At 46.3% G+C, this 288,358-nt stretch overlaps 2 protein-coding genes across 9 annotated transcripts; one reads left to right on the forward strand and one right to left on the reverse strand.

The window, feature by feature from the left end:
* Positions 1-38,162: 38,162 nt before the first annotated feature.
* On the reverse strand, positions 38,163-40,457 carry FJX1 (four-jointed box kinase 1). The gene has a single exon (XM_045870595.3). It carries the CDS (start codon positions 39,825-39,827, stop codon positions 38,526-38,528), a length of 1,302 nt encoding a protein of 433 aa, XP_045726551.2. The 5' UTR covers positions 39,828-40,457; the 3' UTR covers positions 38,163-38,525.
* On the forward strand, positions 39,453-193,893 carry PAMR1 (peptidase domain containing associated with muscle regeneration 1). Of its 8 annotated transcripts, XM_064576643.1 has the most exons (15): positions 39,453-39,585; positions 41,218-41,311; positions 74,595-74,882; positions 83,671-83,713; positions 84,680-84,742; positions 140,252-140,447; positions 145,750-145,878; positions 158,226-158,340; positions 162,489-162,706; positions 165,133-165,240; positions 184,159-184,371; positions 186,130-186,196; positions 189,812-190,044; positions 191,240-191,532; positions 192,804-193,893. In XM_064576643.1, the coding sequence occupies exons 4-15, from the start codon at positions 83,672-83,674 to the stop codon at positions 193,338-193,340; spliced, it is 2,214 nt and encodes a 737-aa protein (XP_064432713.1). In that variant the 5' UTR covers positions 39,453-39,585; positions 41,218-41,311; positions 74,595-74,882; position 83,671; the 3' UTR covers positions 193,341-193,893. The 8 variants fall into 8 exon arrangements, with proteins under 8 accessions (XP_064432713.1, XP_064432714.1, XP_064432715.1 ...); XM_064576644.1 differs by lacking the exon at positions 74,595-74,882; XM_064576645.1 differs by lacking the exons at positions 39,453-39,585; positions 74,595-74,882 and adding an exon at positions 40,458-40,570.
* Positions 193,894-288,358: the final 94,465 nt, after the last annotated feature.

The following is a 288,358-nucleotide window of genomic DNA, read 5'->3' on the forward strand; positions in this document are numbered from 1 at the left end:
AATTCTGTCATTGAGGTATGGCAGACTCAGACAGACCTTCTGTACCCCTCTGCACAGAAACCAGAATGGTATGATTCCCCAGGAATCTTTGGGAGCATCCAGAGATAGAAACTTTGTTATATTAATCGATTATTGCATAAAAAATTACCTCAAAAAGTAGCAGCTTAGAGCAATAAACATTTATTATCTCACACAATTTCTGTGAGCCAGGAATATGGGAGTGGCTTAGGTAGGTGGTCTAACTCCGGATCTCTTAAGCGATTTCAGTGAAGATGTTACCTGGGGCTATAGTCACCTAAAGGCTTAACTAGAAAAGTAAGATTTGCTTTCAAGATGGCTCACTTACATGGCTATTGGCAGGAATCCTCACCACTTTCTCTTGGGCTGCTTGAGCGTCCTCATGACTCGGCAGTTGAATTCTCCCAAAGCTAGTGATGATCCAAGAGAGGGCAAGGTAGAAGATACAATGTCTTTTATGGCCTAAGCTCAGAAGTCACACATCATCAGTTCCAACATAGTCTATTAGTTACAGAGATCAGCCCTATTCATTGTGGGAGGATACTACACAAGGGCATGAACATCAAGAGGCAGGGATCTTCAGAACCATCTTTGATGCTGGCTACCATAGTCTGCCCTTTGGTCTCTAATGATTCACATCTCAAATGCAGTATATGTTTATTTCCTCCCAAGATCCCCTAAAATCTCAACCCATTACATCATCAGCTCAAAGTCCAGAATTTTATTATTTAAATCAGGTGAAGCTGTAGATGAAGCTTCTTGTGTCTTAAATGGAGCTCCTAAAGTATAGTTCCTCTTCATCTGAATAATTATGTTCCTGCATCCAACTTACGATGGTGGGGCAGGCTTAGGATAACTGGTACAGACGCTTCTGTTCAAAAAGGAGAAAAGATAGGAGACACACAGGAGTCACTGGTCATAGTAAACCTGAAATCCAGTTGGACAGGTTAGAAATTCCTTGATTAGGGCTCAGTCCTACTCATGCCAGGAAATGGTTCTCCATGGCTTTTGATTTTACCCTTTGGGCTCTTGATTCCACTCTCTGAGTCATCCTTCCTTTTCTGTGAAAAGTAGCCCATGTTTACAGCTATGTAATTTATCAGTCCACTTCCTGCTAGTAGAATTTAGGGGGTTGAAAGGCTCCTTTTCATTTTGTACTGTCTCTGTCCCCTTTAGTCCACACTAGCAGTGTTTCTCCCAATACAATTCTTTTAAAATTTTGTGAGTCTCCTATGACTGTAATTGAGCCAGCACTCCATTGCTCAGAAGCCATACCCACAGATCTCTCTGGGATAAGTGCTTCTCTACTCTGAAGAGTCCCTCTGCAGAAGCTGCTAAGGCACTACACATCAGCTTCTTTGAATTCCTGTTGTTTGTCTGAATGATCCTCTGAATCACTGCTGTAGGTCTTTGTAAGGTCTGAACAAAGGGTTTTATAGCTACATTCTCAGCTTCATCATTTGACTAGGTGCTTCTTTCAGGATCCTAGAGTTTATTTTTGACTGGAAACCATTTCTTCATTTTAGCATTATTCCTCATCTAGAGAAGATGAGAATTTTCAAGTCTAGCAAGTTCTGGATTTTTCTTTTTAGTCCTTCTCTAGATTTTCTCTTTCTTCTCACATTTTGCTGTGATAAGGAAGAAGACATCGGTCAGCACCTTCAACACTCTACCTGGAAATGTACTTAGCTAGAACATTCAATTAATTAGACACATTTTCTACCTTCCACATTCCTACAGGTGACAGTGTTGCTAAACTTCCTGCTCCTACATTACAGGGACCCATTTCTTCCTGTTTGCAATAGCATTTTCTTTAGTTCCCCTTACCCCTTCATCTACAGCTTTCTCAAAAGCCATCAGGATTGTCCTCACAGTTTCTTCAAGACTTTTCAGGCTTTCACTAACACTCTCTTCCAAGTCCTTCCAGCTTCTCCCACTGCCCAGTTCCAAAACCACTTCAACGTTTTAGGTTTCTGTTACAGAAGCACCTCACTCTTCATAATAAAATATGTATTCATTATAAACTCGTGTATAATAAATTACCCCAGAACTTTGAATCATCTTGGGGGCTGTCTTACTGGCACTGGTGCTATCTTGCCGTTGGGGTTCGCAATAGCTGGAAGGCATCTCCAAGATGCTCCTGTGGAGAACATGGCAGCTTGCATTTGATGCTGGCCAGGGAGAGCGTGTGGGACTTGTAGAAATAAATGTTGTATCCAAAAAAAAAATGAGGGGTCTGTTAATTTATGTGGGTGATAGCTCTGCAATTATTAGACTCTGTACACATGTGGAAACTTATTTGCAGAGAGGCAAAGAAACTTGTTAAACACTACCCAACCCAAAGGTGGCCTAGTTGGGATTCAAACTCAGCTATATCTGACTCCATCTTACCATATCCACCTGTGGTATAAGTAGGTGACAACCATTGCTCAGTAACCTTACCTGGCTTTCCCTTCCAGCTGTGAAACCAGGTTCTATCCCCTTTATCTGTTCCGAAGAGATGAGCTGGGTTTAGAAGATTCATAACATAGTATATTTAATTTCATAAAAAAAGTCTAGAAATTGAAAGAGAACGGCATGAAATTTCTAAGTTCACTGCTTCAGGGAAGGTATTTGCACCCCCTCAGCTGGTCCCATTCTTACATAATTAGACTATCACTTCAGTGACTGATTGCATTCCCCCTGCCCCAGGCCCCTGAGATCACCTAAATCTCATCTCATGCGTTATCATATTAGCCAACATCTTATCTTATTAAAGTCAGTGCAGTGAAATATGATATCCCCTGGCCAATCCCAACCCTGCCGAAATATAAAGAAGAAAGCCTCTAAGGCTGGGCCTCTTTCTGTTCCTCAAAAGCCTATTGAAGTTGAATGCCAAAATGATGCCTTGGCCTGACACTCTTTTGAACGTTTTCATTTCATCCACTTCTAACAAGTGAATGGTTCACTGCTTATTAATATTGTAATGCCCTAAACACCCCTATCCCTTAAAAAAATAAGGTATGTGTAAGGACAACCCCAGATTAGCTTTGATGGAGCTATTTTAATTACTTCATTTAGTATTTTACTTGCTTCATAGCATTAAATAACTCCTATAGCCACAATAAATAATAAAAATACCTCATTTTCATAATCACCATTTCATTCAGCCCCGGAATTCAAGATTCCTTCGATACTTGTTTTAGTTTTCTTAAGATACTTCCTGCAAAGTCCCTGATAGTGGATGCCCCCATTTTAACATGTGGGAACTAAATGCCAAGAGAGCTATTTGAAAAAACATCCAGTCACAAGAAACAAAATGAAGCAATTTTTTTTTAAATGGTGCATAAGAAGTATGCTGCTTAAAGCAATATATGTGAAAACTAAAAAAAAAAAAAAAAAAGAACATCCAGTCAATTCTGAGTTAATGTCTAACTTCCTCCCTGGTCTTCAAGCCAGCTCCCTAACCCCCCGGATGATGCTAATTCTTTTTTTTTTTGGCAAAATTATGTTTTCAAACTTCTCTCCTTGGAAATGTTTTCGTAGGGGTGGTCTTGGCTTTTATCTGAGTGGGCTTCAGGGAATGAGAGCAAACACCTAGTCACTGTAAGAGCAGTACTCTTTGGGGGTGCCTGGGTGGCTCAGTTGGTTAAGCGACTGCCTTCGGCTCAGGTCATGATCCTGGAGTCCTGGGATCGAGTCCCACATCGGGCTCCCTGCTCAGCGGGGGGTCTGCTTCTCCCTCTGACCCTCTTACCTCTCCTGCTCTCTGTCTCTCATTCTCTCCCAAATAAATAAAATCTTAAAAAAAAAAAAAAGAGCAGTACTCTTTGGGAGTGAGAAAAATCTCGAAATTTGCCTTCCATTTATTCCAGTTGGAAAAGCAAACACCTATGGACAGGAACTAATTAAAGACTTTGTGTTTCAGCAGTTAGTGCACTACACTTGTAAATCAGGGATTATGAGGGGGAATCTCCCCAGGCTTGTTCTATCCATTTATTTATTTATTTTGGAACTCAGGTGCAGATGGACTACTTAATCATGCTACACAGATGCACAACCCACCTTTAGTCCGTGCGAGGGAGCTTTCTGATTTCATTTCACTTTGTTTTAACTTCATTTTATTTTCCCTTTATCGTCCATTCCCCCAACTTCTTCTAACAGAAACTCTCTCTTAATGTGTTTGATAAATGTCCTTGAAAATGTAGATATCTTTAAAAACTAATCCGTTCTGTTTACGTGTTAAACTTTGTATAAATAGGACACTCGAGAATTCTTTCTTCCTTTCTCTTTCTTTCCTACTTTCTCTTTCCTTCTTTCTTCCTTCCTTCCTTCCTTTCTTCTTTTCTTCCTTTCTTCCTCCCTCTTTCTTCCTTCCTTCCTTCCTTCCTCTCTCTCTTTCTTTCTTTCCCCAATGCTGTGATTGTTAAAACCTTGGATATCTGCTCTTTGACACTTGGTATTACCTGAACTTCTAATGTGTTTCTATCTAGTGGGTATAAAGTGATAACTCATTGTGGTATTGTATGTGCATTTTGGGGGTTGCTAATAAAGATGAATAGCTCTTTATACTCTTGTTATGTGGTGTCAAATGACAAAACAAAAACAATTTAGTAGTGAGTTTGATGTTCTTTATTCAAATAGAGTTCTTTATTCAAGGGAAAACAATCCATGGATTGGATGAGTACAGTGCCTCATAAGCAGATTTTGGGCAACAGGAAGTTATACACAGCATTAGAAGCAATAATGCAGAAACAGGGCATGATTGGCTTGCATTACATATCTGGTCTTATTTAGAAAAATCAAGGAACAGGAAATAAGTAGAGAACCCAGAGTTGGATTGGTGTTTGCGGATTGGCTGACTGGATATATTCTGTTTCTGGTCACGTGGAGCAGTCACAGGAACATAAAAGTTTGCAAACATGGCCTCCTGGGCAGAGTGGCTCCCTTTTTGGGCCGAAAAACTTCTTTTTTTTTTTTTTAAGATTTTATTTATTTATTTGACAGAGAGGGACACAGCAAGAGAAGAACACAAGCAGGGGGAGTGGGAGAGGGAGAAGCAGGCTTCCTGCCAAGCAGGGAGCCCGATGCGGGGCTCGATCCCAGGACCCTGGGATCATGACCTGAGCTGAAGGCAGACACTTAACAACTGAGCCACCCAGGTGCCCCCTAAAAACTTATTTCAACAATAAATGACCTATTTTTAGCTTTTACCTATTTTTGATTAAGTTATCTGCCATTTTCTTATTGTTTTGCAGGATTTTCTTGTACCTTCCAGATATTAACCCCCGTCGGTTTTAGACATTGCAAATATCTTCTGATCTGTCACCCGTCTATTAACACTATCTATAGCCGTGTCCTTTTCAAATAGAGATCTGATGTTTTGATGGAGTCAGATCCATCTTGTTTAAGAAGTCCTGCTCTGCCCCAAGAACATACAACTTCTTCTTTCATCTTTCCATGTTTTCACTTTTCACAGTGAGGCCCACCTGGAGGGCACCTTTGTATACAGTTTGGGGTAGCGATCCAACTTTATTTTAGTCCCTAGAGTGAGACAGTTTTCTCAATATCCTGATTCAATTTCTAGGCCTAACCAGGAATGAAGAAATTTCTATTTGGGGAGGTGCCACAATGAAGTGACTAAGAGTAGAGGGTGATGGGCAGGTAGCAGGTGACTTATTCCCCCTAAATACGCTCCTTAAAAGTGGTATCTTTCCACAAAAGTTTTTTTGAATTTTTAAAAATTTTTACTTATTTTTTTTTTAAGAGAGAGAGAAAGAAAGAGTGTGAACAGGGAGGGGCAGAGGGAGAAGGAGAGAGATAATCTTAAGCAGGCTCCATGCTTAGCACAGAGCCTGACATGGGGCTCAATCTCATGACCCTAAGATCATGACCTGAGCTGAAACCAAGAGTTGGATGTTAAGCCAACTGAGCCACCCAGTCTTCTCGGCACAAAAGTTTTAAGGTAATATATTGCCATAGTAGTCGTTCAGACTATAATGATGAGACATCAGAAGAGTGGAATTGGTTAGAAGAAGGGGCTCCCCTTGGGAAAGACATTAAACCAGAGGGGACACAGAGTCAAAAGTAGGAAAACCATCCTGAAAACTCTTGAGCTAACCTCTTCTGATGAGGGTGAAATGAGCAGTAAGAACAGCGAGTTTCAGAGTGGGCCATTTGTTCATTCACTCATTTTTTTCATTTACCCGGTTTGATTGCTTTCCATGAGCCAGACACTCTTCCAGGCCCTGAGGATGCCACCACAAAACAAGACCAATGGGACTGGCACTGGCAGTGCACTTGTATTTCCACCAGAAATTGATATTCTTACATTTCCAGGTCAACCCTCTGAATTACCACCAATGTAATCCTTCCAAAACACAAATTTAATTAAGATACACTGATCTTACAAAATTTCAAAGAGTTCCATTGCCTCCTGCAGACTTGGCATGCCACACAAGGTCATCCTGGATTTGACCACCTGCTCACCTCTCCAACTTCATCTCTTGCTACTCCCCCAACTCTACAGGCTGGTCCCCAATAGAACAAACCATTGCCTATGCGAAACCTTAGGTGACCCCAGTGGAGGGCAATTCTCCCATCTTCTCATGAGGACCACCCCAAAAAGCTCTAAGGGCCATCTTGAATGTATAAATGTTTGGGGATATAGCTGAACATTTTACACATCCACTAGTAAAATTTAACATATTAACTTAAAAGTTAAGTTTTAAGTTGAATAGCACATGAAATATTAATTTAGAGGTCTATTCCTTTTGTCTCTCCAATTTCATGAAATAATCATACTAACTCCACGGGCAGCGCTGAGAACAGTGCTTTTCTCGTGATCACTTAGAGCCACTTTTTGAGTCACAGAGCGCAGCTTTTCAAAGCAGATTGTCTTCACAGCGTTTGGATGTTGTTTGTAACATAGAACTTTTTGAAACTGTGAATGATGCTGCCACTGGAATTTTTATCACAAGCCACATGTACCTGTGCCTTTTTATATAATTATAGAACATTGTTAAAAAGTCTTCTACAGGTGTATACATGTGTATTCTCCACAATGTAGCCATGTGCTATTTTTTTTAACGGACTTTTAAAAGGCCACTTTATAATGACATGTACACTCACAATTTTGAGGACATATCCGAGGCAAGGAATAACACTACCGACGCATTACATCTTTAAATCTCTCTCTCAAACAATTTCATCTTCTTCCTCAAATTGTAACTTATCTAAAATAAAGTAACCAGGAGATGACCTCATAAAATGAGAGACTTGGGAAGAAATCAAATACAAGGTGACCCTTTTCTGAAAAATATTTTGGAGGAGAATCTTGCCTTACAATTGGTCATTAGGAGCGATTGCTTTCTGTGGTTCCCTAAACCACACCACGCCTTTCCAAGCACCCATGTCTTTGCCAAATATTCCCTCTGCCCATAATGCACTGCTCCAGCTCTTCCCCCAGCTGCCGCCTACCAGTGTGCCCAATAGCACCATTGTTACCATGCTTCACACATTGAAAAGCTGTTACAGGGCACCCCTACCGTGCAGTGGACTCCTTGAGGTCAGGGGACCATGTCTTTTGACCCTGGTGACCTTGGCATCCTTCATAGCATCTCATATCTAGTTCTCTTCCATGAAAACTGATCAGGTGGGCTGAGAGTAGAACATGCTTGAAAGGGCCACCATATGATTTATCATCCAAATTGGGATACCTTGAGAGTGCAATAAGAACTATTGACCATCATGCTGGGACACTAGGCATGGACCATAGCTGTCCTGGGTACACTGGGTCATATAGTCATCCTAATAAGGGGATGAGGGAAGGCAGTCTTAGGTTTCTCGGCCCCAAATAATAGACCAATATTTTACCTTTCACCTGTCCAACTTCTTTCATGCATATCCCCTCTTTTCCATTCCTCTTTCCTTTCTTATTTTCTCTCTCCCTGCTCAGCAAGACTCATACAAACTTGCTAAACCACAACACTACAATTTCCATCCTTCACTTCACAAGGTAATTTAAGGGTGAGAAGAGCCCATTGAATCCTGATGCAGAGTGGATGGTGCGTGGGGGTAGGGTGGCAAGTGCCATGATTATAGCTCTTGGGAGAGATCAAAACTCAAGACTTTTTTTATTTCTCACCTTAAAAGGAATCTTAGTGACCCCGAGCAAATGCCCAGTAAGTAAAAACTCTTAGAATGATGCAAACATATGTACTTTGTCTTCATCCTGAAATCCATCATGACCTGGAGGCACATTTAAGACGTGAAATGCGGAGTCGGGCATCGTGCAAGAAAGAAAAACCAGGATGGTTATAGGAGGAAGTGCTTCGGAACCTGCTAGATCTAGATTTGAATCCTGATTCCACCACCTACCTAGCTGAGCGACTGTGAGCAAGCTTGCTTGCTTTCTTTCTTTCTTTCTTTCTTTCTTTCTTTCTTTCTTTCTCTCTTTCTCTTCTTTAACCTTAGTTATCTTATTTTTAAAATGGAGGGTTGCATCAGACCTACTTTGGAGGCTCATTGTGCCAATTAAATGAGATAATGCATTTAGTACCGTGCCAGCACATAATAAACACTAGCTCGGTGCAAGCTATTACAGTATATGCACACCAGCAAGGCTTGCAAATGCACTCATTTCATCTGTAAGAAAATAGTTATGCCAGGTTTAACGATCAGAGCAGTGAACTGAGAAAGCAGAAATCCGGGTGCCTGCCATGTTTCTGCCATGATTGAGCTGTGTGGTGCTTAGCAATTTATTTCCCTTCTTTGGTTTTTAACCTCCTCTGCGTAATGTGTGAACTGGAAGTGATTCCTGTTTCAATTTCCCATTGCTATGCCACACACCACACCAAAACTCAGGGGCTTAAGCCAATAATGATCCGTTATGTCTCAGGATCTTGCGAATTGTTTGGGCTCGGCTGGGCAGTTCTTCTGCTCTTTACGGTGTTGGCTGGGGTCACTCATGCAGCTGCTTGCCACTGGATGCTCAGCTGGAGCTGGAACATCCAGAATGGTGTCACTCACCTGGTTGGCAGCTATATGGGTCAGCTCTGGTTCTCTGCATGAACTGTCATCCTCTAGGGCCATTCTCTTTCCGGAGGGCCCTCCAGCTGGATAACAGACTCATGACGGGGCAGCTGGTTTCCAAGAGGGCAAAATGGAAACTGCAAAGCGTTTTCAGGCCTAGGCCAGATGTCACATGGTGTTACTTTGTAGAATATTTGTCAAAGCGAGTGGGAGACCAGTCAAGATTCCTGGGGGGAAGAAAAAGACTCCAAGTCCTGAAGACTTTCAAAGTCACATTATAATAGAGCGTGCAGTAGTCACATCATTGTGACTATTTTCCACACAATCACCGAAATCCTATTGTACATGCCAACTCTGACAGTCCATATTTAAACCTAAAGTTTTGGGGCAATCCCACTTCTCAGTTTGGTTTATGGACTTTATAAACTCCCCAGTGAGCACCTAGGGGCCTCCAGGGTTTGAAACCTTCTCTGCTCTCACTTTACCCAAATTGAAATCCATTGTTTTTGTCAACCAGTATCCTCTCAGCCTCCTCCTGGTGATCAAAGTCCCCAATTTCCCTCCAGGGACCTAGTGCAGACACAGCTGGTTACCCAAAATTCAACCCCCCCCATTCTGCCTGACTAACAGAGCCCTGATTTTCCCAGATACTTAGATGTTATTGTCCTCAGATATGGGGCATGAACCTTCAAAAAGCTAAACAAGTGACCCAGCACTGACCAGTGAGACATCAAGACAAATCTCATGGGGAGCTTCCAGAAAAGATTTTCTTTCCTGAACAAAAGAAAAAGACTCGTAAGGAGAAAGCTCTTCCCTTCTTTCCTGATTTATGATCTTGTTGTGTAGAACCAGCTGTGGAAACTACCTTGTGGTCATGAGTGGTAAACCTAAAGGATCGCAGAGAAGTGCCCAGACCCCTGACATTATTAAGTTTTGGATTTATCTGATCCGGAACTGCCTCCCTGGGCTTCTTGTTATGTGAGATAATAAGTAAGTGAGTCTGTTATCTACAGTCAAAACTATCCCTTCCCCACTCCCCTGAGTGTATATTGTTCTAGTGATGCTGACCACCCCTCACTCCAGGAAGGAACATGTAACCCATAACTAAGCAATTAGCACGTGCATTCACCTGACCACAGTAGTTACTGCCAAGATGGACCAGGGACTCTGGCAGAGCCAATGAGGGGCAAGGCAATTCATCTTGGAACTTTTGGAAAAAGACATTCACTTTTTTCCCTGCTGCACCTAAAAGCTGATAGGTTATAGTAGCTAGGGCCACTGTGACTGTTTTTCCACCATCTCATGGACTTGAAGAGTCAACTCTGAAGAAGGCAGACTCAAGAATAAAAAGAAAACCGATTTTTTAAAAGATTTTATTTATTTCTTTTAGAGAGAGAGAGAACCCAAGTGAGGGGAGGGAGAGGGAAAGGGAGAGAATCCCAGGCAGACTCTGCACTGAGCATGGAGCCTGGTGCACTGCTTAATCTCATGACCCTGAGATCATGACCTGAGCCAAAACCAAGAGTCAGATGCTTAACCGACTGATCCACCCAGGTGCCCCAAGAAAACTGATTCTTGATAAGATCTCTCAAATTCTGGATCTAGCCATGCCTGAAGTCATAATCTTGCTTTGGGGGGGGGGGGCTTTATTTGATCTCCCTTTTTAGAATAAGCTGTCCTGGTGGGACTTTCTGTCATTTGCAAGGAAAAGGCTCCGGACTGAGGAAGTATGGCTACTCATTATGAAACCCCTCCATCAAACTACCACTTTGATTTTAGGGTACTCTCTGGAACTTTTATCTTGAACCTCTGTTCCTCATCCAAGTTCATCTACTCCTATAAATGTTCTTGCCACCACCTATAATTATATGGTCTAGCCATTAAGAGTAAGGCCTTGGGGGCGCCTGGGTGGCTCAGTTGGTTAAGCGACTGCCTTCGGCTCAGGTCATGATCCTGGAGTCCCTGGATCGAGTCCCGCATCGGGCTCCCTGCTCTGCAGGGAGTCTGCTTCTCCCTCTGACCCTCCCCCCTCTCATGTGCTCTCTCTCATTCTCTCTCTCTCAAATAAATAAATAAAATCTTAAAAAAATAAAATAAAATAAGAGTAAGGCCTTGGGACTAGGCTTGGCCCTCGGTTCAAATCCCAGCTCTACTACTGATTAGCTCTGTGACCTTGGGCAGGTCTTTTAAATCCCTGCGTTCTTTAGCTCCGACGTGTTTAAAATTAGGACAATAATGGTTCCTGCCTCCTAGGGTTATTGTGAGGATAAAAGCAGGGAATGCAGGCAAAATGCTTAGCCAGCATTATGTATGGCACATGAGGCTCTCACAAATGTTTGCTATTTTTTTTTTAAAGATTTTATTTATTTATTTGAGAGAGAAAGAACATGAGAGGGAGGAGGATCAGAAGGAGAAGCAGACTCCCTGCTGAGCAGGGAGCCTGTTGCGGGACTCGATCCTGGGACTCCAGGATCATGACCTGAGCTGAAGGCAGTCACTTAACCAACTGAGCCACCCAGGCGCCCCAAATGTTTGCTATTTTAAATGAAAACCTAACTTAAGGTGATAGGCAGAGTAATGACCCACACAGAGATGTCCATGTCTCAATCCTCAGAACCTGTGAATACATTATGTTTCACTGCAAAGGGGAATTATGATTGCAGATGGAATTAAGGTTGGCAATCAGCTGCCCTTATAATGGGAAGATAATCCTGGATTATCCAGCCGAGTCTAATGTAATCACAAAGGTTCTTAAAAATGGACAAGAGAGGCAGAGGAGGTAACTGGAGTGATGTGTTGCAAGAAGGACTCAATCTGGTTCTAGCTTTGAAGACGGAGAAAAGGGGCCACAGGCCAAGGAATGTGGGTAGCCTCCAGCAGCTGCCAAAGACAGAGAAGCAAATTCTCCCCTAGAGCCTGCAGGAAGGAATGCAACCTTGTTGACAATGGGACTTTAGCCCAGTGGGACCTGCTCCTGAGCCTCTCCTCCACATCTTTCTGTAACTGCTACCATGGACTCAGCGATGAATGAGAAAGTCATGGCTCTACCCTCATGGAGCTTACGAGGTATGTATTCTGCCGCATGCAGGGTCTTATGAAATCCAATTTGGCAACAAGCATCGGAGTTGCCAATGAGAATGAGAAGTTGTAAGTCCAGGCAGCTACAGGGCAGAGATGTGGGGCAGAAACCCACAGAGAGGGAAAGGAGTGGGGGACTATGGGTTGTTAATTGAAACCAGAGCTGAGGCAGTAAATGTTGTCCTAGATGGAGTCCAGGACAGAAGTCTTGAGGTTACACTGGTCTGGCTGCTCTGTGTGGGGGCATCAGGAAGGAGAGAGACATCAGGTTGGATACCAGGGGGCATGAAAAACACACCTTCTACGTGTTCAACCCTCACCATGACCTTTCTTTTTTTTTTTTTTTAAGATTTTTATTTATTTATTTGACAGAGGGAGACACAGCGAGAGAGAGAGAGAACGAGCAGGGGGAGTGGGAGAGGGAGAAGCAGGCTTCCCGAGGAGCAGGGAGCTGGATGCGGGGCTCCATCCCAGGACCCTGGGACCATGACCTGAGCCGAAGGCAGATGCCTAATGACTGAGCCACCCAGGCACCCCTCACCATGACCTTTCAAGAGATGTTATTAGGCCCTTTTTCTAGAGGAGAAAATCAAGGTTCATAGAAATTAAGTAGCTTGATCAGATTTACACAATAAGTAAATGGTGAAATGGAATTTTAATTTTTTTTTTGCTAACAACTGCAAATTCTCCCTGTTTCCATGTAATGTTGACTTAGTTGTTTCAATGCTCTTTAGACACTGCCCAGCTCACCTTGTAAATTATTTAGGGCCAAGACTGGACTTATTTACTCATAAAGTACAGCAGGAAGTGGAATGCTTAAAACCCTATCTCAGCAATTCTTAGTTGCCATCAGTTGGAATAGGCACTACTCATTCCACATAGCACTAGGAAAGAAAACCTGGTTAGGATTATAAGACTTCTCAATTTGAGAGGTGCCAAACATGGAAAAATATGCATCTTGGACTCCATAAAATACAGTAAAGAATTTTTTTTATTTTTTATTTTTATTTATTTTTATTTTTTTAAAGATTTTATTTTTTTATTTTGACAGAGAGATAGACAGAAGAGCACAAGCAGAGGGAGTGGCAGAGGGAGAGGGAGAAGCAGGCTCTGCACTGAGCAGGGAACCCGATGCGGGACTCGATCCCAGGACCCTGAGATCATGACCTGAGCCGAAGGCAGACGCTTAACCATCTGAGCCACCCAGGCGCCCAAGAATTTTTTTTTTAAATGATGATGTTGATGAAGTGTCAAATCCCCTTTTGCTAGTCTACTCTTGGGCTGACCCATGATTTAGGTTTCTTATGTTTTAACTCAAACTGTTTTTTTATGGAAATATAACTCATATACAGTATTGTATTAGTTTCAGGTGTACAATGTAATGATTCAACAATTCTATACATTAGTCGGTGCTGATCACAATGAGTGTACTCTCAATCCCCTTCACCTACTTCACCCATCCCCCTACCCACCTCCCCTCTGGCAACCACTAGTTTGTCCTCTGTATTTAAGAGTCCGATTTGTTTGTTTGTATCTTTTTTCCTTTGTTCGTGTCTTTTTTCCTTTGTTTGTTCATTTTGTTTCTTATATTCCACATATGAATGAAATAATACAGTATTTGTTTTTAACCCAGACTGTTTAAAAATGTCTCAGATAAGTTCCCTTTGAACAACTCTGTTGGAAATTTTTCATTGTTCAAAATACGGTACTATTGAACAAGGGGGAGAAATGAAGAATTATCACCACAAACATCGATAATGAAAAACATGATTTCTGGTGTGCTGGACACTGTGTTAAGATGGACTGTGCACTGTCCATCTTGACTTCTCATAATCGTCTTATGAATGATTAGGCTTTTATTACTGCCATTTGCACATAGACAGTTGAGGCTCACAGAAGTTGAGTTCCTTGTCCAAGGCCCCCCAACATGCAAATGGCAGAGACAAGACTTGGGTCTCTGCCTGGGACTTCTGGGCTTGTGCCCATAACCACTGTCTTTCACATAAGCAAAAATGGGGTGGCATCTATTTTCCTTTATAAAAAATTCTGCAACCATAACCCTTTGCATCATATAATTAATGTCTGCTTTTCCTTGGTCTGTCTGAGCTACGAACCCAGTTATCCTTCCAATAAGTGTTTTTCCTCCTAGTGCTGATTTGTTCTTATTCTCTTACAGATCAGTCTCCAGAATTTTAATCATTCTTGGCTCACTTCTCTGACAAACTTACCAAAGACATGTGCTGAAATTGCAGTCAGCAAAGTGCCCTGAAAATGTAAAAAAAAAAAAAAAAAAATCAACAACCAACTTCTATAGTTCATCTGATCTACACAGGAAATTAGAAAACACCCCATACTTAACTGGAAAAATACTTGAAATGAAAAGTGAGGTTTACTGTTATTTAGATTTTGATTAAAAAATGTTTATCCCTTATCTAAGGCTCAGGGACACTGGAAATGAAGGAGCTGAAAGCTCGCTCTATAGAACTTTAATGATCTTTTCTTATTATGTTATATTACTGTTTCCTAAGCCTGTGGTCAAATACAATAGTTTTATTAAAGCTGTGATTCAGTTAGAGGGGGGAATGAATTTTTCTGCCACGGGAGCACTTGTGAGAAGTGAGAGAAGATGCTAGCACTGCTGTGTAGAAGAAAACCCTTCCAGAAAAGGTGGGTGCCAGGGACTCACGCAGTGGGGTACAAGGATTCTTCTTCCTGGATTCCAAGCTTCCCTGAATTTACTGAATTCAGGGTGCCAAGGGCTCACGCAGTGGGGTACAGTGATTCTTTTTCCTCGGTTCCAAGCTTCCTTGAATTTACTGCAAAACAGCCCAGGGGGTATTAGCTTCTGGATCACTGGGAGAAGGAAAACAACACAAAACAGAGACGAGGTCTGGGGTTGCAGTTGGAACACGGGATAAAGCTGCTGATGTTCTTTCTGTCTCAAGTTCTCAGGTATGAGACATGGACACTGATAAATGCTCACATATATAGAGCATTTGCTGTCGCCCAGGCACTGCTCTAAGCACGGGGCATTCGGTGCATTTTGTTACATTGTTTAATTCCCTCAGCATTTTGTTTCATCCTTTAGACCCCTCAACAACCTCATCAGGTGGATACTATTCTCATTTGCATTTTACAGGGGAGGAAACTGAGGCTGAGAGTAACTTAATGCAAGTTCACACGCTAAGTGGTGGAGTCAGGATTTGAACCGATATGTCGACTCCAGAGCCTGTACATGCACTTGGCCATGACACAATGTTGCTAAGTCCCCACCTGCTTCTGCAGGCAGGCCAGGCGCTCTGGCGGCTCCTAAGGAATGGGGGCGGGGCAGCCTCCAAGAGAAGGGGTAATCTCAAGGCAGCCTGAGAAAAGAGGGATTTGGAAGGAAATTGTTGTGGTCTCCTAACCCAGGCAGGGCTGGCTCCCTTTAAAGGGGGAGAAATGAAGCAATTTCAAAGAGCCCGGGGAAGTGAGAGGTCAAGACTAAGCCACCGTAGCTAAGCGATGTAGAAATGCAAGCCCGTCATTGCTAAAGTGACAAAATAGAGTATCAGGACACATTCAAAACAACCTCACACAATTATTATGGAAATTAACTGTTGCTGTTTCTGAGACATTTTTGCCAGCCACGTGAGGGACATATGACGTCATAAACAGTTACTTGTGAAATAGGGGATGAGGGATTGAGACTTGGGCAGCTCTCCGACCTTGGCCAAGTTTCTTAGCCTTGTAAGCCTCAGTTCCCTCATTTGTAAAGTCCAGATGTTAATAGCATCTACCTCTTAGTGTTCTCATAAGGCTTAAATGATGGTAATGTAGGCAAAGTGCTTGGCACCATGCAGAGTACGCCGGAAAGTGCCCAATATATGAATATGTGAATTCCTTCTGCTCTGCTGTCAATCCCACCTGCTATAAAACGGAGTCCCATCTGTTGTGAGGGAAATACATTATTTACGCATGAAGTGGGGGGGTTGGAAGACCAACAAATATTTACTCAGTGTCCTCCACGTCCCAGGGAGGGTGTTGGATACCAGAGATACAGGAATACTGTCTTTGGGACTGGGTTTTTACAGAAAAACCGAGAGGTGTTTTGTGATTCTGAGACTACATTAGGCCTCCTGCTCCCTATTCTAATGATACCCTGTACCGCCTCCTTCCTACTTACTATTTGCAATGCCTGACTCCCACCAGACTGTAAGCCTCCCTGAGGAAGTGACTAATTAATGCCTCAAGGGTGAATGTTAGCTGGCTGAGGGGGAGGGCACCGAAGAGTAAGAGGCTCCAGATAAGGGGAAAAGAGAGTGTGGTGTCTCAGAGTCAGTGTGGAATGAGGCATGTCAAAGAACTGAAAACCAAAAATGATCCCGTTTGGCTGGAGCTCAGAGAGCAAGGGATGATGGGTGTTAGGTGAGTGAGGTCACAGAAAGAGCCGGAGGTGGGATTATGGAGGTTTTACAGCTCAATTGTGGAAGCCAGCTCCTCAGGCGAGCCCCAGAGATTAGTAGAAGCTTCACAGCACTGTTCAAAGTCTAGACATTAGGTCTAGAATGGTAGAATCCTTTGTGTGTATCTTTTTATTATTCTAGAAAGGATAAACAGTCGGGAAAACAAAGGCCACTCAATATACTCCATAGTTGAAGGTTATGGTCCAGGGAATTAAAGTTTTATAAAACTGAGAGGAGGCAAGAGGGGATGGTAGAACAAAGTTCAGAGAAGCAACTGATGGGATTAGGACACACTATCCCCAGATACGGCACCTTGGCAGACTAAGCTGAAGGAATTTGAGAAACAGCAAAGCAGGAATATCCTGCAACCTCCCCCGTTTCTTTCCTCAAATGGATTGTGAAACTCCGGAGTGAAAAGTGTCGTTCCTGTACCAGGAGGAAGGAAGACGTTCTGATCCCCAGAGATGGGGAACTGGGGGCTGAGAAATCTCTACAGATAGCCTTGTTAAACTTACCCTCATCTTCTAGCAACTTCTTTACCTTGTACTTCCGCTAACCCAGACCCCTCTGTCTTGTCAGTTCTTCACAAATATACTGTTTCTTGGAGTCCTCCTTCTCTGTGAAGGCATCCAGGTACATGTAAACATTCAATAAAAGTTGTATGCTTTTCTTCTGTTAATCTCTGTCGGTTGAATTTTCAGACCTGACCAGGCACCTTAAGAGGGTCCAGCAAAACTTTTTCCTCCCCTACACAGCCTCTGACCGTCTGGTCTGGCTATCCCAGAACAGGGGATCCTCAAAGGTCTGCCCAGAAGCCACCGCAGATCTCAGCCCACCCATGCGTCTGCTTGCAACTACCTCAAGGGAAAAATGGCTTCTTCTCTCCTGCCTTCCAAATATCTCCTTAGGGGCTTCTCAGTGGCCCTTCTGAACCTGAAACCAGGCCAGGAAAGGGGGCGAGAGATCTAGTGCTGGCTTCTAGTGAAGCAAAGAGGGCAGAAGCAAAACACCTCTCTGCTGTGGGAAATCTAAGACACGCTGTTATTTGATGCACCGCTGCAACAGGAAAAATGGGCCCAATTACACTGACACAAGGCTTTCCCGTCATCAACACCAAGGCACACGCCCACTTCAAAGATGTGAACATGTTGGGCGCCTGGGTGGCTCAGTTGGTTAAGCGACTGCCTTCGGCTCAGGTCATGATCCTGGAGTCCCGGGATCGAGTCCCTGGATCGAGTCCCTGGATCGAGTCCCGCATCGGGCTCCCTGCTCGGCAGGGAGTCTGCTTCTCCCTCTGACCCTCCCGACCCTCCCCCCTCTCATGCTCTCTCTCTCTCAGTCTCTCTTTCTCAAATAAATACATAAAATCTTTTAAAAAAAAGATGTGAACATGTGTGTTCCTCGGGAAATGCCTCTGATAATTGATTTTAAACAGAAGAAAAAGTGAAAAACCACTGGCCATTGTGAATTCTTATCTTCCAAAAGAATGTGTACTTTCGGGAAACTGAGGCAGTGATTTAGCCTGCTTCACTGTCAGGACCCCTGAGCCTCTGGGTGGGAGCAGAAAGCCTTGCCTCCCTCCCGCCCTGAGGTGACTGACTGTCCTGATTTGCCCCTCAGCCTTCCCCGAAGTGGCCCTGAGGAAACCGCACATTCACATGGAGCCAAGAGAGCTAATTGTCCTTGCTGGCCTCAAGGCCACCATTAAGGGTTTTTTTCCTTCTTAACTTTTTATTTTTTGTGAAATCTATTACACACACAAAAAAGTGCACAAAACCTACACCTACTCAAGAAATGGAATGTTGCTGGCACCCCCAGAAAGCCCTCCCCGTACCCTCTCCTTCCTTCTCCCCTGAGGGCAGCTAGCCCCACAGATCAGTTTGCCTACTTCGAAGTTGTGTGTAAGTAGACTCACACAGCAGGTCCTCCTTGGGTCTGGCCTCTCTCCTCCATTGTCCTTCATGAGATTCATTCCTGTTGTGCACATCGCTGTTCGGTAGTCTGTGTGCGGGCCTTCCGTTGTCATGTTGGGCGTGTGGGCCATTTCCCTTTTGGGGCTACTGAGCTCAGCGCTGCTACCGAGATGCTCGCGCGTGTCTTTTGTGAAGATCTGTATGTGTTTCTATCGGGCGTGTACCTAGGAGTGGAATGGAAGGCCTATTGGCTTCTACCAGTTTTGGCTATTGGCTATTGGCCTATTGGCTTCTACCAGTTTTGGCTATTGGCTATTGGCCTATTGGCTTCTACCAGTTTTGGCTATTGGCTATTGGCCTATTGGCTTCTACCAGTTTTGGCTATTGGCTATTGGCCTATTGGCTTCTACCAGTTTTGGCTATTGGCTATTGGCCTATTGGCTTCTACCAGTTTTGGCTATTGGCTATTGGCCTATTGGCTTCTACCAATTTTGGCTATTGGCTATTGGCCTATTGGCTTCTACCAATTTTCGCTATTGGCTATTGGCCTATTGGCTTCTACCAATTTTGGCTATTGGCTATTGGCCTATTGGCTTCTACCAAGCTACCTACTAGCTACTACCTAAACTTAAGTGTGTGCAGACTAAACTTCCTTGCTTTCATTCTTCGGGAATGACAACAGCATTGCTCCGCAACTTTTTCAGACAAGCTTCCTCCGGCCAAGGCCTTGAACCCTGGAAGCATCCCATGGAGAAGAAAATGCCTTTCTTGACCGCAGAACAGGCACATCCTCTTTAGGCAGAACGGAGAGTTTGATGCGGGTGAATATACCAGCGCCCGGCCACAGCTGAAGAACTTTCCACGGGAAGTGTCTTTGGGAGGGTCAGTTGTACCTCTGACTTACTCAGCACCTTGTTACCTGGGCAGATGCAAAGTTACAGGCTTCGGGAACCTCTCTGGGCATCCTCGGCTTTTGCATCCATGGCAACGCATGCTTTACATACCATTTTCTTTCCAACAATGGGAAATTAAACATTTGATATGAAGCAATGGCGGGTTTCAGGTTAGAGGATGGGGGAGGGGTAAGACTGTGTCTCCAAGTGGCAACTTGTCAGACAGAATGGAATGCCTAATGCAATGCACTTAAGGAAAGGTGTTGGTACAAAGGCTCCTTTCTCTGTGGCATGCATGAAAAATGTGTCTCGCTGCCCGCTTCCCTCAGCCTGCCCTGCTCTTGCATGCCCATTGCATCACACACACACACAAACTCATGCACAGTCAAGCAGCAATTCTCGGGATGAAGCAGAAAAATTAAAAAAGAAAAAGCTACCGGGGCACCTGGGTGGCTCAGTCGGTTAAGCGTCTGCCTTCGGCTCAGGTCATGATCCCAGGGTCCTGGGATCGAGTTCCGCATCGGGCTCCCTGCTCAGCGGAGAGTCTGCTTCTCCCTCTCCCTCTGCCCCTCCCCTCCGCTCCTGCTCTCTTTCTCTTGCTATCTCCCTCTCTCTCTCAAAGGAATAAAATCTTTAAGAAAAAGAAAAAAGAAAAAGCTACCAACCTTCAGCATGTGGCTTCCTGGCCAGAGTCGGGTAGTAGGGGCTCACTAAATATTTGGTTAACAGGTCAATGAATGAATGCAGCCGCAAGCTCTCCAGCAGTCCCATGACATTGGAGATCGCCTTTCGTTTTGTACACCAGTTTCCTTATTATGACTCTTAATGACTTAATTCTGTGATTATCTTTATGCCCTTATAAAAGCATTTTTAACAATTAGGGGCTGTCTCTGAAGTTGTATTTTAAATTAATTCAGCAGTGTATTTAAGAGCCTCCACTGTCTGTTAACGCCAACATGCTTGAGAGCAGTAGGTGGGGCGGTACGGTCCTGTTGAGAGTGACAAGGCTGCCTGTCTCCTAGATTTTCTTTTCTCTCTCTCTCTCTCTTTTTTTTTTCTTTACTTTTTGTTTTTTCCGCCCCCCACCCCACCCCATCAACATCAAAAGAGAAGGGATGACAGGCCAGTGGAACTGGCAGGACAGGAAATCAGCTTCAATGGTGAAAAGCAAACAAATAGTGGTTCTCTCCTTCTTGTCACCTCTCATGTTGAAATCCCTGGAATAGAGTTTCAGGCGCCGAGAAGTGCTGGCCCCTCCTCTTTTCTCCCTGGCATTGGGTTTAGGAGCAGCCCATCTCAGCGCCTTGGCATTTGTGGGGAATGTTACATTCTGGGGCAGGTTTTCGTTTTTCTAATAAACATGCATAAACACACACGCACCAACAAATGCGTGAGTGCCTAATATTTAGAGTCAAGTCTGGCAGGTGGAAATGAGCCCCGTTGACAAATCTCTATTTATTGTATTATTTCACCAGCAAAAGCTCAAATGCTAACTAGCTTTGTGAATAATTTGTGGATGGGAATGCGATCATTTTTCTAAGTCAGCCGGTGGGCTCAGCTCATCGCACTCCCCACCTAAAAACAAATTCTCTGGCTGACTGTGAACATACCAATACTTGCGGCAAGTGGAGCAAACTTATGGGGACCATTAAAGTGCCAGGGCAACGGAAAATAACAGGGAAGTGGATACTGATTTGCATTTATGTCATAAAATAACTTGTCACCTTCAATTTATCACAGTAATTGGTACCAGAGGAAAATGTGTGATGCTTACGCTTGGTTCAAAGCCACCTTTCCTCATCTCCCACTCCCTGCCTCTCCCTCTCCTGAAATAGTAATGGGTGCACTTCTAAAGATAAATGATCTTAGACCTTTTCTATATCACTGGCATTTGGGAACTGAGATGCGTTGATGTATTCAAGAGTTTAAATGTCACAATCATCCAATGACTCACGTGCTATTATTATCCCCATATCACAGATAAAGAAGCAGAGGCACAGAGAAGTGACTTGCCCAAGGTCATAAAACCAGTAAGTGGTAGAGCCAGGATCTGTGCCTGGACAGTTAAGACCCTCGAGCCCATGGTCTTAACCACAGTTACGAACATGGCTGAGGCTATAACGAACACCCTAACAGAAATAATGGGGGTGACACCAATACCTGGGAAAAACACACATCCCCAAGATGTTCAAACGGATAAGAAAAACATACTACAGAGGACACATCATTTCAAACCAAGAGACCTGGCCAGGTATAAGGAAGTTATTCCAACTGGGGTTTGAAAAATAACGGGTGGTTTGTGGTTATTACCAATGCAGATCAGGCATGGTCCTCTTGATTACAGTGGAGTGCTTTGAATCCTGTGACTTTATTTCTACAAGCCAACCAAAGCTACACATGACAGATAGTTGCATCTTTATTAGGGAAATTCTCCGGGTCTCTCTCCACTTAACTTTTGTCAGAGCATCTGTATATTTTAGTTCTGCGAATGATAAGTTGACTTCTACTGGTGAATTTGAAAGTATTTCTGTGTTGGGGGTGCCCCGTGTTTCAGAGAGCAGGTGAATTCGGCTTCCTCGGACTGCTTGGCTTACGAATGCCCTGAAAGAATGGGGCTTTTTTTCCAGGCATTTCTGGAGTATGCAATTCGTGCTGCATTTGATGATGGGCAGATCAAGGTTAAACTCTCCGCTCTAGCACCGTAGTGGAACTTGGGCAACTTAGTGCACCCCTCTGAACTTTGATTGCCTGCTCTGTCAAAAGAAGCTGACGATACCTTCCTGAAGATTAAGTAGGTTGAGAAAAGCACGCCCATTTAGCTAACAGTTTCGGGCACTTTACAACAATGAATGGCCGTGCTTGCTTTCATTTGGCTCATGATCTGTAAGTACAGTACGTGTGCTATACTGCGTTTCTCTCTTTTTAAATTTGTGGTAAAATACATATGACATAAAATTGACCATTTAAACCATTTTGGAGTGTAGAGTTCCGCGGCATTAAGTACATTCACATGGTTGTATGACTGGCACCACCATCCATCTCCAGGACCTTTTCACCTTCCCTCCCTAAAACTCTGTCCCATTAAACACGAACTCCCCATTTTCCCCTCCCTCCAGCCCCTGACAACCACCATTCCACTTTCTGTCTCCGTGAATTTGACTCTTCCCGGGACTTCAGAGAAGTGGAATCACACCGTGCTTGTCTTTTTATGTCTGACTTCTTTCACTTAGCATACCACTTTCATCCACGTTGCAGCACAAGTCAGAACTCCATCCCTCTTTAAGGCTGAATAATATTTCAGTGGAGGCATAGACCACATTTGGCTTATCCATTCATCTATCAATAGATACTTGGGTTGTTTCCACCTTTGGGCTATTGTGAATAACGCTGTTATACACATAGGGGTACAAATTCCCTGCTTTCAATTCTTTGGGGTATATACCCAGACGTGGGATTGCTAGATCATATGGCAATTCTATGTTTAATTTTTTGAATCTGGGCGTCCTTTGTATACATTATTTGGAGTAGAAGAGGTGTTGAGAGGTACCCTGGGCGGTTCTCAGATGTTCCTACAGGACTGCCTCATCATCAGTCCCCAGATTAGTTCAAGGAGCTACAAGGCAGCTCCATAAAAGCAGGGGGCATGCTACTCAGTCGTTGGGGCTCTCTGTCGCCTGCTTTCCCCCTCAGTTACAGGTGACTGATTGCCAGAGCTGGGAAAGTAATCCCAAAGATATTAGTATGCAAACCAGAACAGGGAACAATGGGTTTAAAACTGTTTCTCGACTGTTTTGCTATAGATACGTGTCTGAATGTGACACATATCCCACCCCGAACACCCCCTCCTCTCTCTGCTGGATGAGCTACGCCAGGCACATTGGGATGTGTTAACCCTTCCTGAACGATCATCAGTGACTTCCTCAAAGCATACGATGTTTCCGCAGCCCTGACTCTGAGCGGTGGTTTAGCTGGGAAGCTGCCAGTTACCGGATGACATCAATTGTTCCGTAACTGACAGACCCACCGGAAAAGTCTCATTATCACCAGTAACGGGAGAACCTCATCCATATCACTCCTGTCAAGGCCGTCAGGTTGGGTAGTGTACGTATCCAAAGAGCGAGCTCTGGCATCACACACGAAGAGAATCCTGCACTCTGGTGACGCAATTCACCCACCCAGCCCCGTCCCCGCAGGGAAAGCTGCAGGAGAAGATCAGAAGTCACCGTTATTCAGAAACCAAACTCAGTATGCTTCTTTACGTTCCTTTAACCTGTTGCTGACCTTTGCAGAGAGAGGAGATTTTCAGAGGAAAAAGTGTTGATTTAGTGCATGAGCAAATGGCAGGAGGTTAGTAGATCCTAAGGAAATGGTTAGGAGGGAGCCCTCGGAGTCCTGGAAGTACAGTTGGCCCTTCAGTGGGCACTTGGCAGAGTCACCTTCCTAAGCTACCCAGACAGGGCTCTCTAGGAAAATTACTTTTAGCTGCACTATCGGGGGTCTGCTTAGAGGGAAATAACCAGGATGGTATGACCATCATGGGCTCTGGCAGCAGACAGACTGGGGCTTGCTTAATTATGTCGCATGGGGTAAATTACTTAACTTCTCTGTGCCTGTTTCCACATCAATGAAATAAAGAGAATGAGAAAAGAATCTACCTTGCTTTGGCCATTTATTAACTATATGGGCTTTGGTAGATCAACTCTTAATGAGCTAATCGGTGGAATAACTCCTGTCTCTAAAGGATTGTTGTGAGAAGAGGCAAATTTTAGGACAAGTCAATGGTTCACGTAGGTACTCAATAGTTATTAGACAGGACTGTTTCAAGCTACCTTTCATCCTTTGGTGGTGGATGGGGCATAAATAATCAGAATGTATATATAGAAAATAAAATTTGGACTCAGAAAGAAAAATATCTGTGTTGAGTTTACCTGGGGATGTTGCCACTGCCGTTTCTGCCAGGATGTTTGAGTCTGAGGCCACCTCCCACACTAGAAGGCAGATGCCTTTCATAATCTGATTCTATCAGCACAGTGTCATGGTTAAGTGAGATGTCCCTGGAGTCAATAATCAGGGATCAGACCATGGCACCTCAGCTTCCAAGCCTTATGATTTTGAAGAATTTCTTATTCTCTTGTATTGTCAGTCTCCTGATCTGTAAAACAGGACAAGAATTGTACGTGCCTCAGAGGTCGTGATTAAATCCAATGAGTTAATACTTGTGAAGTGCTTAGAATGATACCTGGAAGGGAACAATGGAAAATGTTTAATAAAAGTTAGTCGTGATTATTACCCGGAAGCTTTCCTAAGCAACTACTACAGCCAGAGGGGAGAGGCGCTCTCTCACACTCACGCTCACTTTGGTGCGCATCTCTTCCTGACTCTTCATTCAGGGACAGCACACCCTGAAATTGGCCACGGTGGGAGTTTTTACACCAGGAAAATTGGTGAACACCGCAGATCAGCCTCTCTCCCTTCTTCCTCCCCAAACCTGCTCATTAAACGTTTACCAACACACTGCTGGGCACGAGAGAACTCCTGGGGCCTCTAAGCCTGCCTTTGCACAGGTCCCGGGGCCAGGCGAGAACGGGGGTGCCAGGAAGGTCAAAGGCTGCTTTCCAATCAAGCTGCTGGGGAGAGGCAGATACTCTGCCTCCCCTGACTCCCTAGTCTTCATCCCTACCCATCCTCGTGGCGATGTAGCAGTGCAGTATGTGTTGTCAGAGGAGATCTTTCCAGACATTCCTTCTACCCCTCCTACTTTTTGAATGTTCTCTTTAGTCAGGAGTCTTTCACTGTAAGCCACAGAAACAAACTCTGGCAAACGTAAGAAACAGAGACGTTCGGGCGCCTGGGTGGCTCAGTCGGTTAAGTGTCTGCGTTCAGCTCAGGTCGTGATCCCGGGGTCCTGGGATCGAGTCCCACGTCCAGCTCCCTGCTCAGCAGAGAGCCTGCTTCTCCCTCTCCCTCTGCTGTTCCCCCTGCTTGTGTTCCCTCTGTCTCTCTGTCAAATAAATAAATACAGTCTTAAAAAAAATATCCAAATGGTAACAAATGATGCACTCACGGGCTTCAAAGGGGGCTTGAAGTAGACGGTTTTGCACAGACAGGTCCCAGGCAGCTGCAGAGAGTTCTGGTAGGGAACCCCTCCACTCTATCACCAGCCAGAATAAATAGGCTTTAAGCTTTCGTTTTTTTTCTTGCTTAAGAAGCAAAGTCTTAGGAGGAAGAATCCAGTTGACTGAGCTGGGACCACATGCCCACTTGTCGGTTATATGAGGGCGTCTAGATTTAGGACTCAATCAAACCACCCACCACAGGGTAATTTCCCGAAGTAAACCAGATGCTCTTGAAGCAATGGACGCCGGGTGGCCACAACCATGACAAATGCTCCTTCTACCTGCCAAGTCCTCTGGGGGTGGGGGTGGGGAAATGTTTTGTGGTCCCTCTCTGCAAACGGGGTGCTATTGCCAACTGAACTTCACATGTGTGGTCTTTCACAGAAGGTGCTGGAAGCATAGATGGGCGAAAAACCCCTGAGGCCCGCCAGACTGCAGAACACAACCTCAAGGGACGAGCTGCCTGTCTTTAGCTTCAATAATCCCAAAGTTCATCGAGTTCAGGAGAGCACACTTCACACAGCGATCTCCACGCGGGCATTCTCTGGGGAAGGACTCAAGAACTCAATCGGCCCTTTTCACCTCCAATCTCTGCCCCCCCCGCCCCCGTTCCTGCCCAGAGTGATTAATGCCATGATGGCTTTGATGACAGCTCCACAGGATCCCCAGGGACCTCAAATCTTGGGATGGCAACCCAAGGCTATTTGTTTCCTCCCAGGACCCTGACCATTTCTATGGGCACCAGCTAAGCCCTCGGGAACGTCTTTTGTAAGCCTGTCAGAAGCACTCGGGGCCTTGGTGTGCCTTTTCTAGTTTGAATTTCTTTTTCCTTCTATTCCTCATTGTGATCGATTTCAGAAAGGTGGTTTCATCCTCTTTGGTTCATTCTTTTTTTTTAGCAGCTCTGTAGATGGTGGCCTTGTTTCTTTGACACTATCTGGATGATCTCCCTTTATCAGCAGATTTCCGTGGCTTGTCTTTGGAGGCATATGCTAAGAAATTGGTTCAGGGAAGAATCACTAGTGAACCCCCAAAGACATGTGAAACTGGCTTTTCATAGGATGACTCATGGGAAGGGGGGGTCAACAAGCAAGCTTCTCGTGAACGGATGTGACAGTAACACAGACAATGTGAGGTGTCTTTTTTTTAAGATTTTGTTTATTTATTTATTTGAGAGAGAGAGAGCGAGAATGCACATGAGCAGAGGGAGGGACAGAGGGAGAGGGAGAGAAAATCTCAAGCAGACTCTGAACTGAGCTCAGAGTCAGATACAGGGCTGGATCTCACCACCCCGAGATCATGACTCAAGCCGAAAGCAAGAGTCAGACACTCCACCGACCCCAAGCCACCCAGGCGCCCCAATGTTAGGTGTCTTTAAACACAATTATTAAACACGACTATTTTACTATATGAGTGGGTGGAAATGGGTAGAAAAGAAACCACTTAATCTGCCTGTGCCTTTACTTATGTCCTAGGGGTCAATTGCTAATACTTCCTGTTTCTTTACTACGTGCTAGGCGTTTTTCTAAGTGCTTTACATGTGTTAACTCATAAAAGGTAGGTCTTCTAATTATCCCTATTTTCAGATGAGAAAACTGATGGTCAGAGAGCGTAAGTAAGTGCCCAAGGTCACAGAGTCAAAAAAATGGAGCACCCAGGGTCAGAACCTAGAATCTCTCTCTAGATTCCAGCTCTTTGCTACTAAGCTGTAGCATCCCCAAGGGTCAGGGGTCATGTGATCCATCTCCTGCCCTCTGTGCCTGGCACTTGGGCAGGTGCCTGCTTACCTTTGTAGCCTCAAATCCCGCAATTCTTCTGAGACCACACTCTCCAATCACACTGACCTTCTTTCATTTCTGAACAGCAAACTCCTTCTCTCCGAGCCTCAAATATGCAATTCCTTCGGATTGAAATGCTCTCCACTCCCTTTTTTCCCCTCTATGCTGGCTGACTTCCACTCATTGCTCTGGTCTCTGTTTAAATGCCACATCCCTCAACTCCAATGTGAGGTTGTCCCCTATTAATACTCTCATAGGGCCATGTATTTTCCTGTCATCCCATTTATTACAGTAATGATTTGCTTAATGTCTGTCTCCTCTACCAGGCTCGACACTCCAGAAGAGCAGAAACTATGTCTCCCGTTTGCTGACCTGTCCCCACCACCTAACACAGTGCTTGACCCAAAGTAAGCAGCCAGGAAATATTTGTGGAAAGAATAGATGCTCAGTGTCTGCTTGCCAAATAAATGAAGGCTTTGAATAAGGCAGGGCAACCAAAGATAGGGCTTAGGATGACGACTCCATTGTTTATTACACCTTCTACCCAGGGGGTGTTATTCAAATTGTATAAGGAGCAATCAGAACTTACTGTTGGTCTTAGTCCTGGGACACTGGTCCAAGAGACTTCCTGCTCCTCTAGGTGTTCACCTGTTAGCGGCTGGATCATGGGTGTAGGGCATTGTTCAGGAGAAGGACTGGGGTGTTTGGGAAAGTGGGAGAGGCTCTCTGGGCATTCAGGGCAGTAGGCATGTATCAACAAAACTGGAAGTATTTCAATAGTCTAATAACCAACATAACTGTACCGATATATACTGCACATACCTAAGCCATGAGTAATCACTTGAAAATAACCCAACAGGGATTTCACGTGGAGCACCGGCTTCTGAGTTGCTAAGTTTAAAGGCATTACGATAATTCGTATGGTATGAGTCATGCACCCAGGATCATAGCATCGGAAAGGGTACACACTTCCTGTGGAGTTGGGTCATGAATATAGATTAAAGGGAAACTTCAGATAGGTCTCCACTGCAAACACATGGAGGAAAACAGAGCCATTCAGCAACTTTTTTGGAGGACATCTTTTATTAGCTTGATGCCTTGAGAAGTCAGAGATGCTCAACCTCTTCTTCATTAGCATTTTGATGTTGCTAATAGGTCCCGAGAGATGGTCTCACTAAATGATAAAACTGAACGTGCTGCCCCTTGAAGTGCAAGGTTGAGAGGCACGTGTGACGGCCAAGGTGTTGTTTTCTTCCCAAGGTCGACAGAGCCTGTTCTACAGGGTCAAGCAGCCAAAGATCGAGTGGTAATGGCTGGACTTTGCCTAGTTGGGAGCTATGGTGGAGGCAGGAGGCTGACTGCAGATGGAAAGTCATTTTCCCTGAAGTTACCTGACCTTCCTTTAATCCTAAATGTACCAGGCGGAGGCCCAGCTCTTTTGCCTCAATTTGGCATCACTTCAGCTCAGATGCTGATTGAAGGTCAATCTGAGGGCCGGGTGTTCCAGGGGCAAATGCTTCTACCACATGGGATTCTTTTTAACAATCCCTCCTTATCCGCCGTCTTCTCATTCCCAATCCTTGCCTTTCGTCTTCCCTTTTAATCATTTTCCTGGCTTATATCTCAAACTTGCCAGTGGCAAACAGAACAGAATTTGTTATTGACTCCTGGGTCACTTGTTTCATGGATTATTTCAGGTCCAATCCTATTAAATGTCTCCACTGTGGGGAAATCTTTCTGAATAACCAAATAGGGCATTTACTCCTCAAGTAAGGGCCAGCTTATTGCAAGCAGAATTTGAGAGCAGGGTTTAGAAAGAGATCAGGTGGACTTTGTTGCCAGCAATAATGGCGAACTACATGACCTAAAAACCTTCCCTCTATAAAACTCCTATAAATGTTTTATAAACTATAACAAACATCTTTTTAAATGCATAGCTGAGCTCATAAAAATGTAAGGAAAATCCCCAGGGGGCCAAAACAAAGAGAATCAAAATCGGAGTGATAGGTGTGAACTGAAACTGGGGCTGCCCTGATTGTGTGTGTGTGAGTGTGTGTATGAGTGTGTGTGTACGAGTGTGTGAGAATGTGTGTGTGTGAGTGTGTGTGTGATCTTTGTTATCAGGTGATTTGGCTTAATATGCTTCAGCTGGGGGTGGGTGCGTGGGGAATTTGGATCTTTCCAACACCCTGAATAAAGCTAAGACCCTGAAAAAAATTCTATCCTTCCAGCAAAGGGCAGTGTGAGAAAAGATTGCTTGTCTTAGCCTGAACTCTGGTTGGGGAAAATAAAAGTCTCTGGGAAGGCTCCTCCTGTTGTCATACACGTTTAGTATTTAAATTTACACTATCATCCAGAACCTCAAGTTCCAGGCAAAATAATTAATATAAAAGCGAGCCAATTTTGCCTTTTACCCTGGGTTGCCTGACACAAGGAAATGACATGTCTTGGGAAGGATGTATTTCAATCCAAACAAAATGGGAGCATCACAGGTAAAACTTGGATGAGCACGAGCTTACTCTCCAAAATTACAAAATACAAAGCTTCTGTGAGTCAGGTTGTCAGATTTAGGAAACAAAACAAAGCAAGACATTCAGGTAACTGAATTTTAGAGAAACAAAAAATAATTTTCTATACAAGCATATCTCAAATATCGCATGCAACATACTTATACAAAAAAATTATTTATTGTTTACCTAAAATTTAAGGCTAAATGTAAATTTTACATGGCAACCCTATCTGTGCAAAAGTCAGGAGACACACAAATAGCAGGAGCAGACCACCCAGAACCCCAGATACTAGAGTAATACGATCTACACTTTCAAGGGATTGAATACATTAACTGATTGAATACATCTTAAAAACGTGAGAAAAGAAGAAAATATTTAAAAAATGGGAAGTTTTGAAAAAGAACTGAATACTACTTTGGAAGACAGTTTGGCAGTTTTTTACAAAAGTAAATTGCATCTTATCTCATGACGCAGCAATTGCATTCCTTGGTGTTTACCCAGAGGAGATAAAAGCTGTGTCCACACAGAAATCTCCACATGGGTGTTTATAGCAGCTTTATTTATGATTGCCAAAAACTTGGAGCAACCAAGACGTTCTTGAGTGGGTGAATGGATAAATAAGCTATAGAACATCCAGACAATGGAATATTACTCAGTCCTAAAAAGAAATGAGCTATAGAGCCATGAAAAGACATGGAAGAACCTTAATTGCATATTATTAAATGGAAGGATTCAATCTGAAAAGGCTACACATGTATGATTCCAACTATACGACATTCTGGAAAAGGCAAAATTATGGAGACAATAAAATGGGATTAGAGGGAAGGAAAGAAATAATAGAAGAAGTAATAGGCAAACACAGAGGGCAGTGAAACTATATGTTTGTATGTTACTATAATGGTGGATACCTGTCATTTTACATTTGTTTACATCCATAGAATGTGTAACAACAAAAGCGAAACTTTATGTAAACATGTACTTTGGGTGATAATGATATATTAACATAGGTCCATCATTTGTAACACATGAAAACTCTGGTGGGAAATGTCTGCTGGGAAACTCTGGTTTGGAAATGGTGATAATGGGGATGCTATGAATGTGTGGGGGCAGGGAGTATGGGAAATCTCTGTACCTTGGCTTAATTTAGCTATGAACCCAAGATTGCTCTAAAAAGAGCAATTTCTTTTTTCAAAAAAGAACCAAAAATGGGGCACCTGGCTGGCTCAGTTGGTGGAGCATGTGACTCTTGATCTCAGGGTTGCGGGTTTGAGCCCCACATTGGGTGTAGAGATTGCTTAAAAATAAAATCTTAAAAAAAATAAAAAGGACTTTTGGAAATAAAAATAAAGTAATTGAATTAAGAAAGACAAAACAAAACTTCAGGGATGGATAAAATAGTTGCTTACACACTGTTGGAGAGAGAATAAGTGAACTGGAAGACAGATCTGAGAAAATTACCTGGAGGGCAGGGTAGAAAGATTAAGAGATGGAAAATATGTACTGGAACTTGGGCCATGGGGGAATAGAAAAAGATGACCTAACATACGCCCAGTAATATTTCAGGAAGGAGAAAATAGAAAGAAAAAGAGAGATAAAATATTTGAAGAGATAATGACTGAGACTTATTCTAAAAAAGACTCATTAGATTTAAGAAATACATCGTGTTCCTATAAGAGAAAAAATAAATAAATCCACATCTACATACATCATAATGAGATTACAGGACACCAAAACCAAAAAGAATCTTAAAAGAAACCAATTACAAAAGACCAATATTAAGAAAAAGGGGGGAATGGAAAAAGAAAGGAAGACAAGAGGAAAAAACTAAAACGTCCAACCTACTCTTTGGTGTTAGATCTATCTTTGAGCAGTGGCCCTACCTCTTTGACTTTAACTGCTTTGAGCCTTACTTTCCAAATCTGTAAAATAAATATTCCATCCAAAGTTATCATCGCTAATTCCCTGCAAAATGCCCAACACAAAGACTCATTTGTTAGTACGTGTTCATCAAAAAGGAGTTATTATTGACAGAAGTAATTTCCCCATAATAGAAATTCCTACAGCATAACCCTGCCCATGAACCCAACCTCAGGGTGATTAATACTTAAGTGTATGTCATATTGCAGAAAGCAGGTGCCATCCCCGCTGCAAAAACAAAAAACAAAACTAAAAAAAACAACACCTAAGCTTAAACCACTATCATGGGACTCAAACCTCCCTGTGATCTTGTCAACAGGACGTCTTCAGAATTACTATAAAAAAATCTCTCCTTTTGTAGCTTCCTTGTCTCCAAGACTTCTGTAAATTCAAAGATAAACCCAAGACCAACTTGTAAGCCTTCCTTGACCTCCCCCCAGAGCAGCTTACAAAGTCCAGCTACATGGTCTGTAGTACTTTCCTTTGTCATAGCATTGATCTCATATTGTCTCTGCTCGATAACATTCCAGCTCCCTCAGTAGACTCTAGGCAGCTTGAAGGCATGCACCTCACCTATCTTCCTCACCACTGAATCCACAGTCCTTAGGACATGAGCTGGAACTTTTTAGGAGGCACTTAAAAAGTTCTTGTATCTTCAAGAGAAAAAAATTGGAAGTTAGGGATGGAATTCAATTACAGAGTTGCTGTACATAAACACATGGTATTTTTCTAAAATTGAAAGGGATTCTAGAGTACATCTAGTCTTCCCATTGCTTTTCCAGCTGGGGAAAATGAGGAGTTCCTCAATTCGTCTGAAAGTCTAGGGCTATTTATGAAATGGTGGTAATCATACTCAAATCCAGCTTTGCCAGTTCCCAAACGGTATCGCTTATGTTCTATCTTGTTGCTTCCATGACCAAGGTCATGGCTGTGTAAGTGAAAGAAGCCAGGCGCAGAAAGACAAATGATGTATGATTCTACTTACGTGAAATATCTAGACTAGGCAAATTCGTAAAGACAGAAAGTAGATTAGAAGTTACCAGAGGCTGGGAAAGGAGAATCGAGGAGTTACTGCTTAATGATGACAGAGTTTTTGTCTGGCGTGATGAACACGTTTTGGAAATAGATTGCGGTATGGTTGTATGACATTGATAATAGAGTATCACTGAATTGTACACTTCAAACTGGTTAAAATGGCAAACTTTATGTTATGTATATTTTATCACAACTAAAAGAAAAAAGAAAAAAAGATCATGGCTATGGTCATAACCCGCTCGCCTTGCTTCTCCAGGCCATTGTAGACTGGGGACACATTCTTTAATGAGTATTAAAAAAAAAATCATTGAGGGTAGGGTGTAAACAGGCAGAGATAATGCATGATGTAGGACCATCAAATTAAAAGTGACATTTCTCTATTATTAACCCACAATTTCTCAGCAAAGGAAAAGCTCTAAGCTGGCACTGGAAAAATACCAGTTCCATAAGCGATTTAATTTTTTTGGATAGGGTATAAAATAACTGCGAAAACCATAAAAGGTTTTCGCACCAAAGAAAGGGGGGAAAAAAGAGTTCTTTCTTGTTGTTGTTACTACTCAATGAACAATTAGTTCTCTATTCTCCTAAACACATTAAGGTGCTGTTAAGAGAAAAATTTCAAAAGTGTCAAGAAGACATATCCTAAATGGAAAGAAAGTTGAAAAGATAAATAAAATGAGCATTCCTTTAGCTATATTTGGTGGAGTCCTGCAGAGAAAAAATATTCCAGCCGGGCAGCACTGAGACATAGTTTATTAATGCAGTTTCCCCCACAGCAGGACATAGAAAGAGAAATTGGTAAAACAGTCACATTAAAAAATTATGACTCCTACATCTGATCTTTATGAATACACAGAAAAGAAACTGTCCTCTTGAGTCGTCCTTGGGCCATGTTAAGGCAGAGATGCAAAGGATTTCTTCCCCCTCCAAAGCCTCACAACAGCACTATTTGCTCACACATGGTTGGAACAGACTGCAAGTTACTTTCCACATTAAGGGAATCTTAAAGGTGTTTATAAGCAGAATTTAGGGAAGATTCGGAGCAGTTCTCCCAAATATATTTTGAAATAAAGCACTTCAGCCTTCTGTTTTTTAAAGAGTATACCAAATTGAAGCCTGTGTTCCTTCTGGGGAAAAACTGTAGTCAGTGATAAACTGGTTATAAATGGAATTCTCCGGCATCTTAGAACTGGAAAGGAGCTTACCCATCATCATCTAATCCAGTGTTTTGCAGGGGGTAGTCTGTGCCCCACTAATGAGTTATGAAATCAGTTTAGAGGGTCACAGCTAACACTGGGAAGTAAAGGGAGAGGAAGGATAGACTAAAATTGAATCGAATATTAAAAGCATTTTGCATATACTGCTTTGAGAAACTTTTGTTTCAGTTGTATGCCTCTGTGTGCGTGTTTCTGTGTGTGTACATGCTGGTTCACAATGTAAAGTGTGTGCCTTACTGTGAGTTCTGGTCAAAAAAATGGGAAAGTCACCAACGTACTCCAACACTTTCTGTTCCAGGTAAGACAGATGGGGGGAAATGACTTTCTCAAGTGACATGTGCGTCAGAAGGAGCCCCTGACTCTTGGGACTCCCAGGATCCTTAACATTCGACTCTAATGAGGAAAGCATACTTAGAGGTGGTTGTCAACTCGTGCTCTGTGGTTTCCATACCAACCCTGCAGCTGGCATTCTAGTCCCTTCTGGAGCAATGGCTGTGCTCCTGGATGAACTGGACTCCCCTTTCTCCTTCACTACTAATTCTGCCAACCTTTCACCAGATAGCATCAGTGGGTCTGTGAGATGGAGCAGGTGTGTGGATGGACAAATAATCCGCGCTGGGGCTTGGATGATCCACGACTACTGGATAGCTCAGAAGGTGCAAAATTCCACAGCTCACTGCAGCCTGGAGTTGAAGAGCCACATGAGAAACAGAATCACAGCCTCCCGTGAAAAAAGAGGGGGTGCCTGTGACCACTCGCATAGAAGACATTCTCGGAAAGGAGACAACCAGCTGACAACTGTGGGCTTTAGGTAATTTCTGCCAGACTCATGCACTCTGGCTGGTCTTCCTGAGCCAAAATAGAAGCATGCAGAAAGTGTTCTATATAGCTGCAAAGATAAAGAAGGATTATGAAAGAGGATCCTGCCTGGGACTGAGAGTGCCTCTGATTTTGACTTAGAGGAGAAAGTGATCTCCCTCACCAAGAAACAAACACTTACATTGCGTTTATTATGTGCCAGGCACTGTTCTGAGAATATTAACAAATATTTACTCATTTAATCCACATAATCAACCTTTAGGCCTTACAGGACTCTCCTAGCTGCAGCCGTAGGCAGGTTGAGAAGAGTTGAGATGTGTTAAAATGTGTTTTCCTTCCTGACTCGAAGACAGGAGGGCAAATACCCTTAATAGTGTAGAACTACGTCACTGACGAAGGGAATTAATCAATTCTCAAATCCAGGGAGAAAAGGTCAACTGCCTACTTTCTCTTGGCAGAAGGAATTGGGAGGAGGATTGTTCTTGCAAAGAGTCATCACTTTTTGATGCTTTCTAGAAGTGGTGCTGGATCTGCAACAAGCCATTTACTTAAAAAAAAATTACCCTCCTATATTTGGAGGATAGCTGCTTTGGTGTGAGGCATCTGCTGGGGTGCAGACGCCACACTTGCAGGCCCATGTAGAGATCAAACCTGTGCCCTTGGCCTTATCCAGTGCTTTGCATAGTGGCGGGAGACGGTCCTTGGTACTTTGTTGAATTCATTTATTACACTCCAAACACTGAACCTGACCTTGGAAACTCCTAGGTTTGGTTTTGATGATGAAAATTAGTTGGGGTTTAGTGTAAGAAGGGCAAGAGGTTTTATAAAGATGAAGAGGAGGTGAATTTTTTTTTGAAGTACCTATTACATGCCCCTTATGTTTTATATGTTAACGTTAAATCCCACAATACTCTGATCGAATTTCCATTTCATAGATGAGGGAACTAAGTTAAATGATTTGCTGAAAGTAAATAGGTAGGGGACAGAATTCAGAATATAGTTTGCCTGCAGAATCCATTACTCTTTCCACATCATGCTGCAGCCTGGAAGTTTGGGTTTTCTTTTTTGTCATCTGAAAAATGATTTGGCCCTAGCAGTATTCACTGACCATGGCAAATCTTTAATTGATCTTTCCATGCCATAGCCTACCGATTATCCACGAGGAATAGCAACAGTTAAAGCCTGTTCTCTGTAATTAAGTCTGGGTTCCCTTACCAACTCCACCATGTAATTAAACTTATTTCTCGAACAGGCAGATATGGTTCACTACAGAATCTGAGAAGAGCCATTTAAATCATGCTTAGTTTCTTGCTTTGGGTTAATGGCCAAGTCTGGGCTCGGAACTGAAGTTTAAGAGGAATGTAGGGAATGTTGCTGGCCCAGAACTCACCAGGGTTGACTCTACACGGGAGTCAGGGTGTATTTCCTGCATGGTCTGTGAAACTTATTTCTGCTCATTGTTTTCCTCGATGAACATGTTGGGCAAAAATGCAGGTTGCTAAATATTTATCCTTTTCTGGGAACAGCCTTGGTTGACTTACGCAGCAAATCTCATATAGTTATCAATCATCAGAAATGGAAAATGCTTCTTTTTGAAGGGTGTAATTATCAGAGGTCTCACATGAACAGTCTTAAAAAAAAAGATATTTCCCGTATCAGTACATTCTGTGGCAGCACTAATGAAAAAATCTGGCTTATCCCACAAAGTTTATGGACTTTACTTTTTTTTCAGTTGAAATAAGATTTGACTTAGCATCAGGCACTGAAAGCGTAAGGATGGTATTAAATAGTGAAATTATACAGGCTGTGTTGTAATGTGGAGTGACAAGGGGAACCCACAGAGATTCAATTATCTTCAGGAGTCTATAAAACCCTAGGCTCACAAATGCACATCAAATAAATAACTATTAGAGTAATCAAAAGTTGCTTTGAGTTAAAAGTCATTAAATAAAAATAATAGGCAAGATCACTTGGACCCAGACATCAAATAAAACGTCAAGATAAAACACCGGTGGGTTGTAAAACAAACACAAACCAAACCCCTCTCTTCTTCTACCATGGGTCAAAAAAGGAGCTTAAGACAATCCGAAAGTATTTCTAAGTTTGCAGTCCCCAAAATGTAAGGATTCAAAGGTCCCATACAAAGTACTGCCCACTTTCTTGGTCTCACCATGGCTGTTCTAGGGACTTAGGCAATTAGTACCTGGAAAAAAACCCAACACAACCTCTTAAGAGGGTTGGATGAGTCCTGATCTCCTGGATGCAATGGAATTTATGCCAGGAGATTTTTTTTTTATGCCAGGAGGTTAAAGAGAATAATTAATTTATGACTTTCTCTGTTTGCAATATGAGCTCCACTTGTTATCTGTACATATTGTGATGCATGGTAATTACAATGCTGAAAAAACGTGCAACACGTGCCCATTGTAGTTAGGCTTAAAAAGGGGGCATTTGTCATTTTAGTCCACACATCTGGTTCTATCATATTTGCCAAATGACTAATATAGGAATATATCACAGTGAAATCCTTTTATATCACAGTTTTATTTGCCAGGAAATAGAATATTTTCCTTCCCTCTCCCTCCCCCACATTCTCCACTGAACTCTGAAATTTCCTGCACTAGGGTTCATTTGAGTGAACAGGACAGAGAAACTGCTCTTGTCTTTGTTCAATTCTGTTAGTTCCGATAATCACAACTGGGATATATATGCATCCTTTGTTTTAAAAAGCACACACACAAGGGAGAAACCCTAAAGCTTATTCTAAAAGCAGGTAGGGCATCAGAGATCTCCCACAATTAAAACCACAGAAATTAAATTCTAAATTTTAAACTCCCTTTTATTGAAATATAAGTTTGTTTAGTATATTTACAACACACTTTATGCACATATATACACAGAAGGCAAATTTTGTCAAATAAAAAAGTTTTTCTTAATAAAAAACTAAAATAAAAACAAAGTAAAGTGCATGAAACTCATTTTCTTCTGGTGAACATCATCACTGTCAAAATTTTGGTCGGAGGGGAGGGGGGAGGAAGAAGAAATTCATTACTTGACTCTGCATACGGCCGGTCCTGCATTTGTAGCCTTTAGGCCAAAAAGACATGTGGTAAGGAACAAGTCAGACAAATTGTCAGGGTCTGGAGGACCCCCCCCCCCGCCCCCCCGTTCTGAAGGTCCTGCTCTCTTTGTCCTATCGGGAGCCTGCCTCTCCCCCCCCCCCGCCCCCCCCCTCCCGCTCCTAACAGTGATCTCACCGTGAACGGTGCTGGAACAAAGGCAGAACACAGGAAGGGGGCTCCACCAGCCAATGTCACAGCCCTGCTCCGGGGCCACCAGCGCGGCGTTTGGGAGGAAATGCACAATTAGCTCAACGGCTCAAATAGAAGTTTTCCTTTTTCGGAAAGGGGAATGAGGGGGTCAGGGAATGGGATGCATCTCCCACGGAGACGGCCAGCCGGGGGCCAGACTCCGGCCGCCAGTTTCTTCGGATCCAAACTCCGTGCGGATGCAGGGCAGAATCCTTTTATAGGCTGGGCGGAGGGGCTGTTACACTTCTCGCCCCGGTGAGTTCGTCCTCCCCGAACTTTGAAAGGAAACGGCGCGAGGCTGAGAGAAAGGGGCAGGTGGGTGAAGCCGTGAAGTTTCAGCCTCCATCCCGCCGGGGCCGCTGGCTGGGCGTTGGCCGGTCCCAGGCGGTGGCCGAGGCGACGGCCCTTCCCCCATCATCCACTCCCCAGCCAGGGGTCTCGCCCTCTCTTCTTCCGGGGGACGCTAAGTCCCCGGTCGGCGGCCGTACTTGGCCTTACAGTGCAAAATGTGCTTGGCGAGGAAGTCGAGGCGGCGCTGCAGCAGCTGAGCGTGGGGCTCGGCGAGCGCGGCCAGCTCCGGGAAGCGAGGCTCGTGGTGCCGGTAGAGGCGCAGCAGCCGGGCGGCCGCGTCCTGGCCGCGGTGCAGCTCCAGGACGCGCCGCGCTGTCCGCTCGCGGAACACGCACACCGACTGCAGCAGCGGCTCGTTATACTTGTCCCACATGCCCGCCACCCGGTAGCCGTGCACCAAGCCCGCCTCGTTGTCCAGAAAGACCAGCGCCCCGCCGGGGCCGCGGTGCAGGTTGCTGGTGGCGCGCTGCATGACGCGCGGGTCCCACTGCAGGCTGAAGAGGTTGCTGACGAGCCGGTCGAAGTTGGCCGTCAGATAGTCGAAAAGGATCAAGTCGGTCCACTGCACCAGGTCCACCAGCTCCGCCTGGCTGCGGTTGGCCAGCTCGCCCCCGGCGGCACGCAGGGGCCGCAGCTGGCCGTCCTCGGAGCGCCAGGGCGCGGGCACCACCACGTCCGTGAGGTTGGGCAGCCAGCGCGTCAGGCTCACCACGCTGCCCTCCGTCCAGTGCGCCGCCCGAAGCTCCTCCTGCACCTGCGCCCACTGCGCGCCGCGAGCCTCCACCCGGGCCAGCGCCAGCGGCGGCACGTGGCGCTGGAGGCCCAGCAGGCGCGCCAGGTAGTAGGACAGGGCCTCGCCCTGTATCTGCTCGGGGTTGATGCCGTAGCGCACGCAGGCGCGGGTGCCGTCGGAGAAGCGGGCCAGCCGGTTGGAGCTGCGCCCGCAGCCGCCGCGCTCCAGGGCCACCACCCGGGCGCCGCGCACCGCCTCCAGCCACGCCGCCGCCTGCGACTCCGAGAAGCCGCTGGGCACCTGCTCCTCCAGGCCGCGGCTCCAGAAGACGCCCCCGTGCACCGCGGCGCGCCCCTCGGGCCCGGGCCGCCCGGCGGGCACGTGCCGACCGCGCTCGCCCGGGGGCCTCCGGGCCGGGCGGTCCGCGCCGGCCGCCAAGGTGAGCAGCGCCCGGAAAGTTTTCAGGGAGCCGCCGCGGGCGTCCCGCGCCAGGGGCGGGGGCAGGGGGAAGCGAGGCGCGGGCCCCGGGCCGCCGCTCCGGGCCGGGCGCCGGGGGAGTCGGTCTTCGGGCGGCTGGGTGCGCGGCGGCAGGAGCCCGCCCCACAGCGCCAGCAGCGAGCCCAGCGCCAGCAGCCAGAGCCCCGCGGCGGCGGCGGCGGCGTCCCGCATCCTCCTGCCCATGCTCCCCGCCCGGCCGTGCCGGGGCCGCCGCCGCTTCAAGCCGAGCCCGGGCGCCCCGGCCCCGGCGGCGAGGCGGGCCCGGCAGCGTGCTGGCTCCGGGGCTCCGGGCGCCTCAGCCCCATCGCGGCCGCGGGGCTCTGCCCGGCGCTGGGAACTCGCCGCGCCGCCGCTTCCCAGCTGCTTTTGTATTTCGCTGTGAGACCCTCGGGCGGGCGCGATTCACAGGCGCCCGGACCACGTGGGAGCGAGGGGGATCCCCCTCCCCCTCCGCCGCCGCCGCTCCCCGCCCCTTCCCCTTAAAGCGGCGATGGCTCCTTCCAAGCGGGAGAGGCGGCCCCACTTCGGTCGGGCCTGGTGGAAGCCGGGCTAGCGGCGCCCGCGCGGGGGCGTCGGAGGGGGCGGCGCCGAGCCCGAGCGGCGCGGGAGAGGGAGGGACGCGGCTCTGGCCCCGGCGGGGGTCGGAGTGGTCGCCGGGTCCCCTGCGCCGGGGCAGCGCCTGGCCTCCTGCAAAGTTCCGAACGACCCCTGCCGCGCTGCGGGCGCCGCCAGGCGCGGGTTGGGGCGGGTCCCTTCGGCTCGTCGCTTTCCGACGGTGTGATTCACCCTGCCTTATGTAAATCCACGGGAAGCTCTCCGAGCCACAGAGACTGTGACTCCAGCCCGGTTAGAGACAACTTTGAACCGACAGCCCCTGTTCGAGCGCGCCTACCACCGCCGGTCACTGCGGGCGTGTGCGCTTTGAGGTTGGTCGTTGCGTCTTTCCCGAGGGACTCACGGGGAATTAAACGTCGCTGTGCAAGTAATACAACACCTAGGCTAGCTCCCAGCCGTTCGTTTATCCGTTCATCGAGGCTTGGTCTCAGGGCAGTAAAACCCACAGAATCTCCCCGTGCTCCTGGAGCTTACGTTCCAGGGAGAGGTTCAGGTTGCTATGAGAACATTGTAACCCAGGATCTGACCTAGTGCAGGAGGGAGGGGTGTCAGAGATTCTCTCTCCAAAGAAATGATATAATTTTGCCCAGGAGGAAACTGAGGCGGAAAAGGCTTGCTCAATACGGCGGACTTAGCCAGTGCACAAACTAAATAAAATTCAAACTCAGACCGTCTGGCAGCACGCCACCTGATTTTCCCTCCATCAGGAAAGCTCATTATTTTTTATCAAGTTGCCAGCATTTTCATTTTTTTTTTTTAACTCACTGTCATTTAGCCACTTGATTCTCCAAATGTGATTTTCATTTCAAATGAAACAAAAAATCCCAATATTACATTTGACTTGCTGGTTTAATGGTTTCAGGGAAAAATAAATGGTTGGGGGGCGGAGGGTGGTGGGGAGGGTGAAGGGGAAAAAACCCCCCAAAACAATGACAAAAGAAACCGCACTGTCTTCCAGGGTTCAAGCCACCAAGAAGGCTCTTGGGCAAGAATTGGCTTCCCCCCTTCCCTCTCTGCAGGAGTGTGTCCCAGATCCAAACCAAGATTCCCAGGTAAGAGGCAAGATTGGGGGTGGGGGTGGACTCCACCTCCTGGAAGCAGGAGTTAGAAATCTGTTTTTTTTACATGTGTTTCTTTTCTTTTTATCCCCCATCAGGTGCACATGGGGGTTTTCAACTTTATTAGCTCATCAGCTGGCACCGATTATATTTTATTCTCCAAAGAATGAATATTTAGAGTTATAGGGCAGACACCCTAATGTTTGTGGCTGAACAGAGGCATCAAAAGACCACATCTGGAGCCTTCTAGAGCTGACCCCGTATACCCTCAAGTGTTTCCATATTGGCTGAAGTGTGGAGTCTTTGTTGAATCTGTTCCACACCACGCAGCTGTATCATGCCTTTTTTATACATCTTATCTGATGCTGCGGTCACTATGGCTCCCATACGTAGGCATCAAAACATAGTAATTCATTAAAAGGTACTGTTCCTGCTCTGTGTAAGCTCCTCACCCTCTATGTTAACCTAGAGGGCAGGGACTAATATTTCTTAACCTTTTATTTCTCTTACCACTTAACATAGTGTATTACACTAAATAGGTGCTCAATAAATTGAATTTGATTTTTTATCTTTTGGTTTAACTTCTGAGAATCTTTTTAATGCAGTGCTTTTAGCTTGGGTAAACCGTAAGCAAGATTGCCACCTTGTGGGCCTAAGTGGAATATCATCTAATTAGAGAAATGTGTATACATATTTAAGAGGATGATTCGTTATTTCAGCCAAATTCTGAGCATATGAGGTGGCTACCACAGCCCGTGACATGTCCTAGGTGCTATGGGGAAAGCCAAAGTAGTTGGTGTCTCTGTCTCTGAATTACAACGGATAGTTCATTGTCATTGTCTGAGGAGTCCCTCTGGTCTATTTTTCAGGGCTGCCTGGCACAGGGCCTGGCACTTAGTGAGTGTTCAGTAACAATTTGCTGAGTAAATCATTGGAATGTTAATGAGATTTTCTGCAAGTGGCATGTATTGATTTGAAAAAAACCAACTTACTACTGAAAGATACAGAATAAGAACTTTCATTTTAGGGACACCTGAGTGGCTCAGTCGGTTAAGCACCTGCCTTCAGCTCAGGTCATGATCCCAGGGTCCTGGGATTGAGTCCTGTATCAGGCTCCTTGCTCAGCGGGGAGTCTGCTTCTCCCTCTGCCTGCTGCTCCCCCTGCTTGTGCTCTCTTTCTCTCTCAATCTCTCTCTTTCTGACAAATAAATAAATAAATATCTTAAAAAAAGCTTCCATTTTATTTTATTTATTTTTTATTTTATTTTATTTTTTTTAAAGATTTTATTTATTTATTCATGAGAGACAGAGAGAGAGACAGAGGCAGAGGGAGAAGCAGGCTCCCCACGGAGCAGGGAGCCCGATGCGGAACTCGATCCCAGGACCCTGGGATCATGACCTGAGCCGAAGGCAGACACTTAACCGACTGAGCCACCCAGGCGTTCCAAGCTTCCATTTTAAAAGGAAGAAAATATTGGCGAAGGCTCGGCATAATGTAGGAAGAGGAAGCAGGTGACTTTCATTTTAGGAGGGCTGGCGTCAAACACAGATACTCCAAATCCCAGAATCTTTCCATCATGTTCCTGGTATTGATGAAGAAATTGGGTCTTAAAGAAGTTGGCTAAGATCTTACCTCTTGGAAGAGGGCCTGACCTTATCTTAGCCCTTTGCCTGCAGCCACAGGACCCAATGCACCATGTACCACGATGGGAAGCCCTAATAGTAGCTTGAGCAAGTGCACCGAAATACAGAAAAGCACCAAAGGACTAAAACCAAATAAAAACTAAAAAACAAACCCCAAGTGGAATGCCATTTTAAAGTAGTATTTGATTATTTTAGACAGCGTTAAAATATTGAACACGCTCATCTGGTTTACCTGTAAGATGACAATGTTCCCACTTGCCTTAGCCTCCCAGCCTGGGGACGCTCCCCTCCTCCACTCATGGCCAAGCCCTGCGGCTCCTTGGGAGAGCACTGTTCATCACAATGTACAACCCCTGGCCCTCCTGCCCTTCTGGCAGTTGCTTGGGGATGAGGGAAGGTGCTGCTCATCTGTCCCTACCTAGGAACCTGTTTTCACCTCGAAAACTTTCTAAACATGCCTCAGAGCTTCTCCCTGAGCCTCGACTTCCAATTGCTTCAAATTTTTCCATAGTCCCACTGGAAGAATGATCTGGCTCATTTAACAGTGCCTCCTGGGAAAGGGGGGCAGGTGGCATTGAGCACTGGGAGCAGGGCAGGAGGCTCGGAGTTGGAACATGTCCCAAGTCTGACATTTCCACATTCTGGCTGTTTCCTTTCTGGCCGGTTGTTTCCCTTCTATGAGTTTGGGTTTCCACATCTGAGAAATGAGGATAATAAATCCTGCCTACCTCACACAGTTGTTAGGAAGTGCTAGCGAGACATTAATAAGCACTACAATGTTGGCGGCAAACACTGAGTGCTTATGATGGGCTTGGCACAGGGCTTTATCTGCTTCATCTGGCACGCACATGTTTCCAACATATAGGAATGTGCCCACTTTGCAGATGGGAACACTGAGGCTTAGCCAGTGACAGGCCCGCAGTTGTATAGCAAGTAAATGGCCAGGCTGAGATTCCAGAATGATGGAGGACAAACCCTTGGGAAAAAAAAAAAAATACTGGGAAAATGTCAGATATAAAAAATTATTGCATTTAATCAAAGTAGGCTTAACTCAGATTAAATTTTGCTTTGAAATGTTCTCAAAGGTTGCTACTAACTGAAACGGTTAAGAGAACGGACCCTCAAGCCAAATTGTCTGGGTTTAAAACTTCCCAGGTGTGTAACCTTGAGTAAGTTACTTACTTGGCCTCTGTGTGCCTCAGCGTACTCATTTGGAAAATGCACTTATAACAGTCTTATTGGTGTTACTAACACTGACCATAACAATTATGTAACATCTGATGATTAATACTAATTAATAGTAACAAGCCTTGTAGCTTATTGTGAGGATTAAATTAGTTCCTCTATTTTTTTTTTAAAAGATTTTTATTTATTTGACAGAGAGAGATATAGCGAGAAAGGAACACAAGCAGGGGGAGTGGGAGAGGGAGAAGCAGGCTTCCCGCCGAGCAGGGAGCCCGACGTGGGGCTCGATCCCAGGACCCTGGGATCATGACCTGAGCCGAAGGCAGATGCTTAACAACTGAGCCACCCAGGTGCCCCAATTAGTCCCTATATTTACAGTGCTTAAAAGACTAAGAGTTCATGCTTACAGTATTTGTGTAATTCTGTGCGTGAGATGGCCAGCTCTGTGACCCCGGGCAGCTTTCTAACTTCTCTGGGCCATAGTTGTGTTATTTGGGTCTCTCTCCTCCCCACTCTTTGTCCCGCTAGGGTATATTATTTTCCTGCTTGAGGATCATTTTCCTTTTCTTGGTATGTCTCTATTAGATTATGAGCTCAAGAATTGCTTAACTGATCCTGTCCTCACGTTCTTGGCTGTCAGAGGCAGGTATATACACACGTTGTTCCAGGTAAATCCTACTGTATAGTTAGAAGGAGGTCAGGAAATGTGATAGTCTTTGCAACTCGTCTGCCTGCCTGAATGAGTCCCACTTTTAAGAAAACACTGTATTTCACTATGTTTCTGGAAAGAAAGTCAGGGTTGACATAAACGTGTAATTTATGGTGAGACTAACATTTTTATGAACCTCTTTATTCCACGTAGCTCTCTTTTGACCTGCTTTTGAAAAATGTTCCTATAGCCACTAGTGTTAGAAGCAAGAATCTAAAGGTTAGGGCGTTGGTGAATTAATTTAGTAAATTTGAAAGCCATTGCTGACACGCATCTCAGTCACGTAGCATCATGCTCGAGTTACAGGGTGTGGTGGTAAAAATTCTGGGCTTGGCACTTAGGGACAGGAGTTTTCTTTCTCTGCTATAATTTAGTTCAATTGCCATTTTTTGTTCATATGTGGAAGGCCAAGAACTGGGCAGTAAGTGACGGGGCATCTGCTTTTCTCTCATCCTTAACGCCGTCGGGAGCTTTGGTTGCCTATCTTCTCTTCAGCCTCCTCTTCCCTTCCTTCTTTCTGGCAGCTCTTCATCCTCCTTCTGCACCTGGTGCTGGAAGCGAGGCTGGACCCTGATTGGGTGAAGCCAGTCGTGGTGCTTTCAGTCCTCTTGCCCATGTTAGGTTTAAGCATAAGCTTATGACACTGTTCTGGCTAGTGAGACCTGGAGTCCCCAGGGAGGTTTCTGGAAAAGATATGGCCCCTTTTCTCCATGGTTCAGATCCAGATTTGAGGGCTTGGACTTGGGATAGTCACCGCATAACTAAGTGGACACATTGACGGTGGCAGAGCAGAAAGATGGAAGGAGGAGCCTGGGTCCTTGGTAATGGCGCCAAGCCCTCAAATTAATCAACTCTGAAGCACCCTTCCTCCGGACTTGCCACGTGGTTGAATGCACTCTGAGCTGGGGTTTTGGTGTGTAGCCAAAAGATTCCTAAATGCTGTCCCTCTCACAGAGGAGCTTACACACCAGAGCAGGGATGAACCCATAAGTAGATCTCTCCCATCACAAGGGTGTTCCTGGGCAGGCGGCATGGTGATGCCTTTAGGGACATGTGCCGTGCAGCCCGGCCAAGTCTGGCACTTACTAGCTGTGTCATCTTGGGAAAGTCACTTAACCTCTCTGGGCCTGTTAGCTCATCTGAAAAGTGGAGGCAATGACTGTACCTGCTTCATAACGTGATTGTGTGGTTGAAATGCACATGTAAACCTTTAGTAAGTGCTCCAGCTATTACGGAAACATACACTACATGAGAGCGTGGAGGAGGGAGCAGCAAATTCCACCAGGGAAAGCCAGGAAGGCTTCACCAAGGACGCAGATGTGAAGCTGAGTCTTCAAGGGCGGGGGTGGGGTGGGGGTGGGGTGCGGTTTGCAGGTCAGGCTTTGGGGGAGAAGGGCATTCATACGAGCAGAGGGAACCACAGGGGAGCTCAGCAGCCATGAGCCCGTGGGCAGATTACCGTATCTTTCAGGAGCTCCATTTCCTCAACCTTAAAAGCACTTGAGTAGGTGGGATTAGTTTAATCCGCTTTGGATGTAAGAAACAATTCGCAGGCCCCCTCCCTAGATTGAGAAGCACCAGGTTAGGGATTCTCCACGGCCCAACTATGGCTGTCTGCACCCAGCCTGAAGACATTCACTCGACAAACATTTTCCATGAAAGAAGGTGCTGCTGGCTGGCTTTGTTGCTTTCTTTGTTCGTCACCACCCAGAGCTTTATCCAGCATGCAATTAGCCTTGCTGCTCGGGCTCCGCTTCCTTGGGCCCCTGCACATCTCATCAGTCAGATAGAGGCTGAAGCTTAATTAAGCTTGTAAAGCTTGCTGATTTTCTCAGATGAAAGGTGGCCCATAAGCACCAGGTTTTGTTTTGGTGGCTTCTGCCAGGAGTTATTATAAATAGGGCTTTGTGCACAGTGGCTGAGCTCTTAGGTTGATAATGTGTCTAGACCAATCGAGGCTTCTGAGAGCGGAGATATTATCATAATGGTTCCATCATAGGCGGTGGGTGTTAATGGAACGGGCTGCGGAAAAAAAAGAAAGTAAAAGAAAAACAGTGCAGGCAGTGAAGCCGGGATAGAGGAGGCTGCCAGTGAGGTCTTGCCTGCTCCTGGGATCGCCATCATAATCATTAGCTATATTAGCCTTGGAGTTATTCTTCTGTGGTCTCTTCGAGACCAGACTCAAACTCCCAATAAAAAATGGATGCTTTAACTCCAAATGAAAATATATTCCTTCGCTGCTTTTTAAAATCCATTTCCATTGAAATGATGGCCAGCAGGTAAGTAATTCATAAGTGGGGGCTCACTGCAGTGCAGACCGGAGTGTCAGCAGAACGGTGAGCAGCCTGAGTGGGAGATCGAGGGACTTGCAGCCCCGGGAAAAGTCATCGCCGTGGGACTGAAAAGGGGCCGGAAGGGGTAACTAACAGGCGCTCTCTGGTGGCTGGTGGGGATCAGTGAACGGAGACGTAGCTTCACATTTCAACAATGAGATGAGGGGAAGCCAGCTACACGTTCTTCAGCAATGCAGCCCCTGGTTGGGAATGTGCCAGCCTCGTGGGCCCCGGCTGGCATTGCCTAAAGCCAGTTTTCTGCATCCCATAGGCGGACGATCAATAACATCCGGGGTGATGGCAGTCGAGATGACAAGGATACAGCTGTGGTGTCACCCTCTTGTTGGTTGAACCTGCCCCGCTCTTTCGAAGTTCAGTTCGTCTCTATCCAGATTCCTATCCTGCAGTTTGGGAGGGTGCAGAGACTCTCCATTTCTGAGGGTCCCTGGGGCTTTGTCCCTCAAGCTTGTCCTTCTGCATCTGCTTCCTGCTTCTCTGTTTGTTGCCTTGACTCCAGCACACATTAACACGGCTGCGAAGTTCAGTGTCTTAATCCCTCCCCCTCCACCAAATGCACTTGGACCAAAGGTACGAGTTTAGTGACTTTGCTGAAGATCTGTGGGGCTCCCCAAACTGGGGGTGGAGGGTGTCACATCGAGCTGTCCTTCCCCTCCTGTCTCTCCTCCTGTATCCTTTGTGGAGAAACAGGCAGATTTCCCCCGAGTTTCATGTAACTTAGGGCCACTCCTGCCGTTCAGCCTTGCTCAGGACCTCAGGTTCCAGACTGTCAAGATGTCTCTCATGATCAAACTGGGAAAGGGATTCTGGTGGACACAACATCTCCAGGGTACTTCCTACGTGTAAGGCAGGGTGCTGAGAGCTTTCTGTGCACTTAAGCTGTAAGACCCACCCCATCCTGTCCCGGAGTTGTTATTCCTCCATTTCATTGATGGGAAAACTGGAGCATTGTGACAAGTAACACTTGGCTCAGGAGACTTCTGCTAAGTCTCTCCAACCCTGGTCTGCCAAGAGAGGAAAGTTATATTCCCTACAATGGCCCATGGCCTCCTGGGACTGAGAAGAACCCCGGAGAGTTAGCAAAGGGGCCTCTTACTAGGAACTCGTCTCTTTGGCACTGACACATTGCCTTTCTCCAAGCATGTCTGAAACAGGTGCTCACTTACAGCTCTCTTTGGCTGCATGATGGAGCCCATCTACTGGGAGATGGTGCAGGCTGGAAAGTTCCATGCAGTTGATATTGTATCCGGTGGGGTAAGAAAGGCTAGAAAAAAAGTGGGTTGACCTAATAGTCCTGCAGACCATACCATTGCTGTCTCAGGACCAGAATAGCCTGAGCATTGCACGCAAGAATGCCGACTGTAATTTCTTCTCTGGTTTCTCCCCCCCCCCCCAAGGAGCCAACTCTGAGACTGCCACAGGGAAGCAGGCAGGTGCTCTGTGGGGCTGGGCATGTTTGTTACACAGCAGACAACTGAGACGTGCTCTTGAATATCTCTGGTTCCTTTTCATTTCAACTGAGGGGAAAAGGAAGCAAGAAACCTCAGAGGCCATTTCTTGCCTGCCTGAGTTTAAAGAATGGCTGCATTTTAGGGACAGTATGGGCCTAAGGAATAACAGGGGAAAGGCTGAGGATTAATGATGGTGATATATTTATATAGCTTCTTGCAGTTTTGCTGAGTGCTCTCCCATGCCAGTCTGATGGATTTTTACGACAGCCTGTGAGGGAGAGGTAGGGGGCCGGTGTGGGTGACTATTCTTCTTTGATGGAGGAGAAAATTGAGCTACAGAGGGTTGTGTAACGAACACAAGGTAAACAACGAGTTCCTGGCATACCTGGAACTTGAGCACACTTTACCTGACTTCCACATCAGAGCTTTCCCATGGTGGTTCCTCTTTGCTCGGTTCTGTTCACATCTGCAGACTCTGTCACTATCCTGGTTTTCCACATGGTTACACGTTCATGTTATATGTATGTTACAATGTCCATTAAAACTCCAGTAAGGAGGGCAGAAGGAAGAACCCAGGGACAATTCTTAAAGAGCTAGAATATTTAAAAGTTCCTCTCCTGTTAAGCAGTGCTTTCTATTTCTCCTGCTGGCATCTGTGACAGAAAGGAGGAGGGAAAGAAAATCAGAAGGATTGGGGGAAAAGAGAGGGATTATTTTGAAATCTTTTCCTTTGCTTGCCTGTTTCTGTTGGTTAAATAACCAGAGGATAAATAAGGGCTTTAACCAAAGGGAGTCAGAGAGAGAAAGTGGGGGTAATCCACTGGGTTATTTTCTAAATGACTTTTTTGAGGAGGGGAGGGAAATCATAAAAGAACCCAGAATTGGCAAAGAAGAAATAGTAAGAAACAAAAAGCTTTCTCTTGGTCCTCTGCTCCCATGTATGATACCCTTGCTTGCACAGGGCAAAACCAAGCCAACAGGCTAAAAGAGGGTCCTTGACCTTAACATGTTTTCCCACCGAGAGGGTCATTTAGTTAGGGATGCTGACAGCTCTGCATGCCCCTTAGGATCAGTGAGGGACTGGACTACATAGAAGTCCTCCCGCCTTGGTTTTCTCATTTGTAAAATGGGATATTAATGCTTCCCTCATGGGGGTACTGTGAGAATTAAATGAGATTATGGGAGTAGGTAAAACAGAGTAGGTGAAAAGTCCGGATATGGTTTCTGGCACATCGTAGGCATTCAGTTGGTATTATAAAACACACACCCAGCCTTGTAGAGACATGTCTGGGAGGATACATATAAACTGTCCATAGTCTTACTCCTCAAGACATGTGTGTGCTTGGGGTGGGGGGAGGGAGCTACTTTGACTTTTTACTGTATACATTTTTACTTTACCTGTCCTAGAGTACTTGGAGGAAGCATGGTGCATAAGTATTGATGGGTGTGTGTGGAGGGAGGGTCAAGTTAAAAGTTAGGATCAGATAGAGAAGAATACAGAATAGGACATCTCGGTACTCCCCGTCTTTGTGTGATTGTAAAATGTGTACCTGCTACACTTGAATCAATTGAGGGGCTGGGTGGCAAGCAACGGAAACTGGCTAAGTCAAGAAGCTAAAGTGGGATTTGGTGGAAGGACGTTGGAATAGGTCACCGATGGAAGAACTGAGGATTGGAAATCACCAGAGCTAAGGAGCCCTGGCTAGATAAGCAGGAGGACCTTCTCCCAGAGATGCAGGTGTAAGATGTCTCAGCCCCCAGCGCTGCCCGTTCAAGCTCTTTTCAGTCCAGGGACAGCGAACCTGATTGGTCCGGTTTGGAACAAACCTTTCCTCATTGGCTCATCCAGCTTCTACCACGTGACAGGGCAGGTAGTCTCTAAGGGAGGACTTCTGGGCTGGACCATCTTCCACTCAACACTTCTGTGTTTGACTTTTGACAAATTATCACCTTCATTACTTTTTTTTTAAAGATTTTTTATTCATTCGAGAGAGTGAGAGCAAGAGGGAGCGGGGAGGAGCAGAGGGAGAGGGGGAGGCAGACTCCGCACTGAGCGTGGAGCAGGAACAGGGGCTCCATCCCAGGATCCTGAGACCATGACCTGAGCTGAAACCAAGAGTCCTGTGCTTAACTGACTGAGCCACCCAGGTATGCTTACTTTTCAAATAATAATGAGAAAACTCTAACAATTAATTAGGTAGAGTTATGCTGTACAGTCTCAACAGGATGTATTTTAGGCACCTTTTATGAGGAGCCAATAAAAATCAAAACCAAACAGCATCATTTGTCACTCACGTGCCTAGTGACACATCACGGGTGACACATCTGCCTTGGGTCTTAATAAACGTTGATTGTGGTGGCAAACCCACCCATACAACAACAACAGTACTTGTCTTTTTGACTCCCACAGTTAGCAGATCCAACATTTCCATAAATTTGTGTAGCAATGCCTCTCAGATCAAAAGGGGGTTTGAGACCTTTATTATTAGGGTAAAGAAAAGGAATAGGATATCTGTGATAGTTCTATCAGTAGCTGTTATTTTATGGTGGTTGGAAGGCGGGATATGTGAAACACATGGAAGGTACGCAGGATATATTCCGTGTGTGTATGAGAGAGAGACAGACAGACGGAGAGACGGAGAGATGGGGAGAGGGAGAGAGAGAGAGCATTTTATTACCCTAGGGCAGGATGATTCAGCCAGTGTTGTATAAGGCAAGCTCAGACCCAGACTGCATTTTCTATGCTGACCATCTGTGTTTCCCAGGAAAGCGGCGGCCAGCCAGGGCCCAGGAGCTTTAGGAAAAAGTGAGAAGCAGGGAGGACAGCCAGTCCAGGAGGGGCTGGAGAAATGCTCTGTGTCCTTGTAATGCCTCCTGGCAACAGCAACACCACAGGGGCCTGGCTTGGCTGCCTCCCCTCCTGTTAGCCCCATAAGCGACCTTCCCAGTGTCAGTAAATCCTCTCCCCGGCCACCCACCTGTTCCTTGTGACTTTTTTTTCTTCCTAGGGGTGGGTATTGTTGGGGGGAGATCATCAGAAACTACTAATTTGGAGGCAGAAGCTTCGTCTTCAAAAACCACAGGTGACCAAGAACGGGTCCCATTTACCGCATCTGGCTACATGCCCAGCAACTCCCATATCCTCACAAACCCTTTTTGGTGGCTTTTTTTTTAACCCCTCTTGATAAACGAGAAAACCAGGGTTCAGAGAGCTTCAGTGTACCCCTCAAGTGGGCCCAGTTCTTAAACGGTAGAGCCAGATTGAAACCTCGGCCAGCGTGTCACCAGGTCACTGGGACCTCCCACGTTCTCCACGTTGGAAAGCCAGCTCAGAAGGACCCCAGACCCAGCAGCTCTACCGCCCATCACTGGGGGCTCTGGGACGACTTGCAGAACCGAAAGCAGTCTCAGCCTTAACTACAACAGATTGGGAATTCTGATACAAGGTCTTCTCCCCAGGCCAGCACTGTCAGAACACAATTTTAAGCCAAACCTTGGAGGCTGCTTTTTCGGGGGATGGTTGGGAGACCAAGGCTCCATGAACTGCCAGGAGCTCCTACCCGGCCGTGAGAGCCCTTTGAAGAGCCCTCTTTCTGAGACCCCCATCCCCTCCAATTGGAAGTCTTTTTTCCCTGTGTGCAGCTTCAGATGCTCGGTGTTCTAACCTCTAAAGTTGCTGGAACAGGACCATTAGACTGAATAGTTTTATTGGAATTAAAAATATTGTGAATTTTGTGCTAAATGCCTCTGGCCATAACCAGAATAGAAATGACATTGCTTCAGATGCTACCGTGCACTAATTAAACCAGCAGAGAATGAAACAACAGAAATACAACAGCAACAAAAATGGGAGCTGTGGGCTTCAGAACACTCCCCCAGCAGGGCCATTGAATTTAAATTTCCATTACTTCGAGTGAATATGGCCCCTAAAGAATCACATAGGGATGGTTTTTTATGTGATTTCAGGGCAAGTTCCTCCTGCAGTGTAGTCACATTAGTAAAGCTATACTGTGCTTGGTTGGGGAAAAAAAAAGTATAAAATATATGTATACCTAGAAAAGAGTCCAGGAGGATACGTACCTGTTACCAGCAGTAACCTTGGGGAAAGGGAATTTGAATAGAAAGAGAACTTTCCTCTTTTTCTTTTTTTTTTCATATTTTTTTATTCTTATGTTAATCCCCATACATTACATCATTAGTTTTAGATGAAGTGTTCCATGATTCATTGTTTGTGCATAACACCCAGTGCTCCATGCAGAATGTGCCCTCCTCAATACCCACCACCAGGCTAACCCATCCTCCCACCCCCCTCCCCTCTAGAACCCTCAGTTTGTTTTTCAGAGTCCATCGTCTCTCATGGTTCATCTACCCCTCCGATTTCCCCCGCTTCATTCTTCCCCTCCCGCTACCTTCTTCTTCTTCTTTTTTTTTTCTTAACATATATTGCATTATTTGTTTCAGAGGTACAGATCTGAGATTCAACAGTCTTGCACAATCCACAGCGCTTACCAGAGCACATACCCTCCCCAGTGTCTATCACCTGGTCACCCCATCCCTCCCACCCCAACCCCCACTCCAATAACCCTCAGTTTGTTTCCTGCGATTAAGAATTCCTCATATCAGTGAGATCATATGATACATGTCTTTCTCTGTTTGACTTATTTCACTCAACATAATACCCTCCAGTCCTCTTTTTCTTTTAAAAATGTTTTTATATATTCTTGGTGTGCTTAAATTCATTATATTCAGCATGCAATTTTGAGGAGACTGGAATGACCAAGGGAATGCTTTAGAGTAAATGATTCATACTTCATGGCACTAGATTGTCAAAAGATAGATTACATGGGTGACCATTAAGAAGCTGCTCTGGTGGGCCGGGAATGAAGATGGGAAGGGTCTGAGCTTGGTCCGTAGCAGTAGAGATGGAAAGGAAGGGGGGAGGGGCTTGTGCGTCATTAAGAGCCGGGAGCCAGGGTGGGATAATTAATTTTCTGTGGCAATTTGAATGGGCTAAGGGGTGCCCAGAGAGCTGGTGAGACCTTATTTTTAGGTGTGTCTGTGAGGGTGTTTCTAGAAGAGACTAGCATTTGAATCTGGGGACGGAGAAGATCCCCCTCAGCAATGTGGGTGGGTGAGCTTCCTTTTGCTTGAACTGACTGGAGAATGCTGATCAGCTTCGGCTGTCTGAGTCAACCACAGTTATAAGGGTGGTGGTGGTGTCAGCCCACTTTTCTGTCACCTGTAGGACCTCTGCACAATGGGGGAGGGGTGGGAGGGATATTAGGGAGCTGTCAGGTTCAAGTTTGGGAGGATGGAGCAGGAGCGGTCTGTGTTTGTGGTGGATGGTGTTGAGAGAGGCAAATGGCAAAAGGAGGGGTGGTGGATTTCCCAAATTGAGAAGCAGGACAGTAAGTGTGAACTCTGCTCAGGATGGAGGGTTGGGTCTAGTCTAGAACAGCACCTCTGAGGTTATGGCTGGGGGACTGTGGCGGAGAATGATTACGAGATGCTGGGAAGACTGCACATGAAGAACCAAGGTCACTGGGGCTGAACAAGGGGCCTCCAGGGCTTTGCTCGGCTCTGGGGGCGTGAGCCAGCCAGGGAGATGGATGCCTCTTTCAGCAGTTCTGTTGGTGCGAGCAGGGAGCCGGTGAACGGAGCCCAGGACAGCATGGAGGCCCGTGGGCCCAGAGCAACTCTGTGACACTGAACGCATTCATTTACATAGAGCCCTCGGAGTGCCCTGCGTGGAGGGCCTGCCCGATCACTGTCAGAAGTGGTCTTATTTTTAATTGAGGCAGTTACGAAGTATAGCAGCAATGGAAACAGGAGACCGAGTGATTCAGGACTGCTTCCTGCTTCGAAGGGATGGTTTGGTGAACGTCCTTTCTGGACTTGATAACCCTGGGGAGGAGAAGCCTCAAAAGTGTGATGACTGGGATTCCTTCCAATCTGGTGAAAGGGAGCTTGAGCAGGATTCTGTGTATTTGAGAAACTAAGGCTTATGGCATTGTGTCTCGCAAGCATGGAGCAGGGGATGCATACGGAACTGTAAAATGATATGCACACATACTTGACGTGCATGATCTCATTCGAGCCTCACTACACCCTCCAAGGCAGGCATGACCGAGGAGAAGAAGCTCAGCTTGGAGGTATTCAGTCCATGGCCCGAGGTCCAGAGCTAGAATATGCTCCATCTGGTCTTTGAGCCCAGCCTCCACATGCTCTCCCCACCGCCCTGGCCCCCTGGCCTCACCATGTTATCACATCTGCATGAGACATTTGGAACTGCTGCATAGCCCTTTCTACCAATCTGAGGACAAGGCCAAGATGGCAGAGCCAAGATAGAACCTGGGTCCTTGATGGTGGGGTGAGTCACGAAATGGCCCATCCTAGGAGCTACGAGCAGCCAGAAACTGCTAGTTGCCTTTCCAGTGTCCACTCTATTTTGCCTCCTTAGCAACAGAAACTCTACTGATGGATGTAGCAATGTACACAGATATAAAACCACATTTTCCAGACTCCTGTGTCAATGCAGGTAGCTAATGAAAGTGTTAAGTGGCCCTTTGCTTCACCCCTCTTTATCTTCCTACTTCCTGGAATGTGGACATGATGGTTAGAGTGGTGACAGCCATTCTGTGACCATGAAGCTAACTTGGGGATGGAAGCCACGTGCTAAAGATGGCCGTGTGGAGAGTGTGAGTCCTTGGCTGACTGTGGAGCTGCCATACCAGCTTTTGGCTGTTTATCTCCGGGCTTCTCTGATTTGAGAGGAATATAAATCTCTATTGTGTTTAAGCCACTGCTATTTGTATTTTATATGCAGCCGAATCTAATCCCAACTGAGAAACCTATTTCTGAATTTCCTATTGGGTGAGAATGACATTCCTTAATGTCTAAACTATTTGGAGTTGGCTTTGCTTTTACATGCCATCGAAAGCATCCTAATTGTTTTCTCTTCAAAACCCATACTCTTTATTTTATTATGTTGTATTAGTCACCATACAGTACATCATTGGTTTTTGATGAAGTGTTCCATGATTCATTGTTTGTGTGTAACACCCAGTGCTCCATTCAGTACGTGCCCTCTTTAATACCCATCACCGGGCTAACCCATCCTCCCACCCCCCTCCCCTCTAGAACCCTCAGTTTGTTTCTCGGAGTCCGTAGTCTCTCATGGTTCGTCTCCCCCTCTGAATTCCCCCCCCTTCATTTTTCCCCTCCTTCTCCTAATGTCCTCCATGCTATTCCTTATGTTTCACAAATAAATGAAACCATATGATAATTGATTTTCTCTGCTTGACTTATTTCACTTAGCATAATCTCCTCCAGTCCCATCCATGTCGATGCAAAAGTTGGGTATTCATCCTTTCTGATGGCTGAGTAATATTCCATTGTATATATGGACCACATCTTCTTTATCCATTCACCCGTTGAAGGGCATCTCAGCTCTTTTCCACAGTTTGGCTATTGTGGACATTGCTGCTATGAACATTGGGGTGCATATGGCCCTTCTTTTCACCACCTCTGTGTCTTTGGGGTAAATGCCCAGTAGTGCAATTGCTGGGTCAGAGGGTAGCTCTATTTTTAATTTTCTGAGGCCCTTCCACACTGTTTTCCAAAGTGGCTGTACCAACTTGCATTCCCACCAACAGTGTAAGAGGGTTCCCCTTTCTCCACAACCTCTCCAACATGTTTTGTTCCTTGCCTTGTCAATTTTTGCCATTCTAACTGGTGTAACAATGTGTAAACCCATACCGTTCACATCCGTCCTGGGCAGCCAGCTACAACACAGGACCATATTCTTCCATTCTCCCTTGCTTGCGGTGAGAGAGGGCCTCATACCGGGACCCCCATCCTGTTCTACACACCTTTCCTGCCTCTAAGCCCCATCTTTGGGCAATAAATAGCTTCCAGAAGGCCCAAATGAAAAGCAGATGTTCCAGCTAGCTGCCCCAGGGGTGGTTCACCATTGGTGGGAAGTTTGGGTGGTTGCTCTGGCATCGACCTCAGCCTGTCTGAGTAGTGAGTGCCCCCCCCCCCCCCCCCCCCGCCTGAGCAGGGTGAGGCTCTGAGTTGCCTCCTGGATGCTCCTGCTTCCCCACTGCCCTTCCTCCTCACTGCCTCAGCCCGACCACGTGGTCTGCCTCCCCCACGAATCCTCAGGGACAGGAGCTTTTAATAACTGGCAGGGCAAGTATTGACTTAGGTTTTGTTTGCTTGCCACTAAGTTAGCATTTAATAAATGCAGGATTCTTGGCTTAATAGGCCGGTCATTGTGTATTATTGAAACGGCAAATTAATTATTCAAAGCTGTGCTTGAGATACACCAGAGATGCAGCAGAGGTGGCCTCTCTCATTCCTCATTCGCAATGAATGGTGCATTTCTGGCCATTTGGTGTGTATTTAAAGTGTAAAAGCTATCTCGTTAAATCCAAGTCTATTAAGTCTAAATGCGAGTCAGGAATTCGAAGGGGAGTGTGGGGGAGGGCTTAGGCGGTCTGTGTTAAGAGCATCCCAGGGGCATCTGGGTGGCTCAGTTGGTTGAGCGACTGTCTTCGGCTCAGGTCATGACCCTGGAGTCCCAGGATCGAGTCCCACATTGGGCTCCCTGCTCAGCGGGAGTCTGCTTCTCCCTCTGACCCTCCTCCCTCTCATGCTCTCTCTCTATCATTCTCTCTCTCTCTCAATAAATAAATAAAAATCTTAAAAAAAAAAAAAAAAAAGAGCATCCCAAACCCCCGGCCCCATAACTCCCATCCTGCCGTGAGGATCCCGGAGCCCGCTCATAAAGCATGGCTGGATTAATAATCGTTCCTTCTTCAGGGACAGACCTACCCATCATCCTTAGCCCGAGAAGCTTTCCCTTGGATGTAAACCTGTAATGTGACGACCATAAGCACAGCCCCCATTTATAAATGCTTAGTACGTGCCAAGTGCTGCGCGTCCAGGATCTCTAGTTGTCAGAGAGATTCCAGTTTACAGATGAGGAAACTGAGGTCTAGAGGGGTTAAATAGTCGGCCCAAGGTCACACATGTGTGACACAGCAGAAGTGGGGTTCAGACTCGGGTGATTTGGGCTTGAATGCTCACTGTCTCTTGTTATAGAGACTCTGAGCCCTTGAACATGTATTTTTGTGTCCCACACAGGAAGGTGCTATCCCTTGCCTCTTGGCTCAGAGCCTGACTACCAGAGCTGTCTGTTTTCCCTGCCACCCTTCCCTGGGAAGGTGGCATTCCCAGAGTTTTGCTACCCCAGTTAAGCCCCAGACTTGTGCTACCTGGGCGTGCACACCCGCCTTCTCCCGTTCCTGCAGCGCCTCACTGGGCCCAAGGGGAGAGGAGGCGTCCTGACCTACCTTCGTGCCTCTCGCCCTTTTCCATCCCTTTGTGCAGGACTGTAGCATTTGTCCTCAGACTTGGACGAGTAAGAACAAAATTCCCCAAGGGGCAAACACCTTCCACTGTATGTGAGCCACTTGTCTAGAGTCTCTTTTTGGGTTTGGGTTTGCGTCTTCCCTGGCCCTGCTTTGTGAGCCCGTCCGAGCTCCTCTGAGGTGGGCCTTTGCTTTACCGCTAAGACCCTGCAGCCCACCGGGGGAGGAAACAGGAGGCACAAGCAGCTGACTGCCTGAGGATTTTATTCCAGCTCACAGCGTGGGATGCCGAGGTGCATGGGCTGACCCACCGCGTGATGTTGCCGAGCAGTGAGGATGCACGGTTCAAACCAAGGAGCTAACACAGCGTGATTCTGTGTATCTTCTACTTAAGGGACCCAAGCCATTCACTTATCTGATTGATTCATTGATTCATTGATTCATTCACTCAACACATATTTGTTGTTATTCTCCTTTGTGTCAGGCGCTGATGCGAGACATGAGGTCTCTGACCTCACATGAGATGTTCTGGAATCCGAAGCGCAGGTCAGAGGAAGGAGCACTGACCAGAGAGAGGTTTAGCAGGTGTGGATTTGAGTTCACGGGGTCGACTGTCCCGGTTTGCCTGGGACTTCCCCAGTTTGAGCCCAGAAGGTCCTGCATGCCAGAAAACTCCTCAGTATCCTTTCGGCAGATGGTTGCCCTGGTCTGAGTGTCTGTTCTGCCATCTGCTAGTCAGTCAGTCAGTCTGGACTTCTTGAGAGCCGATTGTGTGCCAGGCATTGTTCCCTTGCCATGAGAACAGTGGCAAACAAAGCTGATTCCCGGGGCTCCAGGGCCCCCTCCCAGAAGCAAATCAGATCATTGAAGGTGCATCTGAGCACCACCAGGGAGAGAAATTGGGTACTGTGATGCAGGTTGACAGCTGGTGGGAGGGGCTGTCTTAGCTTGGAAGGTCAGAGAAGGCCTCCGTGGCCAGTGACAATGAGGAGAAGCCTCCATGAAGAGAAAGAGGCAGTCATGTGAAGAAAGTAGAGGGAAGCTTTCTAAGGGCAAAGGCCCTGAGGTGGGAACATATCAGCTGAGTTTGAGGCCAGAAAGAGGCTTAGTGTGGATGGGGACAGGGGAGGAGGGAGAGGGAGGGAGCAGGGAGGGGGGAGCAGGGGCCATATGATGGAGGATCTGGGGCTCTGCCCCGCACATGTGCCCTGGGTGAAATCACTCTCAGAAGAAGAGTCAGATTCAGAGAGGTCAGAGAGAGCAAACATACTTCACAGGGCTATCTTTCCCCCCACAAACCTGATTTCTCCGTTGGATTTTCTATCCTGGGGTGAACATCACCATTCACAGAGTTGTCGAGGCTCAGAACCTCAGCATGGCCTGGGTTCCTCCATCCCGCCCCGCCCCGCCTTGTCCCCATTGATATAGTCTCCCAATCTTGTCAGTTCCATCTCCCACTCAGCCTCCTGCCCTCCTCCTCCTGCTCCACGTCCTCCCTGGCCCCACTCTGCTGCAGTCTCTCAGCATCCCTTATCGACACCAGCCTTCTGACTGGTCTTTGTGCCCCGAAGGTCTTCTCCATGTTGATACGCCAAAACTCCTTCTAAATATAATCAAATCACAAGGCGTCCTTGCTGAAGCCAACAGTACTTAGCATATTTTCTCAAGTTGAATTTCTCAGAAGTGGACTTAGAGAAGGAAAATGGTGTGCAGGCAGTTGAGGGGGGCATGCCCTTGCTTCTGACCTGGCAAACTCCATGAACTGATCTTCAAGGGTCAAACTAACTTTTCCTTCCTGGGACAAAACCGGCTTGGTTATGATGTATTATATTTTTTTTGTATAGTGCTGGATTCAGAGTGCTAGTGTTTTGTTAAGGATTTTTGCATCTGTGTTTACGGTGTTCGCTTTTGCATGTATGGTATTCGCCCAATTTTGGTATGGGTGGAACGCGGGCCTTCTAAAATGACGAGAGGTTGGATTGGGGGTGGAAGTGTAGGACAAGGGACTACTGATTTTCATTTGAAGATTCTTAGCACTATCTCGTTTTTACTTATTTTGCTTTAGTAAATGAAAATAATTTTATAAAACACTAAAAAAATAGAAAACAAGATTCAAACCTAAGATTTTTCATGACTTGGCATTATTTTGGTTGTTGGAGTGGGTCTAGAGAAGGGAGTAAGGTGGGTGCAGTGGGGGTGGGTAACAGGTAAAAGGTAGGATTGGATAGACCTGGACTTGAGGCAAGGTGATCATCACCGTGCACGGAGCATTTTCTGTGTCGGGAGCTGTACTGCGTGCTTTGCATTAGCTGATTTAATCCCAGCAAGAACCTGTATTGGTGAACTATTGCTACACAGCAAACCATCCCAAAACTCAGTGGTGTAAAGCAACAACTTTATTCTGCAGTAAACGCAGTAATGCAGCAGGCCGCCTTGCCAGAAGCCAGAGAAGGAGATGGATGGATTAAAGATCCATCCACAGAACTTTTCTGCCTCCTCAGCTGTTTGCTCCTTGTAATCGAATGCTAAAGGAGTGATTAGAAAGAGAGCATGTGTACCACGTAGGCACTTGGGCTCATCTCCTCCGCTGAATGGCGCAGTAGACCAAGGATCATCTCTACAAATGTGATGGGCATTCTGCACTTTGGAGGGGGGCGGTTATTCTTTGGTTTTGCTTGGGATCTCTCACGGCACTGCAGTCATCTGCTCACGTGGCTTGACTAGGGTAAAATGGTCCCAGATGGTGACTCTCTGGTGGTCACAACACATCTGGTGATTAGCTGGGGCTGCCAGTGGGGGATCTCGGTTCTCCTCCACATGGCCTTCCCAGCAAGATATCCTAGGTTTCTTAGACAGTGGTGGCAGTCTTCTAAGAGGGCACGCCCCAGTGTGCAAACATGCATCAGCCTCTGTACGTGTCCCATTTGATCCCATCGGTCAAAGCAAAGCACATGGTGAAGCCTAGCATCAGTGGGGGAGGGAGAAGGGCCAGGGCATGGATACCGAGAGAGGGCATTCAGTGGGGGCATGCAGTGTAACAGTCTCCCACAGGAGGCTAGGAAGCAAGTATTTATTGTCATCCTCATTTATAGATGAGAAAACCAAGTTAAATAGCTTGCCCAAGGTCTTCACTCATGTCTGGCAAGGGTGGGGTGTAGCTGGGTCTCACACTCTCTTCTCTGTCTGACTCCCTCTGGCGCCCTGCCTTGGCATTGACTTCTTCTCTGTAGTCCATTGTCCAGTTATCCTGATTGACATGTTGAGACGCTTCTTCTCTTGTGTGTCTGTGCTCGACCATCCTCCCCAAACACACACACACACACACCCCACACACACACTCAAGAGCAGTGCTAGCATGATTGGCCCATAGTGTCCCTTTGCGCACATTCCCCTAAAGGTACAACATGATACTCCCACTCTCACTTTCTTTATTTATGGGGCCTGGGGGAATGCATGCCCATGACATTCGTAGAGATGACCTTTAGTATCTTGCACCGTTCAGCGGATGAGACGAGTCCACACGCCTGCCTCGTACAGATGTCCTCATAATCATCCTTCTAGCATTCCCTTACAAGAAGGAAATGGCCTAGTAGGCAGAAGAGTTCTGTACTCTTACTGTATCCATCTCCTTCTCTGGCTTCTGGCAGCGAAGTCTGCTGTGTTACTTCTCTCCCACTCCTCGCAGACTGATGGAAACAGGGGGAGTAGAGTGCTCTCCCCATCATTGCCATCAGAAGCCTTCTAGCATCTGACAGACCAAGACAGATTGCCTCTTACTCTGTGAGGCCCGTCTTGTTGACAGGGTCCAGCCTAAAGGCCCCAAGCACCACTTCAGTGTTGTTATTGGCAACATGATTGAGAGGGAAGCTGGGCCATTTGTCAACTTGGCCTTCACAGGACTATTAGAGTGAAGCAAGAGATAAAATGTATTTTGTTTCCAACAAGGTTCCATTTCTGTCCTACGTGATCGACTCCAAGATGTCATAAAAATATGGCTTCTTATTTCCCCTACTTTGAGGGTACTTTGAAACTGTCAGGAGAGGTGCAAGCAGAGAACTGAGGGTCAATCCTTCCTAAGGAGCATGATGCTGCTCTGTGACTGTTATTTGCATTAGACGGAATCATGCCACCCCCACCCCCACCCCATAAGGATGTCCAAGTCCAAGTCCCTGGAACTGTGAATATGTTTGTTAGATGGCAAAGGGGAATCAAGCTTGCTCCTCACGTGATTTTAAAATAGGGAGAGTCTCCTGGGTTATCCTGGTGGGCCCAATGTAATCAAAAGGGTCATTCAGTGTGGTACAGGGAGGTCAAAGAGTCAGTCATTGGGAAAAACTCAACCAGCGACTGTTGCCTTGAAGATGCAGGGGATCATAAGCCAAGAGATGTGGGCGGCCTCTAGTAGCTGGAAAACACAAGGAAAAGAATCTTCCCTGAGGGGCGCTTGGGTGGCTCAGTCGTTAAGCGTCTGCCTCCAGCTCAGGTCATGATCCCAGGGTCTTGGGATCGAGCCCCGCATTGGGCTCTCTGCTCGGCGGGAAGCCTGCTTCTCCCTCTCCCACTCCCCCTGCTTGTGTTCCCTCTCTCGCTGTGTCTCTCTCTGTCAAATAAATAAGTAAATAAAATCTTAAAAAAAAAAAAAAAAAGAATCTTCCCTGAGTATCCAGAAGGAATGCAGCCCTGCTGATATCTTGATTTTAGCCTAGCGAGACCCATTTCAGACTTCTGACCTCTAGAAATGTAGGCTAATACCTCTGTGCCATTCTAAGCCACCAAGTTTGTGTTAATTTGTTATAGCGGCAATAGGAAAGAAATACACTACTTTTCAATAGCCCCTCGTAAAGGTCAGTGTTTAAAGAGTCCCCTCGTGTTTCTGGAAGACTTCAGCATACATGATGGGAGCAGGATTCATCACTTGTGGGAAAATTACCCCACCCATCATGTTTCCATAGAAAACCGTAGTAGAGCCACACTACCTTATACCAGAGAGGCTGATCTGATTGGTGAGGCTGAATTAGTAATTACTGAGCGTGCTCTCTGTTCGTGCCTAAGTTTATTTGCTCGAGATTTGGTGGGCTGGCAATTGGAGCAGGACTCAGTCGAAATTGCTATTCTCTGTTCTCTGTGGTGTTACTGGGTTCGCTCATGTGCTTGTGATCAGTTAGCATCTTGATTGGGTTTTGGCTGCTCCTGGATGGTGTCATTCACAGGTTACAGTTGGAGCATGCTGGCTTTCATCCTTGGCGACAGCCAGCTGAGGCCTCCTCACTTGGCAGCTGGGTTCCGAGACAGAGAATGCAGGGGTCTCTTTTGGTCTGGGCTCAGATGTTGCATAATGTCATTCCACTACTTTCCATTGGCCGAAGCGAGTCACAAGGGCAGCCCAGATTCAAGAGGGAATTGAGAAAGAACGTCTATTTCTTGAGGGGAGAAGGAGTGACCTCATAGTGCAGGGGCACGTGCGTGTAGGGATGGGAGGAGGCTGCAGCCATATTTTTCAAACTCCCACACTCTCTGTGGCTGCCTTTCTCGGGCTCGATGGCCTGAAGCCGGCACACATCCTTCTTCTGCTCCTGCCTCTTCCGTGTGGTGAGCCCATGGGGGCCGGCTCTGCCCTGGAGGGGAGAGGCCTGCGGTTGTCTAGCTGCTGTGACTGTTGAAGAGATGTCTCCGTGTAATTCAGAGAGGAAGGAGTGCAAAACTCATTCAGGCGCCAGGGTCAGTCCCCACGCACCAGTCCGGGTAGCCAGCCATACACCTGGTATTAGGACCTCTTTCTGACGCCTTTGTGTATTTCTCAATTTCTTCAGAACCTAGAGAGGAGAAAGGCATGATTAATGAATGCCTCAAGAACTTAGCAGTGACTATGCGAAGGAGCTAGAGACATAACCGGGGGCAAGCAGGGGAACATACAGGAAGGACAAAACCAGGGCCTTGTTCTAAAAGAGAAGGTTCAAACTACCAATATAAACGAGGAAGTGGGATACACAAGACAAACCACTTTCATCATCCTTGTGAACCAACTATAAAATGCCCAACAATTCAGATGTTTAAAAAATACTGACAGAATTCTGGAAAGCATTTGCTGGTTTAGCATTTACAGGCTGGTTAAGCCATTTTTGCATGATAGCTGATATTTGGACAGGTCTCCTGGGACAGCAGTGGAGTGTAATATGCACTGGCATATAAGCATTCCAACATCTAGTTCATCTTTTTCATCGACAACCCAAAGGAGCGTGTATTGAACAGACACAGACACACGTACACTATTGTTTTGAGGCAATTGATAACAGGATACAAGAAATGAAGGGTCTCCAGGGGTGGGTGAGATTTATCCAGTTAGCACTGAATCCAGAAGTCATTCTCTTCGCACAACGATAGTGACAAGTCAGAATGATCGAGAGGCTCTCATTCCCTAGCAGCAGCAGCAGGAGGGAGGAAAGGCATTGGTGTGTGGCTACAGGCAGCTTTGTGGGTCGAGCAGACATACGAAGCAGTGCACCACAGTGGAAGGAGCACGTGCTCTGATTAAAGATAGACCTGGGTTTTTAAATCATGGATTTGCAAATGACTCACTTTGCAACCTTGGGAAGGTAATTTTACCTTTCTCCACTTCTATTTCTTCTGTAAAATGGGGCTCATAATACTCAATTCACATAAGCGTTGTAAGGATGAAATGAAATGCATTTAAAATGTCTACTACTGAGAGTTTCAGAGGGGAGGGGATGGGGGGATGGGTTAGCCCGGTGGCATATATTGGGCATATATTGCAATGAGCACTGGGTGTTACACGCAAACAATGAAGCATGGAACATTACATCAAAAACTAATGAAGTACTGTCTGGTAACTAACATAACATAATAAAGAAAATATAACCCAGCTGGACTGGAAAGAAAATAAAATGTCTACTACTGTGCCTAGCACATTGAAGGTGTGCAATAATGGTCGCCATATGAAAACCAAATTTGCAGAACTGATGCCAGGAGTTGTGATTCAAGCTGTGGCATGGATCTGTGCAGTAGCTAGGAAGAACGGAAATAGCTAGGGTGGTAGAGATGTGGTTGAAAAGCAACCAGGTTTTAAGGATTGTACTTTTTTTAGCAAGTACATAGCCAGGGACAGTATTAGAACTAACATATCACTTGGAGAGAATTCTCAAGGAACCAACGGGTCTGGTCTGAAAAGCCATGGACCAGTACGACAGGGCTGAGGGGATGAGAGGCTGGTGTAGGACAAGCTGACCGCGGAGTGAGCAGAGCCGAGCCACACTTGGACAGGCAGCTCTCCAGGCGGCTCCCGAGCTGTGCTACACCCACCACAGCGACACAGGGTGAGTTCCCACTGTGGTCCCAACTCTCCGGTCCTTCTTCTCCTTGTCCTGGCAAGGCTGGTTTCTCTTCTGAAAACCTCAGCTCAAACAGCGCTTGCAATGTTCTAGTGTAACAGGTAAGGGAGCTGACAGAACTAGGAGCAAGGGCACACTCTCCCGGTTGAGCCCCTCAGCCAGTCTCTCAACAACTAGGAAAGACCACGTCCTGGCTCAGCTCCTTCACCCACCGACTGCATTCCTGGTGCCTCTCTCAGAGCTTTCTGCAACCGCTGTAGTTGATAGAGGGAGAGATTCAAACCATCTTTCTAAATATCAGCCCTCATGTTTCTGGCTGCCGTGTTATCGTAATGACGGCTCCTCAGGGATAGTGAATCACATGCTCAAGTGACTGGTGTCCTTGGGACTGTTTCTTACTTTCTCTCTCCCAGGGCAGTGGTGGTGGTGGGAGGAGAGTGGGGAGGTGGATACTTCTCCTTCCAAGACATGGAGGCAAGAAAGACCTGTCTCCTCCCCATCCTCTGTTACAGCTGGAGTGGGGCCAGACTTTATGCACTACCGCTCAGGTGCGCAAAACCCGGAAATCTTTATTTTAGTAATTGATCTCCTTCTACTCTGAAGCCCTTATAAGCGTAGGGGAAAAAAACCCACAAACAAAAAGAAACACACAAATATGTCCGTGAAAGGCATCTCAGGCTCTTCCAGTTCAAAAATAGTCCCTGTTGGGTATAAATATTTTGAAGTTCTGTTTCCCATCAGGTCTGGTTTTCACTTTTTAAGAAGTTTGGTCTTGCTCTTTTCCAAGATGGCATCTGAGGTGGAGGGCAGGGGAGGGGGAAGGAGCCCCTTGTCTGTGTGTGGTTGTCTGGGTCTCAGCTTCAGGCCTCCCAGTGTCCCTGCCGGAGAGCGAAGCCTGGTGGACCTGGCGGATAGTCTTGCAGTCCCTGGAGTGCAAGCTCAGCCGTCTTCCACTGCTTCTGGAGTTTGCTGGCTCTGTTGGTTCTCTGACTTGGTCATGTCTACCTTCAGGCCCCTAGTCATGGTCAGACCTCCCTGTAGCCTCTGCTGCAGCTTTTTCCTTCTGTGTCTTAGCAAGTCCTTGCAGGCAGGCTTCTCAGATCTCAGGCTTGGGCAAGGGAGACTTGGTGTAGGGGTGGAAGTAAGGCTGTCCCAGGCCCTGTCTATACAGGCACCCACTTCTGCCCATGCTGCCTGGTGGTACCCACCCCTTGAAATGCACAGCACCCCTTGGAAATGTAGGTTTCCCTTACAGGCTTGTCTCTCCCAGACAGTACTTGGGGAAGCAGAGCACCAGCCATGACGTTTCTAGGTTTCTCCAAACCCACCTTGATGGCCCAGTGAGCACTCTACCTATGTCAGCCTGGAGCTTTAGACCTGGATGGGGTGTGGGAGGTCAGGGCTTCAGGTCTCATTTGCCTGTCCTTCTCTCTTTACCCCTCTTCTCAGCTCTTCCCTCCCCCAGTAGTACCTTCTACTCTCCCCTCCCATCTGGCTAGAACTGTCTCTGTATCATTCTTCCTCCCTTTTGTCTGGCTTTCTCTCTCCCTCTCCAGGTCTAAAATGGCAGAAGGACTACAGGGAAAAAAACAAGATTCCCAACAACGGGAAATACAAACAAAAAGGAAGATTACCACCTAAAATTGTGTGTTCTAAGACTTGGTCGTGACTCTGATAGGTCCCAGGAATAGGTAGTGGCTCACTCTTTATTGAGATGTTATGGTACCTTTTGTGGATTTTGACACTTGGAGGACCCTCAGGGGTCTTCTGCTATAACCTAGGAGGAGCCCCAGAGACACTCCTTTGTTGAATTAGATCCAGTGTCCATTCTCCTTTGCCACACCACCTCCCTATTCCCCAGTTAGTATCAATGCTAAGACATTGCAAATAACTATGGGAGGAAGTAGTAATAATAATAGCCAGAGGCCCACTTCTATGGATGGGGAGGGATGTATTGGTCAGGGTTTTCCAGAAGATACAGAAACAACAGGAAACAAGATGTGTGGATGGATGAATGAATGAATGAATGAATGAACGGAGGGGAGAGAGGGAGGGAGAGAGAGATGTTTGATTGATTGATTTTAAAAGCATTGGCTCATGTGAATATGGAGCCTTGGTGAGTCCAAAATCTGATGGGTAGCCCAGCAAGCTGGAGGCCCAGGGAAGAGTTGCAGTTTGAGTCCAAAGGTGGTCTTCTGACAGAATTCCTTTTTGCTTGGGGCGGCCAGTCTTTGATCTATTAAGACCTTCATCCAGTTGGATGAGGCCCACCCGCATTGTGAAGGGTAATCTGCTTTACTCAAAGTCCACTGATTTAAATGTTAATTTCACCCAAAAAAACACCTTCACAGGAACATCTGGAATAATGTTTAACCAAATATTTGAGCACAAGCTAAATTGAATTAACCATCACAAGGGAGTTAATGGGTTTCATCATGAGCTGGGAAGATGTTACCAAAATCCCTTCTCAGTAGGTGGTTTCCAGAGAGTTAGGGATTACATCAGATTTCAGTTTTAAGTGGCTGACTTGGCCCCTGGACACCACATTAAGAAAAGAGGGAAGGTAAGTAAGGTTAAGAAAGGGGTTGGGATGTTTCTCCACCTGCTTTATTATAAAGACACACGAGTGTCTTTTGAAGGCCAAGACAGGAACAAAAGGGGGCCTTGGGAAAGGCCTAGGATCAGGGACCAGAGCACAAGCCAGACTCTTCTTGCATCTTTTGCTTCTGATCTCCTCTGTTCCATTCTTATTCCCTGGAGTCTTGCTTCCTCTGCTTCTTGACTCATGTGGCAACTGGGACATGTGCATCATACAAGCCCAACTATCCAAACAAAATCATACTCCCCTTTTCTTACTCCATTCCCAATTCCTGGGGAAACCTTGGTGAACCCAACTTGGGATGGACCCAACTTGTGCTACCCACTTCTGGTCCAATCACGCATGGCAGGGAAATGAGATAATACTTTACAAAGTAAGTGTCAGAGCCTCCCTGCTGAAGATGAGGAGGGCGCAGAGGGTTTCATCACGGGCCTGGCTGACATTGCCAGAAGCGATCCACTTTCCTGTCTCCATGAGTGAGGATTCCAGGAAGTTAAAGATCGTATCTATGAGAATTGGGGGGAGGGGGCTCTCTACCTCTCCCTGCCACCCTACCCATCCTCCCTTTGGAGGATTCTAGCCTCTGTGACATTTGTCACTCACACTTCAATTCATGGTCCAAGAAACAAAAATAATATTTAATGAGAAAAATCTTCTTTGTTTAATTATGGTAAATGTCAAGGTTGAATCCAAGTGCTTTGCTTAAGGTCAACTGTGCAGTGCTATCAAAAAGCATTTAAACCAGAGCTGATGGGCTATTAAAACGCAGACTAGTTAAAACGAGGTGCTGTCCTTCTTCCGTGATTTATTTTCCCCAATTGGAAGCAGTAATGTTGGAGGGGGAACAGTCCTCCAGCAGCTTGTGCGAGGCTCTTCCCTGATGTTCTCTTTAGGCTAATGAGGGACTCCCTAATAAAATCAATGCCCCCAGGCTCCCAAACAGTTACCTCCAAGGCTCAGGAATCCTGTTTCCATTAGATCAGTGGTTTACAAAGGTTCAGTGCCAGGTTTCCCTCCCGGAGTTTCTGCTTTCATGGGTCAAGGGTGAGACCTAGCACTGGCATTTTTTTAAGGCTTCTAAGTGAAGTGTTTCTAATATGTGGTGGGCTTTTGAACAATGGGGTTGAATGCTCAGTTTCGTTAATTAAGGTGCCAAAAGCTGATGCCCTGTTGTGCCCTGAGCTTTCCTGCCTGTTGTACCATCTTTGCTCATAGTGTTCATTCAATCCAAATGTATCATCCTCCCCACTGCCTCTTATTCTCAGAGTGCAGAGCTGCCTCCTAAGATACAGCCTGTATTGTCAAGCTCCAGAAAAGGCAAAGTTGCAGGGCCATGCTCCCCTGTGCTTGGCAGTGAAGAGGATGGAAACCATCGGCGCAAACTTCCCTAGCTCCCTACTAAAAGAGTTAGCGAGGGTCACGTCTGAAGGCTCAGGAAAGAGATGAGAATTCAGACTGTGGAATAGGCCCCTTCAGGTAGTAGTCTGAAAAGAATGGGATGGCAGAACTTTCCCGAGCAGCAAGGAAATCTTTCTCCTGTTATTTATGCACACTGCTTCACTGTTCCTTCTTTCTTTCTTGTCATACAATAGAAATAATGATCTTGGTACTGGACTCTGTGCTGCGCCAGGACAATTAATCACCCACTGAGTCATTTATTTCCTCATACTCCCTTCCACCAGGACTATTATCCTGTAGGTAAACAGAGGCGCCAGTAAATCATGGACAGAACACAAGTCGGTGGGAGAATAGTTGATTAAGCGTCTCCATAACTTACAATTATATAGCACCTCTCATCCCAAAGGATCTCCAAGCACCAGGTAGACTGATGCATGCGCCACTACCCAGCCTCTATATGTGCCATTTCCCACTCCATTGCCTCAGGGGGTGGAATGTTTATTGCCCTTGTCATATAGTTACCCTCGAAGCTGCAGTCACGGGCGAGACAGGAGGCAAAGAAAGGAACTTTTCATTCCTTGTCCTTTCAGGGAGCAGAAATCAACTATCCCAGCAGAAACTTGGCAGCGGTCAGCGTGTAACCTACCCGTCCTCCCGGCCAAAATTTCTTTGGTTTAGGAAATGCTGCAAACACTAGAAAATTCCATGTTTACTCTTCTGAAGGTGGTGACAACAGAGCAGCCATTGAGGTTGAGTGGTGAGCTGGGACAAGATCTAAAGTAAGAGTCACCAGGGCAGAAATGTTTTAGGATCTGCTAGAATCATAGTCTAGGGGAGAGAATCACTCTAAGGAAGGGTCACTGATAATCCTTTAGAGCTATTCATGATAACTCTGCTCTTTATTTTTTTAAGGATTTCTTTATTTATCAGAGTGTGTGAGTACACGAGCAGAGGGAGAGGGGAAGAGAGAAGAAGACTCTCTGCTGAGCGGGGAGCCTGCTTACGGGGGCGGGGGGGTTCAGTCTCATGATCCTGAGATCATGACCTGAGTTGAAATCAAGAGTTGAACGCTTAACCCACTGAGCCACACAGGCGTCCCTCTGCTCTTTAAATTTTTGTAATGGGTGGGTCCCTTTGAAAGAAGAAAACAATTTCCACTTCCCTCCCAGTGTACAATTGTTTGATTATAATGCTACGTTCAACCTTGTCATTAGAGCTCTGGTATCTGTATAAAACCAAAGCCAAGTTAAATTCAAGCAAATTAAATTGGGTTCAGTATACAGTTGACCCTTGAACAATGTGGGGGTTAGGGGCACTGACCTCCCATGCAGTTGAAAATCCATGTATAACTTTTGACTCCCCCAAAACTTTACTAATAGTCTGCTATTGATCAGAAACCTTACTGATAACAGCTGATTAACACAAATTTTGTATGTTATACGCATTATGTAGTGTAATCTTACAATAAAGTAAGCCAGAGAAAAGAAAATGTTGTTAAGAAAATCACAAGAAAGAGAAAATACATTTACAGTACTGTACCGTGTATATATATAGATATATCTATATATATCTATATATAGATAGATATCTCCACGGATAAGTGGATCCACACAGTTCAAACCCGTGTTGTTCAGGGGTCAACTGTAATTCAATTCAATACAAGTTAAATTCACACAAAACTAAAAAGCCAATGTGGTTCTATTTAACAACATTAATTTAATGGGAAGGATGATGTTATTTTGCTGAAACCAAATTACCTCTCAAGTGAGAACATGATATTGACCACTACCTCATTAGTTCTTTTGGCATCCTACTGGGTGCCACGTGATGATCCATTTTTCCATCATTTCTATTTGGACTGCTCTGGAAACTCCCTTTGTGGAGTATACTATACTATTAATTTATTTGGCCTTAATTTGGGACAAACCCAACATTTCTGCGCTAAGTCTACATCTGTGCCATGGGACAAACAAGGCCGTTGAGATCCCACGGCATGATTTGATTATGTGGAGTCATTAGAATGATGCACAAGATGGTAACATTCAATTTTAAGACTGTGATCAAAAGGAAAACCCCCGATTTAAAAAAATTCTCATAAAAATTTTTTAAGGCTCTCCTGGGGTCTATGGGAGCCATCAGCCCCGTATTAAAACACATATGTTCAAAATCATTAGGTTTAGGTCAGTGAAAAATCCTGGGGAAGAAAAGCAAACAAAGATTAAGAGCTAGGCTGCCCATAACATTCATTCCTTAGCAGAGTCATAACACAAGTATGGAATCTTGTTACAGGCATGACCTAGATTGCTAAATGTCCAAGCCTGTCTGTGCTCTTCTTTCCCCCATTTAGTAAGAGACTCCCCCCACTCCCCGGCGCCTCCACTCCACGGGTGCTCTCAGGTCAGTGGGAGCCCCCATTTCTCAGCCTCCCTGGAAGTTCGTTGTGGCCATGTGCTCAGTCTTGCTGATGGCATGGGAGCAGAAGCATGTGACTTCCGTGTCACTCCCCGAAGAGGAAATGGTATCCTTCCTCTGTCTTCCCTGCTTCCCTCTGGCAGGTGTCTGGATGTACTACTGTTGAGCTGGCACCAACTGTGCAGCGTCACCCTGAGAGGGTCCCGAGATAACCCCACAGAGTAGAGGTGCCAGTCGCCCCCGTCTTACCACTATTCTGTTGCATCAAAAGGACACGGACCCGTCTGTTGCATAAATCACTGTATTTCAAGGGATGGGGATTCCACCAGGCTGTGAATACCAAGAGGAATGGATCACTGGGAGCCATCTCAGAAGCTGCCTAGCACGCCAAACACAACCGACGCCTAAATAAAAATAAACTTGGTTTGGGGCACCTGGCTGGCTCAGTCAGTGGAGCGTGAGACTCCCAATCTTCGGGCTGTGGGTTCGAGGCCCATGTTGGGCGTAGAGATTACTTGAAAATAAAATCTTTAAAAAAATTGAAAAAAAAAAAACCAAACTTGGCTTGAGAGACTAACTCTAGCAAGTTAGAGGCAAGACCCTGTATTTCAGGGTCTCTGTGTTACAGCCCCTTCATCTATACTCTAGCCGATACAGAAAGTGAGAGTTTAAGATCCTGAAGATCTTAAAGAGCCCAGCACTCTGCCCCCCCGCCCCCCACATGCTTCCTCCTCAGCTAGTTGTATGGCTGATGCTCAACCACTGTGATTAATTAGGGGAGGGCCTGGTGTTCTCGGACTGGTGGGCTTTTCTCTCACATGGCTTGTTTGACCCTTGTTTGTTTGGGATTTTATTTCGTGAAGGGAAAAATCAGGATAGTCCAAAACAAATTAAGAGGAGTTACTAACCCAGAAGAAATGTGTAGTCATCACTGCAGGACCAACCCTATCCCCTGTGGATAGAGGGATGCAGGGGGAAGCTCACAGTATTTCAGGAATATGACTTGCCAGCAATAACATCGTTAGGGGAAGGCGGAAGTTACAGTGAGTAGTCCAAGCCAATGTTTATACTGGGAAGGAAAACAAACTGGAGGCAGTTTCGATGCCCCGCCTCAAGGTTCCAAAATCGAGTCTGAGGGACAAGAAAAGAAAGGAGCAGAAAGCACGATGGAACATAATAGGTTTTCCTCCCCCTTGCCCAAAAGTCATTCTTTCTTGCATCATCCTGTTTTTATTTTCCCTGAAGTATTATTATAATCAGAAATTTTTGTCTTCATATTTTGGTTCACACTTTTGTCATCCCTCTTCCCCAAAACAAGATATTTCCACAGATGCCTTGTTCAGCATTGATTCTCTCGGGACCTGAACAGACTCTCAGAAGTATCACTGAAGGAATAAAAGAAGAAATGAATGGATGAATGAGTCAGAAGCATGCCAACACAGCAAATGAGCTCCCTAAATCATGAAACGTGCCATGGTTCTGCCCTTTGGTGACAGCGTGAAGATCATATTTTGTCAATAAAGATGAAGAAGAAAAGCTATGAGGGTTAACTGTTAGAGAGGTGCTACCATTCCAGAATAACGCCCCTGCCCCACTGCTTCCAGAATTTTCATTGTCATGTGCCCCTAAGGGGGCCACAAGAGTGCTCCTTGCACACTTCTAGCCACACGGTGAAAGTGACCGAGGGCTCCAGCTCCCGAAATCCACTGCTATGAGTATGCGGATGCCATACGTTCTACTCCCAGCCAGCAACCGCATGGTAGGGAGACTGAGTCAGACCTGGTCCTGGGAGACCCAGCACTCCTCTGACCACTGACTTGGGCTTGAAGACTCCCTGACAGCTTTGGAGAATCCTCCTTGGAGTGTGGGGTGGTCTCAGACACTTCTGCCCAACCTTCCCTCCCTCTCTCCTTCACTCACGACCAGATTCACATCCCAGTCTGGTGGTTCTTCCGGCCTTTTCTGCCTCCTTCCCTGTTTTCCCTCCCAGATGATTCCCCTACCAAATCCTCAGATATTTAATCTCCTGTTGGAGTCTGATTCTCAAAGGACTTGGGCTAACCCAGCCCCTAAGGACCATCCTGGGGTCTGGGTTGGTTGGAAGGAAGGCTGACTGGCTAATCCCAAGCACCACTGAATTTTGAACCCAATGCCTGTTGTCACAGAGCTACCCTCCAGCTTGCCTGTTATACCCAGATCCAGCCTAAATTTGGAAGCCCTAATGGGAAACAGCAGTATTAGGCAAACGCTATTTATTAGTCCATACTCTAGATACGGGGCACTGACAAGAAGAGTAAACATCAGAAGAAGAATAGGAAGTTGAATAGGAAAAACAAAGACGTACAAATCTTTGAGTTCAGAGCCTTTCTCGCCATGGGGGAGGATGTCGGCTTTGACAAGTGGTAGCATGTTATTGAATTTTTGAACGCAAAAGAAGGGAGATTAGAGAATTCAAGTGGATAGTAGCAGCCCTTGGATCAGAGGCACTTAAACATACAGCTTCATCGGCTTTGTGTAATTACAGAAGTAGGAGGTAATTGGACAGCGCATGTCAAAAATGCAATTTCATAGAATGCCTGGGAGGAAGAGGATGGATGTGAACATTTTTCTGACAAATGGATTTCCCAGTCCTGACCTCTGCATTCTCTGGAACACTCTCAGCCTGGCAAAGACACAGAACTTTTTCCTTTTATTAAATTTTATCAATTTCTAATATAACAAAAGAAAATATATTAGTTATCTATCGCCAAGTAACAAGTGACCCCAAAATATAGTGACTTAAAAACATCACTTTTTATCTTCTAGTTACTATGGGTCAGGAATCCAGCACAATTTAGCCGGTCCTCTGACTCAAGGTCTGTCATTGACTATCATCAAGGGATCATCTGGGTTGCGGCCATTTCCAAACTCGGCTGGGGAAGGATGTTTCCATGTGATTGTTGGCGATCTTCAGGGTGTTTTGTGGGCTGCTGCACTAAGGACCTCAGTTTCCCAGTGGCTATTGGCTGGAGGCTGCCCCGAGTTCCTTGCCAGGCGGGACTGTCTGTGGGGATGTTCACAAGGTGTGGCTCTGCGGTTCACCAGAGTGAACAGGTGAGAGGGCTAGAGAGAGGATAAGGGGAGGGGAGAACTTAGAACCTTTGTAAAACTGAATGTTGAGAGTAATAGCCATCTTTTTGGCCATGTTCTATTTGTTAGAGGCAAGTTACTAGGTGCAGCCCACACTCAAGGGATGGGGATTCCACCAGGCTGTGAATACCAAGAGGAATGGATCACTGGGAGCCATCTCAGAAGCTGCCTACCACGCCAAACACAACTGACGCCTAAATAAAAATAAACTTGGTTTGGGGCACCTGGCTGGCTCAGTCAGTGGAGCGTGAGACTCCCAATCTTGGGGCTGTGGGTTCGAGGCCCATGTTGGGCGTAGAGATTACTTGAAAATAAAATCTTAAAAAAAATTGAAAAAAAAAAAAATCTTGGCTTGAGAGACTAATGGAAGAAGGATATAGAAGGGTGAGAAGCTACAAGGACCCTTCCAAGGATATCCTTTATAGGGCTTGATGGGCATTTGCAGACGACAGATGATTGGCTGGCATTCAAATTGTGCTAGGCAAACTTCTCCACCCAATTCCTTTTTTTTTTTTTCCCCACCCAATTCTTAATAATAACTGAATCTTATAAATGTGCCATGGGTCCCCAAGCAGTCTGTTGCAAACAGAGAGTGTCCTTAAGTTTTATGCTGTGTCACAGGAGTTCACATGCGTTGTGTGTTCTAGGCCATATTATATGTGTTTGTTTGAATATAAAAGTACAAAAACTACTCACCACGGAACAAAACTGATGTTGCAAGGTGAAGTGTTTGTGGATTTCGTTTGAAGATCCTGACAAAGATTTCATGGCGCCACTTCTCTTTCAATGAGGCACCTCTGCTGAGTCATTAGTGCCCATTTCCTCTGTGACAAGGAGACGTTAACTACTATCATCTGCTAATAGGAAAACATGGAGAGATTTTGCAACATGTATTTATTCTCTGTTATTTCAGGCATCCAACCTCCCTGTTCATGAATTCTGTGTGGTCTGCACACGAGCCACGTTAAACACCCCTGGAGCATAGCTCCTCTCTCTGGCCTCTGGTTGTGTGAATATGGAATGCTCTCAGCCTGGGCTGCCTTTCCTGCCTTCTAGCCCTGTGTGGTTTTGCCTTCCCCTTTGATATTCCACTTAGGGAGTCAGGGGCGGTCTCAGAGAGACAGTGACACATCATCGGAGTGAAGGGCCGCACCTGCTCTGTGTTCCCAGAGTCACCCCCATTTCAGTGTTCAGACAAATAAATCTACAGTGACTATCTAATATAATTCAACACTTCTTCCTCTCCAGGTGAGCTGCTTAAGGACAATATACACCCGCTGTGGTTATAAAGTCTCCACCATTTGGCACACGGTAGATGTTGAAAAAAAATACCTCTTGGCTAGATCAGTGTCTCTCAAACATTTTGGTCTTAAGACCTCTTTATTTTTTATTTATTTATTTATTTTTTAAGATTTTATTTATTTATTTGAGAAAGAGACTGAGAGAGAGAGAACACGAGAGGGGGGAGGGTCGGGAGGGTCAGAGGGAGAAGCAGACTCCCCGCCGAGCAGGGAGCCCGATGCGGACTCGATCCAGGGACTCCAGGATCATGACCTGAGCCGAAGGCAGTCGCTTAACCAACTGAGCCACCCAGGTGCCCATTAAGACCTCTTTATAGTGTTAACATTTATTGAGATTTCTGAAGAGCTTTTGTTTATATGGGGTTATATCTATTGATGTTTACCATATTGGAAATTATAACTGAATAATAAAGCTAGTCATCAAAAACAAGGAAAGTCTAAGAATCTTTCACAGTCAAGAGGAACCTAAAGAGACATGACTAAAAGTGATATGCTGTCCTGGACAGGATCTTGGAACAACAACAACAACAACAAAAGGATATTAGGGAAAACTAAGGAAATCTGGATCCATACTTTAGTATGGACTTTAGTTAATTATATATCAATATTAGGTCATTAACTGTAACCAGTATACCATACTGTGGGGGTATATGAGCACTCTCTACACTATCTTTGCAATTCTTTGTAAATCTAAAGCTATTTTAAAGTCAGAAGTGTAGGGGCACCTGGGTGGCTCAGTTGGTTAGGCGACTGCCTTCAGCTCAGGTCATGATCCTGGAGTCCCAGGGAGTCTGCTTCTCCCTCTGATCCCCCTCCCTCTCATGCTCTCTCTCTCATTCTTTCTCCCTCAAATAAATAAATAAAATCTTAAAAAAAAAATAAAGTCAGAAGTTCATATAAAAAAGGAAAAAAGAAAGGATATTGATATGTAAGTGAGAAAATCATATTGGAGATCCAAGGCAATATCGTTGAATATGCTTTATTTGACTTAAAGAAAACTAGACTTCTCAAACTCAGTTTTGTATTGTGGTAAAATACACCAAACATAAAATTTACTATCTTAACCATTTTGAAGTGTACAGTTCAATAGTATTAAATACATTCATAATGTTGTGCAAGCATCACCACCATCCATCTCCAGAATTCTTTTCGTCTTGTAAAACTGAAACTCTGTACCCACTAAACAGTAACTCCCCATTCCCTCCTCCTCGGGGCCCTGGCAGCCATCATTCTACTTTATGTCTCTATGATTTGACTACCCTAAGTACATGATGTAAGTACTTGTCTTTTTGTGTCTGGCTTACTTCACTTACTATAATGTCCTCAAAGTTCATCCATGTTGCAGAATATGCTAGAATTTTCTTCCTTTTGAAGACTGGATAATACTCCGTTGTATGTATTTATCACATTTGGCCTCTCCATTCATCTGGACATTTGGAGTTGCTTCCATATGATAGCCATAGTACATAGTGTTGCTATGAACAGGGGTGTACAAACAACTCTTTGAGGCGCTGCTTTCAGTTATTTTGAGGTAAATACCCAGAAATGAAATTGCTATACCATATAGTAATTATATTTTTAATTTTTTGAGGAACTGCCATATTATTTTCCATAGTGGCTGCACCATTTTACATTCCCACCAACAGTGCACGAGGGTTCCAGTTACTCCACATCCTCACCAACACTTGCTGTTTCCTGGGGTTCCCCCCCCCCCCCCCCCCGCTTAATTGTAGCAGTTCTAATGGTGGTGTCTCATTGTGGTTTGTTTTTCTTTTCCCTAATGAGTGATGTGGGCATCTTTTCATACACATGTTGGCCATCTGTATGTCTTCCTTAGAGAAATATCCATTCAAGCCCTTTGCCCATTTTTGATTCGGGTTGTTCGTGTTTCCATTGTTGAGTTTTAGGTGTTGTCCATATATTCTGTATTTGCGAATATTTTCTTCCCTTCTGTTGGTTGCCTTTTTACTCTGTTGACAGTGTCTTTTGATGCACAAAATTAAAAAATTTAAATTTTTAGTCTGTTCTTTATTATCACCATGCTCCTGCAATTGTAAACCATGCCAGTGGTAAAATACTCCTCACAGGAAGACTTTTAAGCACTCAGATTCCTGTGCTCCCCCTCCAGCGCACTCAATTGGGATTCCCCAAGGGGTGGCTCAGGACTCTGAATGTCTGCCCAGATGCTATGGACTGAATTAGGCCCTCCCTACATTCCTATGTTGGAGCCATAACCCCCAATGTGATGGGATCTGGAGATGGGGCATTTGTGCGGCAACATTTAGCTTTAGATGAGGTCATGAGGGTGCGATTTGTGCCCTTCTAAGAAGGGACACCAGAGAGCTTTCCACCTGTAAGCCAAGAGAAGACATCTCCAAATGAAATGTCCCTGGCCAGCACCTCGATCTGGGACTTCCCAGTCTCCAGAACTGTGAGAGATAAATGTGCGTTGGTTAAACCCTCCAGTCTGTGGCATTTTGTTATGGCGGCTTGAGGTGATGAAGAGGCCAGGTGAGTCTGAAGTTCATCTAGGTTTAAGAACTCTTGATCTCAGCCAGGAATAACCATTAATTTGAGTTCTTCTGCCATCTTGGTTGGGAAGGACTTTTCCTTGATGGAAACACATGCTCTATCTAATTGATCAGTGATGTTTACCAAGGATGGCAGAGTGAAGGGGAGGGGTGAGGGCACATGGAGGGGGGCAATTATTTGTCACAGGTGCTGTATATTTGCCATCCTTATATTTCTTTACAGTTTTTTTTTTTTTTTGACAGAGAGAGAGGGTGAGTGGGTGGGGGAGGGGCAGAAGGAGAAAGACTCTTAAGCAGGCTCCACACTCAGCACAGAGCCCAACGTGGGGCTCGATCTCATGACCCTGAGATCTTGATGAGCCGAAATCAAGAATGGGACACTCAACTGACTGAGCCACCCAGGTGCCTCTGTTCTTTACAGTTTTTTTTTTTTTTAGATTTTATTTATTTATTTGACAGAGATAGAGACAGTGAGAGAGGGAACACAAGCATGGGGTAGTGGGAGAGGGAGAAGCAGGCTTCCCGCTGAGCAGGGAGCCCGACGCAGGGCTCAATTCCAGGACCTTGGGATCATGATCTAAGCCACCCAGGTGCCCCTATTTCTTTACAGTTTTAACAGCTTCTGTCCTTATTTCCTTGAGTCCCTTTTTTCCTTTTTGGCATTGTAATATTGTTAACAATGTTAACAAATCCTCAGAGAACTTTACACCCTTCCCCTTGACTCACTCATGCTCCTTGGATTTCAAAAACAGATGCTGAGGAGCCAAGAGTTACTGTCTACATTTACCCATTGGGCTTTCCCTTTTGACTTATCTTGTTTTTTTTCCATTTCTGTTCAGAGTTCTCAAACAAGCTTGGAAGTGGTTCGTTAGTTAGATGTTCTAACTTTAAAGCAAAAGAATATTTGGCATTAGAAGTAAAAGACAATTAAAATGTAACATTATTGCATTCCTTATCTTTGTCATCCATCCAGCTGTCATTTTTGAGCACCTTCTAGGAGTCAGTCCCTGTGCTGCTGGGCCTTTGAGAGACAAAGATAAATAGAAGATAAAATCTCTGCCCTTGGGAAGCTCCAAGCCAAACATGAGGGCTGGATTTCATATCAAATCATTATAATGTGTTAAGTGCTATACTGGGAGGTGCTAAGGGAGCACAACGGAGAGCCCATTGCTGTCTGGAGGGGATGATTGAGGGTTTTTTGGAATGCTCATCATGCCCCTTTCCCCTGTGGATTCATTAATTCATTAAACAAACATGGAGACCCTCCTATGTGCCAAGCTCTGATCCAGGCATTTGGGGTATATCAGTGAACAAGATAAAAATTCCTGCTCTGGTAGAGCTTGTGTTGTAACAGAGGGACCAAATAGACTGAGGCCTCATCTAGGGACCAGCACATCAGATCTATGAGCTGGTGACATGGTATGAGAGACTGTGGTTTGGACTTGTGGCTGGGGTCAGTTGCTCTTGCTTCCCTCCCACCATCTTCAGGGGAGGCAAAGGCGGCCTCATCTTGCCCAGTCTCAGGACTGATCTTAAGAAGGGAGGCCCTGGGCCCTGACCCTGATGTGCTTACCTTGGGGAAGGAGGAAGCATCAGGCTAGCCTGAAAAAGAGAGTCTTTCCTAATCTTGACATTCGGGTGAGCTACCCCTTCATGTTAGAAGAGTGTAGGAATTGGTGGTGGTGCTGGTGGTGGTGATGAGGTGAGGGAAGGAGAGAAGGACAGAAGTGGCTTTCAGGGACCTAGAGGAAGGCAAGGAGAGGAGAAGGGAGCCTCCTTTACTTTAGGTCTAGAAAAAGTACAGAGATAAGGAATTCGATGATGAGGAATTGCTCACCAGGCAGATAAGGAGAGAGGGGGTTTTAATTCAAGGAGTAGCAGATGTTGAAGCATAGGCTCCACCAATGAAACCCCTGTAATGCTTTTTTTTTAAACCCCGTTATCTAGATGAGGAACCTGCATTGGACCCCTCTTGTGCTCATGTCCTCTGGGCTGCCCACCATTTAGTCCGGTCGTTGCTGGACCTACCCGACATAGGTGTAACCTGCCTGACCACCCCTTGTCCAGACTGTACCTCGCTTCTCTTGTTTTCTGCTGTTGGGGAGGAAGAACTTTTACTCTGCCCTCTTAGGTTCTTCTGGAGGCCTGCAGTTAAACTGACAAAGACAGATCAACAGAAGAAAAGGTGTTATTTGCATGTGGAAGTTAACCAAAGAAGTAGCTAGCTCATGAAATGGTTAAAGTTAGAGGATTACATACCTAATTTAGTAGGGGAAAGGGAAGGGGGGAGAAGAGTTCTTCAATGGGAAGGACAAATAGATTTCTTTAGGAAAGACAAATAGGTTTTTAGGAGAATGAGCAGAAGATAAGAAAGTTTGTGATGTTTGTTTATGCAGGTGCAAGTGGTCTTTCTGTTTTCTTAATGGCCGTGACACTCCCCTGAGAGGGAACTCACGGCAGCCTCATTTCCCAGAAGTTGCTGCTTTTAGCAAGATAAGGGAAATCCTGACAAGGTTTCTTTCTGCCTCTTTTGATTCTCAGTTGCTTTCAGCTTAAAATAATCCTCATGCCAAAAGAGCCTATCTTAAGGTGGCATGTTCGGATCCCCTTCACTGCCTCAGGACTTCCCAACTGCTTGGGAAGTCTGCAGGGACCCACCTGGCACTCACACATGCATGATCTGCAAGAGGATGGTGGAGTGATGGACAGGGGAGCCCAGTGAGAACCGTCCCCTCTTTTGTCCCTTGGGCTTTCAACATGGCCCCCAGAAGGTCCCTGTACTATGGGACCCAGTTGATCACAGTGGTGGCTAACTCTAGATACCCCTGGTGATGGCTTTCCCTCTTTTCCTGCTGTACTTCTTCCAGTTCCCAATCTTTTTCCTTGGTCATTTCCCCAAATACCTGCATGCTTGCATAAAAGCCCTTGCCCATGCTCTCCTTTGTGGCAGAAACCAATCTAAGACAGAAAGGGTAAGGATGGTGCCAAGATACCATAGATAATAGATGGTAGAAAAGGAATCAAAATCTGGGCTTCACTCAAAGACAGGTCCTTTCTTCTTCCCACTGTGGTACCTTTCTTCTCTGCATGTTTTTAGTGGCTAAACTATACTTACATTCATTGTTTTGAGTCTTCTAGGCAAATAGCTAAAATAAACTAGGAGTGGAAAAAATAAGACATTTTGTAAAGTTTGAAAGCATGAAAGTTACATCTGGTTTCTCTGGAATTTTGAGAGTCATTGCCATCAACAGTTAAATTTGGAAAGTTTGTCAAAATACTGGTTTTGGAATGGTTTCCTTAAAATTATTTGATTTGGGACCCATTTCATGTGGTTTTCATAACATATAAGTGGTTTTTTAAGACAGGGCAAAGCTGTTTGGTTTCAAACTTGTTTTTTAAAACCAGACCACTTAGGCAAAATATTTTTGTAACATTTTTATACTATCTAAAAATTAAATTGTTTTTAATCCAAACAACTTAAAACTCTTTAGAAACCTATTTATCTGAGTCCTAAGATTTCTGGGTAAGTTTCACCCTATTTAACTTCAAAACACTTAGTCAAAATAGCTGGGATCTGGGACAGATTTCAAAGCTGAATACTTTCAAATGGCTCATCTAGATAACATGCAATGATATATGGACCATTTTATTGTCTCAAAACATTGGTTTCCCATCATATAAATAAAGCCTAAGCAAGAGCTTCACATTATTGCAAAACCAGTTACATATTTGAAAAATTAAAACATCTGTGCAATGTGCAAATGGATTGAAATGTTTTCTTTATCAATAATATGGAAACTATTTTGCAAAACTTTCAGCGCAGCCTCCTCTTTTCCCTCCCATAGGATTGCGACTCCATGGTTTGTGCATCATTGGATGGAGCCAGGTCCATGTGGCCTTGCCTTTTGTTTACTCTTTTACTGGTATTGTCACTTGTAATTTTTCAGAGCAATGCTATTAGGCACGTATGATTATTATCCCTTTCTCAAAAAGAGCACCCAGGGTCCAAAAAGTTTTTTTGTTGAGAGGGAACACAAGCAGGGGGCGGAGCTGGAGAGGGAGAAACAGGCTCCCTGCTGAGCAGGGAGCTGGATGCAGGACTCGATCCCAGGACGCTAGGATCATGACTTGAGCTGCCTGAGCCACCCAGGTGCTCCCAGGGTCAAAAAAGGTTTTACGTCTTCTCTAAAGTCGTAAAGTTCCTCAAGGACAGGTTTCAGACCTCCTCTGTTTGGCTGTGTTTCTCAGACTCTTAGCCATATTACTTCCTGTCTCATGCCCATTTTTCATCACTTGGACTCACTGAACCTCTTGCTCTGGTCTGTGTACTTCCCTTCTTTCTAGTCTGTTTCAGTAGATCTCAACCAAAGAATTGCCATGTACCTGCATTAAGTGGCCAGATAGGTTCCGAGTAATTTGCCGTCCATCACAAATGTGGTTATGAGCTAATAATGATTCAGGTTGAGACATGAGAGTGGGTTCAGGACTATCTGTAAAGTAATATCATTCCTGCATATTCCTATTCATTTATGATTCTTGAGCAGGGACAAGGGGGAAAATGTGCAGTTAAAGCACAAGACATTCCATAATCCAGATGAAACTAGCCCCTTTAGCTATCCTTCAGGATGAGAACGGCCCTGGGCCAGGAATTGAACATTCTCTTTACATGTGGCTACTCTAAGCTCAGGCTGGAGCCAAGGGGGAGGTAACTTAGGGGCATATTGCTACCAGAGGGGCAGAATTTGAAAGGGTGAGGGTTGGGAGTAAAGGGGACAGGAAGTGACATTCTGCATAGTAACAGGAAGGACTTATAAATAGGGAATTGTAGGGAAAAATAAAATATTTTCTGCATAGTAACAGGAAGGACTTATAAATAGGGAATTGTAGGGAAAAATAAAATATTTCTCCTTCTCCTTATAGGATGACTGTACTGCCCTTGAAGTTGATGTTTGTCTTTGGAAAGGTGAGTGGGTGTATTTATGTTCAGTGGTTAAGAGTTGGACAATGAGGAGAAATATGAAGTATGTCTCTATTCTGGAATATTTTGTGGGCCCCAATTAAAATAATTTGTCATGGACAGGTATATTCTTACTGGGCTCATCTACAGAATTAAATCATTTTGCCTCTGACTTGGTATAAACCTGTTAAGTGAAGAATTAAGACAATTGTGCAAATAATGTAGTCTTTGTGAAAAATAATAAGGGGAGACCTCACTCAATGGAGTTGGGAGGCCGGCAGGGGGGTTGCCCATGCCCTACCACTTCTCATCGCCTGTAGACCCAACAGGAAGATAGGGACCTTGCCCTGGATACTACTTTACTACCACCGCGGTTCTTTCCAGGAAGAAAGTCTCTCCTCCTGCCCTGGCAACAGCCCAGCCAATGAGAAACAGTCACAACTCAGCCAATGAAAAGCCACTATACTCCCAACTCCCAGTTTACTCCAATGGGTTTTTTGTTTACAACAGCCCCTCTCGACTTACCCCTTTCCTCTATAAATAAAGAACTTTGTGTGCTTTGTTCTGCAGACATGCCAGTGCTTTTCCCCTAACTTGTCTTGTCTTGGGCTGCAATTATCTGTTGTCCTGAATAAACCCATCTTTTGCTGGTAAAATAACTGGCAGTTTTATTTTTAAGGTTAACATCTTCAAATATAGTTTTCTCTGAAAAAGTCTTCTAAGTAGGGCAAAGGATATATTTTTTTTAACATGAATTTTCCCCAAACTGCTTTTGGGTTATGTTAATAAAGCCATTGTCTGTGGGAGGAAATGCCACGGGGAGGGGGGGGCAGGGGATGGGGGGTGAGTGGAGATTCTTGTGTAGTGGGAAAAATGATAATCCAACAAATAAAATAGCTGGCTGTCTTTCTGTATTCCAGGGGAGGCACTAATTCCTGTTTTTAATTTCACTGTATTTAAATTCCCCTTTAGAAGTGGGCAACTTTTTCGAAGGAAATCACCTGGAGTCTTGATGGACTTTTCGGATTGAGGAAGGTAAGACCCCCTCCCCCCCTTCCTGGCTGAATTTTGATGGGCAAGTGTGAATTGCTCTGGAGATAAAGACATAAGAATTAGGGTTTGGAAGCTGAAGCAGAATGACGAAGGTATCCAGAGAGAGAAGGACCCAAAGATGAAGGAGACAGGCACACACCCTAGACAGTCCATAAGAGAGAAAGACTGATAGGTTTTAGGGGAGAAATGCCAAATATTCGGTTTTTGTTTTTGTTTTTTTTTAAAGATTTTATTTATTTATTTGAGAGCGAGAATGAGAGAGAGAGAGCACATGAGAGGGGGAAGGGTCAGAGGGAGAAGCAGACTCCCTGCCAAGCAGGGAGCCCGATGCGGGACTCGATCCAGGGACTCCAGGATCATGACCTGAGCCGAAGGCAGACGCTTAACGACTGAGTCACCCAGGTGCCCCAAATATTCGTTTTTGACAATGTGTGATTGTGTAGGAAATATAGAGAACAAAGTCAAACAACATAAGAGGACCTATGATAGATCTAAAACGTTGATTCAGGAGCCAGACTGCCTTTTTATAAATCTCAGATCCGACCCTTGCTGGCTGCACGATTCTGGGCAGGTGAGTTCCCTGCCACCCCCATGCTTCCATTTCCCCAACTACAGACCTAGGATGATGATGACCCACTCCTAGGGTTGTTGAGGGGAAGAACTGATTTTTCTCCAACTACTGTATGTGTCAAGGGTCAAGAATAGTGTCTGGCCTCTAATAACACATTATAAGCACCACATGTATGTTATCATTATTAAATATTTCAGAGGCACTTTACTTAACCCCACTTTGGCCACCCTTGCTCTCCCATTTCTGTGACCCCTTTTTCGGCAAAACTCACTGGAGTATTGTTTATCTTCTCTGCCTGTGAGGCTTTTCCTCACATTTTCTCCTGAACTAGTGTTTCTCACGCTTGCTTTTTTCATTATTGTTCCCCCCTCCTCCATGAGTCTTTTTGGACGTTTTTTAAACCGCCTCCTCTCACCCATGACTTGTTGATACCACAGACATCCTGATGTGTAGTTGTTTATGTACTATGTGTTTATCTGTGCTCTGGACATAACAAGAACAAGGCTTTTTCCACCTCCCCAGAATCGATTTTCCCTTCCCGGGGAATGATATCATCCCACTGATATCATTGCATGTCTTAAATCTACCCCAGTCCTTCTTTTGTCTCTGCTACAAAACAGTTCTTGTTCAAGGTCAGATTGCTGACCTCCATGTTGCAGAATCCATGGTTAGTTTTCAGTTCTCATTTTAACAGACCTGTCCCTGGCATCTGCACAGCTGATCCCTCCCTTCTCCTTGATACAGTTTCTTCAGTGGCCTTCTGGAGCATCCCATTCTCTTGGTTTTTCTCCTGTTCACTGGTTGTTCTTGTGATTCCTCTCTTCTTGTCTTCCTCTTGATATGAATGGAGGGCCCTAGGGCTCAGTCCTTGATATTCTTCTCTGTACTCACTCACTTTAAGATTAACTTAAAGCCAGAATTGGCTTTAAGTTAATCTCTGTACCGTTGACTCCCCACTTAATGTCCCAACCAAAAGTCTCTCGTGGACTCCAGGCTAGTATAATAACTGCTTACTTGTTTTCTCTACTTTGGTATTTAATGAACCTCCTCCGTTGACATGTTCAAGATTGAACTTTTGGATTCTTCCCGCAAACTGCTTTATCCAAGGTCTTTCCCCTTCTCTATTTTTCTTACACACCCTAATCCATTAGGAAATTCTGATACCAAAATAAATCCGGAATGTTCCTTAGTATTTACCCAAATGAATTTTAAAAATCTTGTGTTCACCCACAAATGAGCACATGGATGCTTATAGCTGCTTTATTCATAGTGGCCAAAACTTGGAAGCAACCAAGATGTCCTTCAGTAGGCAAATGGATAAATAAACTGTGGTACATCCAGACAATGGAACATTATTCAGCACTAAAAATAAATGAGCTATCAAATCATGAAAAGATATGGAGAAAACATAATGAATATTATGAAGTGAGAGAAGCCAATCTGGAAAGGCCACATACTGTATGATTCCAACAATACAACATTCTGGAAATTCAAAACTATGGAGACAGTAAAAAGATCACTGGTTGCCAGGGGTTGGGGGAGAGAGAGGGATGAGTAGGCAGATCACAGGGGTTTAGGGCAGTGAAACTATGATGTATGATGCTACAGTGGTGGATACGTGTTGTTATATATTTGTCAAAAATGTGTATCATGAGATGTACAAGACCAAGAATGAACCCTAATGTAGACTCTGGGCTTTGAGTGATAATGATGGGTAAGTGCAGGTTCATCAGTGATAACAAGCATACCCATGGGGTATAGGATATTGACAGAGAGGTAGGTCGTACGTGTGTGGGGGCAGAGGGTTGATGGGCACTCTTTGTACTTCTCACTCAGTTTTGCTGTGAACCTAAAACTGCTCTAAAAAATAAAGTGTGTCTAAAAAAAAGACGTCCAGAATCTGCTACCAGGTTGATGGGAGCCAGCATCTCATTCTGTTCTCAATGGCCACAACTGCCTTCTAACTGGGCTCCATGCTATGGCTTGTCTCCCTGTAGTTCATGCCCATCCCAGGCCCCCCCATCCTACTCAGAGAAAACCCAAAGTCCTGATCATGGCTTTTTAGGTCCTTCTTTCTGACCCCTGTCCTCCCCTTCTCCCTCTTGTTCACTCTGCTCCAGCCACACTGGCCCCCTTGCTCTTTCTCTAACACACCATGCGTGCTCCTACCTCGTGGCCTTTGCACTGGCTGTTCCCTGTCCCGCCATGCTCTTCCATGGATCCTCATGACTCTTCACCTCTTGCAAGCCTTTGCTTGAATGCTACCTTCTCACTGAGGCCTTCTTGTCCACCAGTTTAAACTGTAGCTCTCCTGCCCTGCACTCTGAGCTCCCTTACCTGCTCTATTTGCTCTGTTTTTCATAGCACATCATTTTTTTAGTGGGAGGGGGGCAGAGAGAGAGGAAGAGAGAGAATCCAAAGCAGGCTCTGTGCCCAGTGTGGAGCCCAGTGCAGGATCTGATCCCATGACCCTGAGATCATGACCCGAGCCAAAATCAAGAGTAGGACGTTTACTGACTGAGCCACCCAGGGACCCCAACTCATCATTTTTATTATACTAAATCATTGCGATATGTGTGTGTGTGTGTGTGTGTGTGTTTTCTTTGCCTTCCTTGACCAAATAAAAAATCCACAAGGACAGTGATTTCTGTCTTTTTGTTCCCTGATGTATCCCAAGTACCTAGAACAATGCTTAGTGCATATGAGGCGCTCAATCAGAATGTGTTGGATAAGTGGGAGTCTCCCTACCACCCCTGACTCCAGGTCCTCTGTGTAATGTACCTTTCCAGGGGTGTTCTGTGTACATACAAGCACATGAGATTAAAATAATCCAATTCTTATATTTTGCTCTGCTGTAATTCTGTTGCTTACAACCTTCAGTAGAAGTCTTCTACACAAGTTAGCACTACTTGGAGGGGCTGAAGGAATGGGGTGTTCAGTGTGTGGTAAGTGGGACAGAGAGGAGACAAGAATCAAAAGAGATGAGTCATAGGATGGAGAGAAATAATTCAACAAAAACTAAATCAGGGTAAGTTGGCCAGTAGACACATACAGCCCCAAAGAATCCTTGGCGTAGTATGCATGCTGGCTGCCTGTTTATTTACTATTCTTTTTGAATGATAAATGAGAGAGCCACCATCCACCAAGTTTGGGAGGCTTGGTGATATCCACACAGCAGAGGTCTTCGATGAGGATTGAAGGATTGTCCTGATTCTTCGTGTCCTGCTGCCTGTGTCAGTCTCCCTAGGGGCAGGCTCTCAAAGAACTGGTCTGCAGTTTCTGATTTCTTCTCTCTGTGGCTTTTATGAGATGGGGTCTGTTCTGCTGGCTGGGACCAAAGGAGTGGGTGAGGGAGGATGGGAGGTCGTGAGATTGGCTGAAATTCCTCAGGATCCCATCCTGCTGGTCCAGAGACAGGCTCCATCCATTCTCCCCCGCTCACGGATGCGGTGGTTGAAAACCCTGGGATGCAGACTCCTGAGCAGGGCTGGCCTCTTCGGCGGATTTTGCCGCAGCGCAAGTCCATTTCCTCCTGGCCTGAGTGCCTGGGATTGCGGGTCTGGAATGTGTATTGTGGTGTCACGTCTGGGCAGCACAAGACAGTGACGGGGAGACACTGCCTGTTATGGCAACAGCTGGAACAATAAACAACTTCTTTCCCCGCCGAGGAAAGTCACGAAGCCGGGCCTCGTGGCAACACCAGGAAGGGAAATAAGTAATACCCGACCGAGCTAGAGCTCGTGTTTGGCCTGATTTTTAACTCCCCAGTCGGAGAGATTAGCTGAGTGCCTTATCGGGCAAGTGGAGGCAATTATATGTCATTCAGAACCTCGTACGCCTTTCTAGAAAGTGTTTTAAACAAAAGTGACTCAGAACGTTGGAATTGGAAAGTCAAAGTTTCCCCTCCCCTGTGTCATCCATCCTCTTCTGGGGTAACCCCTACTCTGTGTTGCTAACGGATGGGGGCTTGGAGTGGGCTGGTTACTGAGTGGGCTAGGCTTGGTGGGCTGCAGTCAGTAGGCGGTAAGTTTCCTCCCCTCCCCCTGACTTTTTTTTTTTTTAAGATTTATTTATTTATTTATTTGAGAGAAAGAGAGACAGAGAAACAGCATGAGAGGGGAGAGGGTCAGAGGGAGAAGCAGGCTCCCCGCCGAGCCGGGAGCCCGATGTGGGACTCGATCCCAGGACTCCGGGATCATGACCTGAGCTGAAGGCAGTCGCTTAACCAACTGAGCCACCCAGGCACCCCCCCTGACTTCTTACTTCAAGTGTACTCTAATGAGATCCCTTCTCAATCTCTTGAAGGCATCTCAGATGGCCTCCTAGCTTTCGGACTGCCAGCAGGTGTTAAAAAGTCCAGCCCAGTAGAAATGAAAACTTGAATCTCATCTTGTTTGGTTTCTGTCCCTACCACCCCCACCACGACACCCGACCCCAGCATAGTGCTGACCTGATGGGGAAGGAGGGATGGCAGTGATATGATCTGTTCTATCAAACTTCTTACACCCCGCTGTGCTCTGTGGCTTTGGGCTCCCTCAGTGTGGGCAAGAGGGAATTAGAGAGGTGCCATCTTATTTGATTGGCACTGTTGTAATCTGTTTGGCAGAGCCCAAATGCTGGCTCTTTGGAGACCCCATGACTCCCACCCCATAGGGAATCTAATCTCCTTTATACCATTTGATGAGTTTATTGCTCCCCAGACTTGAGCCCTACCCCTGGGGTACACCCTGGAGTCTACTTGCCTCCTAGCCCCATTCTCTTCCATAGGGTTCTTTTGGCCCAGTACTGCCCCCAGACTTGAGTAAAAAGGGTACCAGCCCGGCACCCCACTCTTTTGGGGACCCCCCCGCTTGCCCTTCTCTCTCTCTGTAGCTCTTCAGCTGGGTGGGAAATCAGCAGATCCATGAGGATGTTCCTACCTGGAGCTCAGGCAGTTCTTCTAGTACTCATTTGGGTAATGGGACCCTGAAACTCCCTGCCTACAAGGCCTCAGACCTGCTTCCAAGATGTTTGCAGGTTTCTTTCTCAGGTCCATCTGGGCTTCACTGCAGGTGTATACATCTCGAGGCCCGAGGAATGGCCCAGGGGTGCTGCTTGCTGGGAATGTGGATGGTACTCATGTGTGCGTGTGCTGGAGTGGGAACGTGGTGGCAGGAAATGGAGGGAGCGAACCCCAAGGATCGTGAGAGTCCTCTCTTTGAATCCGGTTTGCTGAGTGATTATGGAATTACAATTGTCAAGGTAGGATGATAGAACATTTTTTTTTTTAAGATTTTATTTATTTATTTGACAGAGAGAGACACAGCGAGAGAGAGAACACAAGCAGGGGGAGTGGGAGAGGGAGAAGCAGGCTTCCTGCTGAGCAAGGAGCCCTATTTGGGGCTCGATCCCAAGACCCCGGGATCATGACCTGAGCCAAAGGCAGACACTTAACAACTGAGCCACCCAGGTGCCCCTAGAACGTGTTTTATTTAGCTCAATTCATACTTTAGAAATATTTAGACATAGGGTATGTGGGCCTCCATTTGTACTCTTGGTCTGGGCCCTGGTGATATTAGGGGAGGCTGTGATGCAGCCCATAGGAAAACTCATGCCTTGGGGACATGCTTGGAGGTACAGGGGGTTCTGCTGCTGCCCTGTCACAGGTAGCTCTGGTCAGCCTCCCACCTTTGTACTTCTCCAGGCTAGAGGTAGGCATTCTGTCTCCCTGTCTGCATCGCTCAAAATTCTGTGGGCTACATTTCAGATTCTTCCAGAACTCTTTGTCGCTCTTCTTAGGTAGCACTGGTGGTGGGCTTGCGAGTTGGTCCCTGGACACATTGGCTGAAGGGTGAGGTGTAACCTTTCCTCCCAGCAGACAAACCAAGATTGCATGGGTGGTTCTCTTGGGGAGCATCTCCCTCGGTCTGAAGGGTGAGGGAGGAGAAATAGAACTATTCTCTACTCTTGTGAATTCCCAGATTTTTCTCTCTGGCATCTCAGTCTCTTCTTATATGACTTGGAGGTGGGTGAGTGGGATTGAAAGTGGAAGACCTCTTTGGCTACCTCATGGTAAGACCTGTGTGGATGTGTCTAGAACTTCTCCTTCGAATGTGTGGGGACTTTTCCCCTGGTTGTTCTCAGCTTTGGGCCTTAGTGGAATTCAAAGGCAATTGGAAAGTCCCATCTGGTAATCTGTTACACATACACATCTCCTCATTTATAGTCCTAAACTGGGCTTTTTCATTAGCATGACAGTTGACACATTTCTTGAACAGCTGCATAACATTTTGTATGCTATGTGGGACCCTGCCATAATTTGTGTAACTATTCTTCTATAGATTGTTATTTAGGTGGGTTTTTGATATCATAAGTGATGTTGAAATGAGTAATTCTTTGACATATATCCTTGTGTCCTTAAGTCAGTATTCCCAGAAGTGTGATTGCTGATCCAGAAGGCCCGCACATTTTACATTTTAATAGAAAGCCTCCCTTCTGAGGCTCAGAGGTTTTGAATGTGGTGATTGAGTGGAGGGGCTGGGCTCAGGGAGCCCCTGCAAGGGTTGAAATTAGGAGCAATGCAGGTTGGGGGGTGGTTGGCTGACAGCCCATGGGCCAAGGTAGAGCTGAAACAGAGTTCAAAAAATAAGTGTCAGAGTTGGGGAATCACTGTGGGAGGTTATGGGGGTGACCTTCTGGTCAGCGGTGACCTTAATAACAGACAGATTAGAGCAGGGGGAGGAAAAAGACAAAGAATAATGGGAGCTTGGATTTCTGACCCATGTCCAAAATGGGAGGGAGAGGACAAAAGCCAAGCCTGGTGATGGAATTGCTCCCCAAAAGTGACATGTGAATTTCCAGATAAGTAGAACGTTTTGTTATCTTCAGCAGCCTTGACCCTAGGGTAGCATTTTCACATCTTGGCCATTGCGATGCTCTCGAAGCCCATGCCTCTCTGTCATTAGAAAGTCGTGCTTCACCATCTGGATGGTCACCCACCTACAGAAGTTGTCCTGGGGCTGCTGTGTGGTGCTGGGGCCCTGAAAGGATTTGGCTAATTGGAGAAGTGTTGGATAGATGTTCATAACTAGAATGATGGGGAGGTGAATAGTCTCTCTTTCCCCATTCGTGAAATCAAAGGACTGATCTGAATGACCTTTTACATCAGCCAACGCTCATATTCCATTAAATGGGATGTTGAGGCCAGTGAGAGTCATGACCTGTTCTTTTGGGAGGGGTAATCAGTCCCAAGACCAAACAAAGGAAGACAGCAACTTCTCTCCAAATTCCTCAGGCTTCTTCCAGGATGTCCCTGACCTTGGGCAAGTTACTTTCTCTCTCTGGGACTGTTTTCCCATCTGAAAAATGGGGTGGAGTCTGTGGGGGTGATTTGCTCTTCCTGCTCTGACTTCGTGACAAATACAATATGTGAAAACCCGAGTTCGCAGGAGAAGCGGGGTTCTGTTGCAGTGCAATCAGGGTGTCACTGAGTTGGGGGTTAACCGAGTAGTCTTTATGTGCCGTACAGTGCTCAAGGACCTTAACGTCTTCCTCGTCACTCCCATGGGAAGATAAGGATGTCCGGGGGGAGGGGGGCACTTCACTGCCTGGAACCCCTCCATACCCCAATCCTAGCACATCTCTGATTTCTCGCTGGTGGCCTCTCCCTGTTTGCTTCACCCTTTCAAATAAATCCATGCTGACCCCTTAGCTTTGTAGGGGCACCTGGGCGGCTCAGTCGGTTAAGCGTCTGCCTTTGGCTCAGGTCATGATGCCGGGGTCCTGGGATCGAGCCCCGCATCGGGCTCCCTGCTCGGCTGGAAGCCTGCTTCTCCCTCTCCCACTCCCCCTGCTTGTGTTCTCTCTCTCGCTGTGTCTCTCTCTGTCAAATCCATAAAATCTTAAAAAATAATAAAAATGAAATTCGGCTTTGCTGTATATCATGGAGTCCCCCATTCTTTCTAAAGCCGCACACCGAAGCTCATGGGTAAATCCTAACCAGTCTGGCACAGGCTCAGAGTCCCGGGTGTCCCCTGGGAAGAGATACTGGACAGTTATTGCCACAGCATAGCACTTTGTTTCACTGTTTGACCAAACTTTGGAGGGTGGCAGATGAGGGTCAAATGACCATTAGCTCCGAGGGACTGAGGATTCCGTGAGAACGCCCTGTGAGTATTGGCGTCCCCAGTGCTGGGGTTTAGTAGAGGTCCTGGGCCATCTTGGAGAATTCATTTGCCACATGTTTTACTAAGATGTGAGGAGTTTGGCAACCAAATATACATCGTTAGCAGCCAGCAGGGCCTTAGAGCTGGACAGGGGCTGGCCGAGGTCCTAGTTGACGTTCTGGTCCAGTCTTGGGCTATTTTTCCTTCAAGTTCTCCCAGTGTTTGCAGATCTAGGATATTCTTATCAATAATAATAATAATAATAATAATAATAATAATAAGAAGAAGAAGAAGAAGAAGAAGAAGGTTGCACTGTGCAGGACCTTATATGGCGGGTGGGGGTAGTCAAGATGATGGAACAGAACCCGGAGCCTATTCTTCCTTACGCCAGGCAGCCCCTCCTAATTCAGCAATCAGGAACGGATGCAAATTATTGAGGCAAGTGTTCTGTTGGCTAATTAGCTTCTACAGAATGGCTAGCCCAGTGTTCAGCTGATACCACTCTCCACTCTGACCAGGCCTTTATTGCCTCTGCTTTATGAGGGCACATCCGGGAGAGAAAAATCAGTCTACCAACCCAGAGAGACAGTGTGGGAGAGAAGCTTCCATGCAGCATAGAGAATTTTCTAGCAGAACTTTCTCATTCATGGAAACCACCCTGGGCTGCGGGGTCCTTGAGGGCAGGTCCCATGTTTTAGTCACTGTTGCTTCCAGTGCATGTTGAGTGGCCACATCTGGAACCCAGGGCTTCCCCCAGTGTCCATGGTGGATGCTCCCAGGGCCGGGGTGCCTTCTTTGATGAGTAAAGCCCTATAGTGAGTGCCCCACAGTTTGGCACATACTGTCTTATGCTGTTGTGTTCTAAATCCCATCCTATTTCTTACTTTTTTCATTTAACATGGTTTTTGAGACCTAGCCCTATTCCTACCTGTAAACTATGATCTTTTTGATGACTATATAATACTTCATTATATATTTATACCAAATTCTCTAAAGAGGGATATGTCGGTTGCCTCCAACAATGATCTCCAGTTCCTAGCCACCACCTTGTTCAAAGTATATCCTTGTACTTATTTTCTTCTGAAATGCAATCTTTTTTCGTGTTTACTCAGATAGTCTCAAGCATTAATTCATTGCTTTCTTAACTAGTATGTAAGTTCCCCTTGATCAGATAATCATAGTATCTGCCTTTTAGGGTGATTGTGGTTAGGGATGAAGTCATGTGTATGAAGTGCTTAGCACATTATCTGGCAAGCAAAAAATTCTCAATAGATGGTACAAGCCCTCCAGAGCCTAGAATACATTAGGACTTTAATAAATACCAATTATAATAATCACTGTTTAATTCCCTCTGGTGATCTGGGGTCTCCTTCCTCATAAAACTAGGTCTCAGAACACTTGAAACATGAGTTATTCAGGAGATAGTAATTATGGTAGTCCCCATTAGTCCTCCCAAGTTATTCCCCTTTTGCAGATGATAAAACTGAAACTCAGAGAGGTTATGCATCTTGCTTATGGTCATTCAGCATCATTAGCTGCAGAATTGGGGCTCAAACCCTAGTCGAGCTCCAAAGCTTTTATTTTTAGCTACTCTGCTATATTGCCACTCCTGGGAAAGTGTGCTTAGATTATTACTATTTTAGTAACAATAGCTTTTATTTTCTCCCTGTGTGCATAGCCAAGAATTTAAGATTCAGTTAATGTTTATGAAGACCTAACGTGTGCCAGGCCCTGCCAGGACCGTTTTTAGGGCCCATTCCTGTAAATTCCTGAAAGATGCTCCCTCTGGGCAGATACAGCTGTGGGCCCATGGCGTGGTCAGTAGAAGCTGGGCTGGATTCTGGCCCCTGCCTGTCCCCTCACCTGGGCACCTACATGCAGTATGCACACTGCCCAAGTGCCTGCTATGTCCCGGGGCACTAACCTGCCTCCCCACGCCAGTCGTATGGGGCAAGTGCAGTTTCACTGGACAGATGGAGAGAGCAAGCTTCGGAATTGTGACGTTTCTATGACCACATGGTCTCAAGTCGGAGTCCTTTGACTTCAAATCCAGAGATTGATTACATGTAAAGCAGAGTGATCCAGGAGGGTCACACTGTAGGAAGGGAAAAGAAGTGCAGGAATCCCTGGGCAGAACCTGCCAGGTTTGACCACTGGTGCTCGGGTGACCCTCGTGCTTTGCCGTGGCTTGACGAGTGATGGATACGGTCCTCCATCGGAAGCCCAGAGGAGACAAGGTTCCCGGTGGGCTGAAACCCCCAGGGTGCAGGATCACCAGCGAGCTGAGGGCTATGGAATGTGAGTGCCTGGAGGACGTTATAAGCTCCTGGAATAGGCCTCAGGCTTCAGCGCACACTGCTTCTTACTCACAGTGGAGTAGTAAATGTACCTACATTTGCAGAGGGGCGCATGCTCAGCCAAGGCTGGAAAGATCCTTCCAGTGGCCGAGTGGAGTGGGATAGGCTGTTAGGGAGCAAGGTCAAGAGGCTGGGCCCCGGAGAAACTGGAGGCCTCCTCATCTTCCTTGTCCTTCTGTGACTTTTCTAGTCCTTTGAAGACTGTGTTTATGATCTCTCTGAAGATACTTCAGTGTCCCCAAGTCAAACCAGGACCTCTAATTTTAGAATGTTCTACAAAATCATTACCTCAAGGAGATATCTGCCCTCCCACATTCGTAGGAGCGTTATTCAAAGTAGCCAAGGTTCGGAGACAATCTGAGTGTCCTCTTGACAGATGAATGGATAAAGAAGATGTGAGATATATAATGGACTATTTATTATGTGACTTTAAAAAGGAAGGAAATTCTGTCACTTGCGACAATATTGGTGAACCTGGAAGGCATTATCCTAAGTGAAATAAGCCAGACAGAAAGACAAATAATGCATGGTATCATTTATATGTGGAATCTTAAAAACAAAATTGTTGAACTCATAGAAAGGGGCCAGGGGGTGGGAGAAACAGGGAGGAGTTGGTAGAAGGGGACGAACTTTCAGTTACAAGATGAATAAGGTCTGAGGGTCTGGTGTATAACATGGTGACCATAGTTAATAAGGCTGTGCTATATAATTGAAATTTGCTAAGAGAGTAGAACTTAGGTGTTCTCTCTCTCACACACACAAAGATAAAATGTGAGGTGATAGATGTGTTAATTAACTCTGGGGCAGTCCTTTCTCAGTGTCTATGTATATCAAATCATCGTGTTGTACACTTCAAATATCCACAATATTATTTGTCAGTTATACCTCAGTAAAGCTGGGGGTGGGGGACAAAGATTGTTCTAAAGGACAAAAAGATGTTTCTGCCAGTGAAGGAGATGTATATTGGGGGGGGTGGCATTCTCAAGTTATTCTTTGTAGGTGTTCTTTCCCCCCAAAGCTGGGGACATTTTTCCCTGTGCCAGATGCTAGAAATACCATAGTAATATTTCCTGCTTCGATGGAGTTTATATCTAAAGGGAGGCTGATTAATAAACAAGCATTTCTAATCCAGTATAAGAGCTAAAAGAGGCACAGTACTGGGAGAATCACAGAGGGCTTCCTGGAGGAAGCAGTATCTAACCTGAGCCCTGAAGGATGAGTAAAAAGCAGAATGGGGAGAGGGCTTCACGGAGAAGACAGAGTCTGTGCAAAGGCCCAGGTCAAGTCAAAGCCAGCATGCGTTTGCATTTCTTTTGGTGCAGTAGGGGGCTTGCAAGGAATGTGAACACGGATTAACCTGCTCTGCGGTTGAGAAAGACCACTTTAGCCCCCTGAGAAGGGAATGGGGGTGGAACAGAGGCTTCATCCAGGGAGGGCCCATAGGAGACTGTCCAGATGTGGGATTACTTAAGGAAACCTAGACACACAAGTCTCATTGTCCATGAGGAGAGAAGCCTTCCGCCCCCGGGTGTTACCTCAGGATTCTCTGATTCTCTGAGGCCCGGGAGGCTGGGAGAGGCCACAGTTCTGGTGCTCCTGGCTCCCAGATGAATGCCCGGCTCCAAAGCTCCCCGCCATCCCCTTCCCTTCCAGGAACCAGGGCCTCCCCCCTGCAGCTGATCTCCCCGCACCGCCATGGCCTCCAGACCTGTCATGCATATTTCTTCCTGTACCCTTTTGTTTCCCTTCTGACTCTCCTCTGATCTTCTCTTGACCTCCCGGGGCCAACACTGAGATAAATCTGTTGGCTTCTTGGCAGGGGAGCCCAGGACGTTTCCAGCGCTGGCCTGACACTTTCCCTTAACTCAGCGTGGCTAAGGCAGCCGCTTCTCTCTGGCCTGGGACCCAGCGGAGGAGTAGCGAAGGAGCTCCGGTTGCTGGAGGGTCTTGCTGTAAACTTTGAAGAAAGGAAGAGCACCTGATTTGGGTCTCCTCCCTGAGCAGTGGTCTGTCCTGTCTCAGTGGTTCTCAACCGTGGCTGCAAGATAGAATCAGCTTCTGGGGCCTTTTTTTAAAAAAAAAAAAAAAGCCTGGTTCCCCACCTCTGAGATTCTGATTGTATTAGCACGGGAAGAGTCCAGACATCTGTAGTTTTAAAACTGCCCAGGTGGATATCAGAGAAGACAGCTCTCTTAGCATCGCATCTCAGAGACACTAGGCAGAATGTCAGCTCTGACAGTTTTTTTGCTGGGCTTACCTTGGACAAATCATAGCCTCTTTGAGCCTTATCAGTTTTCTCCTCTGTATGGGGAAGTTAATAGAACCTACCCTGAAGATGGTTATGAATCTGCCCAAGTCAAGCATTTATGATGCTTGGCACAGAGTTAGTGCCCACCTATGAGCACTGACTGGTTATTTTTCTTTTTCTTTTTTTTTTTTTTTTAAGATTTTATTTATTTGAGACAGAATGAGAGAGACAGAGAGAACATGAGAGGGGGGAGGGCCAGAGGGAGAAGCAGGCTCCCCGCCGAGCAGGGAGCCCGATGCGGGACTCGATCCTAGGACTCCAGGATCATGACCTGAGCCGAAGGCAGTCGCTTAACCAACTGAGCCACCCAGGCGCCCGACTGGTTATTTTTCTTATCATTAAGCCTTCCAGTTATGCATTGCCCTTGCCTTCCGGTTCTTTCTTCGTGCTCAGCCACTTCAGTGTGAGTTAGATGAGCTGTCTAACTAACACTTGCTTGTGAGAGGAGATGTACAAAAGCAAGGAGAAAAGTACAGGGTGAAAATTCTTGCAAAATCACTAAATAGAAAAGTTTATCTCTAGAGCCTGTAGCCCCATTTCCTGTCCCTGTGCCCTCAGGTTTTAGACAGGATTTGAGTCCAACGGAGGTCCGAGTACCAAGTATGAAGTACTTCAGTACCAAAGGACCAAGCATGCATCCCCAAGGAAGATGGGGAGAGAATTCTTCTGGGAATTTTTCCTTTAATACGTGGTTTCAATGCCATTATAAAATAAGGCTCTCCATAGCTTTCCTGCCAGAGGTATGTCCATTGGTCTCTAGATGATTATGTACGTTCTGGTGGCCTGTGTGGTCTTTTTCTATGGGTGGACACAGTCCCCTCCCACTTCCATCTTCCTTCGGGTGTGTTGGGTATGATCAAGGCAGCTCATGCCGTCTAGCGTGGTGGGGTGAGGAGTGAGCCCTCCTGGGCAAGGTAGCTCTGCAAAGAACTCTGTCCCCTTACTCCAGTATCACAGATATGTTTTGCTGGGCACAGCAGAAACGTCAGTGGTGGAGAGAAAGGTCAGTAAAACTCATCACCCCTACAGGAAAAAGAGCTCACAACACACTTTTCATAATGAGAAGAGCGATATGTCGCGCTCAAAATATTTGAGCCTCAGGGATAGGCAGTGGTGTTCTGGAACAGCTGAAACTGAGCTCCAGAGATTGGCTCAGAGAACCAAGTGACAGCTGATGGGAGAAGCCCACTCGTCCCAGCAGTTGTGATAGAACTCTAACCCAGACATATTGGGTTGCCTTTCCATAGAGACTGGGCTCTCCATGAAGACAGAAAACAAACAATGCTTTCAAATACAAGCCCTAAATGGATTAAACTAAAGAGTCTAACAGCAGCTCAGTTTCTGAAAGTGAAGCTATTTCAAGAAGCAGCACATTATCCCAAAGAATTTTTAAATGCTGTGACTGCATCTGGATGTCCTATGCATCGAATCACTAGAATTCAGCAAACAGGAGGTGTCCCAGTGAGTGTCTGTGTCTTCTGCTTTACCACAAATGCCTCACAGGGGCAGACCTTCCAAATTGCAGGCATGGATTTAATGTCCGGGAGAACTGAACGACCAATTCACTACGTAAAGAAGCTCTAATGCAAAATTAAAAACTATCAAAGCTTGGTATTGATCATTAGCAATTATAAAAGAATTATTATGCCTTCAACATTAATTTTTATTGTTTCCATTAGACTTTATTTAACAATGGTTAATTATTTCTGCTGAGCCAACCTGGCAATACAGTTAGTGAAATAAAATAGGTCAAGTGCACAGAATCAGACATTTAAATATATAGACAGGAGGGGCGCCTGGCTGGCTTAGTCAGAAGGGCGTGCGGCTCTTGATCTTGGGGTCATGGGTTCCAGCCCCATGTTGGGTATAGAAATTACTAAAATAATAATAATAGTAATCAACTTTCAAAAAAAATAAATGAATAAATAATAAATACATAGACAAGAAATGATGGTTTTCACTTTATTATGAGAAAATTATTATTTTTCCAAAAGATAAAAAAAAGCATTTTGGAAAAAATTTTTTCAAAAAAGGAATAGGGGCACCTGGGTGGCTCAGTCGGTTAAGCGTCTGACTCTTGGTTTCGGCTCAGGTCATGATCTAAGGGTCCTGGGATCGAGCCCCACATTGGGCTCTGTGCTCAGCGTGGAGTCTACTTGAGATTCTCTTTCTCTCTCTGCTCCTCCTGCTTGTGCTCGCTTGCTCTCTCTTTAATATAAAACATTTAAAAAAAAAACAAAAAAGGAATAAAAATGGTACTAATCTAACGGCTAGTCTGTTGGTCTAGGAATCCCAGTATCCACGAGTTCAGGTCTAGATATGCACTGATACCATCATTTTGATTGGCTTTGCCATGTCTTAAAGGATCAATAGTATCAGCAGCAACTACAACTATTATTATAAATGTTAATATTCGTAGCAACAGTGGTCACCATGGTAATTGGCATCATTTATTTCTGCTTGTCCAGGATCCCAGCCTCACACTTCTGATAATATCTAGGTTTTCCTTTGGATTATTACCCCTCCCGGCTGGATTTGGTCTTGGATGGGATGTGAAGATGTAAACCCTCCTCACTCCGAGATGATGGGGCTGACTCACGCTGACAACACTTTGAGGATACCATCATTCGTTCCTCGCACTTCCCCGGGGGCTCCCCTGACTCCTTCCTGCTTCCTTCCAAAGCTTGATCGTTCTCCTTGTCCTTTCGTTCTGCTATCTTGGAGCTATCCATTACGTTTTCTGTTCTTTTTCCCCAGAGGTGATTTGCTTTGCTTAGTGATCAAAGAACTCTACATACTACGTGGGAAGTCATATTAGTGAAAGTAACTCTGATTGTCACTGTGATCGTTTTCAGTCATAGTGGCAATAACCTCCACTTACTGTGTGCTGGGCACTGTTCTAAGTAGCATTTCCTTATGCCCTCATGACACACCTACGAGGTGGCAGATACACACCACTGTCATCCCCTTTTGCAGACAAGGAAACTGGCTTGAAGAGATCCTGGTGGTTTGCCCATGGCTAGCCAATGGTGCTGGCAGACGTGGCCTCTCCAGCTGTGGTTCTGACACCCTTGGTCGCTAGCCTGCTTTGCTACGGAAGGACTCGGACGGAAGTGCCCGGCAATGTGCTAATCGCCTTATTGGTAGCAATCACCTCTTGAATTTTCACAGAAATAATCCTGATGTCTCCATGTGAGTTCTGTGTGCAGTTCTACAGGCGAGGAAACGGGCTCGGGTGGGTTACGTGCTTTGTGCGGGGTCGCGCAGCTACTCACATTTCAGAGCAGAGCCACTGAACGAGAAAGGTCTGAGCCCATCGGGAGAAGGATGAAGACCTAAGGATGAAGCCCAGACCTAACCTCACCCTCACTCCCTCTTAGCAGAACAAAAGAACCTTTAAAAGATGTGAAGAACGAGGCTGCCTTTGCAGGAGTCCCAGGAGGCTTCAGCGGAAAGGGAAAACTTCCTTGCATTGAGATTACTTTGAAACCCTCATTTCTAGGCCAGTTTTTTTTTTTTCTTTTCCTTTTCTTTTCTTTCCATCTTCTTCTTCTTTTTTTCTTTTTGTTTTCTTTCTTCTTTGAGAATTCCAGGCCTGATTAGATCATGCTCTGGACTCAAGTCAGCCAAGGGCCATGGTTTCAATCACTGTGATCCTGATGACCTCACAAGAACATCTTAAAAGGACAAATCTGTTTGTTTTACACTGAGATCATGGAAAATAAAGCAACCCCTGCTCCTCTCCAGGAGACCTTGCTTGCCAAGGTGGTTTTCATAACATACTTTTACAGTTGATTTATCTCCTCTGAAAAATGAGACTTAAAAACTAAAAAATAAAGAAGCCTTCGGTAGTTCTTGTGCCAGAAGCAATGGGGAAAGCCAAGAGCGTCTTCATAGAGCCTGTTACCAGAATTGGCAGGTTGTTGTGCTTCTAGACACGGGAACAAAGACCCCAAATTCCGTTGAGTCTGGGGAAACCGTCAGCGGCTGCATTTCCAGGGGAGTGGATGACGTGGAGAGCAGCTGTGTGGTTGCTTGTTGGCTTCTACCACCGACACCAAATCTCATGGGCATTTTTGCTGCCCCCCCGCCCCCCGCCCCAGACTCCAAGGCAAGTGGGGTTGGAAACTTGACAGTTGTAACCAGGAGATAGATAGGGTCATTTTGAGAGGATTGTCTGGCTGGGATGATTTTCGAGGGGATGCGGATGGGGGCGGTGTGGGGAGCAATCAAGGTGATGGCAGAAGGACGAGCGGTTTCTGACTTGGCTTTTATAGCAGCTATTTCGAGGCCCAGACAACATTTTCACGACTTTCAGAAGCATGAAAGGATGGGATTGCCATTGACTTAATGTCTCTGTGCCTCACTTTCTTTTCTGTAAAATGGGGGTAATCTAGCACCCCACTCAGGCCAGCTAGGAGGATTACATGAGGTAACAATGCATGCATAGTGCCCGCCATAGGGTGAGTGCCCAGTGAATGGTAGGCCCTTACCCTTGCCCCCTCCCACCTGCTTCTGAGCTGAATCACTCTGTGTTCCCACTACAGCCACTGGTCTGCCTTTATTCAGGGGCTGTGACCTCCTTTGATCACCTCCATATCTCCTGTGCCAATACCCTATTGCTCAGTCGTTCCCTCCATTTTATAGGTGGAGAAAGAAACTTACGCCCAGAGAGGTTGAGTGACTTGTTCAAAGCCATGCAGTTAGTAAATCTAACTCTATTGCTATGCTTATGTATTAGTTACCTGTTGCTGCGTAACAAATGACCCCAAAACATGGCATCTTAAGGCAACAAGCATGTTGCTTGTGCATGACACATTTTCTGAGGATTACGGATCTGGGAGCAGCTGAGGTGTATGGTTCTGGCTCAGGGCCTCCCATGAGGTTACAGCTGTGGTGCAGACCAGGCCTGCCGTCAACCAGACGCTTGGCTGGCCTGGGGAATCTGCCTGCCCCTCACTTGTGTGGCTTTTGGCCAGAGGCCTCTGAGTTCCTTGCCCTGGTGAGGTTCCCCACAGGGTGGCTCATGACTTCCCCCAGAACGAGTGATCCAGGAGAGAATGCCGACAGCAGAGTCTTTTGTAACCTGACCTCAGAAGTGATATAGTGTCACTCGTCCTGTGTGTGGTAGGTCACACTGACCAAAGCAGGTGCACGGGAAGAGGGGACTACATGTGCACAGGCGTGACTGCCCGGGCGTGGGGGTCCGTGGACACCATGTTGGAACCTCACCACAACCTCCCACTGGCTGCTATCTACAACAAGGACAGAAAGCCTTCACATGGTTCACAGGGAGCCGTTTACCTCCCCGGCCTCACTGGCTCTTGCTCTCTGGGCTCCAGTTCCCACTGGCCTCGCTCCTCACACGTCACCTGTCCCTGCCCAGCCTGCCCTGGCCAGTGTTGCCCTTTCCACCTAGAACCCATCTCAGCAGTTCCTCTCCCTCCTTTATAGCTCAGCCAGCATGCCTCCAGGAAGCCCTCCCAGATACCCCAGACTAGGTCTGGTCTTTTGGTCACGTGCACTGTATTGGTAATAATCGAGTCACAAATCGAGTCATTCATTAATTGATACTTGCTGGAGCGGATGGTCTGCCGGGCCCTCTGTGGGTGGCCAGCAGGGACCACAGACCACGAAGTCAGGCCGACATTCCAGGTTTCCTCACTCAGAATCCTGGGGCCATAGTCTTCAGAACCACTTTTTAATCCCTCTCCCTAGCAGGAGAAAAAGAGCCGTTTTGTACCTTGTCCTCATACAAGGCTGGTTTCATTAGTTCTAAAAACAGAACCATGCTGATTTTCCAGAATGAGCATCTAGCCTATATTTTTGCTTCCAGGCCCCCTGTGTGAACCACAAGAAAGCCCCTTTTCTTTACAGGATGCTATTTCATTCCCTCACCAATTTGATTCTTATTTGTCAGCAAGTACAGAGTTTTAGAAGTCACCCGTGCTCCTCTTTGTCACAGGTTTTCTTGAGATCAAGTCCTGCCTCTAGAATACATTCAGGGGAGAGTTGGAGAAGAGAATTCTCTGTTTTTAGCCAATCTTGCGGTTTGGCCCACTGGATGAGCCGCTTGGAGCAGAGCTTTTCGTCCCTTCCTAACTTAGAACATGCACGCTCACACACACACTCAACACACACGCTCACACACATTCTCACTGACCACTCGCTCTCACCCAGACATGTTCATGCACACTCACAGACTCACCCATACCCACACACACACTTTTACTCACACTCACACAACCAGTTGCAAACACTCTCACTGGCCACTCACTCACAAACTCACACACTCTCACCCATACACACATACACACCCCCATACCCACATACACACCCACATATACTCACTCACGCTCACACACGCTCTGACACTCACACTCCTACCCATACACTCATTTACTCTCTCACTCATACATACATAGTCACACCTACCCACACACTCACTTTTATACACACTCTCATACACACTCACTCATACACACTCATACACACAGACTCACATACACACCCATACACTGCCTTTTACTCACACATACACACTCACATTCTCACACACCCATTCTCACACATACCCTTACCCTCACACACATTCACACTCCTTTGATTTATTTGCTAAGATGGTGTAAATGGAAATCACAGAATCAGAGAGATATGTGGACGTGTACATTTTGGGGTGAGGGGCAATGGGGATGTGTCGGCTGAGCCTAACACAGATTTCAGACTTGTCTGTAGGTGTGGTGGGGAGACTACCAGGAGGTGATCTGCAGAAAGGCTCTCCCACCCCTCGCTGGAGGAAGAGGAGATGAATGGGAGGACGCCATGTAGTCAGACACAGACTATGTCTGGGTCCTGTAGAAAGGAAGCTTCCAAGGAAAAGAATGAGGAACTGTTTTTACAATAGACTCTGTGACCCTCAGGGTCCCTGACCCCCAGGGCCTTTTGGAGGTCTGGGTGACCCCGTGTAACTCTGAGTGGGGGAGGGACCAGTCAGCTCCCTTCGGAGAGGCCTGGAACCCGTCGGCACTTGGAGGGCCGGCAGCTGTGGGAACAGTGGCAGGTTGCCCCCTTGTGTGGACATTGGCATTGAACTAGCATCAACAGCAGCTCAGAGGCCACCTCGTGTGCTCTCAGGGGGCTTTTGATGTGGGTAGCGAAGGTGAGTGGCGGGGGGAGGAAGGAAAAACCCAACCGCTGTGACTGGATGCATTGTGTGTCTGTGCTTATCGCTTGGTGCGGGAGCCCCTGGAAGACACGTCCGGGGGCACTAGGGGACACGAGGCTGTGATCTTGTGGGCTGATGTCCTTTCTCTAGGGTCCTGTGGAGCGAGGAGCTGGGGATGTGGGGCAACGGCTGTAATAGGGGACCTGCTTCTAGCCCCAGAGCAGAGAGGCTTGAGAAACTCCCATTTGTGTAGAATAAATCCCCGAAGCTAGAGGCTAAAATAGACCTAGAGGTCATCCAGTCCCACCCCTCACGAAGCGATGAGGAAGGGGAGCCCAGGAGACAGGCGTGTTGTGGAGATCTGGGTTCGAGCCTCACTGTCTCTTGCTGCCTGAGGGAGTGTGGGGAGCTTCTGTTTACCACTGTTACTTCCTCAAGACCACTGACACTTGAGGGGTGGGCTAATGCCAGGAGGCAAGCAGGCCTCTGGGCTGGGGCCTCCGTGTGTGTGACCGGAGGGACAGAAGAAAGCCAGCACGCCCGAGTCGTCTCCCCTGATGGCATGCGCTGCACTCGGGAAGGCCTGCCCTCAGGGTCATTCCTGTGGTCTCAAGGCTTGTGCTGACTTAGAGGAAGTGGGCCCTGGGAGTCAGCACAGCAGAGGGGTCAGAGAAGGGAGTGGAAGGTCCACAGCAGCAGCAGCGGAAATGGCAGGCCTGGGGGAGGCCAGGGAGGGGAGGTCCATGGAGAAAGGTGAGCAGGTGTAAAACGGCGATGGGGTGGGCCATTTCCCACGCCCCTCCAGGCAGGGTTCCCGGAGTCTCAGAGGGCCTGATGTGCATTGGCCACGTGCTGAAAAATCCCCTTTGCCTAGATAAGTGACCTCCCAGTCTGGCCTCACGCTTGCGTTCCCGAGCCTTGCTCTGCTGCAGACAGAGGGAGAGGGGAGGAGAGGAGAGGGGGCAACAGAAGGGAAGAAAGGGAGAAGAGAGATGGAGAGGAAGGGGAGGAGGAGAGCAGAGGAAGGGGAGATGTACGAGGAGACACACAGAGAAAGGGAAGGCATGAGCCATTAATTGCTTCCAGAGTGTAAGGAACCACAGACACCCGCTTTCGAGACCTTTGGGGGCCACTGTTTAACAGCATCCAGAGCCGCCCGGCTGCAGGTGGGCCTCTCACCTGACCCCCATTACAGCTCCTGGCCTCTGGAAACCGGCATGATTTATGGGTCCCTCTGGGCTCGTGGCCAGACAGCTGCCCCTCACCCATCGTGTCCTAGCTGACCCCGAGTTGCCCTTCTTTGTTGCACGTGGCCCAGCAGGTGGATCTGAATTTCTAATGACTTCAGACACCTGTGTTTCCCTGAGGTGCTTGCCCTGGTGATGGAGACCAGACCTGGGCTGTACCCAAGAGGAAGAGCAGAGTGGAGGAAATAGGAGAGACAGACCTGTTGGAGGCATGAAATATCGTGGAAAGTGTGGACCTTGTTTGATTTCATTAACTGTTTACATTTCCCTGGCTGCATTCCACGGGTCACCTGCCCAGACACACAGTTGGAAACACAAACCTTAAATGAGATCAGATTTTCCAATGAAATATGATAAGAAAAAAAAAAGGGCCTGGAGCCAAATCACAGGTAAATGGGCCCAGTCCACCCAGGGGGACATCCTTGAGGAGCTCGGTGTCCATGTAGCCCTGGTCCAGCCTGACTTACGCCTGTCCTGAGGCTCTGGGAGGCCCACTGTGAAGGAGAAGGGGTAAAGCAGTTTTGCAGAGCCCCTGGGAGGCATGCATGGACTTGGATTTATGGTGAGCCCCCAGCAGGTCCCTCCCAACCTCTAACTCCCTTGGAGAATAGCCCGCTTTCCCTGATTATAATTCTGGTGCAGCTGATGGACACCCAGGATTGGAAGTTTAGGGCTCATGGTCCAGCCAGCAGCGCAGAGGGAAGAGAAGACTTCGTTACTAAATTCCTCAAGATGCAGCAGGATCCGTGCCGTGCACCTCCAAGCTGCTTAGCAAAGAACAACCCCTTCATTTGCAGGAAGCATGGTTTGAAATCCCTCTCAGTCAAGTCCGGCTGAGGTCGTGGTTACAGCTCTCAAGGGTCAGCCGCCCGCCTGCTCCTGCCACAGGGGAAAGGTGGTCCCTGCTGAACGCTTCTTGACTCTCCTTCACAGCCCTTGACAGAACTTGTCGCTCTGTCAGTAGCCTCGCCAAGTCTGTGACCTTAGTGGAGGCAACTTCTCCTCTAAGTCCTTACTCCTCAGACTTAGTACCTCAGATACTCAGCATCATTGGGATCACCGGCACGATGTGGGTCCTTGTTAGAAATGCAGAATCTCAGGTCCCTGTCCCACCCCTGCTGGATCAGAAGAGCCCCGTATCAGGTGCTCAACGCGGGGGCTTGTGAGCTAAGAGGCTGGACACCAGGAGGTGGCAGTAGTCAGACTGGCTTTGGTAAGCAGCCACCTGGGCTGCTTTGTTGTGTGACCTCTGTGTCCACTACCATGGCCGTTCTGTTCACGTGCCCATCGTGCTCAGGTGACAAGAACCGGTTAATGTGAACTGGTGGAGTCGTTTTTGTCTACTTGAATGTTCAATGCCTTTTCCACGTGGCTGCTTTCTTGTCCACCACGGTCACATTTTATGGTCATACTTGGTGCCTGCTCCCATATGCCCATCCGCAGGCCGCTGTTCCACACCTGCTGGGATCCAGTCATTCAGTCCCTTCGATTTCAGGCTCCTCATTAGCCGGTGAAGCCATTTGCCACTGTCCGCGAGTCTATATATGTTCTCACTTCTGGCCACTTCTCCTTCACACAAAGCAGGCGCGCCACTCAAAGCTTCTCCCGTTGGAAAGAAAGATTTTCCCTCAGTCTTATTGTTCGAGGCCACTCCGTGGTGGCTGTGACATACCCACTGTCTGTTTTCAGCTTGTACTTAAATCCCACAATGTCCCATCTGTAAACCAAGCTTGGACATTGGGAACCCTCCCTTAACCATCTGGCCATAGGGCAACCATGGGGTCGCACAGCAGTCTGGAAAACCTTTGGCCCTGCTTGGGATCCATTCTGGATGTCCCATTTCCATCTTAGGATGGCCAGCTATGGGCCTGTGTAACTTTAGGACGTGGAGGGTCCAACAGAACTCAGCTTATAGTGGGCAGTTCCATACTCCTGGTCACTTGATCCCCTGAGTCAAATATCTCCTATCCACCAGGGCTCAGTAACACTCTTGGATCTGTGCCTCAAAACGCAAATGCTATAGATGAAATGGCCTTGGTCCAGAACCCCGGGGGCCTATGTTGTGATTCTCCCACTGGGGCTTGATGTGAGATCCCTACTGCGTTTTTTCCCACCGGCAACACCTCCAACACCAGATGGTCTGGCGGATCACACGCTCCAAGTGACAGAGCTACCTGTATTATGGTCTTCAGATCCCCTTCTTGCTCCAGGCCCCATGCAAAGCTGGCTACCTTTCAGATTTCCTGGCAGACGGACTCGAGGAGTATTGCTGGATGTGTAATGTACGGCCTCCAGAACCCAACCCAAAGAAGCCTGACAGACCCTGTACCTCATTCTGGGTGGTAGGGGATGAAAATTGCAGCAATTTGCCTTTTAGTTTGGACAGTATTTCTCAGCATGCCCCTGATCTCTGGACCCCTGAAAACTTTACCCATGTGCTATACCCCTGCATCTTCATAGGACTTCTCTCTCACCGATTGAAGTGAGGTACTTTATCAAGGCCTCCATTGTGCTAGCCATCTTGTACTCTCTCTGCTCTGTCATTAAGGTAATAGATCAGTGTGATAATTCTGCGAGATGTCCAGATGGCCCAGACTTCTTCTGACTATGTTGTGACAGCAGGAAATTAGCCTAAACCCAGGACAGTACGGTAAATGCATATTATTGTCTCTTTTACGTGAGTGCAAATTGTTTCTGATTCTCTTCTCTGATCGAGATAGAAAAGAACTCATTGGCTGCATACCATTTACCCAAGTTCTGCGTTCATTGGCTCTGGTAAAGATACCTTGACTAACAAGACAATCATTGTTGGAACTAGTTCTTGGCTGAGTATGTGATCATCTGTAGTCATTCTACAGTGTCCATCTGGCTTCTGGAGCGACCTGACTGGTGAATTAAATTGAAATAGGGAGATGTGAGAAAGATTGCACTACTGCAACCATTAAGATCTTTAAGGCTGGTGCTAATCTCCGCCATCCCCCGCCCTCCCAGAATGTGATACTGTTTTTGATTCACTATCTTAGGGAGAGGAAGGCAGTTTCAGAGGCTTTTACTTGGTTTTTCTATTACGATGGGCCAGTGATCCCATGTATGTGTTTAATAGCTGAGCATATCAATCTCTATATATTTGGAGACCAGGAAAATGATCACTGGCTGGATCCATGGACCTACTGGATGCACTGTAAGCTGGCTTTTGGCCAGGATTCACTTTATTAACTTGCTTCTGTATGCCCCAGACCGGTGGCCATGATGACATTTCAGATCTCCAGGTATTGATGTCATCTCAGACTGTCCAATAATGCTCAAAATGTATGGGTATTTCCCTTTCCTCAGTCCACAGTCATCTGAGTAAATGCTTATCTGGCTTTTTAGGGAAAGATCAAGGGGATCATTATAGTAGCTACTTGCCATGGTATTGCTGATGTACTTCATTTTTTTTTTAAACATTATTTATTTATTTGAGAGAGAGAGAGAGAGAGGAGCAGAGGGAGAGGGAGAAGCAGGCTTCCCACTGAGCAGGGAGCCTGACTCGAGGCTCAATCCCAGGACACTGAGATCACCACCTGAGCTGAAGGCAGGCACTTAACCAACTGAGCCACCCAGGCGCCCCTGATGTACTTCCTTTTAGGGAACCATCCACCTCTGTAGCCAGTAGGTTCTGGGCATGAGAACTGGCTCAGGTCCAGGATTTGAACAAGGTTCATGACTTCCTGTTGGGGCAACTACCCTCAGCTTCCTGCTCATCCATTCTTTTTTTTTTTTTTTTTTTAAGATTTATTTATTTATTAAAGAGAGAGAGGGAGAGAGAATGCACAGAGGGAGGGGCAGAGGTAGAGGGAAAGAGAGAATCTCAAGCAGACTCCCCACTGAGCATGGAGCTGGACGCAGGGCTCGATCCCACAACCCTGAGGTCATGACCTGAGCCAAAACCAAGAGTCAGATGCTTAACCAACTGAGCCACCCAGGTGCCCCTCCATTCTTGCTTTTTTTGATTGTATTAAGTAGCACCCTCATCTGCCTGTCTGCTTTGTCCCTAGGGATACCACATTCTGCATCTCCACAAATTCTTGTGGGTCAGTCCCCCTGGCTGCCCCTTTAATTTTGTTAGTTGTGATGGTAATTTGGGGGCTGCCTCCTTTCTGGCGATTCAGCACCATCACCTGGACTGTATTGCTTTGGGGCCTCATCATTCTCATTGCTATCAGTAAGCTAGGTTCTGCGACCTATTTCCTAGAGCCAGCCCTAGACGGTAGTGGAAACCCCCACGGTGATGCCAGCACCTGTCCCATCAGTATGCTCCTAGTGGCCTTGGTGAACAGTGTGTTCCCTTAGTCCTTCCATTGAACAACATCTCTAATGGGTCTTTTCTCTTCATCTAATATATCCGATCCAACATGGCTCATACCCTGAGCTGTTTAATTCTACTATCTTCCTATGGTATCTCAGGCATTACCACTTTGGTCATCATGGGCTAATATTTTCTCCAGGTTTCTAAGAGTCACCTAGCAGCAGGTTTGCCCCTAGCCAGGGCTTCTTGCCAGGGCATTAAATCCCACGGCCCTGAAGAGTACCCCCAAGTAAATGAACTTTGGCACATCTTTTCCTATGTTCTGTTCTCCTCCATCGAGCACCCCCAAAATCCAATCCCTTGGGTACTCCCCTGACTCCTGTGGCTACATGCTAATGAATTCCTGCTGCTCCACTGGGATCTGCCTTTTTCTTTCTTTATCAGACCCATCACTTCCTAAACTGGGATTTACACCTGGTTATTGATCAGGCTGTCAGGGCAGGTCTGGGGGCAAGGTCGTGAGGAAGACACCTGTTCTCTTGTGGTGGGAAGGCCTATGCTGTATCTTCTCACAGGAGGGAGTTCTAGCTCTTCTTAGGGATAGGTGAGCCATCTCCATAGGCTTGGAGGATTCAGGGGAGTGTTTGGGAGTATCCATCCAGATGACTCAGTCTTATGTTTAGGAGTTCATGTTTTTCCGGCCAGGGCATGGATGTTAGCACAGTAGATGAGCTTTGACTAAGCATTCAACTCTCTTTGAAACTTGGTGACTATAAATATCAGAACCTGAGTCTGCCCCTCAGCTGTGTCCACTCTCCTGCAGGGGCTACCGAAGGGGACCACTGTCTTTCATATGTAGTTTTTAAGTTTTTAATTGCCCTTAGTTTCTCCTTATCCTTCTGTAGGGCATCAGTTCAGCTCAGTAACCAGCTCTTCCCATTGTCCTTAAATGTGTTACTCCCCCATAATGTTCAAAGGCCTGAATCATCATCCCAGCCAAAGCATTCTCCTCCACCAGGATGTTCCTTTAAGTAAACACCTGTGAAATTTTTAGCATTTGGATTGCCACCTTGTGCCAGGAATTATCCGTGCCCCAGATACCATTTGGAGTGGAGTCTTCCTTGCCAGCTGCGTGGTGAGCGATCTGGGACCCACAGCCCACCTTACCACCTCTTCTTTTTGATCATTCCTGGTACCAGTTGTGTTGGTTGGTTCTCTAAGAAGCTGATGCCAAGCAGAGTTAGAAGTGTAAGACAAATTATTGGTGGTAAGTCCTGTGAAAAATAAATGGGGGGGGGGGTACATAGAATAGGCCAGGAGAGCCTTAGCCTGCTCTGCAGGTCTGAAACTGAAAGGCAAGAGGAAACGAAGGTTGAGTAGATACAGCTTCCTTGGGTAGGACCTGGATGAGAGTCTCAGATTGACACAGCTCTCGGGACTTTTTGGCCAGCCCAGTAGGGAGAGCTAGTGCAAATATTACCTACAGAGATATCCTGCATTGGGTAGAAATGGCTAGATCCCCTACCCTCATGGACTGAAGGCTGTCTGGGAATAGCATTGCTTCAGTTCAAATTCAAGAATTAGGTCATTTTGGGATAGGCTTCGGAGGCTCCACACATATCCCCAAATTAAGCGAGAATCAATATGTGTATATTTTCCTAGGACCTCTAGCTTTTCACTAAATTCTCAAAGGATTTTTGATGCCCAGAAGGTAATGTGACATTGTTTATCAAGCTTCACTTGATCATACCAACATTTTCTCCTGGCCCCTTTCCTACCCCGTTTTGTTTAAGTGTGGGTTGTATCCTTGTGTACCAGCTACCCTGGCTTTCTTTGTGTTCCTCAAGCACGCTCAGCTCATTCCCACTCAGGGCCTTTGCACCAGCTGTTTCCTCTGCCTGGCATGCCCTTTCCTCAGATGCTCCCACGGCACTTTACTTCGGGCTCAGTTGAAATGTCACTTTCTCAGGGAGGCTTGCTCTGATTCTGCAAACTAAAGTTCCTTCTGCAGTCACTCTACTGTACTTCTCCATTTCATTTCTAGCATGGCACTCTGGCCCTCTGATTTTTCCTTCTTTGTTGGTTATGTCTTTGCCCAGTTGTATGGAAGTTCCATGAAAACAGGAATCATTCTGTCTTGCTCACAAGCTATCCCTGTTGCCTAGAATGTGGCCGACACACGGGAGACACTCAACATGTTTTCCTAGATTGAAGAATAAATGCTTGTCTTCTCTGTCCATCAGAAAATATTTTCCTGGGTCCCCCTCATACATCTCCCTATTGCTCCTTCTTCTTAGCACTATAAAATAGAGATACACTTATCAACAATTCAAACATATGAAAAACAGAAAATAACAGATACCTATGGATTCTCCCCAAAGATAAATGGATGTTAACATTTTGCTTCAATTGCTTCAGATTTGTCCTTCGCTTCCTTTATTTTTTAGCTAAAATCATATACCCCGTATTTTGTGACGCCTTCCATTTTCAGCTATTTTGACGGTAGCGTATGTCACTTCTCTGTATGTTCTAGCAGTTTAATGATATATATTTGTATTCCTAAGCAGTACATGCTATTTTTATGTGTTCTGGGATTTTGTATAAATGCTTGCAAGCCGTACGCATTGTCTGGTAATTCAGCCCTAGGTATTAAACATTGTTGTTGAGTCACAGAATTAAATAACTCTGAAGCCACCCCACCTGTGGGACTTATTGCTGGACAAGGTTACGACCTATTGTTTAAGCCGTGTGCACTGGGCTTGTTATTCTGTGCAGCTAAAAACCTCTGTGACCATCTCATTCCGTGGACATCTCTCACTGAAGCTCGGGCTGGCCAGCAGTTTCCCCTTGGCTGCAGGTGTACGGCCATACAGATGGATTGCCTAATTCCGAAACCTCTTGTATTCGTAATTGACTGTTGTGTAACAAATTTAGCAGCGTAAGACTCCACGATTTATTATCTCATCCACTGTCTGGGGGTCACGAGGCTGGGAGCTGCTCCGCTGGGTGGCTCTGGCACGGAGGGCTCTCCTGAGGTTGCAGTCAGCTTGCTGGCTGGGGCTGCGGCCATCGGGAGGGCTGCATAGTCTGCTTCCAAGCTCATTCACGCCACTGTTGCCAGGAAGGTTGGGTTCCTTTCCATGTGAGACTCTCCAGAGGGCTGCTCACACAGCATGGCAGCTGGCTTCTCCCAGAGCAAGTGACTGGAGAGTGAGAATGAGGAGGCTCCTCCAGCACACCCCCATGCACACCCCCATATCCACATGATCATCAGCAGGAAGTCATCTTTGACGGCTCTCTCGCAGTTATTCTCATATACATCAGAATCATGGGTCCCATCTGGTTGACTTCCACGGTGCCTCTCACGTCTCCCACTGGTGCAGGATGTAGGTAGAGAGCTGAGTCTGATGTACAAATCTGATCCAGTCACTGGTCCTCAAACTGGTTCCCATTACCCAGAGAAAAAAGTTCATGGTTTTCAAGGCCGGCCTGCATCCCCACCCTCTCTATTACGTGGTCCTCTTCAGCCCTTGTCCTCTACTCTTCCTGCCCTCTATTTTTCTTTAGGTCTGAAGCTCAATGTCATGTCCTCAGGGAAACGTTTCTGACCCTCAGACAAGATTCCCCTCTGCCCCTGCCAGTTACATGCTTCTAAAATGTTCTGTCCTCACACATGTTGCTCTTCACATTTGCTCAATGTCTCATTGCTTTCTGGTTTATAAATCCACAAGGTGAGGGACCACACAGGTTTTATTCAGAGCCATATTCCAAGGACCTGAAATGAGGATGGGCACATAGCAGACATGCAATAAATTGAACTGAATAAGTGAGCAAATGATTTTTATCTGGGTAAGTATTTGTGTTTCCTCCTTGGCTTCCTTCCATGAAAGAAGTCAAGTTGCTTTACATTACAAATCCTACTTATCCCAGTGAAAAATATAGCAAGATTGAACCAGACATTCAATGCAAGGGACCCCCCTCCCTCAGGTTTTTCTGGGTCCCCTGACAAAGACTCTCTCCTTAACCAAACTTGAGTCAGGCTTCTCTAAGCTTTTTTTTTTTTTTTTTTTTTTTTTTTACTAGACCCCATCCTTGGGCCTTATCCTCAAGAGCAAGAATCCCAATTTAGTGAGAATCTCCCATCATAGAAATCTGATCAGCCTGGCCTGCTTTCGGCAAGAATCCTGTGAAATCGTTTTGCCAGAATCCTCCCCTTTCCCTTGAGTTTCCTCTTGGTAATTCTCCATCCACTGATCCCTACCCTGTGCCTTGGCTATAAATCCAAACTTTTCCTTGTTATATTCAGAGTTGAGCCCGGTCTCTCCCCTACTGCAAGGCTCCATTGCCCCGGTCTCTTGAGTAAAGGCTTCCTCACCGTCTTTGACAAGTGTCAGGATAATTTTCCTTTAACACCTGCACAGGGTCCATTCAGGACAGGCCTCTCAACTTGTCTTCACACAAGGGGCACACTCTGTCCCTAGACCTCCAACTAGCAGCATAAATGTACAAGGCAATCTATTTTTTCAGACGTGAATTTGTTTCAAATTCAGGAACATAACCTGACTTACATCACGAGACCTGAGGAAAATGATAGCTGTTTAATTTCAGGTGAACATCTGAAGGGAGGATTTTTTGAAAACTCTTAAGGTTAGATGTCCATACATAGTTATAATAGGCCACATCGATTGAGCTACCATTATGTACGCCAGCCTCATTTTAATCTTCTCACCAAGATGATGAGTTAGCTTTTTTCACAGATGAGAGAAAACTGCGGCTCCGAGGGGCTGGAGAACTTGCCCAATTTCACCTAGCCGGGAGTAGTACAGCCTTGATCCATACCGGATGTGTGGGGCTTGATCCCAGGACCCCAGAGATCATGACCTGAGCTGAAACCAAGAGTCGCCGCTTAACCGACTGAGCCCCAGCACCCCTGTGGTCAGAATCTGTGCCAGGAAGAATGTGGCCAGAGAAAGAACCACAAAGAAAGAACTACCCCCGAGCCTGGCTCCCCCAGGGAAACAGAGTGGAGCCGGGCCAGACCTGGAGACAGAACATTATTGCTCCTTGTGTAGGTGAACAGCCGGGATTCATTAGGGCTGGAGACTTCCAGGGTGGGCAAGTTCTAGCAGGCTCTCCGGTGGAAGGGCCCTTTGTCTTTCCCGCAGACCTACCCCTCTCCGGTCTCTGGCCCTGGTTGACTTGAACTTTGTGTTCTGCGCAGCTGATGAAAACCAAACTTAATGACCCGTTAGGCTGAGATGTTTCTCTCAGGTTTGCAGACCATTCTACCCTAGCTGTCTTTTCTCTGCCTTTCCTGGCAGTATGGCTACGCTCCGCTGCTGATCTGAAGTTAGAGCTTGGAGCCTGGGGAGCTGTTGGCATGCACAAGACAGCCTTCCCTGCTGCTTCTTCCGGTGTATTCACATGCAACCAGCCTCCCTGGTGGCACAGAAAAAGGGACAGGTTTTGCTAGAGTGCCTCATCCTTTCAAGTGAAAATTAGTGGGTATTGTGACTTGTAATTAAATGGGTAGCTTGACTCCATCTACTACAGCCAATTGTTGATTTCCGAGTGCTGATTATAAGTAGATAATTCTTAATTCCAGGTATCATCCCCCACTTCCCAGCATGGCACTTTGCCTTTTTCACCCCCGCCTTTCTGGTGATTTATTTCAGCCAGAAGTGGGTGTCCAAGATAAGGGCAGGACAGGGAGCTAACGGTAATAAAAATAGCTAACATTTACTGAGTGCTTGGTGTATTTTAGGCACTGTTCTGAGCGCTTGACTCCAACCCTCTGGGGGCAGGCTGCATTATTCTTTCCACTTAACAGATGAGGAGACTGAGACCACCATGGGTGAGACAACCTGCCCAGGTATATGCAGGTAGTAAGTGCTCCAGCTCGATTCACCAGGAGGGAGGCAGTGTGGTCCAAAGCAAGTGCTTTTAAGGCAGAAATAGGGGGGAAAGTCAGGGGGAGTGCCGGTCCTTCAAATATCCACTGTGCAGTTTGTAGCCTAGACACAACAATTGTGCATACCAAACCACGTTCCCCAAATCCAACAAATACTTTGTCAACTTTTCAATGTCGACTTACGAACACCAGGGATTCTAAAATAAGTTGGGAGCTTGCAGATCCTCTTGAGACTTTGAAGAAGGCTATGGCTCCCTCTTACTCCAAAAAATGCATATACAGAATTTTGCATATAATTTGGGGAGGTTTGAAGACCCTCCAAAACTCCCTCCCAAGAGACCCCATGGGATCTAGGTTAAGAACTCCTGATTTAGAACAACACTGAACTCTATTGATATGAAAAATTGAGTTGACTATAATGGGAAGAGAGGGAACTAAACTTGTATAGGAAAATGGAAATTTGTGGAGTGCCATATGGCCTCGGGCAAATGACTGACTTTTCTGTGTCCTAGTCATGGCTCCCCCTCCCTCTGTGAACCTGGGTTTATTGTGAAGTTCAACAAGGTAACATTGGATCAAGGCTTTGAGTTCCCCAGAGAAATATGTCCTGCTTCTTTTTGAGAATTCCTTTCCGGACTCTGTAGCCCGAAGAAATTCACAAACCCAAATTAGACAACAAATTAGCAGGGAATAGTTATACTGCTGTGGGCATTCCAGAAAAAGGAGTGAGGGCCTGGAGGAGCAAAGACCTGGCACCAGGGACTTCTTTAGGTTCATCACCTAGAGTCCCACCCTGGTGCGGTACAATTGCTGTAGGGATGAGCCTGCTGGGTGATCTGTGTTGATAAGTGGTTGAGTGTATGTGTGTGGGGGGGGGATGGAGATGAGAGAAGAAGGAAGTGGTAATGTCAGCTGATGGTAGGAGCAGACTCCTGAGAGGCTCTAAGACCAACAGTATTTGGAAACTAAGTCACATCCTCTCCGGTCCCATCACCAAAGGACATGGGCTGGTTGACCAGTTACAAAGTGAACCTCCCCTCTTCTTACCTCTGCCCTCTACCCCTTAGATATGCTGCCTTATGGTATTTCCTCGCCTTTTAAAGGCTATTCTTGGTGCTTATTTTAATCAGATTTGGCCTGGATAGGGAAGTTGAGGGTGAGGAAGAAGGCCTACACCATAGGATTTCCTTGGTGTCAGACTCAGGCCCATAATACAGATAATAATTAATATTTATTGAGCATTTAGTATGAGCTAGGCAGTGTCCTCTGGGCCTTATTATGTACACAGTCTCCTTAAATTCTCCTGTCTCAAAATTTCATGATTATTTCCATTTACAGATGAGAAAACTGAGATTCAGAGCATTAGTTAGCTTGGTTTAGGTCATTGTACTGGGAAAAAAACCCCAAAACCCTGCCTTTCCTTTTCCTGGGTGTATCCCATACTCTCATACTTCTACCACACTCACTTTGGACACTTCTGATATGTGTGATTTTTTTCCCCCACCAAGCAAGTCTTTAACACCAGCTGGGTGTCCTATAATTGTATTCAATTCTGACAGTACCTGGAGAGAGCATCACATCCCACAGATCAAGGGCTCAGTCCCATGAGACTTTCCCCCCACTTCAGACACCAACTTAATTAAGTACTAGGTCCCCAAGTTACCCACAAGTCCTGTCCCATTTGGCTACAATATGGAGGGTCCCATGACTTCCTCCCCCTTGGATTCAATGACTTGCTTGAGGGGCTCACAGGACTCAGGGAATCTCTCACATTTACCAGTTTATTATTATTATTATTTTAAAGATTTTATTTATTTATTTGACAGAGAAAGATGCAGCAAGAGAGGGAACACAAGCAGGAGGAGTGGAAGAGGGAGAAGCGGGCCTCCCGCTGAGCAGGGAGCCCAGGACCCTGGGATCACGACCACCGAAGGCAGATGCTTAATGGCTGAACCACCCAGGCGCCCCTACCAGTTTATTAAAGGAGGTGACGAAGGATACAAATGAACAGCCAGATGAAGAGATAGGTAGGGGAGGTCTGAGAGAGTCCCAAGCTTCTGCCCCCGTGGAGTTGGGGTGCATCATCCCACTGGTACATGGATGTGTTCCCCAACCTGGAAGCTCTCCAAACCTTATACTACTGGGATTTTTATGGAGGCTTCCTCATGGAGGCATTACTCACCATTAACCCCATTTTCAGCCCTCTCCCTTCTCAAGAGAATGGGGGTGGGGCTGAGGCTGACAATTCCAAGCTTCTTGAACGTTCTAATGACCAGCCACCATCCGGACTGCACCCTACTGAACCTCACTTATATTCTGAAACTTCATCACAGGGATAGCGAATGGAATCCAGGAGCCCACCCCGAGTTGCCTGATGAGGACAAAAGACACTCGTATCACCCAGAAAGTACAAGGGTGTCAGGAGTTCTGTTCCAGCAACTGGAGGCAGAGACCAGCATATATTTTGTGTGATCTCACAGTCATTGAGTCAGAAAGTGGTGAATCAAGGTTTTGAACACGGGTCACCGACTGCCGAGTTCTTACTCACCATCACTTTGCTGTGATGGGCCCCAGAGGCATGGCTGGGATTTAGGAATTTCTCTGAGAAGAGCACCTGTGCCAGGCCCCTGTCTATCCAGTCTGTCCTGAGCCCTGGCAGTTCTACCTTCCCTAAGTTTCTCCCATCATTTTCCCCTTCCACTCCATTGCTTACTGTGACTCTAGGCATCTGTCAACGGTCTCAGGGATGCTCTTGGTGCCAGTCTTGGCCTCCTCCATCCCTCGGTCTGGAGGCCAATGTGACTTTTCTTCTTAGAACTTTGCTTTGGGCCCAGGACCCCCTGCTCCTGAACCACTAGAGCTCCTCATTCACTACAGAATGAAATCCAAACACCATAACCACTTGCTTCCTCTTTTCCTCTCTCTGCTGCATCCAAACTATACATATTGTCTATTCTCTTGCATTAGCTTTTGTTCTGATACTTACATTTTTATCAAAACTGTTTAAAATGCATTTTAATGGTATACGTTGCCATGGATCCTTTGGGGACAAGAATAAATATTAAATTGTAATATACACAGGTAAATACTCATCATTTCCCAGTGGCCCTGGCCAAATTCAGTCCTTCCCCTTAAAAAGGCCTCCTCACACCCTTCCCTGGATTGAGATCCTATCTCTCTCTCAGGCTCCAGGTGAAGCTTCCCCAGTTTAGGTAAACCTCCCACTGCCCTGGGCCTGAATATCACCCACTTCTCCCAACTTTTGTTCTTCATCAGACTGTACAAACTGCGACCAAGCATGGGCTGAAGCCCCGGCACTTCCCTGAGTTAGACCTGGGTGTGAATTCTGCTCTGCCATTTCCAGCTGAGGGACCTTGAGCAAGTTACTTCATCTCTGAATCTGTTTCTGCATTCATATTATGTGGGTAATACCATCTATTGTATGTGTACATGTGGTTAAATGCCATATTTACAGCATCCTAAGAGGTGGTAGAGACTGGTGGCTAAGACGATAGCCCTTGGACCTGGGTTCAAACCCTGGCTCTAGCACTTACTCACATTGTGACCTTGGATGAACTATTGAATATTCAGTGACTCAGTTTCCCTATCTGTAAAATGGAGACGATAGGTTTATTATAGGAATAAGTGAGTTGATACATGTAGGGTACTTAGATGCCTGGCTCAGAGAAATTGATTGAAACAAATTGGCTGTTACCTTAAAAAGCATTCTTTCTCCTTATTCAAGATTCCATTCGCTATCCCTGTGATGAAGTTTTAGAATATAAGTGAGGTTCAGTAGGGTGCAGTCCGGAGCTGACGACCAAGAAAGAATTCTTGAGACATCTTTTGTGCAAAATGGTGGTTTATTAAAACATGGGGATCAGGACCCGTGGGCAGAAAGAGCTGCTGCCCTGGGGTTGGGAGGGGTGGCTGATTCTATACTTGGGAGTTGGGGGAGGTAAGGAAAAGGGAGGTTTCAAAAGGATTTAGGTATGTTCGAGAAGACTCACAGGATACCAGAGGCCTTGCCATTGTCAAGTTAAGGTTGTTTTTCCTTCTAGGCATTAACAGTAAGATAGTTGGGAGCTTCCTGGAGAAACATGACACTGCCCGCTTCAAGTATCCGTCAATGGGCTGCAGATTATAAGGACATTTAATTGTATCTACATTCCCTTCTGGAAGCTAGGTCATTTACAGAAATGTTTTGTCCTTGTAAATTGCTGAGACATTTGTAAACTGAGGGAGACTCATGTCCTGCAAGACTGTGAGCTCTATCAGATAACCATTTGTTTTTCCTTTACGGCAGCCAGGAGTGCCTGAGGAATGTCACACGTGTCCCACCCAGGAGTAGGGGGTGGGGGGATGTTGTAGGGCGTCAGCTTGTGCTTTGTCTTCAGCCAGCCTTCTGCTCCCTCATCACCTGTGCCCAGACTGCCACTGTCACAACCGAGGCAGTGTCCTGTATGTTCTTTTATGCCTGAGCCCAATACCCTGCCTGGCATGTGTACAAGATCTATTTATGCTGCTGAACACACCGTGATGGGTATCATGGGAAGATGCCTACAGATGCAAAGGATAAGTTTTCCAAATTGTGATCACCTGGAGCAGATGCTGAGTGGGGAGGGGAGCTTGGGGATAGAGGTGGAAGAGGAGGAGGGCTGGCTCCCTTCCCCCCCAACCCCCCCCCCCCAACCATGCTCTTAATCAGACTCAGAGTGTGCCATCCGGGCAGGACTCCTCTCCGGGCGGGGGTGGGGGTGGGTTTCAGGCCTCACCTCAGCGGCGCCACAGCCCCGCCTACCTCTGCCCCCATCCAGGGTGCTGCCCGCTCCCCTGCTCCCACCCGGCTGGCCTCCTGCGCCTCCGAGTCCCTTCCAGCCGCAGCCCGGAGCCTCCCCGCCTGGCCACACCTCCCGGGCCCCGCAAGGGTTAAGGCAGCGGAGAGGAGAGGTTTGGGCTGACGTCGCTCTGGCTGAAGGTGGTTCCCCTCGGATGAGGATGGGAGAGCCTGGCGAGCTGAAACCCGAGCTCCCGTTCAGCTGGGGCTTGGGGAGGTCCCTGTAAGAGCCGCCTGCCACCGGCCTCCCGCCGTCCCTCCGTAGCAGTCGCTCATCGGGCACAGGCTTGGGAACGATGGAGCTGGGCTGCTGGACGCAGTTGGGGCTCACTTTCCTGCAGCTCCTTCTCATCTCATCTTTGCCTAGAGGTACCGTGAGTAGCGTTTAGGAGCCCCCCAGAGGTATTTCCCTCCTCGGTATGGTGGGGAGCATGCCTGGGGAGCCCCAAGGGATGGTGCTGGGCGGGGGATGGCCAGCGCTTCTTCTAGTCTTGTCTAATCTTAGGGGCTTGGCTGGTGGTGCTGGAGCGTCTTGTCCTCCCTGAGAATGTGACACCGTTTTATCATCCCAACTTGTGGGACTGAACTGCCTCAGGAAGGGGTGTACCAGTTCTAGTTTACTTTGCTGGTTTTCGTTTTATCTTTGTAAAGCACAGACGTACCTCCGGATATCTATCCAGTCTGACTCACCCACTCTGACTGGCAAAAGGGAGAAGTTTCCCCTGGAAAGAGCCCCCTCAGAGGTGAAGCGGGAAGGAGAGAAACCAATCAAGAGCAAGGCTTGCAGCAAGGGTGTTCCCCCCACCCCCCCACTGGTGAATGTTGCTTGATGAAATGTTGCTTGTCACACCCTTCAGAACAGAGCCCCAGCATGGGAGATTTACCCACTCAGCATATATGCACTTCCTTCCTGATAAGAATGAGAAAGAAGAAGAGAAAACCAAGGTTAAAAGTGCAAGCCGTTTCTGGGGACACACAGTGTTTGTTTAGAAAGAGCCCTGGCTTGTGTGTTTTTCACTATCATTTTCTGAGCCGCAAACCCCGTGTCAAATGGGCTCCCATGGCGAGGGAGGCTGAAATGCGACCCAGAGCTCTTGGGGGTCTCTTGGCCCAGTGAGGGGATGGCAGGCTTGTCTTGTCATTGCTCGCTGGCAGGCAAGGAAGCAGGGACTTCTTAAGAGCCTTTGTCCTTATTTATGCAGCTCCAGCGGGGCAAGGTGTCAGGAGGTAGGTGGGACCTCAAGAGGGAAGGACAGGCTGACATGTACAGATGTGACAAAACAGGGCAGCTTTGATAGGAGCAGAGAGTGTGTGAGCATTTGCTCCTCACCTTCCGGGCTGGTCACCTGTCACCTTGCTGGTTACTTGTCACCTGTGTTCTAGAGAGGTGCATACTCTGTGGCTGCAGGTAGCTGGTGAGTGTCCCAGAATGAAACAGGGTAAGTGGGGTGGTGAGGGCATGAAATCAGCAGCCTACTGTATGGATGGGGGACTTGACCATAGGCACAGCGCTTCATGATGAACAAAAAGCCAAGATACCTGGGGGAAAAAAGCCCAACAAACCCATTTTGGTCAATACTTTCCATCTACCTACAGCCCACTGGCCCCAGGTGAAATCTTCTCTCTCTCAAACTGGAGTGTTTCATTTGAATTTTGCCTCAGTGGCATCTGGAGTAGCCGAAAGACAATAAATAATGAAGGAAGAAGGAGCCCCCATGAGTGGCCTTGATAATCCATAAGTACAGACCCTCACCTAGGGGTAGTTCGAGGACTTTATATTAGGATTCCTCCCTGCTCCACCTCTGCCCCTGCAGGGCATGGTGGCCCTAGCCCAACTCCAGGGGAGGCCGGTTCCTTCCCAGAGCACCAGGGTTCCAACAACTTAGCTTCCTCCTGACTACGTCAATGCTCCCCTGCTTCCTTTTTTTTTTTGTAACAAGGCAGGTGAGATGGCTTAAGCTCATACAAGTTAAAGAACAAAGCCCAGCTGCCCCTTCCTTCTTGCCCAGGATCTGGAAAAAAAAACAAACGTTTACTCCTGACCTGAGAATCTTTTACCTTTTGCTACGGAAAAGCTTTGAAGGAAGGATGTCTGGTTTCTTGGCAGTCAAGCTGCTGACCGAACCGGGGGGCAACTTCCAGCAACTTCATGTGTCTAGTGAGGATATTTTGGTTGTTGAAAGTTCACTTTCAGAGGAGGAGATGGAGGAAGAGAGTCGAGAAGGAAAATATTTCTTCAAGTAGTGAGTGAGTCCACTCCCGTCTGGAATGCTGAATCTGGCCGGGTCTAGAAAAGCCTGAAAGCAGATTTCATCTCATTGCTTTTGTACAAAGAGGGGTTTTGATGAAACATAAACATCCAGTGGGATGGTATAGGAGGTTGTTGCTCATCAGCACGGGACTCGTGTTGGAGGATGAGAATGCAAACATGAGGCCAAGTGATAACCCAACATAAACAGCATGGGGGGCGGAGAAACCCGACTCCACTGACTTCACTAAATAGCAGGAGCCCTGCCAGCAGGATCCTGCCGAAGAGGAAAAACTCATTTAAAATATGTGGCTCCGGGGAATGAAACCTTAACATGGAAGCGAGTGTTGCCTCCAACAGGCATTAGCTTGTGGGGAACAAACAGAGAGGCAACCGGGGAAGATAATTTGAAGCCCAGCTATTCAGTGGCAGGAGCAGTCGGCCGAGAAAGGGAATGTGGGAAGCAAGCAAGGGGGAAGGAGCGGAGTGGCAAGAAAAATTTCCATGTTGGTTGAGAATGGGATGTGTTAGCAAATGCCAAGGAGAGAGCTATGAAAACTGGGCCATCTTGGCTAGGGTGGATTTTTGTGGGGACCATGAAGACCGTGTTCCCCTGATCTATACTCTGAGAGCTTTGGCTTCTCTACCAGGAAAATAATTTGATGGTGGGATCATGGATTTCGGGAGCTGGGAGTGACTTTGGAGATCATTTAGTTTGAGTACCTTAATTTCAGAGGACTATGAGATGAAACATCTCTGAACATGGATGATGTGCCCAGTCTGTGAGCCAAATGCTGTACATGGACATGTATGAATTCTCAGACCATGCTGATAAGGTAGGGCTCTTACTATCCTCCTTTTACAAATGGGGTTTAGAGAGGTTCTGTGACGTGTTCAAGGATACACAGGCATGGTTTCCCCCCAAAATTAAACACTTGACCTAGCAATTCCACTTCTGGGTATATTCACAAAAAAACTGAAAGCAGGAACTTGAACATAGATTTTGTACACCAGTGTCCGTTGCAGGATTATTCCCAATAGCCAAAAAGGAGACACAACCCAAAATGTCCATCAATGGATAAACAATATGTGGTGTATACATATACTGGAATCTTAACCTTAAAAAGGAATAAAGTTCAGGCTACAAGAGGGATGAATTTGAAGACATATGCTAAGTAAAAGAAGCCAGACACAAAGGACGAATGAATACCGTATGATTTTACTTATGTAAGGTATATAGAGCAGTGAGATTCATCGAGAAAGTAGAACAGTGGCCAGCAGGGGCGGGGGGAGACGGGCTGGGAGGAGTGAGGGCTTAGTGGGTGTAGAGTTTCACTATGAGATGACAAAGTTCTGGAGATGAATGTTGGTGTTGATTGCAAGAGAGACTGAATGGAACACTTAAAAGTGATTAAAATGGTAAATTTTGCATTACTTATATTTTGCTGCAATAATGATTAAAAAAAAAAAAGAATACAAAGGCAGATGAGCGTGGGGTGAGCCCAGACGGTCTAATTCCTGAGCTCAAGCTCACCTGGTACCTGGCTGACTTAAACCCACACATCGAACAGATAGATCGATCATGCTGATGCACATGTCTGCTTGGTGCAGCTTCACGACACGCGTGGTAGGGGACGGTCCTTGCCAGCTCCAGTTTCACCGTTGCGCTGTCTTGGGTGGCTGTGGCAAAGAAGGAGGACTGGAGCTGAAGGTCTGGCAGTCTTTGGGTCAAAACGCCTGCAAATGTTTTGAACCTGAATGCTTTGAGGTAGGCTGGCCCTCTCTGTGGCCAGACACCCCACCTTTTCAACCCACACGTATGTTACCAGCCACTCCCTACTGGCATTTGAGATTTTGACTGCCATTCTGGAGAGGGTGGGGTGGAAAGGGCGAGTGAAATCCAGAAGGTGGGGGGCACGAGAGCGGGGGTTGGGTAGCTTGACAGAACTTTTAAAAGAAGGAACGTAAATATATATTAACTTGTGGGTTTTGTAGAACACGTAGAACCTCTGTGACCACCCACTCTTTGGTAAAATGTTTTATTCCCGTAAGTGTCCTTGAGCATGAGCTTTTGGTGGGAACAGAGGATGAGGCTGGGTATTGTGTCTGGGTCAATAAGCTGGGGGACAAAGCACCTTTGGGCATGGGCGTGTCTCAGAAATATCCCGAAGTCTTAGGGAGGGCTTTGGAATACCACTGGTGTGGACTGAAGGTTTGATTTAAAGTCACTTATATCTGGGTTACTAGATGTCTAGATGGCTAGACAGAAATGGCCAAGAGAATGGTGTCTGGGGGAATCTAATGACTGGTCTTAAGTGAGAAATTATTTCCACCTCCCCCGCTAGGGGCGGCCAATCCCCATGCAAGAGAAACTTCTCTACCTGCCTCTCCTGAGACCAGCTCTAGAAGCTGCAATCAATTTGGGATATGTGCGGGTTGGGGGAGGTGCCATTTCAGTGATAAAGGGGGAAAGTTTGTGCTCCCCTTCCCCCCACATGGGGGAGGACTTGTTACCCTCACTCTGGGATATGGGAAAGTCACAAGAGCCCAGCTCCCTCTCCTCTTTTTTTGTTTTAAAGGTGAGGGAAAGGCAGTGTTTACATTTTCCAGTTCCTGAACTCCACGGAGTAGAGGACCCCAAGGCCAGCTGGAGCATTGAAAACTACCAGATCAGTGGCAGAAAGTCTAGCAGATTCCAAGCCTGGTCTGCGTTTAAGGAATTCTGTTTGTCAGCCATCATAAGATCTGTGCCAAAGTGTTAGGTTTATGTAGAGAGAAAGAAGTGAAAATGTAGGAAAAAGCAAACCTGCTACCTGTAAACAAAACCACCCAAGGAAGGCAGAGAATTAGAGTTGGCTGGAGATATTCTACTCTCTTAATCAAAGGGACTTCTACTACTCCCCACTCAGTTCCACTCCTCTCATTTTGTCTTGGGTGCAATTATATGTGAGACAGACACAGAGCCCATTTTTTCTTGGGTATAATTCTCTGTGGGTTGAAGAAGAAGAGTGGGTAGGGGTTATACCTCAAAGTCTTCACCCTCGATGACAGAAGCACCAAACGGCCTCCCATCCTATCATAGATAAGGGATCTAACTGCAAGTTTGGCCACCCAAATAATTTGTGGAATTTGTGGTAAATACCAGGCACTGTCCTATGTGCTTTACATTTAATTTATTTAATCACACGTGGAGGAACTCAGGCAGAGTGCTTGCCCAGGTCACATGGCTGGATATCCGTGTCTTGAACCCAGTCAGTCTGACTCCATAACACACGCCCTGAAACACTCCGTAACACTGTCACAGTAAGCACTGGGTCCAACTATGGTAGATCGGCTGGCTGTATTCTGGCTGAATCATAAAGGAGCATGGTGTTAGTTGGGAAATCTGGTTATCTCTTGGACACTCTAAATGTCCTAAAGGAGGCGCTGAGCAGACCAAAACTCTAACCAGTTTCTGGGATAGCTGTCCCCAGGATCACGTGTCTTACTCTGATTCAGCATAGGAAGTGAGAATTTCTCTGTCTCATCGTCAGCTTTTATAATTAGACTCATGTGTCTGCAAAGTGACAGAATTAAAGATGATCCGTGTTTCAAGTCCAGCCCTAACACTTTGTAGCTTAGCTCCTTTATGGATTTATTCTGTCAAGATCATCAATGTGTAAACAGGCTGTGGAATGGGAGAAGCAGGTCTGGAATGAATAAAGGAAAGCGTTTTTTCCCTTCTTATTTTGGCATAACGCAGTTGATGGATATAGCAGGGGATGGAGACACGATCCCCTTCCAGTAAAATTAAGATGGGTTTTAACCAATTCATTTCAACCTTGAATGAGGACCTAATGTCTACCTGACAAGCAGGTAAGAGAAGTGCCCCCATCAGCTGGGCAGCACAAGAGGACGCCTATTTCTGTCACTCTCCTGCCTCTGCATTTAGACACATGCCCTTATTCCTGCAGGGTGGGCGTCTTTATCACCATCCTCTCTGAGGTCCTGGCTCCTTCAGAGGGCGGAGTTAGTGGTTTGGCAGCAAGTATCTGTGTGAGTAGAAGTCTGGTCTGTTGGTTTGGTGATTGGAAAACCGGGGCTGCCGCCAGAACGGAGTGAGGAACACATTCAGGCAACGTTAGCTCATGGGGAGACACAGCAATTGTCCTCATAAGCTGAATTCATGCTTGGTTAAAAAAAAATTTCCAGCCAGTTTAATGGAAAACTACTAAATGGAGGGGATACTGGCCCAGTTTGCTTCAAATCAAATGAATCATTTGAAGACTCTGGGGAACTGAAGTGTTTGTGTTTTTCAGAGTCCCCCCTTCACTTACTTCATAGGATCCCTTTGCAGGTGATCAATGAATCCCCCTTATGCTGGGATCTTACCTCAGGATCAACAGTGCAACACGCCCGAGATGATCCAGGACAAGTTGCCTGAGCTTAGCTTCTAGCTGGTCATGTCTACTCCCCTATTTTCCCACACGCCCTTGGCTCACCTGGATGTGAGAAGGGGGGGCGGGGCTTGGCTGCCAGTAAAGAAACTTTGTTGCAGGACTTCTTGGTCTGGCTTTCTGCCTCCCAGTGGGTGGATGACTGCCTGATTCTCCCTTCTGGGCAAACCCAGCTCCCCTGGTCCAGCCCACTGATGGAACAGAACAAGCGAGCATCCCAAGTCTTTGTGGAAATGAACTACTAACTGCAAGAAACCAGAATATTCACCAGGAATGAACCCAATGGATTCTTCATACCACAGGATCGAGACTCCCACAGTGTCCCAGCAAGAGACGTTTCTAACATCACTCTTTTTGCGCTCACCTTTCCCTGGAAATCACACGTGCTTCCTGTGTCCACGTTCAGGTATTTATTCAGCAAACTTGCTCATGCACCCACCAGGTGCTGGACATGATCCTCGGTGCTTGCAGATGCCATGGTGAATAAGACAGAGCCCTTTTCCTTAAGGCACTGGCAATCCGTTGAAAGAGTTGATGGTCCAGTCTGGTGTTTTCCAAAGTGGGTTTCATGGAATTCTAATGCTGGAAGAGCTTCAGCAAAAATAAACAGCCAAATCCTAGGTTGAACAGAGTCTGGGGGATGTGGAGATTGGCTATGCACAAAGCATTTATAGATATTGCAAAGCCCCGTATAAAGAAAGCTGTGATTAGCATTTTATAAGGTTAAGCACAGAACCTCTTTCCACATCATACCTTATACAATCCAGGGGAATTAGTACTCCCTGGAATATAGTTTGGAAAACTCTGCTCTCTTGCCCATAATGAATGCAACATTGAAGAATACCTCACCGTTAGGATAGGGGAAGGAGGGAATTTGAAAGTCCGTGAAACATGAGCTTCTCTTCAGACTTCTGCTGAGCGCCTGGCAGGAAGTCTGATGCCCTAGCTGCTTAGTGCTCCTCAAGAGGGTGAAAGAGCTTGGAGATGCCCCGTTCATGTTGAGAAACGTCCTCGCCAGCACTGACCTGCATGATTCATTGAGAAAACTCATTTCTCATCTTCAGGTTGCTGACAGTAATGCGGTCGGTCTGGGATCATTGGACAAATGGAATCTGATGAATGCACGGCCACTGTAACGCGGCATACCCGGGGGCCATAGGGCTGTGGCCTGACTTCCCAGCTAGATCGTATCCTTGGTGACAGTCACACAGTCTCCCCTTCCCAAACGAGGGGACTGTCTGAGCATCCTTCTAATCCCCGGGGGCCCAGGACCATTCATCCCCAACTACCGTCTCTTCTCCACTCCACCTGCCTCACCACACACCCGGAGGCTTGTCTCCAACCCTGTTATTTGCCGGCTCTGGGATAGCCCAGTCACCGGGGCCCTGATTTGCACACCCTGAAGTGATCTGGGCTCTTTAGGCTGGAGCCGTATCCCATAGAGACAGCACGTGACTTTGAGCTGCTCATCAACCCGTTGCTTGCTGTTTCTGGGAACTTCTTTGTTCCTGCCTTAGCTAAATATCGTTCTTGTTGTCATGCAACACGGCTTCTCCCTTGGCCCTAGCACTGCCTGCCTCCTTTCTCTGCTCTGACTTGTTTCAGACTGGGTAACTACAGTGGCAATGGGTGAGGCATAAAACCAGTTGTTCCTTCAAGGGGTATCCTACCTAAGTGGACTCGAGTCACCCATGACCTCAGCGAAGATTCAGGCCTCACTTGCCATAATTGTGGGATTCATCTTTGGTATGGATGTGTCCGTGTTTAAATACACACGTACGCAGAAGAGTAGAGATGTGGGATGTGTGTGTCTGTATGAATATGTATATATGTGGGGTGTACAGTATTGTGGTTTGAAATATGGCCCAGGGTTTGAATCTGTCGTTTATGGCTGCTTTTCTTGGGCGAGTTCCTTAACTTCTTTCATGTAGCCTTCCCACTTTTCAACTTGTAGACTGAAGATAATAGTGTCTTTTGGGTTCATTGCAGGGGTTAAATGAGAATTGACTTGAAATGCTTAGTGACGCATCTTGCAAAAAAAGAATGCTCAGGAAATTAGAGATGTCTCCTTCTGTGCCTTCTGTTCTTCCCACTAGCACACGTTTCACAGGGAATCGAAAGGAAATACTGGGCGTTCTGTCTGTAGTAGGAAGGGACTTACAAGGTCCTCTTGAGGCCCTCTTTGCCTCCTATGTTATTCATCGGTGGCTCTGTCAGAAAAAACTTCCCTAAAGAGTCAACATAAGTTTCTCTCTCTGAGACTTGCTTCCTTCCCTTGGTTTTATCATGCATCCACTTTACAACCTTAGGGGAAGTGTCTTCTTCATGTGGTGCCTTAGTTTCTCCATGTTTGAAACAGGGCGAGTGAGCGGTTGTTTCTTGCAGGGACTGAGAGGTCGAGAGGTCAGGGGTTTTTCAGAGTAGGTGATTCTGGGTCAGTGGCCTCGCGTCCCAAACAGGAGATGTTGCTCCTGACCCCCTGTCGTGATTCAAGGGTGGAGCCAGGCAGGAATCCTCAGGCATAAAGTTGCCCTTCATGTGATTCTAGCCTGCAGAGCTGGGGGAGGTAACTATGATGAGGGTTAGCCTGCCCAGAGCTGCTGCCAGCTTAGGGTTTAGTGAACCGGACATACCATCATAAACGCATCATCCACACTTAGCATCCGTCCACACTCGACCTATGCTTTGGTCATCTGGCTCTGGTAGAAGGAAAATCTGCCTTCTGCCTGGCATCATTGACCGTGGACATGAAGTCAAGAACACTAACTCTGGAAGCTATTGGCAAAGAGGTAGATGTGGCCGACCAAGACTCCTGTGTGGCCTTGACATGCTCTGATTCAGAAAGACGGGTTTGGAAGTGTGGAAGACTGGGGGCTGGGGGGGAGGGGATAGTTTGTAGAATTCTTGGGTCCAGGGAAATCCACATTGGATTTCTAGGGGATAGCTTAAGTTTTATTGTTTTTAACTTAGCCATTCTAATGCTTCAGTTGATGTCATATTGGCTGAATTCTATTGCCAAGTACTTTTAGATGCATTATTAAATTTTTTTCGTAGTAGCCAATTCTACTAAAAAAATAAGATCCAGTCAGCTCATATTCCAACAATTGAAATAACCCAGAAGCAGCTGTCCTTCAAGGATTTCCAGCGCCACAGTTGTTGAGGATAATGGCAACTGTGGGCTCTGCCAAATGCGAGTTTAGGTTTTGTTCCCTTTGACTATGGATGTAGAATTTCTATTTCTAGAAGAGAAGCAGCAGGAAGTAAACTATGTCCTATTTAAATAGGTGTCTGAAGAGGGGATATTAGGGATCTAGAAGCAAGGGGAGGAGCTCAGAATGCCCTGATTTCAATATGAGCATATTGCCTAAAAATGCCACGTATGTGTGGGCCTCAGGAGAAGACATTATTACTCAGCCCCTTCACTCCCTTAGCCATCGGTCCCTCAGCCCAAGATGGGATGGCTTTGTATCCTGCAGAGAAAAATGGTAATGTCTTGATAAATCTGCAATTTTTCTTTCAAAGCCCTTTCTGCTCATTGCCTTCTTCAGTCGCAATGACGTTAACAGCCCCATCAACTAACTGTACACCTATCCCTTGAGGCTTCGGGCTAAGGCGTCTCGTCTACTACAGTTGTCCAGCAGCATACAAGAGGGACAGGCTCAGGATTAACATTTGGGTGGTCTGATTCCCAAATGTGTCCATCTCGTCAATGCTGCATTCTTATCGCTGCAAAGCCAGAGACGTGAACTCTCTAGAATCAAGATAGCATGTTGGAAGGAATGAGACTCTGGCCCTAGAAAGAGGTGGGTTCTGATCTTTCTTCTTTCACCTGAAAATGGTGCCACCTGGGGCAGTGTATTTACCCTGTCTGTTCCTCAGTTTCCTCATGTGTTAAATGAAGAAAATCAGACTTACTTTGAAGGCTGGCTGTGAGGATTCAATGAGCGGATATGGGCCCAGGGCTTGGAAGTTTTCCCTGGGGGTGCCAGGACCCAGGGTGCCTAGAAGTATGAAGGAAGAGCCACAGTGTAGAGCAGCGTGCTTAATAAAGGGTGAGCAGGGAAATCAAGTGACAAACACTTTTGCCTCCCTGTCCCTCCCCATTGTATGCATACCTAAAAACCAGATTTCTATGGACTCCATAAAAGTTTTATCACTCCTGGTACCCAAAGGGGGTGATGAAAAGCTTGACTCCACAGCTATCATTATCTCATTAACAAGAGGAGCTGTGAGAGGGGGCAGCCTGAGGTCACTGAGGTGGGGAATCCAGCCAGGCTGGGACTGAGGGTCTTGGGCTGACAGGATGGTTCTCAAAGGCTTAGGAGGAGACATGGAGTCAGCAAGCATTCCCTATTCCCTGACTCACAGTCCTGCCTGCCTGGGGTTTGCTTGTCATCGACCGTGATCCCGTGAGCAGGTGGCCAGACCCTGGGCAGTCAGGAAAGCTGTGGGCTGCGGAGCTGTCCTCAGTCTGGGGAGTGCAGATCTCACCAGAGGAGGGGGGCTGGGACTGAGGGGCCCAAGCTGTCTAATCGGATTTCCCTGTTGAGGCAAACATCTTTTTTCCTCCCTCTGGTCTCAGAAGGTTTATAGAATGCCGGATGGTAAAGACTCGGTAGAAATGTTAATTACACGTGGTTAGCTGGGAGGACTTGGAGGTTTTGGTGGACAGAAAGAGGGGTTCCAACATCAAAGAGAAGTGGGCACAGGATGAAAGTGCCTTTCTTTGCCACCTTCTGGGGTGGTCTCGGCCTGGGCCTTTAATCTGACAACTGATGTTTCAATCATGTAAGGAATAGGCTGACCCCTGTTTTCCCGAAGAATCCTCTGAAGTTTTTCAGATGGACCTTAACGGCCATCGGTGTCAACATGTTTCCTTAAAATCTGGTGTTAAGCACCTGGCACTTGGAGACTACGCTTCGGGGGACACAGTTGCCGCCGCCCCCCCCGCCCCCGCCATTCTGTGGAGGCGAGTACCTGCTGTTTGAGGGATTCCTTGTATCCCCCCTGGTCAGCAGGAGAGAGAGAGAGATCAGTGCTGGAGAGCCTCCAGGCAGACTGTCAGGCTGCTAAGGAACCCTGCAACAGGAGGATGGTGACGATGACGTCAGCGGCTTTCTTTCACCCATTCATTCATTCGATCGCCTCTCTGAAAGCTGAGCCTGCACCAGCTCATCAGCCTGGCCATCATTGCTTCTGTATTCCTGTTGTTAAAGCAGGACCAGGAGGTGAAGTGCCTTCCGTTTTCCAAAGCGAGTTCTGGAAGAAGCAAAGCGGGACCAATATAACTGGACTCTCCACCCTGGTTAGGAGACACTGGGATGGCTTCTGCCTGGGCAGCTGAGGGGGCCACTTGGGCTAAGCTCAGGATACCAAAGTCCTTTGTGACTCTCTTACTTTCACTGGCCCTGATTTAAAAAAGAGAGGGGTGGGCACCTGCACACATGGGATAATTATGCAGCAATTTAAAAGCACTTTTGAAGACTATGCAGTGTCAAGAGAAGACGTCCTTGATCTGAGAAAAGAAAAAAAAAAGCAGTTTCTAACACCGAACATTATATGTTACCAGTTTGGGGAAGAAGACTATGTGTCCACATGTGTCAGTATCTACATGTGGATATATATGTCCATTGAAATAAGACAACTGGAAAGATGGACAGCAAAATATTAACGTTATTCCTGAATAGTTTTTATTCCTTTATTTATGATTTTATTTTTGAAGCTCTCATAAGAAATCTTTTATGTTAAAATGTGTCGTGTTTCATTAAAACAAAATTTTATCCAGCCGAAGAGCTCGGGATGAATAAATGTGCACGGTGCCCAGAGCTCTCTGAGCTTGATTTTGTCATGGGCGTTTTCTTTGTGCTTTTTTCCTGGGAAGCACTGATGGGACGCCTTGGTTGCTTTTATTAGGCTTTGTTTCTAAATGTGGAAAGCAAAGTAAGATGTGCTCACCTCCAGTAGCTGGTCAAGCTGGGGGTTGTCCTGGCCTGTTTCCCCCTGAGCTGCAGGTTTGTTCACCTGCTCCCTAGGCCCACAATCCACTGGCCTCTCTTCCTCCCAGAATTAATTCCCTAGAAAAGCTTTGACATTTCTCTTTACTTCTCCTACCTAGTGCTTTTCCTCACTGGTAAAGTGAGGAAGTAGGGCTACATCCTTTTAACTTAAAAGAAAATATGTTACCGATCTCACTGGGTCCTGTTGAAGATTCAATTGCATGAACAATATAAAAGCACTTTAGTTACACAAATGCTAACGTGCATTTGTATACACACATGACAACATTCAGTAACTTCTGCTCTTGGGGCTTCTCCCAATGCTAGTTTCTGGAACCGGCCTTTGGCGCCATATTGAGATTCCCTGAAATCTGTGCAGCTAAAGCCAAATGACCAATATGCCCTTTCTGCAAAGATAATTCTAATAAATGGAGGAAAAAAAGTCTAGGAGATTGCTTTTGTCTGCTTACTGCACTTTTAAATCTCTTCAGGTGGTCAACTTTAAATATTTCTTACAGAACATTTCACTTACCCATTAATTTCTTATACATATATTTTGGGAGCACTTTCTTGTCTCTGTTAAAGCCGGGGAGAAAGAAGGGTGATGGACTTGCCAGACCAGAGCGGACAGGCTCGAGTCACAAAACCATTAAAACCATTCCTTCCTCTTAGCACTTCCATAGGTGTCTACCTGTGATTTGATTTAAATCCGCCTGAGCCCGTGAGTCCTGTAGATTTGGTGCTAATGCCCCTTTATGACCATCCATTTGTTCTCAGCATCCTACATTTTCCTTATCACGGTTGGTGCTTGTGTATTTGCAGAGTCTGTTTGCCCAAAGCCGCCAGCTCTGTAAAGACGTGACTTCCATGAGGCTGGGGACAGTGTCTGTTTTTCTCTCCATCATATCCCAGCACCCAGCCTCCTACTGGGGCACGAGGATACTTGGTAAATACTTGTGCAACGGAAGAGTGGATTCATCATTTCACCCATACTCTTGGCCCTGAGCTCAGTGGGGAAACTCAGTGGTTAAATGACTTGCTGTGGATCAACCTTTTTTTTTTGAGAAGACACAAATTCTCAATGGGGGTTGTAACAAATTACCACAGACTTATTAGTAACTTAAAACAGCACACATTTCTTTCTTCTAGTGTTGGAGGTCGGAAGTTTGAAAGGAGTCTTTTAAGGCTAAAATCAAAGTATCAGTTGGCCTGCATTCCTTCTGGAGGTTCCAGGAGGGAATCTGTCTTCTTGCCTTTTCTGGCTTCCAGAAGCTGTCTGCGTTCCTTGGCTTGTGGTCCCTCCCTCCATCTTCAGAGCACATCAGTCCGGTCTCTCCTTCTGCTGTTACATCTCCTTTTCTGACTCTGACCGCCTTACCTCCCTTTTATAGCGGTCCTTTCGATGATGTTGGGCCCACCTGGATGATCCAGCATATTTCTCCCATCTCAAGATCCTTAAATTGGTTACATCTGTAAAATCCATTTTGCCATATCAGGCAGTACTTTCATAGTTTGGAGGGGTTAGGATGTGGGCATCTTTGGGAGGGCCCATTGTTCTGTATGTCACACACAGAATCCTTGAAAAGGAGCCAGGTGGCTGAACTGCCAGACAGAATGGGCTTTCGGTGATCATTCCCTTTGGCTAAGATGATACAATGCCCTGGACCTTACCTATAAAGTTAATATAATGGGCTTGGGAGGGCAGAGGGGAGCTTGCTCATTGACGTTAAAAGAAATGCCAATGAAGGCATTTTAGGGAATTAATTCCTGGGTAAAAAGGAGACCCAGAATATTCCACGGCTGGGCCAGAGGTGAACAAGCCTGCTGCTTAGGGGGAGATAGACTTCGCTCTCTGTGGGAGTAGAGCAGACCTTACTTGGCCTTCTACATTTAAATATAAAGTCTTATAAAAGTTGCAAATTACTTTTATCCTATCATTGCCCTCCCGGGAGTTATTAGTGTTTCTAAATTCTTAGAAAACCTAGAAGGATGTAGTGCTTGCCCTAAGGTGAACAGAGAGAGGGGGTAAGACATGAGCCACACCCCACAGGCATGTTTGCTGGACAAGCTGGGGGCTGGAGACAAGGGATTTGGGCCCAAGACAGGCAAACTGGACCATCTATTCCAAGTAATTCTCTATGGATGGAAAGTGCCCCAGCTCTGATATTAGGAAATTATGGGGTGAAGCCAGCTCCCCTGGCTTGTAGTTCCAAGCCAGACCTACTGAATGGAAATATTTGACTATTGAATAGAGGGTAGCGTAGGTCTAGCATTAAGACGGGTTCATCCAACACGTATTTATAGAGCGCCTCTTGTGTGCCAGACCCTTCCCTATGGCCATGAACAAGTTAGATGTGGTTCCTACTAGCTTATGGTCCTATAAGGGACATAGACAATAAGCAAGTAAGTGGAAGCATGGAAAGTGAGTATAAATTGTGGTAGGGGCTAAGCAAGGGAACGACTGGGTTACTGTGGTAGAGATTAGCGTGGAGGGGTAGGCAGGGGTATGTACTTTGGGTGAGAAAGTCAGTGAAGACCTCTCTGAGCAGGTGTCATTTACAATAAGCCCTAAAGGATGAAATAGAGGCAGTGGGAAAAGCGAATGTGAAGGCCTTGAGGTGGGCAAGAGCTTGGTGGTTTTGAGAAACTTGTAGAAGGTGGGAGACCGTAGTCAAGAAAGGGGTTGGAGGGATAGGGAGTGAGGGGTTCTCAGCAGAGGGAGCAGTTGGGCTTTGTTCCGAATGCAATGGGAACCAACACAAACATTTTAAGTAAGAAACTGATGTGCTATACATTTAAAAAATAAGACCCTTGAGAAATGTGGGTGTTCTGTGCTCTTTTCCTTTATAAGCTACTAGTTATTGAATGCTTATTACATACCAGGCACTGTGTTAAGCTCTTTATGGACATGACCTGATTTAGTCCTTTAAGCAGGCCCCTGAGTTGGAGAAAATGTACTCATTTTACTGGATGGTAAACGGAGGCTGAGTGAGTAAAGTAACTCGGCCAAGTTCTTACCCTCAGTAAGTAGCAGAGGCGACATTCCAACCCCAGGTCTGTCTGACCCCAGTGCCTGAGCCTCTAAGCATTTTGTTGTCTCTCACTTTTCTTTATGTTAAAAAAAAAAAAAAAAAAAACTGTGGCAAAATATATGTAATGTGAAATTTGCCATATGAACCATTTAAAGTATACAGCTCAGTGGCATTAATTACATTCCCAGTGTTGTGAAGCCTCACCACTATTTCCAAAACTTTTTCAAGACAATCTTTGTCCTTTCGTGACTGGCTTCTTTCACGTAGCATAGCACTTGGCGTGTTTTCATGGTTCATCCATACTGTAGCATGTAGCGGTATCCCATTCTTTTTCACGGCTGAGTAATATCCCCCACTCTTGAGTAACGTTGTATCATAGACCACATCTTGTTTATTCACTTATCTCTTGATGGACACTTGGGCTCTTTCCACATTTTGGCTATTAGGAATAGTGCTGCAATGACCTTTGGCATACAAGTATCCGTTCGAGTCCCTGTTTTTAATTTTTGGGGTATATACATGGGAGTAGAATTGCTAGGACATACGGTATTTCTATGTTTACCTTCCTTTTTTGGTAAAGATTTATTTATTCTAGAGAGAGAGCACATGTGCACCTGTGAGCTGGGGAGGGGCGAGGGGAGAGGGAGAGAGAGAATCCTCAAGCAGACTCCCCTCTGAGAGTGCTGTCCAATGCAAGGCTTGATCTCATGACCCTGAGATCATGATCAGAGTCAAAACCAAGAGTCAGATGGATGCTCAGCCGACTGAGCCACCCAGGCGCCCCTAGGTTTCCCTTTGAAGGAACCACCACACCGGTTTCCACAGCACCTGCATCAGTCAGTTTCCATTCCCACCAGCAATACATGAGGGTTGCAGCTGCTCTGCATCTTTGCCAACTCTTGTTATTTTCCTTTCTTATAGCCATCGGAGTCCTGGGAGGTGGTATCTCTTCATGGTTTTGATTTGCATTTCCCCAGTGACTTATGACGTCAGCCATCTTACGAGCTTATTGGCCATTTGTTTATCTTCTTTGGAGAAATACCTATTCATGCTACTTGCCTACTTAAAAACTTGGGTTGTTTGTCTTTTTGTGGTTGAGTTGTAGGAGTTCTCTATGTATTTTTGATATTAAACCCATATCAAATATTTAATTTGATATTAAACCCATATCAAATACTTAATTTGATATTAAACCCATATTTATTAATCTACAAATCTCCCATTTTGTAGACTGTCTTTTTACTTCCTTGATAATGTCCTTTACTGCACAATATTTTTAAAGTGTGATAAAGTCCAACTTACCTGTTTTTCTTTTGTTGTTCATGTTTAAGTGTCATTTCTAAGGATTGATTGCAAAATACAATGGAGATTTACCCTTGTGTTTTCTCCTGCCCTTTCTCACTTTTAACCATTAAGTTCTTTTGTACATTTTAGACGTCATTCATGTCATCCGGCTGATATCAGAAACATAGGAAGCTCAGCTAAGTCTGTCCTGGTGTCTGTCCTGCAGGGCCCCACAGAGTAGTGGGGGAAAGAGAACTTCACTAGTGACACTGTCACAATAATCTGTCCTAATCATTCCCAAATGCCAGTGTGAGAATCTTGGCTGGTCTGCCAAAGTTTGTGGGAAAAGAAATAAGAGCATTTTTCATACAGCTAAATTTATTCCATTTAAGGAATTGTCCCTTATTCTGCAAGTGGTTCCTTTCTTTGATGCTAGAATGTTCTTATGACCTGAGGCTGACAGGAGATGGTGATGGTTTTTCTAGATGGTTCTACCTGGCAGATTAAGGATGATCAACCCAGTGTCAGACTTCCAAATCTACAGGAGGAAAATAGAAAGCTAAACGGTGAAATTCGAGAGGTTAGAAGCCACTGCAGATGCTACCATGGGTTTATGTGGACCTGCAAAGCATGTTGGGGGATCCCTGCCCAGGGTTTTAAGGGAAGGCTTCACACAAGAGCAGATGCACTTTCTCCCTCACAGCTGACCTATTTCTTCTTCAATCATCGTCTTTGTGCAAAACTTTTAGACATGGAGAGTGGGGAAGAAAGAAGAGCAAATCAAAGCTCAGTCTGTTTCTTGGACTGGGTTCCCCTGGGCAGCCGCCGACTGATTCCTCTTATAGATTTTACCAGATGGTTTTTCTTTTTCATTTACTTAAGGTATGTTTTAAAAAAGAAAGACAGACAGAAGTCCTACCCAGAAAGGAATACTTCTTTTTTTTTTCTCATGGGAAAGAACACTCAGTTGTATTTGGGGACTGAATGAAGTTCTGCCAATGAGTTCACCCTGGTAAAGCACTGAAATTCTCCCAAACATACTAATTAAGATACTTTTTGTCTTTTCTGTTGGTTTTAGCTTTGAAGATACGATAAAAATGGCATGCTGCGAAATTGAGGAGCCAAGTTTGGAGGAAATGACATGGTCTCTATTTGGCAATTAGCCTTGAACTTGAATGGCCTAGTCTAGAGAGTGTTCCCCAAACTTGTTTGGTGGCCCCAGTGCCTGGGCTGTGCTGGACAGTCGTTTAGTTGGATGGTTCCTCTTGGAGTTGTGCAATGCATGACCCATGTAGCTGGAAGCAGTAGCCTGATATACTCCAGCAAAAATAGAAATGAACATAGACCCTCAAGAAATGTATGCTTGTTTATAAATTATTTATGTGCATATCCACTTAGATTATATATTGATAAAACATGAGTTCTTTTCCTTGTTTTTTTTTTAATTTAAAAAATAAAAATGAAACTATTTTTAACAGAATTTCATCTGTGCCCCAGTGGATGGTTTTGAACACCCTTCAGGTTAGGCCACCCTACTTTGGAGACATCGGCCTAGAAAGAAGTCCCATGGCCTTCTCTCTCATTTGGGCAGGACGATGCATTTGTAAGGCAAGGTTGCTTTGTGGCTACAGAGTACTTATGGGTCTGACCCCTTCCTCTGTCTTCAGCTGCTGGTTCCCATTTCAGAGTACACAGTCATTAATGAAGCCTGCCCTGGAGCCGAGTGGAATATCATGTGTCGGGAGTGCTGTGAATACGATCAGATTGAGTGCGTCTGCCCCGGAAAGAAGGAAGTAGTGGGTTACACCATCCCTTGCTGCAGGAACGAGGAGAATGAGTGTGACTCCTGCCTCATTCACCCAGGTGAGTGTGAAATGGGGGCCTCAGGCTGCCTTCACGTTTTCTGAGGTCGTGAACGGGAAGAGACTGCACACTTACCTCTGGGCAGGCAGGGATCAGAAGCTACGACGCCATGATATTAAAAGCGGCATAATCCTGACTGTTCTAACTTCAGGCAAAGGGAGTAGAAGAATTAGGACCCTGTCACCATTACCCTAATAAGGCTGTGAATTCATCCGCTCACTCATTCATTTAACAAAAGACTCAGCAGCTACTATGGACCCTATCAGATACTGGGAATACAATGATTTAAATAAAAGACACATTCCCTGCATTTCCCAAGCTTGCAGCCTGGCCGGGGAGATGGAGAAGTAAGCAGGCTGCTGCAATACAGTGCGGTGAGCTCTGTGAGAGAGAAGCATGAGGTACCATGGGAGCGTGGATGGCTATGGGGGCGGTGGAGACTTCCTGGAGGAGGCGATATGTGTGCCGAAGATGGAAGCAGCAAACTGAACAGGGTGGAGGGGATCTGGTAGAGAGATCAAGCCATAGAAGAGAGCATGTGCTAAGGCCCTGTGGTGAGAGAAAGCATCGGGTTTTGGGAATTGCAAGTTCCTTGGTCTGGCCGAAGGGGTGTGTGTGTGTGTGTGTGTGTGTGTGTGTGTGTGTGTGTGTGTGTGATGAGAAACGTGGAGAGTGATAGAGAGACAAAGAGAAAATATTAGAACAATCTCAGGGAGAGAATAGGGCCAGACCCTGAAAGGCTTTGCAAGCTGTGCGATGACTTCAGGCCATCTCCTGAAGCTATTTTAGCAACATCAGAGATCTTTGTGTAAAGACATGAGAGCTGATTTTCTCTGTGGCTGCAGTATGGAGAAAGGATTGGAGGAAGGGCAGGACAGAAGGCAGGAGGGGATCACGGGGACCTTAATGAATGAGGAAGCCCTGTGGATGGAGAGAGGTGGAAGGATTTCAGAGATATGCAAGAGAGTGGAATTGACAACAATTTGAGATTGGCTGCATGGGGAAAGGAAGAGCAGAAATCAAGCATGATGCTCTGGCTCAGAGTTGGACTTTGAGGAGTTGGTCCCAGTAATAGGAGAGCATCTGAGGGTGAAGCGGGACCTTCCCAGGCCACAGTGTGCATTCCTTTGCTCTCTGTCCCCACCATCTAGGGGACAGTGATTGTCCTTTTTCACTGAAGTGCCTATCTGTCTGGAGGCCTGTGTGGACACTGAGCCTCAGACTGAAGATGTTTCCAGCATGATTAGCAAGTCATTGAACAATTTCTAGGTACTTTCCTACCTGCTGCCTGGCATATCTGACTTTTTCCAGGGGAGTCTTACCTTTCCCTGTTAGGCCGGATCAAAAGGAGGACACAGAGTTTCCAACACTCTTCCCTTAGGCTGAAGACCGAAAGGATGTCAGAAGTGTATTTGGGGGAATTTCTCTCATTTCTGCCTTTCCCCTTTTTTACAAACACACAGAATGACCCATGTAACTGCCAGGAACTTTCTTTTGTGGGAAGCTATAGAAGTGGAAAGCAAATGGGACTCAAGTAAACAAATGATACTTTTAAACCATCTTCTTTCTTAGAAGAGAGCAAGCAATGCTGAATTTGAAAATTGGAGTGACCTCAGTATATAGCCTTTGTATATTTGATTTAAAAGAAATCCCACTGCCCCAATTCCCTGATGGTGAGTGTGCTTTGTAGGGACATAGTGGAGGAATACCTCCAAATTTTATAGGGTCATTTTGAGAGCTTAACCAGGATCTCCCGACTAGGGGTCCTTGGCAGTTGTATTAAAGTCTTTGAACTATTTTCAATATTTTCAAAAGCCTAGCGGTCCCCGTTGGGGTGAGAGCAGGGCTTTGGTTTTATGATATGATAAGTAAGAGAACTCCAGAGGTGGTGTTTGTGCTTCTTACTGCATTGTACAGAAGGCAGTCCACCACCTGCCTCAACTGCACCCAATAGCTTCCTGTTAGGTCATCCAGGAGGCACCCGCTATCACCCCCTTGAGCGGTGCTGGGAATGATCTTTGGATCTAAGTAGTGAAGAGCTGGTTACCCTGAAAGGGAAGGCTGCCTAAAGGCTTCTTTTCTTTTTCTAATTTTCAAAATAGTGAGCTGATACCCTAACAGTCCCTTTTGGTGATCGAAGAGTGTGTGTGTATGTGTGTGTGTGTGTGTGTGTGTGTGAGATTATGAATTTAGGTACTTTTATTTATGTGGTTTAATCCATTGCAGTCATGATCCATTTTCATGCATGCATTCCCCCCCATCTCAGGACCCTGGAGACCCCTCTGTGTCCTGTCTTCTTCAGACAAGACCACACTAGTGTTTGAAAACTTCCTTGATTTCCTACGTGACGAGATGTTTCAGGCTCTTCTTGTGTATTTTCTGCCCCAGGCCTGGAATCGGCCATTTCTCTAAGGAATTCTGATCTGAGGCCACACTCTGGGCATCTAACGTGTTCCTTGTTACTGGACTGTCATCGTTTTACTAGGGCTATTATTTATTTATTTATTTAAAGTGGATGGGGCTAGGAAATAGGCATTTAAAAAAAAAATGAGTCTATACTCAAGTTCAAATGTAATAATATTCCAGCGTTGTTTAATTAACTTTGTTGATTTTGTATTTGTATGTCTTTTCCATCATGGTGGACAGCCTGTTTCCTAACAATACTAACCTGATCACTTATTGCTCTGTCTTATGGCATAATATAATTGCACAAAATAGCAATAGCGCTAATTTTGTTTGTAATAGCACCATTAATACTAATAAGACCACTGATGATTATGGTTTTTATTGACCTTAGACTATATATATCCCACTCAATATGTATAGTCAAAATTCTATGTTTTAAAGCCAACCGATGTTGTCCTTTTGTCTGTGGTGTTATATCACCTACTTGATATATAGATAGATTTGTTGTTTCCATCTCTTTTCTATATATGACAACATAAGCAAATATACGTTTGTATATACATTTATATATCTTTCCCCTTCTTGCACAAAAGATAGCCTACAATAAACACTGCTAACTATCTTGCTTTTTTTCTCTTAACAATATCTGCTGGAGATCACTCTCTGACAGTATAGAGCCTTTTTTTTTTCATTTATTTTTACAGTTGTATATAACTGCATTGTGTGGATTGCTATAGTATATGAGTATTTGGATTGTTTCCAGCCTTTTGCTCTTACAAATAATACTATAGCGAATTGCCTTAGACATACATCATTTCATATTTTTGCAGTGTTCTTTGGGGTAGGTCCCTGGGAGAGAGATTGCTGAGTCCAAGAGAGGTACATATGTCACCTTGCCAACTTTGCCTTGTCTCCCTCGCACTTAGCATTCGCAGCAGCTGGGTATGAGGGCGCCGTTTCTCCAAAGCGTTGCAACACAAATCATTGTGGATTTTTGCCAACCTCAAGGGTGAGAAATGGGATCTCGGCATGGTTTTAGAATTTCTGTTATTTCGCTCATCATGGTAGACAACCAAGCATCTCTGCCGGTGGTGGTGGTTGCAGGCAGACCAACATCTGGGGCACCGTGGTGGGGATGTCAGTAGTGACGTCAGTGGTCTCCAGCAGACCTGGGGCCCTCTGTGGACCCAGTTTCCTGTGTATTTTCATGTAGTTCTAGGCTACGTAGCTCTGAACTCGGTCCTCTGGCTTTTGTGGCAATGCTGTGAGCTCCTGAGTGTATTTTCGTGATAGCCTTGTTCACCTTCATCACCTGGCTGGTTTTTGTGGCTTGGGACCTAAAGTCTTTGAAGTTACCGGGCTGAGAGAGAAGGTTGGCAGGGTCACTGGGTGCACGTTCTGAGTCCTTTTGCCTCCTCAGTGGCACAGTGGATAGGGAACCAAAGAGGGGAAAGTGGCACGGGGGTGAAGATGGCCTTTAGAAAGCATAGTGACTCCGCTGGGACCCAGTTGTGGGCCACATATGACTTACTGGAATCTGATGAATCATGTTAGCATCTCTTCTCTGGTGGGAAGAAGCACTGGGACAGGGAAGCCACGTCAGGGTGGTGTGCAAGGAGAGGACTATGAGTCTCTGTCCTCCAGAAACCACACAGTCATATGCTGCATGTATACACTATGGGCCAAGGAAAACGTAATTTCAGCCAAAATCAAAGAAGTGTGCTATCAGCTCAAGGAAATGCCAGTTATTTCAAAAGGTTGAGAAGCCCGGATTAGCAGTTCATCCATCCATCCATATGTCCATTTATTCATTCACTCAAATAGTGTTTATTGAGCACTCGCTATGTTGCAGATATTATATTAAGTGCTGGGGATATATTGTTGAACAAGATGCAGTTCCTGACTTCATTCTGTTATAGGAAAACAGATAATAGGCAGTTAAGATTGAGCATGACATATGCAATAGTAGGGATAAGCCAAGTGGAGGTATGAGAACACAGAATAAGAATCATAGTTCATATTTGGGGTGTATGTACTATGTGCCAGGCCCTTTATATATGTTAATTTAATTTTTAAAACAACCTTAAGAGGCAGGTACAATTTTTAACCGTTTTTTTTACAGATGATGACATTGGGGCACAGAGACCTTAAGCAGTTTGCTTAAGGAAACACAGCTGGACAATGGCAGAGCCAGAACGTAGCTTTCCATTTTGATAAGTGGGATTGGATTATCTCTTTCATCAGTGCCTCCCCCCCACCCAAGAGACCATGTTATAAAAATGACCATTACCTGGGAACCACTCAACCCTCTCTGGTGTGGCCTGCTAGTGGGGGTAGCCCGGCACTTTCCAGGGTAAGCCCGTTATTAGGCATTAGGGTTGTTTCCAATGGCATACTTTGGTTATAGAAGTATAGGACATAGAAGAATATTTGATGGAACAGGAAGATACTCTCTATTAGGACCTGAAAAAGTAAGTGACAAAAACAGAATGTACAGTATATAGGATAAGTCTAATTTTTAAAAAATTGTTTTTCTGTATACACAGAGAGAGTGTGTTACCAGTGGTTGTTCCCAGGTGATGGACCTCTAGGTATTTTTAATTTCATGCTCTTTGCTTGTCTGAATTTTCTCAATATTCCATGATAAGCATGTGGAACATCAGCCGCTGACTTGGAAGATGGTTCAGACCATCCTCCTAGACTCCTCGCTGCGAATTCTGGTGACTCTGGCATTTTCCTAGGAATGAGCATTTTTTCCCAAGGGCTCTGGCACCTTTCTAGGGGCAGAGGCCCTCGGTGGAGGTGAGGCCCTGAGAAGGTCCAGTTGCTCTCACATGCCGCCCATCAGACCCTGCAAGTGCATAATCTAACATCCTTGTGCTGGGACATGTTTCAGGTTGTACCATCTTTGAAAACTGCAAGACCTGCCGAAATGGCTCGTGGGGGGGCACGCTGGATGACTTCTACGTGAAGGGGGTCTACTGCGCAGAGTGCCGCGCGGGCTGGTACGGAGGAGACTGCATGCGTAAGTAGACCCCAAGGCAGCTCCCCCCTCTGGTGCATGCTGCTTTCAAGGCTCAGCTTGCAACAGACTGAGGTTTAGCTGGTTGGAATCTGAGTTCTGGAAAGCTTTGGCCAGAGGGCTTTCTAGGTAAGACTATAAAAAACAAAGACGTGTTTCCATCTGCTGGGTGTGGATTGTGGACATCTGTTTGGAATTGGCGACAGGAGGTTTATGTCTGCTCTTAAATCTTTTCCTTTCTCCTAATTGCAGCCAAGACATTCTGCACACAGCATGCCTCGTGTCCATTTCAGAAGCAGTTGTGTATTAGCAGTGGTCAGCAAGCAATGAATAAGGCTTTAAATATGCTAAGTCCTGGAGTGTGTTTTCAATCTGAATTTCTATTGGTAAATTTCTGGACTCCTGAGTTCAATTCCTGGAACCCACATCAAATTGTCAGCATGCCACTTATCCCAGAAAAGGGATTCTTTCTGGGTTCGACTTCTTCTCTAAGAATTACTTAATCTTTATTAGGGTTCCCCTCTGAGTTTCAGTAGTCCTCTGAATATAGAGTGGAAATCTAACCTCTCAGTTTCAAACTCCCCTCCGCAGTGCCCCAACGGTGAGTATCCCTCTGAGAGTCTGGATCTGGAGCAATGTACAAACTGTTATTTTGTTAAGCCTATGTTACATGCTCCCTGTTTGAATCAGAAGCAACCAGGATGAGCTGACAGTCTGAGCAAATTCCCTCTTATGAATGATATTTCCAGTTTGCAGAGATGGAAGATGGAGTACTATTGGTATTCTTTGCCTGATCCAACCTGTAGCAAAATGCCATGAGTTTCGAGAGTTTCAGGCAAAGGATGAGCTGTGTGGTCTGCAGCCAAGGACCTGAGCTCTACCTGGAGGAGAAGGGGTGTATTGGTATTTTCAGATGAACCTGGGAGTTAAATTATCCAGAATACAGATAATTTTTTAAAGTGTTGGTCTTGGTTGCAGCTCTAAAACTTCAAAGTCATTTTCGGCGGGTTCTAGAAAACTTAATTTAGTAGTTGGTAGATGATCTTCTAGGTAGGTTAGCTGTGGGATTTAACCCTGGTCTTCCTTTGGCAGCTGTTCCGGGAGATGGTATAGCATAAGGATCAAGAGTCCAAGCTCTGGAATGCTGCACACCTGGGTTTTTTTGGGTTTTTTTTAAAGATTTTTTTATTTATTTGACAGAGAGAGAGAGACACACACAGCGAGAGAGGGAACACAAGCAGGGGGAGCGGCAGGCAGAGGGAGAAGCAGACTCCCTGCAGAGCAGGGAGCCCGATATGGGACTCGATCCCAGGACTCCAGGATCATGACCTGAGCCGAAGGCAGACGCTTAACGACTGAGCCACCCAGGTGCCCCGACACACCTGGGTTTTATACTTTTGCCAGTCACTAGCATTGTGCGCTTGGCCAAGTCATTTAACCTTGCTCAGCTTCATTTCCTTTTCTTTACAGTGGGAATAATGCTACCTCGTAGGGTTGTTTCAAGAATTCGGTGAGATAATGCCTGTGAAGCACTTAATGCTTTGTCTGGCATGTAGTAAAAGCTCAACTAATGCAATAAATATGTCATTATTATTCTATATGCTCCTTAATTGCCAAGCTGGTGGGTGGTCCAGAAATAAAACTACTTTCAGTGAAAGTTTAAGAAAGACATAACTAGAGATATAATGCACAGTTTTAGATTTCACATTGACCTTCGTGGTATAGGAGATAACTTTGGGGTTTTTTCCCCTTTGGATGTGGGAGGTGGCTCTTTTTCGGTCTGAGTGAACGGGGTTGTGGTAGGGGGTGGAGCCATCTGCTGGCATCGGCTCACCCATGACCTTGGAAGCAGGGAAAGTCGGTAAAGCGTTTAGGTGTTATTCTAAGTGCACTGAGAAGCCATGGAAAGGCTGGGAACTAGGGTATGGCTGAGTGCTCCAGACTAGAGACCGGAGAACAGCTAATCCTGGAGAGGCAGGGACAGGAAAAGTTGCAGAAGGGGCTGATGGTGGAGCTGTGCCTTTGCTCATCTGTGGGTAAAACAGGAAGATGCCGAAGTGTCTGTGATTTGAGACGGCTTGTTCTTAACCACGGTAGCATCCTACCTCCGCTGGTGGGGCCCCCAGTGGGAAGCGAAATCTCTGCTGAGAGCAAGAGTGGACGTATGGCTGCCACTTGAGAATACCAGAGGTTTGGGACGGCCACGGGAGGACCAAGGAGAGGCACCAGCTCATGATAAATTAAAGCTTGTCCAAGCAAGACTGAGGATCCAGTGGAGGCTGGATTTCCTGTAGAGGTGATGCCGCTTGGCCAGTGGGGCAGTGCTCTCTAGCAGCATGGGAGCAGAGGTGAATAAAACCAGTCATTTGGTGGATCCCAGAGTTGGCTGAGACATGGTTGTCCCGATTGGAGAGGACATGAAACCAGAAAGAGCATGGAGAAGGGAGAGGACTAGCGGTGTCAGTGGGATGGAAAAGTAGGCGGAGTGGTAATAAAGTAGTTGAACATGGAGGCAGGAGGAGTGTTATGGTCATAGGACAGAATTTCCAAGTGAAAGCTTTTGGGAGTAGGGGTGATAATGTGCTCATCTATACCAGTCGTTTTTCTTCTGTGTAACAAACCCATCTCAAAAGGACAACTTTATTTTCCTTTATCATGGGTCTGTGGGTTGGTTGGGGTTCAGCTGATTTCAGCTGGGTTAGCCTGTGTTGCACTCCAGCTTCAGGGCTTAGCCCAAAGAAGAGCAACTCCTTGGGACATATTCTTCTCAGGGGGGGTTGCAAAAACACTAGGGGCAAGCCAAACACACAGGCACATTTAAGGCCTCTGCTCACATCATATCGACGAACTGGCCGAGCCCCAGATCAGTCAAGTAGGGAAGTATACCCCATCCCAAGGAGGAGGGGGACAGGGCATTGAAAGGGAAGAATATTCGCCTGTAGGAGAGTGCTAAAGCAAGTAGTAACAAGACAGAGGATAGCAGTCGCCCAGGGAAATCTTGTACATGTGCCTTTCCCAGTAACACCCATTGGTTGAGTCTTGGGTTTGGCCTCCGGGTAAAAGTTGGCTGTATATGGAGTCTGACTGGTTGGATAGAGATGGTGTCCATATCTAGAATCAAGGTTTTCTTGAGGATAGCAGAACTGGCTCAAGGCAACTGGTCATTGTCCCTAGGAAAGAGAGCAGAGAGCATTATTCCTTTTTCTACCCATCCATTCAAAACATATTTCTTGAATGATGCTCCTAGGTGCTGGACGTACAATGATGGGCAAGACAGACGTGGTCCCTGCAATTCTGGAGCTTGCAATTTAGAGAGGAGAGACCAAAAAAAAAAAAAAAAAATTGGAATGTGGTCAGTGCTATGAAACAAACAGAATAATTGTCAGATTCCTCTCTCATTCTGTGTTGGTTCGGTTACGCTTGTTCAGTTTCACTATGCTTGTTCTGAAAGCCTCTTTGCACACACTGTGTGTTATTTGATCCCAGCCATAAGCATTTATGGGGCATTTCTTATGGGTTGGTCATCAGGGAGAACAATGAGCCCTCACCGAGTTTACAGTCCATCTGTGGAAACAGGGCTGGACCATACGAAGACATCAATCAGTATGATGGGATTAGGTTCTGATCACCTGCACCTCATATTGGCATTGAATAAATGTGAGGGGAAATCAAAGGAGGAAGTAATTCATTTCCCCGTTTGTTGAATGCCTGCCTGAGGCTGCACCCTGTGCCGCCTGCCTCTGTTAATAGGATGCTGAACACTTGGCGGCCTGTTCCCGGCTGAGGCAGTGCAAGCTTTTAGCCGGTAGATGGCACTCAAGTGATCCTTTCTGGCTATTTAATCCTGAAGGACGGCTTCCTGCTGAGTAGCATCTGTCGAGCCCTGGCATTTTTTCTTGGGTGCCATATAGAACCTGGGAAGCAGAAGCGACAGGCAAATGCCAGAGAGGATCAGACTATTTTATATTTAATTATAGAGCTTTCAGTACTGAGCAAATATTAGAGCCCCTGTATTTGCTCACTGTCCTTGACAAATCTTTGTGATAATTAGCATTAGCCTAACTTACGACAGTCTTAGAACCCCTTGTGTGATTGATTCATTTTTAACCATTGGCAGGTTGTATTACCCAAGATAAGAGGAGAAGGGCCGGAGGTCACTGAGCCCAGGAGAGGACTTTATTCACGTCCTCTTGCCCAAGGAAGATTGGTTTAGTAAGTTCAGAATATCCAGGCTTCGGAAAGGAGCTGATTCTTTCTTCCTTCCCCCAACTTTTTATTTTGAAAAATGTTATATTTACAAAGATTTGAAAGAACAGTACATTCATAGGCACTTCACCTGGATCCACCAATAATCATTTTCTCACATCTGACTTTCTCTCTCTTTTATGGCACTATGAACTCATGAATTTAAATTTTTTTTCTACATTTTGTAATGTTATCATCATTTTTCTTTTTGATGCTCAAATGGTCCCAGAATTACCCTTCAAGCCAGCTCTACAGCATCATTCTTTAGGCAATTGCTTGCTTTCCCTCTGCTCCCCTCCCCCTGAAATGTTTCAAGTTCACCTTGATTGTGTCCAGGTCCTAGAACCAGCCATTTCTCTATGAATCCTGGTTCCTTTTGTGCGGAATAGTATTTAGGAACTGGGATCTGGATGCTGGCTATGAGAGGCACTGATATTTAAAGTCAAAATCAAGGCTTCTTCCCAAAGCTTCATAAATGGAAAGTTGATGTCTTAAGTGGAACCAGTCCACTGAGCTTCAGAGTGGAGCTTATTCAACGTGGCCCTCAGGCTGTGTTTTAGCCACCAAAATGAGATGAGCAATGAGAGGGCCTAAGAGATACCCAGGATGCCACACTTCCAGCTCACATTTCAGTGACCCAGACTTAGAGACTATGGAGAATTTAGGGGTTGGAAGGTTAGCAAGTCAACCCAGATGAGAGAGGATTTATGGGGAGAAATTATAGACCTTTAATATATTTTATCTTCTTAGCCATATTTTGGATAGAGCAGAGGGGCTGGCCATGAGCCATACCTAAAAATGTGGGACTAGAATATCAGAGAGGATTGTGTAGGCTGGTCCTTGAGCCATAATGGGGAATGATCAAGAGCAAATTTTAAAGAGAGAGAGATAAGAGCGAAAGGCCCACAAAGCTGTGTGTTACTGATGTATGGAGCTGTCTTCCTAGGGAACCATAGAATCATCTGGGAGGAGTCACTGAAAACTGGCTCATCTTGTCCTGGACTTATGTGTCCTGACACTTCCAGGAAAGGAACGAGGCCCATGTGGATCCAAATTGGGGACTGTATTATATGGTGGTTAACTGCTGGGTTTGGAACCAGTAGGATCTGGATTTGAATCTCTTATTCCCTCTGTGACTTTGGGCAAAGTTACTCAATCTTTATAAATCTCAGTTTCCTCATTTACAGAATGGGATAATAATGGTGGTCCTCTGAGGATCTTTGTGAGGGTTAAATGAAGCACGGTCTGTAAATCCCTTAATATGGAGCCTGGTTCATAGTAAATGCTCAATAAATGGTGGCCACTATTCTTATTACTACTAACTCAGAGCCATGAAGTGAGCTCTTCCTTTTCTTTTTCTTGTTTGAGAAGAAAATCAATGTAGGGCCAGAGAGGAAAAATAATAAAGTAGAATTCCCTAGGGACAAGATAGTATATACTGGACATGGGGAGGTAATCTTCCCAGAACAAGGATTGTATGGTAAATAACATTTTACATTTCATATAAAATTATATGAAAATTATATACATTATATATATACGTATTATATGTATTTATATATATATAAAATAGTTTATATAGCTGAAGCTCTGACTGCAGGGAATTCATGTCTGAGCCTTTGCAGAGGATTTAATGTTGTCAAAGAACTCCTTAATCATTGCTCAGTTCCTGGCTAAGGTGTAGGAGAACATGAAAAAGACCTTCCTAGCTGCTCAAACAGCAAGAAATCACTTGACAAACCAAGGAAAATTCAGTTTTCTTTAAACCATCAAGTATCTGTGAACACAAAATCTAAAAAAATCTAAACTCCAGAGGAGTAAGTTCTTCCTGTGTAGTGATCCAGGAGGCTTCACACCAGGGGCCAGCTATGAGGCTGGGGGCAGGGCAGTGAAGGGCGGGATCAACCAGAGAAGGAGGCAGGCCTAGCCAGGCTTGTGATCATCTGTGGGTGGCTGGCTGAACTTACATCTGAAGGAGACCCCAGAGTAAAGACATTCCTTTCTACCAAGCATTCCCTTCAATAAGTTTGTGCTGAGCAAGCAGAGACTAGGGCAAGGCTGGAAAGCAGAAGATCTTGGGATGTTGTCATTTTGCAGCTTCAAAAACTTGGTGATTTCAAAGCCTCTAAAACTCACCGTTTCCCAGTCGTACAATTATGGAGGCATAGGAAGTTGGGTGGGGATTTCAGAGATTGTTGAAAATCAAAGATGGATTTTGTTAGGTTTCTGATACTTGAATTTCAAGACCCCTCTAGAGGAATCAGCTTCGGTCTTGCTTCATCCTAGGTTAATTTCTGATTGGATCTAAATGATCAGTCCTCATCCTCCCCGCCTAATGGAGGAAAGGATATTACCAATCAAAAGAGAAAAATATATTTTCTGTTGTGAAGAAGCAAGAGAATATAATCTCCAGTCAAGAGAAAAAATCAATCAGAAGAGATAACCATGCATGATCAAATATTGGAATTTTCAGACGAGGAATTTTTTAAAAAACTTTAAAATAGGGCTCAGTTGGTACGGCATGTAACCCTTGATCTTAGGGTCATGAGTTTGAGCCCCATGTTGGGTGTAGAGCTTACTTAAAAAAATAAAATAACTAAAATAAATATACTAAAGGTTCTATAGGAAAAGGTATAATGGAAGAAGAGATGAGAAATTTCAGGATAGATTTGGAAAGTATTAAAAAGAACCAAATGGAAATTCCAGAACTGAAAACTATACTATCTGAGATCTTAAGATATTCATTGGAGGGGATTCACAGCCTATTGGTCACAATGGAAGAAAGGATTAGGGAACTTAAACACAGATTTAATAGAAATCAACCAAACTGAAGCTCAGGGAAAAAGGACTGAAATCCTTTTTTATGAAGAAATCAGAATGCTCTGTGCTACCCAAGCCCCTTTTGAGTTGCATTGGCTCCATTATCTCTCTGCTGTTTTTGCGAAGATTCTGATGACTTTGGGGAGGACAGATTTTCTGCAGCAAAGTGGTAGATGCTGTTTCTTGCTGGCCAGTTATTTCACCTGAGTGGACAGACCACTTGAGACAAAGAGGAGGGGCTTTAAAAATGGTTTGACTGAGCAGGGAGATGTTTGATTTTATCTGGCATAGTCATTCAGTTAACAATTAACTGAACACCTGCTCCATGCCTGTAAAGGGATGAATAAGACAGACAAGGTCTCTGCTCTCACATCATGGGGGAGGCAAACAATTAAAAAAACAATCACTGTCAAGTATCAAATTAATTGGGATTATAGGCCATATCATAGGGTGAGCCATGGAATTATTCCTGGACATGTGACTGTTCCAGGTTAAGACCTGAGCCCCTGATAAAAGCCATCTCTTAGCACTTATTATGAACCAGGCATTGTTCTAAGTGCCTTCACATACTGTCCTAGGAGCCGTGGAGCAGCAGGTCAGAACATGGGATGTCTGCCATGAGTCTTGTACCAAAATAGTGTCTCAGATCCAGACAAGACTCAAGAGAAATAACACCATTAGTTACCATTTATTGAGCATTTTATGTATCTGGTACTGTGCTAATTGCTTTACATAAATATCTCATTTAATCCTTACAAGAAAAAAGAAAACAGCAACATGGTGGAAGGTACTAGTATTATTCTCATTTCCAGTGAGGAAGCCTGGGTCTAGAGAATCTGGAGAACTTGTCTGGGGTCACACAGCTAGTAAAAGGCTGAATGGCAGTGTGGACCCAGCCTGGCTTCACGAACTGCCCCTTAATCATTATGAGTCTTGCTTCCAAGTCATCTCTGAAGGAGGGAAGGAAATGCAAATGTCTCTGTGTCTGAATGCTTGCTTTCTTTAGTCCTTCCCCCTCAACACCCCTAAGAGGAAAGTTTAAAAAAAAAACAAAACCCAACCACGTCTCTAAAGTGTGTTGTGTCTGTCTCTTGCTCTTCCCTCCCCATCCCCCATGCTGGAGATAGCGAGACTTTTGTCTGAATGCTGGGGTGTTCATTTTTGTTGGTAACCTTCCAGCTCTCTTGCCAGTTTAGAAATTAATGGAGATTTCCCTTCGGCTCTGCAGAAGCAGGGTCTGTCTAGCTGCCTCTCCTATGTTGGCTTGTAGCAACAGAGAAGGGTCGGGGGGTGGTAGGGCTGGAGATGAGTCCAGGATTTGAGAGCCCAGGGGAGAGTCTGGCTTCCCTGGCAAAACCCCCTACACACATATACACACACACACCCCACTTCCCCCGCAGCAAGACATTGTCAGGGAATCTGAGCACGTTTCTGGGCCCATTGCCTGCTCTGGTCTTTCAGACTCAGGACCACCTGCTTGGTTGGCCACCAGTACTTCCTTGGCGGGGACACTCATCTGTGTTCACTGTTCTGTCCTAGACAGAGAGGTGCACTTAGTCTGCCCTGCACCCGGACCCGCCAGCTCCCCGAGAAGAGACAAGAGTGGACAGGGAGCTGAAGGAGCCCCTTGACGTGGGAAGGGAGTAGGGCTCCTTCCTTCTCTTCCTGGTGCCTTATACCCTTCCCCCAAGCACATTTCTGAGAAGTGGCCTCTTTGTGTCTGGTTGGTTGGAACTTGTCCACCATCTTGGGGCCAATTCTTCCCTTCCCCACCTAGAGTGAGAAGGAAAACATCGTGAAGAACTGAGCTGTGGCATGTGATTTGGAATCCTGGCTACTTCTGAAGGACAGCCCCGGAACAAGGGGTCTAGCATCTCACATGGCCAGGGGCCAGCACCTGGATGGGAATGGTGGCCCTAACCTCTCCAGAGGCCGCATGAGATCCTGGGTCTGGCTAAAGCCTGAATGGTCCTGCCAAGGGGACCTGACAGGGATGGGCACCAGTTCCCCCAGGACATGAGGAGAGGTCCAGTTTCCCTACTGTCTGAGACCAGTTTCCATTTGCAGGGAAGCAGACTGGCAGCATTTGCTGCTGGTTCTAACTTGGGGTCCCTGCAGGAGGTTTGCAGTGGGAGCTGGGATTTAACACCTTGCAGGCTGGGAAGCTGCCAGTCCCCAAAGGGTGGAGGCTGTGCAGGAAGATTTCTTTTTTTGTCTCTCACACCCAAAGATCACTTCCGTAGCCAGCAGATGGGTGGATGAGGGCGATGGCGTGTGAGGTGTGCAGGAAGAAGGAACGTGCATTTCAGAAAATGGGACCGGGATGGGGAAGGCGGGGAGATTCAATGTATCTCTCCGGTGGGGTGGAAGAATCCTACTGCTTCAAAATGGTATGGGACAGGGCTGGATCAGTAAGCCCCCAAGACAGTTGAGTGTACCAGCCAAGACCCAGCATTGGTACTGGACAGATCCAAGTTCAAATCCCTGCTCTGCCATCAACCAGCAAGAGTTAACATTTACTGATGTCTCTGCTAAGGGCTTTCCACCCATAATCTGATTCAGGCCTCACAAAATCATATGAAGTAGGTGTCAGCTTTATTCCCATTTGACTCAGGTTTCCTGTGGTTCCGAGAGAGGAAGTAACTTGCCCAAAGCACACAGCCGGTGAAGATAAAGCTGAGTCTCAAACCAAGGGCAGTGGGGCTCTGAAGTCTCCATTCCTTTTTTTTTTTTTTTTAAGATTTTATTTATTTATTTGACAGAGAGAGACACAGTGTGAGAGGGAACACAAGCAGGGGGAGTGGGAGAGGGAGAAGCAGGCTTCTGCTGAACAGGGAGCTGATGTGGGGCTCGATCCCAGGACCCTGGGATCATGACCTGAGCCAAAGGCAGGACGCTTAATGACTGAGCCACCCAGGCACCCCTGAAGTCTCCATTCTTAACCAGTGCTTTACAGCTAAAACAGTCACTTACAGTCTTGACCTCCTGGTCATCTGGCCTTGAGGAAGTCACTAAATTCTTACATCCTTAGTGTTCCATCTCTGGGAAATGGGGAGATGAATGTTGTTCTCCGAGTTTTCTCATGAGCATTAAATGAGAGGACGTTTGTAAATCTTTCAGCCAGTGCCTGGCCTGGCTGATAATATCATCATTCATTCATTCAACAGCTATTTACTGAGCACCTGCTACATGCCAGGTTCCATTCTAGGTGTACAAGCTAAAAAAGGTCCCAGCTCCTCTAAAGAGAGTAAGCAAATAAGCTAGATAATTTCAATTAGTGATATGTGTTATGGAGAAAAGAAAAAATAGAGTGAGGACAGTTACTACAGAGACACAAAGGTCCACTGTAGCTGGGTGGTCAAGGGAGGCCTCTTTGAAGAAAGGGCAGTTGAACTTAATTCCCAAAGAAAGGAGATGTGGAAGAAGTCAAACCTTCCAGGCTAAGGGAACAGCAAGGGTAAGGCCCTGAGTTGGGAACAGAAAGGAGGCCGGTGTGGCTGGGGCTGTGTGAGGAGGCAGATGAGTGGGGGTGGGCCTGGGCCCTCAGTGAGGCAGAGCCATGGACGTTATAGGAAGGTGTTTGCATAGTGGGAAGCCTTTGGAGGGTTGAATCGAGAGAGTAATGTGATCTGATTTATTTATTTAAGAGGTGGCTTTGGCTGCTGTGTGGAGAATCAAATACTGGGGAAATGGATTGCAGAGAGGGATGGCAGAGCGAGGCCAAGCAAGACAAGAAACCCCGGTGGAAAGTGGTGGATGGTGCTTCCCATTGGCGGACCAGGACAGCAGCAATAAAAATCCAAATGAAGAGAGGACTTGCGCAACCAACCCACCAGTGGTTTCCACAAAAGTAACAAGCCTCAGACCTCACAGCTTGTCAAAAGCGGAGTTTGAGCTCTTTTCCTAACGTTGTAGAAAGATCACCACCATCATCCGGCTATGGGGCAGTAGCAACTGATGTTAATACTTTTCTTTTAAACAATGAGAATTTATACTTTTGGGGGGTTACTGACTATAACTACATATCTAAACTTTATGAGGTCAAACTGGATTTCTGTACAGACCTCTGTACAGAGGTCAAACTGGATTTCTGTAAACTTTTTCTGTGGAGGAGCAGATAGTAAATATTTTCGTGGGCCCTGCTGTCTCCTGTCAGAACCGTTCAACTCTGCCTCTGTAGCTGGAAAGCAACCATAGAAAAGGCATTAAGAATGGGCATGGCTCTGTTCCAATAAAACTTTATGCACAAAAACAGGCAGTGAGCCACATTCAGCCAAAGGATTATAGTTTGGCAGTTCTGGTAGGAGATATCATTTATTTATATGACCCAGATAATTTTTTTTCTTTAAAACCAATTTGAGACATTTCCCCCCAAACCCTTTTGTAAAACTAGGATGCATCTTACACACCTGTGCTTATCTTAACACTAGGAAATACGATGTAAGTTAATGATGACTCAGTCCAGTGGTTTTCTTGACAATTCTTTGGAGGTAACTCGGGGAAACCAAGGTGATAGCAAGGGAAGAGGGCTTTGGACCCCCACACCTCAAGCAGGAGAACTTCTTGGGTGCATGTTTTTTTGATTGGTGGCATTCAAAAGAATTTGTTTGGAAAAAAGGGGTTGGGAGCTAGGGAAAAAAAACCCCAGAAAACCAGTAATCCAGTCCAAATGGTTGGAGATCATTTCCCTTTTTGGTGTCATGCATCAGGGACACATTTATTACATAATTACATATAGAACAAATTGACACAAATTTTCTAACTGGATGGAAAGGGGTCAGGAAAGAGTTGCTTTGGGGTCATATTTGTGGGGTAGAGGACCTTTAGGGCACACAGACCAGGGGTCTTATGCAGTTTGAGGCTTCAGACAAAGACCGCAGTGTCTACTTCCAAAGCCTTTTAGGGCGGAGTCAGCAGGTTGGCATATGGCAGTCTTGGAGAGGCAGGATGATAGAGTGGCTTGGACTTTCAATTCAGACACAGGTTTGAATCTCTGCTCCGTTGTCACTTAGTGGCTAGACAAGCTATTTCTTTAACTCTCTTGTTATGCATTTTCCCAGCTGGAAAACTGGAATGATATTACTTCCCTTTTTTTTCAAGCTGTTGGGAGGATTAAGTGAATTAACCTATGCAAATTGCCTAGCATATTGTCAGGTGCTTGAGAAAGTAATTTCCTTCTCCACTCTGTTCTCAGGGGTGTGGGTTGAGTTCAAAGGCTCTTTGAGACCTTCTATCGTCTCTTTCCTTTTGACTCCCATTTCCATGCCCCAATCTTCTCTTCCCAGGATGTGGCCAGGTTCTGCGAGCCTCCAAGGGTCAGATTTTGTTGGAGAGCTACCCTCTAAATGCTCATTGTGAATGGACCATTCATGCCAAGCCTGGGTTCATCATCCAGCTAAGGTAAGGGGCTTGGGTCAGAATTAGAGAGTTTGGGGTTATATGTAAGAGGACTGAGGGCCCTGGATCCTAGTGACCACAGGCTAACCATCAGCAGTTTATTCTTAAAAGCAGGTAATGTGGAGTGCCTGGGTGGTACGGTTGGTGAAAGTGTCTAACTTTTGGTTTTGGCTCAGGTCCGATCTCAGGGTCATGAGATAGAGCCCTGCCGTTGGGCTCCCTGCTTGGCACAGAGTCTCCTTGAGTTTCTCTCTCTCCCTCTCTCTGTGCCCCTCCCCTGCATGTGCTCGTGCACTCACGGATTTGTGCTCTCTCTCTCTCTCTCAAATAAATGGATATATCTTTAAAAAAAAAAAAAGCAGGAAATGTACACTGAGCCCCCCCTTTTTTTGACCTCTTGGCGATTCCATGGGAAAACTATAGCCAATTATATATTTGTCATTCACTGCCCTACAATGGAGGGGAGGGTGGGCTTAGGTAATTTTGACTCAAGGTTAATACCAACAAAGCAAAATACTGATAGCAATCTATCCACCCACAAATCTTTACCAAGTCTTCCTATTCACCCAGTGACTGGGTTCTACAGGAGGAAAGGGAAGAAATAAAAGGCACAGATCCAATCTTCAAGGAATTTATACTGCAGATTGGGGTGTGTGCTCATCAGCTCCTTTCACTAATGTTCTCAGAAAACAACTACCACCCCATAACAAATAAACCAATTTTCTCCCTGGTGTGGAAGATAAGCCATTTCTTCTTATGGAGCTTTGAGGTCCTCACAAATATTTAATTTATGTCATAGTACAAAGAACAGACCCAGTTTTATTGTAACTCTCGATAAACAACACAAGAGAGTCCTGTTCTGTGAGAACTGTTCACTGCTGCATCTTCGTGCCAGGAACAGCCGAAATGTCATCATGCTGAGATGTTTGATGGTGCAGTACACACCATAGGAGCTTGATAGATATTTGTTGCATGAATAAATGTTGAAAGAACTTCTCCTTGCCTCCAGTATATCTCCTCTCTCCTGGCAAATACCTCTCCTTTTCCTCTCTAGGGAAGCGGTGTGGCCCACTCACCTCTGGGATTTCTAGGGACATTGTCCACTTAGTTCTTTCCTTTCTGCCCAATAAGCAGGTTGGCAGTGATGGAAATCTCTAATCTTCGAGGGCACAGGTTTTCAATAAGTATTTTCTGGATGGATTAATGGAGGTTTCCACATTCCAGTTGGCTCCTCAGATGGCTCTCTGTCCTCTAGGAGGGGCAACATATAGCACTCTGCCTTGGAAGGATCCAGTAAAACAGGTCCCCTTCTCACTTCTCCTCACAAAAGCTGGCCCTCAGTGGCTGATTTCCTCATTCCTTGAGGATCTGGGGTTGGGAGTGAGGCTCATTAATTGGACTTTTCTAGAAGGAGGTTAACATAAGGAACACCTGATGGGCCACACCATTCTGCTTAAGGGGCTTCAGGTGGTGTCTGCCAGGGATGATAAGGGCAGGTGTTAAATGCCACATATTATTTCAGCACCTTAGGGACCAGACCAGTGGTCCCCTTAGGGGCTTCTGAGGAGCTTTTCCAAGATCCAGGATGCAAAGGAAATCTCTCCCAAAACAAAAATCCAAAATGGTGGAGTGATTGGACAAGCACAACACATGCCTAGGAGAGGCCCCTAGGGAGGCTTGGAAATATATAGATTTCTTTTCCTCCAGTCAAACCAGGACCTGCTGGCCGGTTATAATAATAATAACAACAACAGAAACACTAATGCACATGTACAATGTTCAGACCAAAACGTGAGTGGTCATTCCTGGTGCCCCCCCTTCTATCTTTCCATCTCCCACAAAATCTATCTTCTTACGTGTAAAATAATCTCAAGTGCATCCACTTCTGACTCTGATGCCACTACTCTCCTTTTACCACCATCATCTCTCACCTTGATTCTCTCATGGCCTCCTAACTGGATTCCATGTTTCCACTCTTGCCAGTTCTGCTGTCTTCTCTCCTCTGTGACAAGAGTGATCCTTTAAAATCCTAAATCCAGTCATAATTCTGTTGTTGAAACCTTCTGCTCATTCCTATCAGGCTTGGAATAAAATCTAGACCCCCTCACCATGCAGGATCTGGCTCCTGCTTTTCTGGCTGACCTCAGTTCATACCACTCTCCCCTTTACACTCCATTTTGCAGCATCCCTGATCTTCTTTCAGGTCTTCAAATACGCCAAACTCATTCCTGCTTCAGGGCCTTTGCACTTACAGAGCCCCCTGCCTGGACCTCTCTTCCTCATGACCTTCACATGGCTGGCTCTATTTTATCATGTAAGTGTCTGCCCAGATATCAAGTCCACAGAGAGGTCTTCCTTGACCACGTTGTATAAAAACCTTATCCTCCCCAGTCATTTTTTATGCTCTTATCTGGTTTATTTTCTTCACAGCACTTAATACTCTATGAAATTACCTTGTCTTCTGGTTTCCTTGCTTATTGTTCATCCCCCAGATCAGAACTCCTTCCTGTTAGGGCTGGCACTACTTGGGTGGATCGGGTTGGGTCACTGCTGTGCTTTCAGCACCTAGAACAGCGCCCACCACAGAGCAGGCCTGCCGTGGATCTATGTTAAGTACATGTACAAACGAAGGTATGGATATAAATACAACTTGCAATATCTCATATTTTGGTTTCAGAAGAAAACTGTGGTCTCTGTTGGGTGGTGGCCTTGTCCCCGCTCCTCCCTTTTCAGACAGAGATACTAACATCCAGAGAAAGGATGGATCTGCCAGAGCCCAGAGTGAGCTAACAGTGGCATCTGGATGAGAAGTCAGGTCCTTAGATGTTAGACCACATTTCACGAAGCATGATTAATGCGACTTATACTCCCTTACAAAAGGTTTTGTGATAAATGTTTTGTAAAATGCTAGTTAAAAGGTTTCTTTTTAGGAAGACCCTTAAGTGTATTCAAAATATATTGATTGTCACTATGGTCTAGTGTTTAATCCTGGCACTTGAACTTTTTACCCAAAGTGGTAGAAATAGGCCCTTGTCCCAGCATTTCAGGTGGCAGTTGTGAGCTCTTCTGCCTATTCCCTAATTCTTCTCCAAAACATGAGGGAGAAGATACAGATGTACATTCTGTGACCTTGACACCCAGGCATTCCCTTTGAAATTATCTGAAAAGTGGCTTTTCCTCTCTTTGTCTGGATGTGGCTGCCTCCTATCCTGTCCCTTGGAATTGGATGCTGGGGGTCATCTTCTGCTTTTTGGATCTGATGTATTCACGTATTTCCAAACCCAAGACCCTTCTAGGCAATCACAGATTTATCAGATCTCCCCTAGTTCTGAAATTCTGATACAGTGCTACCTTTTCTACTCTGTAGGGCAAGAATTAGTGCTACCCAGAAGATCATTGCCTTCTCATCCTTCCATCAAACAGAGGAATGTGCAGAGATTTTGTTCTTTTATTGAGTTTTGTAAGACATATGTCCTTTTTCCATCCTCCAGTTGTAAAATTTTACTGTTGTATCCATTCAGCCATCTATTCACCAGTATTTGCTTGGCATCTCTGTATGCCAGGCACTGTGTTAGGCCCTATGCAAACAATGGTGGAAGAAGACAGATGTTCTCTCCTACACTCAAGAAATTTACCTAGTGAAGGAGATAGGCATGTACACATGTGCCTGCAGACACATACACACACACCACACACACACACACTCTCTCTCTCTCTCTCTCACAAAATCAAGAAGATAAAGAAGATAAATTAAATTTATATACCCATTATGAAGAGAACAGGGGGTCTCCTTTAGAAAGAGTTGTCAAGGAAACCTCTTTGAGGAGAGAATATTTCAGGTGAGGCCCGAGGATAGGAAGGAGCCAGCCATGCCGCTTGGGTGGAAAGTGCCCCTGGAAGAGAGGCCAGCATGTGCAGAGATGCTCTGAACGAATAGGGACTCCCTCCGCCTGGGCATGCAAGTACACACGTACCCCTCGGCTAAAAGAAATTCTTCTGACCTCACATTGTCCAGGACCCTTTTTCTGTCAGATCAGACCAGTGGCACCGCTCTTCCGAGACCTGTTCATCATCTGGCCTTGAACTCGCTCAGGGATCGCACGAGGGTCCGGGGCCCACCTGTTGCCTGCTGTCCCCCTCTCTACCCATAGGTTCGTCATGCTGAGCCTGGAGTTCGACTACATGTGCCAGTATGACTATGTGGAGATCCGTGATGGGGACAGCAGCAGCGACCAGATCATCAAGCGCTTCTGCGGCAATGAGCGGCCAGCTCCCATCCGGAGCACGGGCTCTTCCCTCCATATCCTCTTCCATTCAGATAGCTCCAAGAATTTCGACGGCTTCCGTGCCATCTTTGAGGAGATCACAGGTAACGGCCACGGAGACAAATGTAGTATTTTATGGCTGCACTCCTGGCAGACCTCTCCGTTCTGTGCTCCTCCCCTTCTCCCTGCTCAGCCTGATTAAAACCCACTGAGCTGGGTTCTTGGAAGCAACCTGCACACTGAGAAGGAAGAAAGAGATGGCAAGGTATACTTCAGAAATGTTCACCAGGAGCGTAGCTATGATGGATGCCCTTGTACAGATGCCGGAGCAGAGGGAGGCCGAGCCCTTTGCCCAAGGTCACAAAGCCGTTGGTTCTACGGCTCACCTCCAGGGGGCCTCTGATGGTTAAGAGCATTAGCTTTGGAGCTCGGGCAGACGAAGCCGTGTGACCTGGGGTAAATTCTCCTACTTCTCTGGGCGTCAGTTTCCTAATCAGTGAATAAGGAAAAAAGCGTAGATCCTGCTCCACTAAGGAGGTTCTGGGAGATGAAACAGATGAACTTAGCACCGTGTCTGGTACATAGGACGCACTCAGTAGCTGCCCAACCGCAGGTGTGCCCTGGGCCTCCTTCTGGCATCTGCAAAATAGGCATTAAAAGTGTTTCACTCAGTGGTAAATGCCACTTACTTTGTGAGTAACTCTAAGCCTGACTTGAACTCCTGCCCTGTTCATATCGGGAAGTAGGATGGGACCAAAATGAGCAAAATGCGCAATCCTAGGGAAGGACCCTCAGCTCTCACTGTTCTGAGATTGGACTGCATCCGGCTTTCCAAACCAAGCTCAGGCTTCAAGTTCTGTTTTTTTAAAAATACTCAAGTAAGCGTTGTAGTGAATTTTGATCGCTATGGCTTCCTATGGAAGGTATGATACAAAACCCTCAGGAAAGGTGGTGGTGGCGGTGGGGGTGGGGGGTCATCCTTCTGCAGCCTTGTCCTTTCGGCAAGATTGGCACACACACTCCCCCCCCCCCACCTGCCCTTCCCTTAGACTGTCTCACGGGAGCTCTCCGCAGTTACTGCTCATCTGTGTGCCCGCTCCCTTCCGAGGATGTGGGGGTCTGGGGGTTCTGGAGGCTGGGTTGCTGTGCTGTGGTGTGGTCAGCTTGTGGCTGGTCCTTGCCCTTGGGACTATAGGGCCAGCCAAGCCTGGGTAGGGTCACACTTGAGACAGGTGTGGGGGTCTTCTGGAAGTCAGCAGGGCTGGCTGTCAGGGAAGCCCGGGAGAAGCAGCAGTGGCTCACCAGCCCGTGACCCTGGGACTGGGGGAAGGACCAGGAGGGCCTCTTCCTCCTCGGAAGGGGGCTCCTTGACCCCCACCAGAGAACTCTGGGAAATGCTGGTCTGTGTTGTCAAGTAGATAGCAGCCTTCCAGTTCCCCGGTTTGTGTGCTTGTACTCAGGTTTTTTCCTCAGGCTAAGGTCAGCTCCTCCACATCTGCCCATCCAATCCCAGTCCTCAGGGTTTGTATCCCATTCATTGTCCTCTGCTAAACCTTTTCTCTTCGTCCAGTGGGTTGTGACTTTGCCCCCGCTGGAGCGTCTTAGGACACTTTCTGCTCTTTCCTAACACCAAATCTATTATGCTTCAGGCGATAGTCCTTGTATATTTTTTGTCCGAAAGCTCTGACTTGGTAAGCAGAATGTCCGACTCCGGTGCCTCACGCAGGACGAGCACTCAGTACGGGCTTGTGGACCTGGGCCAGGCGGTGTATTTCCATATCAGGGTAAATGAATGTGGGGTTAGTGGTTAGCACGCAGACCACTGTTTCCCAAAGTTGTTCTCTGTAGAAAAATAGTCTTCTGTAAAGACGCAGGCTCTGAGGTCAGATGAGCTTGGGAAAGGCCAGGCATTAATGTGCGTTCTGAGAAATATGCAGTGCAAATTATGACGTGGAACATTCTGAGAAGTTTTGCAGTAAAGAAATCTGGTTAATTATCATTTAATACGAGTAGCACTTCCCCACCACATTTAAGCCCACAACTCTTTCTTAGTTGAACACATCAACATCTTGAGGGACTAATGTTTACGGAATGCATGTTGGGAAATTCTCAAGTACATCTTCAATGGTGTCATGATGATCTTCCAGTTCATTTCCCTCCATACCCAGGATGCTTTCTTGAAAAAAGATGATCAAAAGTTCCCGGAGGCTACCTCCCTCCCTTGGAGTCCCTATAGGAGGGGTAAAGGCATGCTTCTGCCCTAATCATGTGTTATACCTCTTTGTGTTGGCTTTAGGCTCTTCAGACCATAGGAGCATACTTATGGAGCCTTTGAAAATATCACATAACAACAGATACGTACCTGTTTTAGGCATTCTCAAACAATGGTTGCAGGAATCCAATAAAAAAAGTAAAAGTATTGCAAGAAGAAGACTTTAAGAGGCAAGCAAGACTCTGATCAAGGCTCCAGGCTTGAAGAGATTGCCTCACCATGCAGTGACACTGAGGGAAATTGCCTTTTCTCTTACAGCGTGTTCCTCTTCTCCCTGTTTCCATGATGGCACTTGCCTCCTTGACAAAACCGGATCTTACAAATGCGCCTGCCTGGCAGGCTACACTGGGCAGCGCTGTGAAAACTGTGAGTATGCCTCTGGAGTGGGAGTTAGGGTGTCTGTGGGGCTGGCGTGGAGAGGGCTCTGGGAACTTGTGAAGTCTGTTGTTCCTTGATGCTTAGGATGGTCTGTCCAGGGTGGCACGCAATATGGACAATCCCGTCGAGTGGTTCTCGGGGCTGGGCAGCCTCTGAGTCAGGATATCTGGAACCACCCAGGTCTTCCCGTTGACATTTCCAGACCTCACCTGCTGCAAGTACCCCTCAAAAAGATAAGCCTTCGATGGCCTCAAATAATATCCAGAGCTCAAAAACACGGAAGAAGGGCCAACAGTAGAAAGCTGCCATCATAGAGCCTCCCGTGGCTCTCAGTCTGAACTCCCTGTCCGTGGTAAGATCTGAATTTTGGAGTTCTGCTCCAGGGTAGCATTCATAGACTCCAGGATGTTGTTGTATGGTCTGAAGCCTTTGGCACAGGGGAACTCAACACCGTGACCAGAAGTCATTTCTCAGGGGTCTCTGGTAACCAAGGCTTGTGTGTGACATGTGTCCTAACAGAAATTTGAGACCGGAAACAGGTGTCATGAACTACAGCTATCAGCACGGAATGAGATGTACAGAAGAATGAGAAGATTCAGAATTTGGGGGAAAGGCAAAGGAGGACAGATAAGAGCCTAGGTAGGGTTTCTGCCCAGCAGATCCTGAGTGGCGAGTGTGGGTGCAGGTGATGTATTAGAACATGGTCCCAGAGAAGCTGGCAAGGGAGTGGGGAAGCTGGGCTGGGAAGGCAGGGAAGCCAAGCAAAGGTGTGATTTCAGGCAAAATCCAGCCTCAATGGAATCTGGCATGTGAATTACATCTCTGGGTGGGTCCTGACTTTATAGCAAGGCAGCTGGGCTTTCATGGCCCCCCTGCAATCAGCCATTGGCCAGGGGCTGCCCTGGGCAAGTAGGAGAACATGGCTGATTTTCTATGCATGTGGGCCGAGTGGTTCCAGTAGCCCTTGAATAGTCAAAGAGATCTCAGGTGCAGGCCAATAGAAGCAAAACAATGTAGACTGGGGGATGGGGAAGGCAAGGGGCCCACAGAAGCGGTGAAAAGGCATCTGAGGGCAGATCACCAGCAGCATCTGCTACAACCCCTTGTAACTATCAGGCGTAGGTACTTTGGGGTCATCCTATAACGAGCCCTGGTCTGATAGCATTCTATAAAGTTCGTCCATTCTTCAATCAATTTCATGAGTTTTCCTCGTAAACAAGGCAGACAGAAGCCATGGTGTCAACAGTGTGTCCTCGAGTGTGACACAGCATTCTGCTGAAAGCATCCCTTGCTTTGGGTTGGCACAGGTGACTGAAGCGTGGTTATGCTGGATGCTTAGAAAAAGATGTTCTGCTTCATGGTTCCCGTCTCGTTTGAACCTGCTGTATTGTGTGCAAGGCAGAGAAGAGAAATGCTGCTTTTTCTTTGTTTTAAAAGTGTGTGTATAGAGTGAATCTGGAATCTTAACAATGGCAAATCCTGAGCTTTACCTTTTAAATTCAGAGGGAGAAAAAAGAGGGGGGGGGAGCTTAATTTCTTGATGAACTAACTAATTGCACAATAACTAGAGCTTTGAAAAACAAGGTGAAATTGGAGAGAAGTAAAATATCACCAAATAAGCCAAAATGCTTTAAGAAGCTGGGTCAAATCAGGGCAGGGGTAGGGATGGGGGCTCGGGGGGGAGAGAAATTGATCAAAAGTTGTGACTAGAATATTAATGAGTTGCTTACAAGCCAAACATGGACTTTTCAGCATTGTCATTCTATCTAGAAAACAAAGCAAAACAAAACAAATATATATAATGAAAAAGAATGTAAAATGTGTCATTATGAATTGATTCATAACTTGAGTCACGAACTGTCTCAAATCACTTCTGGTCTCAGAACACCAGCATAGACGGACAAGAAAATTCTCTCTAGCTACTTTTTAAAACGTCATTCAAAACCCCCAATTTCCTCAGTATCTTGTTGTTGTAACTAGGTGAAAGTATTGGTGGTGGATATCTGATACATCATTTGTTGGCATTCGTGTGGGGGACCAAATGTTTTATTACTTTTTGTAAGATTTAGATTTGTTTTTTCTTCTAGGAAATTCAGCAGGAGTTCAATGAGGGAAGCATTACAAAAATTGGCTGTGACAGTTTACCTTGTAATTTCCAAACAAACCTTAGTGGTTTTCTAGAGTAGCCTATTAGCTAGAAAAACAAAAGGGGGGGGGGATTTACTTTATTGTTTTCCTCATGAGTATACCACTGAACTGGAAAAATATCCCTGGAGGAAATTGCTTCAAAATGAACAAGAAGCTCAAGTATTCTGGGATTCTGTAAACCTTGAAATGCCCAAATTGAACTAGGCGTTTGTTTTACAAAATCGCTTTAAAAGCACCAAATCAAATATGAATGAGAATTCCATCTTTTATTTAAGTTGCACCAAATCTGATGAGGGGAAACCACTTCATAGATACTGCTTTAGTGGTCTGTCCTCCCTAAGTCTTTGTGAGAATGGATGGATGTTTCTTTTAGCAGATAAAGGATTTGAAGCAGAGAGCACAAGGCACTGGTCTCCATCAACTTCAAAATTCGAGGCTAGAATTCCACAGTTCCTATATTATTCAGTTTCCCAGACACAGTTCTCGACAGATGAACAATTGATAAGCTCTGGTCATGTCATCGTGTCCTATTGTCCCATTGCCTAGTCCTCTCAAAGGACTTTCCTTCCCAGGTAAAATCTGCCTGTCACTCTTTTCCAAAGAGAATCCCGATTCCCTGTCTCTTGATTTAAGCTATTCTCATTCTTTTCTTGGTATATATTTAAGAATGTGAGTGGGACTGGAATAGAAATAGATTTTCTGCTTACTTACAGAAGAAAGATATACTTGTAAAAATAATCAAATTGTCCAGCAGTGTATCAAATAAAAAGAGAATATTATTTTCCCTGACCCATGCTGGTTCCCAGTGGAATCACTGTTACTGTGGTCCTTCTGGACTTTTTTCCTATGATGTGCAAACCTAAGTTGTTGATAAATCAGTATTTTTTTATTTTTTTAAATATTTATTTATTTGACAGAGAGACAGCGAGAGAGGGAAAACAAGCAGGGGGAGTGGGAGAGGGAGAAGCAGGCTTCCCGCTGAGCAGGGAGCCCTATGTGGGGCTCAATCCCAGGACTCCGGGATCATGACCTGAGCTGAAGGCAGATGCTTAACGACTAAGCCACCCAGGCACCCCGATAAATCACTATTTTAAACCAGTGATTCTCAGTTGAGGGTGATTTTGGCCCCCACTCCCGCCCTCAGGAGCCTTTGGAAACATCTGGAAACATTGTTAATTGTCCTAATTGCAGGGGGGAGGCTGTCAGTGGCATCTAGTGGGTGGAGGCCCGAGATGCTGCTCAACATTGTGCAGGGCACCAGGCAGACTCAGACCGAGAGTGATCTGGCCCAACTGTCAGCCATGCCCAAGTTGAGAAACCCTGTTTCAAACAGAAGTGGATTAAAGTATACATGCAATTTTTTAACTTGTGGTTTTCAGTGCCTGCATCATGGACGTTTTCCCCAGGCCAGCTCATGTTGGTTTACCTCATTAAAAACAAGTGATTTTCTTAGTATTCCCTTGTAGGGATGTATATACCATCATATATGTTCATCTAATCCCTTAAGATGGACTTGATACCATACTTAATTTATTATTATAAAGAGGGCAGAGATGAATATCCTAACACCGATTTCTTTTTTTTTTTTTTATTTGCGAGAGAGAGAATGAGAGACAGAGAGCATGAGAGGGAGGAGGGTCAGAGGGAGAAGCAGACTCCCCGCCGAGCAGGGAGCCCGATGCGGGACTCGATCCCGGGACTCCAGGATCATGACCTGAGCCGAAGGCAGTCGCTCAACGAACTGAGCCACCCAGGCGCCCCTAACACCGATTTCTTGATTCATATGTTAGAGGTACTTTCGTAAGAGAAATTCCTAGATGTTGAACTGTTAGTTCAAAGCATCCTAGATTTAAACTTTGGAGAGGTATTGCCAAAATGGTCCCCAAAATGTTTCACCAGTTTACAAGATGAGCCGTTATAATCACCAGTCCTCAAAATAAGTATCAGAACTCACATTTGAGAGACGAGGGTCTCTTCTTGTCAAATTGAAAATGGATTTATTTTCCATTTTCTGAGGAAAGGTCTGGCTCCCGGACTTCCTGGGGTAGCAAAGGAAGAGGAAGAAGCGACCCATACAGGCTGGGCTCTTTCCCCACGTCAAGAGGCTGAAGGTCCCCATGCAGTCTGTATTGCTGCTACCCCAGATCTCTCCTCCCGCTGTTTCCTAAGGAGGAGCAACTTTCCCCTGGTCCCAGGTGACCTCCTCTGAGAGCAAAACATGGGGAGCTCTGGGGTCAAGCTTGCCTCCTGCCAGCACCCTCAGTGGCCCCAACCTCCCTGGGCCACCGTGTAAGAAACCACGAGTTCCCCCCCCCCAACTTTTTTTTCCTCCTCTGAAGTTTCCTGTTTCTTTGTATGGGGCACAAGGACAAAATAAGTTCTTGAGTAAATGGTGGGAATCTTGTTTTGTACAAGTGGAGAGCAAGGGATTCATCGCCTCGCTCCAGTTTCCATGTTGCCTTTGTTTCCCTGGCCCAGTTATCGATGCCCGGGCTTTCCCCTGCATCCTAATGAAGGACGATGAAACGGGCTAAATCTTGGGGCACAGTGCTCACACTGCGGGCTCTGACGCGCTTTGAACAAAACAAATCAGCTTCCACCAATTAAAGAACACTGGGGAATCCGGATTCGTTTGGGGTTTGGAGCACGAGAAGGTTTCCCACTAGCCTGTCCCAAGGACTGGGAAGAAAGAGCCCCAGATGAGAGGCACGCTTTATACTTTAGCTTCAAAGGGGCAACCGCATTTCTCATCAGAATAAGTGATTAGGCACTTTGGGGTTTTCATGGAAACAGTAACACTGATGCAGTGGGAATGTGCCAAGCCCGCCAGTGGATCATGCTCACCTCTCCTGTCATAGATGGAAGATGCTGGGCTATGGTGGGCTGCGTGCAGATTGTCCCAAGACCTCTCAGGGGAGGGAGACATCGTAAACATGGAATTGTGGACTGGCTTTTACCCAGTTCCAAGGGCGGGGCTTAGCCTTAATTTATGGAAGACAGGGCCCCCTTTGTCCATAGGGAGATGGTACATCCTGGGGTGAAGAGATTGGGCTCTCTGGGCAGAAAGACCTTGGTTTGACTCTTAGCCTACCATTTACCAGCCGAATGACCTTGAGCAGCCCGTTTCACTCCAGTGAGCCTCGGTTTCCCCATTTATAAAGTTCAGAAAAATAATACCACGTATTTCTCAGAGCGTTTGTGGGGAATGGAATGAAATAATCCACATAAGGCACTGAGTTGAATCATAGGAGCCATTTTTTTTTTTTTTTAATTTTCTTATTTGAGCATAGTTGACACCCGATGTTACATTAGTTTCAGGCGTGCGACGTAGTGATTCAGTTTCTGTATAGGCTATGGGAGGCTCACCCCACTGTAGCTGCCATCTGTCTCCGTACGAGGCTACTACAGTGTCATTGGCTGTATTCCCTGTGTTGTGCCTTTCATCCCTGTGACTTAGCCATTCCCTAACTGGAAGCCTGTGTCTCCCACTCCCCTTTGCCCATTTAGCCCATCCCCCACCTCCTTCCCTCTGGCCACCACCCGTTTGTTCTTTGTGTTTATAGGTCTGTTTCTGCTTTTTGGGTTTTTTTGTTTAGTCATTTGTTTTTTTTAGATTCCACATATGAGTGTATATACCGTGTGGTATTTGTCTTTCTCGGTCTTATTTCATTTCGCATAATACCCTCTTTTGCCTCCCCTGCTATGGCCATTTAAAAGTTTGGCAGAAAGTAGGGGATGTTCCAGATAAGGGGCTGGGAGAACAGCACCAGTTTCTACAAACTGGATGATTATGACACACCTGTCTTGGGGTTCCAGGGTTTAGGAGAATTCTCCCCTCAACTTTCTAAGTTTCCTCTGTGAACTGCTTTTTGCAAATCATTGCCGATACTAAGTATTGCTTACCGCTGCACTTAGGTACAGGCAGAAGGATCTGGTTTTAACAGGGCAAGTAGTCACTGCCAATGTCATTGTCATAGAGGAATCCTAAATCCCAGAAGACACCCACACTGGGCATGATGGATGGGGAGCCTTTGTAACCAGGGCAGCCCAGAAATGAGGCTGTGAGAAATGATGAATGGAGTAATGCCCGGGAGGAACTGGATTTGGAAGCTCCAGGGTAGGTTACCCAAGCATCATGTTAGGGGTCAGTCTCCCTTTTTCTCATGGGGTTTTTCAGAAGTCACTCGTTTAACATGGGGTAGGCTGTATGTCAGTCCCCGGGGGGTCATGTAGGAGACTGGTGCTCCAGACCATCACTTAGATGTTTTATTAGAGGGACATGGCAATAAAGAGAATGAACAGTCTGGCTTGAGATGGCTTGAGCGGTAGAGGGAAGAGTCCTGAGGAACCCATAGTTGGTACCCACACGTACTTGATAGCCCAGAGCCTTCAGAAATTGGAGGAGGCCCAAGAAGACCGTGAGCTAATGGACTGCTGCCTTCTCATACACCTCCTTACACCTGAGCCTCCCCTCTATTTCCCTTCCTGACATGGTAATGAATCTCTGACGTCCTTTTTGGTGTATTTAGAGGAATGCCATCCCCTTTAGATTAATACCTGAAAAGCAAAAACTATTACTGAACACAGGAAAAGCTGCCTTTATATAGTTATCAAGGTATTTGTTTGTTTGTTTTATAATTCATGGGAAACATTTCCTTTTCATTTGAATCATTCCTTGTTGGATGAACCTGAGTCTGTGTAGATGAAGTCACATTTTAGCATTAACCCTGATGGGCTCCATGGGCTTCTTAACCAAAGCGTTGGCCTCTGGCCTCCTAACCAAAGCGTTGCTATACCCCATTCAGGGTCAGATGCTTGGTGGCTGGCATATTAGGGGTGCGTTTTGCGAGTCAGCAATCCTTTTCATTATGGACATCATTCCAGTAGATAATAAGAGGACAGGTGAGGGCACACGGTCAACTTTCCAGCCTGATTGTCTCCAAGAGCTCAGGATGGGGCACCCATCAGGGTGGAGAGGGCCAGACCCACCATCGTTTTACTAAGAATTCCTTCCACTAGCCTGCCCCTGACAGGGCCCTCTTGGCTTTTGCTTTGGCAGATGAGGTCACTGAGGCAGGACTTAATGCAGGAGGCAGATTTTATTTTGGTTCTGGGTTAAGAGGTAATCCATTAGAGGGGGGGTGGGCTGCCTGTCACCGAGGGAAGAGACTGGAGGATGTGAAGAGTGGGAGAACGTGAGAGCAAAGCAGAATTAACTTCTGGTGGGAACAAACATCCCTGCCTCTATGGGCCTGGAGACCGTCACCAGCCCCTTGACAGAAGCTAGAGGCCCCCCTCACTTTTCTCTAAAGGCTCCTGCCTCGTGGGGCATTCACTACCTGTCCCTCACCCTGCTTCAGATGATAAAATCTTCCTCTCTACAAAACATAAGACCTTTCCACTGGCATCCAGGTATTAAAAACCACAACAGTAGTCTCTACCATCTCTGTTCTCAGTATGGGCCAGGCTATGTGCTTTACTTGACCTTGTCTCATTTCATTGTCTCAGCGTCCCCATGGGGTAGGTACTGTGATCCTCGTCACTTTACAGACCCATAGAGCCAAACATTTTTGAGTGTCTGTTAGGTACGAGGAACTGGGGCAATAAGGCAGGGGGATAATGGGAACTTCCCTGTCTAACTACAGTTTGTCCTTCCTGGGACCACCACCTAAATAAACTACTGGTATATTTTTTCCCTCCTATTTGGCAGAACCATAAAACAACTCCAGTCTTAGCCTTTCTCAAGTGCAGAGGAGAGTGTCACATACCACAGGGTTTCTGGCCACAACTTCCTGTAGGAAAGCCTTTGGAGATGGTGACGGTGGCAATGAGCATTACTAAGTGGGCAAAGTCTTTTAGGACTCAGATGTGCTCGACAGCTCATTCTCTTCATCCCCAAGGCTAAATGGAACAGAACTGCCTAGTTTGGGTGATTTCCATGCTGAGTATTTCTTATATTTTGAAAAATTGACTATAAACACTGCTCAGGGACATTTTCCCCAGAAGGCACTGTTATCCACCTCCCACCTCATTCCCAGTAGCTGACTCAGAAACCTGAGATTTGGGGAAGCCTCGAGAAGACTGTCACCGAGCAGGTCCACCAGGTGGAGGGTAGCTAAGTTTCTACCCCTTACGTAGGTTACTCATTTACTCCACCAAATAAGGACGTGTCAGGTTGATTTTGAACAAAAGTGAAATGGCCAGTACTTTCTGAACATTTTTCAAAGTTGACCTGTCTCTTAGACACAGGCAGTGTCTGCTGTCTAAGTAGGCCATCCAAACACCGGAAAAATGGTATCCAAAAGACACAGTGTACCAGGAGCCAAGGACAATACTGATTAAGATCAAATAGCTAATTGTAAGCCTCAGCCTCCAAATTGCTGCCAGATGAATAAATAGCAGTGTGTGCCATCCAAGCATAATTTCGCATGGATACTGTCTCATTCGCACCCACAGAGGGCTGAAAAACTTCAGGGGGACAGAGTTCCATTGGCTGGAAAGAGATAAAAAGGGTTTGCGGTGGGGAATCCAGTTGGTGTCATTATGCCTGGTTGGGGGAGACCTTTATGGAGGTAAAAGATGATGGGTTTGACCGAAAGACACTACACTCAAATATAAGCTGAACAGGAGAAATGAAGAAGAGAGGAGGGCCCAGCCAGTGCTTGTCTCTGGGTGTTGCTCTCATGTTCATTCAGGTTTCCAGAATGAACAAAGGCCCAGTGGGAAAGTTAAAGCCTTTTCCAAACAGAATGGAAATTCTGTCACAAACTGTTTCCTTGATTTTGGTGACAAGTGAGAATGGGTGGATACCAAGAGTATACTAAGAATTGAGACCAACATGCCTCCATCACCCAACCCCCAAGACCAGCTAGGTAAGGGGGTCACGAATTGTGTTGACTTTGGATCTGTTTTCTTTGCCGACATTCTCAGATAATCTTGCATCTCTGAAATTCAGCTCTTATTAAAGAGACAAAGTAGTACCCTGGCTTAGTTTTTTTTAACCGGGGCTGTCTAGCTACTACAAATATATTTCATTCATATAATTTCGAGAAAAGAAATGTATGTTTTTTGATGTGCAGTTTTGTAAATTATATCAAACCATTTCTGAAGGCAAGCAAGGTATAAATAATAGTAATTACAAGGAATCAAAATGATTTAGAAGCAGGGTAAGAATGAATGAAAGAGAACATTAGAGGGGACGAGAGAGTGAAATGGAGCGTCCACATTTGCATCTGGTAAAATGATCAGCCTCAATTGTCTCTGATTCTGAGTTCTCTGGCAGCAAAGGCAAACAGAGAAATGCCTTAGATGGTGTGGCCCTAATTGTATATTAAGTGAAAGTGAACACAAGTTCATTTGGAGGTGCAAATATTACCCATTTTGTTACATCCTCTCTCCTTTTTTTCTCCTTATCTAAAGATGGGTGCTGGGGAAATGTATTCTACTTCTGTCTTGTAAATGACAGATTTAATCTCTTTTTATACCAAATATTTCTAAAAACTAGATCCTTCCACCTCCCCTGAAAAAAAAAGGTAGCTGGGCTTTTTTAAGCTTACACCATTAATATGTATGCTGACCCACTGGCTTCCAACCCACACTCCTGCAACTCTGCTTAAGGGTTTTCTTGGGCTCCCAAAGCCTACTGGTTCATATATATGGGCAGACAGGAGGTGCTGAGAAATTAACGTTAATCCCATCATCCTTCAACAAATGATTGATTGCATTTGGTCATTGCATTCATCATACCCCTTGACCCTTAGGTAAGATAAGACAGAGGCAGGTTCTGCACTCTCAGAGTTTCCCAATGGCATTGAGCATCAGTGGCCCCCAGTGGTGACTGTCTTGATAATGGGAACTTCCCTGTCTAACTACAGTTTGTCCTTCCTGGGACCACCACCTAAATAAACCACTGGCATTCAAATCTCTGTCTCACAGCCTGCTTCTGGGAGAACTCAGCTTAAGATACCTCATGAAAATATTTCTTTGAGAGGCTAACTTAATAGAGGACTGGAGTTCAGGTCAGCTCTATCAGCATTTGCTTGTTTCTTTACAATATTAGGTAAGCCTTTGATCAATGCTGAATAACATATTTCAGGATTGCATTGTCTGAAGGATGCTCAAAATATGATTGTACTGTTGATTTTATTTTATTTTATTTTTTTATTTATTCATGAGAGACAGAGAGAGAGACAGGGGCAGAGGGAGAAGCAGGCTCCCCACGGAGCAGGGAGCCCGATGCGGGACTCGATCCCAGGACCCTGGGATCATGACCTGAGCCGAAGGCAGACGCTTAACCGACTGAGCCACCCAGGTGTCCCTGTACTGTTGATTTTAAAAGATCCAGTGTTAGACCCAAGAATTGATATCTCTCTCTCATGAGCTCTCTCTCTCTCTCTCTCACACACACACACACAAAGTGTGTGTGCATGAGAACCAGCCCAGCTCTTTATTGGGTGGGGTGGTGGAAGTGAGTGGAGACCCCAGTGGTGTTTGTGAAGAGAGCCTGTAGTATTTCCTAAAAGACTTTGAATCTTCTAAAGGATTTGAGCAAACTCTGTAGTATTTCCTAAAAGACTTGGAATCTTCTAAAGGATTTGAGCAAAAACCTAGCATTTTTCTGACAGGGGTTAGAAAGTGGGTGGTCCCAACCTAAGGAAATATCCCTGGGCCTTCACTAATGGTCTCATCTTTCGTAATCGTGCCCTTGATGGACTGGTCATACCGCATTAATTTCAACATGGGTCCTGGTTAAAGTACCACAAGGAGAACACAAATGTGATAAGACATCCCAGCAAATGCCCAGCGGTTATTCTTAGAAGCATCTAAATTAGTACCTGGTTCCATTTCACGCAGCTTCCCCCCTCCAGAGGAGCACGTTTTCTTTCAGATAACAGCAGGCTAGGTGGTAGCGACCCAGTTCAATCAGCTCTGCCTGATGAGGTCTTTGTTGCTGGGGTTGGCTAGTGTGTGCGGAGACCCCATTCCCCTTTCAGATTCATTCAAGGCCCCCATGACTACCTTTGCTTTTATTCCTTGGTTAGGGTCCTATGTTCTGATGTAATTTTAGAAGCAAAGTTAAGAAAGACACTAGTCACTTAGGATAAATTGGTGCTAGTAAGAAAAAAAAAGAAAAAATATGTAACAATATATATACTGTGTATATACACTCCTCTGAATTTTTTTTTTTTGGTAAAAATCTGACCTGGGGAATAGGTACTTGGAAGTCTCCCAACCATTTTTTTTTTTTTTTTAAATAAGTGCTTTAGCGAGGCTGGGGGGCGCCTTGAGGTATCTCAAGTACTTTAGTACAATAAACGTTAACTGACATCACTTCTGTTTCTGGGTTTAAATAAGAACATTGCTATGTTAAAGCTTCTGGAAAACATCTTCCAGTACCTTATTCTGCTGAGGAAGCACTCACTTAGTATACAGTGCAAGAAAATCAGGCCATGAAATCCGTAGTGCACGGCCCTCCCCCAGTCGTTCTGTACAGAGAGGCATGCCGGACTTCCAATAGGCAAAGCAGTGATTGGATTCTCCACCTCCTAGGGGCTTTTTATAGATCTTGTCTTCTAATTTGAACTTGCAGCTTCGAGACTAAAGCAAAAGGAAAAGACAGATATTCATGGGTGTTTGGTGTATCATATTGAAATTCTACATTTATCCGTAAAAAGATATTTTTGTGAGCAAGGATACACTGGTGGATAGTAATGTGATGGAAGAAGGGATCTTTTTACTTGCCACAGCTGGGATCTCCCCCGCTCCCGAGTTTTGTGATTATTAAGGGGAGGGGGAGGTGGGTCCGCTTCCTAAATTAGGAATGAAGAGTGTGGACTTCCTTTTGTCATAGTCAATATAATTGACTCACCAGAGGGCACAAAAAATGGTGTTATTTGTGTGCACTGAATAATCATGTTTCCTAGAAATGTCTCCACATTATCTTGACATATTCTCTGATGTCTCCATTATCATGTCCATTTCCTGTAGACCTTCTGGACCTGGTCACCTCACCTACCTTCTGTCCAGCATGGATCTTAGTGTACCAGTCAGGGGAGAGAAAGATGTAACTTTATTTGCTTTAAGTCAGTTTCAATGCAAGTCTAAGACCCATACTTCGGACTTGTGAGAAATTCAGTCTGTCCTTGTTGGGGCCTCCTCTGTACCTTCAGGTTGTAAAATGGTTGCTGGCTTTACACAGACAGCACCGACTCTTCACATGATAGATTCTGGATCCACACTGGTTAGCGTGGAGAAGCCCATTGTCTCAGAGCACCTGAACCCTTAGGGTAAAACGGCTCTGCTGGTGTGGGGCTGACCTGCAGCCAGAGCAGCTGTGGAGGCTGGAGGCCCTTCTGATGAGATCCGACCTCTCTAGATGCCCTGCCAGTCATCCTCCCCAAGATCTGCCAGGAGCTGAAAGGCATGCAGGGCTTCATGCCCAGGGCTGAGAAGGCCGCCCCTCTGGCATCTTGTCACCTCTGAGGAGTGCCACCATGGGGAGGCATGAAGGGCCCTGAAGCCCAGGGCTAAGAAAATAGAGCTGTCCTTAGTTTTTCCCCCAAACCAGTCACTGAGCCAAGCATTTGGGCTCAAATGATTTATTAAAGAAGGTACTCCCAAGATCAATCAGTAAGGGAGTTGGGGAAGCAAGATGGGAAAGAGGAGGAAACCAAGCAAGAGTGATTTCAGCTCAACTCCCAGACTCAGCCCGATCCTGTGGGGTGCTGGGGAGTGTAAATGATGCCCTGAGGAATAGGAGTTGAGCTATTTATACACCTTGCAGTCATTGTCTATGGGCAACCCTGGAGTGGGCACAAGGGGACAAAAATCTTGGCATTTTTCAGCTCTTCATATAGGCAAGGTGGTGTCCATGCCCAAGGGCAGTCCTCTGAAGGTGGCAGGTGCCAGCTTCATGTGTAGAAGCTGATCTGGTAAAAGGATATGAGGGGACCTGGGTGGGGCACCAATAGCATTCACTACAAGGGCCGTCTCAAAACCACCATCTATCCTTCAGTGAAGTGGCATCACAGGGAACCACCTCATCCTGTTGCCGTGAGAAAAAAAAGAAGACAAGGCTAGCGAGCCTTTCTTTAAATGTTTATCTGAAACAGGAATGCACCCCCAAGTACTGTTTCTGTTTGTGAAATGGCATGTAAGGGCATGCTAAACTTAGTGTGTTTATGTCCCCAGGCTGAGTCCCAAAAGGACCAGGGCAATGTGCTATTTATTATTAATCCTGGAATATTTTACTTAGCAAAGCAGGAGCCCTGATGCTCCTTCAGCCAGGGATGCAGATGTTTTACATTCTCACTTGGCTTTGTGTGAAAACATCCATCCCACTGAGGAGAAAGGAAGCACGAAGCCCTTGAAAAATCAAATAGAAACGAATCAAGGATCTGTTCAATGGGGAGACACAAAGGATTCTAAAAAGAGAAACCACAGGGGAAATAAAGAGGTAGTTTTTGAAATGTAACCCCGGGGAGCATGCTCTGATGAGATGCAGATGGTCTATGGACCCAACAGGTCGATGTCTAAACTGGGAGAGAAAGAGGCGGGTGGAGGAAGTCTTAGAATTCTATTCAAAAGCATGCTAGGAGAGTGTACAGCTTTGGCAAGTACGGGAAATAAATGAGAGGGAAGAGGGAATGATGCCCAGTGGATGTTTGATACAAGAATACAATTTTAAGGCTTCATTTTGCAGGATTAAAAGAGATGAGTGTACAGAGACCATGGCTGATACTCAGAAGTCTGAGTCAACACACTGAATCCTGGTCTGGAGGCCCATCATGCATAGACATTACCAAGAAAATAGAGTGTAATATTTGTTTTATATCCAAATAGACCTAATAATAAGACTTTAGATTTCCTTGTGGGTTTTTTTTTAAGGTGTATGAATTTGGGGAATTGATTTTTTTTAAGGTTTATTTATTTTTATTTTAGAGAGAGAGCGAGCCTGGGGCGGGGGGCGGGGGTGGGGGGGGAGGAAGGGCGGGCAGAGGGAGAGGGAAAGAGAATCCTCAAGCAGACTCAGTGCTGAATGGGGAGCCCAATGCGGGGCTCGATCCCAGGATCCCAAGATTGTGACCTGAGCCAAAATTAAGAGTTGGACACCTCACACTGAGCCACCCAGGCGCCCTGAGAAATTGGTTTTTAAAAGAAGTTGGGTGCTTTGTAAATAAAGGCAAACAGGGGAAAAGGAGACTATGTGTTATGTAAATTATTCCTCAAAACCAGCCCAGCCAGATAAGTGCTATTATCCCGTTTTACAGACCAGAAAAGCAAGGTTTGGAGAATTATATAATTTTCCCATGCTCTGGTTCATTAAGTGGAAGAATGAATAAATTTTAACCTTTATCCCTTCCATCTACTAACAAGTATTTATTGAGGACCTACTGTGTACTTACTCTGGACACTGGGGAACCAAATAATTATTTGAACCTGTATCTTCTGATTCTGAAAGCTGTTCTTTCTCCCCCAGAGTCTGGTGACAAAGATCATTTCAATCTGAGCTCGAGGGAAGTTGGATTACTCTATGATTATGCAAGTCGGTAATGAGATGTACAGGGAGTGGAGGGTATGGGAGCATCAAACAGGGCATGGCAGACGGAATGCTAGGTTTATAGGCTGAGCAGGGAGGACCCAAACCATTTTGCCTGCTACTTTAAAAAATGAAAATAACGAACAACCACAAAAAGAATAAACAACAAAAATTTTTATGGTTACATTTTCTGATTACCAAACATGGGGGAAAAAAGTATATAGAGACAAAAATCATTTTTGATGTTACAAACCAGAGATATGACTATAATTATCTTAGAGTATGTTTCTCCCGTCCATTTTTCTCTGCTTTGGCTGCTTAAAATTTTTTTCTCTGATTTTGGCTTTTAGCAGTTTTGTGTATTAGGTCTGTGTGTGGTTTTCTTCATATTTATCTGTTTGGGGACTTTGTGAATCTGTAGGGGGATGTCTTTTATCAGTTTTGGGGACTTTTTCAGCCATTATCTCTATATGCTAATTTTACTCCGTTTCTTTTCTCCAGGGACGTCAGGTACATGCCTTTATTAAGCTTCTCACTGTTTCTTTACATTTTCCACTTTTTTGACTCTTGGGCTTCATTCTGAATTCTTTCTTGTAAGTTATGTTTCAGTTTATTAACACACGTGAGCTGTATCTGATTTGCTATTAAACTCACCCACTGAGCTTTACGTTTCTGCCATTGTCACTTTTTAGTTCTAGATTGCTCCTTTGGTTAGTTTCTAAGGTTTCCAGTCTTCTACTGAAGCTCTCAGTTTTCTGTTTTATTTCCTTGAGCATGCTTGCCATATTTATTTTCAACTACAGCATCTGAATCCTTCTTAAATCTGTTTCTATTGCCTGTGTTTCTCTTGAATTTTAGCCATATAGTTTTTTTTTTTTTTAAGATTTTGTTTTTAAGTAATCTCTACACTTAATGTGGGGCTCGAATTTACAACCCCAAGCTTAAGAGTCCCATTGAGCCAGCCAGGCAACCCCAGCCATACAGTCTTTTTTTTATTTATTTATTTATTTATTTATTTATTTATTTGAGAGAGAGAGAAACAGCATGAGAGGGGATAGGGTCAGAGGGAGAAGCAGGCTCCCCGCCGAGCCGGGAGCCCGATGCGGGACTCGATCCTAGGACCCCGGGATCATGACCTGAGCCGAAGGCAGTCGCTTAACCAACTGAGCCACCCAGGCGCCCCATACAGTCTTAAGTTCCATTAGACCCTAACTCGTAAGCATCATTCGGCACTAGGAAGCTCTATCCTGGTGACCATCCATGAGCAATAACTTAAAATCAAATAACAGTTCTCCATTCTAAGATCTCATCAAGTTTAAGGTGTACTGTTGATTTAATTATAGCTTCTCTGAGAGTTGGAAGTAAAGATGTGCTACTTGAAACATACACGTGTGACCTGAGTTCAGACATGTCTCATTATAAAAGAGTAGGCATCTAAGAATTCTAGAAATATGGCAGAATTCCCCAGCCTTGGGCAGACTTGTTTATACATCCTGACTCAGTTTCTCTTTAAGTTTCCTTTTAAAGCCTCCTCAGGGAGAAACACAGATAACCGGAATTGTCCTAAAGCTTTGTTACCTCCAAAGGCTCAAGAACTCTCCAGCATTCCTGCTGATTAAACCCACGTTAAATGTAGTTAGAAATAGGATCCATGAGAATCCTGCACTTAGGAAATCATGGGGCAGGAGCCTGGTGCACCACGGAAGTCCTTACTTCCAAAAAGAGGAAAACCCACCTCTCAGGCTCACAGTAGAAGGGATTTTTTACCTTTTGCTGAAGCTGATGTGGCTGGAGTGTTGTTCATTTTCTTTTAATATTCTAGGACTGGTCTTAAGTATCACCAGAATTTTTCTTGGCCATGAGCTCTAGCAAGCAAAACTCAAAATGAAGGAGGAACTGTGCTTGCATTGCACAAAGCATAGCTCTTTGATAGGCTAACTGACCACGGAGTCTAGCCCTACCAGGGTCAGGCAGCGGGCAGGGGCTGTGGCCAAGGGAAGCATGCAGCTCCCCCCACCCCCGCCCCGAAGCAGACAGCTACTTCACAATACCAGTTGATTGTTGCCGTGTGGTAATACAGCCCAGGGTTTCCAGATCTGAATTTTGTCAGAAGCTGGTAAAACAGATTTTTGTGAGCAATCTCCTGATTTTTATGTTGGCAGTGAATTCCATTTTCTAAAACTTGCAGGTATGACACACCGTGTTTTTGAGATAATTGCAGCTGTGGGCTCCTGCTGGTTGTTTCTGGGCTACATGTTTAGCATTAAGTGAGCCTCTACTATAAGAAGGTAGTCCTGGGGCACCTGGATGGCTCAGTTAGTTAAGCAACCAACTCTTGGTTTTGCGACAAGTCATGATCTCAGGGTCATGAGATCGAGCCCTGTATCGGGCTCTGTGATCAGCATGGAGTCTGTTTGAGGGTCTCTCTCTCTCCTTCTCCTTCTGCCCCTCCTCCTGCTCATGCACTCATTTTCTCTCTCTCTAAAATAAATAAATCTTAAAAAAAAAAAAAAAGAAGGTATCCCATCACTGACGCAACATGGAATGCTTTCTCTGCCTGCCCCCCTCCCCCATCATAGAGGCATTCCTGGAAATGCAAGCACTTTCCAGGGGGCTTTCTCAGTACACTTGATGTTTCAAAAGGTGCATTGCCCTCCCTATGCCATGTTGGTATTTTGAAAGACTCCCTCAGTGAGGTCCATTTTTTTACAATTAAAATGGGATTTTGGAGTCCCCCGCCATGGAAACTGCTTATAGTAAGTAGCCCAAAAGCATACAGAATATCATTGAAATCATCTGCCACATGGTCTATGGGCAATCTTAGAGTAGACAAACGAGTAATTTGGCTAATATTAGCAACCTTGCCAGATTGCACATAGGGAAATTTACTAATTGTCGGTTCTCAGATATTTTAGAAGTGTTATATGAATGGAGATTCTTTTCTTGCCTGGAGGCAAGCATGCAAGTTGCTTAAAAGGTAATTGGGACAGTTACGGGAAGAAAAGCATGTCAGATGCATGATCCCATTGCTTGGGGACTGTTTCATAGGGATGAGACTGTATCTTAGAAGAAATGATTAAAAAGAGACCAGGAAGGCTTACAGAGCAGTTGGTACCCAAACGCAGTAATTAAAGGTTGAATTCCTCAGGGGCCCTACTCTGTGTCCTTAGGCGAGTAATATTCACCATTGTGCTGTAAACCATTTGAGAAAAATATGTTATCTGATAGAATCTTTCCAGGATTTGTCTAATATCTGTTCAGTGCTCAGAATAGTTGGTGTTGCCACTTTTACTTTGCATAGCTGTTCCACACGAGTTAGAGAATAGAAATGCCTTGGGGATGGGGCACCTGGGTGGCTCAGTTCCGAGTCTTGATTTCAGCTCAGGTCACGATCTCAGGTCATGACCTCAGGGTCGTGGGATCAAGCCCTGAATCAGGCTCCATGCTCAACAGGAGGTTTGCTTCAGATTCTCCCTCTCCCTCTGCCTCTTCCACTTGTATGCGTGTGCACCCTCTCTCTCTCTCAAATAAATCTTTTTTTCTTTCAAAAAAAGAAATGCCTTTGCAATGGATATTGTTAAATGTTTAGATGGAAAGCATGTTTTTGGAGATCAGGGGAACTTCTTTGTATCTCTGAATTTCTATCATCTTCTAGTATTTTCGAACTATACATCTCAGCACACTTGTGTCCCTGCAGATGAAATATAAAATCTTAAATTCATTTAATATATGCAGCCTTGTTTCTAGTAAGTTCTGCTTTCTGGGTACAGCACAAATAGGAAACTGAAGACTCTTGTTTAATTGCCTAAGCTTTAGGGAATGAAGGAGATAATACAACGACACTGGGAAATAATCATCCCTGTGTACTGATCATAAAATCTAGGTGCAATGTTCGTGTTGTCCAGGCCTGCCCAGCTCCCACAGCTTGAGAAAGAAATGAACAAGGTCACAGGAGAGCCAGTTGTGGAGTCAAATTTATTTATATGGAGAATGAAATACTTCCCAATTTAAGAACAGATCGTTAAAGCAAGGGGAGGACATGTCTCACACATGCATTTTCTGTTATGAGTTTTCTCTTGCTGAGTCCTGTGGGCACCATCGTTAGCAGGCTCCACATCGCTGCATTTTTAATTCAGTGAAACATGAAAAGATCCGGTTCTAAAATGGAATGCTTCACACTTTTAATTGCTCTTCCCCTCCCCCCTTTTATTTTCTTTTAGTCCTTGAAGAAAGTAACTGCTCAGACCCTGGGGGCCCAGTCAATGGGTACAAGAAAGTAACAGGAGGCCCGGGGCTTATCAACGGGCGCTATGCAAAAATTGGCACCATCGTGTCCTTCTTTTGTAATAACTCATACGTTCTTAGTGGCAATGAGAAGAGAACTTGCCAGCAGAATGGAGAGTGGTCGGGGAAACAGCCCATCTGCCTAAAAGGTAACTGACGAGTATTTGTGAAGTATATTTCCACAGAAATAGATGGAGTGGCTGGACTTTTTGGTAGCTCCCTACATGTGTGTGAGCCCCTGAAAAAATGCCTTTCCCTCTTAGGTTCTCACTGGAACCATCTATCACTCCTAGGTGGAAGGCCATCCCTGAAAACATATGCTTCTTTTTCGGACCTCCAGAGGACCTGCTTATCCTAATCACAGCTTCTCACTGTGATCAAGAAGAGTTACAAAGTTATCAGAGCAGTTTAGGGGAGATGACAGGGCTGGGTTTTATATATGTAAACCCAAGAACAAAATTGAGGCAGTCAATGGGCTCCAATGTAGCTACATTTATCTACTCTCTATGAAATAGGAAGTTGGTGCAGGAAATAAAAGAACAAAATAGACACACTATCCCTGCCAGCCTGTGTGGTGGGAGGTTTAAGATGTTAACATAATGGAAAACATCTTAATAAGATAGCAAGACCTCCAGCATTCAAGGCAGAGTTAGAGGAAATGGATGAGCAGTGTATGTTGAGAGAAAGGAGCAATCAATATTGCTTGAAATAGGGACAGTTGTAGGCAGCAGGTAGGAGCCGAGCCAATCTGGGAAGCTGGGAAGAGTTTGCAAGAGGTGCAGAGCAGTTGGGATGATATTCCCATCATAAGACAAAGGAAAATAAGACAAGGAGTATAGGCAGAAGTGAAAGGATCATGGTAAACTCAAAGTGGGGCCAACTGGGAATCTGGAAAGTAGATTGAAAAGGTTGGTTTGGGACCAGGAAACATGGAACGTTGTATAGAGAAGCTTGAAACTTACCCCTTGGCAGTGGGGATGCGTAGTTTTTTACTGAACCAGGTCAACAGCCCCTGTATTTTAGGGGCAGGTCACAATTATCTGGCTGTTTCCTAGGAAGAAAAGCATGTCCTTGGCCTAGATTACCCAGATAATTGCCTTAATCCTCCACTTTCCCTTCTGGGTGTTTGTCAACAACCCAACTCATGGGAAAAGAAATAAAAGAGAACGGTTTGTGAAAGGAATAAATCACTTTAGACTTTAGCCAGAAGCGACCTTCATCCCCACCAGCACAGACTCTGATTCTTGATTTCATTAAATATGGAAACAGTGTTTCATATGTCCTTGGAGATTTTTGTCAACTCTTCTCTTACAAATTAATAACAACCAAAGTTCTCTAGTTTACTAATTAGATGAATGTTGGCTGCTTGATTGGGAAAGTGAAGAAAAAGACACTTCAGCAAAATTAAGCCTGGGCTTTGAGGTGCCTTCAAATAATCATTAAGAGCCTCGGTTTCAGAGGAAGGAACTAGAGGAAGCAGCTACCCAAGACTTACCCATGGTTGACACTGCCCATCTGGTCTTAAATGAGAGCCTTGTAGTTCCCTGTGTTGGGATGTATTTTAGAACCTTCATTTTTGACTGTGACTCCACGTTCCATCAAGTTCACTGATGATACTTGTGGGAACAGAGAGTCCCAGTCTAATGACTGCCAGGGTTTCACATCACCCGGGTGGAGTGGTTTTTCAGAGGTGCGTCCTCCATGGGGGTTCTTCAGAGGGGGTTGTCGATTTCGATGAAAGGCAGCATGCTCTTTTGCTCGGGAGCTGTCCAAACTTGGCTGGCACACCTCCTCTCTCAGACCTCTGCGGGGTGTCCAGAAAGGATGGTCAGGGATGAATCTGAACTGAATGAACATGAGCAGTTAATATGGGAAAAGCTGATGCCCTCTTTTCTCCTTCATTCTAGCCTGCCGAGAACCAAAGATCTCAGACTTGGTGAGACGCAGAGTTCTTCCCATGCAGTTTCAGTCAAGGTGAGGTCGAAACACCTGAGCTCTGCTTTCAAGGGGAATGCGTGTGTCCCTTCCCGCCCCTTTTCCCCACTTGTGTTTGGCCAAAGACAGTCTGGGGTTTTTTAGGGACACTCAATGCTGACTGCTCATGAAAGAATAGGGCCTGTTAGAGGGAGGCTGATGAGCCAGCTGCCTTTGGCCAAGAGGTAGCAACTGCTGGAACATGGACACAGTTCATGGGATCGTGGGAAAGTAGGTGGATCTTGAGACTTGAAGATGACCTTTGAGGAACTGGATTTTAATACTTGAGTCTTCCTGAAATTGCTGTGTGTTGCCTAGGGCAGCTTCTAGGGAGGTGGCCTTCCTGCCACATGCAACCAGCTTTGGCAACCATGCAACCAAGATGTTCTTGGTGGTAATCAACCAGATGAGGCAGGCCACTGGCACCCAGGAACTAGAGATAAATGACCAGCCCCGGTGAGGGATGGGAGCCCTCAGATATGCCTGCCTGGCCTTCCTCCTGGGAAGACAGAGGTGGGGACCACCGGTGGGCAGAGAATCGGCCCGGTTCTGCTTCTTCTCTCCTCGTTTTGTAGGAGAAACTGTTCTCTCTTCATCTCATACCATTCTCCTCTTTCCCTCCACTCTGGCCCACGGGCCGCCCAGCTTGTCCCCGCCCCCTCCCCCCAAAGTGCTGCATCAGAGCCTTGGCCCTTCTGTCTGGACCCTGCTTCTGCTGCGTTTCCGTGAGGTTTAAAGCCATGCTGCCGTCCGCTCCCTGCTCAGTTTTTACCTGGCAGAGAGATCTTCCCTGACCGTCCTTTGGAAAATAAGAACCACCCCCCCTTCTTCTTTATCCATTCATCTGCTGAAGGATGCAACTGATGAATCGTTGAACACTACATCCAAAACTAACGATGTACTAGGGGCGCCTGGGTGGCTCAGTCAGCTAAGCGTCTGCCTTCAGCTTGGGTCTTGATCCCAGGGTCCTGGGATTGAGCCCCCGTCAGGCTCCCTGCTCAGTGGGGAGCCTGCTTCTCTCTCTCCCTCTGCCACTCCCCCTGCTTGTGCTCATAGGCTCTATCTCTCTGTCAAATAAATAAAATCTTAAAAAAAAAAAAAAAACCACCTAACGATGTACTATATGTTGGCTAGCTGAACATAAAAAAAAAAGAACCCCCCCAAATGTTATAGTACTAGTTAATGTTTTCTCCTTTTACACTTTACATAAAAACAAAGCCATCACCAACCTCAAAGAGTCGATCAATTAAAAGAAGAATAATAACCCCACCTCAACCCTGACTGCAGAGCTGACTTCTTTGCTCTCCTGCATTTTCTGTGCCTCAGATGTCAGCTTAGCTCCAGCCCTACCTGTCATCCTACCTAGGTTTTTGTTGTTGTTGTTGTTGTTCAATTTCTGTCTCTACCTAACCCTTCAAAAATAAAAGTTACCTGAACATTTTCTGTTTCGTTCATGCTCAAGTTCTGGGACCAAGAGCAACGCTTGCTGCAGGGGAGGCACCCCCCCACCCAAAATAACCATCCCAAACAGTGAATGAATGAATGAACAAGATTGACAAATAATGGCTCGAGACCGAGTTCAGTCTTTCTTAAGCACTGTATTCTTGGGCAGGTTGCTAAACTTGCTAAGCCTTTGGTCTCCTCCTTTGAAAAGTAAGGGCAATCCTAAAAACGCCAGTCTGGGGATTGCTGTACGGATTAGATGCAGCACACAGAGCTAGCTAGCATTTATTGAGTGTTCGCCATGTGCCAGTTACTCTTCTGAGTGCTTTCCACGTTGTTAGCTCGTTTAATCTTTCCTACAACCTCTGAGGTAGGTATTACTATTATTAGCGTTTTCTGGTCGGTTTTATTACCAGTTTTATTATGGATGGGTAAAGTGAGGCTTGGAGAAATTAATTAACTCGCCCCAGGTCACATTGCAAAATGTGGATCCAGGATGCAAATCCAGGATCTTCAGAGTCTTCAGCGTCTTCAGGGTCTGCTCCCGTATGCGCGAAGCTGCAGCCTAGCCCCATGTAAAGGCTTTAGCCAACCACTCACGCAAATGAGCAGCGGTTAGTGGCAGCTATCGCCTTCGGGACCCGTAACAACGAATCCCAGTGATTAGAACTGACCCCAGCCAAGTGACCTCAAATACTCCGAAAGCAGGATAGCCATCAATCTCTCACCTTTCCTCTGGATATTTCCTTCTATCTCTGTCTTTCCCGTTTCAGGCAAGGCATTTCCTTGGGAACAGTGACAGTGAAATACAAATTCCATCTTTTCCTGATCTTTATGATGTGCCTGGAGCTGGACTCTCCACTAAGTGGGATGAACCTGTTCTTTCCAACAAAACATCTTGTAGAGGAGCCCCTGAACTACTAAAAAAGACCCCTGGGCTTTGCATTTTTAAGGCAATTATAATGGAAGGTTAGGTGACAAGGTGCCAGGTGGCTCATGTGGATGAAAAGGCAAGACTAACACTTGGTTTTAAGGATCTTTCTGGAAGATAGGCTGCTGGAATATGGATATACCTATCTCCAGCAGCCCAGTCACCCAAGGACCCCAGAAGGCACTGTAGTCTTTCAACAGATGGACCAGAAGATGAGCTGGTTTGCCAGTAAGAAAGCTCCTTGAATGACAGACCTTGTTCTAAACATGAGCTAAAGATTCACTGAATGAAATGTGAATGGAACATTTGCTCTGAGGGAAGCGCTATACAGACACATGAAATAGATTTCTTCGGATGACATCGGATGGCACAGTAGAGACACCAGGTTGGGAGTCGTAATTGCTCAGTGCTGCCTTGGGTACCATCTTAGCTTCCTGTGTGCCCTTCTCTACTCCCACTTCCCCCTCCAGCCTTCCTTTTCCCATTCATTAAACAGAGACGAACACACCGTTTCCTAGAGGAATTCTGACTTCTCAGTTAGTGGTTGTTATGTGCTGATTAAAATGAACGCAGGTTGTCCAACGTGTGTACATCTTCCCCCAAGAATCCCCAAGTGGTCTCTGGGGGGCTTCAGCTTCTAGGGCTCATTTAAAAGGCCTTTTCACATTTACACACACTGCTCTGTATTTCTGCCAATCAGTGTGCCCTGAGAAGGTCCTATTCTCTGAGGTGTGCTAATTACAGACGCTGATTGCGAAATCCAGCTACTGTATCCACATGGTTTAGTTCAAGTCAGTTCCTGATATTGCCCCATTATAATGTTTGGAGGAAAAAAAGATGCTGGTCTTCAGAGGAACTTCCTTTCCTGTTTAATTTCACAGTTAATTTCTCTCTGTGCGCATGGACTGGGTAGCAGTCCCTTGGATAGCAGCTATTATGCCAGATATTATCCTCTGGTTAAAATCGTAGGCAGCCGGAGGCATGCCAGAAATGGAAACGGAGGAACAGAATGAAGGTTGAGGCGTGCAAGAGAATTTGCTCGGTGGTAGAGGGGAAGTGTGTGTGCGTGTGTGTGCGCGCGTGCGCATGCGCATGGTTGGGGGGGTGGGAAGGGGCAAATGGGAGAGAGACACACAGAGAAGGAGACAGCCATGTTTTTTCCTGCTGTGACCAAATGTCTACGTGGGGGTGCGCACGTGGACCACAGGGGCCACAATGACTCTCTCTGGGCCCCCATGCAGGGAGACGCCATTACACCAGCTCTACTCGGCCTCCTTGAGCAAGCAAAAGCTGCAGGGCGCCCCCACCAAGAAGCCAGCCCTTCCCTTTGGAGACCTGCCCCCCGGGTTCCAGCATCTGCACACCCAGCTCCAGTATGAGTGCATCTCGCCTTTCTACCGCCGCCTGGGCAGCAGCCGCAGGACGTGCCTGCGGACCGGGAAGTGGAGTGGGCGAGCCCCGTCCTGCGTCCCCAGTGAGTCGGGCCTTGCCCGGCGGCGGGCGTGGCGTCCGGCTTCCGTGGCTGCTTGTGAAAAGCCATCGACCCAGTTGAAGACTTTTTGGGAAAGGGTCCTTGTCCAGTGGGCCTCCAGCTAATTCCCTAGCTTGGTTCTGTCTCATATTCCACAGTTGGAGCTTCCTTCCTTTGCCTTAAACTTCTAACTCGGGAGAAACTAACTCATTAGGTCTTCGATGAATTTTTTTGGAGAGGGGCATTCTTCTTTGTGGATAATTCTTTATTTTTTATTTATTTTTTAGAAGATTTTATGTATTTATCTGAGAGAGAGAGAGTGCGTGCGCACATGCAGGGGAGAGGCAGAGGGAGAAGCAGGCTCCTCGCTGAGCAGGGAGACCGTTGTGGGGCTCGATCCCAGCACCCCAAGATCGTGACCTGAGCTGAAGGCATTTAACATTTAACCAACTGAGCCAGCCAGGCACCCCTCCTTGTGGATAACTCTTGTCATGTTCACTTGGAGGAAAGGGAGAGAACCATCATTAAGCACCAAGTAGGGGAAGGATTAACGATACCAGAAGGCTTCTACTTATGCCATCTTGGATACCCTGTCTGAGCCCGTTTTCATGCTTATCATCCCATGGTATTGAATAGTTAGTTATTGATTAGGTGATGAGGTATTAAGTAGCCATGAGATTATGGTGATGATTACTGAGGTAATATGTGAAAGTATCTGGAAAAGAGCCTGGCACATGCTAAATTCTACCTTCCCCACCCTCTTTGTCAAAGGAGAACAGTATGGCTTAATTCTCTGTGGTCAAGTTTATAACGATAGTCATGATATTATGAGTCTGACTGTTTACATAGATCATTATCCAGTCTCGTTAAGAACGCTGTGAGACAAATGTGATTACAAGACCCATTTTGCAGGCAAGAGGACTGAGGCTTTAAGAGATTTGGCAATTTGTCCAAAGTCCTATTGATAGAACGTGCCTGGGATCCCAAGCCTTCCATCTTAACCCCAGACTTGATAGCCAACCATGTCAAGATGGTTGATTACTATTTAATGGGAAAAGGAAAACATCTTAGATGCTTAGTGGTCATCACACCCATGGGGCCCACCTTTCCAGATGTGTGTTCTCTTGGTTGAGCCACACATTCCCCTTTGTATGGGAAAGTTTGAGTTTATCTGACTGAGCTGGTGCTTTCTCCACAGTCTGCGGGAAAACTGAGAACGTCACTGGTCCGAAGAGCCAGGGGCTGCGCTGGCCGTGGCAGGCGGCCATCTACAGGAGGGCCAGCGGGGTGCATGGTGGCAGCCCGCACAAGGACACGTGGTTCCTGGTCTGCAGCGGCGCCCTGGTGAATGAGCGCACCGTGGTGGTGGCTGCCCACTGCGTAACTGACCTGGGGAGGGTCACCATGATCAAGACAGCAGACCTCAAAGTTGTCCTGGGGAAATTCTACCGGGATGATGACCGAGATGAGAAGACCATCCAGAGCTTGCGGGTGAGAGAGGGCTGTAACCTGGAAACCGGGTGTTGGCTCAGCAAACTCCAGGCACCGGGAGGGCAGTGGCTGTCAGTCCCGACACCTTGGCATGTTAGCTCCCAGCCCGGAGCCTGGCAGAGCCTGGCCAGGGAGCAAGCGTCCAGTATTTCACATAGAGACTAGAAAGGAAAAAAGACTACAGAGTCTTTTTCCCTTTTGTTTTCAAAATAAGATTATAATAAATATCATCTATCCCTGTGGTTGTCAAAAGTTAATCACCTATTATGTTTAGAGCATTGTATGAGGTAGGCTTCGAGGACTTAGAAAGGTTTTATCCAAGATACTCCTAATCAATCTATAATATTCTTCTGTCTATCTCCCTCCCTCCCTCTCTTCCATCCACCTACCCACCCACCTCTCTGTCCATCTGTCCATCCATCTGTCCATCTATCCATTCATTGTTGAGCTCCCACAGTATGCCATTCACAGGGAAGAGATACAGAACTGAATAAGGCATGGTCTTTGCCCTGAAGAATCCACAGGCTAGTGGAAGAGACAGACCAGCATATCATGATTAGTTTGACACAAGAGAAGCCCTGAGGAAATGTGCCCAAATACAGTTGAAGTAATAGAACGTGTACATAAAAATGTTAGAATGTGTCACACATGTAAGCTCCTAGAGGCCCCCATCAAAGAGAGTGACCAGCAAGGGTTGGGAAAATGAGCAAAGACTGTGGAAAAGTCTTGTGGAACATTCTGGGTGTGGCTCTGTCTTACTGGCTTCCCGATGAATGAGACGTGTACAGCGAGCCAGAGGTTGTAGTCTGGTGGCCTTTTAGGGGTTTGTGTCTGCGTAGTGCTAACATACATTTTTTTAACCAGTTATTTGCTAACATTTAAAAATCAGGAGGTTCAGATGCAGATCTGGAGTCTGTTCTCTGACAAAGTTAGAAAGCTGGCCCCCTCTTGGCCTGGCAGTGGTCACTGGAGCAGAGGGGCCACTCCCCACTTTAGAATGGGGTAGGCACCACCATCCTCTGCAGCCCCGTCTGCCACCCCACTTAGTTAACACCACCTGCCTTCCCCTTCACTGGGCAGCAGTGGGCATTTCACTTCGCAAGCCCCCAAAGAAAGCGGTTGTTTTCTATGACCCCTGAAGCAGAGTCTCTCCAAACCACTGCAGCTGTCTACAAGACACTTTCCCCCGGTTATTTAGCCGCGGGGCTTGCCTGTTCTTATTCCCCGTGCAGTCATGGCTCAGCACTGCTGTCCGTCTCTTGCATTCATAGATTTCTGCAGTCATTCTGCATCCCAACTACGACCCCATCCTGCTGGACACAGACATCGCCATCCTGAAGCTCCTGGACAAGGCTCGCATCAGCACCCGCGTCCAGCCCGTCTGCCTCGCAGCCCCGCGGGACCTGAGCGCCTCCTTCCAGGAGTCGCGCATCACTGTGGCCGGCTGGAACGTGCTGGCCGACGCGAGAAGCCCTGGCCTCAAGAACGACACGCTGCGCTCGGGGGCGGTCAGGGTGGTGGACTCGCTGCTGTGTGAGGAGCAGCACGAAGAGCACGGCATCCCTGTGAGTGTCACAGACAACATGTTCTGTGCCAACCGGGACCCCGCTGCCCCCTCTGATATCTGCCCGGCAGAGACGGGAGGCATCGCTGCCGTGTCGTTCCCGGGACGGGCGTCCCCCGAGCCACGCTGGCATCTGGTGGGGCTGGTCAGCTGGAGCTATGACAAGACCTGCAGCCACAGCCTCTCCACGGCCTTCAGCAAGGTCCTGCCTTTTAAAGACTGGATCGAGAGAAACATGAAGTGAGCCTCAGGCCCGTTGAGATGCTGTTCGGGCGCCCATCCCATCCGTACGTGTGTTGCACGAGGCCGCGTGGGCCTGAAGCTTCACTCTGCCTGTGAATTTGGCCGGCCCAGGGCTTCTGACTTCGGGATCGAAACTCAGTGGAGAGTGAGTAGAGCTCACCTTCAGGTAGGCCACTGTGTCCCTGGCTGTGGAGGCCATGTGGAAGATACCAGGGCTGCTTGCGAGAACCGAGTCCCCGCCAAAGAGACCATGCAAAGAGCAAAGCTTTGGTCCCCATTCCACCAGCCTGGTGACCTTGCCCACCGGCCCTGCAGTCAATGTCATGGCCAGCTCTGGCCGAGAGAGGCTTGGCCAAGAAGTCTGAGATTCATGAGGTCTCTTCCAAGACTCTGGCCAGACCACGTTCCAGAAAGCTGCGTGTGGGACAGCCCAGGACAGCAGGGCTCAGATGTGGCCTCGACGTTTGTGTACATTGCCACAGTAAAGTGTGGTCCTTTTCTTTCTCAATCCCCTGTACGTCTTTTAATAAAACGAGGGTTGGCTTCTGACCTACAGAACAAATGGGCTGTGGCTCTGATTTCTGCATGCTGCTTCTCAGGGCAATGGCTTGGTGACAGCCCTTTGAATAGCTCCTCAAGTTATCATTTCCAAACAATGAGTACAGCAAAGTTGATGCCATCTTTTCAATACCAGCCCCGAATGTGCTGGGTTATGGGCTGGAGGAGGAGCGACATGGGGGGCCATCAGATAAGGCACAAACAGAGGAAAATACCAAGGATTAGATGATTTCCAGTGTCCCCTCTGGTTCTCATGTCCTCGATCTAGCACAAAACTCAGCTTTGAACCTCCATCAATCTTGATAACATGTTTTCATAGCTTCTGAATTGTCATCACCTCTTTACTCACACTAGACTGAGATATGATTCCCAGTTTTCTGTAACTGATGGGGATTTTCCTTTCAAGCCCCACCTGGTTCCCACTGGATAGTGGAGGGAAAAAAATGAATTCAATCCAGTCCCTGAAGCGATCTTTTCAGTAACATTCACTTTTGTGGGTGGGGGTTACTCACCCTTTTATCCTTTTTTCCCTACTCTCCTGGCCAGTCTCCTGCCTTCCCAGATGGTGCTGGGGAGGCTGGGAGCTTCAAGCATGGGGAGACACTGGGACTCCCGACGGCCTGCTGGCTTTTTGGGTGTGTGTGGTGGGTCTTTCCCGTTCCTGGCCGTTCCGCTGACATTGACCTCAGGTGCTATGGCTGTAACCACTGAAACTTGGGCTGTGTTCTCTCTGCTTCCCTGGGGCCCGGCAGTCCTCCTTGTTGGTGTGGGCTCCTCCTCACCCCTGGCTGACACTGGTACTCCTGAGATGTGGGGGTGACCCCCTTTGAGACCCTGGTTTGGGTCTCACTGCCCCAGTGAGAGCTTTCTCGGCCAGCCATCCAGCCAGACTCTCTGTGACCTCCCCTTCCTACTGTGGGGGCTTTTCTGTACTTCATGAGGGCTGAGAGCCCAGGATTGGGACAGGGAACCCTGGAAGACATTCACCTCCTATACACCCAAACAGGAACATTACTCCTTCTCAACCTATTGGAGAGAATTTTGATCTCTGGGTCTTTAACCCCGACACAGGAGGTTAGGATACATTTGTCTTCCAAACTGCCTTACCAACTCTGTGTCTTTACATCGTCCCCAGAGCCAGAAGACAGTTTCTGGTACCTTATCTTTTTGTCAGGCTTTCTTGGGGCTTTCCATAATCTGTACCCACCTCCTTTCTCATGGCTTAATCTAAGAGCAATGTATTAGTTATCGACTTCTGAGTAACAAACATGTAATGCTTGTGGGTTAGAACAGGCAGTATTTATTTTCTCCTAGCTCCAGTGGGTCAGGAATTAGGGAACTGAGGTTGGCATGGGGTTGTAGTCATCTGAGGCCTTAATTGGGGCTGGGGCATTGGGTTCAACAAATACTGGGTTCAACCAGGTTGCTCAAAGTTTTTTTCCGTCTATTTTTTAAGCCTAGAAAACTTGGATCTTGAGAGGTACAGTGGAAATCTGAGCAAAGAGATCTAGATTCAAATTTTTGCTTTTCTTTCTTTTTTTTTTTTTTTGAAAGATTTTATTTATTTTGACAGAGAGAGAGAGAGCACAAGCAGGGGGAGCGGCAGGCAGAGGGAGAGGGAGAAGCAGACTCCCTGCTGAGCAGGGAGCCCGATGCGGGACTCGATCCTGGGACTCCAGGATCATGCCCTGAGCCGAAGGCAGTCGCTTACCCAACTGAGCCACCCAGGCGCCCTTTCTTTTTTTTTTTTTGAAAAATTTTATTTATTTATTTTAACAGAGAGAGAGAGAGAGCACAAGCAGGGGGAGCGGCAGGCAGAGGGAGAGGGAGAAGCAGACTCCCTGCTGAGCAGGGAGCCTGATGCGGGACTCGATCCCAGGGCACTGGGATCATGACCTGAGCCGAAGGCAGTCGCTTACCCAACTGAGCCACCCAGGTACCCCTAAATTTCTGCTTTTCAACTTCTTTTTCTAAGTGACCTTGGGCAAGTCACCTAACATCTCTCTACCTCAGTTTCACTAACAGTTAGGTTGACATAGTAAAATCTGTCTTTTGTGGTAGCTGTGATGACCTGGTGAAATACCATGTGAAGCGCCGAGCGTAGCACGTGGCTCGTAGCTGGTGCCTACGGTGCCTGGCAGGGACAGGGCTGTCCAGCTGGGCACAGATCCCTAGAGCCTGTGCCTGTGCTTCTGTGGACATGTCCCACGTGGGTGCGCGCACGTGCACACCTTATTCTCTAACTCTGTCCTGACCCCCCACCCGGACCATCAGTGCCCTACTTTCTTGGCATCCCTACTCAGGGTCATTTTCCATCCTTGCCCCACCATTCAGATTTGGTTCACATTTATGTCATTTCAGCTATGACTTTGATCCCTTCAGAAGCTGAATCCGGCCCCAAATCCTGGTGATCCTGCCTCATGGTACTTGGTTGATCGTTTCTACCCCACCCCCCAGAGCTTCCCAACCCAGCACTGCTCTCATGGGCTACAAGCACCCAGCCATGCTGACCTAAACCTCTAGGTCAGGACGAGAGTCAGACAGCAGCCTGTCCCTTGGCCATATCTGGTGCCATAGAAGTGTCATCCATCTCTTTATGACATGGCCCTGACATCCTAGGTTGGAGCTCTAAGGATGAGAGATCTCTTTCTCAGCTGGGACTCTGGAATGGTCCACCGGTCAGGGTTTATTCTGAGAATCGGAACTTCTATGAATCCTATAGAATAAGGGATTATAATGACCACATACAATTGTGGGTAATGGTAGGGAAGCCTGTGGGAGGCTGTTGCCTTTGCATCTGGTGTTGAACCTGAAGTCAATAGGGCCAGAAAGCTGGATGGGAAGTTGGCAGAGCCAAGGACAAGCTGAGACCTCCGAGGATGAAGGGAAGCCCACGTGTTCCCTTGCTGTCCCCAATCTCAATGACCTTCAGGAGAAGCTGACACCCCTTGCATGTAGCTGTATGCACACCTGATCCAGGACACTCAGAGAAGCCAGAAGAGGATTTCCAGCAGGTGCCAGAGGAGCTGTGGGCCCAGGTGCTGTCCCTCCCCAGCAAGGTGAGCTGGGGGATCAGTGACAATGTATATGAACTGTCACGGCGACTGGTGTGCCACCAACTTTCTGAGCATGGAGGTAGCTGCTCCACTCTCCTCTTCAAATCTCATGTAAATTTCTCTTGTGCCCGCTCTCCCCTGCAATCATACAAGGAGGGGAACTCTGGTTCCAGCTTCCCCTAAGTTGACCTAGAAAAAAACCATCGCAAGTCACGAAATATGAATGCCGGACCAATGTTTGTAAACTCAGAATGCGTCTGGGGGAAGCCTGAGAAGACTTCTGCTTCAGCCAGAAGAGTTTGGTTCTAATTCCTTTTACAGTAGTTCTTTAGTCTTTTATGCACGTGCAGCCCCCAACATCGAGCGTTCTTGAGGAGCTGGCCTGGCACTCGTAGCTAGGCTGTGGTGTTCTCATGTTGAAGGTCACTAATTTCACAATATGCCAATATCGGTCAAGATCATCTGTGACTGTGATGGATCAAGACACCAACAAGACCACATCATCTTGTCTATGAACAGACAAAAGCAAGGTCACCATACAAACCACAAAAATACCAAATATTCCCTCCAGTTAGTACGTGTGACCACTGCTTCTACCAATTACAGTTTAGCCTTGAGCTGGTCTTCTTTCCTTTTAGATAAGATTTATTAAGGTAGCCATTATAGAATTTGCCTCCCCTTACTGATAGGACCCAATCCAGAACAAAGCCCCGCTTCCTTGAAACCTCCCCCAAATCACCTGATAGAAGCTCAAATCCTACACATTCTTTCTAATTCTATTTTGGCAATATACCCCACAGTTCCCTATGAACATTACTCTTTGAAATACATTCTCAGAGAGTAATTAAGTCTGACTTGCTTAACTGTTGGTGTGTTTCTGGCGGTCTTTGGCTGGAGGTCATTGGAAAAAAAAATGTATATACACATATATATACTTCTATGTATATAAGTAAGAGTCTTGCCTAAGTCATATAGGTCTTACTTAAGTTTTATATACCCTATGATGACATTTACCTGATATATAAAATGTAAGTAAAGTCTGTATGACTTAGGCAAGACTCTCACCTTCCCTAGGAGTGGCCAGGCTTACACATCAAGCGGACTGACTAGTCAACTGACTAGTCAAGTCACACTGTATTCTCTCATATAAACTCCAGCGGGGATTGGGACGAAGGGGCAATCCACACAGGCCAACATTTCCATTTAACTCGTCATTCACAGGGTAGTTAGCACTTCAGCTGAGTCTTTGGAGTGGTGGATGGGAAGGAAGTAGGATATTATAAGTACAGAAAGAACTTGGCAAGTACCTAAGTTCAAGCTTGGAGAGAGATGGCCTGGAGAAGGGCCAATTATTTCCCAACACGAGCCCTTTATTACAGAGACGGGTGAGGTTGGCCAGCCAAGGCAAAAGCGCAGTCAAGGCGAAGTCAGCTGGTGGTGGATTGCAAATGCTAGTGTTAATAATTTGGCTTCTTATTGCCCATTGGCAAATATCAAGTTCACGGGATGTCTCCAGGAGGGAAAGGATAGAAGTGGAATCCTAGAAAGTCCCATCAGGCTGGTTGTACAGACAGAGGCGGTGGTTAGAAGACGCAGCCTGAGCTCAAACTCCAGCTCTCTCAAGTTGCACACTGTGACCTTGAACGTGATGCTCCATCTCTCTCCTGCAGTTTCCTCCTCTGTAAATGGGAGTGACATGATATGAGGATAATGCGTACATGAATTCAGCATGTAAGACGGTGTCTGACCCATTGCACTCTGTCAATATCGGCCGATGTTATGGTTTTCGTTTTGTTGTTCTTCAAGAGCAGGAGATTAGAGATCTAGGAACCAGTTGGGAGAAAACTTACAAGGGTCCAAGAGGAGAAGAGAAGTCTTAGAATCCCAGCATGCGGAAATAAGTTTGATAATCTGTGGAGTGGGGTTGATTGCAGGAAAGGGTGGACAGAAATAAACGGGACCACAGGTTAGAAGAACCGAAAGGCTGAGAGCAAGGAGCAATGGGATTGTGTAAGTGGGAGGTGTCTGGACATTTCTGAGACGAAGTTCTAGGTCTTACAGTGTTTTTTTCTACATTTCCCATCTGCATGTATGTATGTATGTTGGGGGGGGGGGACAGAGTGGGATAGGGGGGCTGGATTTATTAAAAGGGACCGGGCTCCGCCGGACAGGTAGGAAACGTGCAGCTATCCCACCAACCCCCTTCCAGCATTATACATGTTGTCCTCTGAAGTTATGGGTGTGGGGTTTGAATATGAATCTTTATGGTTCTTTGGGATTTCAGAATTTTCATGCTGTCAAATTCGCCACCTACTCAAAACTTAATGGGCCTTCCATATTTACATCCATATCGAATATTAGTCGATACAATTTCTTCCATCCTGAATTCAATAAAAAATTGTGAGTTCATTGATTTTCTACCTGCCTGTCATTCATTCATCCACAAAAATTAGTAGAGTGCTTACTATGTGCGAAGGACCGAGATACTAAAGGTGGACAAAACAGGCTCAGTGTTTGCCCTCAGTCGTGTGATTTCAGAAATGAGAAATCATGGTAAGGACTAGGAAGGAAAATACGGCGTGCTGTAAGACTGTGTAGCAAGGGAAGCTGATCTAATCTAGAGGGTCAGGTCAAAGCTTCCTCCCTGAGTTAGCTACCAGCTGGAGAGTGGGGCCATAGAGAAGAGCATTCCAGATAGGGAGAAGAGCATGTGCAAAGGTGTTGAGAAGCAGGCCTCCTGGCAGGTTCGAGGCACTTGTAGAAACCAGGAAGGCTGCAGATCGGAAAGCATGAGGAGGACCACCGTATGGTGTGAAGCTGGAGATGGAGTCCCATGGTCCCTGGCCACCCGGGAGGCTCGGGGGACAAGGTGAGCGGGCACGGCCGGGATCCCCCTGTCTGTATCAAACCCCGTGAATTCCTACATGTGCACTAGGAATTATTCATGAGGTCATCAACCCATCCAGTGTAGCCTTTGGCTTTGACTTGGGGTTTTCCCACTGCACTTCTAACCTGGACAGGAAGACCTTGAGTGGCATTGCTCTGACACAATCACATATTGTTCTAATAGAGAATGATCGTAAATGGAGAGGAGATAAAAGAAGGCTGACAGCCAACGCAAGATGCAAAGAAGGGAGACACTTAGCTTTGGGATTTTGCTCCTGCCTGCCATATATTTTTCTCCTTCTTTAGTATCCTGTGAAAATTTTGAGTGAAATAGTTTGGATCCCTAGGGCTTGGGGAAGTTTATCTTTTCAGGGCTGTTGGAAAGACGAGAACATTTTGGAGTGGTTTAGTAGCAATTTGTGGTTTCTCTTTGCTTTTCTTGGCAGTAGGGCTTGCTTTCCCTGGCAGGGCCCTGCCCGGATGTGCGGTGGAGGCCCAGCATTTGAAGAAGACTGTCTCAATGGCTGAGTTTTTTAGGGCTCACTTCACGTTTGTATTCCAATTCACTGAGTGTTTATGCTGAGGCTTGTGGACTAGGTTTGAGGGAAAGTGTTGTCAACAAAGAAAAAAAAAAGTCAGTAGATAAAATTAGGGAATAGCTTTCTGGGGTGAAGAATAACATTAGAAATTGACATCTCAGAGGGGGAAAAAAAAACCCCAGGGCTGTGTTCCTGCATTTATGGTTTCTAGGAAAAGGTAATTCCAAACAAAAAAGAAAGAAAGGACGTCATTAATCCCTATCTGCAAAGGGAAACAGGGTGTTGGAAATAAAACACCATCCATGTGCTAATAAATGAAACCTCCAAGTGAATTGGGATGCTTCTAATGTACGCATCTTATGCAAAGGCGTAATTCAGCCTTTGATAAAAAAAAAAAGATTTCTGAATCTATAATCTCAATTTAGAAGTAAATTACCTGGTTGCTACCTCTTGTTCTCTTAATAAGGAAAATAACTTTATAAGAAAGATACTTTTGGGATTTGGTACAAAGCCTCTCTTAGAATAATCATATAATTTCATAAAGAAGCAAATAGAGAATAGAGAACAAATCCCATGATTGGATTTTCTGAGGTCACGAGAGCCTGACTTGGGTCCTTAAGTGAGTCCTTTAGCCAAATCATTTCGCATTTAACCACAGTAAGCTGGTGTCAAGTGGAGAAATCACCCCGAAGATAAATAGTTTTTGCTCCACCCTTAGCCCAACAGAAAGATGTCACTACGGAATATTGTAAAATGTCCCAGCGGAACAAAGGGAAAGATGCATAACTGGCATTCTTTGCCATGATTAGAAGAAACGGGGAGGGGGGAGGGGGAGGAAATTAAAACACCAGCAATCGCTCTCAAAAAATACTTCCGACTTTATACAGGATCAAGCTACTAAAAAAGAGACAGGCATTCTAATTCAGATTTTTATAGTTTTTATGGTGGGCGTAAAGAATTTGTGCCAACCCTGACATTTAGCCTCAAGCCATGTCGTACGTAGTACATAGTGGAAGGTGCTGACATACAGGAATGATATACCAAGAACTCACAGTTCATTTTCCCCCATTGTCTCCTTTCCTCTTTCATCTGTACTAAGAACATGGAATGAAGTCACACTCTTCGCATTAGAATTCACCAGGACGTAAGTGTAGCTAACAAACGTTTTCGTCTTCCCGAGCTTTCTACTTAATGAGATGGTTTCTGCCTCAAGAATGGATTATATTTAGACCAAATTCTCAGTCTGAATTGCGATTTCTATGAAGTAACATCTCTTTCTCATCAGCGTAGAGAGTAAGTAAAAATAGAACTCCCTCCTCTTCTGCTAATGTGTGTTAACAAGAGTGAATGAACTCAACGTGCGTCTTACTGCTCCAGATACCGGGGAGATGGCTGATTTCCTTTATTCTCTCCTCAGTGACCGCAGTGGGACAAACAGAATCGCAGGCAAGGCTCATCTGTCGCTGTACTGTGTCGCGGGATCCGAAGGATCACCACTATTCACCACCTTTGAGTGATGAGAGCGGCCGCAACCAGGAGGCTGACATTATGAAGATGATGGTGGCTTCACCGCGGGCCAGGAACGGTGTGAAGTGCTCTATGTGAGGTTACCTCGCTGGGTTCTCAGCCAAGCCCAGTGGGTGGGGGGCTTCATTACCACCCATTGATGTCCTGAGGGTTAAGTGACCCACTCAAGCTCATTCAAAATGGCAAGAGGATTGATGAGCTCAACTCGAAACTCATTGCTCCAAATACAGATGAGTGGTTCCCATCTCAGGAGGAGGTCCTGCTCCTGCTGTGACCCCCTCCGACTTCTTGTTTTAGAGACAAAGAGAGAGAGCAAGCAGGGGGAGGGGCAGAAGGAGAAGGAGAGCGAGAATCTTAAGCGGGCTCCGAGTTCAGTGCAAAGCCTGACACGGGGCTCAATCACATGACCCCGAGATCATGACCTGCGTCGACACATCAAGAGTCAGACCCTTAACGGACTGAGCCCCTCAGGCGCTCCCACCTCAGCATTCTTAATACACTGACCTGGGCCATTCTCTGCCACGCGAAAATTCTCCTCCTACCGGTTACCTCTCTAAGCCCCCCTCTCTTTCCAAAACCTTTTCATTTTCAATGTCGTGCGTGTCAGGCTTCTCCAGTTTCTCTCTCTAATGCTCTTGGCTTCAGGGACAACGCTGTTGAGGATACTATCATTCTTCTAAAATAGGAACATTATACAATAATTTTCATTCATCCTAAAAATAGCTCACTTATTTGAAAAATTAGCATACCCACATTAGTTGTCTGGATGAAAGGGCCTCCAATATCCCCTCTATTTTATATATATTAAAAAAAAAAAGAAACCTAACCTTTGGGTCACCTGGGTGGCTCGGTCTGACTCTTGATTTCTCTGACTCTTGGTTTGGCTCAGGTCATGATCTCAGGGTTGTGAGATTGAGCCTGGTGTTGGGCTCTGTGCTGAGCGTGGAGCCTGCTTAGGATTCTCACACTTGCCCTCTCCTTTCTCCCCTGCCCCCTCTTCGCTACATTCGCGTTCTCTCTCTCTTTAAAATAAATAAATAAAATCTTAAAAAAAAAAAACACCACACCTAGCCTAAAGGGGTCTAGTCTTGTAGTCTTAATTATCAGGCCAAAGCTTTATTTTTTAAAGAATTTTTACAAAGATTTATTTATGTATTTACTTGAGAGAGAGAGAGAGGGAGCATGAGCAGGGGGTGGGGCAGAGGGAGAGGGACAAGCAAACTTCCCACTGCGCCTGGAGCCCGGAGCCCTACATAACACAGGGCTTCATCCCAGGACCCCGAGATCATGATCTGAGCCAAAGTCAGACACTTAACTGACTGAGCCACCAAGGCACCCCAATTATCAGGCCAAAGTTTTAAAAGACAGATCCAGATGTGCAGCTTATGATTCCTTGGCTCTTTAGGAAGGTGTGGGGCAGACAGTGTGTTCATTTAGCGTGTGACGTCTGCTTTATAGACATAATTTTTGCAGCTGCAAGAATGGTTTCCATTTCATAGATGAGGGAGTTTCATCTCCAGGGGATGAGGTGGCCCACTCAGTGCCACGTGGGGAGGAGCTGGGCTTTGACACACAGGCCTGCTCAACTCCGCACCCACACGTGCTGTACCAGAACAAACTGTACGGAACCTGAAAACACAAATTTGTTCGCTGGGTGGTTCTGACTTCGCAAAGAATCACAGCAGTGTATTTCTCACCTAATGAGCTGATGGTGGGGGGATTTCTCATTCCTAAATTCTAGGGAACATCGATAATCCTTAAGAGCATGTCTGATGAACTGGTTATTGCATACAGGGGACAAAAGTCGAATTTAGATTTCTCAGACATTACTAAATGGCAGTCCCTTTTGGAGGGGGCAACCCCTGGGTCACTTGACTGCCATTTCTCTCTCTAGGTCACTTTCTTCTGATAAACTTTGAACATTGAAACATTTCTCCTCTGTTGTCATCATGAGAGGGAATGGGCTTATTTACAGCCTTTTATGGGAAAATGGTGTAGGACTTTTTTTTTTTTTCTTTTCTATATTAGGAATCTCCCCCACCCCTCACCCTACACTGAGATGCAGTAACCAATCTCAAGCAATCTGAAAGAGAACCAAGACAGGAAATGCATCCCTTAGAAGAGCATAATAGGAGAAGGGAGAGGCTTTATCCCTCCCTGTGGTGCAACTAAGCTCCAATAATGATATAATGATTGCAGAAGAATGTTGAAAATTATCAAAGTTAGGACTGGAACCTTTGAGGCCATCTGGGGACTCTTCTAGCTAAAGGTGTAGCTGAGTCTTCTTTGCTGGAAGATCCTCTGGGTGGGGAGGTCCCTGCATATCAAGGGGGCAGCCTGTTCCAATAACGATGGCATTGTTATTACAGTGAGAGGTTAAAAGCGAGGTTCTGCAGGAAGATTGCCACACTCGCATCCCAGCTCCACCCCAGCTTCATCCGTTGGCCCTGGAGTTCCATCCTCCACTTTTCTCTGTCCTGCTATCCTCCCCAGGGAGGTTAGGCTGCAAGGACTGGGCCTGAGATGCTTCAGTGTGTTTTCGGGCTTCCAGCTTTGGCCAATAGGGAGCCCCAGAGGGGAGAGAGGAACAGGAGGGAAATGGGATCAGGTTAGTTATTCGCAGGTCCCCTTCCAGCAGGTGGCTGTGGCAGCAAAGGTCTCTGGTCCTGTTCTGCATATGGCCCTCACCTCTGGGTTCCCGTCACCTCCCTTCAGGACTAGGGCAGGTAATAGTGCTCTACTTCTACCAGCCCAGGGGGTCTGCACTAGCCCTTGGAGTTTTCCTACACCCTTCTCATATCCTTCTAAATAGTTCCTTGATTCAACTCTGCACAATTTGCTTAATTTGAATATGCCACCTTTTTCTGGCGAGCACCTTGACTGATATGACCACTCACTATCTATGTAACATTGGGCAAATTCCTTAATCTCTGTTGCCCTCAGTTTTCTCCTCTGTAAAATGGGGTTAATAATAATAATATCTTCTGTAGAAGGTCAGTTCAAGGATCAAATGAGGTTATACACGGTATGGTACTTTGAAGATACAGCAAGGACTCGGTGAGCATTAGGGCAATACCACGGATACTATGCAGTTCCTAGACACTACCTTGATTCAACTGTGGTAAGTCACTTCTCATAGTTGGGTTAGACCTTAAGTAAACAATCGATAAGGCAAAAGAAACAAAATCTCTTGTGGCAAAAATTAACTTTTCAAGTCTTTTAGTCACCTATCAGAGTACGGTACAGTGTATTTTCGTGTGTGTGTTCAGTCCTGCAGAGTAGTTCTTATTTACGTTATATTTGAGAACCCTCAAGCTAGATCCGAGAAAGAAAAAATCTATGTGCAAACCCCAGAGCCTCCCATGCCTTCTGCTTTGGCCATAAGCGTGGAATCCCTAGAGGAGACAGAGATGCTAGAAAATTCAAAAACATTCCTGCTAGCTTGTAGGGTTGACCTTTTCCTGTTCTGTCAAGTCTCTGTCAACTTCATGCTGCTGGCTAGGAGACTTGCAGTTTGTTGTGAGGATAGAGGAATTTAGGGGATCATATTTTAGGTGGCTTAGCAGAGGCTAGGTTTTCAAGTGGGCTCAGTGGTACACCATGCACACCGCTGCTCCCATGTGTGGAGGTTGACCCTTTATTGAGCACTCAAGATGTGCCAAGCTTAGCGCGAAGCATTTCCCACATATTATCCCATTTAATTTCACGACAATCCTGAGGTGGGTATTATTATGTTCTCCAGCTTTTAGATGGGGAAGCTGGGAACCTAAAGTGCCCAGCCTAAGGTAACGTAAGAGTCTAATATGGGTTCAGGGCAGTATTTAATGCAGGTCTGCCTGACCCATAGCTGAGTTCTCATCTAGCACTGAGGCTGAGTGGTAGAGTGGCTCATCCTCAGTATTCCCTGCATGTGCAACCTAAGAAGAGAGCTCTGTGTTTGCCTGAGAGATTTTTTAGTTCCCGGTATGTGAAGAGAGGAGGGTCAACCTTGTATCATGTCTTTCCAAAGGCTGAAACACCAATTAATTCCAATGACTTCTGGGCGCCATTTTGTTGAACCATCTCTAGTCCAGTGGCTATAGTAGAGTCGATCACCTGGGCACGTTTTTTAAAAATACCAGTCAAGGCCCCACCACAGGCTGACGGAACCCAAATCTCTGGCAGGTGGCCTGGGTGTGGTTATTTTTTAAGGAGCTCTCTCAGTGCATTCTAATGAGTGGCCAGTGTTGAAAAGCACAGCTCCAGTTCGCTTTAAAGATGAAGACCTGGTGGGAATGTTGGGAGGGGCCCTCCAGTGTGAGAAAAGAGGGTTTGTTCCTCCTAGCTGATGGTTATTATCCAGAATTATCTGTGGTATATTCCACATGATTTAATAGGTCTTGTCTCCAAGGACAGCTGAATGCAAATGTGTCTCAAGTGTAGGGTGGGATGTCAGGGTTCCCAAACATGGTCATTTATAGAGAAGGTGGAACCACTTTTCCCATGTAATCTGGCCATGCTTGATTATTCACGTGCATTCTCTTAGGTTCTCAACACTGAAAACGCACGAGTGGATTTTTAAGTTTATTTTTATTGAGATATAATTGACAAAACACTGTTGAAGTTTAAGGTGCACACCGTGTTGATTTGATACACTTGTATGTTGCAAAATGATCACCACTGCAGCGTTAGCTAGCACCTCTCTCATGTCACATAATTATCATTTCTTTTTTTGTGGTGGAAATAATTTATACTTAGTCTCTGAGCAACTTTGAATTTACAATACAGTATTGTTGTCCATCATCACTTTGCTGTGCATTAGATCTCCAGGTTATTTACCTACTGGTTGCAAGTTTGTACCCTTAAATAACATCTTCCTCATTCCCTCACCCATTAGCCCCTGGTAACCACCATTCTACTCTGTTTTTAGAGTTCCGCTTTTTTTTTTTAAGATTTTATTTATTTGTCAGAGAGAGAGAGCACAAGCAGGGGGAGCGGCAGGCAGAGGCAGAAGCAGGCTCCCCGCCGAGCAGGGAGCCCGATGCAGGGCTTGATCCCAGGACCCTGGGATCATGATCTAAGCCGAAGGCAGACGCTTAACCAACTGAGCCACCGAGGCCCCCCTGAGTTCTGCTTTTTTAGATTCCACATATAAATTATACTATACAGTATTTGTCTTTCTATGTCTGACTTGTCTCACTTTGCGCGATGCTCTAAGAGTACTTTTTTAATTGGATGGTTTAAAACGTGAAAACAACTCCATCCCCTTTCCTCTGTCCTTTTATTTAGTCTGTGTTTATACACTGCCAGGTGCCTTGCTCTTGGCAGTGAGTGCTAATGAATGGTGCCGCTCGCTCGGCCCCACGCCTGTGTGCAGACACTGAGGGATTATAATGGAGGAGTTCATTCACACTCATCTTAAGAGGGGTGCTGGAGGGCTGCTGGGATCATTAATATCTAGGCCTGGGATAGATTCCCATGGCTTTGTTCTCTAGCTGCCACCTCAGCAGAAAAGGAAGTAAAATCCCTAACTTGTAAAGAGAAAACAGGACTATAAATGTCCTAAACCTGATAATTTTAGATATAAAACCCTTGGTAGGGTTAAAGAGAAGGCACTGTCAATCATAACACGAAGGCGCAAGAAAGTAGTTTTTCACCTGCAAATTATTTTTAAACACATGTACCAGCTTGCCTTAATTGAATACAGATCAGTACATTAATTTAATAACTGCAATTTTAAAAAGAAAACGCAAAATTAGAAGGGTTGTTAAGTAAAGGGTCCTAGGCTGATGGAGATGTAGATCTGGTTGATCTGATGGGGCAGACAGGAAGAGAGGAGAGCAGAGGGAAAGGGAGACATGGAGCAAGCTATGGACGGAGGAAGATGTTTGGACTCAGATATTGGGAAAGGGGTTGAAGGGAGGAGGTGGGGAGAGATTCACTTATTTATTTAACTTCTATTTAGTTCTTTTCTCCTCTTCGTGGTATTTCTCTTATCTGCCTATTCATCCTTGGATATTGTGCTCAAGAAACCATCCTCTGGAGACCCTTAGATTTAACGGAACAATCTTGGAGGGTTTACAGGGTGCCAGACTTTAAAGCGCTTTGCATATCTTTTACATTTCATTTCCTTCTCTTAGCACTGGGAGGTTGGGAATGTTACTCCCATGCAGCCTATGGGATGAGGAAAAGTGGAGGAATTTGCCAATTACTCCACTGTCAGGTGGTGACGGACCCAAGCTCTGCCGTACCAGTGCCTGGCATGCAACTACACCGCGGTCCCTGTGGGACTGCGCTCCCCTGGCAAGGTCCCCGGGATGAACTCCTAGAGATTCCGGGTTCTCGGCACACTGTGCGTTAGATCTCCAGGTTATTTACCTACTGGTTGCAAGTTTGTACCCTTAAATAACATCTTCCTGATTCCCTCACCCATTAGCCAGCCGCACTCGGCGTCTGACAAGGGTCCGCACAGCCCCGGGACTGAAGAGTACCTCCCCAGGACAGAAAACTGGGGAGACATGAAGGCGCAGACACTGCTGGGGTTCTGGGGTCCCGTGACCCCGCCCGGAGGAGCCTGGCAGGTTCCTAGCGACAAGCTAAGCACCGCTGACATCTCCTGGGAGCGCTTACACGTTGCAAATCTGTCAAGGGAGCGGGTTTAATTCTCACTGCGGCCCCGCGAAGGGGATTATTTTTGGTCCCATTTTCCAGACGAAGAAAAGTGAAGTCTCCCCTCCCCGACAGTCACAGCGTGCGGCAGGTGCTGGAGGGGTAGGTGTCTGCTGCGTCCCAAAGATAATAAAATCTGCACGGATTTCGTCATTATTATGCAAAGCCGGCGGGGAGGCTCCGACCCTCCCCTGCCCGAGCCCATCTGTCTTCCGTGCGCCGCCCCCGGGGCTCAGAAGCCGAAGGCGAGCGGGAGTGGGTGGAGACGCGTCCCCCGCCGCTAGCTGGGCAGCCTCCCCGCGCCTTGCCAGCCAGCGCCCCCGAGGCCAACCTCCCAAAGCTTAAAAAAAAACACGGCCTCCCCAGCACCCCGCCCGCCGGCCGCCCCCCGGGAGCTGCATTAATATTAATCCCGATGGATAATTGAAGGCCAGAGATTTACTCGGGCCGCGGCGGGGGAGGGCGCGCAGCTGGGTTCGGCTGGGCCCGGCACCCGGGACGCGGGAGGATGGGGTGGGTGTGTCGCCCGCGAGGGGGAGCTTGCGGGTGAGCCTGCGGGTGAGCGCGGCGCCGGAGCGCGTGTGCCAAGGAGCGAGGGGGAGCGCCGGGGGCTGCTGAGCGAGGCGAGGACGGAGGGGCATCCCAGGTCCCCGGGCCCTGGCCTGCGCTTCGCCGGGCGCGGGGTGACCCGGGGCCACGCGGGCTTGAGGGGGAACAATGGCGACTCCTTGGATCCTCTGGGTTCCTGCCACCGGCTGCCCAGGCCTTCCCGGCGACCAGCGGGGCCTCCTTTCTTATTTGGCTAATTTATGGCGAGAGGCCGGCGTGGGGAGGGTGTGTGTGTGGCGGGGGGGAGGCACGGCAGAGGAGGGACCTCGTCTGGGGACGGGGGGCGAGGGGCCGGCAGTTAAAGGAGTCTCCCGAGGCGGCGGCGCGGGTGATGTCAGCTCTCGACGAAAAGAGAGAGGGATCGCCTGCAAATCCCCAGCTGCGGCGGGGCTAAACCTCGCAATCCCTCCCCGGCGGCGCCGAGCCAGGGCGCAGCGGCCCGCCACCGCGTCCCCCGGCGCGCACACCCCCGCACACGCGCGCACGCACGCACACACTCGCCTGCGCCCCCGCGGCAGCCCCCTTCCCCGGCCTCCCCCGCCGCCCGCCAGCAGCCCGCGCCCGGCCCCTCGCCGCGCGTCGAGCCCCGCAGCACACGCAGGTGGCGGCGGCGGCGGCCCGGCGGCCCGGGGGCGGCGCCGGCTGGCGGAGGCCACCCCCAGCCCCCCGGACGCCCCGCCGAGCGCCGAGGAGAGCCGAGCCGCGGCTTAGCGCCGGCCCGAGCCTCCCGCGCGGGCTGAGGCACTAAAGGCTTCCCCGCGAGGGGGGTGGGAGGCGGGGAGACGCTCCCCCTTAAATAGCGCGCTCCGCCACTCGCCGGCGCTCCCGCCGCGCCAGCTCGCCCCGCGCCCGCCGCCGCCGCCGCCGCCGGACCGCGCCGAAGAGGAGGGGGCGTTCCCCAGACCATGGCATCCACCGAAGGGTGAGGGGGCTTTTCTGCGGCCCCGCGGGGGAGCGGGCGCGCGCGGGGGAGGGGGGCGGCCCCTCATCCGGGATGGGGACCCGGAGACGTGGGCGCCGGGCCTCGGAGACGGTGGTGGCGGAGCGATGGCTTGGCTGGGGGTGTGGGATGGTGGGGAGGGGATTGGTTTTGCGTGGCGAAGCTAGCTGCTTCACCCTCTGAAGATGCGGGGGGCGGACGACGGTTTTATTTGAACGCAAAGGGTACGGTGGAGGTGTGAAGAAGAGTCCGACGAGAGAACGCTCTAGAGGTTACTTTTTGAGATTGGGCACGGTGTGAGCGGCAGACATTGCCCGGGGAGGCAGGCTTGGAGCCGGGCGCGGGCTGGAAGGGGGGGACCGGCCCGGAATGAATGAGCCGGGACCGGCGGCGCGAGGACTTGAATGTCAGCTTTGCGGAGTCGCGGGGGAGAAGCCCGGCCTGCACAGATCGCACCTTGCCCTTGGATGGCGGAATCTCCCTGGCCCGCTCTAAGGACGGGTGGAAGAGATTTGGGTACTTCCCGGGAAGAGGCGGGAAAAGAAGGGATCTGGGGCAGGGACAGGAGTCCCCCGATGCCAGCGGGTGAAGCGCTGCCTTCCCCATTCTGCCTGGGGCCGTGGAGTCCTCTCCTGCCTCATGAGGAGCAGGTGGAGGGAGAATGTTCCCAGAGGCAAATGACTGCTGCATTTAGCAGGAGGGAGATGGGGCTGCAACGGGCAAAAGGGTCCCTTGAATACTCCCACCTCAAAGGAAGGGTCCAGAACAAGGTCCCTGGATGAGTATCTCCCAGGACACTTCTGGCTTGGTAGAACCCAAAGTAGGGATAAAAGGACTAGTTGGGGAGGTCAGCTCTTTGGTTAATTCACAAAATTGCACTGGCCACTTGCAAGAGATCACTGCATCCAAGTTGCGTGGAAAGCAGTTCCTCTGGGCACTGGTGAAGAATCCTTAGTGCCGCCACTTAACATAATTTCTCTCTAAGACATTTTACCACGCCACAGGCTTGTTTTTTTGGGAAAGACTCTCTAAGTAGGAGTAAAGAACTTGTTCCAAAGTCAGATCTTTAGATTCCAACCTCCAGCAAAAGGAAGGTATTTCCAAAACCGTCTCTCTGTGTTCAGGAGAAGGAACTCATCCCTTTTCTGTCCCCGGGACTCCTTCTGAAGGAGTTTGGCACCTTGCGGTAGCATGAGATTTCTTCTTTCTTTTCATTCTAACATTTCAGCAGTGTGGACTTTTTTTGATGATTATTTCTCCAAAAAAAGACACTCCAGAAAGACACGTGTGTACAAAGAAGGTGGTACATTGTGCTGAAACAGAGATCTAGAGTTAAATATTAAGAACCCATATGGCTCAATCTCAGAGCCTTTCCCTGCTGAATCAGTCTTTCATACGGGAAAAGATATAAAGGCATTTCTGGCTGCCTTCATGGCCCTTCTAGGCTTACCCCTGCGTGTAAAGGCTAGGTTCAAAAACATCTGTGAAAGAGGTGGATAATGGTTGTTTTTCAAATCCTGCACCCAACTCACTCCTTATTTTGAGAACCAGAGAGGGAAGGGAAAGGTTAAGGCAATAACAAAGACCCCCAAAGGTGTGTATCTCACCTCTGCTCTAAATGAGAGCTGTGAAATGATTTGACATTAAATACAGAGAAGTGATTTTCAGTATTTTTAAGATTCACAGTCAGTTAATGCAGTATCTGTGCATAGTTAAGAAAAGATGGGTCAAAAAAACCCCTTGTATTTAGGAGATGAAAGACCTGAAAAAAATTGAAAGGCTGGGAAACATATAGCAAAATCTATGACCCATTATCATGTAAGAGCAGTAACTGATAAGCAGGTGACTTTTTCAGAAGCCTTGGTCTTGCTCCGTCTCTTCTGTTCTTCCATCTTTTCTTCCAGGACCATTTACCCGAGTACTCGGGTCGACCTCACATAGAAGGCGCTCTACAGGGATACAAACACATACATAGTCTGAGAGCTGGCTTTCAGAGAGTCGGCTCCAATTGAAGACTTTGATTAGTAAATTGTTCCTGTGGTTTGGTGAGATTCTCTTGCCTCTTCTGACATCTTTGATTGATGTGCCTTATAAACAGAAGTTCACGGAGAATCCTCAGGCCAGTTGCCTTTGTTGGCTTTTGCTTTCTACCGATGTTGAAGCTGTTTCTTTGAAACACAAACACATTGCTGAGAAGGAAGCAAAAATAGCAATACAGTTATGTTTTCAATACCTGTATTTTCAGTTCAACTCTGTTTGATCGAGAATGTTTGAGACATTGGAGAGTATGGTAAACTGGCCATTCTGGTTACCATTCCTTTGGTGACATAGTTACTGTCAAATACATATGCCGATTACCGATGAGAAGCAACAGTGACATCTTATGTTTGTTTAGCATCCTACTTGCAAAGCTTATTTGTGTATATCATCACATTTGATTCTTCCAATGTCTGTGAAGTAAGTGGCCCAATGAAAATGGGTTTTAAGAATAAAATGGTATAAAATGTACTGTCATCGTTCCAGGAAGATTCCAGGACTTGGCAGAACTTTGGGGTTACCACCTGGAAATGTCAGTTACCATCGAAGAGTGTACTAGGCGTGTCTAGTGCAGAAGATTACTGGCTTTCTCTCAAACCTTTGGCATATACACCCTGCAAACTGCCTTTTGGAATCTTCTTGTGATCAGCCTCTGCACTCGTTGGTCTTTGCCTTCACAAAGTATACTCAAAGGCGGTTTGGTTATTTGAGGTTTCTGATTACTTGCAGCCGGGATTATTAGTATCCATAAAAGCCAACAGTGGACTCTTTGGTAGTTCCCAGGCCCCAAGAGGTATTTTCTTGCAAAGCAACGTCTGATTAGGTAGTTGAGCACTCTTTTTTTTTTTTTTTCTGGCTCCCCAGACCTGGCTAGAGTTATGGTTTTAGGTCCCTGACCCAAATTGGAAAGAGATTATAAGTAGTTGGTGGCAGACAGGCTAGGGTCAATTATGGACTGAGTTATATTGGAGTGCCTAGATGTTGTGGAGGTGGACATTTTAGAAATACGTTCTGGGGGGTGAAAGACTGCTAAGTCTCCCTGTTTGTCAGGAACCCGCAGCGATCTGTCTTCTGATCAGTTCCCAGGAGCCAAGGGGTCAGGGCGAAAGCCAACCACAAGGGCTTGGGTTTCAGTTTGACTAAGGAAGCAAATGAAACAGAAAACTGCTGACAGAAGAAAAACCCTGGCAAGGGAGACCTCTGGATTTATTATTTCAAGCAAACAAAAGCAAAACATAACGATTGCCGTCTCCCTCCTCCCCTCGGGAATGAGGCTGAGGTCAGTGGGAGGAAGAGCTCATGGAGTGGACTTATTGGAAAGCAAGTGGAGGGCATGGGGTTTGGGGCCCAGAGGGGTTTGCATATTGCATGCCTCAGGCTTTGCTGCTGTTTTCATTTCTCCTTTAGAAGAATATAAAAATCAGCCTCCTTGGGTAAAAGAGATAATAATGGAATTATGAAAAAGCCATTTCATGTTTACTAAGACAGCTTCTTGTGAGGGACTGAAAGCTCAATTCTAACAAGAAACAATTTCTAAATCAAACTGCATTTCCACCAAACGAAGTAGAAGAGCCAGGGTGTTAAAAAACCAAAAGACAGGTCTGCCCATCAGTATCAATGGCCGCTTCTTTTGCCCTTTTATACAACACGATTAGGTGATGTCTCCTTTCGCTTCAAATTTAAGGAAATTGTTAGACAAGGAAAAGTGCCTAAGAGGTAGCGCTTTGGCTGCAGAAACCAGCAATATTTAACAGCTACGAGTGAAATTTCTGGGTCATTGTGCCATAAATCCTAGAGATCTAGGATTGCAAAGCTTTTCACGGTTTGAAGCTCAACACAGGTTGATTTCAATGTAAATTCCCCGGTCCCCACCCTCCTTTAAGACTGTATTACCAATGCCCAGATGTCTGGTTTTCCCCCATTTAAAGGCAAACGAAATTGTTTTCCATGCTGATTTTCCCCCCAAGGGACTGGCTAGTCTCTGGACCTAACTGAATCTACTCTTCATGTCAATGACCTGCGATGATTATTTTAATCGAATAAGACACCAATAATTTAAAACCTTCTAGCAATAGTAGACAGGAGTATCCCTCTCTAGATAAAATTCTAGTTTTGCTTGTGTTTTAAGAACTTGCCCTTGAAGTCTGAAAAAAAAAAAAAAATCGAACAAATGACATACACCGCTTTGCTTGCAGCCTTGTCTGTTTGCTCTTAACAGCTTGTTGGGGGCAAGCAGAATGTTTCATAGCAAGGGTTTTAGAAGCCAGATGACGGCAAATCTCTTTATTTACCAGATCCTGTACTTGCTGTCTCCTCCCTCTGCCCGCCCCTCACCCCTTAACGCACCAAGTGCCAAGTCCTTGGGATGAATTCATTGAAGGAGTGCTTAAAAATACCTCATTGCTCCCATTTCCACGTGCTCCGTCATTGATTGGAGGCAGATGGGCCGCATATTTGTCAGCAGAGTAGAAAAGGACTAGCATCTCGTTATAAATCTGTCTGTTGGCTTCAAGTGATGGCAGAAGAGACAATGGGCCGAATCAAAGGCGAATGGAGAAAAGGGGAGATCCTCAAACTTCTAAAAAGGATAACTCATTTTCGTAGTGCTTTGCTTTTTTTTTTTTTTTTCAAAATGGTTGTTTTTCAACAGTGTTGCTATTTATTGACTTACCTTTCACTGATATATCTATTTAATTTTCCATGTAGATGAGCAGGTACAACGGCTGTCAGCCGAACCGTCTGGTATTTTTGGCAATCTTGGTAGCTACTTTGGATGATAGACTCGTTGAGCAAGGGTTGTCCTTTAAAGACGGGATCAACTCTGTTTTAGTGGCTGGACTTGGTCTGTGTCAATCCTGGCTCCTAGGATGCATGATGGTTCATGTTAAAGACCTTGAGTGAAATCCCTGGAGACAAGGAGGGAGATGTTTCCCCTCCCACACACCCCTGTAGTGTTAGAGGCTTTGTTTAAATCACCAAGAGTACTTTCTTTCTTCTTTTTTTTTTTTAATCTTTTTTTTTTTTTTTAAAGATTTTATTTATTTATTTGAGACAGAGAGAATGAGAAAGAGAGAGCACATGAGAGGGGGGAGGGTCAGAGGCAGAAGCAGGCTCCCTGCCGAGCGGGGAGCCCGATGCGGGACTCGATCCAGGGACTCCAGGATCATGACCTGAGCCGAAGGCAGTCGCTTAACCAACTGAGCCACCCAGGCACCCACCAAGAGTACTTTCTTCTGTTACATTTGGTCAGAGGGGCCATCTGTTACTCGCCCTTCGTCATCTGGCACGGGACCGTCTCTCTTGTGCTCCTGCCATGGTGGGTTCCCAGGCGCTGTGCTCTCAGGATCACAGGGCTGGTGGGAAGGTTGGAAGTGGGTCTGAGGCTCGTCTGCATCCCAAGCGTTGCTCTTCCCACAGCACTAGCCATGAGGTACTGGATCACTGCAGATGGTATGTGGCCCCCAGACAAGTATGTTCTTGGCTTATGCAGGATTTTGAAAATGTTAGAATTATTTGCTTATAAACCTCTTTCGCCTAAAAAAGGAATCCTGATTCTGGCTTCTGGCAAACATTGGGAAATCTGATGGCAAATGATCTGTCCTTTTGTGTTGGTACCATTTATTGAGTGATTACACCCCTGCGTTGTTTTAAGCACTTTATATGTATTAATTTATTCAGTCTCCACTGCAATGTGATGCACAAGACCTAGTATCATCCCCATTTTACAGGTATGGAAATTGAGGCATAGAGAGATTAAGGAACTTGCCCAAGGTTTCACAGTTAGTGGCAAAGACAAGCTGTAAATCCAGGCAGCCAGGCTCTGGCAGCCTGGGCCCTAGCCGTTAGAGTACACTGCTTAGTCCCGCTGGGGCCAAGTGGCTTTTTCCTGAGATAGGGCATATGCTTCCAGGTTGGGCACAGTCTTTTCTGAGACTCCTGGCGCATGTTGCCTGCTCGACCTCTTACCTCTCTAAGGCAGCCTTTGAGAGAATGAAAGCTTGGGTTCTGTCCTCTTCCGGACTGCCACTGCCCAGTGGTTGTGAATTGGGGGAATTCTTCAAAACCCATCTCTAGGACATGAAAGGTAATTCCAGCCACCTTTTCTTGTTAACCCTTTAACCACTACCTTCTTGTTATTTCCTTTAACTTTGGTCTGGGTTGTTCCTGATGATCAGTTCTTTTGTAATTATTGGTTGTCAGGATGCGAGTGACACAGTCTTATCCAGATACAGTGCTCTGAAACAGCCCAGGCAGGGCATGACCACATGGGTCCCCTCCTTCGGAATACTGAGCCTTGGGCATGCACTTGGGCAAATGTAGCTGAGTATTTTATGGCTCTGGAATTTATCCTTTCCTGTATGATTTTAAGCATAGTGGTTTAGGGTTGTGACATCACTTACCCACTTTCCTAAAACAACTATTACCCTGTCCTTTTAGGAGTAGGGCTGATATATACATATTTGCAACATATGCAAACAGTGATGACTAGAGATGTCTTTTAAATTGAGGAAAAAATTTTTCAGAGGTCTTATTGTTGTGTATTTAAGCACAGTTTGCTGATTACTCAATAGGTGGCAGTAAATATCAGCACTTTGTCCAGACTGGTGGTTTGACTCCCTTTGGAAGCCCCTGGGTTCTTGGGGACCCCCAAGTCCCACAGCATTCCATTCTTTTTTCATTGGAAAAAAAGTGTCTCCACCAAATATATCATTTAGTATTTGTGAGACAATTGTCATATATCAGCAGTGTTTATAGATAACAACATAAACAAAATATAAATAAGACCATTCATTTGAATTTATTCCAAGTCTGTGTGACTATACATGTATGATTTCATTAAATCCTTGGAAAATTCCTATGGAATATTATGCTCGTTTTACAGATGGAGAATCTGAAGCTTTGAGGAATTTTGATTTTAGGCTGTTATTGGGGGCTTTTTTTTTTTTTCCATCTAATTCTACTGTGTTTCAAAGTATGCACATTTTGCAGTTATTTCACATTTCCTTAAAATTTCAGTGTTCCCTATGTTTGTTTGTTTTAGCGCCAGTGGGTAGATTCAATCATTTTGGTCAAAGGAAATAAGACAGCCGAGTGTCTTGCAGAAAGAGATGATAAAGAATTTAAGAGACAATGCACAAGAAAGATGTCAATGATTACAGAGAAGTTAACTTATCCTTGAATGGAGATGTGACATTAAAGAAGATGCTGCCATTAAAAAAAAAAAAAGAGGGAATAAGTTTAGGCAACTGAGAACAATGGTCAGACCCCAGCTTGTAGACATCAAACCAGAGAATTTCAAGTAGAAGAAGCAGTTGCAGTGCATGGAGGGAGGTAAGGTCAAAGAAGACAGGTAAAACAAGGAAAGCATTCTTTTCTGTTAGGTATCAGGCAAAGCCAACTGCTGCAAACCAAATGTATTTTTGTTTTTATCTCAGTCTGTACTTAAAAGGGCAGTTGTGATCTGATAACCAGCTTTGTTAGGAAAGTGGATGGAAGTCAACATGAACACAGTACAATTAGATAAACATCTCTAGAGGTGAAATGGATGGATATTAGCTGACGACACTCATCTCAGACACACGGAGGGGACTCATGGTCCCTGGGGAATGGGCTCAGCTCTTATTTTTTTACATTTAGATGGAACTTATGGTCTGGAAAAGGTAAAAAATAAGTTTGGGACCAATTTCTAAGAATCGAATAGAGAGTATGGGATTATAGACTGAGTCTATTTCCCTGGTGTTTCTCTGGGATTCAAAGTCATCAATCAGCAGATATCCTAGGCTAGAAGCTCTGAAGGGATCATCGATTTTTTGATCATGATTAATTGCTAACATTTCAGATGAAGAGCTAATCATTTGTCGAAGTTTACCTATTAGTCTGAGAATATTCAAATTTGGATTCTTTTCAAGACACTGCTACACTGGGTTTGAGGCATTATTGCTGGTCGGTCTGGGAAGCACTCTGAGGTGGAGACTTGTGTACATGAAGTTTATTGAGGGGAGCTGGCAGGCATAAATCCCTGCGGAAGAGGGAAGGAAGAATGGGCGGGCAGGGGGACTTGCCTTTTTTCTTGTTAACCCTTTAACAAGAACAAAAAACTGCATTGTTCTGTTGAAACAGTCCCATCAAAGGGCTCAGCCCATCCCACAGGAAGCTCTGGTGCAGGGATGTTTCTTTAGAATGATCCTGCATTGAGAAAAGAGGTCTGGCCTTTCTACCCCTGCATTAACCAGCTGCTGGATCTGGGCTGTGCTTGGGCAGTGGGCATGGCCCGGGGTGAGTCCAGGGCTAGGCTTAGGGGGCGCTATAGTCCATAAGCGTCACTTACCAGCACTGTCAGCCGCTGGGGGAATAAATCTTACAGTCCTGAAGGTGGGAGCATGGGAGTCTTGCTCGCACACCACAGCATCCATTGGGGACTCCAAATTAAAACATTTGAGCGATAATAAAATAATGGGTACAGTTGCCTTTGATCTGAATATCCAGGCCTCCACAAAGCTATTATCTGGAACAAAATGCTATACCTTAAAAGAGTATGTGGTTGGGGGGAAAGGGTGGGGAGAATGAGTAGACATCACCTTACCCAGGTTTAGCTGTGACCCACGCAGCCCCCAGAGACGGATGACAGAAGCTCTTCTCGTCACTCCAGAACTGCCAGAAGTTTCTGGTGCAACAGGAGGATGGTTATCTGAAATTGCTGCGTAGGAAGGTGTTCTCAACTCTTGTTATTGGAAGGGGCCAGAAAGAGCAATAGATAAATATATTGGGGAACCAGTGTAGAGCTATTATTGGTACTTCCAGTGTTGACAGCACCTGTTTCTATATTCCTACTAGTGTATTTCCCATGGAGTCCTTACCTTGGGAAAAGGTGGGCAGTGAACTGGATAACCCTTTTCTGGAATATCTACTGTGTTGTTCTGTTGATTCAAGAGCTCATGCATTCTGTCCACCTGCAGCTAAAGGTGCTTTTACGTTGATATGTCTCAGCTCTATTCCCTTGGCAAATATTATGTTCAAAGATGAAAGGGTACTTTTATACATAATCTAAGACCTTGTAGATTATACTTTTACGGACATTTCCCCTTACTCTCTCATCGTAGCTGGCTCTGCTCTCTGAGACCAGGGCATTGATTATCAATGTGTTTGTGTTTTTATTAGCACAGCGACTTAATTCAAATGGCTTACTTCTAGAACAGTAGAAGGTAAAACAAGCCAACATTGAAAATTGTCTTTCTTTTCTTTACCTCTTTTAAAGAGTTTCAAATCTATTATTTACTGTAGCAAAAAGATACCGTGCATGTTTCCAGTATTTGGATAAAGACAATACTGAATCAGCATTTAGAAAATCCATTTTGTACATAGAATTTAACTATCAGCCAAATAAAGGGGTATGAAGGATTCAGTCTTCACTGTCAAATTATTTTTAACAAAAATTTTTAACATTTTGTCCTCTGGATCAGTGGCTCTATCCCCATAACAGTGACAAGAACAACAACAAAAGTAGCATTATTAAAAAACCAAAACAAAACCAAAAACCTCCCCCAAGCCTCAAATATTACAGAATGGCATAAAGTAAAGAAGTAAAAGAATGCCTCAACCCTGCTCTCGAGAATTACTCATTTTTTGGTCTATCCTTTGAGACATTTTTCTATGGCCATACAAACATCCTGTTGCTGATATGCAAATCATACCATCCTATACAGACTGTTTTACAGCTTGCTTTTCACTTCATACCTCCACGGGTATGTGGGTTGAGAATGGGTGGAGAGAAGCAGAATGCAATTTTTTTTTTTTTCCCCAGGAGTGGCAATCAAGGGGAGGATGGGAATAGGAAAGTAGATGCAGGAGAGATTACATTTTGGCTTATTTGTTTCAGTTTTAGGCTGGGTACAAGGTAAGCATGTTCATGTGCTAAGGGAAAGGTTTGATTAGTGATGGCGATGTCTTCTTGAGTACCCTTTGTGGAAGTTGATGAAGGAAAGAATTGGAACTAGAGGGTAATTCATTGCTTGCTCGGAAGGTTCCTGCAGAGGAGGGCAGGGTGGCTCTGTGAGTCCTTGGCCATGGTTCCTATAGTCTTCTTATTTGACCAATCCCACAGCCCATGGCGTGGGGTAGGACAACTCAGGACAGAGGGGGAGAAAAAGATCACCTGCCTGGCCTGCCAGATCTGGGCCTTCCACCCTCGTGATCCATGGAGTGATAGATGGGGCAGCCAGCTAGAGTCGGATAGATTTTAGTAGTGATTGTCTTTATAGTTTAAGATTTAACTTCTGGAAGCCTTTCTAAGTCTCCCTAGCTGGGATTCTTCTCTTTCTCCCCAAGGGTTCATTTGTAATCTTGGGTGGCTGGTGAAATTTCTTTGGACTCATTCTCGATCCCCATTTTCTCTGCTCTGCGTTCTCTTTGGATCACTTCTTGGGCCTTATCACACCACATGCATATTGAAAACTCTAAAACGTATATTTCTAGCTCAGACCTCTTCTCCAAGCTCCAGATTCCTATCTCCTGTCATCTAATTGACATCTCCCTTTGTGCGATGCATAGACATCTCCAAATTATTGCGCGTACAATGGAACTCTTGATACTTCTTCCTGCAGCCGTAACCCTACGCCCTCCCAAGTTTCTCCCTTCTCAGTAGATGGCACTGGCATCCCTCTGGCCATTCAGAGTGAGCGGTGTAGGTGTTACCCCTGTTTTTTTTTTTCTCTTCCGTCAGCCCCAACCTACAAGCTTTCCCTGTCCCATCTCCTAAATGTAGCTTTGCCACCACCCTCACGTCTGCTCGGACAACGGCATGGCTCTATTGGAAACTCCACAGCCTCCTAACTGTCAGTTCCTCAACTACCCCCCTGGTCTTGCCCACCCCCTTAGGGTCCATTCCCTTTGTCTGGACCACTTCCCACCGTCCGCCCACTGCCATTCTTCAATTGGCTGGCACCCTTTAATCCTAGAGCATCCTTCAGTTCTCCGTGCAGACACCATTTCCTAGAGAGGTCTTCTCCCATCCCTCCAAAAACCTCATCCCCCTTTCTGAGCCCCACGTCATCCCCTTTGTTTGCTTCCTTCACGGCATCAGGTGTAGTGTTTAAATATTTTATTTATTTACCTTCTGGTTTGCCTCTACTTCCCTCACCAGCATGGAAGCACTCTGGTAGCTGGTCCGTCATCGCCTCTCCCTAGATCCTGACACCATGCCCTCAATAAACATTGATTGATTGAATGCGCGTTGGCCTCACCCAGCCTGGGGATGCAGGGAGGGCTTCTCAGAAGAGGAGACATTTGAGCTGGGTCTCTTCCAGGGAGTTTGTTCCCGTTACACTTTGTTCAGCCCTCTCTTACAGCGCTTTATGCTAATAGTGTGTGTTGCCTCGTCTATCTGCTCACCGTCCTGGTGTCTCTCTGAGGATCAGGACTGCATTCCTTTCTTTGTGCCTCGGCTTATTATCATTATCACGATGCACGTGGGTGTAATCGAGTTGTCTAGCTTGGGAAGGAGACCTGCTAGGGCATACAGAGGCCAGAAGGGGATGGTTTATTTTATTTATTTATTTATTTATTTTTAATTTTTTTAAAGATTCCATTTATCTATTTGACAGAGAGAGACACAGCGAGAGAGGGAACACAAGCAGGGAAAGTGGGAGAGGGAGAAGCAGGCTTCCCGCTGAGCAGGGAGCCCGATGCGGGGCTCGATCCCAGGACTCTGGGACCATGACCTGAGCCCAAGGCAGGCGCTTAACCCATTGAGCCACTCAGGTGTCCCCAGAAGGGGATGGTTTTAAGGGGGCATCCGGGCCAAAGTGGAGAGAACACGTCCTTTTGCTTCTTGGGACAGGTCCTCTTTTTAAGGTTCTGCCCAGCAATCAGTAACCAGACTTTTGACTTCAGACTTTTGACTGCTAGGTGTTGCTAGGGTTCAGGTAGTTTACGAGAACAGCTAGTTGGACAACAGCTCATCTTGTGAAGCCACAAATGTATTTGTCATAACCAGTCATGTTCCTGTGCTCTTGTCTGGGAAAAATTACAAACTCCTGTCACTGCAGCTCTCTTAAAAATGCAGTGAAGTTGAATCAGATGAGACTTTTGAGCCCCAGCCCCCCATCTTTCCCAAGGACCACCTGCCTCCTCTCAGAATGGTGTCTTTCTGGTCCTTTTCCTTGTGCCTTGTGAAGGAAAACAAGGAGAAGCAAGCATGAATATGATATTCAGATACAAAGAAAGATTTCTTAAGTCAAAGATGATGTTTAAATTGCATCAGTGAATAAAATCCAAGGCTCAATAGTTCAATTGCTTATAGAACTGATTTAGAAAAAGAAAAGTTACTGAAAGCTGACGTTATTGTTAAATTAATGCTTTTTAATTTTTAAAGAGATTCTGAATGTATTTAATCATTCCCAATAGCGTTCTCCTCTCTGGCTTCCTATTGTGGTTGGAAAGAAAAGCCATGAGTCTAGAAATAATACATTTTGTAGTTGGTATATGTGTTTTCTGGGAGCCTGAATAAAAACGTTTGGTGTTTTCTCTATTTCCTGAAGTTAAGTTCTCTGGAGTTTTCTGGTGGCGGGACACGTTCAGGGGTATTTGTTGTGCCCTGGTGGGATAAGGGAATGAAAACTCTGGCATCTTCTTTCTTTCTTTTTTTTTTTTTTAAGAATATTTATTTATTTATTTGACAGAGAGAGACACAGCGAGAGAGGGAACACAAGCAGGGGGAGTGGGAGAGGGAGAAGCAGGCTTCCCGCTGAGCAGGGAGCCCGATGCGGGGCTCGATCCCAGGACCCTGGGACCATGACCTGAGCGGAAGGCAGACGCTTAACGACTGAACCACCCAGGTGCCCCTGGCATCTTCTTGACTCTCAGAATTCTGAGATTGGGGGAAGGGCCAGTTTGTGAAAGCCCCTTCCTGAGCCTTATGGGAAAGTCTTCAGCTGAAACCACCCTCATCATCCTATTGGCAAAAGCTGGATTCCTCCTGGATTCAGGGCCAGGGCATTCACACTGCGGTGTTGGAGGTAAAAGTAAGACTCAAAACAGGACACTGTGTTTTCTAGTTTCCTCAGGCATGGAAGTCATTATTAGTGGGGAGGACCAAGCGGACACGGATCATGTTTTTACTTTATTTGCTTTCTCTTTCCCTCTGAAGGCTCTCAGTGGGTTTCCAGGAAAGTAAAACCCAGATCCCACGCAGTCTGCCCATAAACTGTTCTTCTGCAATCAGGACCAAACCAGTTTGTCCAGAAGGGGGCACTGTGGAGCCCCACGTAGGCTCGCTGCGGGGCAATGGTAATTTTCCTGCAGCCTGAAGCCAGAGCCAGAGGGCAAATTGCCTCTTTCCCAGGCCAACACCAGCTGTTGTCTTGGTTTTTAAGAAAGGAAGTCCTACTGCTTTGATTATTTACATTTCAAGTGACCTGGAGTTGCTAAGTCACTGAAGGGACCAGAGCTCCCCGGCCCCCTGGGCTACCCCTGGGACGAGAGGTTGAGAGAGTTGACAGCCGTCTCATTTACCATCCTGGTCTTGGGTCCTCGTCCACGTCATCAGCCACCTGGCTTCTCCTTGAGAGTCATCGGTGCCGATGGAAAAAGAGTCGCTGGTTCCAGAGTTCCGGTATGTCCAAACTGATTTTGTCTGGGTTGTTGACAGACTTTTAAGGTGAAGGGGCAACTATCGGGAAGAGGAGAGGCCTCTAACGAGGGAGCAAAAGACACTCAAGGGATTGAAAAGTACATTTTGAAAGGGCTGGAACGGCCCCCAAATAAGCAGCGCGAGAATGGGAGTATGACAAGAGTGATCCCTCTTTTCAAAAGGTTTAACCAGCCACCCCGGGAGGCCAGCTTGTATTCCAAGCCCGTTGGAAGCAGGAACAAAATTAAGACAAGCGTGAAAATGCGGTGTGTTTGTTACAGGGCGCGCTCCCTTGGGAGGAGGCCGGAGAGGAGTCAGGGACGTAGGTCCATCTGTTTGTCTCCAGAGGGCTTCCCTCTCTACCTTTGAGCTAGCCGCTGAGTCTGGCCAAGACGTTCCCATGTTTTCAGGCAGCAGGGAAATCACAGTGCCACCCAGCTGTGACTTCAGTGACGAATCAGAGGGCATTTTACATCACCCTTTGTTTCTTCTGTCATGGAACCACAGGGTGTTTGTTGAATGAACACACGAAAGCAGTCAAAAAAACTCCCTGGATGAGTTCTTTACGATAATAATTTCTGATTCCTGCTCCAAGAGAATCTGGGGTCAAGTACAAAGAAATGCAGGGAAGCTTCAGGGCCAGCTTCACGGGCCTGTGATGGGCAGTAGCGCAGGGCCTGCGCTCGGAAGGGCCTGAGCTTTGGTTTAACGCTCTGCAGTCACCATCTTAAAATTCTTAACAAGGGGCCTCGTGTTTTCAGTTAGCACTGGGCCTTGCGAGTTATGGGGCCAGTCCCGCAGGGAAGCCACACGTGTGCGGGCCTGTATGAAATACTATTAATGGTGGCAGTGAACATGATGGAGAGGGTGACCTTGAGGATATCTCATCTCTTGCAGTGCACTCAAATATTCCAGTGATGAGATCTCTTGCATAAAACAGCTTCTGGGCACCAGTGTTATAAAGGTGTGTTTTATACTCAGAAAGACCCACGCGAAATTTCCCGTCCCACCACTTACGAGCAGTATAACTTCAGGGAAGTTAATTAACCTCTCTGAGACTCTGAGTATTTGTCTATTACATAGAGACAATATCAGCCAGTCGATGGGGTTTGGGTGTGCAGCATTCCAGATGGTGTCTGGGACGTGGAGGACCCCCAGTAGTGGGGACTGTCCTTCTTCTCGAAAGAGCATTACTGTATTACTGTAATCACTAACTGTATTATATTACATTACTGTATTACTAACTGTTGAAGTTAGCTGAGGCTATCCGCTCAGCCTCCTGACTTTGCACATTAGATTGTTAATACTCAGTGCACACCCACAGCTATGTTTGCTAATTCGTTCTCCGAGCGCCACAGGTGGTAAGACGAGAAAGTAGGTCCTGGACTTCTTTGATCTCACGGGTGCTGTATTAGTATTAGCGTAGGTTTGTTTGAAGGCTTTTCTCTTACGTGTTTTTAACCCTTGAACTCACAACACTTCTGACTCAAAATGCATGGTGGCTTTTCCAGCATGCCCCTAACTCTCCGACAGCCAGCCAGGTGCCCGGCAATTCAATTCAATTCTGATGCTACCTACTTGAAATTAGTTTCAGATCTCATAAGCAGAGGGCTCAGTCCCACCAGACTGCCCCCACTTGGATGCCAGTGGGGAGCCCACATTGTACTTCAAGCCAACTGGCTGAGCATTCAGGGGGTTCCCACAGCCCCCGTTGCAGGTTTGATAATGCTCTAGGATGACTCACACAACTCAGGGAAACCCTTTACTTATGTTTCCCAGTTTATTATAAAGGACACCACTCAGAAGCAGCCAAATGGAAGAGATGCGTAGGAAAAGGAATTGGAGATGGGACATGGTGCCCTCTCTGGGGTCACCACCGTCCCAGCACCTTGATGCCTTCACCAACCCAGAAGCTCCTGAAGAGTCATTTAGGGTTTTCTATAGAGGTTTTGCCTTGTAGGTTGATTAAATCACTGCCCATGGGTGGTTAACCCAGTGTCCAGCTCCTCTCTCTCCCCAGAGGCTGAGGGGTGGGGCTGAGACATAAATAAATAAAACATAAAAAAATCGTAGGCAGCAGCTGAGCACTAAAAGATTTCTGTATGATTTTTAAGGGAAATCAAGTAGTTAGAAAGACTTCTGTGTTTTTCTTTCCTTTTTTTAAAAAATGTTATCTCTGGGGCGCCTGGGTGGCTCAGTTGGTTAAGCGACTGCCTTCAGCTCAGGTCATGATCCCAGAGTCCTGGGATCGAGTCCCACATCGGGCTCCCGGCTCAGCGGGGAGCCTGCTTCTCCCTCTGACCCTCTCCCCTCTCATGCTGTTTCTCTCTCTCTCTCTCTCAAATAAATAAATAAAATCTTTAAAAAAAAATTAAAAAAAAATGTTATCTCTGTTGAATTTTCATGGGACTCTGATTTTTCAGGGATGAACCTATATGATTTGTGGCACGAGTAAAGCCATATGAAGGCACCATTCTGTAAGGGTGGAGAGTTTATCCATAACAAATTTATTCATTATGTAGGAAATCCACACTGGTTAGATACAAGCAAACTTAAAGAAAAAAAAAAACACCTGTTATTAACCGGCGATAAATATCTTTCACATTGGTATATTTCATTTCAGACTAAATGCGTATTTTTAATAAAAATGGAAGCACAGCCTACAGATTGTCTTATAAACTAATTTTTTGACTTGGCAATGTGTTACGAACATCTGTTAATAAGTAAATCGATTAACTTTTTTAATTGCTGTGGTTTCCGTTTTGTGGACGTATTATCACTTTTGAAACCAATCCCCAGTCGTCAGATATTTAGCTTGTTTTAGATGTTTCACTGTTATAAAAGTCCTTGTGTATATGCCTATGCAAACCTGTCTCATTATTTCCCTGGGGTAGATTGCTAGAAGTGGAATCGCTGGGTCAGATGGTATGCACATTTATCCTCTCCGCAGTAGCTCCCAGCTGTGCAGTGTCTGGGGGGGGGCTAGGAGATTCGAATGACCGCATGCAGTTGTCTTTTTGAGTGTACTTCTCTGCAGTGACTGTTAATTGTAGTTGTAATATAGAACGGCTCTGGGGTTCGCTTTAATTCCTGGCAAAACACGTGAGCCAGGTGTAGACAAAGAAATGTCTTTTCTCTGCACTTGGTTAAAAAAAATTTTTTTTCCCCTGTCTTGGCATTTTATATGTTATGTATCCTCATTCACATTCCACATCAGTCTAGACTGAAATGATCCCATTCTTTTTGTTTCAGGGCTTTTGCACAAATTGTAGAACACTCTTAAGATTTCCTTTTCTGGAACTGTGCAGAGTTCATACTGCGTTTTTAAGGGGTTAGCTTTCCTCTAACAAGTGCTTTTTGTAAAAATAAATAAATAAATAAAAATAAATAAATAGGGCGCCTGGGTGGCTCAGTCGTTAGGCGTCTGCCTTCGGCTCAGGTCGTGATCCCAGGACTCTGGGATCGAGCCCCACATCGGGCTCCCTGCCCCACAGGAAGCCTGCTTCTCCCTCTCCCACTCCCCCTGCTTGTGTTCCCTCTCTCGCTGTCTCTCTCTGTCAAATAAATAAATAAAATCTTTAAAAAAAAAATAAATAAAAATACGGCCCTTTTTACTGGGGCAGGCTTCTTCCTTTCTGCCGTCCTTTTGCTTCCCCTGGAAGGAGCTGAATACCCCTTCTAGTTTGAGGACGAGTAGATGGTCTGACAAGCCGTGTACAGCTGGAAAAGTCATCTTCTGCAGTGTAGACATTGCTATGCGAGGTTTGCCTCTCACATCCTTAACCTTCCTCTCTCAAGATCCAGCTCTGCCCCTTACCCCAGCCACCTCCCCACCTCCAGTTGTGGTCATCTGGATTTTGTACCCAAGTTTTATGGAAGTGACACCTACATAAGAATCCGGCAGGGAGAATCATCCAGTTGGGCTTCATTATCTGGGTAGGTCAAGCTCAGCATTTTGGGTCCGAGTAATTAAAAGTGCTTGCTTTGGTTTCCCATCTTGGGAGATGCCTGGAGGGGGCTAAGTGTCTGTTAAAGGCCAACTCTTGACTTCCTTTCGGCTGAAGGGAAGGACAGTGATTCAGGGAGTAGGGGAAGAAGAGAGAGGAGTGGTAAGGACATGCTAAGGGTCAACGTAGATGGGGTTGCTCTTTCCAGGCTGGTAGGCACAAACTGTGGCTGAACATTTTTATTTTGGAAGTAACTTGCAGGCTGCAAATAAACGCTCGCAAAGTCTCTCCTCGAACTGGGTAGTGACCCAGGCATGGGCGGGCTCTGCAGGGCTGGTGTGGCGTCCTTCCTTCCCGCTGGCAAGGTTCTGAATGGGCTCTCTCTAAAAACGCAACATACTCTGTTCTCTTGGGTTTCACAGCTCCATGGAGCTGAGAGGAGGCTAAGCTTTCTGCTGCTTAGGGTAAGACTTTGCCTTTTTTTTTTTTTTTTAGCTCTCTTAAGATGAGCTAACTCACATCACTTCTTAGAGATAGTTGGGCGGTGGTATGGTTTTTTATTACCTGACAAACTGCGGGCCCCAGATATCTCTTTGATCAGGCTTTACTTAATGCTATGTGTGGTTGCTGTAGGCTTAAGCTCCTTTACACTACTCACCATGGGTAGCACTTCAACTCTGGGCTCTGTTTCCTTGGCCAAACGCAGACCATATTTTTGTTCCATTCCCTTCAAAAGTGAGAGTGGTCAGTGCAGGTGAAATTGTACTGGAAATGAATGCCGAATGGGCTTCGATGGCATGTCAAGGAAAATAAAGTGTTTCTACTTGCTGTCACTGTGGACTCAGAATGTTCCAGAACATTTGGCCTATCCCCCTCATTAGGCTGAGGCCCACAGTCAAAGTGGGTTACAGAGACCTGGGTTTTGGTCCTTGCTCTGCCACTGGCTTCTGGACCAGAAATCTATCTATTATATCTCATTCTTTTTCCTGTCCAGTAAGTGAGCTTTAGAAGGCATGTTGCCCACTTCACCTGTGTTCTTTCCTGCACCTTGGACCTCCGGTCCCCCTGAAGCTCGCTGTTCTGGGGTCCCTGGGACTGTTGTTCCCGGGCACCATGCTGCTCCCTCCGCAGTCTTGGTGGAGGGGTGAGGTGGGGAAAGCCAAACTTCCCTTAGCTTCTCTGTCCTTAATGCCTCAGAGCCTCTCACATACACGGGGGCTGTGAATGGACAGACTTTATCAAAGATTCGGGAACAATGAGAGGGTATAATGATTTAAAAAAAGATAACCATGAAAATCCCTATTCTTAGTGCTTAAGAGAAGAAGAATCTGAAACATTTGACAGGAGGTATCCTAAGAGATGAGCTCATCCCCGGTGCCAGCTTGAGGTCTGAACTCCGAGGAAGAGCTCCTCTTCCAGTCCCCCTCCGGGCGAGCCAGCCCTGGCTTTTGGAAAGTCCCGCTCCTGCCCACAGTGTACTGAGTGTTGTCCTGGGATCTCAGTTGCCCTCCCTGCTGCAGGAGAGCTCATGAGTGTTCACTGTGGAATGTTCCTGAAGTCATCATGAATCACTGTGGAGGGCACAGCCGGGAAGGCACTCTCTCTGCCCCTGGCAGCGCTCCCCTCCTCCTGGGTCTCCAGGATCTCTGGGGTCCTTTCAGTCCCTATGGAACACAGCTTGTGCTTACCACCCGAGGCCCGTGGCTCCTGAGGACAACAGGAGTCCCTGTGGGCAGTTCACCCTCCCTACCCACTGGGAAGAGAAATGTTCTCAAAATCCAACATACTCTGCAGCTCTGTCCTCCAAGGAGCACAGAGAGTTAGCTTTACTGTGCATCATGTTCCCCTCACCTTCCGGGTCATGCCCAGTGGCGTGACTGCGCACTTGAGCCAGGACTCCATACCGTGCCTGACCGAACCCGGGGCCATTTGGCCCTGGTCATTTCCATGAACTAGATCAGAATCTCCAGGCCTGAATTTTCCTGGAATTCTGTCCTGCTCTTGGCTGGTGGGGCGGTGGCCTTCCAGCAGATGAAGAGGCATACAGGTGTGACAGTGACATGGACTCTCTGGGGAAAAGAGAAGGGGTTGGCCCACCTTGCCTGTTCTGGCTTTTTCGGCCAAGTCACCCAGTCATTTTCTACAGGTCAAAAAAAAAAAAAAAAAGTTCATGCTCCTTTGACTGAAGTTCAGGAATTTTTATTTTTAATCGGCAGAGTTGAATTAGCTATTTGCATTCCCATATATTTGAAAAGTGGCCTTTCTCCCCAGCGGGCTCAAGCTGCTGGATCTGCACGTGCAGCATCCAAGGGCACGCACGTCATGGGGGGCCGGGGCTTGGCGGGGCTCGGCGGTGCCTGACCCAGCTGGTGTGTCTGATGCCCCACACTTGGCTGAGGGTGCGTTCGGGGGGATGAGCGTGCACCTCAGGCCTTCACTGCAATGTGGTGAGTGGACCCCGTCACCACTGCATAGCTGGACGGTGGCTGGAAGGATCACATCCTGGGAGCTTTATACAAGACAGAGGAGTTTACCTCTCCAAATAAGTTAGACCTCGGGGTTTGCTTGGGATTTGTTCAGGGGCTAGGGCAGGAGTTGGTGATAGAAAGGGAGTAAGCTTGCAGATGGCTGAGGGAGGAAGGGCTCCATTGAGTGGGCTGGAGAGTGCTGGGTCTCAAGGGTCATGGGGCCTCTTCTAGCGTTCTCAGGAGAATAAAGCCGGGGGTGGGGGGCGTGGGGAGCAAGAGGAAATGTGTAGAAACACATGTTAATGGAAGGGAGTCTCTATTCTCTCCCATCTTTTAAGACCAGAACATTTTATTTTATTTATTTTTTAAAGATTTTATTTATTCATTTGAGAGAGAGAGACATAGAGCACAGGAAGGGGGAGAGGGAGAAGCAGGGATCCCACTGAGCAGGGAGTCTGACATGGGGCTCGATCCCAGGACCCCAGGATCATGACCTGAACCAAAGGCAGACACTTAACTGACTGAGCCACCCAGGCGCCCCAAGATCAGAACATTTTAGACAACAAACCTTCATAATGTCTTTTAAATATCCACATGCCATTTTAAAAGGCATGTTTTATTCATATTTATCATGATTTTCATATTTTTGGTGAAGGGGTTCACAAATTACTAAAGGGAATGTTCAAAATTCAGAGGAAAGGTGGCTGGTGACTTTTTTTTTTTTCAGATTTGTAAAACATCCTTTACATTTTATCTGAATGCTTCTTGCTGGTTACCAAATCCTGATTTGGTTAAAAGCTTAGCAATGAATACCAGTTTGGGGATTATTTGTGCTGTCTCTGCTCCAGACAGTAAGGAGCAGAAAGAAGGGAAGGGTGGGCTGTGCTCGCTGTGGGTCACCTGCAGCCAGCTGGCTTTGCAGTGACCAGGGAAGGGACTCCTGTGTTAGCAAGATCAGGGGCTGGACTGGCCTCTGTCTTCAACCCAGGCAGCTTTAGAAATCAAGGCTCTCCTGAAATACCACCCCGACCCCTAGCTCAAGTCACAGTACAATGTGGCACCATTCATTGACTTAACAGACACTCCGGGAGCGTCTGGCCCTCCACCAAGTCTTAAAGAGTGGCCTTCTGTCAATTGGGTCAAATACAGCCACCATCTGGCGGCCACTTGGAGCCTGGAGGCCTGACACTCTGGAGACAGTGCACCTTGGTCTTCTGCTCCCGGCTATCCTCATGCCCTAAAGCCTTCGTACAAGGCACCTGGCACCAAGAAGGAGCTGAGGATGGCTGAATCTAGGACCAGCTCCTTACGGGATGAGTGACTTAGCCTCAGAGCCTCAGGTTCTGAAAGAACCCAGGCTTCTACTAGAAAGTAGAAACGAATAGCATCAACCTGCAGGGCTGTGATGAAGGTCATCTGTCATGTGACCAGTGCTGGAACAAGTAGGTGCTCAGGAAAGGGTGGCTGTTTTAAGACGTATTATCATTCAAACACAGTTGTGCTTACTATCCCCCTGACACCTAAAACTGAGACTTGAGAGAGATAAAACCTTCAAAATGTGTCAATGCTACCTTCAGGCATGCCCCCCCTTCAAGTACACACGTGCTGCTGCCGAATCTCCCAGAAAAGGAAATCCTGTGGATGCCAAGTCTGGTTGGACGCTGGGAAGGACTCGGGGCTTCCCTTGCAGGTGGCTTTCCAAGCCCCTCCATCGCCACTGGGAGAAGACTCGGGGGAACCCAGGGGGCCTTTACTGAGCAGCTAAAAGGTGGCACTTGGGAGCTCAAACTCCCTGATGTGCCTGGCCTGGCAAGCAGAAGTAGAGCAACGACCTCAGGAGGAAAAAACCCCTCTGGTCCTGGGAATTCCTATCGTTGGTGCGGGATGGCCAGCTCAGCTGCCGTGGCAGGCTTCCTCTGCCCTCGGCTGGTGACTTCCACCACCCAGGACGCAGGAGGGCGCTGCAGCCCCACTTTTCTGCAAAGACAGGGAGGCCCTCCTGGGGTTTCAGACTGCGCCTTGAAAGATCCCCGGTCTCCTTTGTGCTTGCATGATTTCACATTCTCTGAACCTTCCTAGGTGGAAATCCGCGGGGCCCCCCAAAAACAAAAAAACCCCCAGAAAATGTGCATGGTTTCTTCAAACCAGGAAACTTAAAAAAATTTGCAAGAAATATGTTTTCACTGTAACAAAAATTTAAAAGTACATATCAGCCAAAAAGTAATTCCATACACCCCTTGAGTATAGTCTTCAACACACACACACGCGTGCACGCACACACACACACAAAATTGGACAGTTATAAGTGATTTTTACTTATTTACCAAAATAAGGCATCACTCTGCAAACGATTTTGTTATTTGCTTTTTTGCTTAACAATAGCCCCACGACACTTTTTCAGTCTTTCCCACATTTATTTTTTTTTTTTCCAGAGTGACTTTGTTTAGATATCTGGGACCATCAGTTCTGAGGTTTGAAGCCCTAAGGTATTAAGATTGAAAATGAAAAACAGGGCCTCTGAAATGAAAGTTTCTAACTGAAGTGAAGAGAGGCTTAAAATGATTATGCTTTGGTCTCTCCAGGAGCAGCGTCTGAGCAGTCTTTATTTGCATGATGGGTAGAAGGCAGGAGACATTTCCTAAAATGAAAAGAGCAGTTACAATCTTTAAATTTCCTGAGGAGGGGGAAAAACTCCCTGAGGGAGGTGTCCCCCCCCCCCCCCCCCCCCCCCCCGGCCAATCCCAAGACGGTCCTGTCTCTTTCTGGACTGGTTGGCAGGCAGATGGGCCAACCGGTTCGGCCAGCAACAGAGGTGCAATTTAACACCGCGTCTAGCTCGGAAGGGGTGGTTTGGGGTAGGGGAGATGAGCAGAAAGTAGAAATGATAGGACAGGCTTTGTTATCAGACAAGCACAGGTTCAAGTCCCAGCTGTTTCTTGTTGCCCAGCTGGGTGACCTTTCTATAGGCTAGAGACTCTGATGGTTTCCGTTCTCCTCTAGTTGGTATTTGTAACTTGACTTTTGTCTAATAAGTCGATTTCTCGACCCACTAAATCGTATGACCTGCAGATGGAGAAGCTAATCCCTTAGAGCCTTATTTGTAAAATGTGGTAAGAAAAGTCCTCTTGCAGGATGGCTATGAGGGGTTAGCAAACTCCTGCAAAGGCCCAGACACAAATATTTTAGGCTTTGCAGGCCATAAAGGTTCTGTTGCAACTGCTCAACAATAGGTAAATAAGGGTGTGAGGACGTGTTCCAATAAGCGTTTATTAACGAAAACAGATGGCACGGTGGGGTGGACCCAAGGGCTAGGGGTTTGCTGACCTTGCGCTGGGTCCATGCCATCCCCTAGAAATAGAATGTGAGCCTCATCGGTAATAATTTTTCTTTTAGCCACAGGAAAAAAAGCAAAACGGGTGAAATTTGTTTCAGCAATAGGCTCTATTTACTTTAAATGATCCAAACTGTGATTGCCTCGGCATGTAATCAATACAAACAATCACTAATGAGGTATTTTACTTTATTTTTTTTAAAGATTTTTATTTAATTGACAGACACAGCGAGAGAGGGAACACAAGCAGGGGGAGTGGGAGAGGGAGAAGCAGGCTTCCGGCTGAGCAGGGAGCCCAGCGTGGGGCTCGATCCCAGGACCCCGGGATCATGACCTGAGCCGAAGGCAGTCGCTTAACCAACTGAGCCACCCAGGTGCCCCGGTATTTTCCTTTAAATTCTGGTGTTATTTAAACACATCTGCGGTGTATTTTAAACTTAACGGCACAATCTCATACTGGTCACATTGCAGGTGTTTGCTAACTTGAACGCCTGGTTCAAGTGTTGCTTTAGCACAGCTTCTCCATCTGCAGGTCATACGATTTAGTGGGTCGAGAAATCGACTTATTAGACAAAAGTCAAGTTACAAACACCAACTAGAGGAGAACGGAAGCCATCAGAGTCTCTAGCCTATAGAAAGGAGATGGGTTGTTTCCTGCAGTTTGGTGTGTGCATGCGTCCTTCAGTTAGGACACTATATATTATTATAAGCCATGAGAACATGAAGACGTCTTTCTTTCTGTGGCTTGTTGTCAAACATGTTTGAAATTCACTGCTTTACCTACTCAAGTGTTTTGCGTTTTGTTTTGGTTTTGTTTTAAATCCGGCTCACTGTGGTGTTTCGCTTCTTCCTTGTTCAGGCTGTGCTGGTGGTGATGGAATGAATGAATGAATGACACCAGCCAAACCAGTTACTAAATGTCACGCTGACCATTTAAAATGTACAAATCATGAATCACGGAACACTACATCAAAAACTAACGATGTATGGTATGGTGACTAACATAACACACACAAAAAATGAATAACCCCCTGAAAAATTTTTTAAAAAATGTACAAATCACCATCCCCAACTTTCAACTCTACTACTTCCATATTTCGTTTCAAAGAATCCTCATTTTATAGAGAGCAAAGCGAAACCCAGAGAGGTGAAATGCTCAATCCAGACCCAAACCCCCAGTGGTGCTTTGGGATGAGAATTAGGAAACTTGGGAGCCCGGCTTGAGAACAGCTCCTTCTTCCCCTGCTGGGGCTCCACCTCCGGGCATGAATGGAAAACTGGGTTAATTCACGAGCGGTTTAAGTGTCATGAGTCATTTTTGCTTGGAATTTTTGAATATATAAAACAAAGTTAAAGAGATACTGCTTTCAAGTGTTTTGTTCTCTTCTTGAATTTTTTCATTGATTCTTCCACAGATTTTTCTGAGCCTCCAAAAACAAAGATGAAGAAGGTTCAGGCTCTGTGCTTAAATAGCTCACAATGCGGGGGTGGGGATGAGCGATGTTATCTTTTTGTAAAAGCATATCTAGGATGATTCAGAGTGAAGCGGAGAGGAGCTTGTTGTTGTGTCTGGCTCTTAATTCCACTCAAGATGAAAGTAGGAAACTGATAAAACCCACCTTTCTCCCTCCTGTTCTTGAGTTATGTGATGAAAGACATTTTAAATATTTTTTATAGTGAAAAATTTTTTTTAAAAGATTTTATTTATTTATTTGACAGAGAGAGACACAGCGAGAGAGGGAACACAACCAGGGGGAGTGGGAGAGGGAGAAGTGGGCTTCCCGCGGAGCAGGGAGCCCGATGCGGGGCTCAATCCCAGGACCCTGGGATCATGACCTGAGCCGAAGGCAGACGCTTAACGACTGAGCCACCCAGGCGCCCCTATAGTGAAAAATTTTCAAGGCCCATTTTCCTGAAATAAATTCTGAGTAGATCTTACCCCCTAAGTGGATTCTGCTTTCTCCCTTTCCCACAGGATTGTTATGAGGGACAACACAGATTTTGCAGTAAAGTTGACTTGGGTACCAAATTCTACCTGCACCATTTCTAGGCTTTGACTTGACCATGGTCTCTAAAGACTCAGCTTCCTCATCTGTAAAATGAGGGTGATTTTGGCCTTATAACGTTGTGGTAAAGATTGGGGGGAAACATGTTAAGAGAAAAAAAAAAGTTAAAGCATGGGAAAATGCTTTTCTGGATGGATTTTTGATAGGCATCAGTGTTCAGAATATAGCAAATTGAGTGTAAAGTGATGTCATATTTTCACTTCCTCCTTCCAGAAGGGGGCAGTGTGAAGCCAAGAAATGTACTTTCTGTTCCCTATTTTCTTGTCCTGATAGTTAATGACTTGGAGACGTCATTTTTAAGATATTTTTTCTCCGCCCATTCATATTTCACTCACACATAGACTGTTGCTGTCAGGAATTCAACATCTGTGAAAAAATAGCCACATTTTTTGGACACTTATTATTTTTTAAACAAAAAAAGGTCTTTCGGTTGTTGCCATGACAGCCAAACACTCCGCGGTCAGCTATCCAGGGGTGAATTATTGATGATCTTTGTTCAGGACATCATCAGTAAACACACTCGTCCTCCCAGGGGAAGGTAATAGGGCTTTAATAGCAAGAGCAATCACAGTGCTGGGAACTCAGGGATGTGCTTGCCTCCTCATCCCGCCCATGGGGGAAGACCTGGAGGAGCCAGCCGTTTGCCTGGGATCCTCTTCTGCGGCCAAAGACCCTATTCTCCTGGCATTTCTTTCAGGTTACGTAAAAGGCTGGGTACCCGAGTCACTTTTCCAGAAGCAGGATGCTTAAATTGGCACTTTCTTTCATTCCCAGAAAGATTCGACCCATTCCTGCTCAGATAATCCTGCCCACAAATGAAGACAGCCATCTACGGCGATTGGTTGACCAGGAACAGATTCATATACCCGTTCCGTGAGAGAATGGGGGAGGCCACTGAAAGAGGAGAAAGTCAGAAAGTGTATGTTTGGAATTTACAGAGATATAAATGATTGCCCTAGTTTTTACTTAAAAATAAGAAGCACAGCGTGTTAGCTCTGAATAAGCTTCTCAGAGGGTAATTTTAAGGCAACTTACTTAACCTTTCTGAGCCTCAGTTTCCACACATATAAAATGGGTTTAATGATAGAACCAAATCTCTTAGGGGTGGTTGTGAGGATAAATGCATAGAAAGTGTGAGGAGCAGTTCCTGACACAGCAAACCCCTTCCTGTGTTAGCTGTTGTGATAAAATGATTGATAGCTAAGTCATGTATCAACATTTCTCTAATGTAGCCAAATCCCCTGAAATCTATTGGGATATTCAAAACACAACCTTTTAAAGCTGATTTTATTTTCATGTTCACGGGCAAATGTTGATTTTCTTTTGCTTTCTTCTACAAGAAAATGCCTGAAACTGCCCTCCAAGTAATACCATACGCCTGTCTTCGCTTTTGCGTTGAGATTTGGCTGACATGAACATCCCTGAATTTTGTGGCTATGGTGGCTGAGGGCGTCCTTGTCTGAAAATATCTAGAAAATGTATATATTTTAAAGGAGACAGTTCCTCGTCTGAGACAGTGAATGAGTGAGGCGTGGGAGAGAAAAAGCCTGGAGAGAGAAAATTCCATGGAGAGAAAAGCCCGGTGGTGTGAGAGAAATGTAGCCAGGAGCATAATTGAGGCCCAGAGAAAGTTTTCGCAGGTGCTTCTATGCCTTCCTTTCTGTCTTCTCTGCCTAAATTCTTCTAATTCTGATGAGATAAATTCCTCTAGGGTCAAGATTAAAAAAAAAAAAAAGTTATAGAAGTTTGGTTAGAAGATGCTAAGAAGAATCCAGGGAACCAGAGAGGAATGAAACCAAGCTCTGTGTCTTTGAAGGAACACACCTTGGGGAAAGAGCCAGTTGGGAAAGCAGAAGGGCTGGCCTGGCTCCCTGTGGAATTGGCCTTCCGAGATAACTTACAGCTCCCAAACAGTGGATCTTTAAAGTATTGAGAAAAGATCAGTTCACTGCCGGTTATGCCCCTGCGCGGGATCCTCTGGGAAGAATGGGAGGCACAGCACTGTGAAACTGTAGGCTTTCGAACCCAACGGATTAGTTGTGTGAACTTGGAGAAATGCCTAACCTCTCTGAGCCTCAGTTGGCTCATCTGAGGAAGGAGAAGTAATCGGATTTTCCCTGAATGAGGATGAAATGAGAACCAATCTGTGACACGGTTGTCATATTGTAGGCCCTCAAGTGTGATTCCACTTCTGTCTGTTGAACAAGCTTCCTAATTTGTAGAGGGGAGGGCAGGGATGGTCTGAGCTGGGAGATTTACTGGCCTAAGTTACAAGTTAGAAAGGAGTGAAGGGGAGAGCTTTCATTTCTGGATATTTCTATCTCACTCTCACTCGTTTACTCTGAGGCCCACATACGGTATGACCTTGTCAACCACTCAGTATGTGGGTAAATTTTTATTGTCACACCTCTTTAGTTTATCCTTGTATAAATGACGTATTTCTGGGAAATTTGACCGAGCGCCTGTCTGTAGGCAGACGGTTAGCTGTTTGGCTCACAGGAGAGTAGGGAAAGCAGTGATGCCCTGAGACTCAGTGGCTGGGGGCTTCCTGGCCGTGGCATATCACCTTGACCTCTCCAGGCTTTTTTTCCTTGTTTCATATGTAAAATATGAGGTTGATTACTATGTTTTAAAAATCCTTTTATATCTCCCCAATTGTGTGGTTCAAGTCCTCAGTTCTTTGTATAATTTTCCAATAGCACCAGCAGATAAAGGGCCAAACTTCTGTGATGGTGTTTTCCTCCCCCAAAGTTGGTAAATCTGAACATCGGAAGTTGGGACAGTGAGGACTATGCCACAGTGATGCGTATGGATACATAACTCAGCAAGCAGCTAGCTTCAGCGACGAATCAGTGTTCTCTAATCCACTGTGCTTAAAGCTGAAACTGTCAGAGACTCGTTGAGGATTCTTGGATGCAACATGTACTTGTCTTTATGAGTTATGCCCATATGCTGTGCAGATGGCCTCTGGGTTGGTCTTCCTTATTCGAGATGGGGGAAGGTCCTATTCACTTATCTGTATATTACTTTTCTAAAACTCACAGGATTCTAAGGATGAGGTCAGAATTCAGACAAACCAGGAGTAGTAAGCCACATGGATGAGAAAAATCATCTTCCACATGGGATCTGAGGTCATCCAGGGTTTGACAAATAAATGTTTTTATACATTTCTGTTAAAATATTTATAGTATTATGCTATCCTTTCAAAAAATCATTCCCGGCTCGACCTGACCGGTCATCCAACCACTGGTCGAAACTGCATTTGACAAAAGAGCTTCTATTATTGTTTCTTGTCCTTGGATCCCATGAGATTTCTGTACCTGACGATAGCATGTTCTCCTTTTTTGTTTTGTGTAAGTGCATTTTTTCTTTCAAGCAACCAGGTAACTCCTGAGTAGGACAGTGGAGGAAGATGGTGGGTCATTGCTGAACTTTATTGGGTTGTGGCAATACAGTTTCTCAACTGTCCCCCTTTTTTTAAGATTTTATTTATTTATTTGAGAGAGAGAGAGCATGAGAGAGAGAGAGAGAGAGAGAGCGCACAAGCAGGGGGGAGGGGTAGAGGGAGAAGCAGACTTCCCGCTGAACAGGGATCCTGATGTGGGACTCGATCCCAGGACCCTGGGATCATGACTAGAGCTGAAGACTGAGCCACCCAGGCGCCCATCAGCGGTCCCTTTTATCCCGTTGACTGTCAGTGCTCCAAACATGCCGCTGGACGGCTGCCTTCCCTTCAGCCCTAAGAAACTCCATGGGTCCGGTGTGAAGGGAGATGTCACAGTGAGAGGGTATCATGGTGGCCGCTTCTCAGAACACTAGCGCTGCCCTCTGCAATCCTACTGGGCACATTCAACAGACATTGATCAAGCACCCACTGTGCATCAGGCCCTTTGATAGGTGTTAGAAAGGAATAAGATAGGGTGCTTACTTTTAAGTGGTTTATACCGTAAAGAGAGCAACAATGTGTACAGAACATACTCTATGCCAGGCATTGTTTTAAATGCTTCACGTATGTTAGTTCATGTGACATTTAAAATGACCTCACGAGGGCAGTATGATTATTATCATCCCTATTCTAGGTGGGGTAACTGAGGCACAGGGAAGTTAAGTAACTTGCTCAGGTATGTAGCCTGTAAGCAGCAGAGCCTGAATCCAGCCCCAGGCAGTTGACTCCAGAGTCCGGGCTCCCTCCCCAGCTCACAGGTCCCTTTGCTCTGATGACCCCAGTGACATCATCTCCTTCATCCTTGTCAAATTTTTCTTCAGGCTGCTCTCTTTCATAACAAGGGTTAGAAAAATAATGTTGCTCAACGCAAAACAAATAACAGACACCTTTCAATCCAAAAGGCACAAGGCAAAAATCTAAACAAAAATAAAATCACTCATAATCCCATTCTGGTTCTCCTTTTAGTTTATGTCCTTTCAATCTGTGTGATTTGTTATTTTTGTGGAAATCTACATTTTAAAATCTGCACTTTTCATTGAGGATTGGGTCAGGTTTTCTTTTTCTTTTTCCCACTCTATTCTTTCTTGACATAACTCTAATGACTTAATCGGTTTGAGTGTTTTAAAATCATAGTTACACCAGACATTGACACCAATCTCTTCTTGCTGGGCATTTAGTTACTTCTGACATTTCACTGTCATAAGCCACATGGTCTTGCACATCTTTGTATATACATTTTTTTCATATACGTTTGATAATTTCCTTGGGTCGTTGGAGGCTTTTAACGTTTGTCGTATTTGGGTGGAGAAAGCAGAATCAGATTTCAGAATCAGGTTCAAAAGGACCATCTAAGTTCTTTTCACTCCTGAAGAGCTGGAAATGGTAACAGTAAGCGTCTGAAGCATGCTGGAAGCCATTCATCTTCCGCTTTTTAGGAGAAATGGGAAAACTTACAATTTGGGCTTTTGGAATTATAGGGCGTCTTCTTCCTGACAAATGGATTCATGATTCTAGCAAGGGTTAATGAAACCAAGATGTAGCTGGTCCGGTTGCCTCTTCTCACCCATCTTGAAGAATCACCCAGTGGGATGATGGAGAAACGAACACATGAGGATCAGGAAGACACAGAACAGGTTCAACAGGAACTTTGCAGAAGTGGAAATATAGAGAGGCTGACAGGCCAGGAGGGAAAACACAGTGTGAGGTAAACGGGAGGTAAAGGTCCGTCAAGCGGCAGGTGATTCCATGGAAAGGGAGCCATTCACAATGGCTGAACACCGACTTCGCAGCTACACAGAGTTGAGTCTGAAGCCTGACTCTCCTTCTGACTTGCTGTGTGATCTCACACAAGTTACTCAATCTTTCTGAGCCTCAGTATCTTCATCTATAAAATGGGCATGTTTTAGTTCCTGCTTCACAAAGTTGTTGTGAGGGTTTACCCAGATTATGTAAGTAAAAGTTTAACTACTTGTGTGATGGCTGCTTTGTGCAGGGCACTGGACTATTCCGTGTTCATTATGTTTATCAGCATCAACATCACTGCGGGGGAGGGGATCATGTGGGGAGAGGTCAGGGCTTATTAAGCACTGTGGAGGACCCTGCAAACCACTGGGGAAATTTTGCTTTTTTGGGAAAGGCAAGAAATTAAAGGGTGCCATGTGACATTTATGAGGAATGAATGTTACACTTTATCTTCCTGTAGCACAAAGGAGGATCATCTTGGAATTTCCCATCTGCTTTCTGAAGCAAACGAGGACAGTTTGGGGGCCTTTGCTAGGGGCCGGTGTCCTCTTCAGGAAGGTGGGCATGACTAGATAGGCTTATGGCTTCTACTTCAACATCCCTCTGGCATTTAAAAAAAAAAATCACATTTAGAGCTCGCTCTGTATTAAGATTCTTTTGGGTGCTTTCCTAGAAGGGAAAGAAGGGGGGGATCTTTATTGGCTAAGGTCCCTGGGATTTCTAGGGATTCAGTGGCTGCAGACAGAGCAGGACCGAGGGCTCAGATGTCCTTGAGATGCTCTTTCCCTTCCCACCTCTTGGCTGGGCTCTCCTGGGTATCTTTGTTTCAGGGACCAATGTGTCCTGCAGCTCGAGGCTTACAGCATCCTCACAGGTAATGATGCCAGCAATAAGAAGTACCTCCTTTCTGCTGCTCCCAGAAAAAGGCCCAGGGAACCGTCTCTTAAGCTGGATTTCGCCGGAGTCGCACCCCCATTCCTGGGCTGGCCACCGTAGGAAGGGGTTGTCTGATTGGCCAGGTCTGGGTCCCTGCATTCACCTCTGTGGAGCCGATGGAAGGGGTGGTTCCCCAAAGAGATGCTGGGAAGACAAAAAGCAAAGAAAAGAGAGCAAAGGAAGGAAGGGAGGGAGGAAGGAAGGAAAAAGGAAGGGAACTATGGGGCTACTGCAAACTCCGAAGTATCTCATAATTAGGTGCCTTACACCCGTGCTCTGCAATGCTCAATTCCAGCTTGGTTTATCAAGGACTCTTTTCTCGTCTTTTCCACCTCTGCCCCCACGTATGTGTGATTTTTAAGTCAAGTGTGCTTTTCATCACCTGAAGCTTCAGCAGCTGCTGGGAAGCCCGCTTCTTTAAGCTTAGGGGGTCATTAGTAGCCTACCAGCCACCCTGTGCAGCTCAACTTCTCCCTGCCGACTCTGAAAATACCCAGAGGCACTCCAAACAAACAGCGCCTCGCAAGCGCGGGCACATCCCGGCGGCTCTTAAACCGCCTTAGCGCCCGCGCCGCGGAGAGAGCCTTCGGCTCGCGGGAGGCTCTGTTCTTTATTTTTTACTCTCTGTGTGGCTCACCTATGCTGCTGTTTATGCAGAGGAGAAAGAAAGTGTTATTGATGGAACGGAATTGACTGGAAGAAAGGGAAAGAGGGAGACACCAAACTTGTTCCCGCTGTGTTTTTGCAGCTTGCCATAGACCTGAACCAGGATGTGGCAAGAGATCAGACCAGTCCAGGGAGCAGCCAAGATTAGCTGGGATTTAAAATAAAACTCTTTAACAGGAGGTCACCTAGAATAACGCTCACATATGTGAAGAGGCCTGAGACCATATCCGGAGAAGGTTAGTGCTTACAAATGAGCCCCAGGGTCACAACCCAGGGGGGCTTTTCAAAGGCAAAGCAAAAATCAGTCCCCTTTCCGTGGAATTCTTTTTTTTTTTTTTTTAAAGATTTTATTTATTTATGAGAGAGAGAATGAGAGAGAGAGCATATGAGAGGGGGGAGGGTCAGAGGGAGAAGCAGACTCCCTGCTGAGCAAGGAGCCCGATGCGGGACTCGATCCTGGGACTCCAGGATCATGACCTGAGCTGAAGGCAGTCGCTTAACCAACTGAGCCACCCAGGTACCCCCCTTTCTGTGGAATTCTTAGGTGCAGTTGAGCCATCCAGGGAATCGAGGTTTTCTTGTTTCAAGGAGGTGTCCCATTCTGTGGAGCCGAGGTGGCTTCATCTGCCCTGTGTCTAATGGGGACCTGCCTGGCGCTGGTTGTCTTACCAAACCCATGAGCACTTGAGTTTTTTGAAATCTGGCCAAGGGATTAAATGATAACAGTAGATGGGTTATGAAAATATGTGAGTCATTACAGATGTGACCTTTTAAAGATTGCCTGCAGAAATCAGATGTCTCCTTAACAAGGTAATGAACCTTGTCATTAAGCATGCAAGTAGTCTTTTGCTGTCGGTGCTTAAGTGGAATCTAGTAGATGTCCCTCATGGATAGGAGAAAGAAAATACACAGCTTTTTTTTTTTTTACCAACTCTATGGACGTGTGGACTACAGGGAACATTTGTTTTAGCTATTGGGGATTGCCACACAATGAATAGATTGCCCAGAAGTTGCTCTCAAGCAACCTTTCAGTTGGCTGGTTTTATGGCAGGATTCTGGGATTTAAATTAAAAAGTGAAGCCTTGTAGCGTAAGCATGAGTAAGTTCTTGGGACAGAATGTACTCAGCATTGTTTCCATCCATACGTGAGTGGAGGAAGCATATGTACCCTGGTCATATGCTTCTCATTGGAAAATGCGATCAAATGTCTCTCTGTAAACTGGCTCTCCAGGAAAGTCCTTGGCACCTTCTCAAGCCTTAAGTGAAGGCTTCTAAGCTCCCAAATTGCTAGGTGGTCTGTCCCAACGAACATGTCAGAGGCAGGGGCGCCTTGCTCTTTGTGGGTGGGAGTTTGCTCATCCAGGATTCCATGTCTGCCTTCTTTAAAAAAACCTGCATTGTTTATTTCAGTGGAATTGCCTAATGTGGCAGAGGCTTTGAAGAGTTCTGTGAATCTAGGCAGCTGTAATTGCGGTGTTAGTAATAATAATAGCAGCCGTAACAGGAGCTGACATTTCTATAGCACTTTCTGTGTGCCAGGCTGTTCTCTGTGTCACAGATTCTAACGCACTTAATCCACAAACAGTGGGGCTACAGATTTATCCCTCCATCCCCCCCCCCCCCCCGCTCTTTCCATGACTACAATTAGCCAGGTTGGCTATGCACCCTTTCCAAGACCAGCTGTTAACTGCGCCCATCAGACCTGACTTTGAACAGGGTTAGATTGAAGAGAGCCACAGGTTGTGTCTTTGTTTGGACACACGCTTGCCTTTTATGCTTTTGGGGGTTTTGTGAGCAGTAAATCCAAAGCACACCATTTATGAGTCCCACGAAGAGATTCCGTTACAGGCAAAGACCCATTTTGTCGTTCCCCCCCACCCACCCCGGCCCTTCTCAAACACATTTGAAAGGTTCTTATTTTATGCTAAGTGGTTAAACTTCATGGAAAAGAAGTGGACTGTTAGAGTTGCTCATAAAGACACAAATGGCCCATGTGAATGGGAAGGGGGAAGCTCTTTTGGAGAGAAAGATTTTTCACAAACCAGACCAGGTGTGGGACAACTTCACACTGCTTCGGATCAGTCAGCATTAATGTCCTCCTTTTTTGGCCTTTCGTCTGCCTTTGGTGGAAGATGCGTGATGGGCAGCAGCGAGCTGCTTTAAGATTGCGGTCTTCCTAGGAGGCAGCGTCCCCCGAGTGTCTGGTGTATCATCATCCGGACAGTGTTTCAGAATAATAAGTTCCTGAAGTAATACTGTGCAAAAGCATCAGGTCCCTTCCACTCGAGCCCACGTTTTAGGATCTGGGGACTCTGTCCTTTCCTCAATCCGCCTATTGCTTTTCCTTCCAGACTGTGGAATCCTAATCTGGGACTGGAATGTGTTTTGGGGGTGGGAGGCAGTGGTATTACTGATTCTATTTCCAAGTGTGAAAGCAGTGGACTCAGGTTGGATTCAGGGGAGCTCGCCGGTTCGATGTGGCTTTATTCTTCTGACGGAAACTACTAAGGAAACTTGCCTGTGGCCTTGTTTAGAAATGCCCATGTCACGAACAGCCTGGGAACCTGGGTTTCTTAAAGAAAAACCCACATTGGAACAAAGGGAAGGGGTGTTTGTAGTTTCCTAGATAATTTAGATCATGTAGGTCTCCAAAAGAGATGACTGAGGTCAAAAACCAAAGAAAACCAGTGGAACAAACAAAACAAAGAAGACCGACCAATAAACAAAAACTACTCTACCTGTTTGGGGCCTAAATGATCTAGATTTGATAAACGTGGCAGGCAAAATCAGCTGGACAGGGGCAAAACCTGCATGAATACGCCCGCTCCGGCCTGTCTTTGAGGGTTAATTTCAGGGGTCACTGAGAGGAGGTTCATGTCTTCTTAGCACCTTGATGATTTTTTTTTTTTTTTTTTTTTTTACCCTGTGAGTCTTCCTTGGATGCAGGATGAAGATCTGGACTTCCATTCTGGTGCAGCCACTTAGCCTTCTGGTTAGACAACCTTTCTTTTTTTTTTTTTTTAAGATTTTTATTTATTTATTTATTTCACAGAGAGAGAGAGAGTTAGCGAGAGCAGGAACACAAGCAGGGGGAGTGGGAGAGGAAGAAGCAGGCTTCTCACGGAGCAGAGAGCCCGATGCGAGGCTTGATCCCAGGACCCTGAGATCATGACCTGAGCCAAAGGCAGACTCTTAAGGACTGAGCCAGCCAGAAGCCCCTAGGCAACATTTCTGAGCCAGAGCTGCCTCATTTGCATATGGAGTTGGTAACCACGCCCCTCAGTATTGATCAGATGGAGCCATGGATGTAGAGCATCTGGTCCATAGTGTGGAGAGGATTAAATGAGCTAATGCTGCCAGAATGTTTACTGCCTTGCACAGAGTTAGCGGGAACGATGCCTTTGTTTCTCCTTTACCCCGTTGGCTGCCAGCCCTCCTGACCCTCATGAAGACCCTTGTGTCTCCCTGGCTTGCCACTTGGTCTGCGTGTGCCAAACATGCTGCGTTTCTGGAAGCTCACCCCTGCCTGCAAAGTAATTCCTTCAATCTCCAAGTGATCCAAGCCTTTCCTGGCCAGCAGCCATTGACGTGTGGGGGTCGAACAGATTTGTAGAATAGCATCGCTGAGGATTTGAAGTCCGAGGGAAAGACAATAGAGTCACATCTTAAGGCACATGGAAGTAATCTGTTCTTCTGAAGCCGACCCAGGCTTCTAAATCGAAATGCTGCCAGCTTTTTTGGTTGTTGTTGTTATTCACAATTTAAAACAGATTTGATGTCGAATCAAGATGAATACTTACTCACATACATAGGTGGAAACAATATAATTACAAAGATCAACGCATTAGTTTCTACTGAGAATGTCCCTGGCTTTGATCCTCCTGTCATTTGAATGTTTAGTTTGTTTTTTCAACACTGAATTTTAAAAAAATTTTTAGATAATTTTAGACTTAAAAGAAGAATTGCAGAAATAAGACAGAAAGTTCCCGGGTGCCCTTCGCTCGGCTTCCTGTAATGGTCACATCTCACACAAACATAGAACATTGGTTAAAACCAAGAAATTAACCCTGCTCCGATACAGTTAACTTAGAACTCATTTGGATTTCCCCAGTTTTCCCACTAAGGTCCTCTCTCTGTTCTGGGATCCAATCCAGGGTCCCACATTGTACTTAGTTCTCTGTCTCCTCCCCCAGTGACAGTTGCTTAGATCTTTCCTTGTCTCTCATGACCTTGACACTTTTGAGGAGGACTGATTGGTTATTTTGTAACATGCCTCTCAATTTGGGATCATCTGATAGTTTCTCCACTCCTCGCCTTTTAGTTGACTGTTCTACATATACTTTGTTGTCCAGGCTGGGGATCCAGTGACAAAAATGGAAGTTTCAAGGCCTAAGAAATTATCAACTCATTTCTGAGACCAGCCTGACTGGGTATTATAGATCCTGGAGATTAAGAATATGGTCTCCGGAGCCAGAGGACCCGGGTTCCACTCCTGGTCTGTGACTTACCTGCTTGCTGTGTGACCTTGTGAGTGTGACCTGACCTCTCTGTGCCTTACTGTGTTCGCCTACAAAAGGGAATGATCTAGAACTGACTTCTTAGGGTGTGGGTGAAGATTGAGTGAGTTAAAGCACAAAGCACCTAGAGCAGTGCCTTGCATAGAGCAATCACTGAACATCTCTTAGCTGTTACCGCTGCTGCATCCTCGGCAGCCCCACCTCACGAAGTTCGGGTCCAGTGACCTCCTGATGTCACTTCTTGGGCCTGCACGTTCGGGCATGGCTCTGACCACAGTGATGAGTTTGCAGCAAAGCCCTGGGGTTTGGGGGCACAGTCGTCATGTCCCATCTAGAAAACCTGTTTTCACTGGGGGGTTGAATCTGGGCTGTCAGGACCACATGGAAGTTCAGTCTCCAGGGCCTCCTGGCCGTGTGCTTCTTGCATCCAGACCCCCTTTCTGTCCTCTGCTTTTCTGTCCCCCTCACCTTGGCGCCCTGTCTTTATCTTGTTTCTCTGAATTGACACAAGGCAGTGAGGCAGGGTGGTTGCACACCCAGCTTCTCTAGAAGGACTGGCTGGGCTTGATTCTCATCCCCATCACTTAAAAATTTACTTAGCTCTCTGTGCTTTATTATTATTATTATTTTTTTTTTAAAGATTTTATTTATTTATTTGAGAGAGAGAATGAGAGACCGAGAGCACGAGAGGGAAGAGGGTCAGAGGGAGAAGCAGACCCCCTGCTGAGCAGGGAGTCCGATGCGGGACTCGATCCCGGGACTCCAGGATCATGACCTGAGCTGAAGGCAGTCGCTTAACCAACTGAGCCACCCAGGCGCCCCTTATTATTATTATTATTATTGTCCCAAAAAGGGGCTAATGTTAGTAATAATTATTACCGTTGACAGAGGCTTTACTGTCTGTGAGTCACCACTGTAAATGTTACCTTTATTGTTTTATTTAATCCTCATCACACCTGTATGACATAGCTATTAGCATGACCCCATTTTACAGATGAGGAAACTGAGAAGCAGCAAGTTTAAGTGACTGGCCCGAGATCACAGAGCTAAGATGTAGAGCAGTCAGGATTCAAACCCAACCTGGCTTTCGAGCCCAGGTTCTTACGATGCTCTTGGCCACAAGGGGTCTCAGAGGGTTTCTGTGGGGGTTAAATAAGATCATCTATATAAAGCACGTAGTGAAGTGCTGGCTTAGAGTTAATGCTCAGTAAACTTTAGCTATTATTAATCCCATGATCTGATTTCTGTTCCTGTGGCTCGGGGTTCACATGATTCTGGGATGCAGCTTCTTAGTATTTGTTCACAGACTCGGCGCTCTGCACCTTTGGGCAGTGGGCACCTGGCCCAGTCCCCAGACCAGTGTACCCCCTGCCCATGCTGCATTGGCCCTACAGCCTAGCGGAGGGGTCACCCACGGCTCTCTACCTTGATACAGCTCAACCTGCAGTCCTCTGTTTCTAATCTACTCAATGTCTGGTGTTTTCACTTCTCTTCCACTTAATTTCACTTTGCATCTCCAACCTTTGCTTCTGCTTCTCTGTCCCTGGTTTCGGGCTTCTTCCCCTCCCCCACAGCCTGGCCTCATGCCTGCCCTGGACCAGCTGCTTCCTGTCCCCAGGCTGGGTCCCTGGGATTTGTCGTGTGGCACAGTCTGGGGCAGCAGGTCCTCATGACTGGCACCCCTGCTGGGTCTGCCCAACTCAAGAAGGGGCTCACCCCTGTTACGGAAATGCCAACACTTGGCTGTGGGCCTCGAGGGCTGAAAGAAGGTATTCAAGGAGAAAAGAGTACAGAGGGATAGCTGCAGGAGGGACAAGGCAGGAGGTGGCCAGCATTTTGTTCCCTGGTCCCGGGAAGCCCTGTCTCTCATTCTGTGACTGGAGGCCCTTCGTGTTCCCCTGGGCTTTGGGCCAGCCACCATCTGTGGGAGGAGGCCTTCTCCCAGCCCCGGATACAGCTTAGGTGCTGCTTCGTTGGGTCCTGGTGCTTCTAGACACCACAGGCCTGAATCTCTGACTGTGCTGTAAGGCAGGGAGGCGTCCTCAGCAGAGTCCAGATGCTCCAACCAGACTGCCTGGACTTTCATCCCAGACTCCCAGGTGCTAAATGAACTCAGGCAAGTTCTTAAAATCCTCTCTGCCTCAGTTTCTTCATCTGCATAATGGAGCTTCTAAGGGTACCTACCTCACAAAGTGGGGTCTGAGACTCTGAATTTGCGTCTCCCAGGTGATGGTTGCTTAAGTGTCCTTTCATTAGCAAGAAGTTGAGCACGTTAAGGTGGCTAGCTGTACTTCTGACCGTCTGATAAAGAATTAAAACTACAAAAGTGATGCCTCGGGCATCGTTGTGATGGCGCCTCTCCGAAAGGCCTTGAGTGAGGTCACAGTCTTCCTTTGCAAAGATTTCTAGGCATCGTTGGCACATGCTCTACTTTGGTGGTACTAAGAAAAACAAGGTCGCAGGTTCAAATTCAGCTTCTCAGGGGACCAGGCTGCTGTGCTTTGCTCCGCAGATGTAGACTGTTACTCAGTAGCCATCAGCCACCGAAGTCGTATAACAGGGCCGGTGAGGGCAAGAGACCAATCCACGGGTAACTGAGGGCTGAGGTTTGGTGACTTTGCCAGAGAGGCCCAGCAAGGCCGTGGTGCGGCCGGACTCAAAGCTGTGTCTGATGGGCGCAAGATCTGTGCTGTTAATCACTAAGCCACGTGTGGTCAGGATCCAGGCAAATGATACTGCCTTACTGCAGGTGGGAGATGGGTGTCCGATGAAATGAGAGCTGGTTCCATGGGGCACAGGAGACGATTGGGGGAGCACTGATGACAAATTCAGTGACATCCCATCATATGGTGAGACGGTCATTTCCTTTTTGAATTCTTCAATCTTTTTTGATTACAACAAGGTTAAAACTGGTGCTGCCGTGTTTTACTGCTGCCCCGAAACCTTTCAACTTCCTTTAAAATTTTTTTTTTAAAGTAGGCTCCATGCCCAGTGTGGAGCCCAACATGGGGCTTGAACCCACGACCCTGAGATCAAGACCTAGCTGAGATCGAGAGTCGGATGCATAACTGACTGAGCCACCCAGGCGCCCCTCAACTTCCCTTTTAAACAGAGAGAGCGGGCGGCCGAAGACTCAGCAAGCAGCACCTAGCTCAAAGTCAATAAAAATGTTTGTGGTCATGTGCATTTTCATAGCCCCCCTTCTATTCATCAGTGCTAACTGGTTTTCCATGGATAGAAGTAATGTAAAAATTCCTCTCAGGATGCATGCGTTTAAGGACAAAGGATCAGTCAGTGTTAAACACTAGTAAGTAATGGAAAGCCGAGATGGTATTCAGATAGGGCAAAAATAGCCTCTGTGTGGCCTCTGTGAGTGACCCGGGCGTGAGAAATGCTGCGACAGACCGTGAGTAGTTTTCAGCCCGATGCATGGTAGCACGTGGTACGTACTCCATAAATGTCAAGGATAGAGGGAAGGGGGAATGCAGCTCTCGCTTCTGATATGTGAACAGGAGAAAAGAAATGAGCCATTTGTAAAGTGGATGAGACAGTCTTGCCCTTGAGAGTTTGGGTCTGGACTTAGCTTGTTCTCAAGGCTGATGGATCAAGTTGGGGATGGAGAAAATGAAGTTGGCTGTGGTCCTCAGTGAACCACAGAGGCTGAGGGCCGGGAATGGAGCACGGTTCTCAGGGTTGGATCTTGCATTAAAAATGGGTGCCTCCAGGTGGGATTTCCCCGAGGTTGCCCAGCCACTGTGTGGCTAGTGCTTTCATCCGTCTCCAGGCCAGGATCCTCATCTTCACTTTTTTCCCCATGTAGCTACCAGGCCTGAATGGATCTGTGGTAAAACCCGGACAACTCTGGGTCCAATCTGCCAGTCTCTAGGTGCTCACCAATTCCTGGCCCTGTACAAGGCACCATGAGTTACAGAGAAAGAGAAAAAAGTAAATAATCATCTCCAAGTTCAAGGTGACAAGGCTATGCTGTACAATTTTGCCCTCAGACAGGTATCATTTGGAAGGTATGTAGCCTGGGTCTCCTATGATAGAGTCAGTCAAAAAGGTCCCGCAGGAGTGACAAACCCTGTATCAGTCAGCTCTCACCAGGTTATACTTCTGTAACAACAGGCCCCAAATCTCTGTGGCTTACAACCACAAAATCTGTTTCTTGCCTCTGTTACATTTGGTTGCAGAACACCTGTTACGGGTGTCCTCCCTGTATCCTCCACGTGGGACCCTGGCGGAAGAAGAAGCCCCCATCTGGGTCACGTCTCTCTTGTAGCAGAGTGGGGAGAAGAGCAATGACAGGACTGTGGCAAGGTTCTCTATGCTGCTTCTGGGAGGGATCACGTGTTACTTCTAGTCTGTGTTGGTCCAGGTTCCTAGTAGAAGATTCTAGATCTTCTATTTGGGAGGTGCAGGAAACATCGGTAAGGAAGTGGGGAAGTCGAAAGCAGCCAGCAGAAGGTGGGTTATCAAGTCTGCTACCAGTGTGGGCAACTCCTGTTTAATCCCATGGGGAAATTCACAGAGACGGGACAAATCACATGCTCAAAGCTGTCCTCTTGAGGAACAAGGGAGCTGGTATATTTACACATCCAAACCTGCCCATCATTGGCTGAAGGCTACTCCTGGGGCTTTAATTGCCTAGCACTTCTGGCCTGTGTGGGGGCAGAGTAACCTGCTAGCTTCTGAGAAAGCCCAAAGGCAGAGACACAGCAGCTGGCAGGTGGAAGGTACTGGACTGAGAAAGGTGGGTGGGGCCACCCAGAGCATCTGCCATATGCTGTTGTGCCATTGGCCAAAGGTAGCTGCAAGGCAAAGCGTGTCTTTAGGGATGAGGGAAGTATAATCTTTCTGCAGAGGTGCTGCAAATATCTGGGGACCAAAGCACAAGTTGCTATAGGTCCTGAGCCCTGTGTAGGAATTGCAGTAAACTCTTTAGTCAATAGTGTGGGTGAAGCCTAACTGAGAGCTACCGGGTAGACCAGTGGCCTGACTTAAGCACCAATGACATCTTGGGCTGGATAATTCTTTGCTGTGGAGGGGCTGCCCTGTGCATTGTGGGATATTTAGCAGCATTGTGGCCTGTGCCCATGAGATTCTGGTAACATCTCCCACCTCTAGTTGTGACAACCAAAAATGTCGCTAGACATTACCAAATGTCCCCTAGGGTGCAAAATCGTCCCTGTGGAGAACCGCTGATGTAGATCATATATGCATTGCTAGTTCCTAAAGAATTGAAATAAATTGTAGGTACCTGGATGGAGTTGCTCACAGCCTAATGGAGGACCTTGTGTTGCAACAGTTTGAAATACATAAAGAAAACAGAAATAGTGCAGGAGTGGGAAGCATCTATGCTGTTGAGGGGAGGGGGTGGTCAGGGAAGGCTGTACAGAGTCAGAGATAGCTAAGCAAGGTTTTTTTTAAAAAATATTTTATTTATTTGAGGGAAAGAGAGAGCGTGCGAGGGGTGGGGAGCAGAGGGGGAGGGACAAGCAGACGCCGTGCTGAGCGTGGAGCCTGACACGGGGCTCGATCTCATGACCCTGAGATCATGACCCGAGCAGAAATCAAGAGTCAGAGGCTCAATCAACTGAGCCACCCTGGCGCCTCCTAAGCAAGGTTTTGAAGGATGAAGAATTTTCCGGATGAGTGATCCCCATGTGTGGAGGTTAAATACAGTCTGATGATCGGAGTGACTTGGGAATGCTGTAACGGCTGCTGGGAAATGCTGAGTGCAGGGTCTTCTCACACTCGGAAAGACCGGGCTGCCTCACTGTAGTTAAACCAGCTTACCAGGCGCTCGATCGTGTGCAAGGAGCAATGCCAAGGGCTTTGGGGGCTTTTAGGGGAGGTGCTCAAATGGCACGGATACAGCTCCCTCTCAGAGTGACCGGAAACGCCTTTGCTCTGTTATCTCGGTCAAGAGAGAAGGCCAGGTATTTCTAGTCTCCCTCGGTTTCATTTCCTGCCCCATCCACCGTGCTGCTCGCAGCTCAGTATCGTGCAAAGAAATTGGACACGCTTTCATTACTTAACCTCTCTGCCTCGGTTTCTGCACCAGTTACGTGGGGACCAGCAGGTTCTCTCTCTTGCCAGCCTCACGGTCTGGCACTAACCAGACAGTAAAATTACACAGCATTGCTCGTGAGTTCAGACGGATCTGTTCTCAGTCCTGCTGTGCCATCTGCTGGGTGGGGATGTCTCTGACTCCATTTTCTCATTTTCCCACCTGTAAAATGGGCATAATACTCACCTCATGGGATTGTCTGGAGGACCCAACCGTGCTATGCCTACAAGCTCTCAGGCCTGCTCCTGGCACACAATAAGCATAAATGACAGTCATTACCATAAATGTTATAAAATAGATTGAATTTGCAGAATAGCTCACTTCTGTCAAGTGCATGTTATGCTCCAGGCACCATCGGACATAGGTGCCTGTATATATTAACCTGTGAGTACTACAGATACTGTGATTATCTCCATTTTGCATATGGGGAAACTGACGCACAGAGACGTATGTACGGTTTGTGAGTGGTACTCAAATACCAGTAGACCGAGCAAGTAATTGCCTTGCTGGATTGTTTAGTACCTGGCGTTTCCCTGTCACTTTTTGAAAAGAAATCAAGGGCTTAGCTGTCGAGTTGCTTTTACCAGATTATTGGAGCCAGTGTAGCCGATTCCTGGGTAAATGAACTTTTCTCCCCGTTGGCCGAAGGTCCTTAACACACTCGCAGAATATTAATAAGAAGATGGTGAGCAGAGATTTATTTTTAACCACAGTATCTGAGCTGACTTCCCAGGGCGAGTCTACTTAGGTAAATGATGAATCACCCCCAACTGACCCCTCCCAGAAATATCTGTGAGAGCAACACAAAGGGAACTTTCAGCTGCTTGCCTCCCCCCACGGCCCCCACCCGTGGCCCACCCCTGGGCGATCGAGGGGCTGGTGGACAGCCTCCTGGCCACCAGCTCCAGAACAGCAGGGGGCTTGTCTCTCCCTTTGTGTCAGGGACACATATGGTGTTCTTGGTGTTGGAGGGAGCAGAATCCAGCCTCCATAGAGGGAGCAGCAGCGAGGGCAAATAGCGCAGGGCCCGGTGGCCCCGGTGTCCAAGGGCCGGGCTCTCTCTGCCTGTGCCCTGTGCTTGCTGAGCCCTCGGCCCTGACGGCTTCTCTTTGCAGGAGGAGCACACAGAACTCCAGGAGGACGCAGCTCTGCCTCCTGGTCCCGTCCTAGGAGTCGGGGAATGAAAGGTGTGGATGCTCCTCTTGTTCAAAGCACCTACTGAGTGCAGAGACGATGACTGGGGTTTCTCCCCTCTTCGGCTTGGGCCCCGTGTCCTGGGGCATCTTGCTGTCCCTCTGGAGGCCTCATTCTGGAAGGTGGAGATCATACTGAGGCCTCATCTGTAAGGTGGAGATCATACCTCCATGCAGAGCATTGCTGGAAGCCCTCAGCCTAGAGCACTGGCTGGTGGAGTGCCCTGAGGGCGAGTTCTTCTGTTGGTCACCTTGAGGTAGAGTCAGATCTGTGGGAGATGCCCCCGTGGGGACTGGCGTGCTGGGGTCCCACCGCCTGAAAGCGATCCTAAAGTACCCTCTGGTTCTGGATCCCGAATCTATCTGAAACTCTCTGATGAGCCCCCTATTTTACAAATAGCAAAAACTCTTGGCAACCCAGAAGAAGAGGCCTCTGTAGCAGCTTTGCTGTCATGAGTGTGTCCCAGGCTCCAGCTGGGTCCCCTTCCTTGCTGCCAGGGAGCAGCCCGTGGCCCGCCTCCCCCTCAGACATCCACGGGGCTGCAGCAACCTCAGAACATTCCGAGGCAGAATGTGAGTGCCGTGCTGGCTGCACCTGACTAACGGAGTGGCTGGTTGTTTGCTCGTCGTGACACCCCAAAGATGGTTGTGCCCGCCATGCCTCAGCCACGCCCACCCCGCCTCCTCCCCTTCTCATCCCTTCTCTAATATTCGTGCCTCGTGTACATCTCTACAGAGGTAGTGAACTCCTCCGGGGAGAGGCAGGGTGGTACGGCAGTCATGGGCATGGGTCAGGGTGTGAATCCCAGCTCTGCCATTGAGCTACTGTGTGAACTTGGGCAAGTTACCCAGCCTCTCTGGGCCTTCTGGTCTCGAGATGGGAGTCATGGTAGTGCCTGCCCTCTGGAGTTGGTGAAGGATTTAAACAAGCCCAACACATGTAAAGCCCTTCAAATGGGCCCGGCACATGCTGAGTCCTCCATGAAGGTTAGCTGGTATTAATATCCCACAGTGACAAATGTCACCAAGAGAGGATGTAGGTGTGGCAAGTAGAAGGACTTCAACATAGTAGTCCAGCCACCGAGGAGAGTTGCGATCTTGCTGTGGAGGTGCCATGGATTCTACTGGTAACTCTCAATAGCAAAGTTGCTCAGAGGACAGTAAAGGCTCATAAAGCCAATAACTGTTTTGCCTAAGAAATATTTGTGGGACAGGGCACCTGGGTGGCTCAGTTGGTTGAATAGCTGACTCTTGATCTCGGCTCAGGTCTTGATCTCAAGGTCGTGAGTTCAAGTCCTATGCTGGGCTCTATGCTGGGTGTGGAGCCTACTTTTAAAAAAATATTTGTGGGACGAATCAATAATGATGATCATAAATAATAATAGTTACCATGTGTTGCATACTGTTACATGTATGTTGACTGATTTAATTTTCACAACAATCCTATGAGATATTATTATTATTACTATTATTATCCCTCTTTATGAATGACATATTTGAGGCTCAGAGTTGTTAAGCAATCTGCCCAGCACCACCTAGCTCATGAGTGGTAGAAATGGAATTGAGAAGTGGCGCTCTTGTCCGTGGATGCCATTGGAGGTGACTTGGGGACTGGTGTTCAAATTTATCTCAAAACAGTAAGTTGACCTTTCATTTTACATTTAATTAGAAAACAAAACAGAAGTCCCTCAACAAAACCCATGAATAAATTAAGCTGTAGAACATTTAGAATTTAAGCATAGAGAAAGGATTGGAAGCCCAGAACATCTCTGGACCTTAAAAGGGGCAGGTTTCTTTCATTTACATTGGCAACTAGAAGTTAAAAACACAGTACTGTGATGGGTCTGGGTTAAACATCCGGGAGCAAGGCTGCCAGGGATGAAGGGGTTAATGACCACAGGTGGCTGAAGGCTGGAAGGTGGAGGAGAGGAGGTAGGGGCCGGGAGAGGGTAGTCCGGTAAGGTAACTGGGTGACTGGCTCAGGGCCCTCTGGGTGATCAGCTGGGAGAGCCACGTGGAAACCGCTGTAGTTCTTGCTCAAGGAAAGGAAAGGGACATCCAAGAGCCAAGAGAATCCTGATGAGGTCTTTGACTCCCATGATTACACAAAGTTCAAACCAACACTTAGCAACCTTGAGCTTTCCAGCCAATTGACAACAGTCAGTAGGACAGTGTGTTACTTCTTTGACATCAGAGCGCTGGCTAGGTAAACTATAAAGCACCTGACAGGCTTTCCTCGGAGGTACAGCAGGACCGGGATGGAAGACAGAGCTCGCTGCGGCACTAGGTGGTCAGTGGGTTCCTGGAGAAGAGAGGATGGTCAGGTCAGAAGTCTTGGGTAGGGTGCGGGTGGGCAGGGAGGGGCGATGACAAGGAAGGAGTCACTATATTCCTGGAGAAAAAGGAGAAATGGAAAGGTGGAACAACAGGTTATTAGGAAACACTCATTGGAGCCTCCTTTAATATGATAGTTAGCAAGGACACCTGCTTTTCCCAGGGGCGGAAGTAATGTGAGCTTCCTCTCTCCAACCAGCTTCTCTCTAGAAATGGCATTTCAGAGAAAGGAGGAGGAAAAATTGGGAAGCGAATTGATTTATCACAAAAACAACTGGCTCTGAAAGGACGCAGGATGGCGAATAAAATGCGCAGGTCCTTGCACCCCCGTGCCCAGTAATGAACCAGGCACTAGTCTGCTTCTCGGTGAATATGTATTGAACGAGTCAATGAATGAATACAGGATAGTTGTATCTTCCCATATAGAATTTCCCCCCTTGAAACCTCTTGTTTAAAGAACACATGGATGAGATATGGGGAAAGTTGCGTCTTTTCCCAAAACAATCATCTGTGATTGCATCTTGAAGAACTTCAGCACCCAGGAGACCTCTTCCTTAATGAGTATGTCTTCTGCATTCAACCCCAGACTCTTTCTAGAGGTTCTCATGGTCCTATCTTCAGCGATTACTGCTGAAGAAACTGGTCCAGATAAAAATCCATGAATCCCAACTCTGCCATTTCTCCGCTTGCGAAGCTGTATTTCCACTTGCAAGTACGGAATAATGTGAATGACTTCATTAAGATTGTACTGTCAGTGGGTTAACCCTGCTGCAAAAGCTCTTGGGTCCAAATATTCAAATCAAAAGTACACGTGATTGTGCACTGTTACTCGTACTTGGTGTGGTGGGAAAGCCGGCGGGCTTGGTTTGTGGGGCAGGAAGGTACTTTCTGATATTGCTAAACACATAAGGTATTAGGTGCAACATTCTGCCCTGCGATCCTGGTGTTTCTCCTTCTTGCAGCACAGAATGTAGGTGTTACAAAGACCACCAGCTCCTCTTGCTGTTTCTTCCCTTCAGATTTTTCCTGCTTTCCTCCAGAATTGGGAAGAAAATGGCTGACTCTCATTCTCATCTATTGAACATTCACTAGGTTTTGGGAACAGGTTTAGGATTTATCAGAATTGAGACAATATTCAAATACTCTATCCTTTTAAATGTCGACTTCTGTTTTCAGAAGCCCAAAAAGATGATTAAAAAAAAAAGTAATAAGTCACATGAAGTAGAAGCTGCTGATGGCAAGAATTCAGGAAATCAGAAAGAATAGATCAAGTGTGGGAGAGTTGAATTTTGAGGGAGGGCTTTCTGCATGTGCTTGGCACTATTAGGGCTGGTCCAAAGCTAGGCCAAACCCCATGGTTTTCCTTTTTTACAATAATATAAATGACTTATTCTGTCCACATTTTGGCCCATGTCTCCTCACGATTTAAAACTAATTCCTCAAAGTTCATTTGTTTATAGTTTTTTTTTTTTTTAAAGATTTTATTTATTTATTTGAGAGAGAGAATGAGAGAGAGAGAGCATGAGAGGGAGGAGGGTCAGAGGGAGAAGCAGACTCCCCGCCGAGCAGGGAGCCCAATGCGGGACTCGATCCCGGGACTCCAGGATCATGACCTGAGCCGAAGGCAGTCGCTTAACCAACCGAGCCACCCAGGCACCCTATAGTTTTTTTTTTAAAGCTACTGATACTATGATTATATAAGTTCTATCTGCTCATTGCAGAGAATTGCTAAAATATTTAAAAGTATAAGTAAGGAAAGAAAAATCACCTGTCATTCCATGAACCAGAGGTCGTCACTATTGAAATGTGTTGCCTTGTGGTCATAATATATGACTATATGTATTTGAGATCTTGCTATATACCTTCATCCCTTATATCTGCTTCTGAGGCTGCCAACCCCTTCTTTGTTAAAGAAAAAGGAACTTAAATTACTTTCCTGTGAATTCTTGTTCTAAACTCCCTTCTTAGGTCCACTCTTACATCGTGTAGGGCCTGCTTTGTGCCCAGCTTCATGGATATGCGCTCGGTTGCCATATGGGAATACGGATGAGAGATTACGTCTTTTAATATCTCTGTTCTATTTTACCATCCCTGTGGCATCATTTGCTTAACCTTTTGCAGGGGTTGAACTGGGTTGTTTCCACTGTCTGTGTTTTATAGTAGCACTGCAAATGACCATCTCTGTCTGAACTGAATTTATTTTTCTTGGAGCTTGTTCCATGCACCGTGTTCCCAAAATGGGCTGACCAGTTCCGTGAACAGAAAGGTTTAAAATATTTGTTACCATTTCTGGAATGACTAAATCCAAGCTAATACAGGTGCTCGGGCCCACTCGTGGCGGGGGTGATATTTACCAAGGATTATTATGGGAACCAGTCATTTGTCTTCTAACTTTATGTTCGAGACTCACATTTACTCACGAAGCACGAAACTATTGAAATTCTTATTGTGCTCCTAACTGGTGATTTTTAATGGGGAGAGGAGAAAAAAGGCCCAATCCTGCCCCCTTTGGGGGTGCAGTGTAGTGGGGGACAGTGGACATTAATCCATCACACAGATGGATTAGGGCAATTAGACTTGGTCTCTTAGGTCAGGGAGGCTTCCCGGAGGAAGCAATGTTGGAGCTCAGATCCAAGCAGATGTTGGTGAGGTGGGGGGAAGGGGGGGGATGGCTTCTGTGCATTTGTACACATGGCTGGAGGAGTGCAAGCCACTGTAGTAAAGAGATAAGTGAACACAGTGTTTGTGCAGCTTCATCTGTTCCACCAGAAGGTTCTTAGCTGCTTTTCCTCCATCCTAAATCAGCCTCGTTTGTAAGCTGCCCAAACAATTTAATAGTAGTTTTTAAAGTGAAAAGAGAAACACCATGCATCCCAATTACAGAAATTTAAAAATGTTAAAAAAATAAAAGCGTATCTTAGAACCAAGGAAGTAAAGTACCTAAATTCAAGTGTCAGTCTGGAAATTTCACAAATCCTCCAGGTTAGCCGCTAGGCTCCTATCGTCCTTAGTGATTTAAGTGAAACCAGCTTGCAGCCCCATCTCGCATTCAGAGAGCCTCAGAGCATCTCTTCCCCTTCCCAGGGATCTCTGGCAGCCTGCATTGCTCCAAGGCACCTCCATGCAGAGGCCCGCCTCTGCTGCCTTCTTGCTCTCCACAGCATCGCCTTCTGTTCGGGCTGCTTTCCACCCCCCCACCCCACCCCCATGCTCTCCGGGAGCATTTTGATCCCCCCCTTCCCCAGGGCCCCAGCCCCAAGGCTGCATATGCTGCAGAGGTGGCCCACGTTGCCGAAGGTTCCAGCGGCGAAGGAACAGGGGTGGCTCAAACGGCTGAACAAACCAGCCGGTGGAGTATGATGGAATGTGGGGCATTGCTGTTCTTGGGGAAAGACAGCACAGTCAAGTCGTTAAGAACAAAGTTTGTGCAGTCGGGCCGAGATTTTCAAAGCCCGGCTCTGCTACTTACTATGTCACTTTGGACAGACCACTTCACTTTTGGTGCCTCAGTTGCTTCCTCTGTCGAATGGGGATACGAGTAGTACCTACCCGACAGGAATGTTGAAGGTCTAGAGGACCGTGCTTGGAAGGATGCCTGGAGTAAGGGCTTTGTAAATGTGAGCTGTCATTACTATCAGCATTATTATTATTGCTCTTAGTATTGTTGAAGCTCCCTTGGCCACTTCTCCCCCCTGGGATAGCCTTCATTGGCCATCATTTCACTCCATGGACTCCCCTCTGTGCGGATAGGACCTCTTGCTCCCTGCTCAAACCCCTCTCTCCGCTTCTCCCCCCACCCCCCAATTCCCATTTATTTCTCTTGCGGTGCAGTTTATCTCCCGCGTTAGCTCACCCCCAACCACCTCACCTAATCTGTGTAGTGAAATGTGTCCATTAAGGTGCATTACACAACAAGGTCAGCTAGCTCCCTCTGCCTGGTCCCCCACATGCCGAGACATTTCATAGCCCTAGCTGGATGGGGGGGGCAATACTAGGAGGAGCGACGGTGCCAGTCCTTTAGAGAAATGAGCTGGAGCCCGGCTGGTCCCTCAGGAGGCAGGACTGGAGTGGCTTCTAGAAAGACAGGCTTGGCACCAGGACAGGATGAAAATGCCTCCTCTCTGTGACCTCTGAGGCTCGGCCAAGGCAGGAGTGGATAAAGAGCTAACCTGTCCCGCCTGCCGGCCAAAAATAGGCTGACTGCGTCACAGAGCTTTCGGTAATTAAACCTTCCCTCTGCAGAAGGCCATGCTCGGACTGGAAAGGCGCCATGGACGGGTTAAGGTAATTCATTCCCCACGCTGACATTCCCTCAGCATCAGAAGCAGGCTTGAAACCTGAGTCGTGGTAGACGAAGGTGGAAATTCATAACCAGGGCACGATGTGTGAGCTGCGAGGTGGGGGGATCTGTGCCAATGATGTGACTTATAGAGGAAGTCGTTCTTTGTCTTTACTCTGAGTCATGTAGACTTTTTTTGGGTGGGGAAGGGAGGTCTATCAGCTTATTTTTGTAACTATTCTGATTTCTTATTATAAAGGTTAATTCATGTTTGTTGTAGAAAGTTTGAACATAAAGGAAAGAATCCATAAGGAAATAAAAGCCATCCATCATTCTACCCCATGACAAACAGCCACTGGGGACCTTTTGTGTCCTTTTCTTTCTTTCCTTTTTTTTTTTTTTTTTTTTGCGTCTTGAGGCAATGCACAATTTTTCTAAAATTGGACAATGTTCATAAAGTTTCTGTCTTGGTTTTTAAATGTACGCACAGGTACTCACAATGATCTTATATCTCATGAGGTCACTAAGTGTTACTCACAGACCAGACCGTTTTTAGCTTACTCACCTCGTGGCCAGGGCTGAGTGGGGTGGAATGGCTGGCCCACGTGTCCACGTTGGTAGGAGAATGTGCTGGTCTGGAGCGTTCTTCAGACAGACTCCCCAGTCCCAGCAGGAACCGATGTGCTGGGAGGCTGGAGATGTGGTGGTCACTCCGGCAGGTGGAGAGGGAGTGCGAAGTTTCACTGGCTTCCCTGGGAAAGCCTTACGCAGTGAGTAGAGCTTGGACTCCTGAACAAAGTGTTTCTGGTTTGCATTCTGTCTCTGCCACTAACCAGTTGCCTGACTTTGATTAACCTCCCCTCCCCTCTAAACCTCAGTTTTCCCATCTATAAAGTGGAACTAATGCTAACATCTATTTCACTGGGTTACTGAAAGACAGTGCCTGACTCCGTCAATAAGTGTTAACGATCATTTGTATATTATTATGATTAATTTCTCAAATGAGGACCGGATCTGCTGATTGCATTGTATGACCGTGGGCAGATAGGTTCACTCAGTAAGAATAGATCTCTAAGAGGAAATAGAAATGTTGGCAGGCTTTAGTATGGTTTCCCAGAGAGGTGGTAGGTTGAAGATCTAGGATGGTCAAAAGAATGGAATCTTGAAGCTCTTTCCATTACAGTTTCCAGGTCATGAGTTTGAGGGGGCCTCCAAAGCCTGGTAGGAGGTCACTCACCCCAAGGTCTGGATCCAGACCAGATAAGAGACTCCAGCTCCGGCCAGGCCTCATCCCAATCAGGCTTGACAGGGCAGCTAAGAGTATTGGAATAAATCATCAAATGGTTTGCTGCTTCAGCCAAGCTTTTTAGAGTACTAGATAAAAAAGCTGGAATAAAATCTTATCTTGGTGTGCATTTCTTGGAAGGATCTCCAGGTGCCTGGAGTTGAGGCCTGGCTCAGGTCAGGAGCTGGGAAGCGGCTGAGGTGATTTGTTGGAGAGCCAGCCCTGCATTCCCTGTAGGACTTTGGGTGACTTTCTTTCTTTGCTTTCTCTCTCCACCTGGGATGAACATTTGTACCTTTGGGGCTATGAGGATTAGAAGAGGTGGAGTCTGTGATGGGGATAGCACCATGCTGGACTCACTGCATGCTCAAGAAAAGTCAGTACTACCTTCCACCCCCCACATCCTGCAAGATAAGAGCAAGGTAGAAGAGAGTCTCTCTTGGTGGTTTCATCTACAAATAAGGAACTGGAACAAGAAGAGCTCGGGAGACTTAAAGCCCTGCTCAGTCTCTGGGAGATGTCCTCTTATCATCTGAATCAGTGTGCATTTCCTAACAACCAGTAGTGAGCCTCTAGTATTTCCTGGAACATCTTGGCAGATAGCTGTTGAGTTGATACCTTGTGCTGGGCACTGTGCGGAGCCCATCACCGTACTGATCCCGTTCAGGGTTTCATCTCCCAGAGGACAGAAACTGAGGCTCAGACATTAGGAAACTCACCCCAGGTTTCTTAGCTGGTAAATGGCAGAGTTGGGATTTGAACCCAGGCCTCTCTGCCTCTAGAGCCCATGTTCATGACCATCCCAGGTATGTGGATCTCTACCTGTATAGGATTTCTGCCCCCTGCTGGAAAAGATAATGTGCAAAACAGACTAGAATGGCCTTTTCAGCTGCTAAATTGTGAGCCCCTGAGCCCAAGGACTGTATGTTACCCTCTCTGTCTCCTCCTAGGCAGGCAGCAGATAGCAAATTGTGGAAATCTAAGCATCTGGGTCAGGCCTCCTTTAAAATACAGATGTCCTATGAGGAGTAAGTGCATTAGGAACTTTCCTTGCTATGGAGACATGAGGGCTTCCCCGGTCCCTGGTTGGCTGTCTGGAGTGAAGGCCACTGGAAATCTAGGAGGGAAAGGCCTTGCCCCTCTTTATTTTCCCCACAAAGGGGAGGGAGAAAGAGGAGCTCACATGAGGCGGGCTGCTCCACAGGCTTCACAAGAAAGACCCACCTGAATACTTGATTTCCAGGCCCTGGGCATTTGCCAGACAAGGTCTGGTGGTCTATAGACCACATAAAGAACCCATGTTTCTAAGGACTCGTGGACAATTGCTGCTTCATCCATCTTTTCCTTTTATTTCTTGTTCCTGGTGGCCTGTGGGCCTTTAATTCCTTCCTAATTCTCCCTTTTCACGTGGCCTTGGCTTTTATTTTATTTTGAGAGAGAGAGAGTGCGCGCACGCACATGTGTGTAAGTGGCGGGGGAGGGGCAGAGGGAGAGAGACTCCTAAGCAGGCTCCATGCTCAGTATGGAGCCCAACGCGGGGCTCCATCTGATCTCAGGACCCCTGAGGTCATGACCTGAGCTGAAATCAAGAGTCAGATGCTTAACCGACTGAGCCACCCAGGCGCCCTTGGCCTTGGCTTTTAATCTTTATTTTCATCTGTGTGACCCATCCCTTAGTTCAGGCCTCATACTGGGCCCCCCGGGCTCCTGCATACCTCCCACGTCATGTACGTGGCTCTAACCTTGCTCCCTGCAGCTCCCAGACTCGCCTCCCATGGATGTTCCTCCTGTTTCTCAACTTTGCCTTTCCCTTCCTGCCTGTGAGCTGTGTTCTCCATTTCTTCTGCCCGATGCCCCTGCTCCCCTTCTCTTTCCCTATTAAAAGTCTGCCCCCAGTTTCCAGACTCTGCATACGTGCTTCTCCTTTGTGACTCTGTCCTAAACTTTTCCCTGAATCTCTTTGTCGTCAGAGCTCCAGTAGCAGTGATGTTGGTTCCTTTGGTAATTTTGTGTCTCCCCTCATCCCCTCTTAGGGTGTTATTCACTTCTAGCACCATAACTTCTCACCTGTTTGCCCTCCTCCCCATCTGTTCCGGAGTTTTTAAAATGCAGTGTTTCTGTCTTATCCACTGAGTATCTGCTCCATGCAGAGCACCTGGCTGAGGTTTGAGGGGCATCAAGAGGAATATTAGGTCTGCTTATCATCAGTACTCGAGGGGAGACCCTCAGAGTGAGAGTCCATTGGCCCAGCCCAATTCTAGATGGTTCTTTCAGCAACCCCAAGAGCGGCCAGGCCAGGCATGCTTCTGTTCTTTTGTATCCCATGTCTCCTTTTTGTAAAAGCAGATGCATGAGGAATGCTTTGGCATCTGCCTGGGTTCACAGGCCCGCTCCTAGTGAGGCTCAGCGCATACATTCCAGAATCCATTGGCTGTGTCTCCTGTGGAGCCCTGCTGGGACACAGATGGGGCCCAGACCTGTCACCGGGACTTTGGCACAGGGCAGGGTCAGGATGGAGGGCTAGCTTCAAAGGAAGACGTCCTTCCTGCCGCTTCTGCATTCCAAAAGCTCACAGCATCTGGCTCCTTTGTCGTCACTTTTCTTGGGAACAAATGAGTTTGATCATTCGCTTAACAAACATTTGCTGAGTATCGTAATCTCTGTTTACTCAGGGACCACCTGGCACGGCGCCTGGCACAGAAATAAATACGACTGTCTCTAGTCCATGTGAGTCTGCATCAAAATAAAATCAATGCAAATTACTGAAAGCAGGGATGGCAAATACAGGCGCCAATGTGGCCATTCCTCAGTTTTGTGCCCATGACAGATTTTGCTAATTAATCATAACTCGTTCACTTTGAATCTGGATTCAGCTTCAGAATCCATCTTAACCCATTGCTTGGGGCAGCCAGCATTTGTGGATTGGACTGTGCCCATGAGATGCAAGCGGCTGGAACCACTCTTGTCTTTATGGTCATGGGCAGGCCACCTGAGATAGAGGGAAGGGGGCTCAGGAGAGCCAGTGCCTTGAGTGGCCGCATCTGGCCAGAGCAGACTGCGAGACCCCTTGAGTGGGGGTGCTTGAAAGTAATAGTGCTGTGGGGAAGCTCCCTAGCATTGCTCCTGGGGACCCCTTCATGCCCCTCTTGCTCCCTCATGGTGTTCTCCTGAGTTTCCGAGGCTTCTTCTTCCTCCTTCCCCACAAAAGTAGCTGTTAGGCAAGATTCAACTCTCCTCCCCCTTAGGATTTTTTTCCTTGCCCATTCCGTCGTCGGGTGGAGAGCTAAGTGGAGTGTTAACCCTCAAGTCTCTGTCTTCCGATACATCTTTCTCCCATGTCTGGATTCCATCCTTTGGCCTCGGAGCACCAGATCGGAGCACCCTATGGCCAAGTTTGTCTTTCCGAGCCCCTGTGTGGTCTCCCTTCCTTGCCTGCAGAAGCTGTGTCTGCTGTGGGCACGTGGGCTTCCTCCAGCCTGGGGGCCGGTCGTGTGGAGTCCTGCCCCCATGCCTGGCTCATCCTCGGTCTCTCCCCTCCGCCTTGGCAGGTCTTGTCCAGCCTTCAAGTCTCCGCTGACCAGTCATTTCACCTGGAATTCCCTTCCTGACTTCTCCAGGATTTCAGAAGGGAACCGGGCCACCAGCTTGCATTCTCACTATCTCACATACTCCGTCATTCAGCAACCACTCAACACTTCCTATGAATCCCCAGTGCATACGATGTGAACCTCTCCTCAAGGAGCCTGTGGTCTGGTCACATTGCTGTTACTAGTTGCTCCTGCTTATATGTCATGTCTCTGCCAATAGACCAGACCCCTGGTGGTCAAGGGCTGGGTGCCAGTCATTGTATCCCCATAGTCCTGTGCATGTACTAGATGCTCAACCCGTCCTGATGAGCTGGAAAGTGGCTGCTTGCTCTGTCTGGTTTGCTGTCAAGTCTGCTGAATATGGAGTCCTCAGAGGGAAGGCTCACAAAGGCTTGGAGGGCTGGCAGGAGAAGGAACACCTCACGGAGGCTAAGAGAGGGAACCTTCCCCACTCTGTGCTAAGAACCTGGGGCAGCAGGAGCTGGGCTAGAAGTAGGTGCCTCAGATGGAAAGTAGTCGTGGTTAAAATGCATTAAGAACCTGGGTCAGTGTTCGGATTCTAGCTCCTCAGCTTAATAACTGTGAGACCTGGGGAAGTTCATTTCTCTGTGCCTTAATTTTCTCACTTGTAAATGGGTCTTAAAATAATGTCACCCTTATACAGTGGTTATGAGGTTTAAATGAGTAGATGAGTTTAAATGAGTGCAAAGCCCTTTAAAACAGTGCTGGCTGCAAGCATTGGGTATTATTTAGATTTTCCGGGCTTTAACTGATGATTCTCACTTTGTTTTTTTTACATCTTTCTGTAAATAAAGTACATATGATTTATGTAATCTGAAAAACATACAACAAAACTCTTTTTTTTTTAGAGACAAGGAAAGAGTCTGGTAGGTAAGGGGGGCTCATAGTTGACCCTGCCAGCCCCTTGCCCTAGCCCCATGCATGTACTTTTACAAATATTTTATTTATTTATTTGTCAGGAAGAGAGAGAGAGAGAACACAGGCAGGGGGAGCAGCAGGCAGAGGGAGAAGCAGGCTCCCTGCTGAGCAAGGATCCTGATGTGGGGCTCGATCCCAGGACTCTGGGACCATGACCTGAGCCCAAGGCAGACGCTGAGCCACCCAAGCATCCCTCCCATGCGTGTACTTCTTGGTGCATGGGTGTGGGGGTGGTAAGCTTCCGTGCCCCTCTCCCCTGCCTGTCCCTGTTGATCTTCCACGGTCCCAAGAGCCTCACAGCCGAGACTCCAACCTTCCTGGGTGGTGTCATGATTGGCGCCCAGCGAGTCCTGCAGGAGCATCAGGGAATGAACGCATCCAGCAGTTCCTCCCCAGAGAAGATGTGATCATCAGACAGTGCAGTAGCAGATGCACGGGCTGGGGTTCCTGGGGCCTGGGCAGTGAGCTCCGAGAGCAGGACGGTGCTGTGCCTCGCCAAGGGGAGAACGGAGAGAGGGCAAGGCTGCGCTTGCAAAAGCAGGAGCAAAGTCCACATGTTTTATGAAGTGTTTTATGGCCAAGCTGCCCTTGGAAGCCTGGTACTTAGCAAGAATTATTAGGTGTGACTGTCTTAACACGATAGTTGGGAGCAGGGCAGGAGACGTCGGCGAGGTAAGCAGCATGGAGTGGGTTAATTGGACTCAGCAGGCTGCTTCAGTCGGCCTGTTTATTGTTTTTTTTTTTAAATTACTCCTATTACTTTTTTTTTTTACTCTTTTTAAAAAATTTTTTTTAATTTTTTTTTTAAAGATTTTGTTTATTTATTTGAGAGAGAGAGAATGAGAGACAGAGAGCATGAGAGGGAGGAGGGTCAGAGAGAGAAGCAGACCCCCTGCCGAGCGGGGAGCCCGATGCGGGACTCGATCCCGGGACTCCAGGATCATGACCTGAGCCGAAGGCAGTCGCTTAACCAACTGAGCCACCCAGGCGCCCTTTTTTTTTTACTCTTGAGGCATCCTAAACTCAACTTCAAGACACACCAAAACTAATTGGCAGTTACTTGCTCTCTGTCTGAAACAGAGCTGCTAAGCTCAATTGAATGGTTTGATTGTCTTACTCCCTTTGGGGACTAAAAGTTCTTCTAGGTCACTTCCAATTTGGGGCGTAGGAATCTGATCCAAGCAGGGTGCTAGGGACTCAGGAAGCCCTTAGCAGTACTGGGGGAGGGTCAGTGAGCAGCAGGTGCTCCTCATGGCCCCACGTTAATTTCTCAGGCCCCCAAACTGAGGGAAGGGCCTCCCATTCTTTTGGAAATTCGGAATCGGCAGATTGTCTAAAGAGGCGGTGTGGTCTCCTTTTTGTCCCTTTTACCCCATGAGGGATGGCAGTCAGGATTCAGCCTTTTGGAGCTACATGCTATGTCTGAAGTAACAATCCTCTCTGGTTGGAGTGGAGTAGAGATTCTTAACCAGGGACCACAGATAAAGGGCTGTAGGGGTCTTGAGTTATACGGAAATTTTGTCTGCAGATGCATTTTGGGGGGATCATCCTTTAATTCCATGAAGAGCACACTTGCCTGTGTGTAGATGGTGAGGAGATCTTCTTGCTGTTTGTAGAATTCACCAGCTTGTTCCTGCCTCAGGGCCTTTGCACTTGCTGTCCCCTCTCTCAGAATCCTTTTCTCTAAGCTCCTGTGTGGTCACCCTCACTTTCTTCAGGTCACTGATTAAAGGTCACCTTCCTGACCACCTTATATAAAATAGTACCCCATCACTCTCTATCCTATTCACCAGCATGTCATGTCATTGTTCTTTATAGAACTTATTGTCATATGACATTAATTCTTTGTTTATTAGCTACTGCCTTTTGTATGTAAGCTTCTGTTGTGTTCACTGCTCTATCCGTTGCATCTAGAATAGTGCCAAGTTCAAAGTAGATGCTTGGTAAATATCTACTGAGCAGATGAGTGAATGAGCAAATTTATAACATTGATCATATTTGGGTCTTAGATGTAAAAAACCATTTTTTTTGATGATAAAAGACAAGGGTCTGAGTTCTCAGTGGGGTCACTTCTCGGCCATGTACCTTGGGTCCCAAACATTTGAAGTGCTGTGAAATGATCACCGGGGCACTGCCATCGATGTTTTGGCAGGAGCCTTCTAGAGATTTCACCATGTTGGCACATCTGTCGTTCATTTCATCAAACCTTGGATTCACCAGACACCAGATCTTTGTGTGTGTGTGTGTGTGTGTGTGTGTGTGAAAATGGAGAGGTCAGCTCCTGGTGCACAGATCTTCATTATTATGAGTTGTTACTACCTCCATGCACAGATAATGGGTTATCCCCATGTGCAGATGGGGTGCCGCCATTTCTGACACATCAGTGAGCTCTCAGTGACTCATGTGAGGCCTCACAGTATGTCAGAGCAGGGCAATGGTGGAAGTCCCACCTGCAACCTGCAGTCCCACCCTAGAATCATTATTATTACATGTTGGAGAAAATGTCCCAGCAGTTGAACTTACATGACCAGGACCAGCTTGGGGCTAGGATTGTCTGATGCATGAACTCTTATGTGAATGGGAGGCAACTGCCTTTTCTCCTGATCAAGGCAAAGTGGAGTTAAGACTAGGAAAAGAGGTTCTGCATTTTCCTCTCATTTTAAAGGAGAGAACAAAAGGTACCACAGTCTTCCTGAAGTACATTCCTTCTGAGAGAAATAAACCCTGGTCTCCTCTGGACAGGTTATTTGCTTTGCTTCTTCCTGGACATAAACCTCAGGCTCATTTTGCAGAATTTATCTTTTGTTACTATCTGCAGCAGGTAAGCTTGGAAGTAAATTCAGCACACAGAGCAATTACCTCCCGGTAACCTCTTTTATAAATGGAAGCTTCTAAGTCTCATCTTTTAAAAAGTTAGTGTTTTCCTGCATTAAAAACCAAAACAAAACACTGTCCTCTTCCAAACATTTTAGATGGCCTATTCATCATTTATCAAAAGAAATTTTAATTATATAGTATAATACATGAACATAACATTGTTTTAAAAGTCAAAACCTACAAAAAAAAAAAAAAACCCTACACAAACATAAAAAGACGCCTTATATACCTGACTCTAAAACCCCAATCCCGTTCCCAGAGGTCACCTCTGCAGTTCTTTGCTTCTTCCAGAATTTTTCTCCATGCATTATAAATGCGCATGTGTATGAAGAATTTTTATATATCTATATTTTGGACATTTTTCTGTGTCAGTTCATGCAGAAATGCATCATTGTTTTCGACAGGAACATAGTCTTTCATTGCATCAAAACGTACCCGAATGTAGTCAGCCACCTCCTTACTTGATGGAAGTGAAGTCTCAGTTTTTACTGTTACAAACAGTTCTGCAAAGAATATACATTTTTGTGTACGCACACACACGTCTCTAGGACAGATTTTAAGAAAACTATTTTTGGGGCGCCTGGGTGGCTCAGTTGGTTAAGCGACTGCCTTCGGCTCAGGTCATGATCCTGGAGTCCCGGGATCGAGTCCCGCATCGGGCTCCCTGCTCGGTGGGGAGCCTGCTTCTCCCTCTGACCCTCCCCCCTCTCATGTGCTCTCTGTCTCTCTCATTCTCTCTGTCTCAAATAAATAAATAAAATCTTAAAAAAAAAAAAAAAAGAAAACTATTTTTGTTGGATCAAAGGGTGTTGCAGACTTTTAATTTTGATGGAAACTACCAAATCGACCCTCCTTCCATCCCGGCCTTACCAAAATAGATTACTGCATTTAGTTTCCTGTGTCCCTGCCAATCATAGATATGATAATTTTAAGAAAGTTTTACCAATTTGATGTGCAAACATGCTTTTAATTTACTTTGCTCTGATTTCTAAGGTGGTTGAGAATCTTTTTGTACATTGCTGTATGTTGGTGGTATTTTGACATGGTTTCAAACATTTTCGCTAATAGGACTGTTTCAGAAATGCCTCTCCTCCAGGGCAGATATGCAGCCAGTAGTTAAAGTGTTGAAATACTTTCATACTTGTAGGTAAAGTGCCCCTGCCCTGAGTCTCAGTTCCCTGCCTCCTCCCCCTGCATTTCTGGTGCCTTGCCCGGACCTCCCAGCAAGGTATCAATTAAGAGGTTAATATGCAGCCCTGCAGGTGACCTTCAGGACCCTGCTCTATTGCAAAATCCACCTCTGTTCCGATTGTATGGCAGCCTGATACACCATTTACAAAATATGTCCATGAGTCCCTCCCAGACTTTCAACCAAATGTACTCAAACTGTGTCTTACACATTTTTCATTTTGTGGGCTCCGAGATTCACGGTAACATCCTACTGGTTTGCTTCTTGAACTGGGCCCTGCTTTGAATGCCGATTTCCTAGGATTATGCTTACATAATTTCCTTTTGACCTTAGCCTGCACATTGTAATCCGAGAGGGCAGGCTGGGGGAATAAGATGACCCTTACGTAACGTATTACGTAAGAGCCAGGGGGACCCGAATCTCACTGGAGCGTCTGCAGAGTTTTCTAAGAAGTCTGAAGGTTCATTCTGACAGAAGTTTATGTTGTCTTTCAGTCAGTTGAATTCTTTAAAAAGCATTCCTTTATTTCTGAAATAGCCGAAGGGAAGGGGGAAAGAAAGAAGGACAGTGTTGCTCTTACGTGGCAGGCATGTTTTGCAGAAATGCTGGCATCTAATTTAATCTTCTCTACAATCCTCTTTCCTTGTATGGATGAGGAAACAGTCTCGAGGGATCAAAGCGAGTTGCTGAGGTTCATTCAGCTAGAGAGCAGGAGCACTGGGCTATAAAGCCCACCCAGCTTCTGCCTCTGGAATGTATCTGTGCGTGTGTGTATCTGGGGTGGGGGACATGGAGTGAATCAGAATCATCCTGGACAGCCTGCTTTGTGTCCCATTCTCTTCAAGTCTTACACTTTGCCCACTGGCTGCAGTAAGGTCGATGGGGAGCTCAGACCATTCCAAGAACTTCGAGTACCTTGGAGTCCAGGCAGGCTGCAGTAAGGTCGATGGGGAGCTCAGACCATTCCAAGAACTTCGAGTACCTTGGAGTCCAGGCAGGCTGAGGCCAGCTCTTTGATCTCTGGGCCAGGGGAACCCTGTCCTGTCCCTGGCTGTGTGCAGATGGACCGGAGGCTTTGTGGCTGGAACTTTGGACTCCCTGATGGCACCCTTTCACCTTTCCCTCTGAATTAGGGCGGACCCCAAAGCAACAGGTCTCAGGTAGCGTGTTTGGCACAAGCTGGGTCCAGTTGCTGCTTCTCTCTGCTTAGGGAAGTGACACGTGAGCAGAGCTCACACCAGGGTGAATGTCTGCTTGGCCAATGTAACAAAGCCTCAGAGGAAAAAGCTTATCCAGGCAGCCCAGGGAAAAGGGGTTCTGGTCATTTAACTTTTAGAGACATTAGAAGATAGATCAAAGAGTGTTGGTTTTTTTTTTTTTTTAAAGATTTTTATTTGTTTGAGAGAGACAGAGCAGGAGTGGGGGACGGGGAGAGGGAGAAGCAGACTCCCCAGTGAGCAGGGATCCCAATGCCGGGCTTGATCCCAGGACCCAGGGATCATGACCTGAGCCAAAGGCAGATGCTTAACCAACTGAGCCACCCAGGTGCCCCGAGGGGTTTGTTGTTAAATATATTTTTGGGAATTCCCTCTTATTTTTAATCCTTCCATTGAAAAAGTAATAAACACACATGGGAAAACACTCAGACTATGCTAAAGAGTATGCAGTGATCAGTGAATCCCCCTCTCACCTGACATGCCTACGTACTCATTCTTCTCAGAGGCTACTGCTATTAAGAGTGTCCTGTGATCCTTCCAGAAATATTATCTTTAATCTTTGTATATACAATTATAAGTGTGTACATTTTTGTCTGTATCTATCATCTATCTATTTATCTATCTATCTATCTATCTATCTATCTATCTATCTATCATCATCATCTGTCCATCCATTCTTCTATTTCAACTTATGCTTAACTCTTATGGTTGAAAATCATTCAAAGTTCTCGAGTTCACTCTTTCTTGGTTTAGTGTGTTGGGACCAGTTACACTCCTCACAGAGGGTCTTGCATGTCCCCTAGGATGCCTGTCTGAGGTCTAGTCCTTATTATAAAGTACTTCAGCTGGTGAAGGTGTACCATTGAGTCACATACCAACCAAAGACCTTTCTGAGAGACTGGGTTTCCATACCCTGCACTATACTACTTCTCCTGGAGTCTTTCTCTTCAAAGCAGAATGTAAAAAGATTCAGCAGAGGAGGAAAACTATTTTTTCCTCTACCCTTCTAGGTTCTTGACTGAGACCCCCCCCCCCCATAACAAAAAGATTAATAGGAGAAAAACAAATGTAATTATGTATGTATGTCCAGGAATCCCACAAAGCTATGAGACCCAAAGGCAGCCAGGCAATTGAGACTTACATACCATCCTGAACTAAAGAAAGAGATGGGTATGGGGCTTCAAAGGGGAGAAAGGTAATAACCAGGAAGAGAAGAGCAAATGTTTGGTAAAAAATATGTTTGCCCTGCTGGGCAGATAAGCCTTTCAGATGAAAATGTTATCTCTGATAGTTCTTTTCCTGGTACAGACCCCCTTTCTAAATTCTTTTAGGCAGTTTAGGGGGAGGTAAAAAGCTTTTCCTGAGTCCATTAGGTCTTGATTGCCTTCAGCTGAAAATAATCCTCATGCCAAAGAGGCATATTTTGGGGTGGCATAATCTGCTCCCCTACAATGCCCTGTGGGATGGATAGCTCGAGTTAGGGGAGATTTCAAGGAATCAGTGCTTCTTCAAAGGCTGTTCTCATTCATTCCTTACCTGGGTCCTGACCCACAGTCCTGCTCCCTGCATCAAGACTGCCAGTTTACATATGTTGATTGCTGGGCAACTGAGTGCTTCAACAGGAGTAGGTCAGTTTTCTCTACAGCACCTTTTTTCCCTGTTAAGTATGGCAAGAATGAAGGGCTGAGAAAAGGCTATGATACCACTTTTCATTATAACTTTCTCCAAATTACCACATGAGGAGCCAGTACTCTGCTAGGCCTTGTCTTGGGATAGTCAGAAGTAGAAAACAGGATGATCCCCAAGGAACTGCCCCCTAGAGAACAGAGATGTGCTTTGAAATGTTCCTTCCTCAAAAACAGGAAAATGACCTGTTGGTTCTGGCCCTGTCCTAACCAGATCTTCTGGAGAGCTCTAGATACTGGTTCCTTCATCTTGCAGAGCTCAATGTAGACCTGGGTCCTAGTCTCTGCCACTCATGACTATGTAATTTTGGGCAGATAAGTCTTAGTGGAGAAAGTGATTATGTCAATTTCAAAGGATTGTTTTGTTTTAGTTGCAGGTGATAGAAGCCTAACTTAATCTGAGAATGTATTGGCTTATTAGCTAAAAAGTCTACCAGTAGCTTCAGGCATAGTTGGATCCAGAGGCTAAAATCTTATCATCATGATGCGTTTTTTTTCTCCATCTCTCTTTGTTTTCAAACACAGGCAAGTCATTTCCATGAAGCTTCCTTGGCAGCTCTGAACTTGCATCCTAGTAACTCAGAAATATCAGCAAAAGAGAGCTTTTGGGGGCCACTATTTCCAGCAAAAACCTTAGGATTGAATCCCACATTCCCACCCCTAAATCTTCATGGTCATGACGATGAAATACCCTGATTCTCCAGGCCTGAGAGGGGCAGTGGATCAGCTCCACTCAAACCATGGGGTCAGGAGTAGAGGAGGGGAGGTACCCTGTGGGAAGTCAGAAGACTAGAACCAAAAGAGTAATAAATGGATACCAGGTAGGCAAGAGGCTTGCAGTATAGGGAGTAAATGAGGTGGGCTAGCACACTTTTTTTCTGTAAAGGGTCAGATAACAAATATTTTAGGGTTTCTGCTGCACTTACTTAACTTTGCCCTTGTAGGGCAAAAGCAACCATAGGCAGTAGTGAAATGATGAGCCTGGCTCATTCAGTGTTCTAATAAAACTTTATTTACAAAAATAGGCAGTGGGCTGGATTTGATCCATGGCTCTAGTTTGTTGACCTGTGGTCTAAAAGATAGACTGTACATGCAGAGCATAGAATCATCTTTTCCCACTTATTCCAGAGACTTCAACAAATGACATCTGGCACATATAAAATACTGAACAAATGCCAGCTATTATTATTACTTATGCAGTAAGTAAGGCCAATAACAGTGATAACATTAATGATAATTATAACAACACTAATTGCATAATGAGATATGATGAATTATGAGTAATATGTCATCAAAATTTTCAAGGATTGTTTCTATACTATTAGGGGAGCTTCCACTCTATATACTTAAAGAGCTGGAAAGCACCACAGAGGCATCCAAATCTAATACCTCATTTTACAGACGAATCTTAGGCTCACATAAGAGCTGACACAGGTACAAGTTCACATAGCAAACTAGTGATAGTTTTGGGATTTGCAGCTGTTTCCTCCAGCCCTTCTCCTGCAGCCTTGAACCACTCTACCCAATGGATACATGGTGTGCCTGGTACATTTGAGCATACAGGTAGAGTCAGAGCACAAAGATTTGTTGATTTTTGCATCCAAAGTGCATGGTGTGGTGGCTTAGGATCGGTATGATTCTAGGCATGTTCTTGAGCCAGTGGAAAGACCAGCATGTGTTTTATGACTCATGAGAACTCCCTGCTGCGGGGATGACTCAAATGTCTGTTTCACACAAAGATTACTAAACACCTCTTGCTCCGTTTGAAAACAATGAATAAAATGAATACTTACTCATTGCCTTACTTACTACCTCTTCGTCACTGTTTCCAATGGCTTAGCTCATTCAGCCATCTAAAAAGAGCATGTCTTCAATTTGCATACTTGTAAAAGGCTTCCTCTCAAATCCCCCATCAGCATGGACAGAGAGAGATGGACCCATGGACACTTTTGTCTACACTCTTTGGGACAGACTCATTGGCCAAATTCTTCATGGTGGATAAAACTCTCATTGGGTTTGGGTTAACCAGCAGTGATGCAATGCTCTAGAAGGTGGCTATTTTGGAAGCACAGTTCTTTAGCTTTTTTTCCCCCCAAATTTATTTCCAAGTGTTATTACTCAGGGTCACTTATATAAATCAATGAAAAGAAATATTTTCATGAATCAAAACTGTGTCATGGAATCCTCTGGTCTCACGTACTACAGAGAGCTCAGTATACAGAATGGAACATTTGGGATTGATTTACCACCTTTTAAAGCCAAAGGTCAGCAAACTTCTCTGCACAGGATCAGATAGTAAATATTTTAGGCTTCTTGGGCCATATGGTGGGCTGTGATTTGCTGAGACCTGCTCTAAACTCCAGTTAGTGATAAAGAGCAGACCAAAAGATGGAGTATTTGAATTGGTTACCCAGTTACTTGAATGTAGTCTTTAAACACTTGGGCTTTGGAGTTGGACAGATGTAAGGTTTAGCCCTGTGGTTCTGCTGCTTAGTGGGTAATTTAAGACAGGTTAGTTCCCTGGGGTTCCTTGTCTATAAAATAGAGACAGTAATAATCCCCTTTATAGACTTGTATGGAACCACTTACCACAGAGCTGGTATGCTGCCTAAAGATAGTAGTAGAATCAGTACTGTTATTGATAACCAGGCTCAGTGGGTGAAAGGAGATTATCAATAGCATACAATTAAGGAATTGATCTCTCTGGTCACCTTCAAAGGTGGGATGTGCCAAGAAACCTTTTCCATCATCTTCTGCAGGATAAGTCTGGGACCGTACCAGATTTGCTTTGCATCGTTGCAAGGAGCCTCATGCTAAATCATGACAGACCGTCTTTCCTTCTCTGAAAAATAAGGCCTCACATCAGTCAGAGGAAAATCTCAAATTAGAAATCCTTTGCTGAACATTCTCTTCAGCTGTAGAATTAGGCCACGTGGCCTGCTCTGGGTCGGGATCATCAATGTCATCTGAGAACAGGTGGTGAGGATTGACTGCAGACCGCAGGAGCTCCGGGACCTCGGCTCATTAGTTTCCAGAGACTTCGTCATATTGCCTCCTGTCATTTTGCAACTCCTGTTGCTAAGGCTGACGTTAGAAAGAGTTTGGCCTGAAGCCACATATGTGTTCAACATCCTTAGGGAATATAGCTTTCAATAACTAAGTTTTTTAGGCATAGATAAAGAAATATAGATATTTTTGAAAAATTATGAACTATGAAGTTGAGGTTGGGTGTGTTGGTGAGACTGGTGAATGACAGATTTACTCAAGAATGGCAAAATAGGGGCGCCTGGGTGGCTCATTCGGTTGAGCATCTGGCTCTTGATTTCGGCTCCAGTCATGATCTCAGGGTCCTGGGATCGAGCCCCACATTGGGCTCCACACTCAGCGGGGGGGTCTGCTTGAGATTCTCTCCCTCTCCCTCTGCCCCTTTGGTTGCTAGCACACTCTCTCTCTCAAATAAATAAATAAATCTTAAAAAAAAAAAAGAATGGCAAAATAAAATAATGAAAAGCAGCAACCTTTGCCTTCTACACACACCCACACACATACACACTTTCCCTGGGACAACTCAAGGTGAGGTCCATGATTCAGGAGCTAAGGAACATCTAAGAATGTCATTCTCATGAGGTTCCAGGTTCTCGCAGCCACCATGTTGTCGTGAGAAAGGATTAGGTTTTCAGTAGAGACAGACCGGGATGTGATTCCCACCTTTGCCCTTTCCTAGCTGTTTGACAACAGGCAACTTAATCTTGCTTTCTTATCTGTAAAATGACTAATAGCCCCTTCTCACGTGGTATAAAATGTCCATCTTAAGAGATACTGTCTTCCTGACTGTACAGGCAGGCGTCCAAATGACCAAAATTGCACCCCCCCACCCCACTGTAGACTTGTAAAAAACAGACTGAAGTCACTCTCAGCATTTTAACACATGCTAAGTCATTACTCCAGAGAGTTATGATCCTGGAGCCATTGATAACAAGGAGATCTGCTGAGAAGACAATGAAAGCCAGTTCCACCCTCTGTCATCCTCTAGCCAGTCCTGGATTCTCTCTCAGGCACGGCCTCTGCCTGCTCTCGGGCAAGGTAAGATCGCAGGTCACCGGCTTCATGCTTTCACACTTGTCCCCTGGGAAACTTGGCTCCAAGTTGTAAATTATGTGACATCCTTGGTAACGATGCAATTCACTCTGTTGAACCACTCTGTAGCCTGGCAAAGAAATATTCATTCCTTGTTTGGGGATTTTATTGAAACGCACAGGGAAAGCTCCCTTCTATAAATGGGACAGGGCTGCTAACTCAATAGGAGTCAGGAAGGTATGTGAACAAAATTAGGGAGCAGTTCTCTTTCCTTTTAACACTTGAAAAATAACAGTGCAAGCACAATGACAGATGGTATTTGGTGCTTGGCCTTGGCGTCAGGGAAGCAATAGGGATTGATGTGGACTGTGGCCAGCTGGAAAGTCCGTGTTCATCTACAGGAGAATCACTTCTCAGTTCTAGCTGATTGTTGCCACTCAGAAATCTAGGTTCTGGGGTATCTAGATATTCCAATACTTTGATGTGAAGTCGATTAGCTTTTCAATGTTGTGAAATGATTCAAATGAAAAAACCACCACCATAATGACAACAATCTTGCATTACCCTTGACTTTATAAAGCACTTCTACAGACCCACAGGGAAACCTGGTGGGGAAAAAAATGAAGTTGAAGGGGAAGAAATGGTTGTGCGGACCAACACCTCAAAAATTGTATATGGCAGTTATTGCAACATTCTCCAAGTGGAAAAGCTTGACTTTGTCATCCAAGTTTTATCACGCAGGAAAGTGGGTAAAGCACTGTTAGTACTTTTAATACAACCTTAAAATGAAGAGCCTTGATGTTCAGTTAAAATTTTAAACAATGAACAATTTACTGGCAGTTATCGCTGCACATTAAAAGAGGTTTTAGAATTAATACCCAACTTGTTATCATTAACACTGTTAAAGTTACTACTTATTAAGCTTAGCCATAAAGAAAAAGAATCCTTATGTAAAGGGGAGGAGTAGATTTGGTGACTTCTCTCCATTAATTTTGGGTGTAATGGTATGGGACAAGGTCATAGTTTCTTAGTGGCAGAAGAGACTTTGTGTGAACACTTGCTAAGTAGGGAGGGATGGGGACTGAGACCCACCTTGGGAGCATGCATGAGGGGCAACAGCTGGGCAGCTGTTGGACAGTCCATCAGGCTGTGTTTTGCTGATTGGGCTAAGGAAGTTGAGAATGAAAAAGGAAGTAAAGAGAAAGAGGAGAGACACTTTGGGAGTGTATGAGGAGGAAAAAGAAAAATGCCTACAATGAAATTTTATTATGTGTGTGCTGGGTGGTGTGTGATGTAAAGCCTCTTCCTCTTCTCCCCATCCTGTATTATAGTGATTTCTCAGGACCGGATTGTGGGGTTGGATCTGTTCTCAAATAAAGCACAAAGGGCTGAGTGTGAGCTGAATGCAGCCTCAGGGTAGACAGGGAGAAGGTGGGTAGAGGAAGGAGGCAAGATTGCCCACAGTGGAAAAGCCTGCCACTTCTGTGTTAAGTCAAAGCTCTAGGATGTGCTGGAGTCCAGGGAACCCATTTCAAGGAACACTACAGATCTTATCCAACCCCTAGTCCCATATTTTGTCCTAGCACTTAATTTGATCTACCAGTTTTTACTGAATACATTTAGGTGCCTGGCATTGTACGGGCCACTATATAGCGGATTCAAGTAGAGACGGGGCACAATCTTGCTTTGATGTCATGATTTAAGAGCCAGCTAGAGAAGTCACCCAGTCAGGAAGAAACCACGCTCAGAAATAAAGATTTTACAAGTTGAGCAAGATTGAGCCTTTCTTCCCAAGCACCTGAGATGAAGGGCACTCACCTCAGTTGCCAGGGAATGGAGTGGTGTTGATGGTTCACGGCAAACATACTGGACCACTTCCTGGGGTGTGGAGGGGAGGTGGGGCTGGAATGCCTTCAGGAAGTGCATAAAAAGTCAGCTGCGGTTACTTTTGGCAAGGTCGTTGGATGTCGGTTTGAGCTTTGGGAGACCCCAGGCTAAGGAGTTTCATGCACCCTTTCCTTATGCTTTGTTTGGCTCCTCTCCAAATCCATATCCATATCCATGTGGTGGGGGTGGGGAACCCTTTAGGCAGTGCCTGAGCTGGGCAGTCTCTTGCCACTTCCTGCCAAGGGCATTTCCCAGATCTGTAGAATTGGGTCCCCCTAGTACCTCCAAATCATTATCTCTCCACAGATTCTTGTTGGGCATCTAATATGTATTGGGTCCAGGGGTAGAGACAGGCCCTTCCCACCTAGAATCGAAAGTCTTCTGGGGAAGACATTCAGATATTAAGGAAACAACATGCATGTGATGAAATGTGAAATGCAGTATCATAGAGGCATGAAAAGTAAGCTGGGGCCTAGGAAAGGATTATTCAAAGGAGCAACATCTGGGGCGCCTGGATGGCTCAGTTGGTTAAGTGTCCCACTCTTGATCTTGGCTCAGCATGATCTCAGGGTCATGAGATTAAGCCCTGCATTGGGCGCCATGCTCAGCGAGGAGTCTGCTTGGAGTTTCTCTCTCCTTCTCCTTCTGCCCGTCCCCCTGCTCGCACTCTCTCTCCCTCTCTCTCTGAAATACATTAAAAACAAACAAACAAAAAACAAAGGGGCAACATCAAAGAGTCCATTAAGCTTTCAGGTTCTAATGTGAGAAGTACTACAATCCCCAAATACCAAGCACTGCATCGTCCATTAAAAACAGGGGAAGTGGGTAACCACAGAGGAGTGGTCCACTTGTGGACTGTACCACGTCCACGCAGGGCACTGTGAAACAACTGTCTCAGCCAGTGGCCAGTCTGAGAAAGGCATGTTCTTCTCTTAGGAAACAGTTTTCCTGATGAGAGGGTTTCCCTGCTGGTGATGGGATGGCTCAGGTTTTCACTAATAAAATCAGCATATCAAGCTAATGTAGAAATGATTGGGCAGTCAGGAAGCTGAGTTGACTGGTGGAGTCAGCGGGGACTGAATATTTAGCTGACTGATCAGTAGCCACAAATTTAGTGGCTTATTAGGAGTCAGCGGGGACTGAATATTTAGCTGACTGATCAGTAGCCACAAATTTAGTGGCTTATTATAACTGAGGTAAGGAAAGGCACAGGTCCCCGACGGGGGAGGTCCTGAGGTGCTTCCCTGGGTGATGGGGGCCCTCAGAGACACGATGCTGACCAGCCTTTGGTGTTGATCAACTGGTGACCGGCTAAGGAGAGAAAGCTGTTGCTTCAGCCTGTGTCTTTTTTTTTTTTTTTTTAAAGATTATTTATTTATTTATTTGACAGAGAGAGACACAGAGAGAGAGGGAACACAACCAGGGGGAGCGGGAGAGGGAGAAGCAGGCTTCCCACCCAGCAGGGAGCCTGATGTGGGGCTCGATCCCAGGACCCTGGGATCATGACCTGAGCCGAAGGCAGACGCTTAATGACTGAGCCACCCAGGTGCCCAGCCTGTGTCTTTCTAACACTTCCCTCAGAGCTGGGTGAAGGGAGGAAGGCTGGTGCCAAGGGGTTCAGCCTGAATCTCAGCTGGGGAGGCTGAGAGGCACGCATCTGTCTGAGCATGCTGCCTCTCTGGACGGAGCTCTAGAAGGTGGGGAGTGGGTGTAGAGGGGATCTCCGTGTCTGTCACCTTGCCTCTTGAGCTTATTGTAAACATCAAATGAGATAATGTAGGAAACACTGAGCCTAGGGCCTGGGACCGCAGTTAGTTTTCTATTGTTGCTATAACAAACTACCACAAGTTGAGTATTGTGAAACAATACAGATTTATTGTCTTATACTTCTGGAGGTCACAAGTCCAAAATGGGTCTCATGGGGCTAAAAGCAAAGTGTCAGCATGGCTGCATTCTTTCCTGGAGGCTCTAAAGAAGAATGCCTTTCCTCGCCTTTGCCAGCTTCTAGAAGCCACCCACATATTCCTTGGCTCATGGCCCCTTCCTCAGTCTGCAAAGCCAGCAGTGTGGGGCTGAGTCTTTCTCATGCTGCTGTCTCTCGAATTCTCTCTTGTCCTGCCTCCCTTCCACTTTTAAGGACCTTTGTGGTTACACTGAGCACACCTGGATAATCCAGGATAAACTCCACCTCAGGGTTAGCAAACTTAATTCCTTTTTGCCGCGTCACTCACAAAGTCACAGGTTCTGGGGGTTAGGACATGGACATTTTGCGGGCGATGAAGGGGTGTTATTATGCCTACTATGGGGACATACTAAAAAGTCAATCAATGGTCCTTATCACCAGAGCTCCCTCAAATGTGGGGTCAAAGCCTCGGCTCTGGCAGATTCTGGGGTTCTGCACGCTAGAGGGCTAGAAAGCCTGCCTTGCCTAGCTCAGGGGAGCAGGGATGTGGCCAGACTCCACCTGGAGGGTTGTGCCCAGCCTAGGAGGCACATCGTAAAGGGATGTAAGTGGTTTGGGGTGCTACAGCCAGGACGGTGAGGAGCTTGAGGAGGAGAAAACCCTGAGCAGAGAGAAGAGCCGCCTTCATGTGCCTGGATGGAGAGGGAGACAGGCTTCGTGTATTGTTAAGTGTCGTGTTACGAGAAGAGCATGAGCCTTTCTCTTGGGTAGAGCCGGCTTCCAGTCCCAGCTCAGGCCCTCACCAGCCATTGGGCAAATGACTTCATCTCTGACCTCCGGTTTTTCCATCCAGTAAGAAGGAATAATAATAGCATCTGCCTTGTACGAGTGTTGGGGGGCAGTGAATGAGATAGTGGGCAGGAAGCAACTAATACATTGCCCGATGGTCACCGTCGCCGGTGTCCTTAGACACCTCTGTGGGACAGAAAAGTAACCAGTGGGTAGAAGCTCCAGGGAAACAGATCTAGGTTTTTCATGAAGGAAGAGCTTTGTGATCACCAAAGCTAGGCAGTGACAAGATGGTGGGGCGTGTGATGTACTGGTCCCCTTCCCTGCAACTGTTTGGTGATTGACCAGATATTCACACGTGTGTGGATGGCAACAAAGTCACCTCGGTGCTTTTTCAAAAGCCCAGAGCTCTAGGCCCCCACCCAGCTGTGCTCATTTGGGATATTCAGTGATGGAGCTTGGAGATCTGTTTTTGTTTTTTGTTTTTTTTTCCAGTAGCTTTTATTTTCTGAAAGCAGCTTTAGATTCACAGCAAAATGGAGCAGCAAGTACAGAGATTTCCTCCCCGCCACCCCAAGCTGTGCCCTCAAACACATGCAGGAGCTCCCAACTATCAACAACCCCCACCAGAGAGCAACATTTGTTACAACTGGGGAACCACCGGAGGTCCATGGTTGATGTTAGGGTTCACTCTTGGTGCTGAACATTCTATGGGTGGACAAATGTTTAACATGTGTCCATTATTATAGTATCATACAAAGTATCGCTGCTCTAAAAATCCTGTGTACTTCACCTATTCACCCCTCCCACCCCCAATCCCCAGCAACCACTGGTCTTCTTCTTTTTTTTTTTTAATTTATTTATTTGACAGAGAGCGAGATAGCGAGAGCAGGAACACAAGCAGGGGGAGTGGGAGAGGGAGAGCAGGCTTCTCGCCGAGGAGGGAACCCGATGTGGGACTCGATCCCAGGACTCCAGGATCATGACCTGAGCCGAAGGCAGACGCTTAACGACTGAGCCACCCAGGCGCCCCGCGACCACTGGTCTTCTTACTAACTCTATAGTTTTGCCTTTTTCAGAATGTCCTATGTAGAGTATGTAGCCTTTTTGGATTAGCATCTTTCACTTAGCAATGTGCATCCATGTTTCTTCCATTGTCTATACATGGCTTGGTAGCTCTTTTTTTTTTTTTTTTTTTTTTTTTAGCTCTAATATTCCATTGGCTGGATGTACCACAGTTTATTGATCCATTTATCTGCTGAAAGACATCTCGGTTGCTTCCAAGTTTTGGCAGTTTCACAATTTCCCATAATTACAAAGCTGCATGTGTGGACACACATTTTGGAGGTCTGTGGTTTTCACAAGTGATTCAGAGACAGATTTAGGGCCTCTTGACCTGATAGTCATTTGTCCTGAGGTAGATGGAGGCCTGGAGCCTCTCCAGTCCTGAAAGTCTGTGAGGATTCTATGAGGACGGTGTGGAAGCTCTGGTATGGACTAGACATTTTCCTTCCTCCCTCTGGACTTTGCTCCCCCTAAGCAAAATCCCTCTTTTGCCTCCATGTTCAGTGTCCACGTTTACTGCTAGCACAAAATTACCGAATATAAAGAGCAGCTTTTCCAGGACTGGAGAGAGCTGGCCTGGCTTTCCAAGTTCAGGACTGCCTGCGTTCAAATCCAGACTCTACAACCTTTGAACTGTGACATTGGGCCAATAATGTAACCATCCGATGCCACCGTTTCCCCTCCAGTAAAGGTTGCCGATAATTGTATTTACCTCATGAAGTTATTGTGAGAATTGAGTTCCTATGTATAAAAGCTTAGAAAAGTAAGCTTTGCTTATGTTCCTTGCTATCATTAGAGCCATCAGAATTTGTATCCTTCTTCTTACCAATTACCAGAGAGTGGAGTCCTTCCTGGTGAGGAGCCAGGGTTATTCCACATCAGTACGTGCTACTTGAGTCTCCGGGAACAGGATGACACCTGTGCATGCTGGTTGTCCAAGGGGAGAAGTCAGTTAAACGGGTGCCCCTTTCCCATATGGTACCTCTGAGGCCAGGAGCCAGAAGCAATCTTCGTCTAAGCTACGCAACAAGGTGATGGCTTCCTGGAGCTTCTTCACCCATTTCCTGACCTGGCAGCATGTTCCTCTCTCTGCTTTCCTTGTCTGGGTGCTCGGTAGTGTGTCTCCAAAGTTCATAGCACCTTGAGGGACTTGGGAGTTTGAACGTATCTGTCACTCTGCAGATACCCCAAGAAAGGATGGACCCAGAGAGTCCTGGACTCAAAGGCAGATGGCAGCACAGATTTAATCCTGGCTGCACAACCACTGGTTCAAACCCCAGCTCCTCCATTTCTAAGCTTTGTGAGCTGGGGCACGTTTCAGCATCTCTGTTTCTGAGATGGGATCATTCTTCCCTTCTCAGGGATGCCATGAAGACAAAATAAGATAATGGATAAGACATTATTTTGCCAAGTCTGCACAGGTGAACTTATCATGAAATTATTAATAACAGACTTCTTAATTCAACCGAGGAACTGTTGGTGATTGTTTGTAAGTTAAAAGATGAGCACAAGGAGAAGAGTTTCCATATGGAAGGAAAGGTGATATGTTGAGGGATCTTGGCAGCTACAGGCATGGAAAAGCAGAAGAAGAGAAAGACCACAAGCATCTTTTTTGGCCAGGGAGAGCCCTCTCTTATAACCCAGGCCACCCCAAATCCCACCGTTTCTGTCTCATCTGAAGGAGACGTTCACATGTCCCCCATGTATAAGGTGTTCTTGGGGCAAAGTTAGCACTCTTTCTTTTGCTGGCAAAGCCATCGCTATGGGAATCAGCCACTTGGGGGCCAACAACATAATTTAGTTTGCCTGTTTATTTTAAACTTTTGATTCAAGTCTAAAACACAGACAGAAAAGCACACAAATCTTAAGTGACTAGCTTGATTAAGTTTCTCAAATTGAACACACATGTGAAACTAGCATCCAGATTAAAAAAAAAAAAAACAAAAAAAGAAAAAGGAAATTGTTAGTATTCCAGAAACCCTGTTGAGGCCACAGAGTTTTTGTTTTTTAAATTAACATATAATGTATTATTTTTTTTCAGGGGTACAGGTCTGTGATTCATCAGTCTTACACAGTTCACAGCGCTCACCACAGCACATACCCTCCCCAATGTCCATCACTCAGCCACCCCATCCCTCCCACACCCCTCCCCTCCAGCAACCCTCAGCTTGTTTCCTGAGATTGAGTCTCTTACGGTTTGTCTACCTCTCTGGTTTCGTCTTGTTTCATTCTTCACTCCCTTCTCCTATGATCCTCTGTCTTGTTTCTCAAATTCCACGTATCAGTGAGATCATATGATAATTGTCTTTCTCTGATTGGCTTATTTCGCTTAGCATAATACTCTCTAATTCCATCCATGTCTTTGCAAATGGCAAGATTTCATTTTTTTTTTTTGGTGGCTGCATAATATTCCATTGTGTATATATACCACATCTTCTTTATCCATTCATCTGTCAGTGGACATCTTGGCTCTTTCCATAGTTTGGCTATTGTGGACATGGCTGCTATAAACATCGGGGTGCACGTGCCCCTTTGGATCACTACGTTTATATCTTTGGAGTAAATACCCAGTAGTGCAATTGCTGGGTCGTAGGGTAGCTCTATTTTCAACTTTTTGAGGAACCTCCATACTGTTTTCCAGAGTGGCTTGCATTCCCACCAACAGGGTAGGAGGGTTCCCCTTTCTCTGCATCCTCGCCAACATCTGTCATTTCCTGACTTGTTAATTTTAGCCATTCCGACTGGTGTGAGGTGGTATCTCATTGTGGCTTTGATTTGGATTCCCTGATGCCGAATGATACTGAGCACTTTTTCACGTGTCTGTGAGGCCATGGAGTTTTAAACACAGTTGACTTCAGACCTGACCCTGGGCACTAGCATGTGCTTGGCAAAGGTTATATTCGATGTCCTGAGCTCCTCTCCTTTTACTTGGCTCCTGGGTGTGGTTCTGGCCAGGACCCATGTCAAAGGGTCCCCCTCAGGACATCCTATTTTTAGGGAGAGATCTGAGAACCTCCTTCACACTGGGTTGTCAGGGAAGGGGTTGCTTTTTCCACGGCCTTCTGGCTTCAATCTGAGATCCAAAGGACGGGACTCTCAAGGAGGAATTTCAGGCCTCTGGGAGCCAGAAATGGGCGCCTTTGATGCCCCCTGGAGAAGCATAAAGGAAATCCCAAAACCTCTCCCCACAAAAGCATAGTGTGGCGTTTCCAGGGTCAGCCCAGGGGGATCTCGCTATTTGCAGGGTCGTGGTGACCACTTGTCTTCTTGTTTGGAATTGACACTGCATTGCCAGGTTGGCTGCAGGGTCTAAAAGGAGACAAAAGGCACATGGACTGCTCTGCTCAAGAAGGGGAAGGACCATACTGATGAAAAGCAATTGTAAGGTGTAACCAAACTGCCCAGGAAGTCCCAGCCACTTGCTGTGCCTGGTCTCTGCCTGGTGCCTGACGGCTCTGCGGCTAATTAAGCCACTTAGTCAACATCCAGGCTCCTCCCCTGCCAGGCAGGCTAGGAGGGCTCTGCTTGGAAGCTTCGGGGACTAGAAGAAGAACTTGCCATGCCTGAAGGCCAGATTCAGAGCTCTGTTAATTAAGAGTGCTTCCAGAAGAGTCCTTCTGGCAAAGGAAAGAGTGGTCGTGCTCTTTGGTAGAAGGACATTTTGGAGGGTCCAGATTTAGAGCTGTTGATTTTGGCAGTTGGGTCCTGGCGCATCTTCCTGTGTCCTCGTCGGTTTCCCCGGAAGGCCTCATTATCTGAGCCCAGATTGGTTCATGGCTTCGTCTTCCCCAGAGGATGCTGGGAGCACTGGGGCCACCATGCCTTGGGCAGGGCAGATGCATTAGAGCTGCTAGCAGGGAAGGACCAGCCCCGCCTGGTGTCGACCTGCCCCTTCCTGCTACCTATACGTTTTCCTAATGCAGGTCTTCCCTGGGACTAGAACGTGCTTTTTGTTGCCCATTCATTCATTCATTTCATTCATTCAACATGCAAAAATTGAGCGTCTGCCACACACCAGGAAACATGCTGGCTGTGAGGGAGACTAAGACAAGGCCATGCCCTCAGAGTTTATGTTCTAGTGGGGAAACAGACTAATCATTGTGATAAGTAGCTCAAGAGAGGTCAGCGCAGGTCAGCACCAGTAAGCTGCAGAAAAGTCAACCAAGACTTCCTCAGGGAAGTCCTACTTGAATTGAGTTTTGAAGAAGAAATAGAAGTTAGTCTAAGAAGGCTGGGTTGGAGGGGAGGATGGGGAGGACATTTTAGCCCGAGGAAGCTGTTTGCTTCTAGGCAAACTGGGCCGAGGGCCAAATTCCCTGTGGCTCAAAACCCAGAATGCATGCCACATGACTTTCCCCATTTCCTGGAGTTGTGTGATGTTTTCAAATGTATTTTTATGTTGTTTGATGAAACAGAAGTGGGTAGCAATTACTTCAGGAGTGACGTGCCTCTGGAGACCGGGCTGGCCAGTGTCCTCCCAGGTCATGGCATAATCTTTATTTTTAGAAGAGGTTCCCAATTTGAGATGATTAAACACCCCACCCCAGTCTCTCTACCCAGGCTGGGAGGGTCACTGTTTCTTGGCATCTTATGTCTGTTTTGGGTGGTGCACCTTTCTGGAAATGGGCAAATCTGTTGTGTTGAGGCTGGTTTAAGTCCCTAACCTTAAGAGGATATCACAAAGGTCCAGAGGTTTTATACTTAAGACTGTATTCCTGATGTTCTTTGAGAGGTTGTCCAGACATTCCACAGTGTAGACGCTTACCGAGTGGGAACTTTCCAGGCCCCCACCCACTCTGGCTCTTCTGGGACTTCCTTTTCATAAAAAGCGCAAGTACCATTTGTCACTGAAACTCAACTTGCTAGAACTTAACTGTAAAGAAACCGTCTTAATGGTCATTTTGCACCATTTTAGGCATTTAAGACAAAGAAGGGGAACTAACATTGAATATCAGTTACATGTTACATTCTCTGTGGTGCTTTCCTAGGTATTATCACATTTTTTTTTAAGATTTATTTATTTATTTGAGAGAGAGAGAATGAGAGAGAGCACATGAGAGGGGGGAGGGTCAGAGGGAGAAGCAGACCCCCTGCT

This window comes from Mirounga angustirostris, unplaced genomic scaffold (genome assembly GCF_029215605.1).
Source record: "Mirounga angustirostris isolate CCGP_5_RB_7025 unplaced genomic scaffold, mMirAng1.0.hap1 SCAF_13, whole genome shotgun sequence".
NCBI lineage: Eukaryota > Metazoa > Chordata > Mammalia > Carnivora > Phocidae > Mirounga > Mirounga angustirostris.

What these genes read in the sequence shown, in the direction of transcription:
- FJX1 (XM_045870595.3), bottom strand. Translation starts at nt 39,827, where the DNA reads ATGGGCAGGAGGATGCGGGACGCCGCCGCCGCCGCCGCGGGGCTCTGG.
- PAMR1 (XM_054511984.2), top strand. Translation starts at nt 128,546, where the DNA reads ATGAACCCAATGGATTCTTCATACCACAGGATCGAGACTCCCACAGTG. An exon ending in ACAGCCCATCTGCCTAAAAG is followed by an intron (nt 184,372 to 186,129) that starts GTAACTGACGAG and finishes CCTTCATTCTAG; the next exon opens with CCTGCCGAGAACCAAAGATC. An exon ending in AGCCCCGTCCTGCGTCCCCA is followed by an intron (nt 190,045 to 191,239) that starts GTGAGTCGGGCC and finishes CTTTCTCCACAG; the next exon opens with TCTGCGGGAAAACTGAGAAC.